This window comes from Lineus longissimus, chromosome 4 (genome assembly GCF_910592395.1).
Source record: "Lineus longissimus chromosome 4, tnLinLong1.2, whole genome shotgun sequence".
Classification (NCBI taxonomy): Eukaryota; Metazoa; Nemertea; class Pilidiophora; order Heteronemertea; family Lineidae; genus Lineus; species Lineus longissimus.
The window spans coordinates 24,288,795-24,497,829 of NC_088311.1; the positions used below are offsets into that span (position 1 = coordinate 24,288,795).

The window sequence follows — 209,035 nt, forward strand, 5'->3', positions numbered from 1 at the left end:
GATTGGTTGACTCTGACCCTGCTGGCCTCGATTTTTAAAAAAACTTTAAAAAAGGCCATTCAAACGTTAAAGCAACTGCAATGATAATCATTTATATCACTGAGGTTTATAGGTACAATATGTTGAGAAAAATCTTTACAACTATCGAAATATACGATTACTTGGAACTATTTCGGCGAATCACTTTGCCACCTGCGCGACCTTGTCACAATTGCGGCGCGCTCCTTTGCATACCGCATATAAGAGGCGAATAAAATCTCCATTTCAGCATGAAGGCCTTGATGGTTCAGCGCTTAGAGTGTTTGATTGTGGCTCGGCAGGTCACGGGTTCGACTCCCGGTGGATCTGCCGTAGTTTTCTCTTTTTTCTTCTTCCTTATCTTGTTATCTAATCATCCATGTAGATGTCGAAATTGCTATTATTATCATTATCATACCCCGCACCCAAACTTTTCAAACTGCAGCACATACTGATTCCGGGCGTTCGAGTACTACCGAGGATGGTTGTTCGAATCGGCAGCTGGTATTTTCGAGGATACACTGGGGCACAAAAGTATCAGTGTCGGATTGTGACTTTTCCAATCAGAATTAGTCAAAGGGTATCCTGAGCTTCAGGCTTTTTATACTCCTACGTCATATCGAGAGGCGGAGGATAATGAAAACCACTTGTGCCTAGATGCCATATAGCGAAATAATAGCCGAGATGACCCCATGTGTTCACATCAATAAAGAAACTAGATGCATTTGGGTATCTGAAGGTGGTAATGTGCTCATGACGTGACGAGAGCAAATCTCACGGGTGGGTTGGAAGTCCGCTATATTGCTGACATCATCGGCGCCAACACCTATTTCTTTTGACCCTGCCGGAGCCTTTCAAAACAATTGATTGGTTGACTCTGACCCTGCTGGCCTCGATTTTTAAAAAAACTTTAAAAAAGGCCATTCAAACGTTAAAGCAACTGCAATGATAATCGTTTATATCACTGAGGTTTATAGATACAATATGTTGAGAAAAATCTTTACAACTATCGAAATATACGATTACTTGGAACTATTTCGGCGAATCACTTTGCCACCTGCGCGACCTTGTCACAATTGCGGCGCGCTCCTTTGCATACCGCATATAAGAGGCGAATAAAATCTCCATTTCAGCATGAAGGCCTTGATGGTTTAGCGCTTAGAGTGTTTGATTGTGGCTTGGCAGGTCACGGGTTCGACTCCCGGTGGGTCTGCCGTAGTTTTCTCTTTTTTCTTCTTCCTTATCTTGTTATCTAATCATCCATGTAGATGTCGAAATTGCTATTATTATCATTATCATACCCCGCACCCAAACATTTCAAACTGCAGCACATACTGATTCCGGGCGTTCGAGTACTACCGAGGATGGTTGTTCGAATCGGCAGCTGGTATTTTCGAGGATACACTGGGGCACAAAAGTATTAGTGTCGGATTGTGACTTTTCCAATCAGAATTAGTCAAAGGGTATCCTGAGCTTCAGGCTTTTTATACTCCTACGTCATATCGAGAGGCGGAGGATAATGAAAACCACTTGTGCCTAGATGCCATATAGCGAAATAATAGCCGAGATGACCCCATGTGTTCACATCAATAAAGAAACTAGATGCATTTGGGTATCTGAAGGTGGTAATGTGCTCATGACGTGACGAGAGCAAATCTCACGGGTGGGTTGGAAGTCCGCTATATTGCTGACATCATCGGCGCCAACACCTATTTCTTTTGACCCTGCCGGAGCCTTTCAAAACAATTGATTGGTTGACTCTGACCCTGCTGGCCTCGATTTTTAAAAAAACTTTAAAAAAGGCCATTCAAACGTTAAAGCAACTGCAATGATAATCGTTTATATCACTGAGGTTTATAGATACAATATGTTGAGAAAAATATTTACAACTATCGAAATATACGATTACTTGGAACTATTTCGGCGAATCACTTTGCCACCTGCGCGACCTTGTCACAATTGCGGCGCGCTCCTTTGCGTACCGCATATAAGAGGCGAATAAAGTCTCCATTTCAGCATGAAGGCCTTGATGGTTCAGCGCTTAGAGTGTTTGATTGTGGCTCGGCAGGTCACGGGTTCGACTCCCGGTGGATCTGCCGTAGTTTTCTCTTTTTTCTTCTTCCTTATCTTGTTATCTAATCATCCATGTAGATGTCGAAATTGCTATTATTATCATTATCATACCCCGCACCCAAACTTTTCAAACTGCAGCACATACTGATTCCGGGCGTTCGAGTACTACCGAGGATGGTTGTTCGAATCGGCAGCTGGTATTTTCGAGGATACACTGGGGCACAAAAGTATCAGTGTCGGATTGTGACTTTTCCAATCAGAATTAGTCAAAGGGTATCCTGAGCTTCAGGCTTTTTATACTCCTACGTCATATCGAGAGGCGGAGGATAATGAAAACCACTTGTGCCTAGATGCCATATAGCGAAATAATAGCCGAGATGACCCCATGTGTTCACATCAATAGGAAACTAGATGCATTTGGGTATCTGAAGGTGGTAATGTGCTCATGACGTGACGAGAGCAAATCTCACGGGTGGGTTGGAAGTCCGCTATATTGCTGACATCATCGGCGCCAACACCTATTTCTTTTGACCCTGCCGGAGCCTTTCAAAACAATTGATTGGTTGACTCTGACCCTGCTGGCCTCGATTTTTTTAAAAACTTTAAAAAAGGCCATTCAAACGTTAAAGCAACTGCAATGATAATCGTTTATATCACTGAGGTTTATAGATACAATATGTTGAGAAAAATCTTTACAACTATCGAAATATACGATTACTTGGAACTATTTCGGCGAATCACTTTGCCACCTGCGCGACCTTGTCACAATTGCGGCGCGCTCCTTTGCGTACCGCATATAAGAGGCGAATAAAATCTCCATTTCAGCATGAAGGCCTTGATGGTTTAGCGCTTAGAGTGTTTGATTGTGGCTTGGCAGGTCACGGGTTCGACTCCCGGTGGATCTGCCGTAGTTTTCTCTTTTTTCTTCTTCCTTATCTTGTTATCTAATCATCCATGTAGATGTCGAAATTGCTATTATTATCATTATCATACCCCGCACCCAAACTTTTCAAACTGCAGCACATACTGATTCCGGGCGTTCGAGTACTACCGAGGATGGTTGTTCGAATCGGCAGCTGGTATTTTCGAGGATACACTGGGGCACAAAAGTATTAGTGTCGGATTGTGACTTTTCCAATCAGAATTAGTCAAAGGGTATCCTGAGCTTCAGGCTTTTTATACTCCTACGTCATATCGAGAGGCGGAGGATAATGAAAACCACTTGTGCCTAGATGCCATATAGCGAAATAATAGCCGAGATGACCCCATGTGTTCACATCAATAAAGAAACTAGATGCATTTGGGTATCTGAAGGTGGTAATGTGCTCATGACGTGACGAGAGCAAATCTCACGGGTGGGTTGGAAGTCCGCTATATTCCTACATCATCGGCGCCAACACCTATTTCTTTTGACCCTGCCGGAGCCTTTCAAAACAATTGATTGGTTGACTCTGACCCTGCTGGCCTCGATTTTTTTAAAAACTTTAAAAAAGGCCATTCAAACGTTAAAGCAACTGCAATGATAATCGTTTATATCACTGAGGTTTATAGATACAATATGTTGAGAAAAATCTTTACAACTATCGAAATATACGATTACTTGGAACTATTTCGGCGAATCACTTTGCCACCTGCGCGACCTTGTCACAATTGCGGCGCGCTCCTTTGCATACCGCATATAACAGGCGAATAAAATCTCCATTTCAGCATGAAGGCCTTGATGGTTTAGCGCTTAGAGTGTTTGATTGTGGCTCGCCAGGTCACGGGTTCGACTCCCGGTGGATCTGCCGTAGTTTTCTCTTTTTTCTTCTTCCTTATCTTGTTATCTAATCATCCATGTAGATGTCGAAATTGCTATTATTATCATTATCATACCCCGCACCCAAACTTTTCAAACTGCAGCACATACTGATTCCGGGCGTTCGAGTACTACCGAGGATGGTTGTTCGAATCGGCAGCTGGTATTTTCGAGGATACACTGGGGCACAAAAGTATCAGTGTCGGATTGTGACTTTTCCAATCAGAATTAGTCAAAGGGTATCCTGAGCTTCAGGCTTTTTATACTCCTACGTCATATCGAGAGGCGGAGGATAATGAAAACCACTTGTGCCTAGATGCCATACAGCGAAATAATAGCTGAGATGACCCCATGTGTTCACATCAATAAAGAAACTAGATGCATTTGGGTATCTGAAGGTGGTAATGGCACTTCAGTGCAACCTGAATGTGCACATGACGTGACGAGAGCAAATCTCACGGGTGGGGTGGAAGTCCGCTATATTACTGACATCATCGGCGCCAACACCTATTTCTTTTGACCCTGCCGGAGCCTTTCAAAACAATTGATTGGTTGACTCTGACCCTGCTGGCCTCGATTTTTAAAAATGTTATGAAAAAGGCCATTCAAACGTTAAAGCAACTGCAATGATAATCTTTTATATCACTGAGGTTTATAAATGCAATATGTTAAGAAGGATCCATCGTTAATATGGCTGATTTGGATGTGGTAATTCCCAAAGTAATCGGTGGTATTGCAGCATCCTCGGAAATGTGGAAAAAAACATATTACGGTTGCAGAAACTGAGGGCTCTTTGGATAATCATCCGGCCTCCAACGTTTCGAATTTTTCAGCGTTTCCGTTGTCTTTTGATTGAGAACGAAAATATGACTGCTGAATCACAAAAAGAAGGAATGAATGACAACGATCAAATCAAAAAGGGATGTGGCAGCGGTGGGATTCGAACCCACGCCTCCGAAGAGACTGGTGCCTTAAACCAGCGCCTTAGACCGCTCGGCCACGCTACCGTTCCTGGCCATGAGGGGAATTTCATAGAATTTGAAAAATATGTTGCTTCTTGTATTCTTTTTGTGGTAAAAATATCTTCCTATACCATTATATGATACTAGCTAGTAGAGTTTCGATTATAAGAACATCATACATCTGTTAATGGCTGTTAAAACCCATAGTAATGCAGTGAAAACGCATATTTTGGTTCTATCATTGGTTCATAGGTGGCGTCACGAAGGAGGTCAAAATGGATTCCCCAATAAAGCCGTGGGAGAGAAGAAACCCAAATTCAATGCATAATATCCCATCAAATATTGGCCAGGGGTAGGTGCAATGATGTTTTTATCAAAGATTATGTTCCCAAGATAAATAACCGTACCACAATTTAATTATCGTTCCTACAAAACGACACTATTTTGCAATTTGTTGTAGCAGCAGGGAACCATGACTCGGGATGTGTGTGTATCTAATCTATTCACATGTAAATGTACAGCTAGGCGAGGTCTACAGGGTAGCCGAAAAAAGTGGCCAGCCTGTCCGGCATGCTACTGACTTGGCCGATTATTGATACATACAAACATCCTACTGGTAAAAATTTTTGATCCTAAATTCTTATACGAAGGCTACCAAAGACTAATTAAATGCCATCGTGCATTCCTCAAAATATTTGCAATGCATAGTTTCATGATACTGATGGACAATGACAGATGTATAACTCATGTATAACGAAGGCATTTCTTTTTTAGCGGCTTAACAAGACCTCGCACTAATGTGTTTGGAGACAACACCAGATCGATGGGGCCATCTGTCCCACGGCGACCAAACAAGCCAGCTAGTACCTCACTGTCTGGTGCCTATGGACCATCTTCGTACAGCTCTGGTCTGGGGAGCTTCGGTGGCTATAGCAGCATGATGAGTCCATACAGCATGTACGGAGGGGGCGGAGGGATGTATGGAGGATATGGGAGGATGGGGTACGGAGGGATGAGCACCGGTGTCTCTACAAACAGATTTGTACGTCTAGCCGAAGAGAGCTCTAGACCTGCATTTGAGTCTTTAGAGAGTATCGTCCAGGCTGTCGGGTCTATCGCAATGGTGCTAGAATCAACGTTCTTCGCTGTAAATAGTTCATTCAGAGCTGTGATAGGACTTGCTGACCACTTTACTAGGTTAAAGACACAGTTTTCTGCCATCATTTCAGCATTTACTGTGATAAGGACGCTGAGATACCTCTATAGGAAGGTTCTCTTCATGTTGGGGTTTCGTAAGGAAAGTCCAGTAGACGATGCTTGGGTTGAGGCTAAGGCTGAGAACATTGTAAACGACCTAAAGAAGAACAAATCCAGCTGGCCTGTCCTGCTGTTCTTTGTTATAGTGTTGGGCGGGCCATATCTTATCTGGAAACTTCTCCACAACTTCATGAATTCGGATGGTAAGTTAAGACAATATGTGATTGAAAAAACAGAATGATCAGCCGCCTACATTTGTATACATGTATGCATAGACCTGCAAATTCAGTCCTCACTTGGGGAGTTCAGCAGCTTCAAGATACTGTCAGCGAATGTGGCAAGTGGCCAAAAGTAAAATCCTGATTCGCTGTATTTTCACATCCATCCATCCTATATTTGTAAGTAAGTGCTGTTTATTTCATTTCAGAAGTCGAACAGTGGGCCACCGGTGATGCTGATCATTTCCTGGCTGAGGGTCAATTCGACTTTGAAGGTGAAAGTGATGATGAACTCAGCTTTGAAGCCGGCCAGAAAATTTTGGTTGCCCCAAAAGGTACGTTAAGACGTAACATGTATTTAAAAAAATATTTACAGAGCAACCAAGTTGTCATCACCATCATCTCAAGCTGCTTGTGTGTCTTTTGCCAAACTTGAATATAAGCATATGTTTTAAAGGGCCCAACAGGCAGGCAGAAATATAGTTTAGGCGTTTGTTTTTATATGAATATGGTCTGTCTTTCAGAACTCCAGCCGCAGATGCGAGACTGGCTGTTAGCGAGTGTGACTGGTAAGGTCGGCCTGATTCCTTTGAACCACATACGGATACTCGGAAAACGAAGAGGAAAGAAACAACGTCAACAGTTCAAGGAAGAAGCACATGATGTCTGGCAGGATGTGACGCCCAAGCCCCAGGCAGAGGATACGAGTATGACAGATGCGCAGAGAGTCCCTGCGAATGAAGCAGTAAAGGACAAACATGTGGCCTTTTGGGATGAAGTTGGTGATAGCAGCCATCAAGGTTGTGATGGAGATGGTCTTGTGGACTGTGAATTTGTTGATAGAGTTGATGATGAAGTGGAAACCAAGATTGCTCCTGATAAGGATGAACCAGTTTAGATTGCCAAACTCGTCCTCCTTCAACTTGCTATCACAATCACAAGGTGGACAATATGAACTGATGAAACATTTACCATATCAAGAAAATATCTCATCTTCACTCCGACAAACTGAACAGCTTTTCATTTGGACTACCCATGTTAGGAGTATATTTTGTTGGTTTTATGTTTTTGATTCCACCTTTGATTGGTATGTTCGTACTGTCTTACTCGTCCTGGCTGATTCAGGCGACCATGTCACTGATGGTAACATGGGGTATTAATTTGGTGCTGCTTTGTGTATATATACTTGTAAATAATGTGAATCGTTCATGAAAGTGAAACGAGGTAAATGGGGCCATATGAGTTTGTGAATGTTGGCTATGGTACATGAATGGGTAATTTGCATGAATGGGTATTTCAGTGAAATAAAGTGGCCATTTCCTGGATCTGATTCATTCTGAGTGTTTCGATATGCAGACAGAAACAGTTGCAGTTTGTGTTCATTTGAAAAATTTGCTGTGGACGATTGGGCTGATCACTGGCTTATTTATGTGTAAATATTTATCATGTGCTGATGACTTTAATTCAATCAAACAACCAATAAACATTGGATAATTAACAAAACGTTTCACTTTACTACTTGCTACTCCTATTTGAACCCCGAGTTGACGTGGCCAATCACAAACAACGGATGGTAGTATCATAGAGGTATTAACACCTCCATGGTAGTACCAGCAGTCACCAGATGAGGTGAAATACTTCCGTGTGGCAAGTATTATTGCCAATGACACGATGCTACATGTAATAAGCCCCCCTCTTAGGAGGGGCTCTTAAGATACACGTGTGTGCGGGAGTAGATAATGTAAATGAATGATGAGAAATAAAGAGAGTAACTATTGATTGTATATCCTACAAACAATTTTTTTTGGTATTTTTCTGAATTAACTCCGTTGAGTTTACCGATTTCTCCGCGATCTTCCGGTGGTGGTTGCTATCCCATTGGTTGAAATTAATTTAAATCTTCATGGGAATTCGCTACATCATATGCCTAAGAAATTGGCCAATTATATTAACATTTTTATCAGAGAAATATCCGTCCTAAATAATGACAGAAAAGGGTGGTTTATTTCAATTTTGTGTCGACATGATCGAGGTCACGTGACATAAAAACAAAACAATCGCACACACCCGCCCAAAAAGGCACTTTAAGAAAAACAAATACGTTTTTCCAGCTTAAAACCACACTGACGACTAAGTTATATTGGTCTACTGCCCAAATCTGAAGTATCAAATTGAATCACAAACTAGAACTAGCTCTATTTAGCTATAGTTGCGTGAAAAATTCGGGTGAGCGACGTACATTCTGTACCCTAGCGGCCAATAAATAAACTACTTTCAGCCGTCTGCTCCGGTCTCGTTAGGGAGTTTTTCCCAAATGTACGCGATGATGACGTGCCCCATTAACAGGACGTAACATCTATTTTAAAATGCGTTTCGAAAGTGAATGCATGAGGACAACCCATTTGTGTCGTATATCACTGGAAACGCCCGATTCCCGTGAATAAGGTCAATCACAATGTATTACATTACCAAAACAAAAATGTGTCGGAAGGAACTATATGAGTGGTCCCATCCATCGCACCCCCCCTCCAGCAGTATGACACAGAAGGGCTAGTTGACTGTCCGCCGGGGGGGTTTGGGGGGAGCTTCCCCCCAACGCACTGGTAAAAACCTATGTCGACGGAGGGGGGTTTGGGGGGTGTCCCCCCATTGTAACAGCTGTAGTTGTTAGAGCTTGCACTTAACATATGCTCGTAGGGGGGTTCGGGGGAGCTCCCCCGACCTAAAGGGGGGCTCACTAAGTCCTGACTTTACATATTAATCCTACCTTCTGCAAGGCCGATACTAATATTGACATGCGACATTGAGAAATAAATTCAGTCAGTCAGGCAACCACAAACGCTTGGGTTGGTGAAGCCGTCAAAATCACATTTCGATGGTTAGTTTGACGTGTTTCAAAATAGAACTTGATCCCTCACTGTCGGGTTTGGTTCTCTCACCTAACGCCGCTTGGGTAGAGGTGCCATTTCGCCCAAAACCCACTCGGCGAGGCGCCTCGGCCTTGGCCTTCATTTCTCGCTCTACCCTCGCACGGTAGCAACACCTCCCGTTTGGTCTAACCCAATGCTATTTCACCATGCGCATATGAATTAAGCATAAACTACCTAATGCCATTTAATATTGTTTCTACGGTACTTATTCATTCGGCGCATGATCTAAATGCCCTTAGGTATGTCTCCCATTTACAATCAACGATCGCATTGCCATTAACCGATTTATTTTGCGTTGAGTTACAAGGAAACTACATGAAAAAACACTACCCGTATCCGTTGAGCCTTTGGGCTGGGCTCAAGTGATGTTAAAATTATTATTGGAAGGAATGATGCCACTGCATTAGAATGCCTTGCAGTAGATAAAATGTCAAGTTTGTGATCATGGAGTAACCGCCGGGTTTGAGAAAGCAGCTTTGTGAAAGAAGGTCAAAGAGAAACTGTCAAAATTGGCGTAGCATATTCAAAAGTGCAAAATAGGGGCACCTTTTTATCATTTTCATTACCTGAAAAAATTTCAGCATCATGTGATGTCATGAACGTCATCGCGAATGCCTGTCAACAGAGCGATGACGTCATTAGTGTAGCAACCGCTGCCTGGAACACATCAATCATTGCACGGTGAAACAACGAAAACGCAGTAACCCTCTCTGATTCTGATTGAACGATTCCAGGACATTCGCCATTTCGATTCTTTGTTTTTTGCCGTAGCCCGTCGTGGAGAGTATCAAATTAGGTGAGTGAGCGTGCTTTCTTTCAGATTTTGTAGAATGTTTTTCTGATCACCTGGTGTGCCAGCTCGAAGTTCAACCAATCCAATGCGTGAATGCGTGAATGGCCCGAAAGCGCTTCAGCTTCAAGCCCCCCCCCCCCCCCCCCCCCAAGCACACACACATAGACTTTTGGACATTATACGTCGAAAAAGTTGAGTCAGTGGTCTCCAATTTCAACCGCATTTCGGTAAATTAAGTAAAGCCATCAGCGTCAAGTTGCCGGGTGATTTCGATATAGAAAAGTCATGGCAAGTGAATTCTCCGTGGCTCTCACCAAGAACATGGAAACGCGGATGATCATCGCGTTGGCTGTATCAAGCAAGACCAATAGGTTTTTGGGGCCAATAAAAGCACCTAATAATCCGATAAAGTTATCGCCTCATACATAAATCAATGTTTGCTCTATCGGCTAATGAATTAGATATGTCTTTAGCATGTTGTTTTGGCGACAGACATAGAATTACACAATTGTTTTATTAGTTATTGATTTGGCAACGCAATAAAATTATTTTGTGCAGCAGGAGACTGTACTCCGTATTCCGATCTTTTGTAAGATGCATTCCAAAACATATTGTAGACAGCACTGCATTCTCTATTGTGGACTTTGAATTATGGTACCACCACTGGCCAAAGTTTACACAAAATCGCCATGTTTTGTATCCCATCACGGTATGAATAAACACCGGAACAAAATCCGCCGATCGTCATCAGTGGCGCTGATTCGAAACTGGTCAGACAGTTTACTTGCCAACCGTCCCTAATTAAGACTACCAGTACCACCATGACAAATGGGGTGATTACATGATGCTCCCAATAATTGCGCTTATTCGTCGACAAACACTCTGATGGCGTAAATTAATACGTAATGTTAGCCCGGTCACCATGGCAATAAAAAAACTCTGCAGTGTACGGACACGACATCAGCCATTTTTGGTCTGCAAAACCTGATATTGGGTTATTTACATATTCTAAGATGGCCTACATTATTTTCAGGTATTGTGAGCCGATGGTGACGTAGCGATGGGTTGTTGCGGAGGACCCCCTGTGCCTCCGGGGACACGGATCCAACCGGTCAGGACCAATGGCTCCACCGTAGACGTAAGTTTAAACGGACAGGTAGGACAGATACTCAACAATTTAGATGTCCTTTGCACCGCACAAGTCAGAGTTTAACAAAACTGCATCATGTTATGTACACATCTCACCCAGATTCGAAGCAAAGTCATTCACATCTCATTTTATGTTGCGGCGTTGTTCCGACAAAGCTGTCCGTTGGAAAAAAAAATCCCGGGTGCAAACACATTAGATTTAGAAATAACAAAATTGTTCAACAGCGGGTAAAAAAATGCCAAAATTGAGCCCGGGCACTCATACAAAGACGTCACAGTGAAGCCAGGCCGTGACGTCACACCGCAACCGGCGCGACGTAGCAACGACGTCGTTGAAGTTTTCGGACGGACAAATTTTGAGAATCTGCCACAAAAATTGTTATCTTTTCGCAATTGACCAACATTTTATAAGGCTGTTGTTGAAAAACGGTTCGCCCGGGGAAGGCCATCCGAGTCCCCCTGGCGCTGGCTCTGCCTTGGGAATAGCAAAATGGAGGGTTGTGCAACATGCGAAAAGACTGATGAAAAATATGTAAATAAAGAAGATTCGGTAAGTCGGACAACTTTTGAGGACTCAGAGGTTTTGGATGAAATATAGCACTTCGGTCCACTGTTGCATATTCTGTGTGAAATTACCAAAACTTCTAATGCCATTTTCTCGTTTATAGTAGTATTTGTTAGATTATCATGAAATACTGGCTGCTTTCAGCCCGACATCCAGGAGGAAGATGACTTTGACGGGCCACTGAACGACCGATCTTGCCGCGATGTTGTGTTCCTCATTCTCCTTATTGCATGCCTTGGAGGGATGGTAAGCTATACTAACGATTTAGATTTAGACATTGGGACGATCACCACTATTTTGCACCCGAAACAGCCGAAGAAGTTGCAAAGATTTATTGAGCGTACTTCCGATCACGCCGGACATTCGCGACGTATGCAAGGATCAGTAAACCGAAGTTGAAAAGCACATGACATGAAAACCCGTTAGTCGTTTCATGTCCGTCTTGGAACAGGAAAGCCCGCTAAAACTAAATGATGTCATGCACAGAAAGGAAAATCACACTGTTCTCGTTCTTGTAGTGTGGCCTATCCTAACCTCCCTAATATCTGCATTCCAGGGTTACGTCGGCTACCTGGGTGTTATGTCCGGGAACCCTAACAGGCTTTTGTTCGGAGTTGATAGCTGGGGTAATGTTTGCAACCAGCCAAACACCCCGATTCCAAACGCCACGAACAGTGGGAAGGACATGACAGGGCTGATGTAAGTATAATGGCCTTCAAATCACGCTAACATCAGATGTGGGATTGTGACGAACGGGCCAATTCTGGATCACCAACATCTTGCGAGAAAAACGGCGAAACCAGCCAACAAGTAAGCTACTAGTGCCTGGTCGAGGTATCAGCGTTGAATAACGACCAGTTCACTTCTAACCGTTTTCAAAACTGTCTAATAATTTACTGAAACTTGGGTTCAACAACTTACAGTAAAAATTGTTGGAATAACTATATTTCATCTGACAACGTTGCTGATTGATGTTCTTTTCAATCTGTCCATCCTGCAGGAACACATTCTACTACTCCTTCCCTTCGCCAATCGACCCTCTGGTGAGTCAGATAGTCCAGACAGACAACACGGTCATGTGCGTGCGGACATGCCCTGGCAACTCGACCATGTTGACTCCAGCCGACTACGCCGACTTTGCCACCACTTCCAACTCTCGTGTCTGCTTCTATGACCTTGACCCTTCGCAGTACAGCCTCGCTTCCATTTCAAGCGGGCAGTGTCCGACACCTCCTGTCCTGCCACAGTAAGTTGAGAAGATGATTTTCACTGCGATCTCCCAGCCTCGCCATTGGTAACGGTTGCTTAGGAGCGTACATTTGGCCTCTTCCGGTTGGTGCCTTCCGGGAGGCAAACGAAGCGGCGTCCTTTCATTGGGAGATTGTTTTCACTGGTGAAGTTGCGAGATGTACTTTTTCTGTCATCCCCGTGCCCACCGGTTATCAACAAATGCACGTCATAAAACTGTTCACGTTCTATTAAACATGCGATCAAATGAATCTGAGAACTCAGCTAGGGTCAATTTGATTGAAGGTTGCAATTTTGTGCACAATTGTACCAAGGGGGTAAGAAATGTGTTTGCGTGGATGCCATCTTCTAAACGAAACCATCCAAACTGAATCTGTCTCTGAAAAAGTATTCCCTTTACTTCTTGATTGCAGTGTCTCTGTCTTGAACCGCTGCGTTCCGAAGAATAGAATCGACGCGGCCGCAGCTGTCGCCGGGGCTGTCACAAGTATCCTCGATACAATCGACAACGATTTCACCGATGTAAGTCAGACCCTATGGTACCCAGACCACGACCACTGGATTGGGCGGTCCAAATGACCAAATTCACCCCTCTAACCCGACCAAAGGGCCTAATTGCCGTGAAAAGACGAATGCTGCCATGACTTCTGTTAAGAAAATGTTCAACAACTTTGGCGAGAAAACTTAATCATGCATTTTGTCCCTTGATTTTCAACTTCACTAACGGTAACGCGATCAGTCAACTTCGGTCCCATGAGTGGTCGTGTTACCGGGGTTCCACTGTATTTTCATACGTTGACAACATTCCAAACGAATTTCTATTTTGGCAGAAATTCGTGCAAGACGTTGAGACTGGTTGGAAAGAGGTGTGCTACCTCGCCGCCATATCGTCGGGTAAGTTTTAAATTCCACTGCATTAGGACATCCACAGATATCCTGAGAGATTTCAATAGTGCCTCAATTATAAAGTTGACATGTAACTCATGACTTTTTTCTAGTTTTTCTTAGAGGAACAATGACTGTTTCAGTGCAGCAGGCCCCATGTTCGAAATAACGTTAGTCTCTACATCTGAGGTCATGATTGGATCTCGCTTTCACACGGATGATCAGTGCGAGTTTGAGTCAGAATCAGCGTCAACCTCCTCCTCAAGGCAGTTCTCTTTTTTATTTACGAAGCAAGGAGTGTCCATCCAACAATAAACAGCAACACCAGCAACAGCAACAGCGGGTGCCGCGCCCTTGTTTGGAGGTTGTCTCAGCGTAGGTTTCCCGTGTGATCAGAAACTAGTGCTCTCTTCGTACGTTTCAGGTGTTGCGCTCTTCATAGTTGTGGTGATGAGATTCATCGCCGCTATCCTGATCTGGACCATGTACGTCCTGCTCATCCTGGCCTGTCTTGGAGGCATGGGTTACTGCTGGTAAGGCTAACTCACACAGTTCGAAACCGACCCATTAAATAGGAATAGAAACCACTCTCACTTGCCTAAAATTTAATATCACGAACTAGACCGTGCCGACGCGCGTAGATACCTCTGTTTTAAACTGGTGATCTTTGCATTATATGCCAGAGGTATTTTCAAATTGAAAGCTGAGTGGCTAGGCAAATGACTGACAAGTTTGACCCTACCTTCGTGACCTTGATAGATAGGTTGTCAGCGATTTACATTGGGTAAGAAAGTTCTGAGACAGCCAACACTACTGCTTTAATTTTAGTGACAGATTTTGTTCGCTTTCAACATCGAAAAGGTTAACCGCTCAAGCATCTTCCACGCAAGTCAACCGTGCCCTGGAAATGGTCATCACCAACGGCCTCCTCCCACTGCTTATATTCATCATTTCACCAATCACTGGACACGCTTCCATTCCACTTCCAGGTACAATTGGTACACAATCCAATACGCTGAAGTAGTCGTCCAAGAAACCGCCAAAACGTGGTTAGCCTATGCCGCAATTGCGACGGCTGTTGGTCTGGTCATATTACTGATCCTGCTCATTATGCGCAAACGTCTTGCCCTGGTTGTCCAGCTCTTCCGCGAGGCGGGTAACGCACTCGGAAAGATGCCTCTCTTGCTAATTCAGCCTCTTTGGGTTAGTATGAAATGCGGACACAGACAGCAGTGTCTTCGTCATTCACTGAGATTTCCTTTCCTTGTCGTTCGTTCTTGCCGGGTGGAGTCATTCTCTACAGAGAGTATAACCACGTCCGGACTTGGAGTTGCGACTGCGGAGTCCGAAGAGTGTTATAGTCTTTCAAATTTTCATCAAAGTTGACGGTATTTTATTCATTGTTAACAGATCTAAGGCTTTGTCTGCTTTCAATAGATTCATACACATTCCAAAGTTCCAAGTATCTCTTAAACGGCCTGGCTACGCCCACGAATGAACTCTCTTGTCATCGCAAGGACCCTCACCCAAACTGCGTGTATACCGAGTAAGTATTTTATCAGCTACTATTATTCCTGTTTTTTCAGACCTTCCTTTCATTTGCGGCAATAATGGGTGGCATCGGGTATATCTTCCTCTACGTCCTCACATCGAGTAAGTACAATTGTTTATAATCACGTTCACTGGTTGTTTACAACGTGTTTGAGGATGACACGATCATGGTAGTGTCAGGTTATTGATTATCATAATTATTATCATAATTGTGTGAAGTTCAATGAAAATGTGTTCAAGTTTGAATGAATCAAATGAAGTCGAAGTCTTGAATGTGTCAAAATCTGTCATCATGTCAAAACAACCCAAGTCTGATTTAGGCTTTTTTGCCGGCAAGCCCTTCATACGATGCTTGAATGGAATGTTTTAGAAGGATATACTAAAAGTCTCAAGTTCCTTTCGTTCTCCTTAGTCTTATGTACACGAGTTTCGGACTGTCCGCACTCTACGTTATCATGATGAACGAAGTGTGTTTTCCCTTTTAGGTCAGCCAGTCGTCAGCCAAACAGGAAAGGTGACATTCAAAGACGATGAATTATTATTTGTAAGTAAAAAAGTCATGCAATTCGCTCTATGCACTAGGCTCGACTGGTCATGGGAAACGACTGTCTCTCAACAGAAGACACTGTCACAAGTTGACAGAAGATATATCAGGCCGACATGCAGTTCAGTGGTCTGTCCTTTAAACTTGGTACTTATGATCAAACATTTGCCTTAAAACTACGTCTAATGAAACAACCTTTGTCGTTTCCTGATTGCCTGAGATGCATGGTTCACACGGACAAACTTTTCACTTCAATGTCAACCAAGCCGAGCTTAATGTTTCACAATGTTTTTAGAAACCGCACTTCACGATCTAACAGGTCATCTGAAGAAAATACTAAAGTATCATATTGACACTGGCTTTACTAACTTTATCTCAACCTGATACCAATGTATCTATTCTCATCTACGTTTTCAGTACCTGAAATGGTATTTCATCTTCGGCGCCCTGTGGGTGATGAACTTTATCTTGGCTTGCCAAGAAGTTGTGATAGCAGGAGCTGTAGCAACCTGGTACTTCACAAGGTCAGTATCGCAAATCCGATAAGGGGTCTTATTTTGGAAATCGAGGGAACAAAAAGAATATTACTGAAATTCATTAGACCTCTTCCCTCCAAAATTCCTATATGTCTGATTACATGTTTTTTTAGAGAATGATATCGGAGACATGGAATATATATGGTGTGCTTGTTGCTCAGTAGTTGCTTCACTAGTTACTTCTCTTACAGGGACAAGAAGAACAAGCTCGGCTGGCCCATTGCTCGCTCAACAGGTCGACTCATCCGCTACCATCTCGGCTCTGTAGCCTTTGGATCCTTCATCATCGCGGTGGTGATGCTCGCCAGGCTCATCCTGGCGTACATACAAAAGAAGTGAGTAACAGATTGCTTTCCTTCAAATGGATTCCTGTAAGGACCTAATAACAATTGTTGAACCAACGTAGACTTGATCTTTAACCGGTTAGATATTTCGCTTAAGGGTAACGTGCAATGCTGCTTTCTTACAAATGTCTTCCTGCATGGACCTGATCGGATTACATCTGCTGGACCAACTTTAACTAGGACTCAAACCAGTCTGATATTTCGATAAAAGGACACTGTACGTTGCTACAAGGGCTAACCCAAAGAGAATAACCTACCCCAAACTCGAAATTGTTAAGAGAGTTTCCTTTAAACAGAGCGTCCCTGAGTTATCAGCCACTGCAATTCAAATCGATGCAGTATTACGCCATTTGCAAACTATACAGAAAAGGGCCGCGACTGTTCCTGAAAATGCTATCTGTTTTACCATTCTTCAGGTTGCATGGACGAGGTGGTCCAATTGTACAGTTTCTGCTGAAATGTCTCCAGTGTTGTTTGTGGTGTTTTGAGAAATTCCTCAAGTTTCTCAATAGGAATGCCTACATCGAAATCGGTAAGTGGTACCGGTTTTGGCGCTGTGATATCCATAGCTTTTCTATTTAGTGCACGAGTTCTGCTGACACTGGAATATCAAAAGGTGTCTTGTTCGAAACATTCTACATGTACATGTATTTCATGGATGTACTTACCTGTTTCGAGAAGAAGTTGAATATAGAAACCATACGCACATACATGTACACTAATGTGTTTTGTCGTATAGCAAACAGTACACCCAACTACAGAAAATGCAGCACATCGACCAGAGTCGATGACATAATGTGTAGACTTTATGTGTAAAATGTACAAAAGACTTCATAATTTGAAATACTTTCCGTTGCCTTTTTCAGCAATCTACGGATATAATTTCTGCAAAGCAGCTGCCAAAGCATTCTCGTTGATTGTGAGCAACGCATTACGCGTGGCTGCGATCAACTCGGTGGGCGATTTCGTGCTTTTAATGGGTAAACTGATGGTGGTCGCCATCACCATCTGCATAGGATTCGTACTGGTCAAGGTAAGGACATTGGGCTAACTACATGGCGGGTCAAAGGCCAAGCTGCATGTTGGCAGGTGCGCAGTATCTTTCCTAGTGACAATGTATGCCTCAAAGTCAAAAACTGCAGCATTTGGTCAATACAGAGTGGAAGTGAGTTTCTCATTCATACACTTTATGACATGTATGGAGCCGTAGCCAAATCATGTGCGCTGCCTACTCCCCTCAAATCTATTATAGTTTACTTACTCCATTGTCATTTCTTCTTTCCAGGACAACCAGGAATTGAACTACGTGTGGGTTCCTCTGCTTCTTGGCGGGCTCGCATCGTTTGTGATTTCACACTGCTTCCTCTCGGTCTACGAGGTAAGAAAACAGTCTTTAGTGTAAAGATTGGTGCCCGGTCCAACCGCACTGAATGGCATGGTACATGATGAGACGATCTCCTGTCCCGACGTCACACCCGGGAAGTCACAGCTCCTCGACAGCCGATGCGATGATTTTCCCTCCTTTGCTGAGTTGGAATAAGCTCATTCATCGCTCACATTCGCCTATTGAAACTGTGTCTTATTGAATCTAATTGTGATGTTGATAAACCAGTAGTCTCATATGACTTCTCCGCAACCCATCAACACCAATGTGGTGATTCAACTTATACCGGTTGTGGACCACCGGAAAAGACAGTAGACTCGAAGGGCCAAGATAGTATTTATTTGTCTAATCAGCTGAGTGTTTTACTACATTCTTCTTAAGATGTGTATCGACACGATCTTCCTGTGTTTCTGTGAAGATTCGGAGAGGAATGACGGCATCACCAAACCATATTACATGAGCAAGAACCTGATGGTAAGTGCCACTAGTTCGTTGATGCTGCTGCTGATCACCATCTAATACCCATTCCTTGACGAGAGATTTCTAGTGTAATCCAAACTTATCTGTGATGCCGAGCCAACAAACAGCCTTGGAGAAACTTGGTTTCCGTTAAACTGGGCCTGGCTGATCAAAACAAGTTTTGTCACTAACTAAACTGAGTGTTAACTTCTTCAGTTAAGTCCATTAGGCTAAACGCCATGTTTAGTGAACGCCAGTGTCAGTGACTGCACTTATTTTGGTCAACCGGAGCCAAATCATTCCAGACAACTGATGAATGCATGAACGAGTGAATAGGATGTACGGCTCGGACATGAATGCTATTTTTGTGACGTCAAAACCAACGATCATACAAAATCAAATTAAACAGTCCGCAGAGACGAACACAGAAACATTGATCACGTTATCTATCAACGATTCCTTTCTTATTCCAGACATTTGTAGAGAACAGCAGAAAAGCAATCGAAGCTCGGGAAAAGTACGACGCTGCAAACAAGGCTGTCCGGCGTGGGTCCGAGGCTTAGTATAGACAATCATGGTGTTCATCCGCCCTAAAACTATTGTGATATGAGCTGTATAATATATGAGTTGCTCTTTCATTGCTGCTGATATTGAAATCATGTAAAGTTTAATGTTAAATTATGATAAATTTCCGTCCAAGAACTGCAGTTTGTATTTAGAAAATCTACGAAAACTGCTGACAATGTAATAAACAATATTTTTCAGATATTTTTTATTCATGCGATAATCTTGAAAAATCTTGCCCTATTTTGATTATGTGACATAATCTTACATTCCGAAAGACTATATTTCTTGTGCAATAAATATAACGTATTCACACTCTAACTTTGCCTTTAATGTGTTCAAGTGGGGCATCGATAGCACAGCGGAAGAGATGATCAAGACGCCGTGGATTCGGCCGAGTCACTGCTTGGTTCCCCTACTGGTCGAGTTCAAGTTACCACCTCTTCTGGTTGCTCCTTGAAACCCTTGATTGATATCTGTGGAGACCGGGGGTAATATGGCACCAAAGGTCCTTTGAACGGGGAAACAATGTGGCCGCTGAACGACTCTAGATGAGGATCTAGCAAGGAAAAGCATACATATCTTTAGAGAAACTGACGAGATATGATTGAGGTGCCAAAGACAAAGTACAACTTGAACAAAACTGAAGGGTTCGTACTGATGATGCACTACAACGTTGCTCTAGAGTAAGAAATAAACGCCAGTCCGAAACTGATCAAGCTATACGAGTACAGCGAATGAAAATGCATTCGATATCATGAAAACACTATTCCCATGCCAAACCAATGTTTGCTGAAGAAAGTCGCTGCAGGCTTAGATCGTGTTTTGTCAGTTCATATCGAAGGAACGAGACATTGGAGGATTGTCTGAGTCTATTTCTCTACTGCGACGAGCCATTTTATGATTGACTGGGTCAGGATATAATCTTCAGGTAAAAAACATGTTTATTTTCTCTGGGAAGAGCGTAAGCGAGTGGTGTGCCTTGGCCAGGTTGTTTGAACCAACTGGTCAATGATTTGAAGATAGCTTTATCTTTAACTTGGCATCGTAGTTAAAAGCGTACGAAATAAAGTCTAATATGTCAGAGAACATCACGATCAGTGCTTTTGACCAATGCGCCCATTTTGCCACGTTGTATATATCGTTTAAATGGGTTCAAGGGGTCCACATTAATACTGATTAGATGGGTTCAGGAGCATTCGTCGCGGCGCCAAGAAAAATGACGTCGGCGAAGATGATGTTTTTGGGGATGTTGAGTTCATAATGACATGAAATGAACCCATTCGTTTCAGTGATGACCAATCGTCGGACAGTTATCGCATGCGTGTGTCTCCTGCTTGTTTTCATGGTCGGATGTAGCAATGGCAAAGGTAAGTGCTTGAACCTGGGTCCCCCTCACGGAGAACATCGGTAACTTTGTACCAGTAGAACATTGTTTCCTCACTGAGAATAATTGGCGCTACGCTATCGTTCAATGACAGATTGAATTACATGGGTTGAGAGACCGAAAGGCCATCGTCGATTACTATCTGAAAGGGAGACTATAGGCAGGAGCCAGGTAGGTCAGATTAAGTTGCACAAAGTCGCCGATAGGGTTTCTCTCCTATCTCACAGTGTATCGAAAATATTCACCCAGTATTCCAACGGTGCATATTAGTCAGCTGAAGACAAACAGGTTGGCCTCTAACTCCTGCCTATAGCCCCCCCCCCCCCCCACCCCCGATCTAAAATCGTTTAATCTCTGTACTTTCTTTCCTTGAACTGAAATTGCCTTTACAACCGTACGTACTTGGTGCTCCTCTAGGTTGCACAGATACTCATAAAGACTGTGCGATGTGGAGCAACTACGGCGAATGCAAGAAGAATCCGCTGTATATGATCCCGAGCTGTGCTTTATCGTGTAGGAATTGCGAAGGTGAGTATGCATCGAAGTTGCGATACTGGTTAGTGGTGATACCCGGCATGTTGTCTGACCAAAGCAATTTTCTAACCTTATAATAGTAACAATGTAGCGTGGTTTACAGTGTATAATGTACTGTGCGATGATTTGATATCACCGCTGAAGGCTGTTCAGTGGCCAGGGTGCCGTGCTAGATTCCCGAATACATGTTATAACCAAAATTTCCCTTTTAACCCTTTTCCGCTTATCTAGACGCGAGGACCCAACGCGCCGCGTAGCGGCAAAATAACGAGGCTGATGAAACATTTATAAAGGGTCACCGTGGCCTTATTAGGGAGGTTTAGCGTGATTGTGGGGTTGTTACTATTTTGCTGTATATCGTCACGAGGAAAGAAAAGCATGCGAGCTAACGCCAACCTATTTACGTAAAGTGATAATTAGAAGGTATATACATGTACATTGATCATCGGAGGGTCAAGATGGTTGTACTCGGGGCAAGACTATACAATGATACTGGGCCTGGTGCATCTGGTCCTGGGGCTGGTGTTCACCGGGCGTTTATGGAACAGGAGGACAGACGCATGGGACATTGACAGCACCCCTCGCAACTTGAAGCAGATTTTCTACGGAAGGTGGCAGTATTACCAGGGAGTAAACATGACACCGATGGGTAGTCGCCGATCATCATCTTTTTGTTCATGGACTCGGCGCCGTGGATTCCTATATAATGAGAGGAAGGAACGCCGTCTAATAAAGTGTCGTTCCATAACTTTATGATGGGCCAATCAAAGTGGGGACGTCAAGGGTCACCGAGGAGAGGATGACAAATATCACGATCTTGTTTTTAACATCTTTATTGAACAATAAATCATTAGAGCAGAATTTACAACTTTTTTCTGGGCGTTTCTACAGCCGGAAATAGAAAGTCCAAGAACCAAGCATTCTATCACCCACTTTAATCACGAGCTATTAGCATCATGGCATCAAGTACAGAACCATTGATAGCATAATCCGACAGAATACATTAGGGCCAGCACTTACTTGGCGTTACCTCATGCAGTTAAGTCCAATCAACTTAACGCCACGTTAAAAGACATCATCAACGGGCTTATGCAATTTGAACCACCAAGCGGTATTTCTAACAAGCAGTTTTGAAGGCACTACATGTGTGAACAGGTGCCGCCACATTTTGGTAGGATTCGTATCCTGGTGGAGCAGAATGGAATGACCACTGGAAAACGCGTCCTTCCCTATTGGTTGGTGACGTCGGGTTAAGGTATGGTTCTACTGAGACTTGGCCCAGAGTTATTTTTCGTCTCCATGGAGGTCTTTTCACGGAGAGAAGAGTTGTTCCATGACCCTGAAAATGAAATAAGATACATGTACATTGAAATTATAGGGAGCGTCTCAGAAGCTTAATTGTTGTGCCCTAAAGACCAGTCTCCATCTCGTTTGTGAATTTGTTCCCCTGTGCATTTATTGCGTACCACTACCATTCTGCACAAATTGCAGTTATAACCCTGCCCCTGGGGTATCGATCCGAAGAGTCCGTACTGAACTTCCAGCGCTATTGCCTCCATAGCCTCCGCCCATAGGAGCTTTGTCTCGAAGCTGAGCGATGTCAATACATTTGAGGGTCAAGATGGAAGAGACGTTTCGTTAGCCTGCTATGGATATACGATCACATGCATCAGGTGCAATTGGATCTGAGTCGTATTTGTTACACAAGTTCTGCATCCTACCTGCTTAAACTGGGCACTGCCACCTCTCCATTCTGAAGGCTGGCACTGATCATTCTCACTTTCACACCTTAAGGGCCGCGGGGTCAGTCACCTCTGAAATCATGAGACAGATCAAGTTAATGGTCAAATTCAGGAGTAAAGATCAATATTTCCTTCCAATACATTCTCAGTGAGACTTACCTTTCACTTGGACAATCGCAACGTGAAATAAGACAATAGAGACCTGTCACTTAACTTTTCCAGGCAATGTGGTCCATCAGAATAGCACCAGGTAGCATCCCTACTAATGCTGTCTTTATTATACCTTTAAAGGCACGATGGCAAACTTCCATCGCCAATCACATCAAAGTATGTTGGATCAAACACCCACACAGGGTCTCCTAATTATCATGATCATATACATTATTAAATAATAAAATGTCGCCTTCTTTTTGGCGAAACCGAGACTGAATTATTCACAATGTGTTCAACTGCGTTCATTTCGCAGTCAATTCATTTAGTTACCAATGTATGCCTTAGAGGGGGCAGAATGGCACTGTTTAGACAAGAAGCCTCTCCAACAGCCCCAGGAATATTGGATAGAACGGCACTGTACTGGGTCCCAGTAATAAATATTGCCATAAAGACATATGATATTGTTCTGGGACTTATGTAAGATTAGTTCTCTCCGCCAAACCCAAGACTGAGGGATTAAAATCTTGTGTTTATAGGCTAACAAATGCAAACACTTCCAAGTGAACCCCCTACAAGAGAAGAGTGGCTCTTCTTCTCTCCGACTTTGACACCCTACTGCGAACATATCAATAGATCAGCCAGCGGTCCTCGGTGTCGCCGCGTGGGTTGTGTCCAGTGAAAGTGTTTGCAAAGGTCAGGGAACCACGATCTGACATCCATAACCAGCGTATCCCCTTTTCATGCCAGTTATAGTCGGGTGCTACACCACAGTCGGGATAGTGGCCGCCAAATGAATGGTTGTTGAATCTAAAACTGTTAACTGTTTACGTCAATTTACATAGGCCTACAATGAGACAAACCTTCATGAATTCAATAGAGGTTTCCACATCAATGGATAGAACAGAAGTGTACGTGATTGCCTCCAGAGCTTGGCAAGTAGTACATTTGAGCAAATGAAGAGAAGAGGAAATCTACTATAAATTATTATTAAACTCTGGACTGAATAGATACAGTACACACTCACTGCACATGCTGCAGATAATGCAGGAAAGTGTACTGTATGGGGAAGGGAGTGGCAATGTGTAGAACTAGTGAAATAGGTCTAAATAATATCACCTCTTTCAAACGGTCACATGTGAATATCGCTAAGATCTTACTTGATATAATGCTGTTGGTTGTTTGAATAATTTGGGATTAAAAACAGAGAAATATGGGAAAAGTTGGATAGAAATAGGTGGTGACCTTCCACGTTGGCTCTCAGCTAACTGACTGGTGAGGTCCAGTTTGTGAAAACACACCAAGAGGAAGCAGCACCTCAGTTGACCTAAATTAACCCTACTAGTCCTAAACAAGAAATGATGGCATGCATCACGCAGATTTAACATGATCTCTTCCATCTTCAACATCATGACTTGGACGTGCGCCTTTAGGTTCTTTGAGTAAATGGTATTTGATTAGCGATAGCAATTAAAATTGCCGTTGAACATGTACATGAAGTACAATGATGTACATAATTCACATGTCTAGCTAGAAATTTCAAACTGCGCAGTTCATTCCCGCCTTGATTGTATGACTATTTCTACAATAAAAACCCTTTGAAATCAATCCATACCTTTATCAGGAATAGATACTGTGCCATACCTTCTGCTGCAGCCGTTTTGATTTGTTTCGGAAAATTTGAAGGAATTTTTACGTTTGAAATCGGAGCAAGTGTTCCCGCGATGTTCTCCGCAGCTCACACACCAACCAACTGGCGTTCAAATCAACCGCGACCGATCATGACCGAAGACAATACATTTGACGTAACATTATCCGACGGGGCAAAATACTCTCCCCCTTGGCCGGCCAGAAGCAGTAATCTGCTCACGAGTCTTTTGTTCTGTCAATGGATCAATATGACAGGCATTGTCAAAATGTGGGCTTGGCTTTAGCATACATACTTGTACATACATGTACACTGATTTGCCGAGCTGTGGAAATGCATTAGGCAGGTTCCGTAAGCCAAAGGACGACGTAAATGCATTTTTTTGAGTCCCTGCTTTTTTCGGATAATCAAATTCACTATAGTGAATTCACCGTTCACCATAGTGAATTCACCGTTCACCATGGTGAATTCAGAGTTTACAATGCTCACCATGGTAAATATTCCTCACCGTCCCAATTCACCACGGTGAAGTCCGTCAGTTTACCATGGTGAATTGTGGATTTACCATGTTAAAATTGAGACACATTCTTCGTAAGGGATATCATGAGTGAGATTTGGGACTTGTTAACGTAGTTGGGGACCGATGGGATTCGAACCAGCGCAAAAAGACCCAAGCAGCGTCGCCCACCGCCCCCAACCCCGTGCTGAATATGTACCGGCTACCGCTCTCTCTATTTCAACTGTACTTGGGTAGCTAAGTAGTCTGAGGCGCTGACCCGATTGGCTCCTCTTTTTGCGCTGGTTCGAATCCCACCGGTCCCCAACTACGTGAAATTGAGCAACTTCAACGTGTCAATACACGATTCTGATAAGACCGCCCAAGGATTTTATTTTTGATTCAAAATCCTTGGGTCCTCCTTGGGCTCGTAACCTATCGAAGCAGAGGTGAGATGGCCATATATATGTGGGAATTAAGCCCCAACTGTTGAAAGCGCTATGATACAAGTTATATGACTATTTCAAATTACCATACTTTTCGTAGAATGCAAGGATCAAGACGCTAGTTGTCGTGACTGGGCTAAGAAAGGCTTTTGCAAAACGAAAACTGAGATCATCCCAAAATGTCTGACCGCTTGCAACCCATGTACCATAGGTAAGCCTTATGTGCTATCGTTTTTTTAAAGAAAATATAATTTACTTCGTAATTCAATTAAGGAAGACATTCCTTAAGAGAAATTGTTTTGAATGCATGAAAGCTATGTATTGAATTGAACCACTCGCAAGACAACTGAAGAGTGTTCAATTCTTTTCCCACAAAATAAGCTTACCGTCAATTTTCAAACATGCAGGTGGTCATCGTCATAATATAGAGATCTCATCACCTTCTGCGATTAATTCCCCAGCAGTGAAAGTTTGATTGAGATTTGATTGGATTATTTTAGACTTTTAGTAGCCTGGTGAGATGCGATCTCTAGTGAGAGGACAGCATTTTGACGTGGGCTGAGGGATGTTAAAACAACTCAATCACTTACCTTAAAAGAGATGACTCATTATATGTTCCTGAGTTGTGGCTAAACTAGATTGTGTTTTAAGCGCTCCTCTCTTCTCTATTCCCATAGAGCCGTACGCCAAATCAAAAGGGTGCATGAAGCTGTACCCCGATAAGCGCTCCAATGGCGGTAGCAATGTCAATTGTTTACCCACTGGCTGTCCTTGGACTTCGGCGAAGTGCCGCTACTTCTGCAGCAAGAGGCGTGACTGCAAGGCAGTGGATTGGGACGCGATTAGCGGGACGTGCTGGATACATAGGCAGCAACATAAAATGTTCTCGTATCAGAACATGGCCCACTACAAGAAAATCGGCATGTGCGGAGGTCTGTAACTTTTCAAATAAACGTATTCGAAATTATTCTCAAGAGAAATCGGAAAGCCCTTGTAGCAATGAAAAATTATACCTGCCAGTGAAAAGGGTGTTTTATTATTGCTGCAGAAAGATTATGATTAGAAAAGGTATATAAATGTCACAAGGGCATTGTCTTTGGTATGCAAAGAACACACAGAATTTCAGCAAATCACTGCATAGCTCAAGTTCTCTGCTAGGTCTGAATCTAAGTTAACAGATTTAGGACGTTCTTACCAACTTAACACACGTAACGAGTACGATATGAAACAAACGAGTTGAAATTTTTGTATACAAATCCCGTGAGGTACACTCATTACTTCAACTAGTTCAGATTGTTACCATAATTTAGGATGTAAGACCCCTCCAACAGTTAGGAATGCCACCCATGATGGGAAAGTAAGGACTGCTAATGGTGATAAAGTGAGATACACGTGCGCTATTGGATATACATTCGCTGACGGAAAACCCACGAAGGACATACTTTGCCGTCATGACGCTTGGGAGCGAATTGAAATTATGTGCAGTGGTGAGTTCCTCGGAATCAAAGTAGCGTTCAAAGAAAGGCAATTCGAGTTGGCAAGGCACTCCTTGTAAATATTTGGTCACTTTTGCTTTTAATCCTGTAATGGATTAGTATGCCATCAAGGGGGAGTTATTCGCCCAAGTCGCTTAGTGCTGAGAAACTGCGATAATATCCAGCTCTGATGAGGTTCGGCCCCGTTGGCCATTCATAGGTACATGTACTTACCTTTTTTTCTGCGATACAGTCGTCCGCTGTGGTCCACCAACAGCAATAAAGAATGCCATTAACAACTTCAACTCGGCTGTCGACCGGGATACGTATGGAATCATCTTCCGGTATTCTTGTAAGCCAGGGTATCAACATGTCGGCGACAAGGCTATCAAATGTCAGGCAAATGGGAAGTGGAAAGGATATTTATATTGTAGTGGTAAGAAGAGCCATTTGTATTGAATTTTGGACGATCAGTTAAAGTTATTATGCCAAACCTGCCAATTTGAGTCGCGCGGTGCCGTTTTCCTAACAAGAAGACATCTTTAACGCATGTTTTAGTGTAGCAAGCTTTCGCCGCCATATACTTCAACGAACTTACTGATCATTGTAATCTTGGCGTTGAATGACTTCTCACAGAATACTAGTTCAAAACGAATGTAATTGCAGCCCCCAACTCATGTAACGTGCCGCCGAAGATTCCAAACGTCTCCAGACAGTTCGACCCTCGAATTGACTCGAATGCCATTGGGGCGAACTTTAGCTACACGTGTGCACCCGGATACAAACATGGCGGCGCTGACAAGTCGATCACGTGCCAGGCAAACAAAACATGGAAGGGAAAAGTCAACTGTAAACGTACGTAGGGCCTACATTTGATTCGTTTTCCATAAAATTATTCATATGCGTACAGCCGGGAAAATCCTTGCCGTGCTTTCGAAATACATATGATGTCCGTCCCAATGTTTTGCCCAGCCCCTTACTTTTTAGGTCGGTCATCACCTTTACTAGCATGTCTCTCACAGTTTGTATTTCCTGCTTTGATTTAGCTATCCATTGCGGACCTCCACGAAAGGTTCGGTTTGCTGTTAAACAGTTTGACCTGGTGTACGATAAGTCGGCATTTGGCAGTACATTTCGCTACACGTGTAGAAAGCTTTCCATTCATGTCGCGGATGAGGTTATCAAATGCCAAGCGAATAAAACTTGGAGTGGACGAGTCAGGTGTCGGGGTAAGTCAGTACTTGTTTGGACAAAGTTTCAATCGCCAATGGTCTGGGGTCTCGCTCGTGAAGGGCGATCAAATTGACGGACGGAATTCGGAAATAAATATTTAAAGAATCGCTGACTGACCGAAAATGCCACGAAAATACATCAAAATTTCAAAAAAGTGACAGTAATTCATCAAAATGGAATCTTCAAACAAATGGAATTGGTCTATGTTATGACTACGCAGGATGTCCTTGTGGGTAGTGGAGGAAGAGACGACTGAAGCTGACCACCCTAAAAAAAGTAGAAAAAAGACTTATGGCTTTCGAAATTTCAGTTCATCTGTACAATTCATGTATATTTTGGCCATCTGTTTAGCGCTGGTCTGCTTTATACCGCCAAAGGTTCGCCACTCTGTCAACAATGCCGCTGAGACAACCTTTGTCGGTCAGACGGTAGCATACCGATGTGCGGTTGGGATGGAGTTCAATGACGGCAGCCGTCTGAAGAGATTAAAGTGTATGAAATATGGCATCTGGCCCAAGATCGATAAGACGTGTCGACGTGAGTATCCTTCGGAGTGGATGGTGGCATCGGCCTGGTCTAAAAAACACGATAGGGTGCTGGAAGTTGATCCATAAAATGCTGGTAGACAATCACGACGATATTGTGTTTTGGTGGGGTTTTTTATATCCTCCGTCGTAGGTTGACTAAGCTAATTTTTCCCAGACATTCCTGTTGAACTATCATCCTGATTTTGGCCTAAATTAGCGAAAAGTTGACCCTTTCTGACGAAGGTCCTTGATACGGCCATAAAAAGACACCAACCTCAACGCTGCATGTTCAAGATAGACTCGATGCATTGCTCGACATGAAAATATACGTACGGATCACATTTAATTTTGTTGACCTGGTCTTGTTTCAGACATCCGTTGCCCATCTCCACCCGAAGTCAAGCATGCCAAGATTGTCAACTCTGCCGCCTACTACAACTACCTGTCAAAGGTACACTACAGATGTGATAAAGGTCACCGTCATGTCAAAGATAGGTACATCAGGTGCTTGATCAACAAGAAGTGGCAAGGCGATATCAAATGCATTGGTGTGTATACATGCTGATTATTCTTTCAACCTAACTTTTCAATTTTGTGTTTGCAAACAGTCGCCATGCTGTTTGTTTTTAACTCAGTCGGTCTACTTCGTATGGACGTTAGTTAATGTAAATGACTCATTTAATCAAATAGCCATTTGGTAATAATTTTCAATGTCAACAAAACTCAGTTTCTCAAGCCGTAAACAAACTAGAAAACAGATGCTTGCATGAAGAGCTTCTCTTGTTTTTTGCAGCCTCGACTGGTTGCGGTAGGCCGCCTATTGTACAAAATGCTATAAAACAATTCAATCCAAGAACGAATAAGTCGACAGTCGGGAGCTCATTAACATATGCTTGTAAAAAGGGCTATGAACCAGTCGGTGATGTCACGATCACATGTGGTTCCAGTCTCTACTGGAAGGGTGATGTACAATGCAAAGGTATCTATCAACCTGGATTGCTTTTGGCTATCCCAGAAACTTTAAGTCAGTTATAACATTTATGGAAAATTAGATTAGATTAAATGGAATGAAAAATGATGTTCATGAAAACGGACATGTACATTGTATATGTAGTTTGCGTGTACTTTATAGTACATGAAGTGCATGGGGTGCATGGGGTGCATGGGGTGCATGGGATGCATGGGGTGCATGGGGTGCATGGGGTGCATGGGATGCATGGGTGCATGGGGTGCATGGGGTGCATGGGGTGCATGGGATGCATGGGATGCATGGGATGCATGGGGTGCATGGGGTGCATGGGGTGCATAGGGTGCATGGGAAGGTGTGAGGTTCTTCCATCTTCAGATCATAATCGGGGCACAATATCTTATGAAGAAATGGCAGCTATCCTCTTGAGGCTCCACTCTTTCACTTCTTCATATTGAATCGTCGAATCGAGTGATTAATTACTACGCCTTAGGAGCTAAGTTTTTGTGTCATACCTACTCTCTTTACCGACGTACGTCTTTACCTTTCAGTTGTATCCTGTGGAATTCCGACCCATCCAGCCAATGCGGCCAATCGTTTCGACCCCACCAACGACAAAGACACATACATGAGTGTGTTCAGGTATACGTGTAAGGAAGGACACCAACTGAAGAAGGGCAGCTCCATCACGTGCGGGGTGGACGGGAAATGGAGAGGACAAGTTGCATGTTTGCGTGAGTCATAAATCATTGTGATAAGTGCTTAAGGTTAACTTTTTTGGGGTGGCAACTTTGTTATATTTGATGACTGCTCACTTCTTGGACTTCTTGGAGAGATCTCGCGTCAGAGCTTTCTGCCATTTGACTTGAGAATGTAATTGGATTGACTTATATTGTAGGCTATAGATGGACCCGGTTCACTGCGGTTTGTACAATTTCAGCTGTGGACTGCGGCCAGCCAAGATACTATGCGAATTCCAGCAAACAAGTCACGAAAACAACGTTCGGAGGGAAAGTATACTACACTTGTGCTGACGGCTCGAAGACTCTTGTTAAGACTTGCAATACAAACAAGCAATGGGAGCCAAGTGTCGGCATAAAATGTAAAGGTAAGAATCCCGACATGGCTTAAAGGCCGTGTTCCTCACATGTTGTGCCCTAAGAATAACCTACCAAAATCACAGTGAAGAACTTTGTGTATTCGCTGTGCAGTTTGAGAAATTAATGGCAAGTAATGGGCTAAAATGTGTTGAAATAACGAATTGAGTGAAGAACTATGAGATGACTTTTAATGTTGATTTTGTAACCCCTATTTCTTCTCTTCGAACACGTGTGCTTCACTTTATCTAAAACAGTCCCTCAAAGTCCAAGATACTTCTCATTTGTCATTTTCTAAACATGGCATTTGACCAAATTTCCAATTCATGCTAAAAATCACGTCTGTACTTCTTTTATTTCAGAAATGTCAACTGATATTCCAGATACTGGGGACGTGGACCTCGGTGATTTATAATATCTCCATCCGATAATTGAATATTCCTTGACTACTTCGTTCAACCATCTGAGAGATTTCGGATATTTTCACAAATTAAACAACACACAAAATGGACTGTCAGTTTAACAAATTTGAATTCGAGACTTTATTGTTGTTGCTATGTACATGCCCGAAGGGCTACAAAGCCACAAATTGTATGAACAAATAAACATCCATATTCATCTATGAATATTAATTTAGGGAGAGCCAAGGGAAGTGACATGCGAATAAGAAGCACACTAACTAAATACGTGAATGACTCCGCATAAAAACCTCATTTTGACCTCATCAACGTGATCGTGCACGACACAAAAATCTGAAACCGAAAATGAATAAATCTATCAGATGTATACACAGAGAACAAATAAATTGGAAGATCATAATTTGCTTAGTTTATTTGTGTGTGTTTTTCAATAATAGGATCCCGGCATTAAGTCATTTTAGTAGGCACCTTATCGAACTGTAACAGTCTTCGTCGAAGGAGCGGTATATAGTGGTGTGCCCCTTTAAGCTGATGTCGACAGTTATTGCTGGATTTCATCAGGTTACTCTAGAATTAATGATTGAGACTTGGCTTCAAAAAACGTATTCGCAGATTTTGCTGCGCGGATGCCTCCCCTTTTCCATACATGCCCCCTTTCGTTTACTCAAATAGCAGTACAACGTACATAAGTAAATCCAATCACGAATATTTATAAACATTTTCGCAAAGACTAAAAATGTTTTGGCATCATTAAACGTAACTCTATAAAATCTTCTCGAAAGCATGGAATATATTTAAGAGATAGGATGTCTGTCAAGAAAGAGTCAAATTACAAACTCAATTACACTTTCTAGGCCATGATGCATACATGGACACGTCAAGGCATGGCAGGGAGTGGTGTCTCCACTCAGATGAAAAACCAATAGCTGCAGGATTTAATTGGTATACGTCAAGTCTTTACATGTACATCGCAGGAGAGGACTACAAGAAAGGAATAAATTTACTTTCGGTGAGTTCTTGCAAACTGCAGGGCCAGGGTATATCTTCAGGTAAAACTTACTTCACTTAATATATCACAAAATGTCAATCTATCAGTCAAGCTGTATGTGTCATTTACTGTGTGGGGAGAAGGAAACCGGTCGATGAGTTAAACATTAGAATCACCTGGTAACTCGGCATTAAAATCGATTTGATATTTCGTCGCCTAAACCACAATCGGTTTTCTTTGTCAAAATGTTATTGACAGCATCTCAAATCTCTTTGCTTGGTGCATTCGAACGATACATATACAGACCGTACTATCTTTATACAGTAAAGTAGAAACGCCTCGTTTTTCTTCCAGGAACGATGAGCCTTCAGTCAGTGATCACACTTGTGGGTGTTTATACAATTATTTGGATGGTTGGGTATTCTAAGGGCCTAAGTAAGTTATCAAAATTGAAATTGATTGCGGCAAATTTATCATGCTACAGATGAAAAAAAATTTCAAGTCCAAATATTTTTTTCACTTGTTTTTTTTCTGTTCAAAATGAAGAAACATCATCAGCCTCAAAAAAGTTTTGGCTTCGAAAATTTTTCAAAATTTTGAACTTCTGAAGGATGAAAAAATTTAGCTAGGCATACACTTTTATTCCCAGGTTGCAAGGACACAAATGCCAATTGCATGGGTTGGGCTAATGCTGGTGAATGTACGAGGAATCCGCCGTATATGCTTCCGAATTGTCCATTATCATGTGGAAAGTGCAAAGGTGAGAACTGGTAGTAACAAGAATAGATTAAATTGAATCAATACCTGTAGGAGAAAGTACGTGCATTATCTCGAGTCACTCCTCCTCTAAGGTTGCAGAGATCTACAATCTAACTCCCCGACCTTTGCTGCGAGCGGTTATTGCAAATTGACTTCAAAGATGGCGTCGGTTGCGACTCCGAGGTGTCTTTTCTCGTGCAATCCATGTGTGTCGAGTACATCAGGTCAGCTGCAGGACATGTACATGTATCACAATCGCGATCACCGGATTCATTAGTGACCTGAGCATTTTAGTTTTAGAGATCCATACAGACTAGAACCTTCAATACATCAGAGATTAAAAGCGCAAAGTAGAATCAAGTTATCCGAAAGGAAGCACTTTTACTCAACTGGAATGGGAATATGCCCCACGCTAAAGTCAACTTTCGTAATTTGCTGAACATGTTGTCACCGGCAGTTAACAGGGAAAAAAATGATTTTAATGAGTCTTTCGAGAATATTTTCACTCACATTATTACTATGTCCGATATTTTGCAACAAAATTGAGGAAAGCGTTCAGCAAAATGTAAAATGCAGAACTGAGGATTTGTCTGAATAAAAACTTTCGTCTGTACTATTCGTCAGCTCAAAAATACGCCCCGTCGAAAGGATGTATGAAGGTGTACCCCGATCAGCATGCCCATGGAGCCAACCCAGTCGACTGCTTCAGAGCCGTAGGGGTTAGCTGTCCTTGGACTTCGGCCAAATGTCGCGACTACTGCAGCCGGACAAGTAACTGCAAGGCAGTGGATTGGGATCCGCCCAGCAGCCTCTGTTGGATGCACACGCAACTACATGCAATGACACCAGGTGTTAATAACGTGGTGTATTATTTGAAAGTCGGTACCTGTGGAGGTCGGTATCAACATTTCAATAATATTTTTCAATAACGTTACAACCTTCTAATTGACAAAGTCGTTAGTGGTCACATCATGATCACAACTTTATCATCCCCCTCCGTTGTAACTTCTTGGCACCCGGGGCAGGGTTACAATGGGTCTAGTATTTTTAAATCTCAAATTTAAAGCGCCGAATCGGATATAAAACCGTAATGTGTAATCTAGTTTGAAGCTTATACAGCGGTATCTTTGCAATGTTCTCAGGATGTGGGACACCCCCAATGGTTCGGAACGCCAATCACAACGGGCAGACAAGGACAAAAAATGGTGGCAAAGTGAAGTACACGTGTATTGCTGGATATGCGTTTGCTGATGGAAGGCAATATAAAGAAATAATCTGTCGTGTAGACAGCTGGGAGCACATTGATCAAATCATGTGCAGCCGTGAGTTATTTGAACTCTCATTGATTGGATGAAAAGTTGCGTTGTGTTTTATAGACTTACAACGCCTAGTGTAGCGCTATATCTTTCCACGGCAACTTTCATTTATAGGCCTAATCGTAGCGGTAGGACTTAAAGCGGCCAACGTTACTGCTAACGCCGATTGAGCAACCGCACCATGAATACATCGTAGATAAGGCTCTCCGCAGTAGGCCTATGCATCATTGCAAACGTTAAGACATAGTCGTCCTAAATTCCGACCAGGTTGTTATTCAATCATAACTTGGTTCATCAAATCATATTGCCTGTCAGTTTGTCGTCTCAAGAACCAATCTCTTATATTCGATGCTCTACTAGAACTAAAGCTTTTTACCGAATGTTACAGTCGTCCGCTGCGGTACACCAACAGGAGTAAGAAATGCTGTGAAGAACTTCAACTCGGCCCTTGACAAGGATACACCCGGAAGTTTTTTCTGGTATTCTTGTAAGCCTGGGTATCAAGGTGTTGGGGAAAGGGCTGTTACATGTCAGTTGGACGGCAAATGGAAAGGATTTTTCTACTGTAAAGGTGAGAAACTGTTCCTTTTCTATGTGATTTCGGGACTGGCGTTAATTTAAAGCTTGTGGTGGTGAGCGTGACTTGAGTAATTCTTATAACTGAAAACGCATCTAATCTGCTCCATCTCTGACTGCTATTCTGTCCGCTGCTCCAATTGACTGTAAGTATTGCTCATCCGTCACTCCCGAAATAGAATGTTGTGCTTTCAAATGGTGTAATACTGTGTTCGTATACGGACAGCTCCAAACTCCTGCGATTCATTCCCACCGAAGATTCCAAACGTCTCCGGACAGTTCGACCCTCGCATCGACTCGAATGTAGTTGGGGCGACCTTCAGCTACACGTGTGCACCCGGCTACAAACATGGCGGCGCTGACAAGTCGGTCACGTGCCAGGCAAACAAAACATGGAAGGGAAACGTCAACTGTAAACGTATGTACATTTGCCTATTATATTACTTTTTTCCTCACTAGCAGAAATTTCTGTTTGAACGATCACGCAAAGGTGACGTTAATGCATTGTTTTTTTACATTTTTGAACGCTGATGGGTTGTTGTATGACGACAGGGCAATGAATGAATCACCAGGCTGAATTAGTGACCAGACAATGCAATGACCAGACAAATTGGCGAAAAACCAAGTGACTTGGCCCCAGTTATCCTGTCGCCTGTTCTGAAGTTGACTGGAGATTACTTGTGACGGCCCAGTATCATTGTTGCTCAAGTACATGTATACAGTACATGCTCTGGTATACTCATACCACGATCAATCCCATCTACCTACGGCCCGTTGTTTCGGGCAACTGGCATGCCCAGTTTGCTGTAATACTTGGGCTTGCCTGTTCTAGCTATCCATTGCAAAAACCCACCGACAGTCGAATACGCAGTGAAACAGCTAAACCCAGCCAACGACAACACTACATTTGGTAGTTCGTTTCGCTACACATGTCGGAAGCAGACAATGCATGTCGGAGATGAGGTCATAACATGCCAGGCGAATAACACCTGGACCGGGAGAGTCAAATGCCAAGGTAGGAGGAAAGATTTTTCCCGTGAAATACGGCCATCTTTGCAGAGGTGAGTAACCCAGCACCGAAAAAAGACGTCCATGTGGAAGTCTGACGCAAATGATTCCTGAAAAAGTGTCCATACCTGAGCAACCGATTCCGTACTTTTCATGCCAAGCCCTTATCGACTCAGATTCCCTAGCTTATATCATTTGGTTGTAGCGACTATTTTACTACTGGTTGTTTCCACGGTCTAAAGAGTCTGCTCTAGAGAAGCTGTTGAAAGAGCAAAAGGGCCTTCAAGAAGCAAGGGTCTTCGGTGTTTATCATTTTGTACCATTGAATATAGTGGGTTTAGCGTTTGTTTTTGTAGCCTTGGTTTGCTTTGAACCACCCAGTGTTGGCTACTCTGTCAACGATGCCGCCGAAACGTCCAGCATTGGTCAGACAATAACATACGGATGCTTGATGGGTATGGAGTTCCGAGATGGTAATCGTCTCAAGACTATACGGTGTCAGAAATATGGCATCTGGCCGAAAATTGATAAAGCTTGTACACGTAAGTTACATTTGGGCTTCATTTTTCCGGCTTCCTGCTTTCGTTAAGCACATTCCGCTCCGACTGTGGGGCACAGGTCCATGTAGATTAGTCTGTCTTTGGGCACTTTCTGCATGTACGTCTGTCCATTCGTGTCCATGCAGTCGCAGGGCCCTTTGCGTGGGCCGCTCTGGGTTCTCTCCACAGGTCTTTGTGGCCGGCTGGTCTTCCCCTGCTTTCCACTGTCATATTCAGAACTAGTACATCAGACTACATCTCAAAAGATATGATCAAACATGCACATTGTATGTTTTTTCTGAATATTCTCAACTTTGTCTTGCCACTGTGTTTCAGACATCCGTTGCTCATCTCCACCCGAGGTGAGACATGCCAAGATTGTCAACCATGCCGCCTACTACAACTACCTGTCAAAGTTACACTACAGATGTGATAAAGGTCACCGTCATGTCAAAGATAGGTACATCAGGTGCTTGATCAACAAGAAGTGGCAAGGCAATATCAAATGCATTGGTGTGTATTCGTCTTCCATGAATCATGTTCATCTTAAGGTTCGAAGTCGGATCGACTCATCGTGTTTCGAAATAACTGACTGTGCATTCGGCTTTCTCCTATCCGCCAAGCGACCCTTCTCGAACACAAGAAGCCATTGCACTTATAGAATGTGCGAATGATTGGAAGAGTTCGAGTTGTCTTGAACGAAAGGTGTATGGTCAATTTTCTGGTATACTGCTTATGCTGTTTCGGTGTCTGTTATTGCAGCCTCGACTGGTTGTGGAAACCCCCGCATCGTGGCAAATGCTCTAAGACAATTCAATCCGAAAACTGATAAGTCAACATTTGGGAGCTCGTTCACCTACACATGTAAGAAGGGATATAAGCAAGTCAGTGACGTCGAGATATTTTGTGCTTCCAACCTCTACTGGAAGGGCAATGTGGAGTGTAAGGGTAAGAGTAGTCTATGTTTTTGACTTTTGTCACTAATCTGAACTACTTGTAATTTCAAATACATGTATATTCTCTCTATACTGAAAGATCATGGTGTCTAAAAAAAAGCTATCTATACTATTCAGCAGAAACACTACAATATGGTGGGGTATACCAAAACCCCTTGATATACCAGAAAAACTTTGGCCGCCCGAACAGGCCACCCTTCCCACATAGCACCATTTGGTGTAGCACTCTATTTGCTATCTATAGCATCCCGTTTTTAGAGGTGTACTACAAGCTATTTTATTTCATTAGCGGTCTCTTGTGGGATTCCGACCCACCCAGCCTATGCGGCCAATCGTTTCGACCCCACCAAGGATAAAGATATGTATAACAGTGTGTTCAGGTACACGTGTAAGGAAGGACACGAGCTGGAGAAGGGCAGCTTTATCACGTGCGAGGCGGAGGGACGCTGGAAGGGGAAGGTGAAATGCTTACGTGAGTCGATCGATTGAACACCATATAGATTATAGTGTTTTGATTGGGAAAAGTGTTGGTGACAAAACTGTCGCTGGCAGTATTTACCGTAAACCGGATGATATTCGCGACTCATTATTCCCAAGAAGTTTAATTCTTTTAACCTCATTAGTTTCGGCAGCAAAACGTAAATTAGCAAATTCGCTAACATTACATTTGGTTTTAGCAAAAATCACTCGATTCTTTTATTTCTACAACGATCGCGATATGCATGGCTCTACGAGTACGATTTGAGCATAAACCCCATCAACCATTCGTGCATTTAGAAATTTTAGCAGGGAGGACATTTTATGCTAAAAATGTATCTTCCTCAGTTCCTTCTTATACATATCACCTTCCTTTTGTACATTATTTTGTAGCTGTGGATTGCGGTCAGCCCAGGGATTATGCAAATGCCCGTAAACAAGTAAAAAGAACGACCTATAAAGGGAAGGTATACTACACGTGCGCTGATGGCTCAAAGACTCTCGTTAAGACTTGCAATAAAAGCAAGCAATGGGAACCAAGTGTCGGCCTAAAATGTAAAGGTTCGTTTCCCATACTTGAAATATATACAACCTCCACAATTTGGTTCTAGTTTCCGCCCGTATGAGCGAAGGAAGGCTCTTAGTAAATCACCTCTGATCCATTCGCCCTAATCCTCCATTCGTGAGGAATATCATCATTGACTGACTCCATTCTTTTTTATTTCAGAATTGTCCACTGATCTTCCAGATACTGTTGACATGGCTGATATCGACCTCGGTGATTTGTAGTACCGACATTGTCCGCATGTGCGTCAGGCATTTCCTCCTGGCCGGCCCCGAAGTGGCCGCTATATGACAACTCGTAACTTTCGAAAGCGATGGCCAATTTTAGTGCTGATATGTTTTCATTCTCCCTGAAATAATATTAGAAGTTATTGGCCACTTTTCAACAACAAACAAACGAGCCTCATACATAAATTTATATTTAAATAAATTGTAACCATAACTATTGACCAGTTTTGCGAGTAATAAAAACGTACTGTTTATGAATAATCTAATCTTCTGCCACAGTGTGCATTACGTGTATTTTCCCTTGTCGATGTTGGCCCATCGACCACCATGAAAGCTGTTTTCTGGGATCAATGTTATCAAGATTTGCCCTGATAACCCTTCCACAACTGCATAAGTGAGAAGAACAATAGACATACTTGCAAACGGGCTTTGTTTAAAGACAACAATAGACCGAGTATTTGAATTACCTCGAGGTATAAGGTGCAAAAATGGGACGGTTTGCTCCCGTGTAAACGGCCCTATCCACCAGTGATCGGATTCGATCTTATGAATTATAAGAACCATGATTATGTTATACATTCATGTACTTCATTTTTATGAACGATATAATACTTGACTTGCCAAACTCAGAAATGCAGCGCCACTCGCGGACAAAGATAGAACAACTCGACATTTTTTTCACCGGTTTTCGCTGCGCATGCGTACCAGCCGTCATCTTTCGCGCCGACGGACGAGAAAAACAACTGTTCTACACGCAGTGAAAGCAAATTCACACAGGTAAACTGGTTATAACTGTGGTACGTCTGTTTCTTAAGACGTAATAGTTATCAGATTGCTAAATTATCTTAAATCATGAGCCTTAAAGAACTTTTTGAACTCTCAAAAACTTACACAAAACAAGTTCAGATTGCCGCCATTATTAGTTTCCGGATGGCTTGTACGCATGCGCAGCGAAAACCGGTGAAAAAAATGTCGAGTTTTTCTATCTTTGTCCGCGAGTGGCGCTGCATTTCTGAGTTTGGCAAGTCAAGTATTATTGGCCGATGCAAGGTGCATGACGTCATGACGCCACGCGCCATCGAAACTCAATAATGTAAAATGCATAGCTGTGTTATGACGCCAAGACGTTACGACAGCAGCCTTTTTTGTACCTAATCATTGCCAAGACTCGGGCCACGGCTGTCACTGAGAATTAAACTTCGCCACAAGTAAGTCACGATTCCGGTATGTAATTGCTATAGTTTGGTCCAAGATGATGAAAAAGTTTTCATATCGCTCTCATTTTCAATCATTTCACAATTTCTCTTGGATTTTCACACCACACGATTTTAAGTCATGGCACGATCTTCCTCAGACTCAGATCAGAGTGAGTGAGACACAGAATGCCTGCGCATGCGGTGGGCCTTGACCTGACGAACATCCTTATTTATCACAACCTGACAGTGACAATACCTTGCAGTTACCTAAAGTTACACATTTGAAAATGTGTGACAATCTCCCTGGTTTGTTGTAGTATTTATTCTCTTTACATGGGTAGGCCTCCCCTCGTCCATGGCATCGCCTCGGCTCAGCACGTCACCGTCGTCAGATCGCGCGTGGCAATAAAACGGCCGTTTGCTGCAGGGCCCAGTTGTTCAAAACAAACTTTGTCCCTTAAAACGCTGGCGTTAACAACTGAAGGAGAATCGCCAAGTTAAGTTAACGCCAGCCTGAGTGACTTGTTTCGAACAACAACCGTGCCCAGGTCTTCGATTCGAGTTGAAAATAATCTTAAGACCGCGCTCCACACTGTTGGTTTGTGACTTCTATATTCATACAACGATATGAGGAGGCAACGACTTAGTCACTTGACTAACGTCCATCCATACGTGGTCATCAAGTCGCGTGATTTCATGCCATTGCCATGGCTGCCAACGGTCATCTCTTGCAAATGGAGTTTTTATTCGGTGTGGCCCTATACACGTCATCACACTAAACCACCTGGATGGACTTTTTCTCTCATTCAGAATCAGATCGCTGCTGCGAGACAAAGGGTTTGCGCCGAGACAGCGTTTGACGTCGCCATGGCCTACCTACTTAGGCTCGGTTGCGGACTTTCTCGGATACGCTTGGCTCTGACCATCGGCCTCATCTGTGCCGCCTTGGTCTGCTTGCACATCTTCTACCAGAGTGGCCAGTTGCGACATATCAGTCTGACCAAGGTTCTGTCAAAGTCGAGGGAGAGCGAATTACGCTGGCCAAGATTTAAGAAATTCATCGAATCGTGGACTGCCGTCGATCCGGACAGTAAGTAAACAAACGAGGTGTCACCTATAGATTATAGAATAGAGGTCATCCTACGATATTTTGTTGAGTAAAAACTGTGGATAGCACTACAACACCCATCTATGAAACGGGACCAGGTTTACCATGTGGATGCGGTTACGGCCGTTCTTTACCCTCATTCTCTTGCATACGATTATACCTAAAAGTATTGTTGAACCACAGAATGATCAAATATATTTATGGGGATGAAGAATACTTCTGTTTTGTATACAGTGGAATTCCCGATCAGACTTATGATTAGATTATCACATGTAAGATATAGTTTGTGAAAAGCCAGCAAATATCTCGATGGGTTGCTATACAGAACTGTCCTCAGAGCAGGGGTTTAGAATTGTTTACGATCAATATTTAGTTATGTAGTCATGGAAGCAAGGAAGTGCCATATATACGCTATCGTGTGAAGCGGACTGAAACCGCACGGTATGCTATATGCTAATCCGGCGCTTGCGGACGCAGCGGGGTCGTCAATTGCTAACAGTAACAACATCAACAATGGTTCGGCAGTTATCCGAATATACAATTCTACTAGCGGCTTTTCAGCAGGTTTCCTTGCTTCACTGGAAGTTTGTCAAAAAGCAATTTGATAAAATCACGTGTGAGGCCAGAATTTTCCAAGGTGTCAATGTAATGAAGCCGCATTGCAGAATTACTCATCTGTTCATTAGTGCAAAAGGCGATGAATAACTCGCCGTAAAGGTTCGGGAAGAATTAAATGCATCTTTATAACGTGCGTGGCTTACCTATGCAACATGAATCGATTTCATAAACGAATATCTCTGGTAGAGTGCTAAGAATATACCATGCAGACCATGCGAATTCGATTCCTTTCATTAGTAAAAGTTATTAGCGTTCTAATCGATAGATGATGGATCTGGTCGACCACGAAGAGTAGGATACATCTAGTAATTGAAATATCCACTGCTAATACCGCCCGAAGGATTACATTTGGTCGGAATCATCAACTTTCATGTTGCGTTGATTTGTCACTCCGGGAATATTAGTCGTATCTTTCCCTTCCACACTCTAAGAAGTTAGACATCAAGGTCCGGTTTTTAGGTTCTGAAAAACCTGACCAATACACTTATGCAACCCATCATGCCCGTCGAACCGTTTTTAGCGAAATGAAAAACTCTAAATGGTTCAGCATTCAAGTGTCTCAGAGAGGTGCCAGGAAATCCTTCCCTCAAAAACCGGTGTATACTCGTACTTGTACTAGTTGTAATGGGTGATAAACAGTTAGGAGCTCGCACTATTTTAGGTTCCTTTTTCGCATTGCAGAACGAATATTCGGACCCAAGGCGGCGGCACAAGTTGATTTCAACAAAGGCAAAGCTCCAAAGCGTTCCAAACCCGTCGTTCCGAGACTCGTTCACTTTGTCTGGCCAAAAAGTGACAAGAGGACAAAGTTCCGTTTCCATCAACTGATCACCATCCTAGCTGCCTACAAACATATCAAACCTAACGAGATTTGGTTCTGGCACGAGGGACAGATCCCCACTGGGGACTATTGGAAGGAGATGCTACGAAAGGTGCCGAACATTAAACTTAAGTACCGCCCCTTCCCAAGGGCTATCTTCGGCAGGCCAGTGAATGTTGAAGAGCATGTTAGCGATATCGTGAGACTCGAATCCGTCAAACAGTATGGCGGAATCTATCTCGATTTAGACGTGGTTGCGGTGAGGAACTTTGATCCTCTACTATACTATGATACCACGATGGGATATGAGGTCCCTGGCGGTTTATGCAATGGTGTAATCATTTCAAAACCCAGTGCAATTTTCTTGAACAAGTGGTATGAGAATTATAGAACTTTTAATGACACCACATGGGCGGAGCACTCAGTGTTTTTACCAGCGAGGATGGCGAGTCAAGACCCGGAGTCGATCCATACTGAAGCGGATTCCCTCCATTCGCCCGGATGGATAAGGTTCCCGAGACTTTATCATAATAACTCCTGGGACTGGAGCGAGAACTACGCCATGCATCTGTATTATAGACTTTATAACAAGGACCATAACAAAGATGACATTATGACCTTAAACACGACGCTGGGAAGGTTATTCAGATACATCTACTATGTGTGAACGAGCTACAGAGACGAGCTTTGTATCAGACTGCAGAGTTGTTGATGATTTTGCTACATATAGTGATGGCGTGACCAAAATGATGGTTTGGGTGGTACCAAGATGATACTGAATGCACTTCTGCACCCATTGCTTCCATTCTATCGTGCTGCTTCTATTGTGAAACCGTCCAACGTTTTGTCACTTTTGTGTGAAATTTAAGATTGGGTCGCTGTACTCCAATGTGCTGTAATACGTATACAAGTATGCACATCGGCGTGAATGAAGTATTTGTTGCCATCTTCATTGCAGGAACACTTTTTGTCTATTATTGTTGTTCGACATTTTGTTTTGTAGTACATACATCTGGGCTGAGTTGTTCAAAACCAGCGCCGTTAAGTCTTAACATGAACATTTTGATGGTATTATCTGAAAGAGATAACGTCATTGAGGTCACTTACGTAAACGTTAGGGATATTAACGTGACTTTTGTGCTTTTGCACAACCGTGCCCTGTGCACACAGCCACCGTGAGCTGTCAAGCAAGGATCCCCAAACGGCGATGGCGTGTCGTCGCCAATTCGGGTGACAACTCAGGCCCTCGAAACATCCCGATTCGACTATGCCTTGGAGTCGGGAGTTTCAAGAAAATGGTTGGGCTGCCTGGATCTAGCTTTGCCGACACATAGCCGAATCGGAATTTACAGCATTTTACACAAATAAAAATATGTGCGATATATCTTGCTTAATCTTACTAATTGGTGTTACAGAGTCAATTGTGAGTTCACCGTTGAAATCAACTTTTAATACTAGTACATCCGACGTTTTTAGTCACAGTGATACGAATGCAATATCAACTCCTGAAAACCGTCTTTTCCGTCTGAATTTTATAGCGCCCTTGATGATTTGAATGAAAAAAAATGTGTCTTGTATCCCATAACTATGGGGACGCTTTATTCATTGCAACTGAGGACGCTGAGATTTCAACTCTTGAAAATCGTAGTGATCATAGTGGATCGAAGCCTATTTTAATGGGCTATCTGTCATATCGAACTTGATGCCATGAGTTAGTCATACGTCATTTTCTATGATATTCGCCCTACTTTATAAACAACTCTGACCTAGACTCCCTGGGCAGCCTATCGCGTCATCCTAATTTGGTCTCCTGAGGGTGAGGAACGAGGCCGGTCCACTTTGTCCGGAGTGTACTCTGACCTTATTCTCCAGAAATATAGAATTAACATTTGAACATGATTTGAATAAGTTAACCCAACTGGGTCAGCGAGCAGATCAACCAAGCATGCCTTTTTCTTCACCTATTCTTCACTTATTGTGGGCGAAATATCGTGTGAATAGATGATATGATCATACTCTGTATTAGAAATTAGAAGCGTATAATTTCGTGCTGGAAATAAGTACATGTATTTTTGATACGTGTATGTACAGAATGACGACGTATCAGCAACAGGAAAGCATATAGGCCTTGAAATGTGGGAGGACTACATTGAACAAGTGTTTCTCAATTAAACGTGGAGGTCATTATCAGGTTGTTAACACCGTTCTAGAATACTAGTTCGCATATATCAATTTGTTGGTGGAAATCTCCATTTCGGAACCAGGAAGTATATACTCTCATGCAAAACTGTCATGTCGACTGTGCCATACATTAATGGAGTTCGCCTGGCCAAGCCTTATCTTCCATGATACACAGTACTCCATGGTGGAGCTTGGATGGGACATGAAAAACAGTGTAACAGTAACACCGCTGTCGAACAACACCATACGACATAACTATAAGACAGGAAGGTAAGTTCAAGGTATTGGATAGTGTCGCGGACAAGTCCCAAAACGAAGGCTCGGATCTGCTCTGATCGGCGTGTACATGTATATATGCCTTATCTCTTCAACTATTTTTACGATCTTCAAGTTGACAAGCATTTTCACGTGGGCTATCTTTCTTACCATAAAACTGTTCGGCCTGGCAAAGCATGTGGTAACGGGACATTGTTTCTTTTACTACAGATCCAACGATATCACGGGTAAGACTCGATGTAGGAAAGTGCCATGAGTCCTCACATAAATCCTCCATGGCGCCCTCTCCCGCCAATCGAACCTCCACGGCCAACCACACGGCAACGTCTCAAACGACTGTTCGACTGCGGAGGATGTTATCGGCGGCTGCAGTGCGACCGATGTAGCATAAGGTCAAGATCAGATGGCCTCCTCGTCTGCGCCGTTATCCAGATTGTCCTTGCCATTGCCAGCGTCATCCTCTCTACAATTAAAGTTATTATTTGTGGCATCAGCCAATCAGTGGTCTGGACTTACGCCTTCTCTCTAATGATGATGCTTTCTGGTTCGTTTTCCGCCCACTTTGTTAGAAGTAAGAGCGAGAACAGAGCATTTGCGATATGGATTGTGTTCGTTTCCTTTTCCATGATAACAGTGACTGTGATAACTCTTCTCTCCATCAGTAACAGTTTCAAAGAATACCTATCACATTCCGATATATCAACGCCAACAGACCAGTTTTGCCATGACGGACACACTTGGACGGCATACATAAACGTACATTACATAACTATATACTTTGTTGAAGCCAGTGGCGCGGTTACTGCGATGACCCAGGGCATCATTGCCTTGACTCTTGCCATCAAACGATGCGGATTGTGTCTGCGCAGGCAAGGAAGTGATGACGTCATATTGGAAGAGCAGGCAACAGAAGACGAAGAGAATGCGCAAAGCGACAGTGAATCTGAGACTGACCCGGTTGGTAGAGCACTACAACTTCACAATTTTGCGCAGGATAGCGAGGATGAAATTGCGCATACAGATTCAGGAGATGCAAATGGACGTGTAGAAGGTCGCGAACTGCAAGATGCCGATCATGTTGATGTGCGCCATGATAGCAATAATCTCCTGCAAAATTCCGGCGATACATGTATGGCTGTGCTTGATGATGATAACGATGATGATTTCCCGCATAACTCCGGCCATAATGAAGACAGTTCCGTCCTCATCAATTATCATGATTCCAGTGGCCAGGGTGACGATAAACTCATTGATGATGATGATCTACACCAGCATCCAAGCTGTGATGATGACATAGCTCTCATTGACGATGATGATATGTAAATTGCCTCAGTTACCAGTTTATTACGAAACGCTTGACCAAGGTATTGGCCAAAAGACGTAAATTTTAGTTAAATTAGCACAGCGATGGGGAGCCTCATAGCCAAGTGATTAACACACTAGGGGGAGGGGGAGAACCAGGGGAGAACCCAGCCATTGGCGTGGCTTTCAAGGATCTAAAATTCCTGGCTCTTCACGACACGTAGTACAAAATATTCGAGAGTCTGTCGGATGAGACTAAAAGCTGTGGTCCCTTGTCCCTGAGTGTCTATGACAGGGCAAGTAAAAGATCCAACATAAGGTGGACAGTAGCCTATAGTGGACTCATCTTATTTTGTATGATGTGGTCCATGTAGATACTAAATTATAGTTGTCAATTGTGTGTTTGTAGTAAATATTTTATGAAAAACTTTATATTTATTTTGATAAAATAAACAAGATGTGTGGCTTTTAAGTACATTCGTGTGTCATCGTTTGCGCGAGTACATGTACTGATATCGTTACCGGGATCAGAGATACAATTTATTGGAGTCATATTTCTTAATTCGGGAACTTTACGCTCGACGAATATCTGGCCCTCGAGGCATCTACTTGGCGTTATCCTTTGTTCATTAGACTCGACGCCAAGTTAAATTGAACGTCAAGTTAATCACTAACTACTTTTGAAAAACCTGACCGTGTAGTAGAAAAACGGCTTCTTTTGGAAGGTACGAAGACTTCACATCTTTGACGTCACTTAAAGTAATGACGTCATCAGCTGCGTATGACGTCATGCACAACGTGACAGCCACATAGCAACGTGTGGTGTCCTTCGCATATTCGTGTCGGTTTGGAAAGTTGCTGCAGTTGGCGCAATGAATTGAATTACAGCATTTGTTATTGGCTATTTCCCATTCCTATATCAACCATAAACAATAACATATTTAAAAATGACCGAATCGGCCAAAAAAGGACAGAAAAGTGTCACTCCGCTGAAGTCGTCGCTTAAGAAATCAAATTATGGATCACATGCTCCGAAATCCGCCATTAAGAAAGCGCAGGTGTCTGCAGCCCCGAATACCGGGAAGTCCAGCATTAAGAAGGTCCAAGTATCTGAACCACGGAGGCCTTCCATGAAGAAGACGCAGACTGAGCCCGGAGACAACGATTCACTATCAGATGTGGCTAAAGGTGCCGCAAAAAGACTGGTAAGAAAAATCGTTGCACATTGATATGGATAGCAAACTGTTAACAGTCCCATGATAGTTTCCATGCTTATAAAAATCAAGCGTTTGGTCTCTCTCGGCATTGGGAAAGAACGGAGTTCTCCAGGGTTGATCATGTCGACTTGCCGGCGGTGAACATCAATCCTAAATTCTACTCCTTTTAAGGATGGATAATACGCACAACGACGGTTGATCGGTATGCGGAATTCTATACTACTTCGAATGAGACATAGAAAGAACATAGATTTCCTGTACCATATGTCTACGCAAGGACAGGCAAAAAGAACTTTCTCGTCGCCCGTAGCCTTTAGCATCCGATAGACTCTCTCACTCACGTCATCTTGACTATTACGGATTCGTAACTGGATGGCCACGCCTTTCGCTGTCTCTTCATTATATTCTTGCCTTACAGTTGACAGGCGATGGAACCGAGAGCAAACCTGATTGGTATCAAGAACTCAGTGAACAACAGATCACTATGTTTAAAAATGTAAGTATATACAGCTACACAAAAGTCTCCAAGAAAATCTAAATATATTCTCTCTGTCAGCTTAGATTCCATTACACCGTGGTGGATCGGGAGGTTCCAAATGTGTTACCGGTGACGATATCAGAAAATCAACAGATCATTCTGTTAGCAATCGATTTCATGCCACGTGAGACGTGAAACCCATATTCCGTGTACCTGGTCGGATAAGAATGAGACCCCATGAAAGATTTGAAATCTGGGTAGCTTGTAATGGTGCGCTCTCCGATTCCTTGCTGGTCGAAGATGGAGTCGATCATCGGCCAATAGCGCTAATCGGCGCCCAGTCATAAAAGTACAGCTAACGTGTGCGGATGGATGAGAAAAAGGATTTGCTCAGTAATCGATAATTCTAATGTATTTTCCCAGCTTTTTGAGCTCCTGGACCGTGATGGTGGTGGCAGTATTGATGGCGAGGAGTTGTTTGCGGTGATGAAGGAACTGGACATCGGGGTCACGAAAGAAGAGATTGTCGCCGTAATACGCGACCTCGGCAAGGCCGGCAATGACGAGATCGATTTTGATGAGTTTCTCTACTGCATGTCCTGTCCTGAAAGATGGATGAAAGAGGGTAGGCACATAAACTTACTCTCCGATGGAACGAAATCATGTGACTGCGAAAAAGCAGCAGATTTGAAAACCGCCAGATTCTTCAAGAAAAATGTCTTAATTAATCTCACACACTAACATAAAAGACGAGAAATGTCTATGCAATTGGTTTTTAGTAAAAATTTTCACTTCACAGATCCGGATGAGAGTAAGGCGGGCACCACTGACAATGGAAATGCGAGAAAATACACAAAGCGCGAGACCATATTCTTCACAGCTATCACCAGGTTTGCCATCAAAAACTCCATGGGCGATATTGAACGGTATTATGCGGCAAAAGCACGCCGTACCCCCCACGTGATCGGCCACTACACTGCCGGGGCGCGTCTGATTGGCTTAACCGACAGACAGATTGAACGGCATCTTGCAGATCTCCAGAGGTCATCCAAAGGCGTGAAGTCCCCGTATGCCAAACCTCTGCGTTTCGTAACTTCATCTAAAAAATCCTCCAAACACAGTGGCAAGTCTCGGAAAAGCGGACAAGGACAGTTTGAGTCCGTGACAGTCCAGCCACCCTTGCGGCGGGACAAGCGGCAGGAAGAGGCCCGGTCATCGGGACTATGCGACATTGAGGAAGACATGGCCTTGCTTGTAAGTATGTCACCCTGGATGAAGGCACTTCCAACTCAGACTGAAACTTCTGTCTACAATTTTCTGCTAAAAACATATGTTTGTAAATCCGCTGATCTTGGAGGGGTTAAGATGAGTTGAGTTGTATTACGTTATTTTGTAATAGGCAATGTTTCATGTTTGGAGGAATATCCGATTTGTCTCAAGTCATGTATATATATCATCGGTCATTCTCTCTCCAGACACTGCGTGATCTTGCTGATAAAGGAAATATCGTTGCCAAACTCCCAGGTGTTCACCTCGTTCCTCAGATCAGACAGAAACTTGGTACGTACCACCAGAGTCTTTCAACAATAGCTTTTGCTAAAGAACAGAGCGTTTGCATTGGCTATATTCAACTGATCGAAGAATTTGTTCAAGTTCCAGTTACGAAAAAGTACACTTTTCTTGGCTGGGGGCTTGGGTCAACGCGTGACCGAGAGATTTCTGTCCCAGCGCGCGTTTTTCGAACGGTCGGTGGCTTTGATGTTTTAACCATACGTTCCATAGTACCCTGAGTCAGTCAAACGACTCAGAATTGATTCAGGAATGGCTTCCAGCAGACCCGTGTCTTCTCTAAACAGGACAAAAGTGAACCAAACAACTCGTTCGCAGACTGCGTATTGCAATGTAATCAATCGAACACCCTAATGCCACTCTATTGATCCACCCCAAAAAGCTCTATGTTCTTCCTCGTTTTCTACTTTTTTCTCTTCGCGTTCGCTAATAGACAGTCACTCCCGATCTGTTGATAGGCTAATTCAGTAGCTCTTCGGAGCTGTTCTTTTTCTCCATAAGGCTAAAAGCGCCGTTATCTTAAACATTATACAGAAGAGTAAATCTGATATAATCCATTATTGTAAACCAATTTAATGACTCCTTGCAGCAAGTGGTGAAATCGATGTGAACAATCCAATCATGAGCACTCAAAGGAAGCGCAGACAACAAAAGCAAGATACGCCTGAATCGACTGCTCAGGAGGGTTATGGAAATCCGAACAGCCAAGGTAGGAGGGTACCAACGGGAGCAGAACAAGGGCTTGGAATAACCATCAAATTTTAAACTAATTTACTTGGGACCCTGGCCGTGCCCGCTCTTGACAGTGAGCTTCCGGCCCTTTGATCTATTCACTTGTTATTTAATACCTCCCTTATGTGTGACTGAGGGGAGCCGCATGCAACTGACCCAGGTATGCAAGGATGTCCAAGCGGAAGTCAAGTTCAAGTGGTTGTGGGACAGGAGACCTTCCAATGCCTTCTATTCCAGACCATGAACGGCGCCGCAGCCAGACTTATGCGCAGACTCCATTTCTATTTCCAGCCAGACCGCACACTGTCCACGGAACAAGTAAGATTCAGCATGATAGTATACCCCCTTATGGTACTGCTTGGAAGGTCCCCTACACGACAACTTCAAGCAGGGAGATGTTGCCTTTGCCTCACATCAAACTTAGCGTTAAAGGAGCTCCAACCATTAACGACCTACCACAGATCAGAAAGGAGGTAATGGACAATTCAGTTCAGTTCTTTGATTTTGAAAGCAGTTGTTTTTGGTTGTGTTCCATTCTGCGTCAGAAGTGATTGCTGTTGCCAAAGTTACAATACATTCTTCCCTTCAAAATTGGTCGACGGTGCAAGAGTGTGGTCAGAATCCCAGTCTGCGATATATAGTCTACTCTCACTGGCGTGTTTTTCAAAAGCCACTGACCATGCCGACTTACCGGCGGTGAATGTCAATCCTAGTCTTCTATGAAGGATGGATCCGGGGATGGATTGCACGCAACGCCGGTAGATCGGCAAGGCTTTTGGCATGTTTGATCAAGGTCTATTTCTTCAAGGCACAGCACTTTGAAGAGATGCCAGCGGATACCTCTTCTCCTTAGTCAAACTCGTATTCATCCAGAAATATTGGAACCGTCTGCGGAGTAGGATATGGAAGGCTACGACGAGGCCTTTTAGATTAAAATCATCGATTCCGTCTAAATCACTTTTCAGGTGTCGTCTGCTGTGAACGGCTACTACTCCAAGCTGCGGAAGAGAACCGTACGTACCGCTTGGAATCACTGGGGTGACCTGCATGCGGACCAGATACATTCAAAGACCCTCCAGGCAAACCTCTGGAGATCCTACAAGGCGTACTCCCCGTGCAGGGAAGAAGAGGCCTTCGTCATCTGTCCGTGGATCCCTGGCCCTGTAGGGATCAAGTGTGGTGGTGGCAGGTGCAGCGTCAATTCAACAGCAACCATGTCAAGACCAGTCAGTGTCTAATTTGAAATACTAATGTATCTATATCATACTAACTAAAACCAAATCCTCAGCTGTGAAAATTATCTTCTTGTATTTATTGACGATTTGACAGCTAACAGGTTTATCTATACACATATTAAAAGATAAAACTACACTAATGTTTTGATGATAATTACAGTGAAACCTTCCTTAGTGGACACCTTTCTACTAAGGACACTAATTCTCTGCCCTAAACTCAATATTTCATTTATTTCACAATTCAATGTTCATAGGTCCATCACCAACACTCCGTCCACCCCTTCTAACCAAACTACCCCGGAGCTGATTCAACACAGAAGTTTCCAACACCAGGTGCGAATTTAATCGTCAATCATTTCAGAGATATGTGAAACATTATGATGACTCTAGCCTCCTGATTATGATGGCGATATCCTGGTTAGCTCCAATTGGCCATTAGCCTAACGTGCCACGCTAACGAGCATGTACAGTTACTACAACCTGCGACAAAGACACGACAACATGACAAATGACGGCAATTCAACCGATCAGCGGCCACTTTAAAACCACAATCGCCATGTTGTCATGATTCCATCGGGGCAACTACACTTGTTTCAGCGGTGTTTTAATTTAAATGGTCAGAGCACTTAATGAATGCACATTTACAGAGCACAACCATTCTCAATCAAAATGACCAAGCACTACATAATACAAACCAATCTGAGACGTTAAGAAAAGCATTTGAATGTATACATGAACAAATAGGAGATGCATTCTACACAGTTGATATTGTCATCCTGACTACATGATATTACACGATAGTTACCCACTCGGGCGTCCCTGTGAAGATGGTGATCGCAGTTTTCATGTAAAAAAAATCAGTCTGAGAGTAAGAAATCAGTGGAGGAGAGCTGAAGAGATTCTTTTTAAGTTCTTAACATGTCAAAATTCATCCAGTGAACATTGGAGCAATTTCATTTCATTGATGTGTGATACTGATATGATTTAACATGTTTAATGAACTCTTGAAGAACTCCCATCTAGCTCATTATCCGTTTGCATCATAGAGGGAGCCTTTGTCAGATCTGAATTATGACACAATTCCACTCTTCTCCATACATTGATATGTTGTTATCACCATTTGCACAAGAACAGACACATTAAGTATCGGTATACCAACCCACAGTTGGAGACCCTGTGACCACATATATACCAGGTAAATGACCCAACGGCACTAACCCAATAACTTAGTATCCTTAAGGTATGTTATAAGTAAATAGAATAACTCTGGAGTAATCCATTGCCTTTAGCTGAATAATTTCTTCACTTCTTCGAATACCTGAAACAGAAATAGAAGATGTCAAGGCACCTAGTATTTTTAAGGAAAACACTCCAGTTATTTGAGGAATATTGAGTGGGACATGCTGCCAGAATTTCCAAGATGATTTTCCAAGAAGCCCTGCAAATCTGTATCTGTCTGAATTTTGGATGAAGGGTATTAACAATACCGGACGGAAACTGATTCTGATGATTTATTCCGACTTCTCAGATGAAATAATAGACGGGCATGAATCTCCCATGAATCAAATACCTGCTCGGATGTTTGTTCTGCCCGTATTTCTCGCACCAACCCCTGCCTTCGATATTCTTCAATGATGGGTAAAGAATCATTTTTATAAGTGTCAATCCTGAAATAAACATGTGATATGTTACTGCCACACCTCTTTGAAGCACACTGCAGAGGCAGCTACAAATGTAATTTAGCTTTTTCCAATTCCTTTGCACACATTTTGACAGTTAATTGTGTTTGAGGAGACTCACTGTGAAGTAAACATTCAGGAACATTTTGGCATACCAAATTCGAAACAAGAACACTTTTGCCGGTCCAAATTGGTATAAAATGTTGGACATAGTTGATAATATTTGGCTAATCAAGTGACCTTCTCTTTAAACTTTCTGCATTGTCGTCGGACCTTCCACTCGTCGCACCACGTTTTATGCACCGGTCAACTCCAATCTGAAAAACAGGACAATGATGACTGTACATATTGTCATAGATTTCCTTTGAATGGTCAACGTAAGAATACTATAGGACACGACTAAAAAAAAATGTTTGCCCCCAAAGAATTTACTCTCAAAACAAATTCTGGTGGTAAGCAAGCCAATAAAATTAATTTGACCTACCTCTGGCGGACAATCAAAGAAAAGAACCATTTTAACTTTCGCCTTGTCCGACATGATTTCATTCCAACCGCTCATATTGTCTTGATTTCGTGGGAAACCATCAATCAAAAAGTTGTACTTTGCTTCTTTCTCCATGTGCTCTTGCATCGCCTGAAATGAAAAATCAGAAGATGAAAGACTTGGATGATGGACTGCCAGACTGTGTAGTCCATATATTTTGGGGATGTATGAAATCAATTTAGGGCCATGTGTAAAGCATCCCATCCAAAATCTGAACCCTGGGCATACCATGCATTGAAAATGCTATTACAAGGCAACTAGAACGAAGGAACACATTATATGTCGACTATATTATCTGCCTAGGTACAGTATCAGGGTGGTTGGTGGTAATGCCACTTCCATGATAGCTTGTTGCTTCACCCTGCTCTTACTCCCTTCGATTCTTTTGAAATAATGTGTAATGACCAATACATTCTGATTCACTTACACCCCAAAGCAACCGCACAGTGATTGCGACTGGAACTATCGAACCCTTCTTGATATGACCATCAATCTCTTTTCCAAGATCTGACATTGTCTGGCCTTCCACAGACTTCATTTCTTTCCTGAGGAGATCGCCTGCTGACAGGTGGACATAACCAAAGGTCTGAAATTAGAAATAGCAATAGCATGCCATAACAGGAAGAAAGATCTTGAAGGGCTGTATTGATGATCTGCAAAGGTCTTCTGTCACTGGCATGATCATTGGCCTGATGACTGTCACCAACCCTGAACACAAACCAATTTTTGGAAACACAGGTTGTTGCGTAACGTTACTACTTAGTACTTCGCCCCCGAAGGGTTCTAGTCTGGGGTCTATTCAGTAGTCTAACTCACCTTTCTTATTAAATCACATTGCGTGCCTTTGCCAGCACCTGGTACCCCCAATACAAAAACCACATTGGGCTTGTTGCTTCCTGCATCCCCTGATGACATTGTTCTCACGCCTGACAGCTTGACTTTGGCAAAATAGGTATAAAGACAAAGTGATTTGTTGTTGTTGTAGTGGTAGGGGGAGAGGGCAGGTCGAAAACTTGTCACCAGGTTGGCAAGCCCACTCAAAATATTCCGTTTACACAGCTTGAATTTGTGATGCACACAGAAAACGTGTCAATATTGTGTTCAGTGACGATTCAAGCTCGTGGTTGTTCACGCATTGGTTTGATTATCTGTAAATAGCTGATAGACAAGAAAGATAAACCGGCAACGTTGCAAATCTCAGATGTGTCATGCAGGATGTATAATACATGGTGCATTTCGATAGGGGCCTGGGTTCTACTACAATACACGTTCATTTGTACCACACTAGCATATGACAGAGCACCTGCTGGTGAGACTGATGGAAGCGTTAAAAACGGTAAGCCTGCAGACGTCCAAAAGCCTGTGCGTACTCAGGCTGTAAAACCATGATGAGTGAATGTTGTTTCCTTGGGCAATGCACTTTACCAGGTGATTGCTGTCAGTGGATGTGCATCCTTTGGACACAAGACACTTAACTAGCTTCCAGATTGTCAAATGTGGGAATTTTACTAGGTCAGCGGAAGATCTAGATCCCTTGGGCAAGACACTTAGCCAGCTTGATGAAGAAACCGGGGTTGAACCTCGGGTAAGATATTTTACTGGGTGGGATCTACTAGGATTGATAATACGAAGTGGTCATTTATGACTATACATGCATTTTTATATTTGTCCATCCTGGCGCTGCCAGTGGCATGCGTTCAATATACTTGGCCTCTTGATATTTCAAACGACATTTTTATACGACGTATAGGAGTGAAAATATCGGCTTCATGAACCCATAGTTATCTCATTTGGCGTCACACTATTAATATTTAAGTGACTTTTTCGTCATGGGTTCGTCAATTGATTTATGGGTTTACCATGTCCAAGATCATCTTCACCAGCTCTTCATGGTGAAATATTTGACCGTCCCAATTTACATATATATACACCATGGTGAATCGCAGCGGACACCATGGTGAAAGGAGACACCGTAGGCCTACTAATAATACATCTTCCATGTCAAAGGTCCGAGGACAAATCCTCGTCACATCCAGGTCTTATTCATCTTTGCACTTGACTAACCATGGTATGCGAATTTAAAAGCAAACAACTCAAACCGGGCTTTTTTTCTTTTTTATGTTGTGACTCTTACAATCCATGTGCGCCACTGTGTAACGACCGTCCTTGTGAATGGAATTGTCGTTAATGAGTTCCCGTCAACCCCTGGCAAAATGAATGAACCTTCACCAGCGTTGACGAGAACCAGAGTTTGTGGGGGTGTGCATTGACCGATAAATTATAAGCGCTAGAATATACCCAAAATATGTTTATTATGAACAAACTAGATTCCAGATTTCACTTCACATTCATCCAACCCAATAAACTGCATGGCCAACCAGATATGACCCCAGGTTACCCAAATTCCTTCTCACCACACTTGTTCTACCAACAACCCAGAAGCCTAAATTCCCCTGTCAAAACGACATCTAATTGGAGGAGAAATCACCTATTAATCAAAGTACCAGTCAGATGAACCAAAGCCAATGTAAATCTATACAGGGTGGCCCAAAACAGTTCACCAACCAAGACATGGAACACTCCGAACTAAGATTCCCCAGAACTTGTATCACCTGGAATCACTTTCTGATTATGTAACTCAAAACCTATGCCAAGCAGGGAAGTCAGAACAAGATTAAACACTATCAAAATCCAGTATAAAACAAGTGACATGATCATGACATGTCGGACAGGAATTGTGGGCAACTTTGCCCAGCTTCTTCACACAAAGTTCCAACTCAAACAAACTAAAAGAAACCTCAGGAAAACCCGGTCAGTCTGGCCATAACAGGATATTGACAAACCCAGCCCTAGAGGCACACGAAGGGGGTAAAATTATAGGTCACATGGCAGAAATACGGAACTCGGAATTTGAGGATTTATACTCACAAGAAAAGCCAAAAGTCAGCAAACGTTCCCATGTACATGACATACATGGTGAAGATTGGGCGTGTCACACCATGCAGCGGTTCAGAGAGATGAGACAAAAATGTAGGCTCTACTCAGCCATAGGAACCAAGCAAAATCACAGAAAGAAAAGGTCTACCCGTCTGGTAGCAAACGCGCTAGGTATGGACACTGATCAAAGCTAGGGCCCAGTTTTATACAGAAAGATTACCTCATCTCAACGAACCAATGCCTGCCGTAACAGCCAGAATTCACCAACCCTATTACAAAGTAAGCCACACAAAAGAAGCTAAAATCATTAGCCCAGAACACAAAGGAGACCAACGATCATCACTTGAAAATACCTCAGGAGATTACCAAATTATAGGCCCAAGCAAACCAGGTCAAAATTATGACATAACCATTAACCATGCAAGGCCCATAACGACTTCCGTTACAACTACCCCCCTCCCTCTAAAAATGTCATGCCCTCATGACATCAAAAATGCACAAAATATCAAAACATGTTCAAATACAAAGTCACCAAACATCACGACACATCTGGAAATCAAGCAGAAAAATTACTATATGCTCTTCAGTTTCCCATCTCATCTCCTAAACCTGGAAAATGACAGAAATTATCTAAATTACTATGATTCCATCACGTCCCTTCAAGGTTGACCCTGGAAAGGCTGAAATTTCTGCATCTCATTACAAAATCATTTCGAAATCGAAATGGCAGTTCTATTTTCCGACCCCTCCTAGTACGGATTGGCGAGACCGCAGGCACAACAACCACAGGCTCGGTTTCCACTTCCACATCCTCCGGGTCAAAGTCTATCGCATCATCCTGCCACTCCACTTCTCCTGGTACATCCCTCCCAGATTCTGGAACAGTCACAGTCACATCACGCGGTTCAACAGCAGCAGCCGCTTGCTCAGTATTTGACTGAGACAACTGCTCAGGCGCCACTTGATCTGAGTAACACGGTTTTAGCCTATTGAAATGCACTACGTACGATTTGCGTCCGCCCTCCAGCTGAATCTTAAAATTCACGTCTGATAGCACTTTCACTATCACGAATGGTCCAGTCCACGGCTTATGCAACTTCCGACTCAATCCACGCTTGACCGCCGGCGAATGCAACCAAACACGATCTCCTAACTCGAACTTTTTCCCATGCTTCCTCGAATCGTACACCACTTTCTGTCTCTTGTGTGCGGCACCCAAACTCTCCTCAACCATGTCAAAAGCCGACCTCATTCTCTGCTCAACATCCTCTGCGTAAGTACCAACGTCATCACACGGCTCACCAGGTGGTCTACCAGCAACGAACGACAACGGCGTCACCATCTCTCGTCCCAACATCAACCGTGCAGGCGTGAAACCAGTGGACTCCTGGACGCTAGAATTGTAAGCATATTGAATCATTGGCAAGTATTCCACCCAGTCTCTCTGATGATCATCAACAAACTTCGACAAAGCCGTGCAAAGTGTTCTCATATATCGTTCTGCCAAACCATCACCTTGTGGGTGGTAACTCGTAGTTCGGGTTTTCAAGATTCCTAAAATCTTAGCAAGCTCAGACATAAGATTCGACTCAAAATTAGGCCCTTTATCAGAATGCCAGCTCCATGGGATTCCGAACCTAGTGATGAAATTGTCAACTAAAACTCTGGCTACCACAGCAGCCTCCTGACAAGGTAAAGGATACAATTCTACCCACTTTGTCAGATAGTCCTGGACGACCAAAATCACGCGATTGTAATCTTTACCAGCCGGAAACGGTCCAACGATGTCCATTCCAATCCTATCAAGCGGTCTGCAAACCAACATGTCCTGAAGAGGTGCTCGCCTATGAGGTATCGGACTACGACGCCGCTCACATGTCCTGCACTTCTTGATCTGCTCCTTCACAAACGCATCCAAGCCTGTAAAATAGAAAGTCTGACGTATACGCCTTAGGGTTTTATGCACCCCAAAATGACCAGCTGTGTTATCAGAGTGTCCCAATCGGAAAATTTCTAATTTCATACTATCAGGAACCACTACACGAAGTTCACTACTGTTCTCTCTCATTGACTCCCATCTGTAGTAAACCAAATCATTCTTCAGTTCTAACTGACCAAACACCGACCACCAACGACGAAGGGCGAATGAGAACTGGAGCAACTTCGATTTCGGCGGACGTTCTCCAGCTTCCAACCACTTCCGAACAGTCTTTAGGTCACCATCAGCTTTCTGCGCCTCCACTATACCTGCAGGAGCATCAACATCTATTCTCAAAACACGACAAAACTCAGACTCAGGGCTAGCTAAACTACATGTACGAGTGCATTCCTCAGCTTCCACCTGGGTACTCAGATCCTCTATAATTGATTCTTGAATGTCACTTATTGGTTCACTAATGGAATGTTCATGCTCTTCACCCTCCTCCAGGGGATATCTACTTAAACTGTCCGCATTTACATGCTTCTCACCTGGCCTATGCATAATCTTAAACCGGAATGAAGCCAAATACTCCAACCAGCGAGCAACCTGACCTTCTGGGTCTTTAAAATTAAACAGCCAGCGTAAGGAACCATGATCTGTTCTCAGTACGAACTCCTTCCCCACCAGGTAATGTCGGAATTGCTTGATGAAATAAACTACCGCCAGCAGTTCACGGCGTGTGACAGAGTAGTTTCTCTCAGCTTTCGACAAAACCCGGCTGCCATAAGCCACAACTTGTTCACCCCCAGACTCATTCACCTGTCCTAAGATTCCAGAGATACTATGACCACTAGCATCCGTATCCAAAATAAACTCTTTCCTTGGATCAGGATAGGCTAACACCGGAGCGGTACACAACTTTTCCTTCAACAATTCAAATGCACGTTCACACTCAGCTGTCCATACCCAATCCACCTGTTTCTTTGTCAAATTATATAACGGGGTAGCAATCTCCCCAAACCGTAGCACAAAACGACGATAATACGCACAAAGGCCCAAGAAACTCTTCAGCTGGGTGACAGTTTTAGGCCTCGGCCATTCTTTTACCTTCTGTATCTTGGACCAAGATGTCTTTACTCCATCCCTACCAACCACATGACCAAGATACTCCACTTCACGTCTACACAGCAAACACTTCTTACACTTCAGTTTCAACCCGGCAGCTCCCAAACGGTCAAACACCTTCTGGATATCTGCAAGATGCTGAGAATATGTTGACGAAAAAATGACCACATCATCCAAATAAATTATGGCAATCTCCCACTGCAACCCAGCCAAAACCAACTCCATTAAACGCTCAAAAGTACTTGGGGCCCCACAAAGTCCAAATGGCATCCTAGTAAACTGATATAGCCCATGGCGTCCCACTGAGAAGGCAGTCTTAGCAGCCGAATCAGGATCCATTTCACATTGCCAATAAGCGGAAGCTAAATCTAGAGTTGAAAACCACTTGGCCCCTCTCAAAGCGTCTAAGTTATCAGTAATATTGGGCAAAGGGTAACTGTCAAACTTGGTGACCGAATTCAGTTTCTTGTAATTAATACAAAACCTAGTGCTGCCATCTTTTTTTTTCACCAATACTACCCCACTTCTCCAAGGAGAGCTTGAAGGCTCAATCACCCCCTGCTTCAACATATCCTGTACACATTTCTCAGCCTCAGCATACTTATGAATAGGTAACCGGCGCACTGGTTCTCGCAAAGGAGGAGAATCCCCAGTATCTATACTATGTCTGACTACATCTGTACGACCCAAGTCCATGTCACCCTTAGAAAACACATGTTCATTCTTCAGCAACAGCTTGTACAAATCAGCGGCCTGTGCCTCATCAAGTTCACCAAGACTCTCTTCATACAACTTCTGCAAAGGTTCTGACAACTTATCTTCAGTTTCACCAACCTTGAGATCAGTCTCCTGCTGCGACTCAAAAGGTTGTAATATAGCAATACACTGACCTTTTTGCAAAATGTATGGTTCCTTGTGAACATTCATCAGTCGTACTGGTACAGCGTTCTTGTCGACGGAGACCACCGACCTGGCCACCAATGGTCTGTTTCCGGACAACGAAAAACCATGATGCACACCTTCCATCATTCCCTCCTGCAACCGCAGCGCGCCCCTTCTTCTAATTCTCCCAGTCAACACAACTTCCGACGATGGTGGTATGGTGGTAGTCTCCCCGACAAAAACCCTGTAACAAGAAAATGCCAAGTCAGGTTGGTTATAATGAATGGGCACACACCCACAAAACAATCGCAACAATCTATGTCCTAAATCCAGGGAAGCTTTCATTGGTGAAAGAAAATCCATCCCCAAGACACACAACCCAGGCACAGCGGCAACTACCACTGGCCCTACAAAAGTATGCTGTCTACCAGGACGAGGACTTGGCAAATCTGGAAACTCCAACTTAGCATTAATTTCTCCTAAGACTGGCAAGGTACCCCCAGATGCATTCAAAATTTCCATATCATATGGCATCAAAGGCGCCCCACCAGACACATTCATTTTCTGATGTAAATCTTCTGAAATAATTGTACAAGTTGAACCTGTATCCAGCAAAGCCATGAACTCTACCCCATGCATCAAAATTCTAACATGTGCAGATTGCCCCCGCACATAATCAAAAGCCTCAGGCTGACCCCTCTCAGGGTTCAGTTCAGAAGAGCCAGCCCCATCTAAAAATGTGGATTTCCCGTACCAGGTCCAGGATTAGGTCCAGGATTAGGACCAGGATGAAAACCAGGGCCCAGAGGCCCCTGAGAAGGTCCTGACTGAGGATTTGTGTTACCTTGGGTGGGCAGTCCCTGCTGTTGCTGAGCTTCAAGTTCTTGGTCACGTCTCCTTTTAAAACAGAAACCCATCTCATGACCATCACGACCACAATACGTACAATGCCGAGCCCTCCTACCAGGGGCTGTACTAATCTGACCGAGAGCAACCAGCGCGTCATTTAGCTTTTTCGAAAGCGCGTCTATCTGCTTCTGCATACCAGGTCCCGACGGTCCGTCTGCGACACCCGGCCTCGTCATGTTCACCTTCTGGGGACCCTTCCTAGCCTCTCCAGGTTTCTCGGCCCTTTGGAAACTTTCCTCAGCCAGCGCCCTAGACAAAGCATCGTCCAAGGTGTCGCAGTCGGCCCGCCTGACCTGGAGCCGAACTTCCCTATCGGTTAGTGCCTGAGTAAAGTAGTCCACCGCCATCTCTTCCCGTATCGCCACTCCTGCCGATGGAAAGGCCTTCAAGACCAGACGACGGATGTCTGCGGCCAATTGGACGTAAGTCTCTGTTTCAAGCTTACGCCGCGCCGCCAGTCTGGCCTTGAATACCTTCACATCAGCAGGGCAACCCCGCAGCCTGAAAGTTTCACAAAAGGTATCGAAATTACATTTCTCAAAATCATGCATGTCTTTGTAAACACGAAAAGCATCGTCCTTAAGTCGCAAGGGCACAAAACTCATTAGCTGCTCCTCTGACCAATGGTTCACCCTCTGCACAATTCGCACTCTTTCCACCCAATCTTCGAAATCTGTCTTACCATCGTTATTATACCAATCCGGTAACACCACCGGTTTCTTATGGAACAGCTCGTCATCGGACTCAGCTGTTGCCCCATAAGGAGTCGAATAACGCATCCGACCAGAAGAACCCGGAGTTGCGGGCGGTGGTGGCCCAACCATCACATTCGTCATCTCCTCCTGCATCCCCTGCAGGGCTGTGCCAATCTGCGACAGGAATTCGTCTACCCGTCCAGATGGGTCCATGTTCAAGCTAACACAAATATCAAAATAAAAATAAAAAATTGGCCACTCACCGAGCTTTCCTGATGATCCACACCTAGCGTGCAATAAACTAAATCTAAACTTCAAATGAATAACATTGTCTCATCCACTCATCTCCACCGCATAGCATGACACACCAGACTGACCAGAAATTCCAAAAAGTTTCCCATGATACATTTAAACCAGCAATATTACCTTGACAAAAAAAAACACACGTCAGCCAAAACAGGCTACCTCCCCCCTCCAACAAGTGTCACGACCCAGTGACAACTCACAAGAAGCAGAAAAAGTGAAATATAGATAGCAATTAGTAAGTATTACCGGCCAATGAAAACCACGCGGGTGCCAATTGTAACGACCGTCCTTGTGAATGGAATTGTCGTTAATGAGTTCCCGTCAACCCCTGGCAAAATGAATGAACCTTCACCAGCGTTGACGAGAACCAGAGTTTGTGGGGGTGTGCATTGACCGATAAATTATAAGCGCTAGAATATACCCAAAATATGTTTATTATGAACAAACTAGATTCCAGATTTCACTTCACATTCATCCAACCCAATAAACTGCATGGCCAACCAGATATGACCCCAGGTTACCCAAATTCCTTCTCACCACACTTGTTCTACCAACAACCCAGAAGCCTAAATTCCCCTGTCAAAACGACATCTAATTGGAGGAGAAATCACCTATTAATCAAAGTACCAGTCAGATGAACCAAAGCCAATGTAAATCTATACAGGGTGGCCCAAAACAGTTCACCAACCAAGACATGGAACACTCCGAACTAAGATTCCCCAGAACTTGTATCACCTGGAATCACTTTCTGATTATGTAACTCAAAACCTATGCCAAGCAGGGAAGTCAGAACAAGATTAAACACTATCAAAATCCAGTATAAAACAAGTGACATGATCATGACATGTCGGACAGGAATTGTGGGCAACTTTGCCCAGCTTCTTCACACAAAGTTCCAACTCAAACAAACTAAAAGAAACCTCAGGAAAACCCGGTCAGTCTGGCCATAACAGGATATTGACAAACCCAGCCCTAGAGGCACACGAAGGGGGTAAAATTATAGGTCACATGGCAGAAATACGGAACTCGGAATTTGAGGATTTATACTCACAAGAAAAGCCAAAAGTCAGCAAACGTTCCCATGTACATGACATACATGGTGAAGATTGGGCGTGTCACACCATGCAGCGGTTCAGAGAGATGAGACAAAAATGTAGGCTCTACTCAGCCATAGGAACCAAGCAAAATCACAGAAAGAAAAGGTCTACCCGTCTGGTAGCAAACGCGCTAGGTATGGACACTGATCAAAGCTAGGGCCCAGTTTTATACAGAAAGATTACCTCATCTCAACGAACCAATGCCTGCCGTAACAGCCAGAATTCACCAACCCTATTACAAAGTAAGCCACACAAAAGAAGCTAAAATCATTAGCCCAGAACACAAAGGAGACCAACGATCATCACTTGAAAATACCTCAGGAGATTACCAAATTATAGGCCCAAGCAAACCAGGTCAAAATTATGACATAACCATTAACCATGCAAGGCCCATAACGACTTCCGTTACAACTGCGTGCTCTGAAACATGCTTCATTCGGCCCCAAAAATGTCCACAAATAATGCAATGATAATAAGCAAGTTCGCTTTCTATGTCAGTTCTTTTCTGGATACTAACCGTAATGTTCCAGTCAAATAGGACCCATTGTCATGACTACAATGAAGAGATATTGAATAACGTGGCCTGATTGACGTTTTCATTCAGTTGCGCTCAACTGTGACGGCCAAGTGGTCGCACAATGCTTTTGGGCTGCAGCCTCACCGTTTAAATGCAAAGTCGTGCGCATGCGCATTTGGTCAATCAAACCGGCCGCGGAAAATGAATCTGTGCATTTTGTAAATTCCACTTTCCTAAGTATATTTTGGAAAATTGTGATAAAATATTTTTATATTGATGTGTTAGTTATGGTTATGAATAGGTAAGGATGGTGTAATGCCCGAATGTAATGTTGGTTTTCCTGTGTGTACGTGTTGGCACAATGTTTTCATTCGCCCTTGTCCAGCCAGAACGGAGAACGAGAAGCCAACTGGGTAGAAAATGCAGTGCATTTCCACGTACATCATGTACATGGGTCCTGTTCAAATTGCACCATGACCAAATCCACGCAACGACAACGAACGGTTAAGACGAAGTTCTCTCTCTCATCCGCAGTAATATGATATCTATGGCGTCTTAGAGAGAACGATAATACAGTGCTGAAACTTGGTCGGCTCGACTCACTCTGGAATGGTGAAATTTGATCTTTGATTGAATGACTTCAAGCTTTGTTAAAGTCGCTCAAATAAATCATATTGCAAAATAATCATATTGCATTGCAGATGTACGAGTGGTGATTGTTTACAAAGCTGATATATAAAAAATATAACGTCTGTCATGTTGGGACAAGTTGCTCAAAGGTGAGTCAGAGAGTGGTGTTTGTCAAGAAGGCCATTTTGATTATATTCAAGCCCTGAATAAGTCCAACAGAAATTGATAGCTCTCTCAGGATGACGGTCACTGGCTGTACTTGACTTATAAAAAACACTTGATTGAAGACATTGTCTGCTTCATATTCAATCATGACATGATTCAAGTAGCATGCTATTAAAAGCAGTGTGTCAGGTTCAGATTATCAGACTCCCACTACATGTAAACCCTCCACTTCTATGAAGGTGGGTAAAAGTCAAATGTACCCTCTTGTGGAGACCCTGGAACTTGTCCTAATCTCAGGCTCTACAGTTGACTTTAATGTCCCATTCTGTTTTCTATTTCAGATACTCCAGCCATAGCGCTTCTAGTAAGAGTGTGGTGACCCTCAGTTTTCCAATTACAAAATGTGCTCTATGGGATCACACTCCAACAGGATCAACAGTCAATGTTCATTTAGCGTATTATAGGTAAGAAGCAAAATTCTCAAAGTATTTTTTGCCTCATGAAAAAAATTATAATCTGCCTTTTCACACCCTGGTGACCCTTAGTCAATTTGGAAATCCAAAGTTTAGAATTTATGGCACAACCTATCTGAGGTGGAGGATCATCTGAGGACAAACATTGACTAACCAGGGGAAATAGACTTGGATGGACAACCACTAGTAAAATTGCTTTTCACCTCTTGACTACCGGGCCATTCGAACTGTTCCATACCGAGGCCTTTTTTGGTATTATTGTGCAGCCACGTGCATCCTCATGAACAACCGTTTTCTAATCATGTGAATTATTAGAAGTGTGTCCTCTGTTCCATTTCAGGAATGTTGAAATTCACGTCGAGAAAAAGGTGCTGCAGTTAGCCCAGAGATATGCTGATGATTCTGGAAGCAACCGATACCATTGTCTGCTTACTGGCTCCGTCCTCTCTGAAATAGGTATGCGCATAAAAACTTCCTAATTCAGTTATTGTTAAGAGAGTCTGTCAGAATAAAATGAAACATGTATAAAACAGAATATCTTTTAAGAATTTTTCCTGAATCAAGATCATTTTCAGTGCAAATTAGATTTATTACTTTCTGATAAATCCAATTTGAAGAAAACTGTTTCCTCTGACTCCAAAGTTGTTAACCTAAATATGAATGTACCATCTTTTTAAACTTCAGATGGAGAAGGTGTAAAGTTATTGCTTGATCGGTTCGACCCAGGCCGAGATAATGCGGGGTTCAGTCCAAGTGCTATGGTACCTGGTGACATCAGCATTCCTTGCATTGTAAGTATGTTTGGTGTTGAATCAGTGAAGTTTGGTCTTGCCACTCTAATAACTCTAATGTCCAAATCAGATTGTACTCAAACATAATGACACTGGTATAGTCAGTCGTTCTTGACATATTGTAAGATTTTTGTTGGATACCCATTTTGTGCCAAGTTGAGCTTAGACAGTGGCATCAGAAATGAAAAAAGCGTGAGGATACAAGGGCAATGTAGGTCAATAAGACGGATATTAAGAGCAGGGCTTCGTACTTGTACGTAATTTGCGTATTTTATACGTAGACAGAATTGGTTTCTACGCTCTACATCACCTTACCTTGATTTGGTGATGTATTGGACTGCTGCCAATTTCTCATTCATGCACATATATTCTTTATCAACATAGTTGTCCTATTTTTTTCCCTGGTGGCTAGATCTTTTTATGCTTGTTATTTAGATGCAGAAGAAAGATGCGAACTCAACCAGTCAAGCGTCTGTATCCGATTACATTACAGTACTCAAGGTGAGACCTTGTCACTGTGTCAGTGCATTGCAATGAAATACGACTGTATGTTAGACTGAAGAAATGATAACTGTTTCGTTGGATACCGAGAAAGGAGAATCAGCTGAATGGATTATGTTCAATCAAAGCATCAAATTGAGAGGGATGTTGCAAGTGACTAGTGGTGATGTCCTGTTTAGAGTTATGATGAAGACTTCTGCTAAGTTGAGCATGTGTAGATGTTGGGGTATTAAAGCAGAGTGTCATTAGGTTATATCTTAAATAAAACTTTCCTCCACTTTCAGATGCTTGAACAGCGATGTGGTACAAATGACAAAGTGGAGCTGATAAACTTCTTCATTCTGAAGTGCCTCAGCAAATACGCTGCCAGTGGAAGCGACATATCTTTGGCGATGGAGTTTGACTTCATCACCCTGGCGACCAGCTTGAAGGCAACTCCTATCAGCTCTGTTCCAATAATGCCCACTGCTCTGTCAAAGAATCTGATGGGGCCAATGAATATGAGTAATTTACAAGGAGAGCCAAAGATGGGGTAAGTGTGTGTTCTCTTTGAAATAGCAGAAATAGGAATTTCTGTTTCTCTCTTTGGACACCATAACTAACTGAGAGAATAACAAACCAATGTATTTTTGTCAAGTTATGCTCTTCCAACTCCATTGAGGGTGATTGCACCGCACCTCCTATTACAATGATGGTTGATCTGAATGTTTTCTATATGTTGTCTCTTACGATATTTCAGTTACCTTACCATGGACCATACCCGTAAATTACTGCTGATCTTACAGTCTGATCCGAAGGTTCAAACCCTTCCACTCGTGGGAATGTAAGTAGCCGGCATCTCAAATATTCCTTTCTCAGTGATGTGACAACACTTCACCCCGACCACGACCCCTACCAAAAGGAGCAGGATAGCTTTCCATGGAGATGTGAGCAGATCAAAATATCCCTAAATTTCAGCAGTAAAACTACATGTATTTCAACTTATATTTCACAAATGTACTACAAAGTAAGAATATATTATGTTAATATTTTCAGCTGGGTGACTGGTGTGCGGTATGTGTATGACCCGTACGTCTGGTGCAGCTGTCTCCGATACCTTCATAACAATAGCATACAGGAAAGGTAAAATTATCTCTTAGCTCGAGTATCTAATTTGAAACGGCAACTTGCATTTCTCTGTATAAGAAAACTTATCGCACTTAGTGCAGAGAAAACAGCTATATTTTGCTCTACGTTGTGTGTTTTTCCTAATGCTTCCTCTTCTTCTTCAGAGTGTGTGCTGCCCCAGAAGCATTCCTTGTTGCCCTCTTCTCGCCACTCCACTCGAAGCCCGAGTTCTACGAATGTTTGACGGAAGACAAGACGTCTCGCCTCAAGTTTGAGCTCAACACTTGCCTGGAATCTGTGGAATTGACGCAGGTATGTTGAAGAATATAAAGCCTCATTGAGAACTCTGGCCACGTTTGAATTTCAAAAATCACCAGTTTTTGTCAATGTGATTCATGCCATGACCATGTGTGTTTGAACATACTTCTCTTTGGTTTCAGTCTGTCCAGTATCGACCGGACGATTGTCTCGTTTTCGATCTTCAGAAGGTAGATAATGGTGCGAAGATGCAGGCATTTACTTCAGCAACAGAGGCGCTCAAACAAGCTATGTGAGTACCAGATTCTGTGGCGTTGTACAGAACAAAAATTGTTTGATGGTGAAAGAATAAATTGTCTTGATCATGTTAATAGACCGGCATGCCATCCCACAACTCTTGGTTGGTGAGTCTGACACCGTTAACCAGTGTGCTTGCAGCCTATTTTGAAATCATCTACCTAGTCTTGTTTTCTTAATGCTCTTGACAATATTTGTTCCATGTTTCAGCCCCGAGAAGGACAAACCACAGAAACCACTGACTGAAATCTCAGTGAATATCGATGACTTGATGCCACGCTCATCGCCTTCACCTCATCAGACCAAGGTCAGTGTTTATGAGATTTAATAATGTTCATTTCCTGCCATGCAGGATATTCTGCAGAAGTACCTTAGAACCTTATAAACATGATCAAGGGTCTCGGTGAGATCAACATTCCCCCTGCTGTAATGGAACCTCATCAAAGACAGTGTTGCACAAAGAGAGATTCTGTGGTGTTCAGTACAATTTCCATTCATCCCAAGGCAGTCTTATGAGGACAAAGGTGTATCGTAATCATGTTCAAATAATCAGCTCCCTAACCAGTTCCATTTGAATTGCAGGCGCCCGTTATCCAGCCCCAGGTGCCTGAGGTATCCTTACTGTTTGATGACGAGGGAGTCAAGAGCCAGCCACCAAGGATGCCGCTGGGATATTCAGTCTTCAAGCAAAGGAATGATGAAAACAGTCCAGTCCTTAACGAATCCAATGCTCATCGGAATAAGTCCGCCTTGCAAAGTCAATCTTCCAGCGTTCGTGCACCTCTGAAAACGCTCAATCGGGATATTAACTCAAAAGCTAAAATGTCGCAGAGCTCGAGATTGAATCGGGAGAATGTTTCTGTGGAAAAAACCTCAACACATGACTATTCTCGAAGGATATCCCTTGAATCAAAAAGTGAACAGGAGGAGAATACAGACACTGGTAGCCCTGGCGGTTATTTTGGAGTTAGTTCAAGTGGGCCCTTCCCTGGTTCAGCTAAAGGTCCAAGTAGTCATGGCATGCGTATGCGGAGCCCGAACATGGCACCTGCGGCAAGTCAGTCTGGTCAGTACGGGATGCGTTATACGTCGCCACCGTATATGGGACCAAGAGCCCCTTACTCAGATCAGTATTATCATCCTGGGATGCAGTTGCATCCTGGCAGCACAGGATCACCCCCTGGAATGTATCCAATGCCTCCACGTGGTGGATACCCAGTTAGGGGACAAATGCCCCGACATCCTTATGGAGGCTACATGCCAAGACCTTATCCTGGGCAGTATGCTCCTCGAGGTCCACCGGTCACGGGTCCAGGACCGTACTACCCCCAATCCCAGGGAAACAGGTACCCAGTGCCACCATATCGGCCTGCACAGTATCGATCATCACCACCTCAACCAATGAACACTTTCACATCTACCTCGGACACAATGGTACCTCCACCTCGAAACGTTGCTCAAGAATTCAACCCCAGTCCATCAACAAACATGCCGTCATTTCAGCCCGTGTCATCCCACATTGTCTCCTCTGTTACAACAGCTTTGCAAACGGCCAGTTCGAATATCTCCAGTGGAGTTGCAGCAACAAATGGCAACTCTTGCTCCATCCAGACAAGTCATGCAAGTCCATCCAGAGATAGCCAACCTCATGGTGCGATTCCTCCTCTGACACCATCAGCAGGGGAGCCAAGCCTGCCCTTGTCAAGCCCGGGTTCTATTACCACGAACATGGCACAGGAGAAGCCAGACAACGGCCATGAAGTGAATGGTGTGGCAGTCACACCAGAGGTATACAAGCTCCTCAAGCAGCAAGACACACAGCTCAAACTACTGCAGGCGCAGCTGCAGAAACTCTTGGCCAATCAGGAACCAAAGGAGCAAGAAGTTGAGAAACCCTCGGTCGACAGCAGTGCTGACTCTTATCAATCCATCATGAAGAAGTTCCAGTCGACGCCATCTAAGAAGAGTTGCAGTATCGCGACAAACACTAGTTTGTTCTTCTCCGGGCCTGCCTCTCCTCAGCGGAGTCGCCTTGGGAATCGGGACGTGGCAGACGTCAAGGTGACAGACTCCTGCAAAGGGAAACGGCTGTCCCTTGGAAGTGAAACGATCGTCGCCGAACACCAGCCTAATTCGTTGGGAGGCACCACTGATGAAGATGATGATGAGACGACAAATGGTACCGAGACGACGAATAATAATTCGTTTACGTTCAGCATGCAGATGATGACTCTTCAAGATGGTACAATGGAGAGCTCCATGTCAGATATGATCGTCGACTTACCCTGCTATGAGTAAGTATAATAGCTTTACCAGCAGTTGGTTGATAAAAATGGTGCAGAGGAAAAACTAAGGTCCCAGCAATGTTTGACTAGGATCTGGACTTGATCTAAACTCCCCCCTCCCACTTCTCCAACTTTGCCAAATCATTGATATTCTGTATGACAATGTCTTTCTCTCTGCAGTACTGGTTCTGGAGGTGATGACCCTGACAGTCAAGACATAAGGAGCGTCAGTATGTACAGCCACCAGGATTCTCCACCAGTATGTATTTCTTAGTAAATGAATCTTCATACAGTAGTTGGAAATAACGAATGTGGAGGCAAGCTTTTCCAAATGCTGCTCCATCACGCTGGAACGATTGGCCAAGTAACATTAAGGCAGCTAATACAGTGAACCAGTTTACAGCACTTCACAAGTCATGGCTATTTAAAGTCTATCCCAGGAGTGAGGAGAACAGCGCTTTGACTCAAAGTTTGATGAGGGCAACCTGGAACGGGTTTTTGATTGTGAATATTGATGAATGTTGCAGGTGATGCCTTGTGAGATGGGAGACGAACAGCTGGTTCCTGGAAAGGAAGATAACTCGCGCGAATATTATGAAAATTTGATCGTAAGTAGAGTGTGCTCTTCTCAACTGTTTTGATATGCTTGACATCTACACATGTGCATATTGAGTCGCATTTCAAGAAGAAATTCGATGTCTGCCCCAAAATAACTTTGACACTTCTTCAAATCTGGCAACATTAGGATGACCCTCTTGGTTTGTAAGACTTTCGTTTTCATTTTCAAAAAGGGTGTCATGATTTCTTGTTTCTAATTCTAGGGTAACATCCATGACTTACTCAACAAGATTCCTGCCAGCAGTCACCAAGGCAGCGTTCAGAGTTCAGTTAACTCTTCACTTGTCGACCAGGAACCAGTCCGAGATGTTGCTATGGCAACATTGGAACACTTGAAAAAGATCGGAATCTATAACGAAAAGGATGAAAATGATTCTTACGGGTAAGAAGACATCTCATTTTTGACAAATAAGGTTTTTAAATTTTGTTTTCCTGTGAAGTGATGACATCTGCTTCATGAAGGATCTCATCCTGATGAGTTTACTCCAAAGTATTCGTACTGTCTGACCACAGGAAAGCCATTTTTGACATGTTCAAAATTTGAAATTTCAGTATTAAGTCTTGTTTAGGGAAAGCTTTACCGGCATTGTAATTTTGCGGACTAAAAACCTCTTTGGGTTGTGTATGAAAGACCTTCTTTGGAAAAAAAGTCAATTTCTGGGAGCCACTTGGCAGAAAGTGAAAGATGACGAAGATTTCTCTCCTAATTGACATTCTTTGATCATTCTATTTCTTCCTTCAGCGTCAACAAGACCCTGATCAACGTAGAAGCTGCCGTCCTTCATAAGATTAACTATGTCTCTATGATGTTTGACGACAACAGCGATACTGACGTCTCCATGGAAGTCAACGCGCTCGCCATGAAGTACCTCAGTGATGACCAGCTCTCCCAGATGGCCAAGTTATCAACCACTTCCCGCGCCCGTCGAGCAGCACGATCATCTCAGAATATCCTGCAGCGTGTCATGCATAACAAGGCCGCCGACCAATCATCGAATGTCACACTTTATGGCATGGCAGCTAATAACATGTCATTTGCTACCAAGAAATATATGGAACGCTATGGACTTCTTGATGGTGGTAAATCGGGTACAAATGCCAGTTTGTGTCTTGATGGAGTTGACGCTGATGACACATGCGCTAATATGTCTGTGCTAAACCAGGAGTATCTACGTGTGCCGCCGCAGGCATGGCACAATATGAGCTTAGATGAAGAGCCATCCAAATTGGAAGCATCTGATCATGCTGAATCGAGATCTAGCCCCCTTTTTGCTGAAAAGGACGATAAGTTCAGTGCTCCCCATCCAAACATTGTCCCCTCAAGCACCGCTGATCATGCCCCAGTATTTATCGATCGATTTGTTCCCGTCACAAACCAAAATAATGACTTTGACCAATGCGACAGTTTAATGTCTCGTGGCCAAGCTTCATCGTTCAGCTCTGAATGCTCAAGTTATTGCGGAGATTCCTGCACTTCTGGTGAATTCTGTCCTGGCTGTGTCATACCACGGCCCCGCTCCGATACCTTGCCTCTGGGATCACCACGGAGAGTAGAAAAGGGAAGACGGAGATCGGAAGGAGAGCCTCTCCATGATTCCTGTCCAGATTTCACCAGAACCAAACCTTTGGATAGTTCACGCTCCATGACAAGATCCCCTGCTGCAAATCCTGATTGCCATGAGCAATATGCCAATACCACGGCCGATAGCGCTTCCACAACTGATCACGAGGTGAGGAAAATCTTAGAAAAGCCGATCGGAAGTTTTGAAACTGATACAGTTTTCTCAGTGGAGGAAAGCCAAGCTGCTGTTACCGCGGAGGATGACGGTTTTAGAGTATTTGACCGCCCAGCTCGAGAAATGAAGCGGGAACCGCTGCCACAGCAAGCTGACCTCAGGGTAATGAGCTACAGCTTAAGAGAGGAGTCTGTCTGTGAAACTATTCTAGACATACAGAGACTGAAACAACTGCCCAAGTTGCTTTAGTGTGTTCAACCTGATGAGTTATAAAAATGACCTGGGTCGTGAGTGTTGCCACTGTTGGTCCAAAGGTTGTTGTAATGCAGTGAGAACAGACGGTACTGCATGTAAGGTTGGTGTTCTGTAGATATGGACTGGCATGAATCAATATGTATTTGATATCGCAGGGGTAGCATAGGGACAATAGATATGTAAGTTCTTTATAGTGTTCAGTAGATTTCTAGAAACTTGAACTTGAAAAATTAATGACAGGAGTGCTGTGGTTTTAATAACTTGATAAATTTTGCTGTTGATCAGATGTGTCTGTTTTATATTCTTGTACATGTACTTAAAATGCTACATTTCAGTATTTCAAAGAATTGGACCTGCCAAAAATTGTACTTAATATATTGTATAAACTAAGCATTGGTCCTAAAACAATATTAGTTTTTGTTTTGGATGGGGGATAATGGTGAGCAAAGGACATCATACGAATTGAGTGAATGTAATTTGGTTGCCTTGAATCAGGGGTTTCTGTGTTTGCACTTTCTAACATCCCGTCTTCTTGGTGGAAATGCCTCTACAGCTGTTGTCTTAAAGGAACAGATCTCTGAATGCTTGTGATGTAAATATCGAAATAATATTGTTATTGTTTTTATTTAGCCATTGTAAATATTATGTGTACATATTTGGTAGAAAGGTTTGTTGTAGAAACATTACAATGACACCCCGAAGAATCAGTTTTCCACCTTGCCAAGAAGCATGGCTTGGCTCCTTACATACCAAGTAGGCCTACCCATGGGGAAAAAGTATGTCATACAAGAAAAACTTGGAAAAGTGGGTCCCTGGAGTTATTTGATTTGATAATTTGGTGCTTCAAGTTGGATTATATTGAACAATACCTTCTACCCAATTGATTATTTGAAGTCCAAAATCTCCCAGAGCTGGCATGCTATTACGATTCTCGGCAAGTTAGGAAACTGAATCTCCAGGGGTGGCGGATGTATTATCATGACTGCCATTGTCTCTGCATGAACAACTTCCAGTAGGACACCAGCAAAACTGGCTGCTGCTACGAAGTCCAGTGTGTCACAAGGATGTTGCTTTGTTTTGACAGAGACATGAAGTTAGTTTTGACGCATACTTTTCACGAATATTAATTGCACCGTCGGTTGGGATGCCGATACCCTATTGGCATCGACCTTGTTATGAAACGTGTCGTCTGAAACTTGGCATGAAAGAGTTGTATTTTGTGATTCAATTTGTATTTAAACGTTTGCACTTTACTTAGACATTCCATGACCGGTATCAAGGATCGAAGAATATTTCTGTAGCACACATGCCAAAAATGGGGCACACGGAGCTTCTAATGCACATGTCAATTATCACATTAGGTAAATCTGGAAAGTTTCTGACGAAGGATTCAGTGTTTCAGCTAGAAAGTTGAAAAAGGCAAGGTGCAGCACCCTGCTTTAAATGTAAATGTTGGACAATAATGGTAAATTAAGAAAAGGCTGGGTGCCATGATGTCCTGCTAAAACACTAGGATTATTATTCTTCAGCGGTTTAAAAGTTACTTTCAGATGAGACTATTTGTGCCATGGTTGATTTCATCTTTAACTTTATGTGGACAAATTAAAGGGTTAATCTAACCAATGCTAATGAAATGAGATGAGATTCCATTTGGAGAACACCATGCCTACTTCGTGAAGTCCTTTCCCATTAAGATCAAAGCTACAGCAGGTTTAGTTGTCTCTGTTGTCAGACCACCCTATTATCTGTCCAGTATATCAGTCTCAAATTGAACAAAGAGACAGGTCAACAAAAAACATGCTTTCATTCCAATTGAGGACAAATTCTTCAAACAAGTCAAACAAAGGTCAGTTTGGTCCTTTTTTAAGTCACTCCTTTAGGAGTGGGCATGGTGTTTTCCAGATATTTATGTAAATGCTTTGCTGGATCAAAGGACCAAGATGCGGTGCGTCTGCAAACACTGGAGAATCAGCAACTGAATGATTGAGTTTTTAACTTGCAAGCCCAATAGCCTTTGATGTAGCATTGTTTAAAGTACAGTAATAGTGAGAACACTTAGAGATGTCTTCCTCAGCATGGAACAGCATGGACTACTCGGCTATCACTGTAGTTTAAATGATGCCACGTATCTTCGAACACCTGATTGTGGCATGTATCAGGAGGCCAGTGATGCGACTTTAGTCAGTGGATAGCCTCTTGTTTCAGGTGTATATTGGGATTGGAGGTAAGACTTGGCCAATCATTTACTGATCCTCCGGTTGACAAAGGTATATTATCAGAGAGAGAGATATTATGATTTCTGAACCAAATCTGGCATTTGATTCAGTTTGATTGAGGTGAAAGCCTCGCAGTCTTTTAGAAAGGATGTTCTGTAAAGTAGGAATAAAGTAATATTCCTTGATATTTCTTCTTCGTTTTTATTTTATTTTTGGATTGCATGGTAGAGCCTCTCTATATTACGGAAACTGCCCTACCTTCCCCTAACGAAGACGCAAAACAACCCCTGTGAGTCGAGATAACAATGGTTGTTCTTGGTGATTGTCACCTGGAATGTCCAACCTCCAGATTGCTCCTAACGACCACAGTCTAGAGCCACAAATAACTTAACTGTGGCATGGCAGTTTTAACGAAATCCAAGTTTGCTGGTGCATTTGAAGTTGTCTCTTCAGTGCCTTGACTTATTCTGACATTGTATGTCTGATAGATTGTGACTAATGAAGGACTTCAGTACCTGAACTTCTTGTAACATTGTGTGTTGTCTGACAGATTGTGACTTTCACTGCGAGGGACTTCAGTGTCCAGCCTTCCTGCAAACAATGTATTGGATGTCATAGATTGTGACTTCAATGTGAAGGTCTTCAGTACCTGGACTTCTTGTAACAACAGTGTGTGTTGTCTGATAGATTGTGACTTTCACTGTGAGGGACTTCAGTGTCCAGCCTTCCTGCAAACAATGTATTGGATGTCATATATTGTGACTTTCACTGTGAGGGACTTCAGTGTCCAGCCTTCCTGCAAACAATGTATTGGATGTCATATATTGTGACTTTCACTGTGAGGGACTTCAGTGTCCAGCCTTCCTGCAAACAATGAATTGGATGTCATATATTGTGACTTTCACTGTGAGGGACTTCAGTGTCCAGCCTTCCTGCAAACAATGAATTGGATGTCATAGATTTTGACTTCAATGTGAAGGTCTTCAGTGCCTTGATTTCTTATAATGTGTATGTTGTGAGTTTGAATTGTGACTTCGTCATATGGGCTTCATTGTCTGGACTTATTGTTTATGTTGTCTATGATTGTGACTAGTTTGATGTCATGAAAATAAACATTGGATAGGTCATATATTGTGGCTTCAGTTTTGTAATGTAACAATATCATTTTGGATTACTCATAGATTGTGACTAAATTGTCTTCACTTCTCTTCTAGTAAATATGAATGTTGGATGTCCTAGATTGTGACTTCTCCTTGAGGAGAATAGAATATGTGATGTTTGTTGGGATGCTGAATGCATGATAGTGGTTACGGACATAAAAAATCATATAAACCAATACAAGCTTTAAAAAAACAAAACGTTATCGGGCTCAGCCGGGAATTGAACCCGGGACCTCCCGCACCCAAAGCGGGAATCATGCCTCTAGACCACTGAGCCGATCTGAAAGACGACACATTTTCATAAAATTTAAACCATTGCGCGTACAATTGTTTAGTCGTTGAATACTTTTTCGATCGTTTTGACCATGCAAATGTCTCATTCGGTGACATAATGAACGTTTATTTCATGCTAGGGTGCTGTTATTGATATATTTTCTTGAAATATGTGGAAAAGTGGCATTTTTTGTCGCTAATTGCCAATCATGACGTCAGAAGAACATTATCCCAAAATGCAATGCGGCCAAGAGCTCAGTGCATTGATGTCCGCCATTCGGAGACGAGTGTTGGTCGCTTGGCTGACAGAATTCCATCCTCTGGAAGCCTTCCTGCGGCCTAAATGCAGTATTCTCCGGAAGAAATCAAAGACAGACTTCTCAGGGCTTTGGATAAGGATAATAATGTAAGATTGGAGCGTTATTTTCGAAGTAATTGCTGATTATTTCGGAGGATCAGCGTGGAAAAACGCCGCCAGTCATTTTTTGCAGGTGCCAGTCTGAAAATACTTCGAAATAAGATAAATCCGAGGAAGTTTTCAGTCAATCTTTGTATTCCAATGATAAATAAAAGTTAAAGAAATAACTTAACTCATATTTAGGTGTTAGGGAGGAGGAGAAATAGGTTAACTGGGGGTTGGTGAGGAGGGCCAGCGCACCCCCGGCTTTGGTTAGAAACGGGCGCCCACTGCGCCTGCGCAGACTGCTAGCCAGTGCATTTGTATGCAACATGTACACTGTATAATTTGTAGTGTATGAATGTACATGCATGCATTATCGACATCGGGAGAAAATGCTCTCGTGTAAATATTACTCATATTATTCCTAAATTTGTCTGGGAGTTAATGTGAATAAGGGTTTTTGTGAAATGATGACTTAAAGGTCAATAGTGAGTATATAGACAAGTCCAGGAGACTTTTCTATTTGTGTTAATTCTATCAACTTCCATGCTTCAATTACATGCAAAGAGGGTCAACCTATTTTCATATCATGACATCCTGATTGATAAAATGCCCCAGAGCACTGGCAGCTCAGAGGGAATTATAGCTGGCTGTCCAGAACCTGCAACAAGGACTGTCAGCTTTACAGTGATCGGGATAAATGAAGACCGATGACGGCGTTCGTCGTCAGAACTTGGCTGTCGGAAGACTAAGACTTGACTTTAAACACAGAAGTACCAGTGGTGGCAATGCAGTAAATAGGGAATCTGAAAATAGGGTCCAACATTGCACAGTAAAGAACAAGGGCACAGACCTCCCTTCCAGGCCTACGTTTTGGCCCAAACTTTGAGTATTCCTCATCTCTGCATAACCCACACAGTGACTAACAACATTGATAAAAACTACAAATACCTTTGTCTTTTATATTATTGTCAACTTGTTTTTCTAATTTGTCAGGTTGTTGACATGGTTGCCGTGTTGGATATCATCTCATATCTGGAAGAGCATACAATTACAAAGGAAGCACTTGAAGTGAGTATTGCATCCTCCAAGTCAAGCTGAGCCATTCTCTTTCTCAACCACCAGAGGTACTCCGTCCGTAACCTCCCCTCGGGTTATGATGAGCTGGAATGGTTTCAAGACGATACAGGAAAACTGAGCGCACAGGGAAAGGGTCCCCTAAAATTGAACAGAAGTATTCTTTTTGCATTTCAGACCTAGAAGTTTGTCACCACAGATGATATCAATGCCTTTAGAACACAAAAAGTGAATTATGATGTCATAACTTAATAACTCCTTTTCTGCTTGACTGTTTTCAGCAAACTAGACTTGGTAGATACGTTAATGAACTTCGCAAGAAAACCAAAAATGAGGATCTGGCCAAACGAGCAAAGAAACTGGTACGGAACTGGCAGAAACTCATCACTGTGCCATCTGAAGGACCTGTTAATGGAGAACGGGTAGCAACACCACGACCTGCACCGTCACTTGTGGAGGGCGTGAAACGACAGGAACTAAGGGGCAATATCTCACCTGCCCTGTCTGCCAGTAGACCAACAACGCCATATTCCAAGTCCAATACACCGCCGAACAATCTTGTCAGTCAACCTGGTACACCATCAAGTGTGAATTCCAGTCAGTCTCACACCCCACTCTCATCTACGTATAGACTTGGTTATAATCATGTTCGTAGCAAACCCGCGAGTCCAGCTTTATCTGCCATCAAATCCAACATGGTATCTAAGTCCACACCACCATCCTCACCAGCTCTCAAACCTAGCAACAATGACGCAAGTCGCAACTGTACACCACAAACTTTAGATAAAACAAATGCCGCCAATAAGAAAAGAAGGCGTGATGATAGTGTGGATTTAGGTAATATTAAGAAAGTGAAAAGTGTGCCTAACAGTTTGAACAATGAGAGTAAAGTCGGCAATAATTCGAAAGATTTTACACCTGATTGGATCTTGGAGCGAGAAAGTGTGCTTAATGGTTCAAAAGAACCAAGGAATCGTCTTAAAGTTGATGTGCAACTTGCTAAGACTTCACTGCAAAGTGCCACAAAACCTGCATTTGGGAGCAATGTTACAAACTTGCCCTTACGACCCTCCGTTGGTAGTACAAAATCAGAATCGGAGAGTTCCTTTTTAACGGGGGAGAAAACTGCTCGGACACCTAAAGTAAAAACCACAGCTCAACTTATAGCTGACCTGCAGGCCAAGAGTAGTTCCAATATATCTAGTGTCACAATGAATAAAATCACAACCAATCAGATACAGAAGGAACCAGACATTGAACACGTCTCTATCGTTCCTGCTGGAGCTAAGCCTCGTCCGCGGCGGAAACCGGGCACAACCGTTGTGCCACCTACTGCGTCCGAAAGTGCTCTGATCCAGACAAAAGCCGAAATGGTGCACAAGTTCCTGCAGACGGCGGTGGCGCCACCACGACAGGGTAGTGTAGAATCTGAGTCTCCAAGTCCTGTGATGGGGAAACATGTGTCTTTACGGACGACCTCTCCAACATTTTCAGATCTCCAGTCTCAGTCTGACACATACCCTCCCCTTGACCAGACTGCTGATAGTGTGAGTGAACAGTTACCTAGTGATGAAAGTAAGCTTGACGATTCCAGTATAAAAAAACGGCCCCCAAAGGTGATCATAGATCCGTATACGTTATTACCGCCAATTGAATTGGATAAAATCATCTGGGATGACGATGAGTATGAGGTGCCGGAAAAACAAGAAGCCACAGAAGAGGCTGTAACGAAAATGCTGAATGAGGAATGCCCTGGTCTCAATGGTTGTTATGACCGTGTAGGGTCCTGGCGAACTTGGGCACAGATGTACACTGCTCCAACCATGGACAACGAAACTCTTCATATTCTCCCTTATGTTGATATCGGCGACTGAATGTTTGGTTTCCAAATTTTGTTTCTGTACATTTCACCTTTATAGTGATATACATGTACACCAATTGTGAATGTCCACCAATACAATCCACATCTGCCTGCTCCGTGATATGCATTCCATCTTCATGATTTCATCTTGTTTATGGGAGAAACTTTGATCCTGTTGCATTTCTTTTGTCTCCAGCATACTGTCAACTGGGGAATATTCTTACCTTGTTTTTAGATCTGGGGACCAGCTAATTCGTGACCAGAATTTGTGAAAAAAGATTCCCCCAGTAAAGCGCCCATAAAGTTTCTAAAATTGTTCATGGGTGCAGAATTGCTTTGAAAACAATTCAAATTGACATTCAGTGGCCTGTTGTTGGTGTGTATACTGGTAACAGCGGTCAGTCAACTTTTATTGGTATCACTGTTTGCACTGCAGTAACGGAGAAGAATACAGGTCTACTACTTCGTGTCTTGGGTGTCCAAGGAAGTTCACCTCCATTGTCGACCCTCACCTTGACCTCTTGAGGTCACAGGTGCAAACCAAGAACTTTAAAGTGTAGTTATTGCATCGTGTGACCTTAAAAATATTTGCTTCCCAATTTTGGTTTTCCTGCAACTTTACTCTGCCATGGCTTGGAGAGGTGGGAGATGCTCAGAGAGGTTGCAGCTGATTCCAGTACTCAGTCTCTTGTGCATAGCATTTAGTTATCAAAACCAGTTAATCTGAACTGTATATTTGAGCCTGGACCTTCAATGCAGTGTGACTGTGTACGTACATCTGTATAATATATTTTGAGATTCAGATTTGTGTACAATTTATTCAATAGTTGATGGATTTTAAAAAGTAGCGACAAAAAGTATTTGCCGCTTCTGTACCTATGTATTATTCATGCATGTTCAGTTATTGCAAAGGGACCTTCCCATTAAACTGATCAGCTCATTAGTTAGTGATGAATGCACTGTTGATGCAACTAGACATTAGAAGTGCACAGGTATTTACATATAAAACCTAAAATCTATGCCATGGCTGTGCTGAGAGGATGTCAAACCACGAATGTTTGGATTACTGAACCATGTTACATATTGTCCTCCTCTGTACATATCAAATATGAGTCATATTTAACTTCTGTTTATTTACAGTCTGCCAAATTCTGACATCGAATGAGTATTAACGGCCTACCCAATTTTGGAAAATTAGTTGTCAGTTGGTATTCTTAAAAATTCATTCATTTTACAATTAATGGAGCCTTGTTGTTTATTTCAGTATATTTGTATTGCATTCTGTTAGTGTTAACCTTGTACTATTGAATGTGGACAAGTCACATAAAGTGTTCTCTAATGTGCAGCCACGCTGGTTCTTACTGGAAACAATACGTAGTGATATTGGACTATTGTACTTATGTAAGTGCTTCTTCCATGGTCAAAATGTGGTATCCTGCTTTCACTAGCAACAAAACGATTGATCCACTGCAAGTTTTCTCATATGTCAAAATGACGCATGGTCCAGCATACAAAACCGGAAAGTGTGATCTTGATCTTAATTCAAGCAATCTCAGAAATATTTCCATGATGCAGAAATCTATATTAAAGAATGGTATTGTGCTACCAGAGGTGTATTTTTCTATGCAAATAGGCCTAAAAGAGTGTGCACTTCTTGGACTTTATGTTGTGTTTTGTGAAGCACTACTTTCTCCGCTACATGTCAAGTGTTAAGTGACCATTTTGTATACTACTGTTGCTATAGTTAGGCGAGGTGGTACAGTTATAGCCTGTGTGTACATTAATATGTACTGTCAGCGGTTCTTTACACTGTATAGGCTATAACTGTGCCACTATCACCGCGCTTGCCCATGGTGCATCCAGATCTGAGGGATGTGGGTGTTGCAATTTTAGGTGCACAACATAAATTGGTGTCTCATGCAGTTGAAACTTTTATCCCAGATATCTGACCAGGACCAGATACCTCAAATGTTCATTACTGCGCTGGTTGCGGCAAAAATGATTTTTGTGCCTCGTTAGTGACTGTTTGACAGCTGAGTACATTTGATAACTCAAGGTTGGACATCTAATATTGGTGGGCAGTCTTAAAGGTGAACTGACAGTTGTAACTATTCTTGAGTTGATATGATGGTCGGTGTTAAACACGTGGCCCAGAATGACAACACTTGATCGAACATGCTGCGTATGATGTTACCATTCCCAGGTGACAGATGTTGCACCGGGCGTACTATGAATTACAATTTCCTCATTTTTCACAGTGTGACTTCGGGTTATAATGGTTATTACTATTATATCAACCTAACAGTGGTTTATGGCTAAAGGCTTGTATCTTCTGTGAATTAACCCATTTTTTTCCCTGAGAATGGATTTGTAAGTAACATGAAATGAATTCTCGAATCCTTTTACAATTGCGAATGGTCACTTGTGTCACAATGTTTTTTCCTGGTTATCACAATTCTCTCTCTTGCTTCATGTCAGAATTTAATTTTGTCTTTGTCTTAGTTTTACAAATTTTGTTAGAGATGTTTTGGTATTATTTGTGAGTGATTTTTCTACAGTTCCTCTTTAATTCTGTAACTCAGAATATTACTATGCAGTCTTTTTCATGACTGTGCTAGAAGTTTTTTCAGCCAATGTGCTCAGATATAAAGTAACTGTTTTGGTGCCATTAACCCTCTTGCCACTGAACGTTCGGTAGTGAGAGGGTTTAGCCTTTTGAGGTGTGCCTGTTACAGGTAAAATAGCCCCCCCCCCCCCTAAACAGGCTCAATTGCATCAATGCAGTATCATCAAATTTCACATCATTATCGCTATTTAATTTTGCAGATGAAATAAAAAATCAAATGGCTTATAAATAATTCTGAGTTGCAGTATTGTGTGTGATGTTTGTTGAGCTGTGGATGAGGTAGATGGTTTTTCACTACCGTGATTGTCAGAAAAAATATGTATATATTTTACCCTCATAAAGTGGCAGACCTTGGAGAATCAGTTTCCCAATTGGCTGAAAATCAGGCAAGGTTCCCAAGTAAACCGACTGTTGTCGTATTGTCCTGATAACTAGATGGGCCAAGCTATTCAAGTCCATACCTTTTTGGGCAGTTTTAATTGTGATGCACACAATCTCCCAGGCACATGAGGTCCTTCCGAGGGCAGATCACAGTGACACAGGGCCGAACTGCTTGGCAATTTGGGCAACTCATTCTCCAGAGTGGTGTGTCTCAGTGTATATTCAAATAGAGAGCAAAATATTCACCTTGCACTGTGTACATTGTAAATATGGTGTGATAAAGGGGGGGGGCTACAGGGTTGGGTCAAATGGTGGTCTCCTGGTGACTGATTTGTACACTTCGGGAAATTAGTTGGCTTGACTTGGGGATAACCTCTCTTTAATGGTTTCATTGACATGGAGTGGTTGGGCAACCTATCTTCAGAACGTTGATCCACTGACTCTCCCCTTAGTAGGAGTAACACCAGATTGATGCGACACTCATGATTGATCGAAGGCTCAGCATGTCATGATGTAGGCAGTTAGTGTGTGGGTTGATGCACTATTCCAACCTATTTTTGAAACTTGTGGGACAGAATGACGTCTTGTATTAAATATTGCTATCGAGATTTTCTATAGAAAAGGAAAGCTGAATCTGAACGTTATAAATATTTGAAAAAATAAATGACATAATATAATGCAAATACAAATTATCGTTTCATATTTGTTCTTTTGCTTCATCAACAATAAGGACTTGACACAAACATCTTGATTGAGTTCTATGCAGGGCACTCAGGGACGGGCTCTATCCTTCCTATTGGCATGGTCACATTGTAGGTTCAGTATGTTTCAAAACATGAACGGTTGAGGATTGCTCCACAGTGATCTTTGCTATTGAGCTCGTTCATTGGTCTGCTTTGAGACGGATTATCAGGTGTGGATCTGCTGCCCTTGGTTCTGGGTGTAACAGCATTTGTTATCGTGCCAGGTCTGGTTGTGACAGTATCTGCAATCTCGTCAGGTCTTGTTGTGCCAGCATTTCCTGTCTCTCAGGTCCGATTGTGACAGCATATGCTGTATTATTAGGTCTGGTTGTGGCAGCATGTTATGGTATGGTTGTTGCAGTATCTGCTGCCTCTTCAGGCCTGGTGTTCTGATTTCATGCAGTCCCTTTATGGAAATCAGTTATTCACCATGTGAAAATGAGACACATTTTTCCTGAGGGTGGAGACACGGCCCACCCAGTAGAAACATGGTGCCCTATGTTGGGAGAGTACACATCTAGATCAGACAAAGTACACATAGCGCAACTCCTCAGCACGGCAATCATCAGCCATTTTGTGAGAGTCGGTTGTACAACCAGGACAAGTCATGACCAAAAGTCCAGTGGCTCAAGACGTACGGCCACTGCACATAAAGACAAAGATACAATCAAGGTCACTCAAAGACCAGATTCTGCAGCCACTTTATATGGGAGCACTCACTCCACCCTACCATGCACCCAGTGAGAAAGGATGTATCGGGTGGCATCAATCATTATTACAGGCACATACATGGTAGCATGGTAGTGGAGGAAGGCTAACCATACCAGCGGAGGAAGGCTAACCATACCAGCGGAGGAAGGCTAACCATACCAGCAGAGGAAGGCTAACCATACCAGTTATTGAACACCAGGGCCACTTGTATGCTCCTCCCCATGCATGACCAATAGATGAAGTGAAAGAAACAGAAATTGGGCCGTATAAAATATAATTTAATATTACATCAGAAATTCATACTATGTGCTGAGAAGGATTTTAAAACTCTTTACACACAGGCTGAATAAAAAAAAGGCTTAACGATGTACCTACAAAGGGTAACAAAACTATTTGGTGCCATCTTACAAGAGAAAATCAGCTGATTGTGAATACAATACACATGAAGACAATATGAAGAAGTAATGGACACTTTGCCGTAAAGCGAATAACAACACAGTGGAGAGTTTCTTCAATATAAAAACATGACTGACTAGTGATCCTCATATATAAACTCTTGACAACAGTGATTGCACATGTACCAATGACCTTAAGTCCCCAGGGCAGGGAAAGTGGGGTTGCGAAATAGCAGGATTGTTACCTACTTAGAATATATGAACTTACATTTAAAGAGGTCTGTCAATATCATGAGAGACACATACCCGAATCACATATATTCACAATATTTATAAAGTATAACACATTACAAACACTCAAAGAACAACCTTCCGGCATTACAAACATGTATGGCCTATATCACAGAAGCTATGTGTATCAGTTCTCTCACTGTTCAACATAATGATGACATACATGTAGTTCCACCAAAAAATATCACATGTTGGCATATTTTGTATACAAAGCAGGACTAATTTAAAAGTGCATGTACAGCTGTACATGCAACGCAAAATCTATGCTATATTAAGACAGGGCAGCTACTTGATCATAAACGTAACATTACATGCCGAAAAGTACTTCTACACTCCCTGATGATAAACCTGAAAATCAGTGTCTTTATACCAATATAATCCTAGAAGCACATTATGCACCCATTCGAAAATGCCAAAGTCTTACATGTTTCCAGAATCACATTTTTAGCCAGGAGCTGAGTTATGTGAAGTATTCTGTGTTAATGACAAGGCAACTGATAATCTTGGATGTCGATCCAATTCAAGGTTTGTCATTGACATCATTAACAAGTATCGTCCATGTATCAGGAATCATTCTCTTCCATTTCTTCAAACATCAAGTGATGTTGATGTTGTGACTTGGGTCTCCAGATACCAACCAACATATCACTGCCTGCCGTCGCCAACACACTGTTCTGCCAACTTATCTGAAGAAAGAACATATCAATTTAAGATTCAGTCATAGTACAGAACAGTATTTCTAGCAAGGCACCATAATGCTCAAGTGTCTCCCAACCTCACCTGTATCAAATCAAACAACTTGGCCTTCCTGGGCAAAGAAATAACTGGAATTGTTTTACTAACCTTAGCTACTTCAGCGTCATGTGATTTGATAGTATGGATGTTTCCTGGATTCAAGCATGGTTCCATGATGCGTACTGTCCTATCTGTAGAGCAGCTCATGATTGATCCATAGTTATACAGCACACCTGTCAGTTTACCAACATGGCCAGGATCATAAGTCTGAAAATAAGAAGTTAGAAAAATATCAAACAGTGCAAATGTCAAAATTCCCTATTGACAGCGGATTCTGTTTAGTGCTTTATTGACCTGGGCCTGTCTTGAATTGTCACTATTATCAGTCTAATCTGCGTCAGGTTTGCAAAGTAAATGTTGATGTTCGTACCTTGATTAAGTCAAACTTGACATCAGAAGCATCAACAAGGTGAAGACGTCCTATTTTATCACCGATGAATAACTGGTTCATGTTGTAATCCATGCACATTGGGAAGTGTTCAAACTGTGGAGGAAAGGACATGAGAATTAAATAGAGTAGCATGGCAGTAACGTGGTACAATGTTTAGACACAAGTCTATCAAAGGATCCATCAGTTAAATTAGGAAAACATCTTGCCTATTTGGACTGGAAAGAGCGGGCCTTATATGTAACTGGGGCCTATACATCTACGTCACTTGAGCTCGTGCACTATGTAAGCTGCCAAATCTTGGGCCAGTTTTCAACTGGCCCAAGTCATCTTGGGGATACCATGCCTAACTCAACTGCTGGACATAGAGGCATCTGGGATAGAAATACTTACATGTAAAGTTTTCAGCAGTATTTCCGCCCTCCTATCATAAATGCAAACCGTTTTATCCTCACTACCACTGATGATGTAGTTATCGTCAGCTTCTATCGAGAGTACCGGCATCCTGTGATGGCGTATCCGCGAGACTATGGTCGCAACCCGCGGGTCGATCACACTGATGTATTTATCATAGCTACCGGCGACGAGCACATCTTTGGTATATTTCGTAGCCAAGACTGCCGACTTACACCTAGAAGAGATTCAAAGTGTGACTATTCAGTTGAAGTTCACCCTTTCACATTAAATTTTTCATGATCAAACATTTGAAATTATTTCAAATATTTGCTGCTCGATGTTTTAAACATATATTAAATGTCTTGTTTGCCGTCATCAATCTCCAACAAGCTTACACCATAAGCCTAAATTGCATATGTGCAGTGATTTGCAAGACAAAACTTCAGTTCAGAGCTATCCCTTTTGGTCCACCAACTGAAAATTTGCAATCAATCCATATTCACAAAACCACAAACCATTAGGCGCCAATCACAACGTTACTCACTTGACAGATCTGATCTCAGTAACGCCTGCTCCAAGGTCCCAGAACTTGATATAAGTATCCCAGGAAGCAGTAGCCATGATGTGGTTATGGGAAGTTATCGACCAAATCCAACCCTAAGAAAGGAATTAGTAAAGAATCAACAATATTGTGACTTCACCAAGCCACTGAAATGATTCCACAATTCAATATTGTGACATGGGAAAGTGCTCTGTGCTGTGACAAACAATTTCAACAGATAATACTTACATTGTGAGCATTCATCTTAGATACAATTCGGGCATCTTTTTTCGAGCTTGGCTCATTCACATCAATTTTGTCTAAGTCCCACAAGTTGAGGTATTTGTCTCTGGAGCCACTCGCCAAGAGGCTACCACCCTGAAATCATCAACATGAAATCATTTAGAACATCCTCTGTAGCAAAATTGCTCCTGAAAGCTAACTATTGATTTCAAACTGGCCTTTCCGTATCAGCGAGTGGAAACATTCACATCATCTTTAAATTGTTTTCTAAACGAAAGAAAGATAGTCCCACAAGAAACATCACTTAATTGACTATGTTAATTATGTTCAGTCATATAAACTGATTCAGGATATTACATTTAAAGGCTCAAATAAGTTCACCTTACACTCATCAAATGGACAGCATCAACTGGAGCAGATATCCCATCACTCAGCATAAAGTGGTCCATCGTTTGATCGGGATTTGACCAGAGCCACAATTGTTCTTCTCGCATCACACACGCCTTCTTCCAATTGAAATTTTCCACTGAAAAGATGTCAATATCACTATACATGTAGGCTACAGTCCCTTTTGACCGAATCTTCTTTCTGCCCTTTCTAATTTTTTGGTCAAAGTTCCCAATATAAAGTTCAGTTAAATTTTTGCACATCCTGTTGAGATGATGAACGGTTGCAACTCCTTCCTCAGGATCCACTGCAAAGGTATAAAGGTAGCACTGCCTCACACTTCGCAAAAAATCCTTTTACTCACCTGGAACAACAGGATACCTCTTCACACCCTGCTTTGACGTTCTGATTTTCCAAGTGGCGTCATCAGACAAGAGATCATGGAACTGTCGACATACTCTGGTCAGCGTACCAAGCACAAACTTGGCGGGCAGGTAGGAGCATATTTTAAGGAATATTTCCGGAAGCAGGAGTACAGGTAATATAGACTTTCCATCAGCATCCTGATCACTGAGGCAGCGCTTTAGTGAAATTTCATTAGGTCGGTTTTGATGTTTGGGACTCAGATGAAACGTTGGTGAAAGGATTCCACCATCCTTTGTTACGGATTTGTCTCCATCTTTTTCATCTTGATCACAGATATTTGACCTCAGTTCATTCCCAACACAGTCCTGCATGGCATTTTGATTACGGTCACTACTGAGTACATCATCACAGGTAGGTGAGGACGGTTCATGATCATCCTCCATGTTCATCGGTACAAATCCACTGTCACAGAGCTGACCGTCAACCAACAGACCACTCTCTGGCTCAGTAGAATCCTTCTTGTCCCTTGAATAAAACATAGAAAATCTTATATTATAACGTGTATTACTACATTATTATAACATTACAATCACATATTAGTAGGCCTACATTGTAGTAAAATACCACCACCTGTCCTTACTTTAACATCTTAAAATGAAATAACACGAATCCTTCCCTTGAATGAAACGACCCTTTGATGCAGTCAGCAGTAAGATTGAGATGGCCGTGCAGCAGCAGACGAAGTCGAACTCCAACTCACAAAAGTGCTCTGCTAGCAGTCAAAGCGAGATATGGACGACTATTCCATTGACATACAAGTGGTACATATCTAATCTCAGTGACATTTCACAACATCAACGCTAAAAACGGACCTTAGTCAGTGTAATGACTGTTTTTGTGAAGAAATATTGCACAATTTTAGACAGTGGCCACCATTATGAAAATCGAAACGTCAAGGTCCATAACAAATTATTTCATTGGCTGATAGAATAACACAAAATATGCAGGTTTTATTCTTTTTATGCACAATCTGCTGTATAAAATGTTTGCTTTTGTTAATCACGACAATCTAAAACATACACTTTGTCATTCTGTATCACAAAATTTGAACAGAAAGAAGAAATACGCTCGAGTTTTATCTTTATTCAGCCAATTTCACCGAAAATGAATGAAAACTTTTGTCCAATGAAAACAGGTTTTACATATGAGCAAAATTTCCAATTTCCAAAATATGTGTATGAGAATTTTTATTTTCAATTATCCATGAGAAAACAACAACGTCTTCATGTTTTTCATAGTGTATGATTAACCATGTTTGTTAATTACACTTGTTCTCACCATTTCTCAAATATTTTACGCCCTCTAGCCGCCGTTTCGGTCACGGAGAGCAATCCAAAATGGCGTGGCAGCCGAATGAAGATGGACTTCGACAGATTTTACAGCTTCTCAGGGAGTCCCAATCACCTGATACAGCCACGCAAAGAGAAGTACAACAAGTATCCTTTGTATACATGACAATAAAACCAAAATCAATCGTTTTCCTCCCATCCTAATAGCAGCAAACCCCTCGATATTCGACCCCACGTTGCCGGTTTTCGTGCATCATTTGCATGCATCAATGCATGTAAAATGTGTTGTGTACAAAATGCACTGCAGTGTACATTGTAGTACTGGCTGTGTCCATTTGTTGTGATATTTTGGTAAAAAATCAAAACTGGTTTCATAATTGTGACCCACCACGACAAAATGAGTTGTTCTGAGCGATATGCGACTAATGTTCTGGGAACGAGTTTACAATCCCCGATCACACCCCAAAAAAAGGTCATCGGTTGACTAACGAAGCACCACTGTTCAATGGATTTATAGTTGAATGCGATCAAACTACGTCATTTCCGATCGGGGGTCGTAAATTTTAACCATGTTCTGTCATGGCGGGTCGCAATTGACCTCATCATTCTGTACACTGTCCGTGTTGCCTACTGCTTTGCACTTGGCGCGAGACATGTCGTCATTCATAATTTGTTGAATCATGAATGAATATGACGTGATATTTTGTGAGGATTCCAGTTCAGGTTGCGATTTCCTATTTGTTGGTGTTTATTGTCTTTGCAAAAACCATCCATTAGACTGAGTGGGCCATCACGCATTTCTAAGCGTAGGCCTACTGCACGTTATGCTCACAAACAGTTGGGTGTTTTCATTTGAAAGGTGTATTTTATATTGTTACCACTACGCCAGAAAGATGTCCTCTGGATCTGTAATTCTAGTATGTTGAATTCCTTAATTCAGTATTTTAGAAACTAGAAGAACTCAACAAATTTCCAGACTTCAACAACTATTTGATTTTCGTGTTAACTAAATTAGAGACAGAAGGTAAGTTCCAGAAATCAATAATCTTTTTTTGGTGGCTAATAGCCAATTGGGCAGTGTTTGAGAAATATCTGTTCGATGAAAAAAGTGCAACTTGTGGAAAATATATAGTGGGAAAGCTGTGCCCCTCAGAAAAAGTGTGATGAAATTTCACATTTTGTGAACACTGAAAGACAGTCCAAAATTCGTTATTGAAGCATACTTTGGTGATTTTCACTGTTATCATTTCCACTGGGGTAATGGCCTCACACTAATTGTTTGCTCATCAGCAACCACCTTAATGAGCCCCAGATGAGGTGTGGCACAAACAAGGTTAGCCACTGACGGACCTTCGATAGTAAACATGATTAGACTAATGGCAAGTCCGAGCAGTCTTATTACTGCCAGATATACGGCGGCTGATGGATCAAACTTGTTATTCTGACCAGGCCCTGGCTGACTTCTGATTCGGGTTGTTGGCATGGTCGGTGAAATTTATGCTACCGTCACTTTACTCAAAAATGGTTGGAACTGTCTCGTGGTGAAGTATTATTGTGGACACGATTCTTTAACACCGACTTGATTGGGTGATTTGTTACTTTTCCACTCTCACTCTGTGTCACTCTACAAACGTCCCCTCATTTGTCTATCTTGATCACTGCGAGATGAGAAATCTTGATCAAATGTCATATCTCTGCGGTCGGGCGAAATTTGTCTGATGAGCACTGCTGGTGAATTCATTATCCTATGCCTTCGGGCGCACTCCCTGCCTGATATCTGATTCTGACTTAATGGAGAATGATGGCTTGTGTAGTGATGAGATTCTTTCGAGTTGTGAAAGATAAACTCTTAATACAATATGTTGCTTTGATTGGGACGTGCTCATCTGGCACCTGTCAATCTAATTCATGTTCTTCATGGCAATCATGCATATAGTGATGTTTGTCGATGGAACAGCAGGCTGTGTGAAGGGGGCAGGAATGAGAGAATCTTTGTCCTTTGACATGTTACAATATCTGAAAAAGGTAGGATGTGTTCAGAATCAAAGACATGAAGACAATTGGTCTTTGCTAAGAAATCATCTCCATAGTTACTAGTAAAAGCTTCTCAATAGTCTGAAGTCATGCTCGGCCAAAATTTTCTCTGTCACTTATAAGTAAAGAATTTACCCTTCCAGCATCCCAGCGTAGGTGAACGCAAATACCTCGTCGCCATGGAAACTGTATTTTCATCTTGTTAATAGTTTGAGCCATTTCTGAGATCAATGGCCGTTGCCGTGGATCTCATCGATCTGTCTCCGAAAGAAAATACGAACCTTACGCTTACAGCAAAGTCGGTGCGAGTTCAGTTCACCTGGTCTGGCGCTCTTTGAGTTATGAAACATGTAGTACAGGGTGGCTGGGTACCTAAGGAACAATCCCTTGGATTGTGATGGATGCTTTCAAAAACTATCTGGGCGATTTTCCTGAAACTTGCATTGATGACATCATGGCCTAAGAAAAGGTAAAACAATAGATTGACCTTGACCTAATTTAAAAAAGCTATTTCTTGCTGTACATGTTAGTCATGTAAACTCCATAACGAAGGAGAAATAATGCTAGATTTAGCATTTTAAAATCAGACGTGACAGTCAGCTCATGCTCATGCTACAGTTTCACTGACTATTCTCCGTGTTCATTCATTGCCAATGTAGAAAAACAAAAATTTGAGGATAATTTATAACACAGTGGCACTGGTAGATAGAAATTGGCTTTTCCGTACCATGGTTTTCACAAAAAGGGTGCATCGTTGCTCTGCCTTGAGGATGAGGCATGCCAACACAGCACCAAAAACACCATGGCAACCTGTTGTCGATAGATTCCTCGTTGATCACAGCTGCTGGTTGTGCCTTGCCGTCGCCTTTGAATGTTTAAGAGTCACCTGGGCCTGACAAGTAATCTGATCGGCACTCTTGTGAACCTGCTGATGTGCGTAGGACAATTTCGATGTCGATAGTTTTTGAGGAACGTTTTTTATTCATGAGAATAGAACATGCCGTCATATTTGGGTAAAAACATGTTTAGAATTGCTGTGTTGAAAAAAGTGTCATTGTTGTGCCCAGGAAGTCCTGATGAGATCCTTGCAGTCTGATTTTTACCAAGCTGAAGAACAGAAATATCATTGGGCCTAAAAACTTTTTATAAGGCAACCTTTGTTATGACTGTGTTGTGAATAAAGATACAGGTCTTGATTTTTGATATAATCATCATTCAAAGCACAAATGTGCCAGTGGAAAAAGTCAGATTTCATCAATACTGGATGTACATGTGACCTTCGCTTGAACTAGCTAACAGTGGAGCTTGCCCCTTATAAAAGGTTCAATACACAAATAAAATTGTGCGGCAATCAATAAAACCAGTTTTGTGGAAAAATCAATTTGAAATCAGTGCTGAATGCATGTATTGTTGTAAGTTTATTGAGGCATGATCTGAAACAATACAGTGTACACGCAATGTACTTGTTGTGTGATGTATGGTGAGGATTCAATGAGAGTGGATTCATTGAATGCATACTGAATAACATGATGACGGTGTATTGATTTTTAGCTTAGATTGAATGAAAACGAAAGTAATATTTGATGATGATTGTTTCTGATCTCCTTAATTTCCATTGTAAAACGAGCGTTATGTCTACTTGTGCTGATATTATTATTTTGTTCAGTCTGAACCATTGCGATTTAGAAAGTGCTTGGAGGCAATTTCAGATGTTAGACTGAAGGACTGTCATCAGCGACTCCTATATCTGAACGCCTCAATCAATTTCAGATGTTAGACTGAAGGACTGTCAGCAGCGACTCCTATATCTGAACGCCTCAATCAATTTCAGATGTTAGACTGAAGGACTGTCAGCAGCGACTCCTATATCTAAACGCCTCAATCAATTTCAGATGTTAGACTGAAGGACTGTCATCAGCGACTCCTATATCTGAACGCCTCAATCAATTTCAGATGTTAGACTGAAGGACTGTCAGCAGCGACTCCTATATCTGAACGCCTCAATCATATTGTTTACCTCCTCTGTCTTTCCAGATGAACCTACGAGATCCCTCAGTGGTTTGATTTTGAAAAATAACGTCAGAGCTCATTATGAAAAATTCCCGAGCGAAGTGACAGAATTCATCAAAGCAGAATGCCTGACGAGTATAGGGGACAAGTCACCGCTGATCAGGGCTACAATCGGTATCCTCATTACAACGATTGTGTCCAAGGGCGAGCTTCACAACTGGCCAGATCTTCTACCACGATTATGTCAACATCTCGACTCGGAAGATTACAACGTCTGCGAGGTAAGACAAAAACATCATGATAGATTTTTGTGACTTTTGTTGGAAGATGTTGCTCATGCCGTCTATATTCTTCTAGAAGGTCTAGGATGCATCTCTGGGAGAATGTTTACTTCATGTCCACTGTAACCTTACTTACTCTTAACATCACCACTACAACCAGTTGACTTGTCTACATCCCTTTCTCCATTCCATCAACGTTCATGTAATTCAACCCTGCTTACAAATCAATGGTTTGTCTTGTGGAAATTACATTGGATGACGATCAATTGGTTCGGCATGTAAGCAAGCAAGATCCCAGCTGACCAACTTGCTTAGCCGTAGCCATCAGAATGTCTGATGATGGTGGCAATGGGGTGGTGAGTGCTTTAGAACAGATTGGTCCCTGTGGTGATATGAACGTGAAGTAGGTGTATACTATCAGCTTTTGAAGCTTTTGAATGGCCTAGCCTAAGCTGTTTGGTCAAGGCCGATGAAAACACATAAGTAGAAATACACTTTTTGACAGGATTTCACTTTGGTTTTCATCGTATCTGCCTTCTGTCTTTGATCATGTTGTATATTTTGGTCAGCTGTCCGAAAACATGATACATCTCGTGAATTGAACTTAATGGCCCATTCCCAGTATACTTTTAGTGTCATTTAGGCTTGTCAGAAGTGATCAAGTTATGTTTAGCATGTTATGTCATTATTAGCAATAGAATAAATTGCTCATTACCTTTTCAGCATCATTCAGAAACAGTTTTCCCTTGTGTGGTTGAAAGCAATATCTCTGTCTTGTTTTCATTTGCAATCAGAGTGTGTCTATCTACCCTCCCTCGCTTCTAGCTGTCTTCACTGTAATTTGATTTGGCAGCTAACTCGACTGCGGGGCAAAAGTACAGGCTCGTGAATAAATGATCATATTGATGGTGGTGTTATAAACTTATATGGCTGCCTAATTGTTCAGTCGGGTAGCCGTAAATCGGGAAGTCTTTCGCAAAGATCAATACACTGGTATACACTGTTTGCATTTTTTAAATGTATTGTAACCACATTTTGACTTTGAAGAGAAGGGTGGGCGGTGTAGAAATGGAATGGATTTGTGTCTTTAAACAGCACCTGCAGGGATCATTGTTTGCCAAACCTCAGCTCTGCAGCAAGTGCCACGTCAAGTGTTACATTAAGATTTTGTCATGCTTTGTAATTTTTTGCTGCCCAGTGTGTTGGCCAACCAGCATGGCGGCAATAAGCACCCATTCTTGTAAATTAGGTGGATTTTGATCTTGTACTTGTAACAAGTAAGGCAGATGTCGTAACAAAGCCTACACTCCCAACAATTGCCTTGTTGAATGATTCTCCCTATTGTTGTCTGTAACTTGATCATGTATTCCCGAGCTAATCCCATTGGATTTCCTTGCAAGGATGCCATCAAAGAACTTATCCTTATTGATTTACAAAAGTATAGGGAACTGTCAGAAATATTATAGCTTAGCTTCTGACATCCGAGAGACAATGACTTGAGAAGACTGATGATGCAGACAGTCTTCTCTTGTTGCAGTCTTTCTAATCTTTACCATTGGATAAAAAACAGTGCAAAGTAACTGTCTCATAATCTGCACTTACTTGTCGAGAAGTAGGTGTCTTACTGCACCTGTATGGACTCCATCACAAACAGAACTTGTCTCACATGCATTTTGTGTCTTTTCCACAAGGCTGAAGGTTCCTTTCAAAAGGGCACAGCATTTTTTTGAAAAGGGCACTTTTGCCAGTTTCTAAGAGAAAACATGCTTCAAATGGAAATCTGTGATTGTGAAGAAGTTTCCTCTGTGAAGGAAGAAGTTTCAAAGGCACCAATGCAAATGAGGATGGCACAAAGGTATCTGCTTGTTTGAATTTGAACCCTGCTGCCATGAAGTGCTGGAGAGAACGGTTGTCCGGGAAAAATAGCTTGTAACCCCTTCAGGTTTGAGTTGGATGAAGAGTCTATGTGACGTGGTGTTTCAAATCATGCTTGAGTTGCCTGATCAGATGCTAAACCATTGATGCATGAGATGCGTATGATGTGTATGATGTTGACAATTAAATTGGCTGTAGGTAATGGCTTGGAATGGATTATGATTGTTGGGTGTGGCCCACACTGCATTAGTGGCATGTGGGATTTGAAGGTTCAAATATCGTGTCTGTAATACTTTGAACGTTATTCTGCTTTCTATATGACATGATGCTTGCCTTGTTGAGCATCTCTTAAATCAAGTGAACTTGCCTGTAGCTATGATAAATAGACTACATATTATCATCGGTTTCAAGCACCCTGCAAATGAGGGATGTTGTCACTGCGACCTACAATCAAGTTGGAATAATTTGTTCTTATGTCCGCAATGACGCCTTTGCCAGTGAGGTACATTGATAACCCAAATCGTAATCCCCAACTTCCCTTGCAATCCAGCAAGCCTCTTGAGATATGCTTTAGGTATTGTGTGGAGCTTGCAGACTTTAGCTGATTGGAGACGCTCTATAATGCTGTTTCTGCCTCTCCCTACCCTGCCTGGTATTAGACAGAAATCGATCGAGGAGTGAAGCTGGTGTTGGATTGTAAATGTCAAAATGTCATGAATTGACAGCCAAAATGACTGAGAAAGGTCAATTTTACGACATTTTGTAAACGTAATCTTCTGTTAGGTTTAGGGTAATGGATGCTTTGACATGTAGTTGTGATGTGACGTTTATCAAAACTTAGCAATTTGGAAGGCTTGGAATAAGAAATTGCTTTTGATTTCATCAGATGATTGAGATTGTTCCATTTTGAACATGTCTTTTACTAGTTCAAGTGGACTTTTTTGTTATCCTTTGCTTAGCCTTTGAAAACCTTTTGATGTGTGTGCACTATGTCTGATTGTCACTCAACAGGAACCTGTTTCTGTATTCTGTTGTGGTATCATGTGGAGCCAATGGTAGATGGGGTATAAGCATGTGGCAAGTGTGGGAAAAGTAGCGTGCTGGCACATCAGAAGGAGTCCCCACATCTGATGCTGTTCTGGTGTTGAAAATTTAAATTGTAATAGATTTCTGCACCTTCCTGCACTATAAACCCAACAGTGCCAATGTGTATTCTTGTGTCAATATTTGACTCTTTAAGTTATAGCATGGTCTAATCACATGCTATTTGTTCATCTTTGCTAGTTTAACATGGTCTATCGCATGCCCTTTGTTCATCCATATGAATTTGAGGTTTGAAAATGGCATGTGTACTTTTTGAATAAGATAACATTGTTAATCTCATGTGTCTTACATCCAACATAACAATGATCAGCATAATCTGTGCAATTTAGCAAATGCATTTTCCAGGCAGATGTATTGAATTATGCAGGTTTTGTTGTGGTGTTCTGAATAGAACTTTCTTATAGCTGCGAGGACAGTGTGAACTTGCCTTGAGTCAAAGTGGACCATCTATGGAGCTAGTTCTACTGGGTCTAGTCCGGATACATCTCAACCATTTCATATGATTATGAATGCAAGAAGGCACACAGAGAAATATGAAATATGCAAATGTATTGTAAATTGGGCTGAGGGTCTTACATGTAACATGTATCTGCATTATTCCCTCAAAATCACTTAAAAATTTCTTGTTTGCAATTTAATGAGATGGATGATTTAAAACATTCCTTTGGTGTAATTACAATGGTGAATGCCACTTATGGCAAGACTAATTATGGTTTGACTGTTTTCTTAGCGTTCAATTTCCATTACACTTGGCTAATGTGCTTGCATTAATCAATATCAAACGTTATGAAGTCTGTTACGCAGTTGTGGGCTTTCATTTAATATGAAAGAGATGAGGTAATGAAATAATGGGTTTGAAGCGCATCTCAAATTAGTTCATAGCTTCAAGTAGGCTATATCGCTAAACCTTCTGGATAGAGCAGTGCGCAATGATGGCAATAGAGATGACATCATTACAACAAAGCTGGTGTTAGGGATGTCTAAATTCACGTTTTGAACCCTGGTGGCGCACCTTGTTGTCATAGCAACAATAGCTACCAGAGGTGACAAGTGGCTCCGTCCGCCTAGGCGTCGTCTTCACCTTTGTTGCCAATGTCAGCAGGGTCAAGGTCACTCATTGACATACTACACAGCCTCCAATCTGATGGTGGATGACCGATTATCTATACCAACATGGCAGTCCTATAGCAATCAAAATCTTATTTCTTTTGATCGTTCTGGCTGGCAAATGTTCCCATGTCTTTCAAATCCGATGATCAGTGATGTGCCAACAATGCAGAGTTGATGAAAGCATAATTTACAAGTGGGATGAACTGATATTATGAGCATTGAGCCAGCAGCCAGCCAATATGATACCTTGCCAAGTGGATAGCAGTAAATCTCTTCACCTTGTTTATGATTACCTTCAACTATGCTCCATCTCATATATCCAATATTTCAACTTGATCTGTAAGAGATTTTTTAGACGTTTGTATGTGGCTTACCTTTATTAACTCCTTCAACTTTCAAGGCAAGAGTACCATTGCAATTCATGTCGTAATGTCATAACGGCAAGCTACTTGGAATAACTGCTTCCCTGCCGATCAGATCATTGGCACGACAACTCAACGCGACAGTACTCATGATGTGAAAACTACATCTGGTTGTAATTGAGATGATTCACTACATAAGAAATCAGATTGACTGGCGTGGGTTGCCAATGAAAGTAAATCTGGTTAAGATACCCCACATGCCCCCGCTACAGGATCTAAGTCTGTAGTTGGTGGATACAACCAGATCTCGAACTCGGAGTATAAAAACCACATCATTGACTTGTACAAATAGGTTTATTGATTGTGGTAATGAGGTGGGGAGGCTTGCTAATGTTGTGTTATGGATTTGATGCCCTGTATGATGAAGTATGGATCCTGTATTGAGTCTAGACCATGAAGCATCGATATCACGGCCCTGTGTTTGAACTACGCACCCTGTTTTAGAGCTTCTCTCTTCAGTTTCATTGTGACGAGATGATATGAATATGATGACATCTTATCTATTCCATGTGTTATTACTGAACTGAATAACTCATAGAGTTTGAAGACTAGCTTTAAGTTTAATCTGCAGATGGTTGGCTCAGCGTTGGCCAATATTATTCATGTCATAACTCACCGAATAATCTGGAAATCACTGTTCTAAAGAAATATTTGACAAATAATGTCAAATCTACAATTGACTTTATTTTGTGTTGAACGTAATTCGGAGTTCTTTGATGCCCACTTTCATTGAAAAAGTCAGCTAATCTCCTGTGTGGGGAATTTATCTTCATCAAAAACTGTTTGATTGAATGAGACGCCTGCCTCCAGTCCAACCCTACCAACCACCATAATGTATGTCCCATGTAGCTCACATTGAACGAGGGTTTTTGTACCGTTCTTCTTAAGCCGGGTCGATTCATCCGTATAAAACGATGTTGATTGTTAATTCAGCGTGGAGGCAATCAATAAACTTGCTTTTTGCACATTCGTGATAACGACATTTGGTATTTAGTTCCCGATATAGAAATCTGCATCTGACAGTCATTCACCGCAAGGAGTTCTTTCCATTGATTTCTTCTTCATGAATACTCTTGTGAAGGTGCATAGTTTTAAAAATAGAGAGCTGAAGTGCTGTGCAAACCAGTGATTTTAGTCACTGCTACATGCAATCATAATCGTTGCAGTGTGTAACAAGGGATATTCACATTGCAATTGCACCTTGAACGAGTGACCTTTGTCACTGAGACATGTGATGAAAATCACTAGTCTGTGTCAACTAGGTCACAAACACTGTAGATGATGATATTGGCATCAGACAAAATCGGTTTGTAGAAGAATAGAAAACTTGGTGCGGGATATTGATCTAAAATTACAGTCAAAAAGTCAGCATGGGGGAAGGAAGGTAGAAACGAGATATGTTCTTGCAAGTCCAAGTACAGGTCTACCATGATTACTAGCAGTTCAAATATGCAAAGCTATAATCTGCATCCATCTTATGGTGCTAAACCCAAGTCAACTCCATAAAGGACGTAGAGTAAATATGTTCTACATGCTTGGCTTGCCTAAGAAGGCTATTTGTTTGATGCCGAGCTACAGCGTGGCCTTTCTTTACAATTGGGAGTAATCTCGATTTGACATTTGCTGTTGCGGCACAATGTCTCTTGGCATTAATGGACATGATATTTGTTGAGACGTGGATGGGCTGACTTTGCCCTTTAGAGCAGACAATTTGATGTTTAGGCAACTGGTTCAAGAACTTTTAGATCGTCTTATGATAGTCTCTATTGCTTCTATGCACGCTGTCACCTGAAACTTTGCATGATTGTACTCCTCTGCAAGTAAGAACTAATTCATGCCCATTTTCTTTCCAGCAAAACATGTACATCTGTGTTAATGACATACTCAAAGATAGGCTGTTGTAATAACTTGTATAATGTTGGCGGTTTACAGAAATGTTGCAACATTGGCCATTCAGTCCCTTTTGAATGTATTACCATCAAAATACTAATCAATTGTGCTGCTTTGTTTACTTGCAGGGAGCGTTTGGTGCCCTACAGAAGATCTGCGAGGACTCGTATGAAGCGCTAGACTCCGATGCTCTCAACCGCCCACTCAACCATCTCATCCCAAAGTTCTTACAATTCTTCAAACATAGTAGTCCGAAAATCAGGTAAGGTTCGTCTCGAAGGTTTTTAAAGGCAATTTAGATAAAAGATTGAAAGAAATTCTTCTTGAACGTTGTTTTGAAATTAAATCAAGCTGTTTATAGTCATAGTGAGTCATTTTCTTTCCTCTCCTTTCAGGTCACATGCGATCGCGTGTGTCAACCAGTTCATCATCAGCAGAACACAGGCGTTGATGCTCTACATTGACACATTCATTGAGGTGAGACATGCTCATTTCAGATCTGACTATAAAGATTCTACATTCCAGTACCATTGCTTGTCCCAATGTCTAAATGTGATACCAGTCCAGTTGTATCAAGTTGCCATTCAATTATCCACATAAAGCATCCTATCCCCTCCCCCCTCTAAGATAGCTGCAATCAATCAATACCATAGTGTTGTAATTAGATGCATCTTATAGTCCCATTTCTTCTCCCCCCAACTCATCTCATGTTTCAATCTAATCAGCCCAACACTAATGCGTCTTCCTCGGCAGTGCCCCAGTAAACACATCCTCATTACACGACCAACGTTTTTTTCAAGTGTCTCACTGGATGAAATCCAACACACTTGACAATTCGACACTCATCGGCATGCAACATCAGCCGAACTAACACGAGATCCTATTAGCTAAACAAACATGTAGCGATAGCTCAGTCGACCTGCTCTGATGAGATCGTGTAGGAGGTGTTGACCACAGGCAACCGATTGCTTTGATAACAAAGCTGGGTTTTCAATGCGATGGTGGCGACATTTTGTCCTATTGCACATCCGTCATATGAAATATTTGCTTTAACCAGTAGAAGGCAATGTGCTGTGCAGGAAATGATTCAATCATCTTTGCAAACTTGGCATAAAATAGTCAATACTGAATTTGGAATTGCAGTCTGGTGGAAAAGGGTTAGCAAATCACCTGTTGAAGTGGTCTTGGGCTTGTTCATAGTGAGTGGCTCGCTACTGGGTTTGGTGAACTGATTCTTCAGATTACAGAATGCTTCAGAGAGAGCCTTTTCGTGAAATCTTTGCGAATAAGTTGACGAGGCATCTCAAAGGAGTCGTAGCTGACTTGATGGGCTGCCACATTCATAAAATATTCACTCTGTTATGTTGATGGTGCATCTAGTTCGACTTGTACGTGAATGCCAGTATGGCTCTTTGAGTGGGGTGGCGGGGTCTTTGAGATACTGGCTGTGACTTGGAGGAATGCCGGATATGCCAGAGGGTGATATTGGCATGCTTCTTTGCATTTGCAAAAACCTGTGTGGCACAACGCTCAAATGAACTGGTTGCCATTTCACAGAATTTTCCCTAAATTACAAAAATCCATCAATCAGTAGTGGCAATGGCTGCAGTGGCCTGACATTTATTCATGCTGTGACAGCAGTGATATTTGTTATCCGAGATATTTCACGATGTCATGGTATAGACTAGAAAAGGGGATTTGTGTTTCAGTAGTGTAAAATGGCCAACACCGACCAGTGTTGTGGGCCCCAAACGTAACGTAATCTTACGAGAAATCCCATCTTTACGTTAGCAAGCCATCGATCAATATACTTGGTATATGTAAAGAGTCTGTCAGACTCGTGTGTGTGCACGGATCATATAAAGACCCCTAGGGTTGTATTGATTCCTGTCTTCATTCTGTAATACATCTTTAACGGATGGTTTGGTGAATCGCGTGGACATGCTACCCTAATTGTTAATATTCTTGCTCATCGGAATCCATAAACATCATTATGAAATAGTGGGATAGAAGTTCAGAAGAGGCTGGTTACAATGTTGTCATTCCCAGCCCAGGGGCTGTGTTTTGATTGCATTCGCTACAGATATGATTCACCTGATAGAGCATTGCTTATCTTGCATTAGTTAGCCTTCTGTTTGAGGCTGGAGGGTATTGATGGAATGCGACATATCTTAGAGGGGCCATGGTCGGGATAGAGAAAGATAGCAGATCTACCCTCATAAATAACCACGTCGGCCAAACGATCTCAAAACTTGTTGAAATAAGGAGTTAAAAATAGATTTAATGCTTTTCTTGTCGGCTGAGACAAAGTGCCTTCAAGGCATTTTAATGATTTTCTGGTCTGTTTGATTAAATCAACAAAGCTGTTGTCATGGAGCGACAGTTTTTTGTCCCATTTCAAAAAAAGTTGTAATTTCACAATTTTTTTCATTATTACCTACTCATGTGATAGCGATGTTAAAAAGGTCTCTGTGAAATGTCTGATGGAAACCTATATCGGCTTAATGGTTTGTGTAACATGGGTCAATACTGTCATGAAAATAGCTCCAGTACGAGTTGTCGCTTGCGCAGAAAACTTACGTATTTGCAAAAGTCTGTTTTGTTGGAGCTTATGATTGATGTTTTCTTTCCTCTTTCTCTTCAGAACTTATTTGCACTAGTCTACGACGAGGACCCAGAGGTTCGCAAGAACGTATGCCGGGCGCTCGTCATGCTGATCGATGTCCGTATGGACCGACTCATACCACACATCAACAACATCATCGAGGTAAGTCGACACACCTGAGCAGCGGCAATGGTACACTTCATTGCCGGCAACCACTGTTGAAATAGGGAGAGAAAAACATAAAATTCCAAAATCTAACTTGATAAATGATGCCTTGCAGAATGATGACACTTTACAAAGAATGAAGGATCTCATCCTAATGAGTTTACTCCTTTTGTATTCGTACTGTCTGACAGCAAGTGTAGATACAGCTCTCTTCTGCCACAGGAGTTTCCATAAAACAGGTTACCGTGGGAGTGTTGTGTCAGTTTTGGTTGGTGCTGCCGTACTGGCTGTCATTCCTGTGCCTTGTACGGGCCGTAACATTTAATTCTCTTGTCGTTTCAGTACATGTTACTCAGAACCCAGGATGAAGATGAAGGTGTGGCATTGGAGGCGTGTGAGTTCTGGGTGGCTCTGGCCGACCAGCCCATCTGTACAGAGGTTCTCCCCCCTCACAAGGAAGCCCTCATCCCTGTGCTCGTACAGGGGATGAAGTATTCAGAAATTGACATCATATTACTGAAGGTAAGCTATGAGACTACCTGATCTTCCATCCTCAGAAAACCAGGTTTGAGTTAAATGATACACATCTTAGACAGCCTTTGCAATAAGTTCCTTTTCGAGGTTTTGCACTGTTGGGCTCTGGCTTTGGAATGATTAGTAATATTTCACCTCATTTGACTTATCGAATGATAATTTACATCATTATGACCTTAGCCAGCTGAATATCCATGATTTCTTATTCTTTCTGCTGCAACATTGGAAAGGAAAACTGTCTAAGTTAGAGCCTGGAATGATTTGCTGTCGAGGTTTCCTCTTGATGCAAATGCAGCTGCTGATGTTTAAAAACATTTGAATGATTTCCCAAAACTGATTTCTTCCCATTTCACGATCCTCTTGTTTGCTTTTCTAGGGCGACGTAGAGGAAGATGAATCCGTACCTGACAGGGAATCGGACATCAAACCTCGCTTCCATAAATCCAAGACTCACAGTCAGAAGAGACAAGGAGATGTAAGTACACTCTAAATAACTAAAACCTTGTAGGTGTCCAACAACATGGTCAGACCCTGTGGCATGATGACATTTCTGCTCAGAAGGATCATAACCTTTTGATGAAGTCTTCTATTGTATTCGTACTGTCTGACCACAATCATACACCATTGTTGCTGAACTTCAAAGCAGTCACATCAAAAACATTCTCTATGGTGTTGCTAACGTTACAAAAGAACTTGTTGACATGTTGAGTTGGCACGTCACCTGGGATTAATCTGGGTTTTTTCAGCATCATTGTCACTGGTCATTCTAAGCGTATTTTTTGATGCTGTCTAAGGCTGGCATAGTTCCAAGTTTTGTTTTGAACTCAAAGCCTGGAGTGGCAGAGAGGAAGGAATAAACTAAAGGCCTTCAAAATAATGCCAGGTTATCTGGACGTCTAGCTAATTCTTGTACATCAACTTTCAGGGCGACTCTGATAATGACGATGATGACGGCCTCGATGATGATGAGACGTTATCAGACTGGAATCTTAGTAAGTTCTCGGCACACTCAAGTTTACGCCTGGTTTTATCACCTAGATATTGCAGTGCTCTTCACCTCCCATTTTGACATTAGTCACTTGGTTAAAAACTTCACCTCTGCCTTCCACCCAGTCAGAAGTACTGAAATATGCCGCCAAACCTTTGAAACGTTTCTTGTGAACAAGGGAATGATGTTTAAATTGTTCTATCGATGAGAGTTCTGCTCGATGAATATCAGTATTCGTACACTGACCCTTGTTCCTTGAAGCTATAAATAACGCTACCTTATCCAAGCAGTCCAAGACGAGTCCCGAGTCTAAGCGTACATGGCAGTCGCAGGGTATATACAAGCTGATTGAGGCCGCTGCAGAAAATTCAAAGCCTGTATAAATGTTCTCCTCCTGTCTTTTACAGGGAAGTGTTCAGCGGCAGCCCTCGATGTCCTTGCCAACGTGTTCCATGAGGAACTCCTCCCGGTGTTGCTGCCCATCTTGAAGGATCGTCTCTTCCACAATCTGTGGGAAATCAGGGAATCTGGCATCCTCGTCCTTGGAGCCATAGCAGAAGGTACAATCATTTGATGGCTTCTCTCGTATCTGATGTTGCTGTTGCCAGCTTGCCATGGGTGATGCTGGTCTCTGCAGTTTTCTGTTGTCGCCAATTCTGGCCGTTTAGTGGGTGTAGGCTTGCATTTCCCTGCAGAGTGATGACATTCTCTTTCATGAAGAATCTACTTCTCATGAGTTTATCCCAAAGTATTCGTACTGTCTGACTGCAGGAAAGATATTTTGTTTTAGATCGGCACCATTACTATGATCCTTTTGTGACACTTACAGGATGCGTTCTAATCCTAATTATTTGCTTGTTTGTCATTTCAGGTTGTATGAATGGGATGGTTCCCCATCTCCCCGAGCTCATTCCCTACCTTATCAATTGTCTCTCTGATAAAAAGGCACTTGTACGATCGATCACATGTTGGACGTTGAGTCGTTACGCCCACTGGGTCGTCGGACAGCCCCATGATCAGTATCTCGAGAAGCTTATGACAGAGGTGAGCATGATTAAGTTTTCCCATCAAAATTGTTGTTTTCATATGGATTCTCATGATAGCCACTGTCCGTGGTGTGTGCGGTATTCTGTCCATTTGTATGCTAATCATTCCTGACTTTTTCTTCAGCTTTTGAAGAGAGTCCTTGACACCAACAAGCGAGTCCAGGAGGCCGCCTGCTCAGCGTTTGCCACCTTAGAAGAAGAAGCGTGCACCGAACTTGTTCCCTATCTTTCATTCATCCTCGAAACACTTGTATTTGCTTTCCAGAAATATCAGGTACGTGTAAGGTGACCCCAGAATTGACTCGTTCAATGTGAGAGCGAAGCAGACGTCAGCACTTATCCTCACTTTTAGCAGATCATATATTTGAAGAAAAATTTTATCATAATGATAACAAGGGAATGATGTTTAAATTGTTCTATCGATGAGAGTTCTACTCGATGAATATCAGTATTCATACACTGACCCTTGTTCCCAAATGGGAGACTATAGGCAGAGGCTGGAGCCAATTTAGGTTCACTATTCATGTTTGTCTTGCACGAATTGGTTACCTTGATTCCACCAGTGATGCCCCCTACCTCCTGCTTGTAATCCCCTTTCAACTTAGTAGTTGTTTGAAGACAATTCTGTCTCTTTTGGATGGAGCTTGTTGAGTATAAATAACCCGATTTGACTTGTTTTCCAGCATAAGAACTTGCTCATCCTCTATGATGCCATAGGAACACTGGCAGACTCTGTGGGCCATCATTTAAATGAACCGGTAAGTGCAATAATCATCCAGTCAATTAACCTTACTGAGGAATCCTTGGCCTCTTCTATGATCTCTGAGGTGGTTTACCCATAAAAGTATTTACATGACGATTGAATTGGAGCACATAGGGGCACTTGTGGTTAGGAGAAAGAAAATTGTGTGCTGACCATCAATTGTTGTCTTGGTTCAGTATCTGAGGACCACCATGCGTCTGCACAAACTTCTGCCTATGAGGGTCACTCTTGAGAGTTAATCGTCTCTCTCAAGTGTCACATTTGGTGCCATTTATCAAAACACAGATGATGAAGACTGAACTCTCTCTTACTGAATTGTTCTTGAAGAGAATCGTAATTTCTGATGTGTTTCAGTTGAGTTTTTCCTTGGTTGATATTTTCACTGATAAAAAGCGACAAGAAATATCTTTGTGGGATAGCGTCATTGACCATTTTGTTTCGGCTTTCAGGAATACATCAGTATGTTGATGCCGCCACTCATTCGCAAGTGGAACGTGTTGAAAGATGAAGATAAGGACCTGTTTCCATTGTTAGAGGTAAGCATTGATGAAACCAGTTCAGCTGAAGTTATGTTGGATAATAACGTGAAGTCATTTTCAATAGATAAGGCACAAGTTATCATGATTAGCACAGTCAGTGGTTTCCATAAGCTCTGCCTCAACTTCGTGCATTGATGCTATCGTATCGGTTTGAAAATGTGATGAGACCGAGGCTCTGCTTGCACAAGACAGCCCAGATAGTGCAGATAGTGGCTGAATACTGCTAACTCTGCTTCCAAATGTCTGTATCTTAACGATGATGACACCATATTTATATGACCCATTTCTGTTTCAGTGCTTGTCTAGCGTTGCTACAGCGTTACAGTCAGGCTTTCTACCATACTCAGAGCCGGTGTTTAGACGATGCGTGTCATTAGTAGAACAGACCCTTAGTCAGAATTATGTAAGTGATAACTATGTGAGTATGTAACTGATTGAGGTTTTTAGCTTTTAGAGATCTTTTTATTAAACAAATAGGTTTTAGCGACTTTGGAGATAAGTTGTAGCAAGTACAATGTAGAAGCACGTGTGATGAACATTCGAACTCTCTCTTACTGACATCCTTTGAAGATAGCTTCGTTCTGATGTGCTGCAATCCCTTGTGACCAAATATTCTCTATTGACAACCAGGTTTACTTCGACCTTGCTATTAGTATGTGGTCAGTCATGAAAAGAGGTGTTCTGTTTTGGATAAAAGGCCCGTAAGGTCTTTGTCAGAATCGATTTCATGGTCCAAAAGTTTGTTGCTCCTGTGGTTAGTTTATGTTCTACCTTGATTCTTCATGGGTGATTCCATCATTGTGCTATTGTTTTCAGGCAAATCAAAGAAACCCAGAGCAGTTTGAGGCCCCTGATAAGGACTTCATGATCGTCGCCCTGGACCTACTCAGTGGCCTGGCCGAGGGCTTAGAACACCATATAGAATCACTTGTGTCGAAAAGTAACATTCTCAAGCTGTTATTTCAATGTATGCAGGTAAGTCTGTTTAGAAATGGGATTTGATTGACAGATGATTTTTAACAGACGTTTCATAAGTATATCGCCATATGCATGTATGATGTCTTCGACATGGTCAGGCAACACCAATTGGCCGCACGCATGCCTGGTACGCAATGACAATGTTGATTTCGAACGGTATCCAACATTGATTGCTGGTACCAACAAAGTCTGCAGCCAAATCGCTGCTAACCTTCTGGTTGCTGACAATAGCCACTGTTCAGTTTGGCACTAGATTGTTCAAAGTGTTCCTTGATGTTGAAACTTATGACTTACGTGGCCTGGGAATGATGATATCCTTCGGAGGTTTTACTGAGGGGACAACATTGTCCTTAATGACAGGATCTGTATTCGTACACTGACCTAAGGCCAAGTCAACACTTTATCTAACATTGATTTGAATTCTTCCTAAAATGACCTTTATTGACGGCAAACCCTTTCTTCTTGTAGGACCCTATGCCAGAAGTTCGACAGAGCTCATTTGCCCTCCTTGGTGATCTGACTAAGGCTTGTTTCCAGCATGTGTTGCCATTCATTGGTGAGTCAAACTCTAGTGAATTCACCTCTTTCTAAATGTTCTTGTCTCATTGGACAAGATTAGGATGGTGTAGATTGGATGGTTTATAGACACGTTCTTCACTTGACCATATCGGCTGCCAATATGTCCAGCCACAGATCACAGGCACCCCTCAGCCAACCTAAACTCATCAACACAGTATTTAAATTTCACCTGCTATAGTTCCCTTCAATGTCTTTTCAGGTGACTTCATGCCGATCCTCGGTGCCAATCTAAACCCCGAGTTCATCTCGGTGTGTAACAACGCCACCTGGGCGATAGGAGAGATATCGATCCAGATGGGTACGTCGCCGGCAGACGTCAGCTTTTGCTTCTGTTTCTGAGATGCTTCTCCAGAAATTCTTCCTGAGGGGTAGAACCTCGCTTCTAGTTTAGTTCTAGAATTTGCACTAGAAAATCAGAATGTCTGACTTGGGCATTTAGGCCGCCTCTCATTCGCATTGGAATTTCTGGAGTGGGCTCCATGTTGCATGGAAAAGCATGATGTTAGTCCACAAGTGGATGTTGTCAGTTTGAAGTAAATAATAACAAATCTGGGTTGTATTAGTTTGAGTTTTGGCGGTATTTATCATGGTTCTGCCGAGCACTTTTATAAAACATATAGCAGCACACCAAGAATTTAGACAAATTAGCAGCACATGAAATCAGGATGAACTATGGTCCACATCAAAATTAGGTGTCCGCCTGTCGTACTTGCTTTCCTAATTTCCCATCAAATCTTCCCTGTATGCCTATTGGCCATTTCTGCTGAAATTGGTTCCTGGATTTACCTGCTAAAATAAGATTCATGGTAACACGCAAAAGATTGTTCTTTGTGTTGCCACGGTCATGTTATCGAAATCGAAAACCATTTAAAAATCTAAACTTGTACCACCGTTCTGTTCGATCTTTGTTTGACATGAGATATTTTGAAAACGGTACACTTTCTCTGATAGAAAGATGCTCAAGACTGCCCTGCCAGGCTGGCAATTTGTAGTGCGTGTGATGAATATTCGAACTCTCTCTTACTGACTGCCCTTTGAAGATGGCTTCGTTCTGATGTGCTACGCTCAACACAGGAGATCTGCCCGAAGATCACTGGCTCAACTCTGTCTAATGAACATTCTCAATGTTATTGGCTATTTCTCCAATGACCCCAAGTTGACTGGAGGGGAAGATTGGTTGTATGTGTTTTGGACAAAGGCCCGTGTAAGATTTGATGGGAAATCTAGGAAACGCTTGGTTTTAAGCGGCCCCCTTGTTTTGCCATGGACCGTAAATATTATGCTTTTGTTTCAGAATTACACAAAGAAAAGGTTAGCGGGACGAATACCCCAGGTCTGTTTGGCTTTCGTTCTTTAAGCATAGCTTCTGAGACGTCGCACCTACAACTTGTCAGAGAAACACCCCGAGTCTTTAAAATTGGAGTGGAGATCTTTCAATCTGTGTCGGCTGACCTCATGCTCACAGAATCATTTGACAGATTAACTTCTCCGTCTTGAGTGCACTCCCTAGGAATCGCTATCCACTTTTGTGGCCATGGGTCATTTTTACTGCGGCCAGCTCTGCTTTTGCTTTTTATTTTTGGTGATGCCTGTACATTGTGAAAATGAGGGTTTCCTGCATGAACAATGTATTAACACGAACCAATGGCAGTGTAGGAATGCGGCATGTCTTCTTGTCTGCCCTAACTGTACATGTATGGTATGTTTTCATCTTATTGCTGCAATCAGCTGTTTGCCTGGCCCAATAGACCGCTTGCCAATAAATCTGATTATGCCTTGATATCAAACAAGAGAAGATTTGCCTAGGAAGTGTGCTCATTTCAATTTTATTTTATATCTTTCATTTACAAAACTGTCTTTATCTGCTCCGACTTTCCGTTCATGCCTGAATAAGAAAGAGTTTTCCTTGGTTCAAAACAGAGAGGTTGCACACCATCTCTGACTCGACTTTACCAAGAGGACTTCAGCAATGGTGGCCTGTGTTGACAGTCACAGAACAAGTGACTGTCCTGAGATTAACCAAGGGAATGGAAGTGTACCATCGTATTGGGCTTGGCTGCCTGAGCATCCATGCAATATTGCAGATGCCAAAATATAAAGAACATGGTGAATAATTGTACATCAGTGTATTTTATTTGAGGGTGCATGAACGTTGCATGGTCGTTCTTTGTCGAGGGGGAAAATCAAAAAAGCTTTTTCCGATTTGCTGTTGTTGATAACTCTATTGATAATGTTTGTTGGAATGTTCAATTGGTACAGTAACACACCCTTTGACCACTTGGTTAGTCAAGAAGTTCTGAAAGTCATACGTAGACCTACGTCCCTGTCAGTCACAGTTGACTTGTCAAAACGTAGACATACGTCGATGGCAGTCGAATAGTTTACCTTCCCCTAGACAAGTTGGATTCCTCTTCTATACTGTCGTCAATTAGCTTCTTAGAGTAGTTTGCTTCCTGTCTTGTCTGCTACTAACAGCTAGATTAATTGCCAGATATTCCCTGTTCCGGGACACCTGTTATATCACGGTGCCAAGATTTCAGCTGATTCTTGTGTGTAGAATCAACAGTTAGATTGTCTGTAATGATGTTAGAGAAAAATGTCTTAGAACATTTGCATTGCCGGTTATGCTGGTAAGAAAAACCACCGACCTACGTAGATGTTAGAGCCATGTGAATGGAAGTATTAAACAAACTTATGATTTGTCAAATTTTGACAGCTCTGCAAAACGTACGCCTGCTTGCTGTGCCATCTATAGGGAATTAGTCAAAATGTAGTTTCCCATTTACATGAGAGGTAGGTGTGAGTGTTTGGATGTGGTAGCATGTAGCCATCCTGAAAGAACACTTGGATCTCAACTTCTCTTGATGTGATGGCTGGTGACGTTATGTTCCTATTTCTAGGTGCCGACATGCGCCCTTATATTCCATTGGTTCTTACACATCTGATTGAGATCATCAATCGACCGAACACACCCAAGACGCTCCTAGAGAATACCGGTAAGTATACGGTCATTGATCGTTAAAAAAGCTGATTTAAATGTCAAACATGATTTTTGTCAAAAATCTGTAACTTTGGGCTGTTAGGTTGTGCTTGCAATTCATGTGATTGTCTGTTGCAAAATTTTATTTCTGAAAAAGGGACATCCCCAATATATCATTGGTTTGGCCTTGTCAAATGCTTGTTCATGCTTTGAAGTTGTCAAGAAATGGTGCCACTATCTGTGTCCCAATTAAACCGGGGAAGTGCTACACTCTCACATGATGTATGGCTGGGAACTGAACAAAACACACTAGAGTAGATACCACTGTGGTGTAGTTCTTCTTGATGAGTGCTATCTCTGAAACCTACCAAAGGACTCAACCTGACCAAATCATGTGAATGAAGGCCCTCTAATGCCCATAGTTCCAGTCATAGTTGTAATTGACTCGATCTTTTTTTCACTTTACGTTTTGAGAACTGTGGACCTAGCACTTTTCCGTAACATATATAGTTAACTCTCAGTAGACATGTTAGGCTATGGACAAGCCATTTAAACACTCCATTCACTCGTCCACAGTTTTCTTATTGATATGCCCGGAATTTAAGTTCAACGCTGAAATTTCATTTTGAATGTCGCCATCATTTAGCAAAGCTTGATTTTCAATAGTCTTAGGCTCTGTTTCTCACACGATACTCTCGTAACTCACTTCAGTAGCCTACAGTCAGCTTTAGAAGTAAATGTCCACATCATTTTGGGCAGTTGTGTGAAAACTACTGGTCGGAATTCTTCAAAGTTTGGATTTCATTCAGTCCACTTTTGGGACCCTGGTCTGTATTCTCAAAATTGTCCCAAAATTATTATAGACTTCAGAAAACATAACTTTGAAGAGATTTTATCGTTAGTTTTTACACAATGGCCAAAGAGAATGTGGCCATTTACTTCTGACAATGCCTGTAGTTATTTTCAACTCTTCTACCTTGTTGTCTACACTCTTTACTTTCTTCACTCACTTGTCTGTAGAGATACATTTTTTCATCATTTCTCTTCACATTCATGTTTTTTATTTGCATGCTTTTTGCACGTATGTTTTGCTAAAGATTTATGGGCCATAGTTATCGAAATCAACATTTAACATAAATTGAAATAGTTCCACTGTCAATTGAAAGAGGGCAGTGGATGTCAAACGTTGTAAAAAATATATCCATGATCAAAAAAATTTATGGAAATTGGTACTTAAATCAATGTCAAAATGGATTTCTTGTAGATTTTTTTGCTGATGCGGCACTTCCAACAAAAACATCTTATGACAAATTTACATGTCCCTTTCACTATAAATCTCGGCAACTAAATAAACATCTGATTCCACGAAGCAGTTTACCATCAGAGTTTTGCTGCTTTCCATGCTCCATGCCCTGTGGTCAGTTGCCATTGCCGAGCCAATAACTTGCATCATGATTATTCCGATGCCTGTGGAAGCCTTGTCACAGTTGTGTATAAACTAAACTGAAGTTCTGCATTTTGAAAATCTCGATGTTTTCTTCTTATTTTGCACTAAATTAGTCTCTTGTAATGTTAGTCGTACTGTAGTTGCACTTTTACACATCTTCACCGTTTGAAATTATTCAATTTTGTGCACATTTTGGCAGTACTTTATTGCCTCACTTTAACATCTCTTTCTTCAGTCTTCTCCCCTCTATTTGCACAGTGCGATGACCCCCTGTTTCGTGCTCGTATTCAGTGCATTCTTCACTGTCTTTGATGCCCGTGTTTTCATCTCACACTGAGTCAGAGTTGTATTGTATTCACCGCGCAGCTTTGCACCATGTCTTGTGGCCAAGTGTAACAAATGATTGGAGTAAAGTTGACTGGATGCATTTGAATTTTTAACATGCTGTAACGGGTTTGTCGAAAATGTGAATAAAAAGTGGAGAGCAAACACATGGTGGGTGAACCAAGACCATTACATGGAGTCAGTTCAGTGGCAATTGTTTTGCCGTCCATGGCCATGTATTTGCCATTTAATAATGATGATGATGATGATGATGATGACGTCATCTGCACCTCGTCTAAACCTGACTTTCTCTGCAGAATATTCCTGAGAAGCTCGGTGGTGAGGAAAGAGTTGTCAAGTTTGTTAATAGGTCATGGTGCCACTTCTACATGGGTCCATCGTGACTTGAGTCACTCGTTCATTCTGGCAAGTGGACCTCATTATTTGATATCATCATTTGATCATCAAGCATCTGATAACATCTTAATACTCCAGAGTTTCTTACATTTGGCTGTAAACTATGTCATTCGCATAAAGTCTATTACGATAATGTCACATTGTTTTGATTTCTACGTAGCTTACTGTGATAAACTACACATAATACCAACAATATCTAAAATACATGTGAAGCGTAGTCCCGTTATAGTCAACTTTATAGGAAATTTAGGATTTAGAACCTTAACACAAGATCTGCCTTAACCTATGATAGTTGCCAAACCGAAGTTCATTGATTAATTTACCATTAAACTACATGTAAGATCCACCACAAAGGTCCTTCAACACTTTTAAAATATAGGTGGCGTTTTTACAGCACACGAAGTTCTCCATCAATAAGTTGTGTTGCAGTGTGCTTGTCCGTAGATTATAGTACACTGTTGTCTAATGTGGAGAGGTTACGATGTTTTTGCACTTGGGTTATAGATCTGAAACTATAGGTATAGTGGAGTACAGAGAACATGAAACTGCTGCTGGTCCTTGAGGGTCAAAGTCTTTTCAAGCTCTAATGCCGGCATTACTACACAGCAGGCTTAGTCGAGCTGAAACAGATGGAATTATATGGAGATGTATTAGAGTTGAACTTAATTGGTGTTTAGGAAACGGCACTGAAATGTCCAAAGAACAGAGCAAGCAAACCAGTAATTTTGACCTGCAAAAGTGCAAATGTTTTTGACTGGTGATTTGTTGGGGTAACACTTATTCTAATTGCATGAGGTGAGAAAGTTTGTAACATTTGCTGAAACTGTAGCATTGTATTAGAAATGTGTACTAGGTGTACCCTGCATGACGTCTCAGAACGTTCTAATAGCCCGGTTGAAGGTCTTGCCATGATGACTTTATCTATCGAGTTTGTCAAATGTGTATACAGGCATTGGATTAAACCAACGTATAGTTTTAAAGAGGAAGTTGTCATACTGTTTTTGATACACCATTTTGGTCAGGTCTTGTTGCGGCGAAACCCTTGATGACTTGGCAAGTTCTGAGTTGATCGTCATCTTGGGCATTACTAGCTCCATACTGGGAAAACCTTAGGCCTGGTCAACAAGTATGGATTATACTTGATGTGGTGGCCTCCAACACATACATGTACCTCCTTCCCAACGTCTCACTCAGAATCATGTTTAACACTGTGTCTTGGTTTTCTTCAATAGCCTGTATACACCCTGCGTGCATTTTCATGTTTCTCTGTAGAATTAAAGAGTGTAGATGACTTGGTTGTTGAACAGAACTGATCGCTCCACAGTACCATCATAACTGTATATTCATATATGAATAAATATCTATTTTCACAAGGCTGGTTGCTGTCCTTACCCCTGTGATATATTTAGATTAATATGCTGCAAATGTGTGGGAAATCAGTCAGGTCATGGACTGTAATCATAATTTTTCATTTTATTCAACATCTGATTCAACACTGGGTTCAATCTATGTAAGCTTTTTTGGTGAGGAGAAATTACTGGGTAGGGGGATGTTCACAAAGTTTTTTAGTTTCAAATTGAATTGAATTCATTATTTGTGGTCTGTTGTTAATGGAAAAGTGATTAAAGAGGAGGCTTGCATTTCAATGCATCGGCCTTTCTCTTCTGCTACTGTAGCTTATCATGGGACAATTGAGAAGTGAATGAGCTTATCAAAAAAGAATGTTGGAACAGCGAGGCCGTCCAAAACCAACTTTTCTGGGAGTTTTATGATGAAATAGTCGCGTTGTCCATGTTGTTCTGGTAAGGACCGCAAGCAGCCTTCACTTGACATTGATATTTTGAATGATATTTGATTTGCCTGTATGTTTATGTTGATTCGTTGTCTTTCTCTGTTTTCTTCCCATTTATATTTGCTCCCCGTCTCGTCTCTTGTTACCATGGTACCCGTTAGCGATAACAATTGGTCGCCTTGGTTTAGTATGTCCACAAGAAGTCGCCCCTCTGTTGCAACAGTTTATACGGCAATGGTGTGTAGACGTTTTTTATTTTTCAATTTTTACAATTTGATTTATGCAATACTTGTACTTGACGTAGCAAATGATGTCTGAAAGAGAAGGAGATTAAGTTTGTTCTCAGACTCCTTGTTGTAGTTCTATTGTGTGCATATGAGTAAGTTATTTGTGTTACGCTTCTTGTGACCTGGATGAACAGACGTCTTTTTTTCGGGGGTCTACCCCTGTCTAACACTTTATTTAGTTTGATTGGCGGATTGCACACTAATGTCATATTAATGGACACCTGAAGTGGAACTTGATCTGTTCACTGTAGTCTCTTAGCTATCCCACCGTGGTCTGTTTATCTGTAAGTGGCATGAGCAAGACTTGTTCTTTCTCCACGACCTCCTGACGATCGTGTAGACGAAGCATAAACGCCATCCATGCACACACTAATTATTAGCTGTGAGTCTTGGTATTGTTTGAGACATAAATGTGCTTTCAAGAGTTCTTCCATACTCTGTCAGTTGAGTGATTCAAACCGACAAGGCATTTTACAAGTTGTCGCACAGTTTTAGTCACTCGACCGTCTGGATTTTAGGAGAACTCTGCTGTTAACTGTTTATAATATGTCTTTGTTTACATTTCGAGGTCGTCTGCTTGACGTTGTTATGTTTTTCCTTTTGCCAGGTGCACATCTCTGCGCAATATCAGAGACAACGAAGAGAAGGACTCCGCGTTTCGTGGGGTCTGTCACATGATCAGTTTCAACCCTGGCGGAGTCGCGCAAGACTTCATCTTCTTCTGTGATGCTGTTGCATCATGGGTAAATCCAAAAGACGACCTTAAGCAAATGTTCTTCAAGGTAAGAGTATTTTCAAGAAATTGATTTGACAGGTTTCATCACTGAAATGAGTGGAAGTATGATCCAGTGGCAGTGGTTAATTTGATCAGACGCATAATTTGAACAGCTTTGGTTTGAAACCAGCTACCATAGGTAACATGTTGATTTCCAATAGACAGCAGACATCCCTGTGTGTGACTGACTTTCATTTTGACTTTGCAATTTTTGCAGATCTTGCATGGCTTCAAGAGCCACTATGGCGAGGAGTACTGGGGTCGATTTGCCGAGCAGTTTCCTTTACCACTGAAGGAGCGCTTGGCGGCCACCTATGGCGTGTGAGGGATCCAACCACAATGTAAGTCAATGAGGTAGATCAGACTATAGATAGATCGAACGTCGTGGGTTTGAAGGCAGGGACAGATCACATCGCTTGTGACCTTGGCAAAGTAGTTACTTCAATACCAAGTTCTTCAAATGAGCAGCGTTAAACAAAGCTTTGTTGCGTCTTTCTTGATTGTAACATTGTCATTCTTGTTTGTTTGTTTTTCAGCACCAGGGGAATCAGGGTCAAGGGACTTGCCATCATAGAGCCACAGGGCCACCCAGGGACAGCGACCACCAACCAGGGGAGGGGGGACACCCTCTTGCATCGATGCTCATCGGTTATCGAACTATCATCATTGCAGGATACTATTGGACACCCGGGAGGTCAATAGGTCAATCAGGTCATCATAGCGGGTGGGACCATGGGCAGGGTTAGGTCATACTGGGCTGCCGGGCTGGGCAGGGAGGGAGATGATTGGAGGAAACCAGATCGCCACGATTATGTGCGAGATGGCTGGGACATCGGGCAGGTTTGTGCGGGTATACAACCCCAGGGTCAAATGATTTAAACCCAACCTTATGAACTGCTGTTTACTGGCGTATTAGTTTGGTTCAGGTTCGATTCAATGACACTGGGGGTTCTGGGATACTGGGAGATTACATCATCGGGAAACATCGAGATTTACTGGGTTACTATGGAGTTAAAGGGAAACTAACTGGCGTCATTCGGGAAGTTATTCCAAGATTAAGAAACTGGGTGTACATACCTTAAGATTTTTGGCAACATCAACAGTTTAGAAGTAGGTGATATCGTACTTTGAGGTTAATTTCTAACGTGGTGGATTTGCAGATATAGTGTTATTATTGTACCTAGGATGTCCAGTTGTCGCGGTTGTGTGGCTTTTATCTAAATTTCATTATTAGCTTGTGCTGATTGTATGTTGGACTTTGACATTATATTTAGATTCCTGTCCTCTTATGCTAGAAAGATGTGCTCTTACAACAGTCATACTCGTAAGTCAATCATCCTGACTCATAGGGATTTGTATCACCTCATATTTCACCAGCTTAGAACCCCTGGTTATGATTATCAGTTAAGGTTAAAGGCATTGGCCTATTCGTATGGTAGTGTGAGTCCACTACGTGCTACTTTCCTCCTGTTCGTTGCTTGAACATGTCTCGCATCCACTGCACAGCCTCGACAACTGGATATGACCAATGTTAACATGTTCACCCTACTTAGTAAGCACACCAATGTTAAGCGATCGGAAAGCCAAGTTTGCAGAGAAGTCACACGTAACACATGAATTTAGAACAAAGAAGTTCCTACCCAAGTGTAGGCTACAAAGGTGCCATTGTCACTCCTTTCGTCGAAGGAGACTCATAAAATGTAGCCAAGTGACTTCTCTGTAAACTCAGCCTGAGATCTTTTTTTCTGAAGCAAAGAAATTGTAGCATGGTCAGATGTGTTTCTTGCTTGTATCGTACCGTCATGTAACCTAGGAATGCCCAAATAAGGCTCTGCTTTGCATAATTCTCCAAAGAAATGTCGCGTGAGAAAAATCGAGGCCTCTGGTCGAGGTGAGCCAATGACTGAAGTCAACAGTTAGTCGTTACAATAATTAGTCAGATGATCTCATAACTGGTTCGAGTGTGATTCAGTTTTGTCGGAGTTGTGTGATCAGTTAGAGACAGAATCTGTTGAAATCTTGCGGATAAGAACTGAGGAAGATTTCACTTCAAGAAGTGGGAGAAATAATGTGAGTGAACTTCCATGGAGTTAGTATGGTTGAAGTGAGATGTCTTGGAAAGATCAATCCATGGAAGGATGATGTCAGTTGTCTGACTGATAGACATGAATGGTAATGAGGCATTCCGCTATCATTTGAGAAGTAATCAATGTAATTAACTAATTAGTCATGCATAATAGAATTCGTAGTGAAGAGTACCATTCAACCGGTCAAGGTCAGAAGGTATTGCCTGGCAACTCATTTGGGTCTCCATGGTAACAATTGCCTTGAATGGCCGCATTCGACCTTGACCTCATGGTGTTTACTTGTTCTTCATGCCATACATCACTATCCTTTTATTTCATGTAATGTTTTATCATAACAATGTGTTCAATTTACTTCATTTCACACGTCTTTGATTTCTCAACTTTTGTTCTACCAATTCCTCGTGCATGGAATTTTATATAGAAAAAATGCCTACTGTCTCGGTGACCTACATCAGATAACAGTAATGCCCGGAATTCTTTGTACGTTGATTTGGTCGTTTTGAAATTCACAAGATGTTGGAAGCCTATTTTTAGTCTTAGCTGACTCTGATTAATGTATGCACCAGTCCTATGTATCATTTCCCATAACATGTAACTGCATTAAGCTCATACACTTCTCTCATTGGAAAAACTATTAGAGAGAGAAAAACAGGTGACCAACCCCGATTGACAGCTAAGAATACTTTCTAGATTTGATTGGTATTAGTTCGGGCACCTGCTGGCAGGTGGCAGGATGGTGCAACAGGAACTTAGTCCTCTGGTGTAATGCTGACCGCAAAGGATCAAATTATTCACGCGGTTTTCTGAATATACTAGTTCAGGGCCTTGAGCTTGAATGTATTGACCGACATGTAAGACCTGCATCAGTATGTTTATGAAATATGGCAAAAGATTTTATCGTTTTCGGCTGGCATTGGTAAACTTTTTGAGCGTTAACCCTTCATTGAACGAGTTGGTGTTATCAGGAACATCCAATGAATACTGTTGCTGGCATTGAGCCCATCACTGAACCGAGGCTTGCCTTTGAAAAGCCACATCTCTGAAGTGTCAAACAAAACATTGGCCGTAATAAAATTTCAACTTTCTTAGAACTAAGATAATATTTGGACTAAAGAATTGTGACGTTCCTTATGACGCATACCCAAGTTAAAACCTGTTTGGATACCGATTCACTTGGAATTGGAGTGTTGTGGAAACCATTGTGTTCTCGCCAAAATCATTTTACTTTACGGGTAACTTCTTATGCACTTGTCGTCTAATGTCGGACAATCTGTTTTAGAGAGAATTACGCTTGTAATTGCGTGTTGTATTAACGGAAGTATTGTCAAAATTTGCAATGGTAGGATGTAGTTTGATGAAGCTTGTGAGACCCTTGTGAAGCATCCTTGTGATTTAATGAAACAGTGAAAGTGAATCCATTATTTAAACTCGTGCAGAGTGCGATTTTTGAATAATGAGAAAACCATCAAATCTTCCAAATTTGTCTCGTATAAAATCTGTGCTTGAAAAAAATGGATAACGTCTTGCTCAAACATGACCTCATTTGGTGTTACGATCGCACCATTTGAAACTACTAGTAAAGCTCCCCTATTTATTGTGATAGGTGTATATACGTCTATATTAGCCTTTAAAGTGTACCCCAACTGACATGCCCATAATAGTCACTTGTTCTTACTCCGACTTGGGAAAGATTTCAATCTATGCCAATGTTTCGCCACAGGAATATTTTATCAGTGTATTATTTTTGTCACAAAAGTCTGAAGTTGTGTTGGAAGTAACTTCACCAGTTTGATGAGGTGCCAGATTTTGTATTCTTGAGTTGTGTTTTTCCTGTGTCGTGTCCAGCGGCTGTACCACTTCCCCTAATCATTATCTTGCTTTATTACTGGTTACGTTTTAGTGTTATTGAAAGCGGGTTTTTCAGGTCGTTTTTTCTTAGATTTTTGTCGTCGTAGAGACATTATGCTGTGGCAACGTCTCTTCACCAAGACGGTGGGACAAACATGTTTTATTTTCAGAACAACCATGCAATGCACTGTCCTCTTGGCATGACAAAAGAACACTTTTTACCCAAGTTTGCCACAGTTGAGGGATTATGTCTCTTACAGCAGAAGAAAATGTGACTTGTCATGTTTGATCTCAAAAAAAATTTGGCTCTGCAGCCTGGCAATTTCTCTAACATACTTTGAATATCACTTTTTGCCTTTGACTAGCTGACTCATCTGTGACAAGCTAAAGTTGGACTTGCTTCATGGCTGTTCGAAATTAATGTGCTCTATTAACTCTGTAGGCCTAGATGCATTTCGCAAGTTGCTAGATAAAATGTACGAGAAGGTTTTTTCAAAGACAATGCAACTTATATTTTTTCTGAACTTTCATGTGTTTTTTTTATTTGAAAGTTCAGATATATTTTTAATGACGATGACAATTTCATGTTATGTGGCAGGCATAACAAGAATATTTAAAACCCTGTCGTGATTTTTTATTGGATGAATATGTTCTTATTATGTGACAGTCATAGTGGATGATCCTGTCGGGTTGGTAGTTTTAAGTGTGCGTGCAATCCTGGGAGGTTTTTCTGGGGTGAATATTTTGTTCCTGTTTTAAGGGGATTAGATAAATCTGTACTTAGAATGTCGCTATACATAATTGTTTTTATGGTTTTATGATAGTGATAAGTGAGAAATTTATTGGGCCAATTATGTGATGTGTGAATTGGTGGGGCATGGGCCAAAAATGTGAATGAGACGTGTGTTTGGGTGGGGATTAAACTTGTGTGACTGGGTGGGACTTATCGTCTATATATTTTTATACGTGGGTTTATTTTTTATTGCATTTACTGGTTGTTTTTATTGTTTATTATGTATGTAATTTATTGAGTTTGAAATGTGATAGGCCCTGTGGCTATAAGTAAACCTCATCATGAACTCCCCATAACAGTGGTACAGCCGGCACCATCCCACACCTCGCGTGTTGTGCTTCGTTCGTTCATTTCTAGAAAGTATTCTTGAGTTCGTTGTGTTCATGAACATGTCTTTAGTTCAATCTATACTTTGTCTGCTGTCAACAGTTCCTGTGGAATGTGTTCACCTTGTGTTTTGGTTTGGCGGGGACGAAGCATCTTGAGTGAAAGGACAGATTGTCCTATTGTCTTTAGAACAAAGAGACCACTACTTACTGGTCAGAGCTAGAATCGATGACATGACATTTGTCACTCTTGGTAACAAAGATATTGAAAGTGTTGACTGGCTACTACAGTTGGACACTGAGGTAGAATCCTGCTAAGTTAATATCGCTCTTTGATAAGCAGTACAGAGAGGAACAGTTAGGTGCTACTTGCCCTGTGTTACCTGCTACTGCCCATAGATGAACAGGGTGGAAGAAACTGCAGAATGATCAGATGTTCCAACTGACCAACCCACGGTGCATTGTCCTACGTCTCATATTTGTTTTTCAATCATGTCACTTATTGAAGTGGTAGTCCTTGTATTTTCATTGATATTGTTGATACCATGTTCTCTGGCCCCCTAACACACTGAAGGATAGGCCACGGTAATAGGGTGTTCACATCTGTAATGGTTGCAACCAGATACAACAGTACATAAGGTTGCACAAACAAGAACTCTTGGCATGTCCTCCGTGTGTTGGTGGGGTTTTCGGCCTTTAATTAGTGTAGGTTTCTTTCATCAGAAGGGCCTGTTGTTCAAAGCTTTTAAGTACGTGGTTAGCCAGAGACAGGCTCTTGATAACTCTGATATGGTCTTCATTGTTGTCCACAAGTTATCAAGAATATGCTCACGCTAATAGTGAACCACCCTTTGAAAAGCTGGCCTGCGCAGATCTACCATCAATATAGAGATGCCCTTTGATCATTCTGTAATTGTGACATCTCTTCCCTCACACCGACCAGTGTTTATGGCAGACCTGAGGTTTCTCTAAGATGAAGAGGCAGGGATTCACCATTGTGTTTTACTGCAGTGAGGTTGTGGTAGAGCTGTTGTAAGGTTACATTGGATACAGGCGATCACAGCCGGTCGACCTTGGTGTACCAGCTGGTTTAAGTAGCGCCCTGCAGTGGTTCAACTACTGATATATTGCTCTGACGACTCACAGACATGGGTTCATTGTAGGCCACAATGGTGCATTCCGCTCCTGTTGGTGGAGACTCTTTGCCTGTATTGGTGGTAGGTTTGTGAATGACCCATGTTTAGTCATATACTGTAGCTCTGCTAACATTCAACTAGACTTCCTCTTGTGTCAAATATTAATGGGCTGTCAATAAAACATGCATGCAAAAACAGTCTTTGTTTCTTCCCTCAGAAAAATGAATTGCCTGTTCTAGTGTGTCCTGAGAAAAGGGATGTGACTATCATAAGGACAACTCTGAGAAATAGATTGTGACCTCCTTTATAGTCTTGTACCCTCCCTTTGTCCCATTGTCCGTGAGGACAGATCCGAGGAATAGATTGAGACTGACATGATGAGGACATGTCTAGAGAACAGACTGTCCACTGTCCTTCAGTCTTGTACCCTCCCTTTGTCCCATTGTTTGTGAGGACAGGTCTGAGGAACAGGTTGTGACTGACAGGATGAGGACATGTCTAGGGAACATACTGTGGCCTACTGTCCACTGTCCTTCAGGCGGACAGGTCTGAGGAATAGGTTGTGACTGACAGGATAACAGGCTCAACCTCAGCACTGAGACAACTCATGGGATGTACCTGGGAGAGCATTCAGCAGGCCCCTTCTGCCTCTGGTAGAGATTCTATCTCACTGTACATGCTCTTGGAGACAGGCTCAACCTCACCATTGAGACAACTCATGGGTTGCACCTGGGACAGCATTCAGCAGGACCCTTCTGCCTCTGGTAGAGATTCTGTCTCACTGTATGCGCTCTTGGAGACAGGCTCAACCTCACCATTGAGACAACTCATGGGTTGTACCTGGGACAGCATTCAGCAGGACCCTTCTGCCTCTGGTAGAGATTCTGTCTCACTGTACATGCTCTTGGAGACAGGCTCAACCTCACCATTGAGACAACTCATGGGTTGTACCTGGGACAGCATTCAGCAGGACCCTTCTGCCTCTGGTAGAGATTCTATCTCACTGTACATGCTCTTGGAGACAGGCTCAACCTCACCATTGAGACAACTCATGGGTTGTACCTGGGACAGCATTCAGCAGGACCCTTCTGCCTCTGGTAGAGATTCTGTCTCACTGTATGCGCTCTTGGAGACAGGCTCAACCTCACCATTGAGACAACTCATGGGTTGTACCTGGGACAGCATTCAGCAGGACCCTTCTGCCTCTGGTAGAGATTCTGTCTCACTGTACATGCTCTTGGAGACAGGCTCAACCTCACCATTGAGACAACTCATGGGTTGTACCTGGGACAGCATTCACCAGGACCTTCAAATAGGTTGAGACTGAGGGAATGAGGTCTCGTCCGAGGAATAGACTGTGACCTCCTTCACACCTCAAAAATCTCCCTCTCTACCAGTGTTCACGAGGACAGATCAGAGGAATGAATGTGACCGACAGAGTGAATGTGAAGACGTCTGACAATTAGGTCGAGACTGACAGATTGAGGACACATCGGAGATATAAATTGTGACCTTGCTGTCCTTCACAGTCCTGTCCTCTCCCTCCTCCACAAACCCAGAGTATATGTCGATACGTCCGAGGAATAGGTTGTGACCGATGAAACTCTACCAACACTCACCAGGGCAAAGACTGCTGAAGAGGTAACTATGCAAGACTTCAGCTTTGAATCATCCTAGTGAATCAGAATGATCTTGATTTGGAAACAAACTGATGAAAACACAAATGTACAACAAATATGCTTATTTTATTGCCTAATTAAGTAAATAGATTCTATCACGATCACAAAGATCACAGGCTTAGTGGAGGAATGCTGGGGCAGTATTCAGGCTGATAGAGATACACTGTCACATTTATACATATTGGATAAGTCCTCGATGTGGAGCACATGTGAAGATATGTGGGAGCACATGTCAATTAAAGATATGTGAGGATATGTTGGAGCACATGTCAGCATGTCTGCAAGGAGGCTGATATGGACACAGATCTTTCCATTTTGGACTAAACACAAGGTCTTTAAACAGCAACCAAAGAGAAGAATTTTAGCATCTGAGAAAAACATTTTAAACGTTTGGCACTAGCAAAAGAGGCGAACAACTGAATATATACTTTGTCAACGTGCCGGTTGAGAGGGACATATACAATAGGCCTTTTTACACTTAATACATGTAGGTGATGAGTAACTCAACCAGCTCAAACTTATTGACACAACCAAGGTTATAGGCTCTATTCATTGTTAAATATTTCAAAATTGAACTTGAATTTGAAGATCTCCAATTATGTACATAAGAACTGAATATAAATTTTTAAAATTACACACTGACATACATATACTATAAATGCCAATTTTCAGTGTGTTTGCATGCAGAATAACTGCACTATGGCAAAGTTTATTTCTCATTAAATGAGCAACAAAAAGATACAATAAGCACCAACAGCATTGGCCTTTAACTCCAGATTGAATCGTTTGCTAATTGGAAGCTAACAGATGATGGTATAAACAGAACTATACAATAAGCCAACTGACACTGCTGACAATGGACAAAGGATATCTCCTGAAGGGTTGACCATAGGCACCATCATTCTGACTAGAACTTGGAATCCTAAACCAGTTAGACCTAGGGTAGGAGTCTGTTCTCTGGAAAATAAAACTGACTCCCACCCTTCAAATTGACATTCACTTCGTTTTGAAAGAGTTCTAATTGCTTTAGGATTTCAAGTTCTAGCCAAAATTATTGTGCCTATTGTCTAGCCTTCATCGAGCATAACGCCACAGAAACAGGACTCTGAGGTCTTTAGGGCTGACTTGACCCATATCCATGAAACATTATTAGGTCTTTTACAATAAGAGTACATAAATATAAGAATACAGTCACTAAATAACAAGAAATAGTGATCCATTATTCTAGGTGAAAGACAGCAGTCTCCTTATACATGGAGAGTTTCTTGGAATTGGTTTAACACAATGAAATAATTGAAATCATTTGTTCATGTTAAATTGCCATCTGTCTTCCTTTACTGACACTATCACATGCATGCCACATATCAGGCCTTTGAATTCTGAGAGAACAGACTTACATGCGAACCCAAGATAGATTTTCAGTGTACATGTATTAAACTTTACCCAAGTAGACTTGAGTTTCAGAAAGGTCAGTTTCAGAAAGAAGAAAATCTGCCGTTTTGCTGTCATCTGATGAAATCAAGCCATGTGGTTCTCGTCCACTTCCGACAGGTCCATGGTAAGAGATTCTCCGAAGCGTTCGTAACTTGTTGTCACACGGAGTTTGAGCGTCGACTTCCTCCTGAAGGTGGACTTGAAGTTCTTCTTTACTCGTTGGATGAATGAGCTGGAAGGTGAGAATTGGGGAATGATTGCAATAGAAAGGCAGTTAGAGACTCTGATTGGGTATTGATACAATATTTACAGTGCGGAGTGAAGAAACTATCCCAGTACTAATTGCAGTCATATTCTAAACTCATATTTCTGGCAATCTAAGTACAAGTACTTGACAATGTTGCCTTCTCAAAGAATTTTATGTGCAAACTCTACTGATACAAATGTATAATTGAACCTAATCAAATGTCCAAAGCATTGCATACATGTATGTCTGGTACATGTTATTGAAGCAACTTTAATCAGCAAGCAATTCAGTAAAAAACGTATCACATAACTTCTCCATAGGCAAAGAAAGAGCCATCACCAGAGGATTTAAGAGGAAGGAATAATGTTGGATTTGATTTTTCAATTCTCAAAAATTTCTATCTAATTTCTGTGGATATATTCTCCCTATGTGCTGTGTAGAGAATGAGTTCCGAGCTGACCGCAAAGCAGAAAGGTAATGAGGTATCATCCTTCACCATCAGATAACACATGAACATTGGCTATGATGATACGGTCGACAAGATCTGTGTTGATTTTCCAGCTTAAGAACAGGGTGACCCAAAGAAGTTTCCATAAGTTTATGATAGTAGGACATTTGTTGGACTACCCAGCACCCTGGCCCTGTATTGTGAGTATATTGAAGAAAAAGAGAAGGGTTTTATGGAGGTGAAAAGAGGAGTCAGCCATAGCTGCCAGCCAGTTTTATCAGATGGCACTTCTAAATAGGTCTAAAGCAGAGAGCTGAAACTTCAAACATTGGCTCCAGGTAGCTACACCCTTTACCCTATCACCCATACAAAGCCAGAAGGTTTCAATTCATAAAATCTTACCAAACAGAGATAAATATGCAGTTAAAGGGACTACCATGTCAAGAGAGTTCATGACTATTATAGCAAGGGGCCGAAATGGTAAGCTTCCTGTTCAGGTGCTGTGGTTGGCTAATTGCTGCTACCACCTTGATCAGGTTCCTGTAATGCCAGGATTGTATACGCATTCAAAGAGCAACACTGTTCAGGTGCTGTGGTCGGCTAATTGCTGCTACCACCTTGATCAGGTTCCCTGTAATGCCAGGACTGTATACGCATTCAAAGAGCAACAGTGTTCAGGTGCTGTGGTCGGCTAATTGCTGCTACCACCTTGATCAGGTTCCCTGTAATGCCAGGACTGTATACGCATTCAAAAAGCAACACTGTTTAGGTGCTGTGATCGGCTAATTGCTGCTACCACCTTGATCTGGTTCCCTGTAATGCCAGGACTGTATACGCATTCAAAGAGCAACAGTGTTCAGGTGCTGTGGTCGGCTAATTGCTGCTACCACCTTGATCAGGTTCCTGTAATGCCAGGATTGTATACGCATTCAAAGAGCAACACTGTTCAGGTGCTGTGGTCGGCTAATTGCTGCTACCACCTTGATCAGGTTCCCTGTAATGCCAGGACTGTATACGCATTCAAAGAGCAACACTGTTCAGGTGCTGTGGTCGGCTAATTGCTGCTACCACCTTGATCAGGTTCCCTGTAATGCCAGGACTGTATACGCATTCAAAGAGCAACACTGTTCAGGTGCTGTGGTCGGCTAATTGCTGCTACCACCTTGATCAGGTTCCCTGTAATGCCAGGACTGTATACGCATTCAAAGAGCAACAGTGTTCAGGTGGTAGCTACTTTAATAACACTGGTTGACAGGTTGTCCCTTTAACAACACTTGAGTCGATGAATAAAAAACCTGTGGGTGAAAGTTACTGGGTTAGTGTGGTTTATAGACATCCTTCAACGCTGCAGTCAATTAGAGTTGCGAAGCCCATTTGGTACCAAAGTTACTGTCCTAAATAGAGAGGGTGTCCTGGTAACACAGGTGACCGCTCGGGGAGGTTCAATTCCAACTTTGTTTCCTCCCAAGCTTCAGAATGCTCTGCCGTAACGCTATCAGAAACTTCGAGACTTCTACTCACCCCTGGCTAAGATCAGATGATATTTGTTCAAGACTACGATTTTTCGTCTCCGGTACGAATGAGAATATGAAGACGACTGCAATTGCACAGATTCCACTGTAGAGAATGAACGTCCATGATACACCCATCACATCTGAATGCGGAGAATGAGAAATTACAAATTGGCACACTTCAACCTGTTTCTGAAGGGCTGCTGCATCTTTGGCAGAAGAAAATAAAACTTTTGCCAGTTTTGTGACTTTTTATTATGTAAAAATGGAATTTTTATGAAAGCAACTTTAAGACAGCAAAGAGGAAATTTCAAGAGAACATTGTTTCCAAGTGCAGTTTGTGAGTAAATATAATAACTTACCCATGAGATCAAGGAATGTAAAGGAGACAAGGAGATTTGTCGCCCAATTTAGCACCGTTGCCATGGAGATTGCTCGACCTCTGATGGAGGCTGGGAAGATCTCGCTCAACAAAAGCCACACAACTGAAAAAAAAGAACATGACTAACATGAACTTCAAGGGTTAATAACTCCAGATTCTTTTCTCGCGCAGTAGTGAAATTTTGTCCAACTGTTGATCAGGTGTTTCTGTGCTCATTCTTAAAATCTAGCGCAGAAAGCTTTGTTAGTCTTTATTTGACAGCTAATTGAAGAAAACTTGTCAAAAACTGCAATGTCCAAAATGGTCACCGATATGTTGCAGACAGGTGTCCTAGGTGTTGTATTATTGTTGTTTTAAACTTTCTGAGACCATGAGATGATGACTCCTTTGTGACTTTAATGCAGCAACACCCTATAATGTCAAGATGAACAAGGTGTTGATGTGTAACATAAAATGTTCTAAATTCATGACCGTCTGATTCATACCTGGTCCAAAACTAAAGGCATAAGCACTGACAAACACCATCAGGGCACCGAAGGAGATCCACTTGCTGATCAAAGGCGCGTCATCTAAACCTGACGAAGTTGTATTTGGAGACATGGTCGTATTAAAACTTGCCTCCGTTGTCTTAACAGAACTGTTACTCCAAGGTGTCGATGAGCTTTCATTTGAGTAAAAGTCAAACAAATTGGGATTTGGATCTAGGTCTCGTTTTTGAACATTTGGCAGAATGTTGGCATGAGTGAGAGAACTGAACTGAACTGATTTCTTGTTGTTGTCGGTACAATATACACCAACAGGTGGCGCTGTGTTCATGGCCATGATGACAACGCCTAGTATTAGTATTGATACACCCATCATCGATGCTCCCACGATGAGGAAGCGACGTCTGCCTGCGCGGTCGACGCAGAGAAGGGCAAGAACGGTGGAAAGAACCTGAAAAAGAAGGAACAAGACATAAAATACTACATACTGTAGCCACTTTTATATACCCGGTAGCACTTTACTCTAACCAGGTTATATCTCAAAGCACTTTACCCTTTTTTAAAAGCTTGATCAGCAAAGGAATATTGATACCTATGAAATGAATCAATGAAAAAATCATTGAATACGCTTATGCGAACAGACGTGCTTAAAGGTGCAACTGACCACAAAAACATATTAAAGAGGCAAACACTGCAATTGAAACTGGCCTCACCTTGATGAAGCCCAGGCCGACGGTCACTAATGTGGCAGCTGAATCACTCTTGAATCCTACTGATTGGAAGATGGTCGGTGCGAAGTATAAAACATTGGGTTGACCGGTCACCTGTAATTTAGAAAATAATCGAATGGCAGATCATATTACATATCTTTAGGTAAACACCATTAGAAGGCTGACTAGTCGACATCTTGGACATGGACACATTCCCTGTGATCTTGGGCAGGTTACTTTTCTTGAATCGTCATTTCCTTTGAATGATGGGTGAAAGAGATTCCTAGTACCTTGTGTCTCACCCAGAGCCACATTTTGAACGCTATCCAAGTGAAACATCGCCTCCTCCTCCCTAACCAAAGATGGATTCTCTTCCCCAATAATCCCAATTGGAGCCTACCCGTAGGGGCCTGCATCAAATTTTCATAAGAGCAAATGGTCGTACAATGATTGTCTTACTTCCTTGACAAAGACCACAATGGTTGAACCTGGTCAGAGTTGATCAGTGCCAATAGAATTGTGCAGTGAATGGTGAATGATAAATGTGTTGGTCTGACCATTGGAGTAGGAGTCGCATTATAACACTGCCTTACCTGCTGTAGGAAGACACATCCTGCACCAATGAACATACGTCCTCTCATGTTCTCAACAGAACTGAATAAATCACAGAATTTATGATCCTGAAAAGAAACAAGAGAATATTTGTCAACTCAAAACTGCAGCGATATGCTCTACTGTAACTGCAGAATTTTCGCAGCGTTGCAAAAATTACGGAAATTTATTTTTTGGCAGATTGTGAAATTTCCTTTAGTTTTTCCAGCAAGCCTTTCTTAATAGAGGTTTGTAAAGCTGGTATCATCATCATAATTGGCTTAGCACTGTGACTGATGTTATACCCAGTGCTCAAGTATAGAATGAGGAGTTTGAGGGAAATACCGTCTGGGTGTAGTCAATAACGTACCGTCTCAATCTGAATGGCTATTTTGATATTATGCAGCTCAGATTCAACGTGTGGCGTCCCTCGTAACAACTTGAGTACCTTCTCTGCCTCCTCCTCCTTTTTCTTGATCATGAGAAAGCGTGGACTCGGCGGAAGGAAGAACATGCCCACACCCTGAACCACTGCTGGCAACATTGAAATGCCAAACATATACCGCCTGGAAAATAGAAAATAATCAGTGATGATGATCCACATACAAACATTATTTTTGCGAGTCTAACGTTTTTTCGATTTCACAATCTTTAGGGCATGAAAATGCTCAAATTAGTTGGTTTTATTTTTGGACAGTGCATCCATTTGCAACAATAAATGGCAGAAAAATCTGAAAAGAATGTTTTTGCAAATATACAGGGCTGACAATAGAAATGGGTTAACAGTATTCAGCTACTGCCATTATTAAAGCGTTTGATATCCTGGGGCAAATCATAGGTCATTTTGATCGTAAAACCCTATATTGTAGAGTTACATAACTTTGCATGGGGAATATTTGGCCAATTTTTTATGCATACTCACCAACCATTTTCCATTGTAATGAACAGAAAATTGACTAGATATGCTAGGAGCAGGCCTACTGTGATCCCAAGCTCATTTAGGCTGACCAGAAGACCTCGCCGTCTCTGAAAGCACAACAAAAAACCTCTTCTCTTTTTAAAGCTATACCCAACATTATTCTGGATGAATCAGACACAGGTCATAAACTCAGACATCTGGAATACTCTACACCTGTAAATAGTTGCTATCTCTTTTACAGACATTCTATAGGTTCATTATTGCTCATTCCTTTCTTAATAACTTGCCAGTAATTTGTAGGGAGTAACACATTTGAGTTAAACACCTCCCTTCTTTCAGTAGCAAATATCTCAACTGCAAATATTGAAATTGCTTACCGCTGGAGCAATCTCTGATATGTAGATACATTCCCCTATGGCTGAGAGGGAAACAGCAAAACCAACAACAAGCCTGCCAAAAACCTGCAAAAAGTAACAGTTATTTTTTGGTGAAATGGACTCGCCATGGTCATGCTTTTGTCTTTGATGTTGAGACCTGTGAAAGTAGGTCAAAACAATCCAGATGAAATGTGATGTCCCCTACACCAGGGAGAACTACCAAATATTTTATCCATCAGCATGTATGAATATACGGTACACATGAGTAACAACACCACATTAACACCTGCTACTCTCCCTTTATTAGACAGACATAATCACTCACCAAAACATAATAAGTAGGAGCGGCTGCGAGGATTATGGCACCAATAACAAACATGCCCGAGTTGAACACCAAAGCCAGACGTCGGCCCCATTTGTCAATAATGAAACCTGAAACAGGAGACAGAAATAAAAAACCTCAATAGAGCTTTGCCGGTAGAAGCTCATGGAACTGCAAAAACTGCAGATACGGCATCAATTCGAGACACTCCCCCTATGGTGGGCACAGATGTTTTATGGTCACATAACTAACTGGTAAGTGGGATAAACCTTACAGACACAGACCTACCTCCACATAACGAGCCTATCACAGCACCAAATAACATGGACCCTACAACCATGGACTGCTCGAGACATGACAGGTGAAATCTGGGCGTTAGTTGTAAGAGTGCCCCAGATATTATGCCTGAAAAGAGGTTTGCGGGTTAGAGTGTACCAGATATTTTGCCTGAAAGAAATTTGCATGTTAGAGTGCAATAGAAATTGTATATGAGAGGAGTTTCGGTGTTAGAGTGCATCGGATATTATACATTAAAAGGTCCGACATTAAACAAAACCAAACGACTTAGACCTGAAATGTTGTTAATCCACTGATATCTCAACCTCAACCTTCATTTTAGAAAGCCTGCCAAAATGATATAAGAACAATATATCTCTCATAAATGGACTTCAGACATAGGATCAAACAATAGGTATACATGTACTTATAAAACAATGACAAGTTTTACAATGAATGCACAAAACCATACCTATGTCATATCCGAACAGAATACCACCAGCCGCAGCCATCACAGATGCGCCCACCACATACTTTGTCGTCTTTTGCTGTTCTGGCCATGGCCGCGGCAACGTCTCTAAACTATCGGGACTTTTCTGGTCAAGTTCGATAGTGGCTCGCCCGCCTTCATTAGCATTTTCAGAGTAGATGGCAGGTCGCTGCTCATTATTCAGTAGCTCAGCTGGAACAAGAAAGCAGCCAAATTACACTTAAATATTTAATTTTAAAATCAATCAGCGTGGCAAGTTTGTCTTGTAAATGTGTGCCTGGACTTATATTTGGAACATTGTGGGTTAGATAGCAGACACTGGCTATTGATCTTGGGCAAGCCACTTTACCTGTTCTTTGCATGAGACATATAACCAAGAGTTGTAGTACCTAGTGTCTATGTCAGGGCAAGCCAAAGCCACCCATGTGGACAGTTGCAGAGGACAACTCCTCCCAGTCCGATAACAGAGTCACCATACCAAAACCAAACTGGTACCCAACGGTAGTGGCAGGCAAGAATAATCCTTCACTTACTAGTCTCCGACATGATCTCCAAATCATTAAATTCTCCTGGCATGTTGACAAAACAGCAGATGGGTCATTCGCAATCCACAGTCAGAAATTGAAAACGTGAAATCAACAATAGGTCAGTCTCAGACATACATCAGTAGTAAAAAATTTAAGTTAGAGGTCGAGATCAAGAAGCTAAGCTTATCCCACAGCGTCCTCCTTCAAAAGACAGAATGTGCATCCTACACCATCCCATTAGAGAGATGATGATGAATTGACCTCGACAGGTCAGGACAAACAACCCAAGCAGTGGTCAATGATAGATCCTCACTGACCAGCACACACTTAACTGAACAAATGAAGACATGCGTAACAACAATAACAAAGTTTACAATCCTCTTGGTAGCACGCTTCAAAAGCACCCGACTCAAGAACAAGAAATTCACTCCTGGTGCCGTGGCCACTGTACTGAAATAGCCAAGGGCTTAACCTGCCTATGTTAAGCATAGAAGTGAAAATCAATAAGCGATGGCCTATATTTAATGGAATGAACATATCCCCCATATGACTTATTGTGATCACAAACCCTAATCAATAACTGGAACGATAACAATGTGACTTCTCCTTCAGGACATCTGGGTTGTTACTGTCAACAGGATAAATAAATGCATTGCTTTTGACCTTGGGAGGTCATTTTTAAAACTTCTAGTTACCACTTCCTTCGAATAAGATGTACACTAAAGATTTCTTATGGCGCCGATGTAACAAACATCATCTGTAGTAAAAAGAGAAGAAAGCGACGATGGTGCATTTGAGCAGCCATTTTGGGCACCAATTCGTGGCCATGACCATGCTGATGTCGACACCCACATGATTGACCTTGTGTTCATTGACCTGTCCCAATTCAGGCCTATAGAGTAGAACCTCTCTATTAAGGACACCCTCGGGACAGACAAGTGCTGTCCGTAAAAGAGAGGTGTCCTGATTAGAGAGGTCAAATTGAATGGAAACAAACCAATTTGGGACCAAACCTACATGTAGTGTCCTTAATAGAGAGGTGTCCGCTAAGGAAGGTTCTACTATTCAAATAGGTTTTGGAATAAGCATACCGATACCATTACGGTTTATACCTTCATCAGTTATAGAATTCCTCGGAAGAGCAGTAAGAAAATATTTGAACCACTCACTCCCAAGATTTGAATCTGTCATACTTCTGCAAATCTGTTTAGGAATTTTTCAAGAGTCACGAGAATTTGTTATCAACATGTCTGCATATGCATCCGCCTGCATGGGTGAAGGCAGAACCAGAATTCAGTAGATGATTACGATTCCAAAGCATACCAGCTGCACTATTCATATTTGAACAGATTGTAAATAATGCTGTTGTGTGTATTTTAATAAATGAAGTAGGCCTACATCATCATCATCATCATCATCATCATCATCATCATCATCATTATGTCCCGCAGCTGTTAGACCATTGGGGCGACGCTGCATGCATGACTACTTGGCACCATAGGGATCGCTCCTCTGCAAGGCGGATCAGGTCCTCTGTTCTACGTCCTGTCCAATCTTTTATGTCATCCATCCAGATCCTCTTTTGGCGCCCTTGCTTTCGCTTTCCCTCAACTGTGCCCTGCAAGATCGTATTTGCCAGGGTTCCCTTGGCTCTGGTCACATGGCCAAACCATCTCAGTTTCCTCTTCTTGACAACTGTCAACAGGCTGTCGTGACGTCCAATGTGCTGGGTGACCAGCCCTCTGACTTGGATGTTGGTGGTGTGTGACGTGTAGTGGATGTCTAGTAGGCCTACGCCATTCATAAAAAAATTGCAATTTGCCATTGAAATAAAAATTTTCAAAATGTGTAAATACAATTTCAGCATTGCTGCCATGCAGACAGACAGATATACAAATACTTTGAAAACCACGTTTCAGCGAATTCATATGCACAATAACTCAACAACACTATGGCATTTATATGTATGACAAGTCGTTTTATAACTATTGCAGGGCTGCAAGTCATACTGTCAGCAAACAGATGACAAGCGTGATGAGCCTTTCTTAATTTATTCATTAGTGAAATTCCTTTACCCAAGCTGGTCTCTACATGCATCATGATCCATATGTCATGATGTATATATCAGACACTCTAGGGTATCCCAACTATTCAAAGCAAATTCCTCTTCGCATTATAAACTCCTTAATTGCTCAAGTTTTATAACTGTGGTTGTGGTCCAGAGGGGACATATGGTGACATCTGATAGACATCAACTTAAATATGTAGAGACACCATTTCAGATGTCTAAATTCAAATATCTCCAGTTGCTTGTGAAAAGGGCATAACAAAATGGCCAAGAAAAAGTATTTTTTGCAAACAGTCCATTTACACAAGTATCAGGGTTATCAAGAGCAACTAAATGACGTTGTGATGCCATTCCTCGCCTCCGCACAGCGCATTACAAATGCATCGATCTGCACAAAGACGACTCACTAGAGATTAAAAATATCAAATGATGAAATACCCACCAGAATCGGAGAAATATATTTCAATGTCTGTTTCATCCTCTTCTGATGCCGATGACATGGCCCCTCCGGCGACAGTCTTAAGATTCTTGTTTAATGACACAAAACCTCTCACATATCAAGATGTTGGTGTAGTCTGCACATCCTCCTAAAATAAAGTGGAGTGGTGACAAAACATTATGAGCACACTGTCGACTGTTTAGGGCAGAATGAATAGGCTCTAGTCTAGGTGTATCAATGCTTGCCATTTTGCCATACATAGTCAACTCAAAAGACTATCATGTTCGTGTTTTGCCTTCACATTTTCCTCTTGAAATAAGTTCAGGAATTTCTTAAATTACCTATCCCACAACTCCGACTGAACGCGTTAAGGGTTGACCATTATCACCATACCCATAGGCACCAGCATTTTGGCTAGAGTAGAACTTAACCGTACGAATACGAAGGGGTTAGCCTTGTAGAATGTCCATGAAGGGTTAAGGTAGAACATGTTAGGAGAGGGACGAACAATGACACACGTACACATTATTTACCTGTCGTAATTAATCACTTTACAAATGCCGCAAAGACTGTTTCGGTTAGTTTTGGGTGAGTTGAGTCAGAAAGAAACATGAAGCTGGCAAGATTTCGGGAAACCCCTGCGATGGATGACGTCACATGGGATTTCTTTCGGCGTTCAAGGCTTGCGGTTGTTTCGCCCCCAGTCGTTTCGCTCTAAATCACATCCTCCAAGCGTCGTCAACGGTGATCATTATTGCCAAGCTTGTCTCGCTCGACCTACTGACTATGTCATGTATGTGACAATTTCAGCGGGTGCGTGTAAATTGGACATTGGCCCGGCGCTCGGGAGATTGTCCAAACAAGAGGTGTCCTGAGCCCGCTCCTGGCTCCCCTGTCGCTGGCCATTCATAATATAGTGCGCAAATGAAACGTCCACAACAGGTCGCCAACAGGAGTGATGCCGGGAGAATTTGCACTGCATTTTAGGGTACTGTCAAGAAACTAAGTTCGGAATAAAGAAAAGCTGTGATCGGCAACGGTCGTCAGTACCATGTTTCCCCCCTAAAAAGGGGGAAAATTTCCACCCCAAGATGAGTGACTCGTGAAACTCTACAGGGTGGCCCAGAAAGGTTTTCCCTTGCACAATGGAATTCCATTGTGTATCCATTGTATGAGGGAAAATAATTCTGGGCCACCCTGTAGTACATGAACTTGTCACCTTGTTCAAAGACATCGGAGCGAAAGTGAAAAAAGAGGACATTTCTGTTTTCCACCGCAACGGGCCTGTGTAGTTTACCGTCGCTCTATATTGTTACCTGCAGAAGTGACTTTCGGCCAATGAGAGAGTAGTGCACCATGTGATCCCGTGCACCATATCTCTTCTGGATGCTCCTGAGATCAGGTTTTTGCTGATTACGTCAGAATGCTTCTGAATGAGCCCTCCCCTTCATCAGCTCGCCATGTTGCCAGAGAGTGTTCCAAGTCTTTGCTGAATGTGCCATGTCTCCTACCTCGTATACAAAATATCAAAATATCGAGAGGCGGAGTATATTGAAAACCTCTTGGGCCAGGATGCCTGAGAATTAACTGAATTACCCCTACTGAATTAACAGTTTCCACCTAAACAGCTGAAGTGAGAATTGTTTCCACCTGAGGGGATAATAGTTCACTTGAAAAGTCGGAGAAAAGTTCAAATCTTTCAGTATTTCTAAAAGAATGAATGATATTAATAGCCCCGTAAGCCACTTTTGAAAACCCTGAGAAGGAGGTTGATAATGTTAGTTTCCTTTTTCTGGGCCACCCTATATACAATTAATTGGTTCTATTTTCTTAAATTTGTATTCTTCCGCTAATTTAAGTTGAAAATATAGTTCGCCAGAAATAGTAAGGCAATCCTTTATATGTATCGTGGAAGTTAGACTATTAAATTGGATTTATATCTTATTTACAAACTTGAAGGCTGTTTTCACATTTTGGATAGATTTAGTTGGTATTTACAGAAATGTTGATATTGTATTCTCGGAGGCATACAGAATAGTCCAAAGAGTATTTCGGCTCATATCTTGCAGTACCCTTGCTGTTCCTCGTTACAGTATTGCCGGTGCAACGACTATTTTCTATTTGTTGCCACTAATCTGGCAAAATTTCGCCGATCAGCTTTAGTCGTTCCTGCGGGTGGGATCCTTCAGAACAGGTAAGATCAACTCAGTAATAAATGTCAAGTTGGGATGTATGTCCTACCGTCCTGAATGACCTGATACTCTTGCATGCTTCATACACATGATTGTGACACCACACAGTCCATGAATGATACACTACGTCTATGGACTACACCCCTCTACATACAAATTCAAATTCAAATACATGACATGCATGACATGATACATGATACATGATACATGAAATACATTCGACCTCTACTACCTAGCCTTGATCTGCTACGCTGTACATTGACGAGCCGATGTGCTACCTCGAATAAAGACAGGCAACTGGAGCAATGCCGATATTATATCATATGGCCCCTAGTGCACCCTCCTAATCTGGCCAATCAATGTGGTAAACATAACCTTAACATAGTGAGGGTGAGAAATGCGACAAAACCACAAACTGTTCTCTTGTTGTCATATTTCTCTTGATGAGCAAGAAAAATGTCTCGTATCCAAGTAAATTTGGCATCGATAGTGAAAGGTTACAATTTTTGTGCTCGCCACCTTCTGTGGAGACTGAGACTTAAGCAAGCCATAGCGGTTAAATATGGCCAGGGCTCTCAATAGGCCTTTTCGAAAAAGAAAATTCAGAGAATTTGGACAATGCCATAGTCACAGTGACTGTTTGTTCCAGGCGAAACACATTGACTGGTCAGTAACCAAACAAACTTCTTCCAAAAGGTCAATTACACTAATTACACACAGTTTCTGGTTGTGTGCCCACTTTTGGTTTTTGATTCCCCTGAGGCACTTTTATCTCGAGTCGTTTCTCATCTACAACTTTAAATTCTTTTCTCAAGGTTTGTCTTGTACAGCAAGATAAATTGAAACTCATAGAGGACTCCTGCCAGCAGAGGCCCGTTTTGGACTTCAACCAAGACCTACCGTGGGAGCCCAGCTGATATTTGCTAAAAGAACAAGTGTATCAACTGGCCATGTAAGTACCATGTTTTATAAAATTCGAAGGGGTCAGTGGAAGTACCACGCAAACAGTTTGGCCACGATATTATTTTTTTACATGCAAGCAACGCCCATTCATCAAGTTATCTTTTATTGCATTCGAAATCATGAATAGAGGACGGCTTATTTTCATTCTGTGGCATGTTTTTGTAAACCATCCACTATTTATCAAAATACTTCTCACTGTTTTCTTTCACTTTCAGACTACTGCGTATTTCGTAGCATTGGTTAGTTTCCCATTTTCCTTATCATTCCTTCATTAACTCGTTAAATCTCATTGCTATGGATTCCGTGCATATTGGCGACAGGATGATGGTCGATGTCATCAAGTCGGGAACGATCCTGCCAAAGGTCATGGCCAACGAGGCCAACACCAGGATGGAAGAGGTATGTGCATGTTGGTCTTTAAAATGCAAATTTCAGGGGCGTTCACAGTGAATTACCTTGATTCCCGAAAAAATATTTGATTGATTGGAAAAACCTAAAGAACTTTCTGATAATTTTTTTTAACAAATCACAAAAATTTAGCAACCATAGGTTCAACTCCTCCTTTCATATCCAGAAATCTTTTCAGGGGTGGTAAATGTTTGGGAGTGCACTTGTGTAGAATTTGGCAATCTCCATCATTCAACAGAGCATTTGTGCAATTTTGAAAAACTTGTCGGAAGCCCGGGTCATTTGTCTACATTAGATTAACATATGTTTTTGTTTTAGTCGAAAGACGATGCCTTCTACTATTGTGACATTGGTGACATGATCAAGAAACACCAGAACTGGCTCAAACTCCTACCCCGCGTTGAACCGTTTTACGGTAAGCTTGTCCTTGTCTTATGGCAATTCACTCAAATTGCAATTAAAGCAAATAAACAAGTTTCATTAATCATTAAGTTACATGGTGGTCTGAGGACGGGTGGCAGGAAGCTGTGAGGTGGCTGGCAAGGCCTATGCCTCCTTTACAATCCTCTTGATTGTCATTGTCAAGTCAGACCATAGGGAATCATCATGAATTTTGTTATCCACCCCTTCCTTGAGACTAACCAATGACCATTTTGGTGTGTTCAAGAGACCATGTTAGGTCTGAGGTCCACGTGCTTGGTGTGAGGTTGGTGCAGCCATGACAGAGTTGCGCAACCAATGTGCACCATACCTGGCTGATCTTTATCACTTGTTCCCTTGTAGCGGTCAAGTGCAATGATGATACTGCAGTGGTCCAGATCCTCGCCAACATCGGTACAAACTTTGACTGTGCTAGCAAGGTAAATCTTTGCAGCCTTCGATTTTTCACCGATATTTTTGTGGGGTCGTACATATAGCTAGAGGAGAAGGGGGCAAATGTCCCCTAGGGTCCGAAAGAACAGGTTTTTCATGCAGACATTGGCCGCTCTCCAGACAGGTGGCAAGTTTTGTGCCTATGCAATGTATGTTCCCTTCAGGAGGTGAACATACATATTGTGTACGGTTAGAGATGCTTCAAAGTCATTATCCTTCAATGTTTCTCCTTGTTTGTGTCTTTCTGTCTGAAATGATGGGAGAATTTAGTTTCATTGCAAGATGTTGTTCCCTGATATTTTTGGCTTACCTTGAATTTGTTCTACGTTTTAACAGGGTGAGATCAAGAAAGTTCTTGACCTCGGCGTGAGTCCTGATCGCATCATCTATGCAAACCCCTGCAAGCAACAGTCGCACATTCAATTTGCAGCCCGAAATGGTGTTGCCATGATGACCTTCGACAATATGGACGAACTCCACAAAGTCAAGAACTGCTATCCTAATGCAAAGTAAGTCACTTGTAAGAGAAGGTATGATATTTTACAAGCAGTTTAATAGAAGAACTGAAATATCTAAAAAGGTTTTGCCCGTCTCTGAGTCTGATCAAATCCACATTGATGTCAGAAGAGTTCTCCATTGCAGCATATGCTTTTTGTGTTTGGTGAGTTTGATTGTTAATGGTGGTTGTTGGTGATTTTTGTGTATACAGAAAAAACACCAAAGTATCTATTTTCGATTCTTCTCTTTTGCAGGCTTGTCCTTCGCATTCTGCCTGGAGAGTTCAAGTCGCAGTGCCAGCTCGGTTGTAAATTTGGATGTCATCCCAACCATGCTCTGAAACTTCTGAAGAAGGCCAAGGAGTTGGACCTTAACGTCATGGGCATCAGGTTAGTTAGCATTACAGGGGTGACTGAGGATCGAGTATAGAGATAAACTTCTCCAGAAGGCCAAGGTTTTAGACCTTGTAATGACCTGGTAACTTATCACTCTTTGTTTGTGATGGCTGCGAATTCTTTTATTTGGTGGTCATTAATTTCACAGAATGAAATACTTTAATCTCAGTCGAACCTATTCATTTGTTTCAGTTTCCACGTGGGCAGTGGTTGTATGGAACCAGAAGCGTTCCCCGCCGCTATCAGGCTGGCCAGGGAAGTGTTTGATACCGCTGTCAACCTCGGCTTCAGTATGGAAATGCTCGACATTGGAGGAGGATACCCGGGTGATAACCTTGGTCCAGTCTCATTCAAAGAGGTGAGTGATCGCTGTAAGGAGTGGCATCTGTCTGCTAAAGTTTATCATTTCAGTATGGGGAACATGCTGTGGTCCTGTGGTTCAGTTGACCTGCTAGCGGTCAAGATGTCCCTCAATCCAACCCCGAAGTCTGTGTGAGACTGTAGCCTAATCTCGTTGTCTAACTTGCCTTGCTGATTATGTTGGATCCAGGTGTATGGGTGCTGGTCAGAAATGCTGTGGTTCGACTGAAGAGTTTCAGTTCAGATTGGAGCTAAAGTGTAAAGTCAGGTTATAAGCACTTCCATTGTTGATAACGGACTATTTACAGATGACACTTAAGTAAACAAGTGTACCATATTATAACAAAACTTTTAAACATTTATTACATTTGCATACCGGTATTAAAACATTCTAATAATATTCTGAAATATGAAATAACAGGATGAGCCTGCCTTTTGTTAGCATATATTAGAGCCTATTAATGCAGGTTTGGGAATTTCCTGTTCAACTATATAATTATTCATTATAGACTAGATACCATCAGATGTAGTGGGTGATTACTTCACTTTCACATCTGCATTCAGTTTTTTTCATAATGGCTGCAGGCTGCATTATTAAATTTAATGTTGCTGTGGAAAGCAGACAAAACTGTCCAAATTGCTCCAGTTTCCACGTACCAGAATTTGGTGATGATTTCAATAAGCTGATGCAATTCTTGGGCCTGGATGCTAATACTTGGTAATAAAGCACATGCATGTGTGCTTGAATATAATACTAATAAAATCAATTGTTATTCTCCCCATCTCCATATCCATCTTCGCAGAACCGCGTCATTATAACATCCCCTCATCCTGAATCCCGGCTGTCAAGTCATTTCTAACCATTGTCTTGCCTCCAGATATGCGAGGGCATTAATACATCCCTTGACCAGTCCTTCCCGCCTGAAAGTGGTATCAGGATCATCGCCGAACCTGGTCGCTACTACATCGCCTCAGCCTGTACCCTGGCTGTGAATGTCATCTCCAAGAGGACTGTGTCCAGGGACAATCAAGACCTCAAGGACCCTGATGATGAAGGTATGCAAATTTGCTGAAGGAGTTGGTGATCTTATATCTTTTGGCCTTCGTGTTTGAATCAAACAGCAGCATGCATGAAAAAAAAAATGTATCCAGGCTTCGCTGTGTTTGGTCTGTCTTTATCCTCCACTTGCAAGGTTATCAACCAATGGGCGTTTCAATCATTTGTATGTGGCAAGGCATGATATGAATTGGCTGGCTATTATGATTAGAAGAGGATTAAATTGCAATACAAAGACAACTAATACCTTTGCTTTATATGTGGTGTTTAAATCTTCCAATTCAGATGCAGTCTGCAACTCTCTTCCACCCTCCAAGAATGAAGAGCCAGCGTTCATGTATTACGTGAATGATGGCGTGTACGGTTCCTTCAACTGTCTCATGTTTGACCACGCCTCCGTCACGCCCACCCTCATGAATGACAGGAGCTGCGAGCACGAATACTCGAGCAGCATCTGGGGTCCGACATGTGATGGCATCGATTGCATCAGCAACCATTCCCTGCTCCCGGAGCTTGAGGTCGGCGACTGGATCGTGTTTGAGAATATGGGGGCTTACACTATGGCTGCTGCTTCCTGTTTCAATGGCATGAGCAAGCCAACTGGCCACTATGTCATCAGAGAGGAAATGCTGTGAGTATCTTTCAAATAACCTGATGTTATTAGTTGACTATACGTTTTTATCTTACCTGCAAATAAAATCTCATCATTAATGTTACAGGGCTGCCATTGTTAACCCAACAGCCCTCTCTTTCTCTTCCTTATCTAAATCGTGACTTTGTTTATCACAGTTCAGCTCTAGCTTCCAATCAAAGTCGTGTGGGCCTCAAAATGAAAGTGGATCTCATTCAACCTTATGAGCTGGAGGGGGATTTTAAACAATTTTAGTCTCCCATATTTTATATTCTCATCCAGGAAATACCTTCCCGTTCTTCCGTACCCACATCATGTGACCAGCTGTCGTCAGGAGGAGACCAAGAAGACCCAGTATGGATCGCCGTCTGCTTTCAAGTATGGATCGCCATCCAAGGAGTTCTATTTCAAGGAGCTGCTTCCAGTTGGTGTAGGCATTGGGCATTAGCATGTTTCACCTTCAATATATATCCGTTAATGTGCTGTAATTTTCTGGTATTAGCAACAGTTTCTGGGCCTTGTTTTGCAGACCTGCACTATCTGCTAACAGTGGTTTGGTGGTCGTTAAACCACCATCATCTTAGCATGCCACCACCTTTGCTCCATAAGGCATAGCTGCCACTATGTCACCACTGAGTTATAGGGATTAAGGGCAGTTGAGTAACGGCCATTAAAACTTAGGGGTCACTAACAATTGAGTAACCGGGCCTAGGACTATTGTTAAGCACTAGAAAGTTGCACCACAGTCTTATTTAGAATTTTTTGTGTATTTTTTGCCTTGTTACGCTTGTAATTCTTTGATGATATTTGTGTGTATTTCTGTAATACATTCTTCAGCAAAACCATAGAGTGATATTTTCTTGGGCACTAGAACCCAAAGCCAATTCAAAGAGAATGTACCAAAGATCATGTTAACCCCTCTCCTTGCATTCAGTTTTTAATTGGGACCAACCATTTGGAAGATTGAATGAAAATTCACAACAAATATTTTCAAATTGTATACAGAAATGACTGCCTTTCTTGCTCACATCATTCAACTTTCAGTTCTGTCTCAAAGATACCTTGAAGCTCATGTGGTGTGTTCTCTCTCCTGTCTTTTGACATGCATGTATGATATTTGGTACTTTGCTTTTGAGCGATCAAAGACCTAAACCCACCGAACTTGCTTTAAAATAGATGACAGACTGATTTTTTAAACGGACAATATAGGTAGCAGCTAGGCAGGCAAGATAAAGTTATACGAAATCGCCAACAGGGGTCTCTCACATCTCACAGTACTTTGAAATGATTCATGCTTGTATGAGGAATATATATTTCGTGCTGAATCTGACATGACCTAGGGCCCTTTCTGTGTATATTAGTCGCCTGAAGATGGCCAGATTAGCCCCTCTGCTCCTGCCTATAGTTCCCTTTAAGTGTAACCTGTCGTGGTCTTGTTAGATGACATCACATCACTAGTTTGTTCTCCAAAACAAATTACGATATTTATTTTAAGTAATAGTGGTTATGAGGTATAACATCATACGTAATTGCTTTGTTTGTGCGTTGATGGTTATGGTTAAATATGTAAGTCAGTTATGCATTTATCATATCTTTTTTCCAAGCTACCAATTCTGTAAATTATTAAAGCTTTGCAAATTTTTTACTTTCACAGATTTCACGAATACATGTAGTCCAATGAAAATTAAAATTACCAAAAAAAAATTTTTTAAGTTCAAATTTTTTTTTCATTAATTTTTGTGAATGGCAAAAATATAAACATCAAACGTTTTAAGTCCGTAATAATCATTGCAGACCCTAAAAAGTGCAGATTGGTGGCCTGGGTACTGAGGCTTTATATTTGTGGTTTCTGGTTTTGGTCATCCTCTCTTCAGGTAATCAATCGGCTTTACCATCGGAGTCTTGCTGTATTCTTGTTTATCTTGTCAGTCATAAATATATTGCTAATCTATTAAGTCGTTGATGTTGAGTTGTCATTTCTGGTTTAAAAAGTCTTGTATTGTTTATCATGATTATTAAAATGGACTTTGCAAGGGAACTAAACCACTAGTCCTGTCTTCAGGAACCAGCCTTGTTGACAGGCACCCCTTCGTGTTGAATGCAGATATATTGTGACTGTGTAGGTCAGGTGTACTACATGGCCTCATGGTAGGCAAGGACTCCAGATGGACTCAGTCTGCAGACTACACTCAACTCGGAAAATCCACGGATGGCCCCAAATGTCCCACTGTTGACATGTGGATTTAGCAAGGCCCTCTACATACATTTCATCAACTCTCAATGGCAGACATGCTAACCTATGGCTGGATTATGATGTCGGGGCTCTTCTGGATTCTGTTTGGTGCAGTCATCTTGTATCCTGGCTTCAGTAGGACACCAGGGTATCAAGTAGATTAACTTTAATTTCCTGTCTAGTCTGCTTGTGTTGTCACAATTAGCTTGGCCAGGAAGACATTACTAACAACAACTGACCTCACCTGGACAGTATTTGAAGCATGCGTTGTCAATTGGGTGTCTGATTCTGACCAAGTGCAGAAATGGGACGTTTGACAATACTGACTCAAAAACAACCCCAGCAATGAGAGTGGATCAAATTTCTAGGTCACGATCATGTTATTGAAGGAGATAAAACACCACAACAATTTTCCAATGTAGGCCATATATACCACTGAAGTCGATCAGACTATGACAAGACAATTACACAGCTGTGGTTGGGTTGTGTCATCACTGTCAATTTGATCTTATCAATGAACCTCAATGGCACAGCCACATGCTGGCTAAGGCTGAAATGTCACTGCCATTTGTTGCCTCCGGTTGTGTAATCCAATCCATCAGACTTCTCATCCTCCACATAATGCATAATCACAAGATTGTGGAGGACGATATACGGCGAAACAATGTTGTCTCAGGTTGTGCTATTATTTACAGCCAAACTTCCTGATCCTGAAACAAGGTAAACTAACACCACTGCTGAGGACAAAAACCAAGTCGACTGTCCTCCGACAAGGACACACTGTACTTATTCAGAGTGTCTTCAAGACTGCAGTATGTTGTTTTCAACCAAAAACGCGCTGTACTGGATGAAGAGCTCCCTATTCAGGTTGTCTCAAAAGACAGCAGGCTGTCATCCAAGGACACGCTGGTCTGGATGAGAGCTCCCTATTCAGGGTGTCTCAAAAGACACCAGACTGTCGACAAGGACAAGCTTGTCTGGATGAAGAGCTCATTATTCAGGGTGTCTTCAAGACCCCAGTATGTTGTCTTCCACCAAGGACGCGCCGTACTGGATGAAGAGCTCTCTATTCAGGTTGTCTCAAAAGACACCAGACTGTCGACCAAGGACAAGCTTGTCTGGATGAAGAGCTCCGTACTCAGGGTGTCATCAAGACTGCAGTAAGTTGTCTTCATCCAAGGACGCTCTGCACTGGATGAGAGCTCTCTATTCAGGTTTTCTCTCTTCCCCCAAGGACGCGCTGCACTAGATGAAGAGCTCCCTATTCAGGGTGTCTCAAAGTACAGAATAATCTGTTCTCTGTATATGAGGGCGAAGTGTGGTAATGCATGTGTACATGTAAACCAAGACATGTAAACTATTCTATGACAAGGACAAGATGTACTTGGTGAAGAGCAACCTATCCAGGCAGCAAGAATCCGAAGCCCACTGGAGGCTTATAAGGGGTTGAATTGGTAGACCACTAGTAGTCTGTAACGTGCTGACTCATGAAGGCAATGGCCACTTTAGCACAACCTGTGGTACCTTATGGTAACAGGTTAGACCACTAGTGGCACCCGCTCGCTGACCAACTGTGGTTATGGCTCTCGTTCTCTTATTTGCCAGCGGAGCTCATTGATAATCAAGGAGGTCTGGCACAATCGGAGTCTAATTGTCTTCAGAACAAATGTGATTGTGCCTAAGTCTAACTGACTGTGATGGTACAACCTGTGACCACATTGGAGTCCAATACGGTCCTCAGCTATCACGGACGTGACGCGATTGTGGGATCAGAAGTTGGCTTAATCTGAGATCACATCACATCAGCAAATCACTGCCGACCGACAATGCCAGGTTGGAAGTGATGGCACACTGAGACAATATGCTGCACAACCAAGTGACACTAGGTCCTACCTTAACAGCATTTCACTTGAATATGTGACTCGCTCTACCAAAACTAGGCGCTTGTCGCATCTGAACTCGACAGGTTGATACGGACTTGTTGTTCATTTCCCTATTGTAGACCTTTTGTGAAATCTATTACAAACTGATTTGGTCACATTTCACAAAAGGTCTACAATAGGGAAATGAACAACAAGTCCGTATCAACCTGTGAAGTTCAGATGCGACAAGCGCCTAGTTTTGGTAGAGCGAGTCACAAATGTGAGGGGTGGTGTCATGTTGTAAGACATGGTTTGCGAGAGAATGGCTCCTGACTACACCTGTCTGAAAGACCAACAAAAAGAGATAATTTATTTCTACAATTATACTTTAATGATGATAATATCAGGTGGGTATAAGTGACATGGCATTGGCAGTAGTATTCCTATAATTCTATAACTATGATGAAGTGAAATAGAAATATTTCAGCAAGATCATGAACATTAATCTGCTAGATAGCGTCTAGACAGTATATACAATGATATGTTTCATGGTGACTTTAACAATAATGATTAGTCATTAGTACCAGCATTTTATCCAAAGTAATATTTATGTTATATTTGAAAAATTGAAACGATATACTTGACCCTGGAGAGGTCGCCAAGGTATATTTGAAAGTTGGACAAGGTCATGTTCTGGTCATTCATCCAATACAGGTGCAGCCTATTATTCATAAGCTGCAGGATACAAAAGGATATTACATCTACATGTACATCAATTTACTTTCAATGAATATAAATGTTACTTAATTATGTAAACAAGGCATATGTTTGAATACCAGAGTCAGTCGTATGCTGCACTTCTTGCAGTCTTTGTCATAAAGGGGAGTGTTGTGCTCAAGTTCAGGATGCACGGTGCTCTGCCATCAGCTGAGTGGGGTTCATTTCTAGAATGACTGATCATGTACAGAATGCTACTTGAAGCAGATCAGGAGGTATAGGGTAATGAATTCTGCTTCTAATGAACTGCTGATATCATTGATTTCAAGAAAAATTCTCAACATTTATCAGTTGTTTTTGTGAAAATTTGAAAAATGGCTGAATATACAACAAATGTCCTGGTTACACCGATAAACTTTAGTCTTAGGACAGTTATAATCTAGATCCTCAAACCAGACTTGATAATACAATTTGACCGAAATGCAAAGTAAACAGTAAGTGATAATAAATAGAGCTTTAAAGACCTTTAAAAGGTACATTAAAACAAAGCATTCAAAATGCGAGTACTGAAAGTTAAACATAACAGGCAACATAAATAAACACCAAATTTTATGACAATTCTCCAAGAATGAAGAAATTAGCGACAAGTAAAACTAATATTCAACTGATATACAGTGATTAATACTTCACCAAAGATGCAAATTTACAAAACCGCAAACTATAGTAGCAACAAAGTCTTTCTTGTTTCAGTATACATGCATGCCCTTTTATATAAATAGCTGGATAGGTCCATAAAAACCTAACCTTTACTTGAACCACATAAAAGAAATAAATATTATTTGTAACTATTTACAAAAGGAGTTGAAGTGAATATTTTGTACATATATGCAATATCACAGTTCATTTTAAAGAAACTCTTATGTTCGTCAATAAATTCCTCACTTATAACAACATTTCACTCTATGATATGACATTTAGGGGATAGGTATCTTAATCGTAATCATACTTTGGAATTCTATGATATGAAACCTTAGGGTAAAGTTTTCGCCTCTTGTGTAAATAAACGGTGACAGCGAGAAAGGCAACAAGTAACATTAAGCCGATGGCCATGACAAGATAGATGACACTCTTCGGTATGGTGCCTTGGTGGTATGGATGGGATGGGTAAAAGGGTTCACTATCAGATGAGTTCGTAATGGGATGGGTTGGCGCATCCGTCCCAGTCGCCGGGGTACTCGTCTCATTCCGCGGGGACATGTCCCCCATACATACATCATAACTAGCAATATCTAAGTGTTTCACAGCACACAGGTAAACTTTACGACAAACTCCCACACAACTTGTATCTTGCTTCGAAGAAATTCGGTTCCATGAGTACAACTTATGGAAAGATTCTAACCCAATGTCTTTGGACAGTCTTATCAAGAGTTCATGCATTGACACTGGCTTTAAGTCTTTCACCACCATCGCTTTTGTAAACTGGTACTCCAACTTCCAGTCTGCTTTCTTGGCTTTGTTTGCTGTGTTGAGGTCTAAGTAGTATTGAAAGATATCCAAGATGTTTCCATTGTCCCGATCATATTTGACGAGGCGTATTCCCGGGTTGGCCTTGGTGTTCTCCTGGTTTTTTGGGTAGGCGTATGGACTTACTGAAGGAGCTAGGATTCCTACATTTATTGGTTTACCTGTAAGATAACAAAAATGTTAGATATGGGGAGGTAGTGAAACGTTTACTTAAAACTACACTGTCTAAATGTGGAAGAAGTGGAACTGGTACGACCACACCCTGAGAAAGCCTAGGAACAGCATCACAAGGAGAGCACGTAGGTGGAATCCGCAAGGCAGACGACGTCCAGGCAGGCCAAAGACCACAAGGCAACGATCGACAGAACGAGAGGCTAGGAAGATACGGACCCAAGTTGAGAGAACAGCTCAGGAGGAACGGGGTCAAGGCTAACAGCAATTCTCTTTTAAACTTTGGCACAACGGATGGAGACCCATTCACTGATTCAGTGCACTATATTGCTCTTACCATCTAGTCCAAGAAATAATCTTAGAGTATCATTGCGTTCATGTGCAAATATCTGTGCTCCTATTACATCAGAATACGATCTCACGATGTCCACATAATCCTGGTTGAACTGTGGATACATATGGAAGGTGTTGGCTGTGCCCTCGTGAGCTCCTGGAGGAACATGGCCGGCAAGAATCACCTGTAATATACAGGAGAATGTGAGTGCTGGCCTAGAAGGTATGATTATGTTCCCATAATCCTTGCCTGATTCATTGGCGAAAAGACTAATCAATGATATAATGACAATGTCCGCATCACAATTTTCACTTTCTGAAGGACGGCTCGAGTACTGTGAGCACATGATTTTATGCCAAAGTCACAAGCAGCCACAACTGATCACCACTATAAGTGAAAAGTGCATGGTCAAGTTCATGCCAACATCAATGCATGAACTTGTGAGGGGAGCTTGACCACTGTAGTAGGTGGTCAAAGTTCCAGAGCTGAATCAATCAATCAATCAATCAATCAATCAATCAATCAATCAATAAGCAAATTTTGTTTGCGCCCAAATTATAAGAATTAATCTAGGACTCTTTGGTGCAAGGTATCTGAATGACTACGATGTAGATTTGAAACTATTTCTTACCTTATGCTTGATGTGTCTCTGTTGTTCTAAATATTGCCTCAACCAAGCCAACATCCCCGCTGGATCTCTCATCTGCTTGGTTAAGTGATTCAATGTGTAGTAGAGATTAGTATTGAGGACAACTAAGGAGAGGCCAGGCTTGATCATCAAACTGTAGTAACCACCTGAAACATAGAGAGAGTTAGTGTCCATCCTGCAGGGAGGTTCAGGGTTTTTTCACTCCTACCTGTTTAGACCTTCAGACTGGTTTTTGCTTGAGGCCCAGCACATTACCAACAAGGGCAGTGTTTGCATGGAGCTACAAGTTGAACACTAATGAGATACTCAACAGCTTGACACAAGCAAAATATGCTGCAGCATTTATGGAGAGTTTATGCTTTCGGCAAAATGGCACACACAAATTATGTTCTTTACCTTTTCCAAAAGTCGTCTGGGCATCTGATGGGAGTATCTTGCCCCAGCCACCATTTTTCAAGATGTCTTGGTAGTATGCTCCATCTAATGGAGGCATTTGGCTTGAAGGAGCAATATCATCGTTGCCTAGGACAGGGATGACGTAGGTTTCATTGAATGTTACGGTAAGTAGGTCGGTAGCTGCTTTGATGTCTGCAGTCAATTGACTTTGAGCAACTTGGTAGGTCACAGGTCCCATCCCCCTGCAAGTCAGCAAAAGAATTTAGGAGGATGAAAAAGCTGAAAACCAAACTCAGGGAGATTTAAATAGACCTACCACCACTCATCTACCTGATAGTTCTTTCAGGGAGGATGTCAAGTTAACAATTATTTTTACTTGAAGATTAATTTCATGTATAAACATCTTTCGAATTCCTAACATTTCAGTCACTTTCTGAGTTTGAAACCTAAGAATAATCTTACCCAGTCCACAAAACAAAATCTGGGCTTGGATGAATTTCTTTCATGGCTGCAATGGTGGACTCTACCAAGGACCACGGTGCTTCACATCTTGGGTCACCAAACATCCCGGGCCAATCTTCAGGCTTTGTTCCATCAGCTGATACACCCTGCTGGTGGCAGTTGTTATACCTGTTACCATGGATACTGTACTTTGGGTCATGGTGCAAATCAGTGATCTGCCAGAACATTCCTGTAATGAGAAAGTGGAGCAACTGCAGAATACTCTGTGCTAAATGATAGGAATGTGTACATAATGTACAGAGGGACAGAGTGTACATAATGTACTGAGCTACTACTGTCCCGGCTATTCTGCAGTTGAGTTAGGGCCCTTCGGTCACTGTCAATCCTGTGCATGCTGGGGTTGGGGACCAATGCCAAGGGGTAAGAGATGAAGCCCCCCCCCGCCCCTACAGTAGGCCTAGCCTACAATCGCTACATCAGTCATCATTCATAGACTAGACATATACTATAGGCCTACATTATTATGCTGATGTAGGCCCCTAGTCATGGACATGTTAATGTTTGTCGGGATGTTGGAATGGATGGAGATTCTTGAAAACCTGGTGGAGATCAATTCCTTACCAAAATCAGTAGCTGAGACATGTCCAGTGTGAGAACCTATAATTGAAGCTACAAAATGTAGCAAGAACATCTCCGAAATCATTTTCTAATCATGGGAAATTTATGTTTTTAGCCAGAAAACATGATTCTTCTTCATCTAGTTTACCTGACCCAAGGTTCCCTTATTCGTATTCAATTTTGGTTTAATATACACAAATAAGTGTACTGGTAGTGAGGTCAATATTTCTTCCTGCCTCCAAATGCTAGAGATTGTTTTGTAAACAAAAGCACGTGTAGCATCAAGGGGGCGTGGTCACTACGACTCTGCCTATGTCCATCTCCACATACCATGTATGGGTCCCATATGGGTTACGTATAGGCAAATATAGGCACATTTTGCATGTTGGTTTCATATGGGGACCAAGTGGGCAGATGTGGGCTCACTGGCATGTGTCACATGCATGTGGGGCCCACATCAACACGGTGGAGTAGCCAGGACTGATTCGGCCTGGCTGTGACTGTCTCATCTCTCTCACCATGTTGTCAACACGGTGGAGCAACCAGGACTGATTCGGCCTGGCTGTGACTGTCTCATCTCTCTCACCATGTTGACAACTTGGCAGAGCAGCCAGGACTGATTCGGCCTGGCTGTGACTGTCTCATCTCTCTCACCATGTTAACAACTTGGCAGAGCAACCAGGACTGATTCGGCCTGGCTGTGACTGTCTCATCTCTCTCACCATGTTGACAACACGGTTGAGCAGCCAGGACTGATGCGGCCTGGCTGTGACTGTCTCATCTCTCTCACCATGTTGTCAACACGTGGAGCAGCCAGGTCTGATTCGGCCTGGCAGTGACTTTTGAGGAGCCTCGTAGCCTAGTGGTTAACACTGCTGGCTTTCACGCAAAAGGGCTGAGGTTCCCACACAGGGGGTATTATGTAAACTAATCTAATGCCAATGGACATGGACCATGAAGCATTAAATAGTGATTGGTAGCATCAGAGGAGTATTGATAGTGAGCTCCTCAAAGACCAGGACATGGTGTGGGATGTTGACGGCTTGCTTAGAATTCAATATGTTGAGTCCTGCAATACACGCCAGAATACTGTAGGAAGAGAGCAAAGAAACAAGCATTTATACAATATCAATATCAATATATTATCTATACTCGTATTTTCTAATACAATTTTAAACAGAGAAGAGAGTTACAAATGAAATTCAAAACCAAAATCATTTTCTGGCTCTGCCAGTTTCCAACTACATGACCCGTATAAGAAAACTACATGTACAATGTATAGACGCACACTGGCCTTGAGAATCAGTTTCCCAACTCACTGAGCTGGCCTGTCATTGCTAGGTTATTCATTCGTGAAACTTAACCTGCAGGTTCCTAGTGACAGAGCAACTGCATACATGTGTTGTTCCAAAAAATACAGTGTCACTGGCTAATTTCATCTCAGAATAGCCACGGCTCAGATACTGACTTAGAAGACAAGCTAAATCAGCTCCATGTATGCTAGCATCTTTCAATATTCAGAACAAGTGAATGAAATGATAAATGATAAATTATTTCAGTTACATAAATATTCAAAGAATACTGTACAAACAATATCACAGTAAACATTCTGATTTTCTCACACGTTAAGGTTTATCTGACAATAGCACACATTTTTCCACTTTACACATGTATTATCACTTTGTATCACTTGTAACATACAAAGATCCATTGGGTTTAAAGTTACCTAGAAAGGCATTCACTCTTTCACTAATAACCTCTACAAAGAGTCGATATTTATTTATTTTAATTTCTACCCTTGTCCAAGTGAAAGTGGTAGGCTTCATTACGAAGCATCTCTGCCACCTCCACAAACTCCTGAGAAGACTGAACCTGCAAGACTCTGAGATCTGTGCAACTCTGCTCAAATGCCACAACACAGAATGAAAGTCTTCTAAAAACACAGGTTCAGGATTTATATAGCCACTTTGACTTATGATGAAGTAACCAGCTTATTTCTATGTTTATAGTCCCAGATATCCTCAATCACACCAACGAAGGAGGACAACACATGGGCCGGACGCAAAATTATTGTATCTAAACTTGTATGTTTCTCTCCAAAGGCTTTTTGGGACTTTAAACTTTTGACATGAACACCTCATTGATACCCAGCAGACATATCAGCCAAACTCACCACCCTAACATATCTTGGCTCACGTTTCCTTCTCAAACAGATAATGGCGCTTGCCATGAAGAAGACAATTGCTAGTGCGGATAACGTCGCCAAGATATAAAAGATATAAATAGGCATAGGGTGATGATGATGCGATTTTGCACTATTGACGGGCGGATGTGATGAAAAATTATAACTCGGGTCAGTAATTGTACTATTTACATCTAGGGAAGTTTCCACAGTGTTTGGATCTATTGTGAGTTTCTCCTCCTTGGAAAGACAGGCATTATAACTGGAATAACCTACATGTTCTATTGCACACAACTGTAACTTCTTACAATCTGCATCACAAGTCGCCTTCAAATACCCACTGTCTAAATTCGCAAAATATTTCTTGAAATTTTCACTCTTATCATCACTAAACGAGTCAGTCAGTTTTCTTAACGAATCAAACGAAAGGTCAGGTATTCCATATTCTTTCGTCGCTTGGTAACGCAGCTTCCATTCTGCTTTCTTCAGTTTATTAGCCTGCATGAAGTCGAGAAAATACTCGCAGAAGTCGATGATTTTCCCCGAGTCGCGGTCATACTCATACAAGCGGATACTTGGATTCACAGCCTTCTCCATCCCCATGAAAGGAGTTACAGATGACTGGATAAAGGCACTGCCAAAAATGGACCCTAGAAGTAAAATACATGTATTAGGAGAAAATGTGAAATGGTTGACAGGTCAGGGGTTTTAATCCTTGATGACATTATTTTATAATCTACCCTGGATTTGTTAGCCCATCATGAAAAATGTTCCTCGGTTGAAGCTAGTTGTTATCAGGTAGCATTGACAGTGACAGCATCATGTATTCGATGAGGGATTCCCTCTAGAACAGGAATTTCTTTATTCTTTGAAAACATACATGTAAAATTTCTATAATCCAATAAAACGTGTCTCAGAACGTACCTTTATCACTTGTGAGCAACCTATAAGTGTCTTCATGTTCGTGAGCAAAGATCTGCGCCTTAACTGTTGATGAATAATCCTTGAGAACTTTCAAGTAGTTCTCGTTGAACTTGGGATAGAACCAGTTGATGGAGCTAAGTAGTTCTGATGACCCAGGTGGAACATGGCCAACTACCAAAACCTGAAGTTTAGAATGAAGTTTGTGTACATTTCCTTGAGCGGATCTCATGAGGGACATGATAAGATTGAAACAGCCAACCCTCCTGTGGCTGTGTTAGCTAACATACCTCAACTTGTCAACAACTAATGCTTCAAATGACAAACCAAGACACGTAAATCAAGACGCACCAGTACCAGAAAGCTTCCTGAACAATGACAAAAAACATGCTCTTCCAAAGAAACTTTCAAATTTGACAAATATAATGACCATGAAAAGTGTGCGAAATTGTGTCTACATGTAAGCTAGTAAACTTACTGAGTGAGAAACACTCTTCTCTGCCTGCAAGAGCTTTCTCAGCCAGTCAAACTGTGCCGCTGGGTCATTCAGATCCTTGGTCAATTCATTTCTGTAATAGTACAGATTGGTGTTGAGTACTGCAACAGTCAGGCCTGGTTTGATCATTCTGCTGTAGTAGCCACCTGAAAAAAGACCAGACTATGAGGACTCTGAGGTAACAAGAGTTGAGGTCACCAGAGTATGTACGGTACATAATTCATATTGATTGTGCAGGCGGCTGCCATAAACTTCCTATATTTTGCAGATTCCGCGAATAATTTAGCAAAAATGAAAATAACAACCAGTTGAAGTAACAAACATCGCTGACATTAGATCATTAATACAAGATTAGTAGTGTACCCCCCTTATTTTTTACCTTTTACAAATGTTTCCTGCTCCTTCTCTGATAAGAGTGATGTCCACTTCCCATCTTTGAGTACGCTTTCATAGTATGTGCTCTTGCTACTAGGGGGCATTTGATGGACAGGATAAACATCATGATTTCCAAGGACGGGAAAGAGATAGATTCCAGGGAATGTTGTGTTTAAGAGGACGGTCACTCTCTGTATCAAATCTAGAATCTTTTTCTGTGAGAGTTGCTCCTTTGGAAGTTTTGGAGAGGTATCACTAAAACAAAGACATTGGGTGATATGAATAAAGACTAGCAAATGCTTTTATCTAAAACTCCATGTACATTTACACCAGGCCTTTCTGTACAAAATTGAAGTAAAAGCATTTGCTAGTCTTTATTCATATCACCCATTGTGAGAAATATTTGTAAGTGTGTTTAGGAGGCTATGCCAATCAAAAAGCTTCGACTAACTTAGACGAAAAGTGTATTGCCAAGCAAATTACTCTTACAAGGTTTTTTTTGTTGGTACAGTGAAAATCTTCCATTATTAGAAAAAACATAATGTGTCCACTCACATTCATGACAGCTACTTGAGTAGCTAAGTTACATATATCACTTTATCAGAATTTTCCAAATAGTTTGACACATTCACAGTAAGTAACTAACAACAATAAAATGGTCATCATAATATTATCTCATGATCTTCTTCTGAGCTCCATGTACTGCTTACCCGGTCCACAGGACGAAATCAGGTTTTGCCTTGATTGTTTTCATTGCATCTACGGCACCCTGAACCAGAATCCATGGGGAACTGCAGGTCGGGTAACCAAACTCACCAAGTTTGGTGAGGTTTTTAGGAAATATATCTTTATGACAACTATTTTCTGGATCGCCATCCGTGCTGTAGTCGAGGTCAAGATGGATATCTGATATCTGCCAAAAATGCCCTGAAAAATATGAGCTTCTATCAATACAAGTATAAAGTGTCCTTTTCTGATAAGAAAGTGAATTCCATGCCATTCGATTTCAATTTTCACATGTCATGACATGTTTTCACGGGCGCCATTGGCGTTGTAGAAGAGACCTTACCTATATCGCTTTCAGTTTCACTCGCAAGAGATGTATAAGTCAGTGGCAGTACGGCAAATACCACAGTCACTAGTGTCATATGCATGAGATGTTTCATCTTTCACTAGATATTGATTGAGACTGACTCAACTTCACTGAACAGGCTGACCAGCAGTCAAAGATTTTTTGCACTTTTTTACACAACCAAAAGGATTTAGAAATCACTAAAAGTCATGCTTCTCTCGGCACAAGACCACATTAATTGGACCCATCATCTCTTTTCTCATCAACCAACTCCAGGAGTTGACAATATATCGTATATCAAGGTGATTTTTAGGAATAAATTTTGCACAAAAATAATTTTTCTTTTCTGATAAATTTTCATGGCGTGCTACTCATTGAACGTACCGAGAAATGCATGAGTACGCATGCGCAATTTTAAGCGCGGGTAATTTGAATTTTGCCGCCACTGCGACCACGCGGACACATTATCCTTTTCGCTTTCAGCGCCAGGTTAGGGCCTTGTTGACATTTATGCAAAGTTGTAGGCTACTTTAGAGTAGACGTTCGTTGTCGAGGTTTGCGATCTAAATGTTGCCATCTTACTTCACTTCTAAAGCGCAGGTTTTCCTCAAGATTTATGAAGGGCAGGGCGTTTCGGTCGCACTTGTCAGAAAGTAAACTGCTCTACTGTTCGCACCGAAAAGGCAAGGATACTTTCAATAGTGATTGTTGCCCGCTCCAAGATGTGGCTGCTGATATCTATCCGCCTTACAATCGCCGGATTCAGTGCGGGTCTATATTACTGTACCTATGTGGGCCTAGGTCGGACCAGCGGATGACAGTCGTCCTGGGGCTGACCGCTCCCTCAGTGCGATAACAGAGCCCGACAATGCGATCCCGGAGATTTAGACGACTACCATCAAGGTCAGGATGATGTCAGGGCGGAACGCGCCCTGTCGTTTCTTAGGCGCGACAATATCCGGGGGCACTATTCGTCCTAAAAATGGCCGAGAAGCAAATACAACCGTGTCACCAAAGACCATCGGAACGGCGATTCTAGTTCAACTCGGAAATGGGGATGATTGGGCCTCATTCGATATGTAGTTGTGGTGTACGAGATGCAAATTTATGGTCGTGATATTGTGACAAAGATCGATATCGACTGAATGATAAATGGTTTGTTTATCTCTCTGCTATCAACTCCAGATCGGGAACATGACATGACGGAGTTTTCGGACGCGCGTCCAAAAGTCACTCGTAATTTGCATCATCTTGTGTTGTTTCTTATTTTGGAATTTGAAAAAAAAGGAAAACAACGGCATGATATTCTGAAAAAGTCAAGGAAGGAATAGGACTCAGATTCATTTCGTTTTGGCTTCAAGAAAATGACATTTTAGATATATCTCTGTACAAACGTTTCTCTCATTTAGAAATGGGGATCGCACAGAACATAGTTCTGCACTTCGTATTTCTTCTCTCAATGCAATGTAAGTGTAAACCTTAGCCCGTTTCAAAAGTTAGAATAGTAACAGACGAAATCAGTTCGCTTTCCGGCCCTGGTGTGCAGGGCCGTTGAACGTCCAGAAGCCAAGAGCAGTTTTAATAATGGTTCAAAATGTTTCTCCCGCCAATAGCGTATTTTGAGCGGACCGTTCCTAGTTCTATAAGCGTTTCCGTTTATTGCTTTTACTTTTCTTCACGACACGGCACTTAGATTCGGGTTCCTATCGACCACAAATGCAGTTTCCCTACATATGCCCCCGCTTGTGCCTGCGGAAACAACAAAGCCACAACCTTATCACCAAGTCAACAAAACCTTGTGGAAGTTTCACACAATATTTGTCATTTATCATCACAAAATCTAATTCAAACAATAAACGGTAAGACGTACAGTGGAACCCCGGTCGGCGACCACCCCGGTAACGCGACCATCCCGCTGTAACTCTTGTCAAGGTCTTTTGCAGCTGCCGTCCACTGCGGATTTTCCGTCCGATGTGCAAGTGACGCCTCTCGCTGTATGAACAATGGGAAGTGCATTCATGTCGCAGGTGAGTGAATCGTACAGTGCTGTTTAGAAGTAACATACCTTGTCGCATGCAACATTCGCACTGCATATCATTCAATAAGATTTTAAGGCTTATGAGGCAAGGTGCAATGTTTATGAGCTGGAATAGTACCCATTTTGATGTGAAACAGGCCTAGTGGAGTCAGCTATCGGCCACTTTCTGAAGCCTAATCTGGCCAACCATGCCCCTGCCTAAAGCCCGCTTTAAAGATTCAATTTATCTTTTTAAGATAGCTCCACTATGCTCGGCTGCCCATCCGGGTATCTCAGGGGAGGTGACTGGTGTTTCAATGTACACGATAACCAACTCAAGACATCAACAGCTGCCTGGGGACCCTGCATTGGACCAGGAGGCGCGCTCTTGTCGCTGACATCGCCCGAGAAAACAAGTTACATCTCGGCTAGGCTCACGGACATGGCTCGTAGTCGTCCGCCATATGGTAGGTGTATAATGTAGTAGTCTCTCGACGACAGGTTCTGCGGCAGAGACCAAGGCGACGTGGAGAGGTCAAGTGGGTCTGTGCCGGGATCAGTACTATATGAATGATATTGTTGGTGGCAAGAGGAGACGGAGCAGGACACGTGTAAGATGGCTTGGTGCAGTGGGGCGAGATGGTGCGGCAGCTGGTCTTGGTGAAGAATTGAGGGAAGCAGCAAGTGAGAGAAGACATTGGCGACGGTCGCTTGCACTTCATTACCGTCATCATATCACGTCATTATTTTCAGAAACAGAGATCGCCGGCCCGTTTGTATTGTGGACTTCAGGCATCTACAACATGCAGTCCAGCGCATGGCAGTGGCTGTCCATGGAAGGCATAGTCCCGGTTAACTGGACCATGTCTAACCATCAGGCCCCAGAGCCACTGGTCGATGGATCACATTGCTTGTCCGTGATGCCAACGACGAATGGGACGGGACTAGATTTTGATGCCTCTCCATGCAATCAGGGGAAATACTTCGTCTGTGAAAAGAAGGCGTCACAGTTTTTCACCAAAGATAGTAAGCCTGCAACCTTTTGTTGCTAATTGTTCGCTCTAGTTTGATGATAATGAAGATGAAGAGTTTTTATAATGTAACGCTTAGATATACTTATCTGTGTCTTTGTCTTAATGTTCTGTTCAACAATTCGGTACGGCCTGTCAGGTAATTCCGTCTAGTATGTGAAAACCGTACGTGACAGGCTGTTGGGTCGAGAGCACGTGAGCTCTAACCTGGTGCGACGGAAGAACCGTTTTTAACGAATCTTTCGGAGAAACATAGAAAATTTCACTCTGTCTTCCAGAGCTTCCTAGCAATGAGAGGAAACATTTAGAAACAGACAGAAAATCTGTGCCGGACCTTGTGTCTGCGATCAGCCCTTCCCAAAGTCTGTCCTAATGTTGTACTTCGGGGGGGGGGGGCTCTACATATCATCGAACATGATTATCGAACATTGTCGAACAGTACGCCTTGGGCACTGCCACGAATAATGTCGAAATCAACATTATTATGTGGTTACTTCCAGCTGCTTTCCAGTGTGAGTGCCCTGGTGTGAGGCAACATGGTTCGCACTGTGAGGACCCATCTCGTGGCGAAACAGGTAAGTTGAGAAGCAATTTATTCTATCCAATGGACGGGTATTAGGGTAAATAGAGGCCCAGCTATCATCAAAACCTGGAAGCTGATGTGTTTGAGCCCGACTTTCGTCTTCACGACAAAAAAGCGCAGCGACGCAGCGACCCTAAACCCAGTTGATTTCGAGGGGAGGCTTAATTTTTTTAACATCTCATTGTTCCATGGCAAAACCTTCTCATTCAGAGCTGACTGTGTCGACCGGAGACAAAGAAATTCATTTGTCCTGTCCCCCTGGCACCGCATTATCCGTTGAATACGTCTTCTATGGCTACAGCGTCGGGAGAACCTTCGAGAATGTCGCCAACGATGACAGTGAGTGCTTCATTGACACTGCTTTGTATTACGTCAAGTTATGGTAGGTAAACAGACGAGTATGGGGAACATCAATAGTTTTGCCTCATGATTCTATATTTGCATAATAGTTTGGGATAATTTGTTATAACTTTAGACATTAGTCTTGTCGCCAATTTCCTCAGGCAGGAATTTAGGACTTCCGATCAGGTACTGACCAATAAGAATGCTTGTTTTGGCCATGGAGCTCACAGAGCATCTGATAGGCTGAGACAGTGTGGCCCATGGAGCCTAGAGCTCCTGATTGGCTGAGGCAGTATTGGCCAAGAATTCATAGAATTTATCCAATGCCTGTAGCTGTGCGGAAGCCCAAAATTCTTGCTTGAGAAAGTTGCGAGAAGTCGTTATGTTAGGGACACCAAGTTAATGGGGATTTGATAAGACCATAAGTAACAACTAATAAGGGTATACATTTGGTGGTTGTATTTATTTTCAGGTGTAACGGCAGAGCCGAATGCAAATTTATGCTAGATGACGAAATTCCAAACCCATGCTTTCCTCTGAAAAGGAAGAATGTGGAAATAAGGTGGTCCTGTCGACCGCAGAACCAGACGGCAATGACGATGACATCATCAACGATGTCGTCTGGCCAAAGCATGACTGTGTCCACTCCAAACATCGTGTCGTCCATAGAGCCAACAGTGGAAGGTATAACTGCGTCAACAGTAGAGCCAACAGTGGAAAATATGGCTCCGTCAACAGATCCAACAGTGGAAAATATGACTGCCTCAACAACAGAACCAACAGTGGAAAATACCACAGCGTCAACAATAGAACTAGCAGTGGAAAATATCACTATGTCAACCATAGAGCCAACAGTGGAAAATATCACTGTACCAACGATAGATATCAGTGTGTCAACAATGGAAATCATCCTTCCTTCAGACTCTGTACCGGTGATCACTGAATCAGCAAGCACTCCATCAGATACCACCACGACCCTGTCTCTTTTGATGACAGAGGGACCTGTTGATGTGATATACTGCAATATGACTGAAGTCATGGGACTGCTGTGGCCGCGATGGCAGGGAGGCCAGGTGATTACAATGCCATGTCCGAAGGGTAAGATGGGTAAGTCGACGTCGATAGTTAATTTGCCACTATAACAAGCATAGGCGACACCGTGTTAGTACTGTTATATTCCAAAGGCTCTCATTGCAAGCATACTCGTGACCGTATCACATTCCAAAGGCTCTCATTGCAAGCATACTCGTGACCGTATTACATTCCAAAGGCTCTCATTACAAGCATACTCGTGACCGTATCACATTCCAAAGGCTCTCATTACAAGCATACAAAATAAAGTACATGTACATTCCAAAGGCATTCACTACAGGCTGGCTGTTACGTTACAAAGCCTTTCACTACAGGCAGGCCGTTACGTTACAAAGCCTTTCACTACAGGCAGGCCGTTACGTTACAAAGCCTTTCACTACAGGCGGGCCGTTACGTTACAAAGCCTTTCACTACAGGCAGGCCGTTACGTTACAAAGCCTTTCACTACAGGCGGGCCGTTACGTTACAAAGCCTTTCACTACAGGTGGGCCGTTACGTTATAAAGGCTTTCACTACAGGCGGGCCGTTACGTTACAAAGCCTTTTACTACAGGCAGGCCGTTACGTTACAAAGCCTTTCACTACAGGCAGGCCGTTACGTTTTAAGGCTTTCACCACAGGCGGGTCATATCACGTTAAAAAGGCTTTCATAACAGGAGTATGCGGTACCGTATTTCCTTCCTTAGTACATCTCAAGATTTCATTAAATGAGTAGACCTGGGAAACGAGAATTTCGTATCAGATCTCACAAACATTTGCCAACATGTGGTATCATGTTGCTTAATAAACTGCGTCTTTCCAGGTGAAGCCGTCTGGTATTGTGACGATAGAGGACATTACGTCCCCGAGGGTGAGCCAGACATGACCCGGTGTATGGGTCAATGGACTGAGGCATTGATGATGCAGGTTAGTCGTTTTCTCAACCACCGCACATCCAAATCCACTGCAACTCTGCTCAATGCTGCAAGGCAAAAAAATCGAGATCACATATACATTAACCGTGACTGAACCGTTTTAGCGCAAGAAAAAAACAACTGTGTCGGGCAATATTGCATGTGTTTGTTTGTTTTCATATGCAGATTTCTACTGACGTTTTCGATCCCTGGGAAGTATTGGAAGATCTTCGAAAACTTTTGGAGAAGGAATTCTTCGCCGCGGGTGACATCATGTTTGCCGTTGCAGTCGTAGAAAAGTGTAACGAGAAGAGCCTGTTGGCATCTAAGGAGAGTACCTTTGTAGAGAAGATGGAGACCATTGAGGTAATGACACGAGAAAGATTGTCGTGGTCATAGCGGTCCTTATCTACTACAAGTTGAACTGTCTCCCTCCTTAAAGTGAGACTCAACCTTATAGTCAGGAAGCAGGCTGAAGCATTAAAACGTTGGTCCACTCACACTCACACGTTCGTTTTCTCAATGATCTCTTGTTCCTTCCAGGCCAACCTGAACATTAGTAACAGTCTCCTCGGTCCGAACTGTCTAGCTCAATGGAAGGGAATACCCACAATAAACCGCACCAAGTGTGCTGTGCAGTTGATGGAAAACCTCGAGAAAGCCATAGGACTTTTTCAATATGTTTATTTGAATAAATTCTTCAGCAACTCGCCCCAAATTGGTAAGAAATGTTCCCTGGTTACCCTAAGATATCATGCAGAGAGAGCGTCGTCGTCGTCGAACAATTGGATCTTCTTTTGTAGCTGATAGTAGTTCCTCTTAACGCTGATCGGCACTGGAATTTTCTGGAGAAGACATTCGTGATCAACGGCATCACGTCAAATGGTGATAAATTCGTAAGGCCTGTGGTTAAATGGAACGAGAAGAGTGATGCATGAAGCAAAAATGACCCTGTCGCTACATTTGATTACATTTACTTTGATTCATCTGAGCACCGCACAATACCATTGCGTTTCATTTCTTTTTCAGTCTTGGATGCGATGGAATTACCAATGGAGCATCCCGAAATGGTGACAGCACGGTTCCCATCTCGGCACTCGGATTTTATCAATGGTGTAGCGGCTGAACTCAATATCACCGGCGTGGTTGATTACACGACTGTCAATGGCGGTAACCAAGAGATAGACCTTATCGAGATAACTGAAAAGCCCTCGAGAGTTGTTACCAATTCGTCCAGGATGCACCGGCCAAGGGTTGTGTTCATCTTGTACAATAATATACAGTCTTTGATTACTGATGATACGAAGGGGAACACTAGTATCATCAGCAACAGCCCTGTTCTGACGGCCACTCTCGCCCATAACGGCATAATCGGGAACTCCTACAGGAAACAAATACACTACACCATGAGGTGGAACAAGGTTGAGTGGAAAGAGAACGGCAGTGGTTGTGTGTTCTGGGAGAATCGGACAGAGTGAGTTTTGTGTGATAAGTTTAGCTTGAATAGCGTCGTGGCCAACACTTCTCCATACAGGTCCCCCTGTTATTGCTCACCATGCAGTGATATCAAGGGCAACCTATAGACGATTTCTGTTCTTCTCATTTTCCATGGGACGCCCTTTGTTGCTCAATTGAGTCAACTGAGAGATAGAAGTCAGAAAATCCTCTTTCATTTTCAAGATGACAGCAAAATGTAAACTGTCTCCATTTTCAGATCAGGCGTTTGGTCAGGCGAGGGCTGTGCCCTGGTGTCCACCAACAGTACCCATGCAACCTGCACCTGCGATCACCTCACAAACTTCGCCATTCTCATGGATGTTTATGGCAGTGCTGAGGAGGTATGTCACAAAAATTAAACCATCAACTTTCTCTGGTGCTGTAAAAAACTCCATGCCAGAAATTTTGTTATCGTATTTTTTGAAACACATTTTTATAGTGAAATGTCAGACAGTTCAAAATACCTGTCAACTTTCGCTCATTGACCAACAGATTATTTACCTTCATGTCTCTGACGACTCCATCTTGACCCTCAATGCGTTGACATTGCTAAACTTTACAAACAACGTGCGTCTAATTCACAAGGAATTCGAACAACAGTTGCATCAGACCCGTAAACACATCCTTCTCATCTCTTCGTAATCATCTATATCTATTACATTTTGATTGTAGATTTCGCCTCCCGACCGCCTGGCCCTCGATATCGTAACATACCTTGGCTGCATCGTATCGATCATCTGTCTGACAATGGCTATCATCGTATTTTCCATATTCAGGTGAGAAACTCACTATTCACTTCGCTTGTCTCATCATAACAAAACGTCAGGACATCGTGTCAGCAACATTATCCGGGACTTCACCTTTATAACTTGTTATCTCAGATCTGTTGATCCCATTCGTTTTGTTGCTTCAAGTGCAATACCAAACCTTGGAGCTTCAACGTGACAAGAACAACATCGTCAGGAAGGGAATCGAACTCCTGATCAGATGTCATAATACCTCATGTGTTTCTTTCAGAGAACTCTGGTGTCCACGGAACACCATCCACCGAAACCTCTGCATCAACCTCTGTCTCGGTGAGATCCTGTTTATAGCTGGCGTAGAAAGGACAGAAAACAGAGTCGTCTGCGGTATCATTGCTGGAAGCCTCCATTACTGTTTTCTTGCCGCCTTTGCCTGGATGTGTCTGGAAGGGATTGAGATCTACCAGATGGTGGTACGGGTTATCCGGTCCAGAGAAACCAATGTCCTGTGGTACTATCTTGCTGGATATGGTAAGATCAAACAGGATTGGACGACTCTGTCAGAACATGAACGCTGGCATGTCACAGCAAACATTGTCAATCATTCGAGCTAGAACAAGCAAAGGGGAAACTTCGCGAAACGATCTGGTAAAGTTTAAAAAAAGATGGCATCAAACCAGATATACAAAGAGACTAATTATTCGTCCACTTTTTCAGGCATCCCCCTCATGTTAGTCGCCATCTCAGCGAGTGTCCTTCCCCAGGGGTACGGGACAGAGACAAGGTGCTGGTTAAGCACAGAAAGGGGTCTCATCTGGGCCTTCGCTGGTCCAGTTGCTGTTATTACAATGGTGAGTAACACTTGCGTATGGCCAGGATAATAAGTATGCTGGCCCGAGTTGCTAATGCCTCATGAGGCCAGAGCTAATCCCGGATTCCGTAGCGTTAATCGACTGGGAGTATCACTCCCTCTGGTTAGCATGCAGGCCCATGTCGTAGGTCAACCTCCCAGGTATACCTGGTACCAAGAATACATGGCTCGCTTGTGTATTTTTGCCCATACGAAGACACAATCACGCTATTTACTTCTGCTGGTGCGCATGTACACTTCTGAGTTGAGGGTAGCAGTGTAGGGTTAGATATCTTGCTAAATGACACTGAGGTAAAGCAGAGGTGATCTATTCAAGAGTCAAACTCACAGCCTCCTGATTATGAGCCCAACGCTCTAACCACTGTTTCATTGATCTTTGTATGTCTATTGACGCATAGTGAACAACGAGAGGGGGGCGTGTATGGAAAAGTTAGATTTTCAAACTCTCCTGCTTCTGACGGGATTTTGAGCTGTCAGTTGTGCACAGGTGATAGAGAGATTGACAAGCCGAGTGGCAGCAGCTCAATTGGAAGACATGCACTCCAAGATTAGTTTACTTTTAAACGGTTGTGTCTTGCGTCCGCAGATCTATATTGCAAGTTTATATATTTTTAATTCGAGCTGTAGATAATAAAACGTTTGCTGGTACATATTTGCACCCATTTTTCAGGCGAATATGGTTGTGCTTGGGATCTGTATCAGAGTCCTTTACAATAATGGGAAGAGGACGAACAAACATGGAGAGACCGTTGTGAAAAAACTAGGGTCTGTACTGATTGATATGTAAATTTGCTTGAAAGTGACTTCAGGAAGTTGCGACAACCTCAGAATGGTTTTACGTGAAAGCCGGTTTGGCCCCACGACTAGACTTGTCGGAGGCTTGTCTCGAACGGAGTATTTCCCGTTGTCTGCCAGGTATTTGCGTGGCGGATGATTGACACGTCGAGTCTAGGTAGAGATTTTTGTTCTGATTGTGAGAAGCTGTGAAGCTGGTATCGGCGAAAACGTTTGTGTCATCCCATCAATATCGGAGTTGACACAACCGTGCATTGAAGTCGTGAAACAAAACTCAGTTCCTCTTCTTAAGCAAGCAAAAGATAAGAAGTAAGAGGCTATAACTTGAAGTTGGAAGATGCCCAGTACTTTATCTTCAACAGCACATTCTTTGCCTGTTCCAGGGTTGCGGTGCGAGGAGCATTGGTCCTCCTCTGCTTGCTCGGTCTCACCTGGGTGGTCGGGTTCGTCTACCTTGGACGCAGCACCATTGTATTCGCTTACATATTCTCCATCTTGAACTCAGCACAGGTAAGATGGAAGTGCGTCTCGAAACTTGTTCATGGAATAAGGAGAACCGTTGTCTCTGTATATGATCTCAACCTGCTTAATATAGCTTACAGCTCGTTTTGCGCACATTGTTTCCGTCGTGATTTTCACTTCGACGTCCGATTTTTACCTCAGCAAGACTGTCATGACTGTGTAGGTGGGGGCCTTTTAGTTTTTTCATCGATGAACCCCGACATCGGAACACTCTTGGAGAGTAAATACGTCCAGGGCGGTTTTGAACCATAATACTTATCAGGTGTAGAAGTTTGAAATGTCCCGGGATAGTATGTCCAGGGCACAAATGATTCTATCATGCGCTTTAATGACTGAGCTATAGGTCTGGGCCACTTTAGAACCATGTACCATAATCTACCAGAATATAGTAGGGTCGGCCAATTCTCCCAGGGGACATGTTCTACCTCTACACCCGAGTGTACTTCTATACAGATTCTCATTGTCTTCTCAGGGTCTGTTTATTTTCGTCTTCCAATGCGCCACAAATGATAAAGTGCTACAGCAGATTAGGAGGTGGGCAAGACGATCGGAGCTATGTCGGCAGTTCATAAGGAAGAAGTTATCAAACACGGCGCCTACCAGCTCCCTTGCTCGAGTAAGTCAAATCCATGCCGACTTGCCGGCAGTGAACGTCTGTCCTTAAGTCTCCTTCTTTCACCCACCGCTGGTTGATCGGCATGGTCAAATCACGGTTTGAAATTTACTGTCGCCGCCAATCTGGTTTCCACCAATCAAACGGATGTCGATCAGTTGTTTAGGGACAGCATATTGGCGCGAATGTCACCATGGCCATGGGATAGTGCAGTTTTGAGGGGGATGTAAATACAGTTTGTAACCCTAGGTCAGCCCGTTGTGACTAAAGACAGAAGCTGCCCAACTTCTAGATGGATGTGCGTAAGCTCATATGCTAGTAACCATACCTGGAAAGCATGATACATATAGAAGTCTGGCATGGGTGTGTCGACGAAGTAGGACAGTTAGGCATTGTCTCGTATAAATCTCTTATCCTCTGTTCTCATTTCTTGACAGGCAAGGAACTCAAACCCGTCAGTCGCAGGGCGTCATCTCACCCACTCCAGTGACCAGAATATTGAGTCCACACGGCAGGTGATAGTTCCTGGGATTGGAAGGGAGAGCAGGAGGTTCTCGGATGTGCCACTGGAGACAACAGACTCCGAACTCAGTGAGAAGTCTTCAGGTCTCGAGAATGAAAACAAGAGACGTTCTGTCTCCGCAATAAGCGCTATCAGCATGATAAGTGTTGGCACCTGCAATGATTCAAGCCCTTTCTACATCAGTCGTGTTGGGACTGACGACATATATGTGGAGATTTAACCATGCGATGTCATAGTCCTAACCCAGATCACAACCAGTCAGCATGGACCAGTCGTGGTTGAAGCCTCTGCAGACGGAGTTTTAGGAAATGTGCCTTCCACCTCACCATGATGATGAACTATTGAATGATAACCATTTGAAAACTATTTGTACATGAACAATACTGAGGTCGCAATAAAATATATTTTTGTCTCATGATTGATGCCCTGTTACGTATTTGAAGGAGATAATCGGACCCATTCATATCCATATAGGTCATCCACAGTGTATCTGTCACATCGGGTTCTTGTTTTTTGGGTTGTGTCAAGAATGTCGCTGCATTCTAACAAAAGTCGTGACAGCTTTGATTGTCATCACCATGGTCTACTAGAGGATGTCACAACCACTTGAAGACAACGAAACTAAAACATGAGCGTCTCCCGAGTGAAGAACACAAGACTGGGAGACGCATGATGTCATATGAGAGCAGTCATTATTTGAACCAACTGATCTATCCAACCACACAGCGGCATGACTTAAGTGCTATCTGTACGACCTCCAGATTAAGACCATTAGCCGGTCACCCTCTCTAAGAACACCAATTTTGGTCCAGTCGGTAAATTCCATTCAATTTGACCTCCGTTATCAGGACTAGACTCTAGGACAACACTTGTCTCTGCAAAGGGTGTCCTGAACTAGGAGATTCTACGGAGTCATTGGAGGCCACATCACAACCACAAACATGTTTACAACAGGGAAGACAGTCACATCCGAGTTACCATATGCGACACATATCCTCACACTTATCAGGAACAGTCACAACCAAACGGACCAGGACTAAGTCACAACCAAACGGATAGTGGACTTCCTTTCCATCTGAACGGCCGCCAGAGATCTCATGGTTATACCAGGGAACTACACCCCGGACACAGTGGCCAGCCATCATCCTGAGCCCGGAGGAAAGACGATAAGGGTGACGACATGGACTGCATTGGAGTCTACCAGGGAACAGACATTGAAGCAAGAACAGCAGCCTCGAAGTCACAAGCTCATAAGACACCAAACCCTAAACAGCATGATGATGTTACCAGCATACATCACTGCCACTTGGACTAATAAACAAAAGCAATTCAACTACACTTGTGAAATACACGTTTTTTAATGCACTTATTGACAGAAAATACAAAATTTTACATTATTGACCACTACACCGGTTGCAATTTCAACCGATGAAGACATACAAAGTTTAATATCATCTTCAAGGGACCATCTCAACATTTCATGATGTTATTTAATAACGATGCAACAACTAAACTATTGAACACAAAATCATTATATCTCTGATCATTGATAATCATGATCTGAAGATAAGAGCACTCTAGTCAAGAAGAGGCTGCAGATGGGATGCTTCAATTATCTCATACTTAACAGATTGTGGTTTTGCCTCAATGCCTCTCACTGGAGTCCCCTGTAAACCATCTGTCTCACTTGATAAGTATGTGAACTGTTGAGATTCGGCCAAGGACGGGTCCATGACCAGGTCAACATAGATTAGTTCCCCTTTAACCGAGGGATCGCTGTGTGCAAGTGCAATCACAGCCTCATCAGCCTCGGAGACAGTGGAAGTTTGAATCTTGGCACCAGCATGAGCACGTTGTGACATCACAGGGTTTCTTTCCATCACTGGCACGGGGATGCCACCCCCGGGGAAAATGTCAGAATACAGCAAACTAGTCTGGCTAGTTCCTGTGGGGAGTGCGTTGTTGGCTTGTGGAAATGACTTGCGTGCTGTGTGTTTATTCGATTTATTAGTCATGGGTTTTTTCACCGAGCTGGGCGAGAATACTGCAGTTGCTGCTAACATCTTGACTCCTCTTCCTCTTCCCTTACCAGAAGAGTCTGTGGTAACCACTCCATCAGAAGGAATCGTAACTTTCATCCACTTTGCTGCCGCTCCACCAGAAGTTTCTGGACAGGTATTTTTAGGCGGCCTCCCTCTCCTTCTGACGACTTTTTCAGCAGGAACAAAACATTCTTTCAGTGTTGTTTCCTTTTCATGAATCTTGGAGGAATTTTGCTCAGAGCCACTTTCCTGTAACTCAGCATCCTCGAAATTAACAAAATCCATATCAACCTTAGGCTTCCTCTGCCTTTTTGAAAACTGTAGTGTTAAAGTTGATTCTGGGTTACCCCTAGATGAATCTTCAAAATGCGCCGGTGAATCGACAGAAGATTCCTGCTCATCAAACTTCTTTTGAACCTTTCTTGGTCTCCCCACCTTTCTAGCACTGGAGACATTTTTCAAATCACTCCCTTGCGAAGTCCCTACAACCACTGGTGATCCTCCAATAGAACTATCCCCTACACCGTCTTTGGAAGTTTGAATCATCTTTGGTCGTCCAGATTTTTTCTTTATAACTGTACCCATATCTTTTTCATGAGGTCCTTTACTTCTTTTCCTTGATCCCTTTGGTATACCTTTATCTGACCTGACCTTTCGAGGTTTCCGACTACTGGCATTAAAACTGAGGCACTCTCTTGGGTCTATGCCGATACCGCTGTGCTCATCAGCAGAATGAGACTCCGGGTTAGCCAGTGAATCAGCCTCAGAATGAACAGGCTGCAGGTCAGGTTGACTGTGACTTTTATTAAATTTTCGTGGCACTCCTTTATCCGACCTTTGTTTTCTCCGCTTTTTGATATCAGTGATCTTTGTTTGACCTGAATTCATATCCAAAGGAGCACCTGCAACAGTCACAAGATGAGATGCAATACCCTGACTTGGAGTTTTACTCTGTTTTCGAGGTATTCCTTTATCCGACCGAACTTTTCTAGGTGTTTTCACAACTGAGCCATCTAATACATTAGAACCTGTACCAGAATGAGACTCCGAATCGCTAACATGCAAAGAACGAAACGAACCATTTTGTCGTGGTTGCCCTATATCTGATCTCACCTTTCTTGACTTTTGGTTAAACTGATCTGAATTAACCTTTTCACTAGATTCAATTGTCTCTGGCTCAGAATGATCTTTAGTAGATGCAGAAGGCATGGTTTCACTCACGGATGCACTCGAAACAGCCTGTACCGGGATCGCGCCTGAAGGAATGACAACGTTGTCACTCTGTGGCACCAAACACATAACAGAGTTACTCGCAGCGGCCAGTCGACCCAAGTGAGAATCAGCGGGCAGAACGTAAACAACCTTTCCAGCAGTTTGCAGCAGCATGGAAAAATCCTTCATTGGAACCATGCAGAAGTTTTGATCAGATGAACGAGCAGCAGATGATGTTTGTCTTGACGTCTGCTTCAATGATTTTTGTGTCATCTGCTTCTCTTTCTCCCATTCCCTATCCTTGCGTGTCAAACCTTTATCCCAATGAACTTTCCTTGGAGTAGTTGAATTAAGAGGTCCCTTTTTCACACCCTTGTCTAATCGCTCCTTCCTTGGCTTGTCAGAGTGCAGTAGCCCATGCAAAATACCTTCATTACGTCTCACCGGCCCAAATCCATCGCTCCTCTGCAGTCCCTTAGAAAGACCCTTATCACACTGCTCCTTCCTTGGCAAACTAGACTGGAGTGGAACACGCTTGATGCCTTTGTCACATCTTTCCTTCCTTGGTGTTTTGCTACGTCCCCTTGGTGAACATCTGCCTCCCATTTTGACATTACCAATCTTGTTACGCTTCTGTTTCTTTGTCTTCAACACCAAACCTTTCCTTGAGGACACCCCTTCAATTCTTGTAGTCAAACTAGACTTCTGCCCTTTGGCATTCCGTGCAGAAAACACCAGACAAGAGGTTTTTCCTCTTTTAGGTGATTGATTGACCTTTGCGAGGCGAGCTTTCTTCAATGGCGGGCCTTCATCTTTAGAATCTGACCCAGAATTCCCAGTTTCTTCAAATCCCTCTACCTCCTCTGTTATGTCCTGTTTCTTTGCAGACGCTTTTAGAACTCTTCTCGACTTCCTGACATTCACCTTCCCCTTTCCAACATCGGAAATAGTTGCCCCACCAGCGTCAGAATCAGAGAACTCTGGATCGCCGTCTGCCTTATTAATCAACGAATCAATCATTTTTTGAAACTTTTCAGACAGGTTCCTCTTCTCAACAATATTGCACAAATCACCAGAATTCGACTCGTAGTGTTCAAGCATTTTTTGACTGGCCTTTGGTTGACGGCCAGATTTCCTCAAACTGTCAGTTATGTTAGTGGGTACCCGATTTTTACTTCCTTTGGGACGACCCAGACGCCTAGTGGTGTCAGAATTAACTGGCTGCGGTTTTATCCTGTTTTCGCTCCTCTTTGGATGACCCGGTCTTTTTATTTTAGGTGGTCGCCCCCTCTTGGCTTTCTTGGAAGCCATCTGCGCTTTCTCCTGGAGATAGCGCTGGCGTTCTTTGGCAGTTCCTGTTATCCACGGCCTGCCTCTTATCTTGTTCCTAATCATTGCTTGCCGCAGCAGGCCAGAGATTCCTTCGTACCCTTTCATACCTGGGATGATCTCTCGCATTGTTCCAAGTGTAAAATCAGGGCTTTCTATTTGCTGAGTTCCCGTTATAATCGACTCACCAGCCCCAACCAGTTGAGCGCCATCCGCATGAACACTAGCTGGCATTTCTGAGTCACGCTGTTCACTTTCTGTCAGCTTCCTCTGGAGCCCAAAATACTCCATTACACTGGACTGCTCCTCAGGGATGGTGTCTTTCGTTATGCCAACCTCTTTTTGGTTTACTTGGCCCATCTCACTTCTGGTCTCACTTCCCAAACAGGTTCTTTCCTCTTCTACGTCATTTGAAAGATCACCTCCTGGCCGAGTGGAAGTCACCACAGCATTTTCAATTGGGGGGATTTCTCTGGTTGAAGGTGCCACCCCCGATTCAGGAGTAAGGTCTGAGTCAACAGCAGGGCTCTCTGAACAGGCTGACTTAGTTCCATCAGGACTCTTGGAAGACAATGGTTCAGTTTCAGCAGGATTCACTACCAGTACCACTTCATTTTCGACAGGGCTTTTTGCAAGCACTTTGTTAATTTGATCAAGGCTATCCGACGCCAATATGGACATATTAACTTCAACCGGAGAACCAGATAACACGTGTTCAGTTTCAACATTGTTTGCAGCAAGAGCAGGGTCATTGTCTGCTTGTGTTTGAGCATAAGAATTCTCTACAATGGAAGGATGGGAAGCTGGTGTGACAGACGTTTCTGGAGGGGCAGCATAAAGGTGGTCGGCATCTGGAACGCTCTCAACAGCAGACACCTCTTCATAATCATTGTCTCCAGACTGTTCATCAGAAGCTCCCTCTCCATCCGCTGTCAAAGGCATCATCATACGAAACAATCCCTCTCTCTCTGAATGCCTCCCCTCAGTGCGAATTTCCCCACATGTCGACCCAACAGGAATATCTGCCTCATATACAATGTCTGCTTCAGGAATGCTGACCGTTTCTGGAGGACGGTTTTTCGGAGGTCGACCCCTTCGTTTCTTCACTGGTTGATCGAGAGTGGTCAATGAAGGAGATGGATTTGATATTGAAAAATGAGTTTCTGGAGGACAACTTTTTGGCGGTCGACCCTTTCGTTTCTTCACAGGCTCATCCAATGTAGTCAATGAAGGAGATGGATTTGAAACATGGAATGATTCGTCACTTTCGTCAGCCTCGATAGATTCCTCCACTACCACAGATGATGGTGTTTCAGCCGACTTTTTAGGCCTTCCTCTCCTAGTGCCTGGAGTTGCATCAAGAGGTGTGGTTGCTGCGAACAAGTCTTCCTCAGAACCATCTTCCCGCTCCACCGTTGCAGCCTCAGTCTTTTTCGGTTTGCCCCTCTTTTTACCAGCAGAAGTTTTAGACAACCATACGTTCTTTTGGTCTGTTTTTATCTTCTTCACGGGACCACTTGCATTTCCACTCTTACCAGAAGAAGTTGTACCATTTGGAACTTCAGCAGGTCGACCTCTCTTTTTCTTCAGGGTCCCCGACAGACCACCTGAATTAAACTTGGACTTCCCTTTTGCTTTTATAGCCTTGCCCTGTTGCATAGATTTCCTGATGAATTTACCTGCGGCTAATTTACTTTTCTTCGCAAGAGTCAATGGTTTTCTAATTACTAACTTAGACATTTGCTTTCCCTTTCCTTCAATAACAGCTTTTGATTTATCCTGATTTGGAGGTCGGCCTCTCCTCATTGGTGGTCCTGGACCTGCGAGTGTTTTTGTTCCAATTCCTATCTTTTTCTTGTTCCTCCTCGTCACCTCAAGAGATGTGTCACAGCGTGACAACGTGTCTATCAACTCAACATCATAATCCGGTTCAATAATGGTACACTCAGCCTCATTTCTTGGAAGCACAGTTCGCCTTCTACCACCGGGATTCAAAATTTCATCTCCTGCATCAACTGTTTCCGCTAACCCAGCTTCACTCGAAACAAGCGAGTTTTTAGTAACTGCAGACTTCTTCATGAACTTGTTTACTTCCAACTTGCCATTATGATCCGACCATCTTTCTGGATGGCATCTCTTGATATGCCCCCTCAAGGTCGTACTTGTGGTGAGCGTTTTGTTACAGTACGGACAAGGTATCTGTATTGCCCGCAAATGAACCGTATTGATATGGCGGCACAGGTTAGTCAGCTCGGTGAAAGTCCGGAGGCATAAACGACACCTGTAGCTCACCGGGTTCTCATGTTTTTTCTGATGACGCTTTAGATTCGACTCCAAGGTGAACTCAATGTGACATTCTGGACATTCAAATAACTTCTTGTAACCACCGTGCACGGTCTGATGCCGATATAAGTTGCCACTATTACAAAAGCTTTTCGGACATAGCTTACATTTGTATGGTTTAACATTAAGGTGGACAGATTTAACATGATGTTTAAGACTTGGATTTGACTTGAATTTCAAGCCGCACAGTTCACATTGAAAAGGCCGAACATCGGTATGGCGGAGTTTATGTTGTTGAAGATTTGACGCACTTGTTGCTGTAAAATCACACTCATCACATTTGAATGTGCGCTCAGACGCATGAACCTTTAAGTGGTAGCGCAAACTTGCTGCATGTTTTGTACAAAAATCGCAATACTGACACTTCAGAGCTTTAATATCGGTATGCTGAACCAGATGGGATTTCAAAGAAGGCCAATTCTTTGTTGTAAAGTCACACCGCGGACATGAAAAGTTCTTTTCCTCGGCGTGCCCCCTTATGTGTAACTTAAGTGAACTGGAATGTTTCGTGGTGAATTCACACTGTCCACACTTCAGTTTCACATCCGAGTGCTTGTACCTTGAATGGGTCACCAGGGCCATTTTTCGCGCTGTCCTGAAACAGAGAAAATAATATCTGAGAGAACTGTCAAGTGAAGAAATAATTGATAATATTATGACATTAGGCTTAGAATGAATACATATATACATTTGAGCAAACATCTGATGAGTTAAATTGCTTTAATGAGTTAATTAGATAGTTTGTACCGTAAGCAAGTGAATTACACAAGACAGCACCCCACTGAGCCTAGTCATTAGAGATGTCATCATGAATACGTGATTCTTCTAATAGCACATGTGGTGGTTACTCAATACTAATACTAGTACCCACCTGAAGTCACATTGGTTGCAGTGAAATGGCTTCTCATCTGAATGACACACGATATGCGACTGGAAATGATGGTACCTCCGAGTCGTATACAGGCAGTGTGGGCAGTTGTAGCCCTTCTTCTTGTCCTGCTGACAGTCAAGGATCTCAATATGAGTCAATCTCGATGGGTCCACACCTGCCATTGGGGTGTAGTCATGATCTGGGACTGGGTAGGTTGTAAGATCATCTGAATCATTATCTGATACCGGTTGGAAATCAGGATCGCCGGGACCAGAGCCATCTTCCTGTTCATCAATGAAAAGTGACTCTTCCTTGACATCTAAAACGTTATTGGGATTTTCAGTGTTTTCATTCGAAAAGGCAACATTCCATACTGTCGATTCTTCATCTATTGTATTTTGTTCCACTTTGATGCCGACTGGCGCGATGGGGGCGCCAAGTAATTCTGCTGCAACAACATAACCAGGACTTGCATCTGGAGGTGGATTGAGGTCAATAACTGGGAACTCTTCATCTTCTTGAGCAAGGACCTCAGTCTTGACGGAGGCAAGGAAGTCGATCGTTTCCATCTTCTGATTTTACAAGACCACTCCTGAAATGAAAGAAGATTTTATATTCACAAAGGTATTGCCATTATTCTGGTCATGAGATCATGACAATTCTGAAGTTTTGGGCAGAGGCCTATGTGATACGAAAACGAAAATTCCACCAATTTCGGAACACAAAATCTCTATTATCTGTAGAGTAAACAACTGTAAAACAATATCTTGCCAAAAGAATATTACATAAATATTAACGTCAACGCAATATTGAGATATAACAGTCAACCAGTTATGAGTTTGCAGTGAAAAAAATCACAAAAAAAGGAAATTCTTTTTAGATTTTTCATAATTTCATAATTTTTCATAAACCTCTGTGAACTAATTCCACATCGGCCGTGAAAAAATGTTTTGGTTGTGAGGCGAGAAAGTAAACGTCGATTCCAACAAGGCCGAACACACAATCCGGTGACGTATTTCACACAGACCTTCATTATGGCGTCGGATCAGAGAGCTTTTGCCAAAAAACTCAATAAGTATGTCCTATTTAAAGGAATATACAGTGCTCGTTTTATCGATTTTATGAACCCATTAGAACAATCAATACCTGTAGATAAGGAAATCACTGAAAACATTAAGGAAAATCCTTCGATCTTTGATTGAACAAGGCCCATCCCCACACTTCCTTTTCCAGATTTTTTGACAGTTCACCATCACATATGTATGACATAGGCGCAGGCCGGCCTATCATGTCATGCATGTCATGTCACTTTGTCAGTCAGACTGACAGTGTCATTGACTACATCAGCATCCATCAAGTCTTCATCCCCTGGCCAGCTGGATCCATCCTGATCCTGAACCTTGCCAGTGTTACTAGCCATCAATGACGTTGTTATTTTGCAGTTAGAATTGTAAATGAGCTTGTCACTGCGTCCAAGACTTTGCCACTGGCAGTTGGCACTGATCTAACTACGTTGGCCTTGGCCTTTGGCCAGGTCCACTTACCAGTATGGTAGGCCTACCACCCCTAACCAGTACCCACACCACACATCCACCATGATTTCGAGGCCATTGTTCATAGAGATAGACCAAGTCTGATTGAGTAGGACTAATGTCGCCTTCTGGAATTCATCTTCAGTCGTTGACTTGGCATGTCGCCTAGGTCTTTATAGGCATGTAGATTGTGTCAACATGGCAGTTAATTCCATTCCTACAAATGTATAATGTATTGGAAAGTGAAGACCAGCATTATTTCTCACAATGATACAAATCATCCTCTTTTCAGACAAGGTGCAGCTGAAGTGCGACGTCAGATATCGTCTGCTTATCTCAAAGATGGTTCATTCAAGGATGGATCGTTCAACAAACACGAGAAAGATATTCCGAAGAGCATCAGTGGTATCTCACTTAGCAGTGCATTGTCGCTTGCTGTAAGTGTTCTCTTCAAATTTTGTTACGTGCAGTATAAATGTAGTTTAGAGCTCTGTTCGAATTTGGAGGAAAAACATGTAGACCAAAGCAGTTCCATTGAACCTGAAGCAATGCTATACTGAGTTTAGATCCTTTAGCATGACACTTTTTTACATTCCTTGACGTCTGTCTATATTGTGTCCTTACATACTAATTCAACTTATTTTAGGTTCCCATCAACGAGGTAGTAAAGCCTATAGACTATGAAGACTTTGTCGTTCAGCACCAGACTTCGATAGAGAAGGATTCTATGAGAGAATTGCTGGAGTTTCCGCCAAATGATGTCGAGGTCAAACTCCTGCCAAAACAGTGTCGCACCATTGCTCCCATTATTCCAGAACATGGGTGGGTACTTTTTCAAAAATTTGTCAACCTATTTTGTGATTTTAGAAGAAGGGCTACTGAGTACAGTAGCAAACATAGAAGTTAAGAGTGCTTTGTTTATTGCCATGGTGTCTTTATTTTTTACTAGTATTTTTTACCTTCATCCCCTTTCAGCGTAGCCAGGGCATAGGTCAGACACTCTTCTCCACTTCCTTCTGTTTTTGGCGTAATACTCATTGTAGCTTAATAATATTGTCACCTGGTCAGGCTTGGAGTGACTGTGAGGTGCATAGTAAGTGCTTTGTATTTCAATGTCTACCTTTCCAGATACGAGGCTGATGCTCATGTCCGTGACTGCATCCAGTGCTATACGTCGGACTACACCATTGTAAACAGAAGGTATCAGATATACAGCTCCAGCTACGGCGGTAAAGACAGACAGGATGAAAAGAACGCAGTCCTCAAGTCGATCCCACGGCAAGAATTTGAGATCGACCACGACGACATTCTTGAAAAGGACCCGGAGAAAAATGGGGAGGAAACTTCATGTAATGGAAGGAAGTCCATCAATATGAATGATACACCTCGTAGTAGCTGGGCCAGTAGCATATTTGATTTGAAGAACTCCCAGGCTGATCCACTCCTGCCGAATCTACTTGAACGGATCATCCCTGAGGAAATCGATACGGCAAATGCTGAGGAGCGGATGAAAGATCGACAGGATGCTCTCCTCTGCTTATTTCCATTGCAAGAAGAGGTTGGTGTTTTGGAGATCTCGAGATCTTGAGAGATCATTTCATTATTTCAACGTTCCGGGCAATTTCTCTCGCAGAGTTGTCAATTTCACTTGCGATTTCTACCATAGACTTGTTAATTTCATCTGCTGTTTCGTCTCAAGAGAAAAATAATCTGGGTTTAATTCACAGTTGCAACTTAAAATGAAGCTGTTAGAAGTGGCTTGACTGAGATTTTTGTAGGAAAACTTGAAATCATTGAGTAAATTTAGCCTTTTCAACTTAATGTTTTATCGTTTTCTTGTTTAGGAAGAGATGATTGAAAAGCGCCCGTTAGCAGATATTCCTGCTGAACATTTTGGTCACAGAGTCCTTGTGAAGTGTCTACAAGTAAAGTAAGTCTGTCATAGTTGTTCAACTATACTGTCTCAAACTGTTGACATTCATAACCAAGCCTAATCCAAAAACCTTTTTCTAAAAACTAAGGAGTGCACACAGTTGAAAGTACCGACTGGCATTGGCCTAGATTCAAACCAATGACTGTCTGACTACAAGTGGGATGCTCTTCCATTGTGCCACCGTGTTTCCCAGTAATCCTGTTCTTGAACCAATGCTCCTTTCTCTTATCTTTCAGATTTGATTTGGAAATCGAGCCGATATTTGCCAGCATGGCCGTGTATGATGCCAAGGAGAGGAAGAAGGTAAACCTGTCATCAAAGCAGACGTCATTTCTAAATGAAAATTGTGGAGGACTGCTTTGTGTAATCTTCCTGGAAGTGATATGAAAAGTTCTGAACCCATTACAAGGAACTTATGTGTCTCACTTGGATAGGGTGAAGCAAGTTCAGGTCACATGAACACCTGTCCTTTGATCACGAGAGAGATGTGTCAGTTTCACTAGGTCGAACCTAGCGAACTTTGAGTCTGCATTCTCGTGATCATCAGTATATTTGATTATCATTGCAGGTGTCTGAGAATTTCTACTTCGATCTAAACCCTGAATATCTGAAGAAGATGCTGGATACACATGTGCCGTACCAAGACGTTTCAACCCTGAGCCGATCGTGTGTGTTCAGTATCACCTACCCATCACCCGACCTCTTCCTTGTTGTCCGGGTAAGTTCTAAACGTCCTGTATTCTCTTTTCAATGCCTTGGAGTGTGTCGTCAGGTTACGACATCAATCATAGAACCTTATTACAGATTAACGATCTTGCATGAGGTTGTGAGGTTTACTGAATTGTTGCATTGAGCCCCAAGATCTTCACTTACTTTTGCATCTCCTTTCAGTATGAGAAAGTGCTCCAACAAGGTGACATCAGCGAGTGTGCAGAGCCGTATATGAAAGATGAGAAGAACAAAGAGAAAATCAGAGCGAACGCTGCCTACTTCTGTGATAAGCTTGGCAAATATAGGATGCCGTTTGCGTGGACTGCTATCCATCTGCTGAATGTGATCACTGGGACGACGAGCATGGAGAGAGAAGCTAGTACGGATCGCACTGAGGCTGGAAGCACAAATAGTTTAGGTGAGTTGGGTTTGAATAAGCATTCTGAAAAGGTAAGGGCATTGAGAAAGTGTCTGTTCGTTCGAGAAGATTCAAACCAACTATTTCTCCCGTGTTATTCTATAAATACCTGTTAATTGTAGATGATGTTGTCACCATATCTATGTTACGTCATCTTTCAGACCGCAGATCCAGTCTCATTGAGAAACAATTAGAAAACTTTCGCAAGAGATCGAAGGTCCCTGGTGATGAGAATCTCTCACGACGCGGTTCTTTCGACCGTGCTAGAAACGGCGAAAAGAGGAGGAGCTGGTCTCCAGATGAAAACACCAACCCGCTGGAAAACTTCCGCCCTGTGACGATTACGGTGTCGAGTTTCTTCAAACAGGAGAATGAGAAACTGAGTGACGATGACCTGTATAAGTTCCTTGCTGATTTGAAGAGACCGATGTCTGTGCAGAAGAAGTTGAAATGTATACCAGGTGAGTTTGATGCCAGGTTTAGTGCTAGAAAACAAATGTGAGAGGAATCAATCTCTCACTGGCAGTCTTTGGTTGTCTAATCAAGACTGCTCGGCTGCTTGGGTAGACTAAAAATGCAAACAAAACCGGAAGCGCCAGTGGAGTATTTTGGACATTCAATAAATATTTCGTCATTTGCAGGAACCCTGAAGCTGGATATCTCCCTTTGCCCAGACGAACCCAAGTACTGCCTCAGTCCAGAGTTGTACAAGATCGACCCCTACCCGGATGACAAGGGTCGGCCAACCAAAGAAATCGTCGAGTTTCCCAGCCGGGAAGTCTACATGCCATGGACGACGTACAGGAATATTCTCTATATTTACCCAAAGTACCTGAATTTTGGGAACCGGCAAGGTTCTGCAAGGAATCTGGCCGTCAAGGTTCAGTTCTTGGCCGGAGAGGAGGATAAGTCAGCGCTGCCAGTAAGTACAGTCTGGATCAGCAGTAGATCTAAATCTGCAACTCTTTTCGATCACTTTCATTATTTGTTTCTGCATTCGCCATTTCCAAAGGAACTTGTTGCATTGCATTGCTAATAGAGTCGGACTAAAAAATGAAATTTCGAATCTTCGTTCTTATACTTCAATCGTCCTCCACCGCAAGTGCAACATCGTTTCTCATATCTCTCAAAATTACTTATGTGACTTGGATAACTTTTGTCAATTTCAGGTGATTTTTGGGAAGTCTGGTTGCCCAGAATTGACCAAGGAGGCTTATTCAGCTGTTACTTATCATAATAAGTAAGTAATTCAGTGAAGTCAAACAGGAGATTTGAGTTTCGATTTACATTTGTTCCCACAACTTGGTAAAAAATTATTTTTCTTCCAAATAACCAATCTCTGCTGACTCACCTGATTACTTTTGGAAACTGAAATGTCTAATCATCCAGTCACAAACATGATGTTTTCTTCCAGGACGCCTGATTTCTATGAAGAAGTAAAGATCAAACTGCCAGGACGTCTGTGTAGCTCGCACCACCTCTTGTTTACGTTCTACCACATCAGCTGCCAGAAGAAGATGGAGCAGACGCCCATTGAACTCCCCGTCGGGTACACCTGGCTGCAGATCATGAAGGACAACCGCCTCGCTGTCGGGGAGTTCAACCTGCCAGTCCTACAGGAGAAACCACCTAGCAATTATTCAGTCCTCCACCCAGATGTTGAGCTTCCTGGCATGAAGTGGGTCGATGGACATAAGCCTGTGTTTACCGTCGATATCCAGGCTGTTTCTTCCATTCACACACAGGTGAGTCATTACTGTTGCTGGTCCAGAGAGTTGGTATCTGCAAATTTTCTGTCGGTTGGTACCCTGATGCTGTTTCTCGCTAGGTAGCAGTCAGATAGTAATATTAAGCCTGTCACCCCTCTGTGGTCTCTGGTGTTCGGCTTCTTTGGTCAAAGTCCATGATTTGCTTCTTTGGCACACGGATTCTTTTCATTATTTCAAACACAAACATTTCTATTTCCAGGATGAACATTTGGATTGCTTCCTCAACTATTGCCACATGGCTGAAGAATTCAAAGTTCCACCGAGGATCGGCCCAGACCAGTTTGAACACGAGTTCAAGAGACACATTAACGATATTGTCAATGCAAAGGGGGAGCCATTGGTCAAGTTCTTGTCGTTGATATTTGAGAAGTTGATTCTGTTGATGGTGCGCCCACCTGTCGTAGCAGGACAAGTCCGTAAGTAAATCCACATTCTCCAAATATGTATCACCAATGCCCAAGGTCAACTTTAGATGAATACGTCTATGCTACATGTTCTCAAGGGGCTTTGTGTGGGTCATGTTTGTAAAGAAGGTCAGTATTGTATGTTGCAGAAATTGATATCACCAATGAAATGAGACAGAACAGTGGTCTGTTTTAGAAACCTGCAGGCTTGGATTTAGCATCTTGTTTGGCTCGGTGGAGTTTTCAACCTCCTGTCTCAATTTGTTCCAGTGAATGTTGCACAGACGTGTTTTGAGTCGATCGCGCAGATCGTTCGACGAATCACTAACCTGTTAGATGAGAAGAATGACCAGCATGGAAGGAACAGTCTCCTCACTACCTATATCCATTACTCCTGTGCCCTGCCGAGTCCAGACTCGGAGATGTCACCGCGTAAGTCAAATCATTAATGTGGTGTTGGACTGTTTCCCATGAACCAGTCTAAATGATTGGGAGCGCTCTTGCTGAGATTCCTTTCAAGTTGATGCAGATGACTCAATATTTCTATTTCTATCTAATCAACCTTTTGCATACCTGTCTTGAATTCATTTAATACCGTGGGAGTGATTGAAGTTATGGTTTAAAAACTGTCGGAGTAATTGCATGAAAAAAGTCTTCAACTCTTTTCTTGAATGAAATCGGAATGTTTTACACCTTATTTGGTTTGGGGCATGCTTTCAATTTGCTGTCTGTATTGTTTTACAATATCCTTTCTACAACAAAAAAACTACAGCCACAAAACAAGATGAAATAATGATGAAATCTGTCCTTGAGATATTAAAAAATTATTTTTGGGAATTAACCATTTGTCCGATATGTGTTTGAAGTAATCTGATGTTGTAAATTCATAACTAAACAGTTTAGTATTGAAGTAATCTATAACCTTAACCCCTTTGTTACTAAGTTTTATGTCATTGTTAACACACATGTATGTAAAGTTCGGTTCAGCTAGACACATAGTTCTGGCTTACATAGTGTAAGCCAGAACTGAGTGAGCTGAACAGAAGTTCGTACACAATCATAATCAAACCTTATTCTTGATTCCAACACTCTTTCTTTTTAACCTCTTTTTCCTTGACGTACCAAACTTGATATTGGCATGAAAAAACATATTGCCTTATGTGCCAACCAGTAGACTACATAGAATCCTTATAGTTCAATATCTTCTGCTTTATTACAACAACATACATTGTGTATTCTGTTGGATTCATTCCATTTTGATATTTCCGTTACCTACAGAGGAGATTTTCTCGCATGCGCTCGATTGCTCCGGACCGGAAGTGATGTCATTGAGAATCAAATCGTCGACAGGTAGACTCCTAACCCGGCTTTGCGTGACCGTGGACATAACAGCTTTCACTTTGGGGTTTTCAGTTCAGTTGTTGTGATATTTTTGAACCTAACCCACTAAGGACGTCATCTTGTGCTTTTACCTGAAGTGCCAACATTTTGAATCTTTAGTTGAACTCCCATTTTACTACTGACCTCCCCGTTTTCGTGTGTCTCTCAGAGGCTGATCCCATCCCCCCAGTTATAACTGATGGTCTAGTCAAGATATATTACCGTAACTAGTACTGTGTCCTCCTTGGTCCTGTGTGGTTATGTTCATTTATTGCTGTTGTTATAAACTTCTTTGATTCATTTCACACAAAACATGCAATCAAACTTCAGGTGTCATTTTAACACCCTGCTGTTGTTGATAGTTGTTATCGGCGATGTTGTGTTTGTAACAATTTCATTTTCTTTTATAACCTTTCGGCTTTTACTCCTTTGACCTATTTATCTTTTTCTGCTTGCTCTACTGCTGTTCAATATGTTAGACAAGAATAACTGTCTGCACATGTATGAGGAATCACAGGTTTAATTTCATTCCGTGACTGATTTCAGTCCAGTGAGAGTGATCAGTTTTCCTAACTACTACCGGTACTTACATTTGATTTGGTCCCTTCTCGAAGCGAAACTGTTTTGACTTGGCTGTTGCTGTTGGCTTTATGACTATGGCTAGATGATATTGAGCATGGGTGGCATTGCAGCGGTGGGAGTTAGTGGAGTGCCTTTGTGTTCCTTGGTCCATCATCTATCTTGAGAGGTATTGTAGCCTTCCTGACCCGACGTTAGTCTTGATCTCTGTTGATCTATCAGTCTGTAGTCGGATCACCTGAATAATATGTTGGTGTTCTTGGACGGGTTATTGAACTTCTCCATTGCTGTTGAAATGCTTTTATTCGTGCTAGACTTTCCTCGAAAGATTTGTTGGCTGTTGCGTCTTTGCTGTCGCTGAAGATACATTGGATGAGTGGCATTTTCTTGTAGCTTGTTTAGTTTCATATCTTCTGCATCAGTGGGCATTATTTGCCATTTCTATTGTAAATAAGTACAAACAAATGCATCAGTGGGCATTAACTGCCATTTCTATTGTAAATAAGTACAAACAAATGCATCAGTGGGCATTAACTGCCATTTCTATTGTAAATAAGTACAAACAAATGCATCAGTGGGCATTAACTGCCATTTCTATTGTAAATAAGTACAAACAAATGACAATCATCTTCTACTTCTTATCAAGTGCTGATCATTCTCTCATCTGTGCTGTTGATATCAAGCTACATGTATATTTTCCTTTTATCCTAACGATTTAAACCTTCTCTAAGATGCCAAGGATTCCTTGATTCACTTTGAGTCTCTCTTGAAATGAAATATCAAGATCCCTGTCTTAATTTTAACTATCATTTCTTCATCAAGTATGAATAACAACTTAAACATCTTCATCGCATTGCGTGTTTTCCAAAGAAACACGATGACACAACTCTATCTGTCTCCTATAACTATCTGTACATAAATCTCCTAATAATCTCAACAACATAACTCTAGTTGTCGATATTCTGACTTAATCTTGCAGCCCTGTCACCCTCCTCTACAAGTCCCGTTGCATTGAATCAGTACGCCACCCTCGGTCGGCCCGTTACACTACCAATGCAGAACAAAATATACCAGCGTAGTAACAGTGACACTGACTTAAACAACACTAGCAACCCGACAACACCGGAGAATGAGCATGGGGGTTTCTTTGGTAAGTGGCTGTAGGAGCAGCCAAGATAAAGGGCCCTAGATATATAACCTGGTGACAGTGGTTGGTAGTTATTCAAACTGTGTTTCCACAACTGAAGCAAGAGCGGTGGATCTGTTCATGACTGGTTGGTTACCCCTGAGTAACCAGTGGATTTGAATGTATTTGATTCGTAACGTTTTTTGAAAGACATAACCATCATCAGCTAATCTTTTGGGCCTCTTAGGATCTAGACCCTGGAACCTGGTCCGCAAGTTTGTCGCAAAGAACAGAGGTCCTTTTCACCGTTCTGCTTTGGTTTGGAAACGTCAGTTTAAATCAGATGATTGCATTTCAGGAATTGGAGATTTTGTGCAATTTGGTGCATTTCTATGAAATGCTTGTTGTAGTTTGATCCTATAGAGATGTCCTTGCGATATCGCGTCATACTGTATGACTGGTGGTGAGAGTATGAGCTCTACTGATCTCTTCGATTGTCTGCTGGACTTGCCTTTTGAGGATATTTCAGGTTTACTGTGACTGCCGAGTGTTTGATGTGAGGTAAAGCTGAAAATAATGCAGAAAAAGACAAGTGGTAACATATTGTTGCTTTGGTCAATTTCGTTTCTTTATTGTGTTTTGCGATGTTAGGTGACCTTTGCTGAATTGACTCTGCAGTTTGACCAAAACTAGTCGTTATCGCCACAAATTTCTTAATCTCAATTTGTGTCAGTGGGGAATCGGTGTCCAAAGCAGCACCAGGCGTTCCGATTACAGGACCCACTTCTTCACTGAGTGGCCATATTTTTTTATTTTGAAAGAGATTTTATGTTTCTAACTGTGTCAAGAAAGCAATCAGGTCACAGTAGTGATGTTAGTCTTAGAAAGCTGTATCAGGTATTAGGTTGAGTGTTTCAGCTAGAAATCTGAAAAGGCAGGGCAGAGAAAGACACAGTCAGAAAAACGTGTGGTGCAGCACCCTTCTTCGATTTGAAATACGTTAGTCAAGCCCTCTCTGGCTGAAACACTAAGATTGGAATAATTCCTTATTTCATTGTTATAACATCAGTCTTAACAAACTTATTACACATTCGCACATTAGTTTCTACATTTTGAATTCGGTTCATGCATAGTCAGTGTACTTGTAGATTTCAAAACAAGTGTAAAATACCCTCATAAATTGCAATTAACTCACTCCATTCTGTCAACTTTCAGCTAATTCATCCTTTGTGAATAGGTGAAAGTGTGCTAACTTGCCTGAAATAATGCCCTTACTACCATAGCTGTTTCTTTGTCTAACGTTGACATTTCTTTAACACCACATCCGAAGTGCATGACAATTAACCATCCTTCAAAAATTTTCAGAATTTTGAACTTATGAAAAAATTCAACTCTGAAGGATGAAAAAATTTCTAAGTCCAAATATTTTTTTGACTTGTTTTTTTTTTCTGCTCAAAATGAAGAAATATCATAACCCAAAAAAAATTTTGGCTTTGAAAATTTTTCAGAATTTTGAACCTTTTGGCGGGAAAACCTAATCATTCATTTTGTCCCTGGATTTTCAACTTCACTTACACAACCACCCGGTAACACGACCATTCAACCTCGGTCCCATGAGTGGTCATGTTACCAGGGTTCCACTTCATATCTGCGTTCTAAATTAACAAAATGGATGCATTATCTTGACTTTTCATGTGTATGTTCTCCAATCTCCAGGAGGAAAAACTGGGAGTCCTCAGAATTCAAGATATGACTCAGCAGTGCCCTACTACCAGAAGATGAAAAAGGTAGGAAAGATGATGATAAGACGACCTTCCCACAGGCATTTGCAAGTTACTCAGACAGCAACTGTATCTTGCCGATTCAGTTAATGGCTGAAGTCATGGCTTTCTCAGATCAAACTGCCTAAGTTAATTTCGGGATCTGTTTTCGTGTGGAAGAACGAGAAAAAGTCAGACCAAGCCTTACCTTAGACCTTACCTTAGACCTTACCTTAGACCTTACCTTAGACATTAGTGTCTTGGTGTGATGACGTGTTGCTGTGATAGAGAGAGCCATGATTTGCTTTGTTGTGGTCCTCCTGATTAGAAGTCATTTCATTTAAAGTGTGAAGTAAACCTCCCCGCCCTTATACTAAGCTCAGCCAACTGACCAGGATTGTCCCTGCGGTATATAGTAATGTACAATTTATTTTTTATATGTGCAGGTGTCTGAGCGGGTAATGTCTAAATGTTCGGACAGGGTAATGTCTTATGTTGTGTAGCACTGTTATCTTCTGCTTTCAACACTGGTGTACCAGACCAAGGTCACTGTTGGCCCAGAATGCTCCAGAGATGCCAACCATGGGGAACATTTGAATAAGGGTTGATGTACAATAGCCAATGCTTTTGCTGTATGCACCCCAGAGCAATCATCTTTACCTATCTCCTGGGAAAACTAATGTTTGTTGTGATATCCCGAGGGTGGACGACAGAAAACACCACACCCTTATACGAAGTTCAGCTGACTGCTTTTGCTACACTAGTGTTCTTATCTGGTAGGGTTTTCACCCTAGTGACTCAAAACATCTGTATATAACCTTCAGCAAGTATAGATTTATTCCATACTTGCCTTTAAATATACCTGAAACCTAGGTTTATGACACATTGAATTCATGGAACTTACTTGGTGGTTTGGGGTTGACATTGATGCCTGCTCTGGTTTGGTTTCCTAATACTCATTTACTCATTGGTAATGGTAGATTTCTGAAAGCCCAGTTGGCTACCATCTTCAATGTTGTAGGTCAACCTGTCATTGGACACACCTACTCTCCTTTCGCATGATTTGGTAATAATCAGCCTTCCACAGAAGCACCTATCTGCCAATTTAACTCCTTGGCACCAAGAAAGCATGCTGGTCTTTTGATCATGATTAAAGACAATTATGCTCTCTCCTGCTTTTTCATCAATAGAGGAGCAACTGTACATCTACAATGTCCACTTACACTCAATGAAAACAAAATAACAGAAACTCTTTGGTACAGCAAGAAAAATAATCTAAGTCTAGGTACTTGTTTCAGTCATCTCTCAAATCTCCTCAGAATTAGAATACGAGAAGTGGCTGTACTTTGTTTGGAACTTATCATCAAATATTTGATTGAATTCCCCTTTCATCTTTCCAGCTTGTCCACGAGGAGATCGCACTGCTGTGGGTGATGTCCAATGGTACGCAGAGGCAACTCTCGCTCGAGAATGCTTGGTTTTTCTTTGAGATCATGGTGAGTACATGTACCATCAATATTTCATCCCCGGGATTTTGCTGGGGTTATTCTGGAAAGTCTCCTGTCCTCTAACCTAAAACTAGTAAATGAACCTGATTTCATAACATTGAGAGTAGAACAGCTAGGATACTTCAACATAAGGGAAGGCTTAGGCCAGATTTGACAGTTGGAAAGAGGTGCATGTCGTGTGATGATGATAGGAAGCAAAGAAATCTGACTACTTTGTCAAAATCTTTCATAAGTTTTGAATAATCTTCAAAATTGATCCTTGCTATTTCTGTACTTATGTATACAGACCAAGAGCATGGCCGAACACTTGGACCGATATCACAAGTTAGATGCCCCAAGGAAGTCACGCTTCTCTCAACGATTCATAGAGGACATCACAGGTCTTATTGGCATGATCACAAAAGACATCGTGGACAGATACTTAAAGGTACAGTGCAGGAACATAAATTACTCAAAATATCCAAAACCACTTTCTTTCTACATGTGTTTGCAAGTCAGTTGAGGCATTATTAAATAGTTGCTTGTTGGCCTTCCTTGATAGAATGTGTTTCCTTAAGTGCTTGAAGCAAGAGTTCAGCTTGAATAATGATATTGATTATGTTCCAGGACCCGCTGTTCATCCGTAACCTCAACACTGCCCTAGCTTTCTTCCTCCATGACATGCTCTCCCTGATGGACCGAGGCTACGTCTTCCAACTCATCAAGGACTACTGCAAAATTGTGAGTATCCTCATCTAAGGTTCCGTTTAACCCATGTCTTTAGACCCTACATGATGAGCAACCACCCTTCTTGTATGAGAAACGCCTATCAGACTGTAATGAGCATCCTGGAATCATAATTTAAATCAGTTGGATGTGAGACATGCTTTTTTCTTTTCCAGGTTTCTGCCAAAGTCACGACCCTTGGTGATGCTACCACTCTGGAACTCCTCAAACTAGACTTCCTACGTATTGTCTGCAGTCACGAACACTATGTCACGCTAAACCTGCCAATTGCATCAATCGCTGCATCAGCGCCATCTAGTCCAACACCGAGTATCGCCAGCACAACATCTCAGCAGTCCTACACATCGACGGCTACCACATTCATCCAACAAGATCGGAGCGTGTTCACAGAGCTCAGCACTGAGTTCAGACATCAGCATTTCCTTGTGGGACTTATACTCTGTGATCTCGCCGCATCATTTGAATCTCAGTAAGTCCAGGATTTAAGTTATGGCACAAATGTTTGTTCTGTGATTTGATTGAATCTTGGGAAAATGCCTATCAGTTCTGCCTTTTCTTCTGGTGACTCAAGGCCTGATACAACACCAGCTGGGTTTGACTATGATATTATGTCAGGGGGAAATGAAGGAAGTCTCAGTCCATTCAGTTTGACCTCCATTGTAACTTTCCTATATTTTCCTGCCACAGCAACAACACAGTGCACAACAAGGCCATCAACGTCATCAGGAACCTCCTGACGAGCCATGACATGGATCCGCGTTACTCTGATCCAGAGGTAAAGGCCAGGGTAGCCATGTTGTATCTCCCTCTCATCAACATCGTCATCGACGCTTTGCCGCAGCTTTACGATCCCAACCAGGAAGGGAAGCCACGGAGTGGGCCGTCGTCATTCTTCGATGATGAAAGAGGAATTGATCGTGATGTAGCCATGGCAATAGCAGGAGCTCCTGTCTCTGGTACGGGGGGTGTACCAAGTATGCCGTCTTCCAGCCATGGAGCGGGTGATGTCAGTCCTGACTATGACTATCAGAAGGTGAGTTTGGAGTTTGGGCTTATCTGCTCTGAAATTCAGTCAGATATAGAAGAACACTTGAACTAGTTTGACTGCATTCATCTTTGGTAAGATTTGGGAAGTTTCAGTCCACTTCAGTCCACAGAGCTACATTGATTGATTTTCTGTTTTCAAAAATGTTGATTCTTTCCTTTCGTAGCGCCGTACGGTTCTAACAGCGGAAGGCACCCGGAGTTTACTCATGTGCTTCCAGTGGGTCTTGAAGAATATCGACACTCAGTTCCTTCGACATTGGTGGTCAGATATGCCGCTCACCAAACTCAACCAGATTCTCGAGGTGCTCTATCTGACCATCTATAACTTCGAATACAAGGTTCGTAGACTTTTTCTCTGTTTCATTCTCGTTCATGTTGAAGTTATCCATCCTTTGATGAAGTTGTTTACCATTGGTGTCATTGCTACCCACCAACTTAAGTTCAGTTCTGTTACGAATCTCTAAATACCTATTCATAGTTAGTTCATTGTCACTTTTTCCAGTGTTTAGTTGATGTTTGGGATACTCTCATTGACCAGTCAGTGTCAGTTTCCAAAACTTTTATTGCTATCTCATTTGAAGAAATAGAGGTGTTGATTTTTACTCTAAGGTGCGATTAGCTTGTTTTTGACACAAACTATTGGCTGATTTATTCAGCAGGAAGCCTAAATCTGTTCAGTTATGTTTGTATGAGGCAAAGATCCTCAAAAAGGCAAAGTTGCTGTTCATTTAGAGATAGATCGTTTGTCACTATTGTTAGGTTAACAAGCTAGTGTCAGTAATACACTTGCCATTTTTATACCGAATTGTTCAAAAACACAACATGTACATAAATGCAATGCATGTTGTTATGTTAACTGTGGAGGGTTTTATTCCTTGCATTTTGGTTGTGTTTCTACAATTACTGATCCTCATCTGGCCTCAAAGTCCTCCTTAGTAAAAATAACATTCCCATCGGCAGGATATTCAAACTTGGCCACTCTTGATTATGTTGAAACAAGGCCTAACTTATCTTATGAACAAGAAAACAAGGAAAGAAATTTGGGTTCAAATAATCTGTCACCTGCTGTGAAAAGTGCACGTATTTTAGAAATGTTTTTAAGTGGCACCTCCAGCAAGAGGTTGTTGGTGATGCCACTTTCGTTGGACTTTGAGGCTGGTTCTTTCATTGGAGTTTGTGGTAGAGATATCCAGCGTCTGCTTGTGTTATGACATGGTGTTCTAGTTTACTCGATTGGGTGGTTTTAAAAGTACCTGTACGTTTGTTGCATTTGTACTGAGGTATTTAGAAAGCCTTTCAATACCGGCTTGTACGTTTTGAATGAAGTAGAGTGCCATGATGAATGTTTTCAGAAAACATATTGGAGCAGAAAGCTGAGAGTCAACTGTGACAGGATTTGCTCCTCGAACTTATTTTCATGGGTTTTTCTCTCTTGCATTTATGATATCAACAACATCTGTCTGTAGATTAAATCCTTCCATTTTGTCGTCATTTTTATGCATCTTGTTATTTGTACCTGATTCTAGGGCCAACATGAAGTATCTAGACATTCATCACTACAAATGAAATTTTCACGGGTAATTTTGCCACAACTATTTTCCCATGCTAACGATCTCAACTCAGTCACTTACAATCTTCAGGTTTTCATCGATATCTCTCTCACGTCAGATTATAACTAAACCTTTCCTTCCAATAACTATTCAGAGGCATTTTCAAGAAATGTACCAGCATTGCTTCCCAGGACCGAGGGTGAAATTTCTTGCCTCGAGAGAGTGTAATACCTGCGATTGAGTATGTAGAATGACTGTGACCTGCCACTGCACTGATCCTACAGCCAATATCATTCCTTCACCCTTCTTATTTAGCCATTGCCTTAGGTTGTGGAGGTGTCGTACCATACAAAGTGACCCAAGTCCAGCCTGGCTCAGGCTGGCTTGTGTGATGCAGGTTGGTACAGCACCATCATCGACTGGTTAAAGTGAAATATTCAAGTGTTGAGGTGTCGAGGGAAAATTTTGTGATTTCTTGAAAATGTCCTCTGACTCTGAACGAGTGTATCTTCTGTATAATATCTGCTTGATCTGCATCCAACTAATAGTGAAATAAACACAATTCCAAGTTCCATTTTGCACGGTCAAAAATCAAAATAGTGGATCTTTGCATTGAATGGCGTAGTTCACCATTCAGCATTCATTGCTGTTTTGAATAGTGTCCGGATGTACATGTACATGTAGTTGTACAAATTTGTACATAGTTATTATAGGTTTTTGGTAGGACACATGTAGGTAGTTATTGAGGGTTTATGAGTAAGATTTGAAACAATAGGCTACTAGGCTACTAACAAAGGACATTAATCAGGCTATAGAGTCTTTATGTAGGATACGATGTTAGTCTTATTAATAAGATGGGCCATGCATGAGCTGTGTCTTTCAGTTTCATGAGTTTTGTTTTTTGTTTATTGTGCAAGCGATTGGTGTTGAGCATTATCCACAATAAGTTGCCGTTTTTTCTAATGTTTGTCTTCTGTTTCTGGTTAAGCAAAATAAGGCCATGTGGCTGATTGCAAATTGTCGGACAAATATTGTGAGATTCTCCCCCAAGTTCTTCTTTGAATATCCTAGGCAGGTTATAGAAGTGCCATGGACATTGGAAATCAAGTCATGCCTTTTTGTTAGGTTTGCATGTGGTGCTCACCTTTATCAATATCATTCTCAATCTTTGAGTCAGATTCGAGTCTTTGCATGCGGTCAGATTGATGGGCATTAAATTTTGATTTTTTATCTAAATTTTGCCATTATTTTGATTATATTATCTTTCCAAATACATGACCCACAATCACAATCAAATAAGGGCATTTTGTGATTTCTTTAAGTTTTTGCATCATAACTCAATGCATGGCCTGACACTTTTGAGTTTTCATTTCCACCTCTACACACACGACCCTGGGGTTCCTCCACCGACTGGGTTCAGTAACTAGAGCTTGCGGAGGCTGACAAAAATAGTAGGAGGTTGCTTTGTAGCGGGTAGGCGGACGTGGAATAATAAAGACTTTATTCATGAAATTTCTGTTCAGTCCTCGATTTGAGGTTTCATCGATCCTTAGTTTAACCTAAAATTGATGAATTTAAAGCCTCAATGTTGTAAGTTTTAATCCGTTGAGTTTAGATGAATCTCATCACCCTCTGAGAATCAGTGTCCATGTTGCTATCATCTTTCTTCCTGACCACCAAGGTTTCCAGCATTTCTCTACAAAAATGCTTGCTGTCATTAATCTGCTGCCCTCAGCTCTGAGGATGACAGGATGCTCCGAACATGGACTTGCCTCATATCGCTCAGAGTTCCATATGCTAATGCGCTGGGGTGACCATGAGCTTGACCAGCTTATCCAGTGCTTCATGCACATGCTTTAATGCGCACAGTTCAGATTCAATAAGATTGGGGCTTAACATGAGGATTGAACAGAAATCTTCTGAATACGTCAGAATAAACGGATAAATCTCTACGATTTATCACCCTTCATTGTAGGGCAAAATGAATTTTCACGCACTTCCCCCCGTGCCCTTACCCAGGCAACATTCAGTGGAAGAGGTGTTGACACCTACAAAGCGGTCGTTCAGCCTTCGACGTTCGTCGTCCTATGCGTCCCTTCATGGCGACGACCCTGGCCAGGTTAGTTGAGTTTGGATGATAGGCTCTTATAGCACGCTACGTGTCATTTTCAATCATTTTTATCCGATTTTAGATTTTGGTGGTTTTCCATACAAACAGTTTTGCATCAGACGAGGTTGTAAGCAGACGATGCTACCAAGGGTAACAGATCTGCACAGCCAACTTGAGCAGAGGGAGGTAGCCCCCTCCCTTAGACTGACAACCCTCCATGATAAACTGTAACAGTTTGTATGGAAAACCACCTCTCATACTCTTTTTCTGCATATCTTCGTGTCATTTTTGCCAAAAGTGTCAAGTCTTGCCTCTGTCACCTGGTCACTGCACAAAGCCACCATTGCTTCTGCATGGGCAGTCCTCAGGTTACTTTCATCATAGGATGTGACTCTGGGCCGTACATATCAATCCTTACTTTCTATGGTCCTACATCTCTCTGGTTATGTATTACAACAGACTAGGTTGAGCCGTGCAACAGACCATACCACACTGTACCACAGACTGTTTAACAACCTTTGAGCTTAACCCGAATTTTAACTCAGTCTTGGGCCCAATTCTGACCCTGCCACAAGTTTTGCATTACTAAATGGTCACTATTTAGATTTGACTGAAAAATTAGAGTGAAATCTAGCTGTAAAACTTCGGGAACAAGATTCGCTTAACATATAGGTTTAAACTGTCTTCTTATACTTACTATCAACTTCAGTGTGCTTTCGATTTTTCAAACTTCTCGTTAACTTCTTTGATGTTAGAAGTGTGGTAGTATAGGTTTTCTGATGGCAATGATTAAATTTAGTATCATTCATTCCCATTTCACCTTGTTCCCAATGTGGATGTTTGAGCCGCATAATGTTTAAAGAAATTGCTGACAGAGGGAGTGATTAGCTTAGAACTGTGCTCCTCTTTCACAGTCTGTAAATGATATTTCTCATGAAAACAAGTGAGATGGGAAAAGCCTGGATGGTAAAGGTAAAATTGGACCATCATTTTCATTCATTTCTTGAGTGTTAGAGACTTACCATATTTTCAGATATTGTACTTTAAGCTGAGCCTGCAGTGTTTGGTCGAGCAGTGGCAATGCGTTTTAGTCCCACTTGTCCATGTCATGCATGGCTGCCTGAAAGACCTTGCCAAATATAACATAATAAGGACGACTGATTGGGATTGTAATGATGTATGTTTAGCCTGAGATGTCCTTGTGAGGTCTGATCGATAACTGATCAGAAAAGGTTTCCATTTGAATTTGAATGTGCGATGAAATGTAGCTTGGTTACTAAACGAATGTACATGTTGTTGTTAATTCTAGGTTCACTCAGGCAACCAAGATGGCAGCCAGCCCTAAAATTGAATACGGCTGGTCTAGGATTAGCACCATCTATCACGGAATGAAGTTTTTCATGTTGGCTGGCATCTCTATTTAGAAGTTTTGAATGTTTTACAAACATTGTTTGGCATATGAATAGTTGTCGTTAGTGTTGGAGAGTATGTTTAAGCATGGTCTGACAGGGAATCAGTTCCTGAAGATTTGCTATTTGCATTGACAGAATCCTGGGAGACTCGTTAATGACGATGTTGTTTTTGTCTGCAGGCGAAGAAAGCAATCAAGCAGTGCTCTGCCCAGACAATCAAGAAGAGTTCGGATATGAAGTCAAAGCTGGAGGAGGCGATCCTCGGGTTCGGGAGCGCTAGGAGCGAGATGATGATGAGAAGGAACAAGTCACAGACACAGTTTTATGCTAGTGAGTATGGCATTTGTCTCCAACTCTGACTGGGCCCTACTTTGTAGCAATCAAGGCCAGAGCGTTGGTTGAGTGGTTTAGGTCTCGACTCATTTTCTGAACACTGGTGTGGTCCAGTAGCTCAGACTCGGAGCTCGGAGTTTTAACTTATCCCTGCATTCTGGTTGGTGTTTTCAGTAAGGTTACACAATAATAACCAAGTTTACCTATAATCTGTTCTTTTAGTGGCTACCCCGCCGTCACCGGTGACCGACCTGAACCGCCTGAGGTGGAGGAAGGAGCAGACGGCCTGGAAGCAACAGTCAGATCATCCAGACAGGTAAACCAATTCTTTTTTGGTGAAATTTTTGGAGGCGCGCACACATGAATGAATTCTCCATCCTGTTCTCAACTCCTGGACCTGTATTGCCTTGTAAACCAAAAATTAAGTTATCAGATTTGAAAGTGTAATTCATGAGAGTAGAGTTGTTGAAGTATGTGCACTCCTGATCAAGTTGTACCTTTTCAGACAAAAATCCGAAATGGAAATAGATGCGCATGTGGAGGGTAACCTGGCCACGGAGGTAGCAATGGTCTGCATCGACACGATCGACCTGATCATCCAGATAGTGCAAGGTTCGGACTCGCTCCAGGCGGTGCTGAGTAGCGTGCTGAGGGTGCTATTACACAGTATGGCCCTCAATCAGAGCTCAGCGGTCCTGCAGCACATGTTTGCGGTGGAGCGGTCACTGGTCTCTAAGGTAAGATAATATGACGGGCCGGGGGACATCCTTCCTACCCAATGCTAGACCTTCATCTACTTATGTCCAGTGTTGAGACTGGGATAAAGTCAAGTTTTCTGGTAGTTTTCTGTGTTTACTTTCTAATTCCTCCAGAAATCAACCATCATAATGAATTGTATTGCGCCTCTCTTTCAGTTTCCGGAGTTACTCTTTGAGGAGGAGACAGAGCAGTGTGCGGACCTCTGTCTTCAGCTACTCAAGCACTGTAGTTCATGTATCGGGAACACACGCTCACACGCCAGTGCTTCACTCTACCTCCTAATGAGACAAAACTTTGAGATCGGAAATGTGAGTTGACAAAAAGTACATTCTCTTTCTTTGAAATTCCTTCATTGTATCTGATGCCAAAGGGCAAGCAAACTGCCCCATGCAAGTGAGAACCATGTGCAGCTTGTGATAGACTTTCCTGGCTGAAGACATGGTCACTTGGCCAGTCACACCGACTGGGATCTGCCATGGCAGAGAGGCAGAGACAACCATTCTGGATAAAAGTCATCCTGTCTTCTCCTTGAACTGTGATTTGACCCTCCTCTTAACACCTTCAGCGCCGAACCACGTGGCCCAAATCCCCCCTCTTTGAGCTGGTTATCGGAATCTCATGGACTTCATGAAAGAACTACGCCATCGCCATCTTCAGGGCACGGTAGGAACTGAAAAGACCAACCAACGGTCTTTTCAGTTCCTACCGTGCCCTGAAGATGGCAATGGCGTAAGTTCAGAACTTTCAATGACTTCATGAAAGAACTACGCCATTGCCATCTTCAGGGCAAGGGAGGAACTGAAAAGACAAGAAGAGGTCTTTCCAGTTCCTCCCTTGCCCTGAAGATGGCGATGGCGTAGTTCTTTCATGAAGTCCATGAGACTCCGATAACCAGCTCAAAGGGGAGGGGGATTTGGGCCACGTAGGTTCGGCGCTGAAGGTGTTAATTCCCAATCATTTTCCTGAAGCCATTCCTCAGACTATGACTCAAGTATGAAAGATGTGACAAATCATTATCCAACTCTGCCTCATGGGAGTGAAAATGTCTACATGTTAGTTTTTGAAACTCCTCGATCATGCGGATGTTTGCCTTTCCACTTTACAGAACTTTGCGCGGGTGAAGATGCAAGTGACGATGGCGTTGAGTCGACTCGTCGGAAAGTCACAGTCATTCAATGAGGAATACTTGAGGAAGTCACTTAAGACTATCCTGACGTATGCTGAGGCAGACTGTGAGTTACAGGAGACAACCTTCCCTGAACAGGTGAGCATGATTGAAGTCTGACCATTGTTGGTCTCTCTTTAGTCTGTCTGTGAGTTCTGTGACATCTCAACTATATCCTAGAAGTAGAAGTAAGAGAGAGATATTTGTCATTTTTATTGTAGGTGCGTGACCTGATCTTCAACCTTCACATGATCCTCTCGGACACTGTCAAGATGAAGGAGTTCCAGGAGGACCCCGAGATGCTGATCGACCTCATGTACAGGATCGCTAAGGGCTACCAGAACTCGCCTGACCTCAGGCTCACGTGGCTACAGAATATGGCGGGCAAACACAGCGAGGTAGTGAACTTTTATTTCATAAGTGCGGCGAGGTTGACTAATGGATTGATTAAAAATCGGGGAAGTTTACATTCCAATTCATTTCTGTTTTCTTCCTTCGAAGTAAAGATTGTTTTCAACTTGACTCTGAAGAAGATTACTATTTCTGGTTCGTTCAAGGATAAGCTATTCAAAGAAGTAAGACAATGAGAAGTTTTATTTCTCACTCCAAATAATCTCGGCTTCACCTGCTCTCGGTTCTCAAAAGCTAATGGCTTCTTCAGTGTTGGCATCATTTTGTCACCTGGCTTTCACCTCAAAAATATAAATAGTCGTAACTCTGTCGTTGTTTGACGTGACCTGATTTCATACACTTACAGCGGAGTAACCATGCTGAGGCAGCGCAGTGTCTGATCCACGCGGCAGGTCTGGTGGGGGAATATCTCAACATGTTGGAAGATAAACCTCATCTTCCAGTCGGGTGTGTCTCCTTCCAGGTAAACCACACTTCTACGTTCTGGATGCAACAATATGCGTGCTCCAAACATTTGACTCAGGTCCAATTTAACCATTTGTTTAGAACAGTCAGAATCCCTGGTCACTGGTGTAATTTTCAAGCCATTGGGTCTTTTGCTTGCTCTGATAAAGACATCTGGCGGAATTTCTAAATGTTATGTTGCTTTTATGTCAAATCACATAAGCATCAAATTTATGGCAAGAAGAAGCAGCATCAACCAGAATCTATTCAAATCGTCCCTGGGCAACTTCATCACTTGACGCTTGACCACTTATCGGTGACTTGAAGTTTGGAGTGCCGATTCCAAGAACTTTGGTTTCTTTTTTCAGAACATCTCATCTAACGTGCTGGAGGAGAGTGCTGTGTCTGATGATGTGGTGTCACCTGATGGTGAGGGCATCTGCACCGGCAAATACTTCACGGAATCTGGAATGATTGGGTTACTGGAACAGGCTGCCAGTTCATTCAATATGGTAAGTATATTTGAGACGGATGTTGGTCATGAAAAGGTGATGTTCTCTTGAGCAGTTGTATGTGTATGTAAACTGGTAGAGGAATGAAGCCACTCACTCACCTACTCATTCACTCCTGCAACTTTGATCTTTCATCCCGTACCTCCAGGCATTACAGTCCTGGGCTGACATAGAATATTGAAAGTTTCTTTTTGTCTCCTAGGCTGGCATGTATGAGTCCCTGAATGAAGTGTACAAGGTGCTTCTCCCCATCCATGAGGCGAATAGAGATTACAAGAGACTGGCGATCATTCACGGGAAACTACAGGAAGCCTTCAACAATGTCATTAGACAGGTAGAGAAGTCTTTATTTCTGAAAAATATTGCACTGAATCATAGAGGATTCATACCTTTCACAGCGGGGTTTTCCAATCACCAAATAGCGTAACAGGGTGATTACACTGAAAGTCTTGTTATGATATTGTAAAATGCATTATTAGTCGATAAGCTTACCTGCCAAAGACAAATGTAACTTTTTCAAAAATGTTATTTGATTTTGCCACTTCAGGAAGGAAAGAGGATGTTTGGGACGTATTTCCGTGTTGGTTTCTATGGAGAGAAGTTTGGTGACTTGGATGCCCAGGAGTTTATATACAAGGAACCCTCAATCACAAAACTGCCTGAAATCTCACACAGATTGGAGGTGAGAAGAAAGGTTTTAGTCTTGTGAATATTGGCAGTGATGCGTGCTCAGACTGCGGGAAATTATCTTAAGAAACAGAACAAAATTGTTGTGTAGTCTCCAGTAGTTTTGAGACTGGTGCTTCTAACAGTACAACGCAAGGAGCTGATCCTCATATGACGATCGGTTTAGCATCAAATATACAATACCCTTCATGATGATATTCATGTCCTGTTTTAGAATTTCTACAGCGAGAGATTCGGTGAGGAGAACCTGAAGATGATCAAGGATTCGAACACCGTTGAGCGAGACAAGCAGGAGGCGGGCAAGGCCTACATTCAGATCACTTATGTCGAACCGTACTTTGATGCCTATGAGAGACTACAGAGGCATACCTACTTTCATATGAATTATAACATTAGTAAGTAGATTATGCCGTGTTCATCTGTGGAAACATTTATCCATTGACTTGGAAGTGCAAATGTAACCCCTAGAACCTGGCATTTGGGGCAAAATATTAAAGTCTCTTTGGTCGTTTCCAAATAAAGTCAATGTTAGTTCGGATTTCGTTCTGGTTTTAAAATGTTGGTTTACATTACAGAGAGCTTTATGTATGCGACCCCATTCACCCTTGATGGCCGAGCACATGGAGAGCTCAGAGAGCAGTACAAGAGGAAAACGATCTTGACAACGGCCCAGGCATTCCCCTACATTAGGACAAGGCTCCCAGTGATCAGCAGAGAACAGGTAAAACTATCAGTTGTTGAATAAGCACAGAGCTTATCAAGTAGTTTGGTGATCTTTCCATATTCCATTGTGTCGTTGAGTCATGTTCAAGGAGCTGGAACACTTTCTGTATTAATCATTGGTATTAGGCAAGCCCTGACCATACATTGGTTATACCATTGCCTCCTAAAGCCTGACAGAAATTCTGTGATCTCTTACATTCATTTCAAGTTTGGGGTAAATTTTACCTCTCAATCAACCACTCCTAAAAAGCAAACTTGTAAAGTTTTGCCTGGGGTTCTGTATCGTTTCAATCAGGTTCAAATTAACACCTTCAGCGCCGAACCACGTAGATCTACGTGGCCCAAATCCCCCCTCTCTGAGCTGGTTATCGGAGTCTCATGGACTTCATGAAAGAACTACGCCATCGCCATCTTGAACTACGCCATCGCCATCTTCAGGGCACGGTAGGAACTGAAAAGACAAGAAGTTCTTTCCAGTTCCTACCTTGCCCTGAAGATGGCGATGGCGTAGTTCTTTCATGAAGTCCATGAGACTCCGATAACCAGCTCAACGGGGAGGGGGATTTGGGCCACGTTGGTTCGGCGCTGAAGGTGTTAAGAACTCTTTAAAAAACCTTCCAGATCATTCTATCACCGATAGAAGTGGCTATAGAAGATGTGCAGAAAAAGACGCGTGAAATGAACATTGCACTGACGCAGGATCCGATTGACCCCAAGATTCTCCAGATGGTGCTACAGGGGTGTATAGGTACGACGGTCAACCAGGGCCCTGTCGAGATCGCAGCAGTCTTCCTGGCAGAGCTGGCTGAGGGCCGTGTGCCGGCCAATCGTCACCACAACAAACTCAGGATTTGTTTCAAGGATTTCCTCAGGAAGTAAGAAGTTTTAAGATTGATCAGAATTTTCGTGATTCTTGAATGAAATTGTTATTTCACGACCTGGATGAAATTGGAACATGAACCGCAAGGAAATCTACAACCTCATAGTATAAGACTCGATGCATTGTATGGGAAAAACCCAAATTTGTAACTGATGTTTTGGATGTCTTTCATTCAGATGTTCCATTGCCCTTCAAAGGAACAAGGAGATGATCGGGTCAAACCAGCGTGAGTACCAGCGTGAATTGGAGCGGAACTACAACAGTGTGAAGGAGAAACTACAGCCCATGATCGCATCGAGTGTGGCCATGCAGACGTTGAAGAGAGGAAAACACTGCCATCGAAGGTAAGATAACTTACTTAAAGATAGTTAGCTTGGTGGAATATTGTATGCGGGATATTCTAAGCACATTTGAGGTTATCTTTTTGGTGATAGTACCTCATTTTCCTCAGCATTTGAGGCCACTCAGGGGGAGTAGAGTTAACTGCCCCTGTGACATACCCTGTGTGTGTATACATAATAACTGATTGTCAAACAATAGATCCACGGTTGGTTTCACACAAAGAATGCTGGTTCATTTTCAGAGCGTAGGTCAATCAGGTTTCTTTGTCATTGTGGAATGTTTAAGAGTGCTCTGTGATTGACATACTGATGATTGTAGTGGTACGCCATATAATTGAATGATTACTATATTGAATTGTACTCTGAGCTATGAACTAATAGATATTTCTCTCTTGCACAATAATATATGAGTACAGTGTTGGCATGAACTATTGGATTGTAAATGCACCTTGGCATTATGTTGCACAAGATGGGCACCAAAGTGTGGAGTGTCTATTTAAAGCATCATACATTTATGAAGCAGAAGGTGGTTATTTCTCCCCGAGACTGCGGTATAATTGATTTGTATTTGTGCCTTAGCAGCTTCAGTGTATAAAGGAATTACAAATTCTTTTCACTAACTTTCTGTAGCATATCTGCTGCCTTCGAGGCCGCAGAAAAAGAAAAACTATGCACCGCGATTAGAGATAAACAGGCAGCTGATGAGGCGGAAAAACTCAACGACAATGCTAAATGTTTGAATGCGTTGGGCGCAGATTCAAACCTGCCACCTATTGACGCCGATGTAAGTCACGTGGTGCAGTTTGCATGAGTGACGCAGTCTTGTTACTTGAAGCATGGTGTTCTATTCAAATGCATGTTGTTAACTTCCGAGCTCTCGAATCTGTTATACATCTCGGTCGACTTGTATCACCCTGTACCAGTATTTTTGAAAATCTGTTGATTTAGTCTTTTTTTCACTCTGCTGTTCTGAAAATATTATATATGATGTATTTTTGAAAGAAAAGTAAGGCGAGGTGAAACAATTATGACCCCAGTCAGTTAAAGATCGCTACGGTGTTGAAAAGAGCTTGAAGTACACATGGCTGCACACTGAGGCTATAATTGTACTGGGGCAATGATTGTACCAACTTCCCTTATCATTATCATATCTAGAAAAAGAAATATTCATAACTAAAAATTTATAAAATTGTGTGTTTTTGCAATAGTTTACCGACACGGCAAAAGCGGTAAGTTCATAAGAAAGTGTAAACAAGTCATGAGCGTATACTGTCCAAGTTTAACAAACAAACTAACGAAGTTTTCTTCAGTCTGTTTTCACTCCTCTGTCCCTCAATGACCCACAATTAAATTGTGGTACTCTTTCATATACTCGTGAAACATTGCAATTAACAGCGGGTAGTTCGCCTCTATCATGCCTATCAAATACTAATTGTTCAATTTTAATAACCAGTGAAGTGATATTTAGTTACAGGTTTATTGTTAGGGGTCATCCAATATCATCAATTTGGTTTCTGAAAAGTCTTAAAAAATGTTTTGTTTGACTCCTGCCACGCCAGAGAAAGGGCAGACAGAGCCTGCACTATGTGTGTTACTCAACAAGTTGCTGATAATGGAAGATCCTTAACGATGTTTTCTCGTTTCATAACCAGTTTATGTTCTTGGTTGCCCTTCCCTCACTGATAAATAACTTCAAATTGTGTCCTGACCCGTTAACTAAAAGAAATACTCATTATGGTCACTAATTATTTGTTGATTTCAGTATCGTTGGACTCCAGGCCGCCTATATCTGATAGGTCTAGTCAACTTTGAACATTCATTGCTTCATTATCTGGTTATGGGGACTGCAGTATGATTTAAACCCAGTTCCCATAGTATGGCAAGGACAGATGAATCCTTTTCATGAAAAATATCTTAATTTGCTTCATTATTTCCTTGTGCAATTATAGTGAGGGTTTACACAGTGAGTCTAGCTTGGGCCGTATTCACATTGAGTGTTCTGCTTGACCTGTAACTACTCTGTATTCAGTTTCAGGGTCTTCATGTTGGCCCTGACCCTGCATATTCAGTAGTTACACGGTGTTCAAGCTGCACACCCTTTGTGGATTCGGTGCATTGTGTCCCTGGTGGTGTTGTGATGTTATATCAGTAGTGGTACAGTCTGACGTTGTGAACGTCAACTTGGGTCCATTTTCAACTCTTAGATGGTAGTAGAAACGTTTCCCCCAGGTGTCAGTTTTGTGACATCACTGTTCTGTCTTGTAGTAAGTGGAAAACAGTATCCAAGCTTCTCCTGTGAAGGTATCGTTTAGTTCTGAAACCTCTGCTTATGACACAGTTGGCACTTAAAGACGTCACCTGACGGCTTAGACTGCAGTCTCTTTGAGTATTTGGTTGTCCAACTGCTCAAACACATCAATTTCACGCAACAATGGCCACTTGGTTTTTGGTGATTTCACTCAGAAAAGGCAGCAGCTGAACAAATATATTATATATCATCTGAAATTTCGAAGTCCAAGGTATCTATAAAAACTGACTTCGCCACAATCAGGCAAAGCATGACAAAGAACGAGTTATATGAAGTGAAATACTGACAAACCTTTCCAAGCCATTTGACTGTAAGGCTTTCTTTTGTGTGCAGTGCCATTATTGAAATGAACGACTGCTTTTGTAACAAACTGGCAATAGAATAGTCGACTGTATTGTAGCATAGAGCCTGTGCGGATCATGTCACAAAGATATCTGTCGTTTTGACAGTGAAATTGACATCAATTTGTGTCATTTATTCATGTTGCCTGCTTGTCATGGTGAAGTGCAGTGTGGTGATGTCTACCATGACGTGATCCACACTTGGCACACAATGCTGGTGCCGTCAACATTGTTGACTGCCAGGCAAACGTGACATCACTGCATAAGCTCTTTTGTCAGTTGTAACAAGCATAGATCTTGGTTGTAAGTATTTGCTAAGGGAGTGGACAAACTTACTTAAGACACATGCTTACTTAGTTTCCCCTCCATTACTAACTCATAATAGTCCTTGTTAACTGCAAGCTGTGAACTATTTTTAAGATCCCTTCTATTCTCCTGTAACAAGTTTAACTGTTGTTAACAAAACCTGTAACTTCCTAATCCTTGTCTGTAGGCAATTGGCTGACAGACTTACTTTTGATTTGCTGTAACTCAAGGAATGACAAGAGTAAAGACCTAACTCATCATCGAATACTGGCCAAAATTCTGCCATTACAATCTCAAACTATGAAGACCACCTCCTTGCAATTTGTCTGATTTGTTGTTTGGTTAGGTCATGTCATTAGTGTGTTTTAGTGTGCACACACACAAGTACATGTCAAGGGCATGCTTGATGAATGTGCCTAGATGAAAGCAGAATCTTGCTAGTCCAAAAAACAAGAACATATCTGTCGTTCCTGTTGGCCCTTTGAGAATTGTAACAGGAAATGTAGTTGTTACTGTCATTCAGGTGTCGTCCAAAAAACTTCATGCAGATTTGGAAGTCCACTTCGGATATTCAAGGGTTGATAAACATTGGCATATCGTCCCTGACATAGTATGTTGTATCAGGAGGTTTTCCTTTGATACCATGTTGCATTATTGACCACCTGTCCCTTCCTCCAATGCTGTTTCATCATGAAACTAATTCTTGTCTCTCCTTCGATATTCCAGGGACAGTCGAAATAGCGAAAGCTCGCACGGATCTCATGGCAATAAAAAGAGACATCACTCTTCCCACCAATCTCAATGCTGAGAGACAGCGCTCGGGCATTGCTTTATGAGGACGCGTTATGACCATGATGTAAGGGTCAAAGGTCAACATCCCTTCAGGACTGACAGGAAAAGATTGACCGAGATTTTGAGATTTGATAAGGTGGTGATATAAGTCTTGCTGTGAAATGATAGGAAGTGCAGTGAAGTTTGAATTTTTGTATAAACTGCTTGAGGAACCTGAGAAAGAAAAGATTTCTCACTAATTTTGTTCATGGTGTGACCCATTGTCACGAGAATGAAATTTCACCCGGTCATCTGTACTAGTACTGGGCATTTTGAGTGGCACATGTGTGAGAGTATGACACTCTGCCTTGGATACGATAAGAAATCAGAATTTGAATCCAAGCTGATTTTAACCAGGAGTCGCACAAAATTTGTTTTGTTTATAATGTTCATAGCCAAAATATAGTGGTGCTATAATCTCATGTGAGCTCTTCTGTCACCTGTTCATGCCAAGTGTAAATATGGATCTTTGAAGAAGTGTCAAAATATTCAGCTGAGTGTCTCGATGTCATGTCAGTCCCGGCACTTGTGGTCATCACTGTGTTTCAGAATTTCATCCCAAAATGTGCACAAAGAGTTTGTAGAATGTTTCTGACTGTCTTCTGATTACATCTCAAATCGCCTTCTGTACATGTACATATTCTAACTTAGTGACAGACTGTCATTATTTTGAGAGTGTGAGACACTGCTCCAGTGATTGCTTGAGTGATAAGGAGAGATTAGAATCTCAGCTAGGAGACTACACATCTGTACACTGTGTACTCCTTCCGGTGCAGTAGTGTACTGTAAACTGAGTCAAGAGCTGTTGACACCTCCAGTTTGACAACACCTGCCTTGTAATTAGAATAACTAAAGTAGTGCTGCCATCAAGTCACAACAGCTCTTGACTGATTTCACAGTAATGAGTTATCGAAACTGTGACTGTGGACCAACATCTCATCACGGAGTAGTGATACTCCAAGTAGCTAAACCTAAAAACTACTCTTCATGGGCAGTTTATGTGGATATGATAGCAAGCTTGTATTAAGTTTTATTGAATGGCTTTATAACTGTACATGAATTGTAAATTGTATCTTATTTGCACTTTTGCTGCTGCTGGTAATCATGATGCATTACTTTTAGCTGAGTAAAGTATCTGTTTTGAAGGTCTAAGAGCTTAATTATTGTAATTAAAATTTAGTGTAAAGTAGGTTCATATGCAGTAAACGTACATTTGCCTTATTGTTTATGATCATTATCTTAGTTGGTAGTGACTATATAGTAGGAGTCCCAACTGTTAGTTTGAATCACCAGACTAGTGAAGGGTTAACTTCAGTCAATGCGTTGATAAATAATGCTATTCCCCTTGTTATCCTTTGTGTAACGGTTTGAGTTTATTCACCTGAGGTGCTGTTCTTTTCCAAACTGCCATTTTGTATTCATAAAGACGTAATCTCAAATCCAGACAGAAGCCTAGGTGACTGATGTAAGTTGTCTTGATTTGACTCGATGCTTGGTTTGTCTCAAAGACATCACATGGACAGTCAATGGGCCGTTATTCAAGTTTCTCTATTTTTCAGTTTTATTGAAAAATTCGATGTTTTAAGTGTCTGAATTAATAGAAAGCTAAATAAATCTGTCTTTATAATTCAAGCCTTGTTTGATCTGTTGCTCTCCATTGAAAGAAAAGCCACGAAAATGGTTGTTCTCAAACAAATAATGATGGGATAATGTCCCTGGCATGATCTACTGCATCTTGTAGAGACAGTATTCATTGCTAAACTGGTAACAATGAAGGACAGTGTCACAACCATGGCCTTGAGAGACATCCAAACTGACTGGTAGTGAAAAAACGACAGAGACAGTACGACCCTTCTGTCTCACTGTGTTTATGAAGATAGGCCCTCCATGGCGCACAGGTTGTATGAGGACACATTGGTTGGGTTCGCTAGAGACATCAGGACCCTTCTGTCTCACCGTGTATATGAAGAAAGGCCCTCACTGGCACACAGGTTGTATGAGGACCCATCGGCTGGGTTCGCTAGAGACAGCAGGACCCTTCTGCCTTCGGTAGAGCTTCTGTCACAGTGTGCACTTGAAGACAGGCCTTCACTGGCACACAGGTTGTATGAGGACCCATCGGTTGGGTCAGCTGGAGACATCAGGATGTCTCTAGCGAACCCAACCGATGGGTCCTCATACAACCTTTGGTTGGGTCAGCTGGAGACATCAGGATGTCTCTAGCGAACCCAACCGATGGGTCCTCATACAACCTGTGTGGCAGTGAAGGCCTGTCTTCAAGTACACAGTGAGACAGAAGGGTCCTGATGTCTCTAGCGAACCCAACCGATGGGTCCTCATACAACCTGTGTGCCATGGAGGGCCTGTCTTCAAGTGCACAGTGAGAGAGAAACTCTACCAAAGGCAGGATTGT

At 42.2% G+C, this 209,035-nt stretch overlaps 17 protein-coding genes, 2 long non-coding RNA genes and 2 other non-coding genes across 50 annotated transcripts; 12 read left to right on the forward strand and 9 right to left on the reverse strand.

Annotated features, from left to right (window-relative positions):
- Nucleotides 1–4,814: 4,814 nt before the first annotated feature.
- Nucleotides 4,815–4,896, reverse strand: Trnal-aag (transfer RNA leucine (anticodon AAG)). The gene has a single exon. It is a non-coding gene; the product is annotated as a tRNA-Leu (tRNA).
- Nucleotides 4,897–5,116: 220 nt separating this feature from the next.
- LOC135486335 (peroxisomal membrane protein PEX13-like) lies at nucleotides 5,117–7,865 on the forward strand. The gene is made up of 4 exons (XM_064769045.1): nucleotides 5,117–5,203; nucleotides 5,626–6,311; nucleotides 6,536–6,661; nucleotides 6,851–7,865. The coding sequence occupies exons 1-4, from the start codon at nucleotides 5,127–5,129 to the stop codon at nucleotides 7,222–7,224; spliced, it is 1,263 nt and encodes a 420-aa protein (XP_064625115.1). The 5' UTR covers nucleotides 5,117–5,126; the 3' UTR covers nucleotides 7,225–7,865.
- A 1,993-nt stretch (nucleotides 7,866–9,858) lies between these two features.
- Nucleotides 9,859–19,550, forward strand: LOC135486724 (choline transporter-like protein 1). Of its 2 annotated transcripts, none has more exons than XM_064769793.1 (18): nucleotides 9,859–10,052; nucleotides 11,083–11,205; nucleotides 11,908–12,009; nucleotides 12,320–12,462; nucleotides 12,764–13,009; nucleotides 13,425–13,533; nucleotides 13,842–13,905; nucleotides 14,321–14,429; nucleotides 14,886–15,099; nucleotides 15,483–15,549; nucleotides 15,933–15,991; nucleotides 16,409–16,515; nucleotides 16,719–16,862; nucleotides 17,288–17,403; nucleotides 17,738–17,904; nucleotides 18,157–18,249; nucleotides 18,637–18,729; nucleotides 19,188–19,550. In XM_064769793.1, exons 2-18 carry the CDS (start codon nucleotides 11,110–11,112, stop codon nucleotides 19,275–19,277), a joined length of 2,019 nt encoding a protein of 672 aa, XP_064625863.1. In that variant the 5' UTR covers nucleotides 9,859–10,052; nucleotides 11,083–11,109; the 3' UTR covers nucleotides 19,278–19,550. The 2 variants fall into 2 exon arrangements, with proteins under 2 accessions (XP_064625863.1, XP_064625864.1); XM_064769794.1 differs by having other exon boundaries at nucleotides 11,083–11,187.
- Nucleotides 19,551–22,080: 2,530 nt separating this feature from the next.
- Nucleotides 22,081–24,833, reverse strand: LOC135487268 (uncharacterized). The gene is made up of 3 exons (XR_010446797.1): nucleotides 24,736–24,833; nucleotides 22,921–23,013; nucleotides 22,081–22,538 (listed from the first exon to the last, which is right to left on the reverse strand). It is a non-coding gene; the product is annotated as an uncharacterized LOC135487268 (long non-coding RNA).
- An 8,473-nt stretch (nucleotides 24,834–33,306) lies between these two features.
- On the forward strand, nucleotides 33,307–39,125 carry LOC135486841 (sushi, von Willebrand factor type A, EGF and pentraxin domain-containing protein 1-like). Its single transcript, XM_064769945.1, has 12 exons — nucleotides 33,307–33,370; nucleotides 33,771–34,040; nucleotides 34,289–34,468; nucleotides 34,851–35,033; nucleotides 35,265–35,456; nucleotides 35,871–36,053; nucleotides 36,403–36,588; nucleotides 36,922–37,098; nucleotides 37,348–37,533; nucleotides 37,831–38,013; nucleotides 38,412–38,579; nucleotides 38,746–39,125. The coding sequence occupies exons 1-12, from the start codon at nucleotides 33,307–33,309 to the stop codon at nucleotides 38,805–38,807; spliced, it is 2,034 nt and encodes a 677-aa protein (XP_064626015.1). The 3' UTR covers nucleotides 38,808–39,125.
- A 1,680-nt stretch (nucleotides 39,126–40,805) lies between these two features.
- LOC135486685 (uncharacterized) lies at nucleotides 40,806–43,924 on the forward strand. The gene is made up of 2 exons (XM_064769696.1): nucleotides 40,806–41,096; nucleotides 42,414–43,924. Exons 1-2 carry the CDS (start codon nucleotides 40,874–40,876, stop codon nucleotides 43,217–43,219), a joined length of 1,029 nt encoding a protein of 342 aa, XP_064625766.1. The 5' UTR covers nucleotides 40,806–40,873; the 3' UTR covers nucleotides 43,220–43,924.
- A 2,963-nt stretch (nucleotides 43,925–46,887) lies between these two features.
- Nucleotides 46,888–65,337, forward strand: LOC135487024 (uncharacterized). The gene is made up of 10 exons (XM_064770283.1): nucleotides 46,888–47,516; nucleotides 47,947–48,024; nucleotides 48,430–48,631; nucleotides 48,806–49,260; nucleotides 49,482–49,566; nucleotides 50,165–50,284; nucleotides 50,599–50,780; nucleotides 51,273–51,533; nucleotides 64,856–64,933; nucleotides 65,291–65,337. The coding sequence occupies exons 1-9, from the start codon at nucleotides 47,259–47,261 to the stop codon at nucleotides 64,868–64,870; spliced, it is 1,656 nt and encodes a 551-aa protein (XP_064626353.1). The 5' UTR covers nucleotides 46,888–47,258; the 3' UTR covers nucleotides 64,871–64,933; nucleotides 65,291–65,337.
- Nucleotides 51,592–55,053, reverse strand: LOC135487025 (UMP-CMP kinase-like). Its single transcript, XM_064770284.1, has 6 exons — nucleotides 54,582–55,053; nucleotides 54,193–54,351; nucleotides 53,706–53,855; nucleotides 53,462–53,538; nucleotides 53,113–53,209; nucleotides 51,592–52,860 (listed from the first exon to the last, which is right to left on the reverse strand). The coding sequence occupies exons 1-6, from the start codon at nucleotides 54,678–54,680 to the stop codon at nucleotides 52,828–52,830; spliced, it is 615 nt and encodes a 204-aa protein (XP_064626354.1). The 5' UTR covers nucleotides 54,681–55,053; the 3' UTR covers nucleotides 51,592–52,827.
- Nucleotides 64,911–75,642, forward strand: LOC135486842 (SCL-interrupting locus protein homolog). The gene is made up of 16 exons (XM_064769946.1): nucleotides 64,911–64,933; nucleotides 65,291–65,413; nucleotides 65,763–65,878; nucleotides 66,107–66,213; nucleotides 66,649–66,714; nucleotides 66,999–67,246; nucleotides 67,454–67,537; nucleotides 67,750–67,836; nucleotides 67,986–68,133; nucleotides 68,262–68,371; nucleotides 68,587–68,683; nucleotides 68,959–70,670; nucleotides 70,842–70,920; nucleotides 71,189–71,269; nucleotides 71,483–71,661; nucleotides 72,022–75,642. The coding sequence occupies exons 1-16, from the start codon at nucleotides 64,911–64,913 to the stop codon at nucleotides 73,262–73,264; spliced, it is 4,503 nt and encodes a 1,500-aa protein (XP_064626016.1). The 3' UTR covers nucleotides 73,265–75,642.
- A 1,209-nt stretch (nucleotides 75,643–76,851) lies between these two features.
- Trnap-ugg (transfer RNA proline (anticodon UGG)) lies at nucleotides 76,852–76,923 on the reverse strand. The gene has a single exon. It is a non-coding gene; the product is annotated as a tRNA-Pro (tRNA).
- Nucleotides 76,924–77,193: 270 nt separating this feature from the next.
- LOC135487026 (mediator of RNA polymerase II transcription subunit 26-like) lies at nucleotides 77,194–83,953 on the forward strand. The gene is made up of 3 exons (XM_064770285.1): nucleotides 77,194–77,325; nucleotides 78,316–78,390; nucleotides 78,678–83,953. The coding sequence occupies exons 1-3, from the start codon at nucleotides 77,263–77,265 to the stop codon at nucleotides 80,268–80,270; spliced, it is 1,731 nt and encodes a 576-aa protein (XP_064626355.1). The 5' UTR covers nucleotides 77,194–77,262; the 3' UTR covers nucleotides 80,271–83,953.
- A 1,030-nt stretch (nucleotides 83,954–84,983) lies between these two features.
- On the reverse strand, nucleotides 84,984–89,679 carry LOC135486162 (F-box/WD repeat-containing protein 9-like). 4 transcript variants are annotated; one of them, XM_064768735.1, is made up of 9 exons: nucleotides 89,601–89,679; nucleotides 88,519–89,045; nucleotides 88,154–88,293; nucleotides 87,774–87,902; nucleotides 87,528–87,640; nucleotides 86,981–87,218; nucleotides 86,570–86,683; nucleotides 86,248–86,406; nucleotides 84,984–86,090 (listed from the first exon to the last, which is right to left on the reverse strand). In XM_064768735.1, exons 2-9 carry the CDS (start codon nucleotides 88,967–88,969, stop codon nucleotides 85,968–85,970), a joined length of 1,467 nt encoding a protein of 488 aa, XP_064624805.1. In that variant the 5' UTR covers nucleotides 88,970–89,045; nucleotides 89,601–89,679; the 3' UTR covers nucleotides 84,984–85,967. The 4 variants fall into 4 exon arrangements, with proteins under 4 accessions (XP_064624805.1, XP_064624804.1, XP_064624803.1 ...); XM_064768734.1 differs by lacking the exon at nucleotides 89,601–89,679 and adding an exon at nucleotides 89,393–89,481; XM_064768733.1 differs by lacking the exon at nucleotides 89,601–89,679 and adding an exon at nucleotides 89,281–89,451.
- Nucleotides 89,680–89,907: 228 nt separating this feature from the next.
- Nucleotides 89,908–119,489, forward strand: LOC135487027 (transportin-1-like). 5 transcript variants are annotated; one of them, XM_064770286.1, is made up of 24 exons: nucleotides 89,908–90,016; nucleotides 90,818–90,893; nucleotides 93,938–94,194; nucleotides 100,724–100,857; nucleotides 100,991–101,072; nucleotides 103,240–103,362; nucleotides 103,708–103,887; nucleotides 104,276–104,374; nucleotides 104,825–104,891; nucleotides 105,295–105,447; nucleotides 105,759–105,931; nucleotides 106,058–106,207; nucleotides 106,617–106,691; nucleotides 107,146–107,232; nucleotides 107,531–107,653; nucleotides 108,052–108,210; nucleotides 108,682–108,769; nucleotides 108,992–109,090; nucleotides 110,087–110,125; nucleotides 111,693–111,788; nucleotides 115,914–115,989; nucleotides 116,647–116,821; nucleotides 117,032–117,155; nucleotides 117,351–119,489. In XM_064770286.1, exons 1-23 carry the CDS (start codon nucleotides 89,918–89,920, stop codon nucleotides 117,137–117,139), a joined length of 2,718 nt encoding a protein of 905 aa, XP_064626356.1. In that variant the 5' UTR covers nucleotides 89,908–89,917; the 3' UTR covers nucleotides 117,140–117,155; nucleotides 117,351–119,489. The 5 variants fall into 5 exon arrangements, 4 of the variants coding, with proteins under 4 accessions (XP_064626356.1, XP_064626357.1, XP_064626358.1 ...); XM_064770287.1 differs by having other exon boundaries at nucleotides 107,531–107,638; XM_064770288.1 differs by lacking the exon at nucleotides 110,087–110,125.
- A 5,241-nt stretch (nucleotides 119,490–124,730) lies between these two features.
- LOC135487029 (solute carrier family 2, facilitated glucose transporter member 12-like) lies at nucleotides 124,731–136,679 on the reverse strand. Of its 6 annotated transcripts, none has more exons than XM_064770291.1 (14): nucleotides 136,443–136,679; nucleotides 135,913–136,057; nucleotides 132,858–133,067; nucleotides 132,398–132,514; nucleotides 132,113–132,219; nucleotides 131,788–131,871; nucleotides 131,414–131,517; nucleotides 130,862–131,057; nucleotides 130,494–130,580; nucleotides 129,904–130,014; nucleotides 129,191–129,641; nucleotides 128,686–128,808; nucleotides 128,334–128,466; nucleotides 124,731–126,349 (listed from the first exon to the last, which is right to left on the reverse strand). In XM_064770291.1, exons 2-14 carry the CDS (start codon nucleotides 135,968–135,970, stop codon nucleotides 126,202–126,204), a joined length of 1,929 nt encoding a protein of 642 aa, XP_064626361.1. In that variant the 5' UTR covers nucleotides 135,971–136,057; nucleotides 136,443–136,679; the 3' UTR covers nucleotides 124,731–126,201. The 6 variants fall into 6 exon arrangements, 5 of the variants coding, with proteins under 5 accessions (XP_064626361.1, XP_064626364.1, XP_064626363.1 ...); XM_064770294.1 differs by having other exon boundaries at nucleotides 136,432–136,679; XM_064770293.1 differs by lacking the exon at nucleotides 136,443–136,679 and adding an exon at nucleotides 136,251–136,323.
- A 1,266-nt stretch (nucleotides 136,680–137,945) lies between these two features.
- On the forward strand, nucleotides 137,946–145,243 carry LOC135487030 (ornithine decarboxylase-like). The gene is made up of 11 exons (XM_064770296.1): nucleotides 137,946–138,103; nucleotides 138,917–139,053; nucleotides 139,280–139,463; nucleotides 139,791–139,887; nucleotides 140,256–140,332; nucleotides 140,682–140,854; nucleotides 141,098–141,232; nucleotides 141,431–141,596; nucleotides 142,477–142,654; nucleotides 142,941–143,286; nucleotides 143,569–145,243. The coding sequence occupies exons 3-11, from the start codon at nucleotides 139,359–139,361 to the stop codon at nucleotides 143,732–143,734; spliced, it is 1,443 nt and encodes a 480-aa protein (XP_064626366.1). The 5' UTR covers nucleotides 137,946–138,103; nucleotides 138,917–139,053; nucleotides 139,280–139,358; the 3' UTR covers nucleotides 143,735–145,243.
- A 2,506-nt stretch (nucleotides 145,244–147,749) lies between these two features.
- LOC135487226 (acid sphingomyelinase-like phosphodiesterase 3b) lies at nucleotides 147,750–152,404 on the reverse strand. The gene is made up of 6 exons (XM_064770725.1): nucleotides 152,256–152,404; nucleotides 151,635–151,863; nucleotides 151,173–151,414; nucleotides 150,759–150,922; nucleotides 150,131–150,311; nucleotides 147,750–149,783 (listed from the first exon to the last, which is right to left on the reverse strand). Exons 1-6 carry the CDS (start codon nucleotides 152,335–152,337, stop codon nucleotides 149,089–149,091), a joined length of 1,593 nt encoding a protein of 530 aa, XP_064626795.1. The 5' UTR covers nucleotides 152,338–152,404; the 3' UTR covers nucleotides 147,750–149,088.
- Nucleotides 152,405–153,385: 981 nt separating this feature from the next.
- LOC135487210 (acid sphingomyelinase-like phosphodiesterase 3b) lies at nucleotides 153,386–157,659 on the reverse strand. The gene is made up of 6 exons (XM_064770702.1): nucleotides 157,296–157,659; nucleotides 156,937–157,153; nucleotides 156,231–156,481; nucleotides 155,834–155,997; nucleotides 155,359–155,539; nucleotides 153,386–155,084 (listed from the first exon to the last, which is right to left on the reverse strand). The coding sequence occupies exons 1-6, from the start codon at nucleotides 157,390–157,392 to the stop codon at nucleotides 154,390–154,392; spliced, it is 1,605 nt and encodes a 534-aa protein (XP_064626772.1). The 5' UTR covers nucleotides 157,393–157,659; the 3' UTR covers nucleotides 153,386–154,389.
- An 839-nt stretch (nucleotides 157,660–158,498) lies between these two features.
- Nucleotides 158,499–159,718, forward strand: LOC135486480 (uncharacterized). Its single transcript, XR_010446710.1, has 3 exons — nucleotides 158,499–158,764; nucleotides 159,242–159,325; nucleotides 159,573–159,718. It is a non-coding gene; the product is annotated as an uncharacterized LOC135486480 (long non-coding RNA).
- Nucleotide 159,719: 1 nt separating this feature from the next.
- LOC135486479 (adhesion G protein-coupled receptor L3-like) lies at nucleotides 159,720–169,204 on the forward strand. The gene is made up of 17 exons (XM_064769278.1): nucleotides 159,720–159,782; nucleotides 160,069–160,341; nucleotides 160,847–160,921; nucleotides 161,140–161,311; nucleotides 161,744–162,378; nucleotides 163,165–163,268; nucleotides 163,442–163,621; nucleotides 163,799–163,976; nucleotides 164,285–164,729; nucleotides 164,970–165,093; nucleotides 165,425–165,528; nucleotides 165,770–166,026; nucleotides 166,213–166,346; nucleotides 167,037–167,131; nucleotides 167,545–167,671; nucleotides 168,156–168,299; nucleotides 168,734–169,204. Exons 1-17 carry the CDS (start codon nucleotides 159,758–159,760, stop codon nucleotides 169,037–169,039), a joined length of 3,378 nt encoding a protein of 1,125 aa, XP_064625348.1. The 5' UTR covers nucleotides 159,720–159,757; the 3' UTR covers nucleotides 169,040–169,204.
- Nucleotides 169,205–170,178: 974 nt separating this feature from the next.
- On the reverse strand, nucleotides 170,179–177,521 carry LOC135487031 (uncharacterized). The gene is made up of 3 exons (XM_064770297.1): nucleotides 177,402–177,521; nucleotides 176,617–177,208; nucleotides 170,179–176,340 (listed from the first exon to the last, which is right to left on the reverse strand). The coding sequence occupies exons 2-3, from the start codon at nucleotides 177,183–177,185 to the stop codon at nucleotides 170,397–170,399; spliced, it is 6,513 nt and encodes a 2,170-aa protein (XP_064626367.1). The 5' UTR covers nucleotides 177,186–177,208; nucleotides 177,402–177,521; the 3' UTR covers nucleotides 170,179–170,396.
- A 128-nt stretch (nucleotides 177,522–177,649) lies between these two features.
- LOC135487032 (dedicator of cytokinesis protein 7-like) lies at nucleotides 177,650–208,238 on the forward strand. 17 transcript variants are annotated; one of them, XM_064770308.1, is made up of 43 exons: nucleotides 177,650–177,691; nucleotides 178,441–178,585; nucleotides 178,795–178,970; nucleotides 179,277–179,706; nucleotides 179,993–180,078; nucleotides 180,318–180,384; nucleotides 180,650–180,799; nucleotides 180,973–181,210; nucleotides 181,372–181,671; nucleotides 181,852–182,132; nucleotides 182,380–182,450; nucleotides 182,625–182,955; nucleotides 183,179–183,395; nucleotides 183,654–183,815; nucleotides 184,662–184,733; nucleotides 186,322–186,492; nucleotides 188,185–188,255; nucleotides 188,675–188,710; nucleotides 189,629–189,724; nucleotides 190,023–190,163; nucleotides 190,343–190,456; nucleotides 190,618–190,931; nucleotides 191,150–191,495; nucleotides 191,674–191,847; nucleotides 193,036–193,086; nucleotides 195,035–195,178; nucleotides 196,761–196,911; nucleotides 197,137–197,230; nucleotides 197,420–197,651; nucleotides 197,829–197,981; nucleotides 198,779–198,937; nucleotides 199,060–199,236; nucleotides 199,596–199,712; nucleotides 200,062–200,205; nucleotides 200,408–200,539; nucleotides 200,753–200,887; nucleotides 201,107–201,287; nucleotides 201,468–201,613; nucleotides 202,237–202,490; nucleotides 202,672–202,839; nucleotides 204,045–204,065; nucleotides 205,102–205,137; nucleotides 206,518–208,238. In XM_064770308.1, exons 1-42 carry the CDS (start codon nucleotides 177,651–177,653, stop codon nucleotides 205,133–205,135), a joined length of 6,723 nt encoding a protein of 2,240 aa, XP_064626378.1. In that variant the 5' UTR covers nucleotide 177,650; the 3' UTR covers nucleotides 205,136–205,137; nucleotides 206,518–208,238. The 17 variants fall into 17 exon arrangements, with proteins under 17 accessions (XP_064626378.1, XP_064626368.1, XP_064626373.1 ...); XM_064770298.1 differs by lacking the exons at nucleotides 204,045–204,065; nucleotides 205,102–205,137 and adding an exon at nucleotides 203,467–203,620; XM_064770303.1 differs by lacking the exon at nucleotides 205,102–205,137.
- The last annotated feature ends 797 nt before the right edge of the window (nucleotides 208,239–209,035 follow it).

What these genes read in the sequence shown, in the direction of transcription:
- LOC135486335 (XM_064769045.1), top strand. Translation starts at nt 5,127, where the DNA reads ATGGATTCCCCAATAAAGCCGTGGGAGAGAAGAAACCCAAATTCAATG. An exon ending in CCATCAAATATTGGCCAGGG is followed by an intron (nt 5,204 to 5,625) that starts GTAGGTGCAATG and finishes TTTCTTTTTTAG; the next exon opens with CGGCTTAACAAGACCTCGCA. An exon ending in AATTTTGGTTGCCCCAAAAG is followed by an intron (nt 6,662 to 6,850) that starts GTACGTTAAGAC and finishes TCTGTCTTTCAG; the next exon opens with AACTCCAGCCGCAGATGCGA.
- LOC135486724 (XM_064769793.1), top strand. Translation starts at nt 11,110, where the DNA reads ATGGGTTGTTGCGGAGGACCCCCTGTGCCTCCGGGGACACGGATCCAA. An exon ending in ACACCTCCTGTCCTGCCACA is followed by an intron (nt 13,010 to 13,424) that starts GTAAGTTGAGAA and finishes TCTTGATTGCAG; the next exon opens with TGTCTCTGTCTTGAACCGCT. An exon ending in GGAGGCATGGGTTACTGCTG is followed by an intron (nt 14,430 to 14,885) that starts GTAAGGCTAACT and finishes TTCCACTTCCAG; the next exon opens with GTACAATTGGTACACAATCC.
- LOC135486841 (XM_064769945.1), top strand. Translation starts at nt 33,307, where the DNA reads ATGGCGTCGGTTGCGACTCCGAGGTGTCTTTTCTCGTGCAATCCATGT. An exon ending in TGATCAAATCATGTGCAGCC is followed by an intron (nt 34,469 to 34,850) that starts GTGAGTTATTTG and finishes CGAATGTTACAG; the next exon opens with TCGTCCGCTGCGGTACACCA. An exon ending in GGGCAATGTGGAGTGTAAGG is followed by an intron (nt 37,534 to 37,830) that starts GTAAGAGTAGTC and finishes TTATTTCATTAG; the next exon opens with CGGTCTCTTGTGGGATTCCG.
- LOC135486685 (XM_064769696.1), top strand. Translation starts at nt 40,874, where the DNA reads ATGGCCTACCTACTTAGGCTCGGTTGCGGACTTTCTCGGATACGCTTG. An exon ending in GACTGCCGTCGATCCGGACA is followed by an intron (nt 41,097 to 42,413) that starts GTAAGTAAACAA and finishes TTCGCATTGCAG; the next exon opens with AACGAATATTCGGACCCAAG.
- LOC135487024 (XM_064770283.1), top strand. Translation starts at nt 47,259, where the DNA reads ATGACCGAATCGGCCAAAAAAGGACAGAAAAGTGTCACTCCGCTGAAG. An exon ending in AAGGTGCCGCAAAAAGACTG is followed by an intron (nt 47,517 to 47,946) that starts GTAAGAAAAATC and finishes CTTGCCTTACAG; the next exon opens with TTGACAGGCGATGGAACCGA. An exon ending in TGAAAGATGGATGAAAGAGG is followed by an intron (nt 48,632 to 48,805) that starts GTAGGCACATAA and finishes TTCACTTCACAG; the next exon opens with ATCCGGATGAGAGTAAGGCG.
- LOC135487025 (XM_064770284.1), bottom strand. Translation starts at nt 54,680, where the DNA reads ATGTCATCAGGGGATGCAGGAAGCAACAAGCCCAATGTGGTTTTTGTA. An exon ending in TCTTTGATTGTCCGCCAGAG is followed by an intron (nt 53,539 to 53,705) that starts GTAGGTCAAATT and finishes CCTGTTTTTCAG; the next exon opens with ATTGGAGTTGACCGGTGCAT. An exon ending in CAGAACAAACATCCGAGCAG is followed by an intron (nt 52,861 to 53,112) that starts GTATTTGATTCA and finishes TTTCTGTTTCAG; the next exon opens with GTATTCGAAGAAGTGAAGAA.
- LOC135486842 (XM_064769946.1), top strand. Translation starts at nt 64,911, where the DNA reads ATGTTGGGACAAGTTGCTCAAAG. An exon ending in ATTACATTACAGTACTCAAG is followed by an intron (nt 66,715 to 66,998) that starts GTGAGACCTTGT and finishes CTCCACTTTCAG; the next exon opens with ATGCTTGAACAGCGATGTGG. An exon ending in CAAGGAGAGCCAAAGATGGG is followed by an intron (nt 67,247 to 67,453) that starts GTAAGTGTGTGT and finishes ACGATATTTCAG; the next exon opens with TTACCTTACCATGGACCATA.
- LOC135487026 (XM_064770285.1), top strand. Translation starts at nt 77,263, where the DNA reads ATGCAGTATTCTCCGGAAGAAATCAAAGACAGACTTCTCAGGGCTTTG. An exon ending in CTTTGGATAAGGATAATAAT is followed by an intron (nt 77,326 to 78,315) that starts GTAAGATTGGAG and finishes CTAATTTGTCAG; the next exon opens with GTTGTTGACATGGTTGCCGT. An exon ending in TTACAAAGGAAGCACTTGAA is followed by an intron (nt 78,391 to 78,677) that starts GTGAGTATTGCA and finishes GACTGTTTTCAG; the next exon opens with CAAACTAGACTTGGTAGATA.
- LOC135486162 (XM_064768732.1), bottom strand. An exon ending in CTAAGATGAATGCTCACAAT is followed by an intron (nt 87,641 to 87,773) that starts GTAAGTATTATC and finishes TTCCTTTCTTAG; the next exon opens with GGTTGGATTTGGTCGATAAC. An exon ending in TCAAGTTTGACTTAATCAAG is followed by an intron (nt 86,407 to 86,569) that starts GTACGAACATCA and finishes TCTTATTTTCAG; the next exon opens with ACTTATGATCCTGGCCATGT.
- LOC135487027 (XM_064770286.1), top strand. Translation starts at nt 89,918, where the DNA reads ATGGCGTGGCAGCCGAATGAAGATGGACTTCGACAGATTTTACAGCTT. An exon ending in AAGATTACAACGTCTGCGAG is followed by an intron (nt 94,195 to 100,723) that starts GTAAGACAAAAA and finishes GTTTACTTGCAG; the next exon opens with GGAGCGTTTGGTGCCCTACA. An exon ending in GCATGTGTTGCCATTCATTG is followed by an intron (nt 108,770 to 108,991) that starts GTGAGTCAAACT and finishes ATGTCTTTTCAG; the next exon opens with GTGACTTCATGCCGATCCTC.
- LOC135487029 (XM_064770290.1), bottom strand. Translation starts at nt 134,593, where the DNA reads ATGACAGATTCAAATCTTGGGAGTGAGTGGTTCAAATATTTTCTTACT. An exon ending in TCTGTTCGGATATGACATAG is followed by an intron (nt 132,515 to 132,857) that starts GTATGGTTTTGT and finishes ACCTCTTTTCAG; the next exon opens with GCATAATATCTGGGGCACTC. An exon ending in TCATCTGATCTTAGCCAGGG is followed by an intron (nt 126,350 to 128,333) that starts GTGAGTAGAAGT and finishes CTCACCTTCCAG; the next exon opens with CTCATTCATCCAACGAGTAA.
- LOC135487030 (XM_064770296.1), top strand. Translation starts at nt 139,359, where the DNA reads ATGGATTCCGTGCATATTGGCGACAGGATGATGGTCGATGTCATCAAG. An exon ending in CAAGGACCCTGATGATGAAG is followed by an intron (nt 142,655 to 142,940) that starts GTATGCAAATTT and finishes CTTCCAATTCAG; the next exon opens with ATGCAGTCTGCAACTCTCTT. An exon ending in GTCATCAGAGAGGAAATGCT is followed by an intron (nt 143,287 to 143,568) that starts GTGAGTATCTTT and finishes ATTCTCATCCAG; the next exon opens with GAAATACCTTCCCGTTCTTC.
- LOC135487226 (XM_064770725.1), bottom strand. Translation starts at nt 152,337, where the DNA reads ATGATTTCGGAGATGTTCTTGCTACATTTTGTAGCTTCAATTATAGGT. An exon ending in GATTTTGTTTTGTGGACTGG is followed by an intron (nt 151,415 to 151,634) that starts GTAAGATTATTC and finishes GCTGACTTGCAG; the next exon opens with GGGGATGGGACCTGTGACCT. An exon ending in AGAGACACATCAAGCATAAG is followed by an intron (nt 150,312 to 150,758) that starts GTAAGAAATAGT and finishes TGTATATTACAG; the next exon opens with GTGATTCTTGCCGGCCATGT.
- LOC135487210 (XM_064770702.1), bottom strand. Translation starts at nt 157,392, where the DNA reads ATGAAACATCTCATGCATATGACACTAGTGACTGTGGTATTTGCCGTA. An exon ending in TGAAACTGAAAGCGATATAG is followed by an intron (nt 157,154 to 157,295) that starts GTAAGGTCTCTT and finishes CATATTTTTCAG; the next exon opens with GGCATTTTTGGCAGATATCA. An exon ending in GTTGCTCACAAGTGATAAAG is followed by an intron (nt 155,085 to 155,358) that starts GTACGTTCTGAG and finishes TTTTACTTCTAG; the next exon opens with GGTCCATTTTTGGCAGTGCC.
- LOC135486479 (XM_064769278.1), top strand. Translation starts at nt 159,758, where the DNA reads ATGGCTCGTAGTCGTCCGCCATATG. An exon ending in ACAGTTTTTCACCAAAGATA is followed by an intron (nt 160,342 to 160,846) that starts GTAAGCCTGCAA and finishes GGTTACTTCCAG; the next exon opens with CTGCTTTCCAGTGTGAGTGC. An exon ending in ATCGTATTTTCCATATTCAG is followed by an intron (nt 165,529 to 165,769) that starts GTGAGAAACTCA and finishes TGTTTCTTTCAG; the next exon opens with AGAACTCTGGTGTCCACGGA.
- LOC135487031 (XM_064770297.1), bottom strand. Translation starts at nt 177,185, where the DNA reads ATGGAAACGATCGACTTCCTTGCCTCCGTCAAGACTGAGGTCCTTGCT. An exon ending in TGCAACCAATGTGACTTCAG is followed by an intron (nt 176,341 to 176,616) that starts GTGGGTACTAGT and finishes TCTCTGTTTCAG; the next exon opens with GACAGCGCGAAAAATGGCCC.
- LOC135487032 (XM_064770298.1), top strand. Translation starts at nt 177,651, where the DNA reads ATGGCGTCGGATCAGAGAGCTTTTGCCAAAAAACTCAATAA. An exon ending in TCAAGGACTACTGCAAAATT is followed by an intron (nt 190,457 to 190,617) that starts GTGAGTATCCTC and finishes TTTCTTTTCCAG; the next exon opens with GTTTCTGCCAAAGTCACGAC. An exon ending in AAAACTTTGAGATCGGAAAT is followed by an intron (nt 197,982 to 198,778) that starts GTGAGTTGACAA and finishes TCCACTTTACAG; the next exon opens with AACTTTGCGCGGGTGAAGAT.